At 45.5% G+C, this 288,358-nt stretch overlaps 1 long non-coding RNA gene across 1 annotated transcript; it reads right to left on the bottom strand.

Annotated features, from left to right (window-relative positions):
- Window positions 1-133,202: 133,202 nt before the first annotated feature.
- LOC129386338 (uncharacterized) lies at window positions 133,203-141,809 on the bottom strand. The gene is made up of 3 exons (XR_008613754.2): window positions 141,546-141,809; window positions 140,273-140,409; window positions 133,203-135,188 (listed from the first exon to the last, which is right to left on the bottom strand). It is a non-coding gene; the product is annotated as an uncharacterized lncRNA (long non-coding RNA).
- Window positions 141,810-288,358: the final 146,549 nt, after the last annotated feature.

Raw genomic sequence — 288,358 nt, 5'->3', positions numbered from 1 at the left:
AGCATTGCACTCACAGACGCACCCCATGACTTTCCTGCAAGAAATCTGAGCACGTCTGTTATCATCACTAGTTTCCCTTTTAGGTAAGAGACGTGAGGACTCCAGGAGAGGTTTCGATCTATTATTACTCCTAGAAAACGGTGCGTCTTCTCGTAGGCAATTGGCTGTCCATTAATTCTAACAACGCATTGTCTCATTGCTTTGCGCGTGAAAGCGACCATAGAGCACTTCTGGGAGGACACCTCCAAACCTCGTGCTCGAAGATAGCTGGATGTTAGTGTGGCCGCTTTTTGCAGTCTGGCGTGCACCTGCGGACGCGTCACTCCTGATGACCAAATGCATATATCGTCTGCATAGATCGACACATGGACGGATTGTGGAACGGTGTGAACCAGGTCAATGAGCACGAGGTTAAATAGAGTGGGACTCAAGACTCCGCCTTGTGGTACTCCGCGGTAGGTGTTGTGTTGTGATGATGCACCATTCTCTGTTTGCACAAAGAATGACCTGTCTGTCAAGTAGCTGAATATCCATCGAAACACAAGTCCCCCTAGGCCGACATCGCCCAAGGCGTCCAGGATGGCTCGATGTGTTACGTTGTCATAAGCGCCTTTAACGTCCAGGAACATCGCCGCTGACAGTCTCCTTAGGCTTTTTTCGTGTTGAACAGACGAGACAAGATCTATGACGTTGTCTACTGAAGAGCGTCCGCGTCGGAAGCCTGCCATAGCGTCAGGGTATATCTTGTAGTGTTCTAGATACCACTCTAGACGTGTTAGCACCATCCTCTCCATCACTTTTCCTAGACAACTGGCCAGAGCAATGGGACGGTAAGACGCCACATCTAGGGGTGATTTACCTGGTTTGAGCAGAGGCACGAGGCGGCTGGACTTCCATGCAGCTGGAACCACTCCTTCCCGCCATGAATTGTTGTACACCTCTAGAAGAGCATGCCGGGCTGTTTGACCGAGGTTGCCAAGAGCAGCGTAGGTCACCCCGTCAGGCCCAGGTGATGAGGAACGTCTACACGCTGCCAACGCCGCTTGTAACTCTTCGATGGAAAACAGATTGTCCATACGAGAATCCCGCGAGATCGGAACGTCAAGTGGGTCATGTACGGGAAACGAGGATGGTAGACCCGCTACCCTTAAACAGAAATCCTCCGCTACGTCGATCTCTCGGCGACCTTGACTGAGAGCCAGGCATTTGAAAGGGTGGCGTTGTTGTGGTGATGTTTGAAGACCGCGCACCGTTCTCCATATATGTGATAGGGGTTTATGTGGATCAAGGGAATCACAAAAAGTCTTCCATCTTAAAGACTGCAGGGAGTTGATCCGACGTTGAATCTTCTTCTGTATGCGTCTCGCCTCCCTTAGGTCGTAGATGGACTTGGTGCGCCTGTACCTCCGTTCCGCGCGACGGCGAATTGCTCGAAGCCGCTCCAATTCTGCTTCGAATTCAGAAAATTTAGGATTAAGCCTAAAAACTCTTGTGGCTTCTCGAGAAGCGTTGTTAATGAGCTCCTCGATGTTGCCAGGTGGACATTGTTGGATATTTTGGCAATTCTTCTCCATGAGTAACTTGTATTTAGGCCAGTCGATGCGTTGAAGAACTGTGGTAGAGTGTGACTTGCGTATGCCGTCGATTTTAACGTACGTTGGAACGTGGTCACTACCATGTGTTTCGTTGTCCGGAAACCATTTCACACTGGCACTGAGGCATCTTGAAACAAAAGTTAAGTCCAAGCAGCTACTGTATGTCAATCTCCGCAGAAAAGTGGGACTGCCATCATTTAGGCAGCAGAGTTCATGGTCCGACGCGAAGGATAGTACACGTCTTCCTCGACAATCCATCTTCAAGCTTCCCCATAGCGGGTGATGCGCATTGAAATCGCCGGTAAGAATCCATGGTCCAGGTGTCGCTGCTATAATTGTACTTAGTCTTGCGTTGTCAAATCGACTCGAAGGTGAAATGTAGGCACCTACCAGCGTGAGTGAAACGTTCTTGCATTTTATAGTCAAACATACGTACTGATTGTCGTCATCAGGTGCCACTGGGTGTAAAAGATAAGTGAAATCGCATCTGACGTAGACGATGACTTTGCTGCGGTCGGTATAGGTGGCAGACATGAAAGCTTCATATCCTGATAGGCGGAAGGCGTTCTCAATGTTTGGCTCACAAATTACAATGATTGGAAATTTGTGCTTGAAAACAAACGGATGAAAGTCCGAAATGCGGGATTTAAGGCCTCTGGCATTCCACTCGAAGAGGAACGCTTCCTTGACTTCTTTAAGGAAGTAGTGCTGAGGAGCAGCCATGGTGCTTCTCAAGACCGGACAGTACCGGATTCAGAGCATTCAGTATTTCACGTGCACCTCGAGCCGCCGGAGTGTGTATGGTAGTCAGTAGTACTCGTAGCGTGTTCATGAGGACCCGTATCATGGTGACGACTTGTTTGTCGTCTTCTGCGCTGCTGCCAGAAGCTGAAGGATAATTCGGCGAGCGTGCTACATCTTGCTGCTCCGCTGGTTCGTCTAGCCTTGGCAACGGCGGCCACTCCTCGTATGAGGCAATGTTATTCGGGACTTTCTGTTTAGGAACCTCGTTGCTAGTATTGCTAGTTTTCTGTGGAAGTTTGTGGACTGTCAGTGGACGCGGTGCATCCTTAGCAATAGCAGTGGGTTTCCTAGACCTCTGGCGATGTGAACGCCGACGTCGCACTTTAGCGGCAGCCTCCCTGTGTGACGAACCATCTCTGACCATTTGCCTCAAGACTTTAAGCTCATTTTTCACACGTGGGCAAATCTTTGAAGATGCATCATGAGAGCCTTGACAATTGGCGCACTTTTGGTTTTCTGCACGACATGCATCAGAGCTGTGCGACCCAGAGCATCGTGAGCACACGGCACCATTTGTGCAAACAGCACTAACGTGCCCTATCTTTTGAACTTCCGGCACTGAAGCGGCCTTGGAACAAAAGGCCGTACTACGTGTCTGAAGTGCCCGACCTTGACATGTGATGGTAGGCTGTCTCCTTTAAATGTTAGCTTCACACAGTGCGAACTCCCCAGGCGACGGGCTTGCAATATGGCAATTCCCTCTGTCGCTGGCTTAATGAGTATATGTAGGTCAGCATCGCTAATGGAATTGTCGACGTCATACACCACACCGGCCGTAGAATCACGATCGTCTTGTTTGTAGCAGCGTACGTTAACCCTATCCAGCACCTTAACGTTGCTCAGAACGTCTAGTGCGCTGCGGTTTGTGACATCTATAGCGAGAATGTTCTTTCGGGCGTTGATCCTTATATCTTTGATCTGACCCGGAACAAGCGCCTCGAGCGATAGAGATGTAGCTTGGCGGTTGAGCCGGTTTAGATTGTCGCTAGGAGCCACGTGCCCGTAGCAAAGCGCAAAGCAAAGAGAAGACTCGTCGGGACATCTCCTTCCACAAGTAAGACAACTGTGGTCCCGAAGCGAAAGTCATCGGACCACACAGTTTTAAAAGAGTGCTACACTTGACACAGGGAAAGAAACCGGGCAGAGAGCGCTGTGTCGCCCTGGCTAAAGCTATTGTTTGCAAGATGTACCAACCAACCCGAAAGAAAACGCTATTGTATAAGATGAGTACTCAAAACAATCAAACGTGTAATATCACTAGACATAGAAATACATGCAACAATATTACATACATTTTATTATGTTGCTTGTCAAATAGCGTCAACAAACATATGTTAGCTGCACGCGGGTTAGGAGTAACGAATATGTTACGTGATTGCAAAATATGTTAAGTTCATGCGTTCAATATATTTACGGGAGATGTCGATTTGTCATGACCGCCTGTCATGTAGTACCCTCCTCCGAAGCCCATTCTACGAAGTCCCTACATAAAAAAAAAGAAAAAAGAGAAATAAAGAAGAATAAAACTCCGACATCCAGCAAGTTTTCCCTCTCTAGGCTTCTTGAAAACCATATATAAACATTGGATCGACTGCATCGGTGACACTGCCGTAGTGGGGGCACGGGAAACGACTTGTGCGTGCTAGCTGCTCAGGGTGTATAGGCATTAGAGTACGAAAATGATGTAATCAAATACACAGGTGACATTTATTCACGCATTACAAAGCCCACGTGCTTAACCTATGCTACAAACCGATACTAGGGAGTCCTACGATCTAATCTTTTTCGCTAGAATAGCAGCTTGGGCTTGTTGGTTTTCCATCCTGCTAGTAACAGCGCAAAATGTAGACAAGGGACGAGACAAGAAGACACTACAAGCGCTGACTTTCAACAACGTTTATTCCGAAAGAAACACGGCTTCTTATAAACATTGCCCTCACGTGTCGCAGTCACGTGATCGCACATCATGTGAAACAAGCACTTTTTTTCTTTTATACACTCAAGATAGCGGTTGCACGTGCAAAAGCTCAAGTTCTTTTTTTGTCAGTAACAAGGACGGCGTGCTAACGCATTGGTCACGAAGTCTGGTAATCTCGGCCGCCTCAATTATCTCCCGGACCAGCTGGTCATTGTGTTTCTTCAGCACTTTACAGCGTCTAAATTCTGCGGCGCAATCTTTTGAGGGGCAATCCCTGATATGTATGCCTAGATTCCTGTTAGCCTGCTCGACGCTAAGTTTGTGTTCCTTCAGTCTCTCATTTGTGCATCTAGAAGTTTGCCCTACATACCTTTTTCCACATTTCAGAGGTATTGAATACACAACGGCTTCCGTGCACTCCACAAAACGATTCTGGTGATTAGTCGTGCACCCTTCCTGGTTTGTCGGCTCTTCAGCATTGACGCGTCGGCAGAGGCTTTTTAGTTTTTTCGGGGCAGTAAGCACTACATTAACACCAGCTTTGCGCCCAATCTTTTTCAGGCGGTGAGAAACGCTGTGCACGTATGGCAGGGCCACGGTCCGTCGTTTTTCTTTGGGCTTCTCGCTACCTGGCTCGCCAAGGGCACGCTTGAGTTTTAGGTTCTTGCTCATTTTTTTTTTTCGCAACGGACACAAGAAGGTGCGACGGGTAACCAGCCCTAGTAAGCCGGTCAACCTGCCGACGAAAACTTTGTTCCATTGCGTGGATGCATGATTTTTTGAGCGCATTTGTTAGACAAAGGTTTGCAATTGCTCTCTCCACTAGTTTTGAATGCGCTGATTCGAATGGCAGTGGCGCCTTGTCGCCTCTGGGTTCATAGGCCCAGCAGACCTTCCCTTTGGAGAGCTCGAGTCGGAGATCAAGGAATCTCAAAGACCCTTGCGTGGGGACCTCGTGGGTAACAGCAAGCGGCTGAAGCGCATGACTAAAGCATGTTAGTGCCTCCGAAACTGCGTCATCTGAATTCGTGCCAGAGCCATCACATAGAACCAAGTAATCGTCAACGTACCGAAAGACTCCCCGGACGTTTGTTCTGGTTAGAGCGTTCTGAAGTAATCTATCTTTCTGGGCAAGAAACAAATCGCTAAGTACAGGCGCAATACATGACCCTATACAGACGCCGCGTTTCTGGAGGTACACATTCCCTTCCCACGTAACATAAGTGGATTTCAAATATACAGAAAGGAGTTTGCAGCATGCTCTGTAGATGTTAAAGATTTATATTATTCGATCCCCCAACATGAAATTTTGGAGTGCGTGGAAGAATGTATAGATGCACACGGTGCTGTCGCTTTTCAGAACGTCTCCGGGGTTTCAACTGGTGGGTTCCTGGAACTCCTTTCTGTATATTTGAAATCCACTTATGTTACGTGGGAAGGGAATGTGTACCTCCAGAAACGCGGCGTCTGTATAGGGTCATGTATTGCGCCTGTACTTAGCGATTTGTTTCTTGCCCAGAAAGATAGATTACTTCAGAACGCTCTAACCAGAACAAACGTCCGGGGAGTCTTTCGGTACGTTGACGATTACTTGGTTCTATGTGATGGCTCTGGCACGAATTCAGATGACGCAGTTTCGGAGGCACTAACATGCTTTAGTCATGCGCTTCAGCCGCTTGCTGTTACCCACGAGGTCCCCACGCAAGGGTCTTTGAGATTCCTTGATCTCCGACTCGAGCTCTCCAAAGGGAAGGTCCGCTGGGCCTATGAACCCAGAGGCGACAAGGCGCCACTGCCATTCGAATCAGCGCATTCAAAACTAGTGAAGAGAGCAATTGCAAACCTTTGTCTAACAAATGCGCTCAAAAAATCATGCATCCACGCAATGGAACAAAGTTTTCGTCGGCAGGTTGACCGGCTTACTAGGGCTGGTTACCCGTCGCACCTTCTTGTGTCCGTTGCGAAAAAAAAAAATGAGCAAGAACCTAAAACTCAAGCGTGCCCTTGGCGAGCCAGGTAGCGAGAAGCCCAAAGAAAAACGACGGACCGTGGCCCTGCCATACGTGCACAGCGTTTCTCACCGCCTGAAAAAGATTGGGCGCAAAGCTGGTGTTAATGTAGTGCTTACTGCCCCGAAAAAACTAAAAAAGCCTCTGCCGACGCGTCAATGCTGAAGAGCCGACAAACCAGGAAGGGTGCACGACTAATCACCAGAATCGTTTTGTGGAGTGCACGGAAGCCATTGTGTATTCAATACCTCTGAAATGTGGAAAAAGGTATGTAGGGCAAACTTCTAGATGCACAAATGAGAGACTAAAGGAACACAAACTTAGCGTCGAGCAGGCTAACAGGAATCTAGGCATACATATCAGGGATTGCCCCTCAAAAGATTGCGCCGCAGAATTTAGACGCTGTAAAGTGCTGAAGAAACACAATGACCAGCTGGTCCGGGAGATAATTGAGGCGGCCGAGATTACCAGACTTCGTGACCAATGCGTTAGCACGCCGTCCTTGTTACTGACAAAAAAAGAACTTGAGCTTTTGCACGTGCAACCGCTATCTTGAGTGTATAAAAGAAAGAAAGTGCTTGTTTCACATGATGTGCGATCACGTGACTGCGACACGTGAGGGCAATGTTTATAAGAAGCCGTGTTTCTTTCGGAATAAACGTTGTTGAAAGTCAGCGCTTGTAGTGTCTTCTTGTCTCGTCCCTTGTCTACATTTTGCGCTGTTACTAGCAGGATCTAATCTTGCAATTGTGCTCCCTCCCTATTCGTAGTTGGCCCGCCGTAGTCAAAGATGGTGGGCGCGAATTGGCATCCCTCTGTCTGGCGCGAATTTCTTTACGTTTCTTTAAGTTTATTTACGCCATTTCTAGGCCGGCGGTGCCATAGTGGAATAACCTTCAAATTTCTGCAGCAAACTGCACACTTTAAGCGTTATAACTGGTGATGCGTACATGTTTGACTGTGATGGAATATGCCTACTACGGCTGAGTAACCACCTCCACTCAGATCGACGAACGTACTGCCGAGCTATGCGGCTCTGAACGTCGAGCGAGAGGCTAAATTTAGCTTCAATCGCATAATGCTTGATGATGATGATGATGATGATTGTGCCTATTGCCATCCACTTTGAAAGGGGGCACATAGCGTGCTTTATTTATTCACGTTTTACTATATATATCGCCATCTAACGCTTTGCTTATCTGATCTCGATCTTAACGTATTTATAACTTCTATAACTATAATGTACCAATACCTACGGTAGCATGTTGCCTCAAAAACGCGACCCTTGCATGACCCGTGCACGCGACCCTTGCATGATTGAGTCGTGCATACCGTCTTCAACAGAACGATACCAGAGCAAGGCCCGATAACAGTATGATTTCAAATACAGAAGCAATAATAGCATAACATGTTTTCGCTACACGCGTTTTTAGCAAGCTCTTTCTGTTTTACATTTACTGGCATATTAGCGGGCATCTTTTTTCCAGGACAGCACTCCTCTGATCTTCGCTCTTAATACTAGAAATCGTGCGAGAAAAACAAGGCATTTGTTCTAAACTACTATGGACTCGGGCCTTTAAGCAACTATATGCGACGTCGTTCTTGGCCTCCATATTTGTTTTTGTAGGTTAAGCGCGTTCTCGCTAAACCTAGTTCTTCTCGACAACTGGAAGCTGCCGTCCTTAGACAAATTTTAACCCTATGTAACGCAGAAAGGTTTCCGGGTCTTCACAAATATAGAATGTCGAGAATACCGTGTTGTTTATAATTGACCGTGGCCGAGGTAATAACCTATAGATTACCTGAAATATTACCAAACCCTGAAATATTTGGTAGAACATTACAATTTATTGGCAAAGTCTAGCTGATTCTGAATGGTAAATTTACAAGTTTTGTAGTTTTCTAGTCTCACCTGAAATAAACAGTTTGCGTTCCAGGGCTATGCACCCATTTCATTCTAACTCTATTCCTGAATCTCGGGCTCCCAGTCTATTCCCGTTTCATCTGTACAACTGGTGCCATCGTACCATTCCCATTTCATTCCCAGTGTTTAAAAATGTGCAATCGTTACGGAATTATTCCATCTTCGTAGTCCCCACTCCACAACCCTGCATGCAGCTCCCACAGACACTATAGTGCCGCTGTCGCCTCATGTAATTTTCTTAGAAAACTTTATGGTTTAAGGTAGGTGGCGCGCGCGCCTTTGTGGCTTCCACTGTTCGCGAGCATTGGGATTCAAACCGGCCAACAACGCACAGAAATCGACTGCTCCGCATCGAATCACACCGATCCAATGCTCTATAGAGAGACATGCAGGTGACTGATCCGTACTACATCGTACTAATGAAACAAAACTTTCTGGTTATTGCGTGCGGATTTAGTGCCCTTGTCGTGTTCGTTCATTCAAATAACTTCATTGAGTGCCCTGCGATTTGGCGGGGTGGCACTGGACCCCGTCTAGGTTTCGACCGAGGGTTGCTGGCCCTTGGCGGCTTCCTCGACTCGCTTGTCGTGTTCTCAAAATAAAAAAAAAAAGAAAGGAATGGCACGGCACCACGCTAGTGACGATGCTGAGGATACTGCACGATTAAAACTCCAGTTGGCGGTTGTCGTGCCGTGGCATAAAGAGAGCTTAGGCGAGCGGTTTCATCATCTGTAGTCGGTAAGGGTTTTTTTCCTTACCTGAAAAACTCACATAGTCTTGATTACAGTTGTGTCATACTCGGATGCTCCGGATGCTTTCGAGCACTTCCCTATAAGTGCGCCTCGATATCTGGAACAGCGAGACAATTTACACGACAGAGTGAATCGTAGACTTGTATTTTGTATTTTGTATTTTTGCCACAGACTTTGTCTGTGGCAAAAATACGCATGCTTGGGTCATGCCCCATGGCGTTTTCTTTTATGGACAACAGCCTAGCCACCTTACTCCTGATCCCTGTTGAACGTGTTGTTGTGAACGCAGCTTATATGCTAAGCGTTTACTAATGGATGCAGGAAGAATGTGATATGAGAACGCATGTGTTATATTCCTCCTTATGCACGTTAAGAACGTCTAGTGTACTGAACGCGTGCTTGTGAAATCACTCAGCAGTTCGTTTTCTTTTTCTTTTTCATTTCATTTCTTCTCTTTGTATAGCATTTTTGTGGATCTGTGGTATGTGTGCAATGTTTGCTTTCTAACGCTTTTCTTTAGAAAAAGGCGGGGAGTGGTGAGGGGGTGTGAAGGCTGCGGCTCTTATTGATAGCTGCGATCACATTATTAGCCTATTTTCGCATTTATCCGCCGTTATTCAAATATGGTACTGGATACATGAAAATAAAAAAAAAGGAAAAAAAAAACGTCAGTTATTTACTCGGCTGTCCGAGGCAATAAACTGCTACAGGCTGTCTCTATAAGACACACTAGCACTCGAGACACTCGCGTATTGTCCTGACCAAGATGGCGTAACACAGGCATCCTTTCAACTGCAGGACCACTCTTCAATTTTGGATCCTAAATCTCGGTTGAGCGTTCACTCAGCAGGACTTTATGACATTGTGAAACTACAAAAAGCTCCGCGTCACGTTGCAAAAGTGATTTCTTTAAGTAAGTAAGCTTCGTGTTCAACCTCAGCGAGGAATCGAGTGGCAGGTAAAGGTCCAACTATCCTCCTTGCTGAGTCTGAGAAGTCGTAAGTCAGTTGGGCGATTTGGAGAAACTAAAGAATAAAATAACAAGAAACTATGAAATAGATGTGATGGGATCTGGACTGGCGGTCACACACAACAGAGCCCATACAGCTTTACGCCAAGGCGGAAAAGAGCGAAGTCAAATAGCTGAGGGAAAAGAAATGTGTGGGTGTGTGTGTGTGTGGGGGGGGGGGGGGGGTGGAGTCCATGCGAAGAACGATGTTGGTTACATGCCGGATTCAAAAACAGGATTGCAGCCTCAGCTTCCAGAGATCCATTTTTCAATGGAATGAAAGAACCAAAATGTATCTATATTTGATGCAGAATCCTCTAGAAGAGGATTTCTCGAACACATCCGCCCGGCGAAGGAATTATGAAATTTAATTTGGACTTGGGGGAAACATTTATAGGTACTGCCCATTACGGCTTCTTTCCTGGAAAAAGAAGAAAGAACACATTTATTTTCTCAGAGGGTCACAGCTACTTACGCCTTGGGAATGGCACGAAGACTGCTTTCGAGACAGATGTCCTTTTGCGACAGCTTCTAAATTTGGGACACATTCAGAAATTGCTATTTTAGATTGTGCAACATCGTAACAGCCATCTTTTGAGATATGTCAAGTTTCAAGGGCGCTCACGTTAGTAGCACCTAAAGAAGTATTTAGGTTGGAACTCAGATCAAGCGCTCCGCTGATTCACAATAAGTTGGTTGGAAGTTCATGGGCTTTTTTCAATCTCACACGTGGCTCACCTGTCATGAAATTTATGAAAAAAAAGAATGATGCGGTTTTACGTGCCAAAACCACGATCTGATTATAAGGCACGCCGGCGTGTATTGTGGAACTCTGGAAATTTGGACCACCTGGGGTTCTTTAACGTGCACCTAAATCTAAGTACACGGCTGTATTCGTATTTCGCCCCCTTTGGAACATCATATATATGTCCGCCTCTTCAATAATCAAAACAACTGTGATGGTAAATTGCAGCGGTTTGCCTTAAACAATTAAAGAAAAATCTGTTTTCTATGGAAGCCGCTGCTTCATATATTGCTATCGACACTGTGCAATGAAGAACCAACGAACTGCCGATGCAAGCTTACTGTGGCAACGTGGCTGTGGATAGGGCACGTCGGCAATCGCTTCGCCTGTGAATATCTTGTTTCCAGTGAGGCACGTCATCAAACGTTCTAGAAACCAGCGTCACAAAGCAAAGTAAGAAGTAGACGTGACACTTCCTAGCAAACACTCACGAACTACAAAGGCCTCCGAAAACAGCGCAGGTCCCGTAATTGACGAAACTTCCGTTACGTAAGTGTGTGCCGCTATTGGCAATTATCGCGGTGACCGTATGGTTATGACATCGATCACCGTTGTCAATTGTGAGTGGTGGGTGCCAGAACTCCAGCCAATAAGGAGAAAATCTTACACGAAAGAAGCATTCGACTGGAGACCATAGAGCCCTGAACAGTGTTTCTCTTTCAGCACGGTAGCCGGATGTCGAACAAAGTAAAGAAAGTTCTTGGTGTCTCCTGCCTTTCATATCATTCAAGGTACTACACATAACAATAGTATGCAGATCAACGCACATGTTCGAATCTATGCATGTAGCGTGAAGATTTCGTGAAGTGGTCGCACTAAATGATACAAGACTGTTCCTCTTCTGCACTGGGTTTTAGAGCATAGCCATTGCGTGTCTGACCGGCAAGACGCGAAGACCCAATTACGCGACCCACACGACTGCGGATCGCACTGCGTCCATGATCAGCCCAGTTTTCATGACACCATCTCCGAGATCAGCGTATACAAAGGGTGCACAAAGGGACCCCTCAGTGAGACCCCTCCCAGGAGGGGTCTCACTGCAAACTCAATACTGTCAGCCCGCACAGGCCAATAAATGCGGCAGCAGATCTACTGATTTTGCGTGCACACTTGACTGGAGATTTATGGACGCACTAGGCGTAGAGAGAGAGAGGGAAATAGAAGAGAGCAAAGGCAGGGAGGTTAACCAGACGCGCGTCCGGTTTGCTACCCTGCACGGGGGGAAGGGGTATAGGGATAAAAATAAAGAGAGATGGGGAGACGGCATAGAGAAAGCACAGTTTCCCGCACATTTAAAGACCGAGTCTACATACGGCTGCCAAGATCTGCTGACTTGTGGTACTACAACAGCGCTCTCCTGGCTTTCTGTGCCATCGATGTGTACGGCCATATTCTAAGGATCTTGATTTCCGAAAATGGCCTAGAGTCCCGCCGGTTCAACGCTGTCCGGAGAGCTTCACGATCGACATTGTACTGGGGAAAGAGACATATGATGTGTTCAATCGTTTCTATAGTTCCACAAGAGTCGCATATGTGCGTATCCCCCATTCCAATGCGGAACGCGTAGGCCTTCGTAAATGCCACCCCGAGCCAGAGGTGGCAGAACACTGTCGCCTCTTTTAATGGCACTTGCAGCATAGGGATGGATCAAGTCTATGAAGATGACACTTCGGGAGGCTGGGAGAACACCAGTATTTGTGTGTCATAGCTTCAGCCTCGATATGAAGCTTTCTTGCAGCGTCAGTTCCGGATAAAGGAATTGGAACTGGTCGGGCTTCCAAATCGGCAGACCGGGTGGCTTCGTCGGCGAAATTATTACCAGCAATGCCGGTATGTCCAGATAGACACTGGAATATAATTCCTAGCCCTTTAGCGATAGCTTGATGGTGGTCTTCACTTATTTCCTGTGTCAGCTGCTCAGGAGCCCTTTGATACGTGGCCAAATGCAGGCTCTGGAGTGTTGCCTTAGAGTCGCAAAAGATGACCCACTTCTGAGGTGTCTCTTGCAGAAAGTATTTGACGGCAGCACGCAGAGCTGCAAGCTTTGCCACCATTGATGTTGTCCTGTGTGAGAGTTTGAATTCCATTGTAGTTTTCGTAGCCTGAATGACAACGGCACCTGAAGATCAGATGAGACGGAACCATCGGTATAGATGTGTATTCGGTCCCCGTATGTCTCATTGATTAATAGCAACGTCGCCTGTTAAAGATCTATTGTTGGGTGATCGGCCTTCTTCTTTACCCCCGGAATACTTAGGCGTACCTGAGGTTGTTGGAGAAACCACAAGGGGAATGAATTAAAATTAAAATTAAATAAATTAACACCACCAGGAGAATGAAGGCCTTGCCGCTAGTGTGTATCCTAATGGAAAACAACCTGCATGGGTGATGATAACGTCAGAAAACGTTGCACGAGGTCTCTGAGATGGCAAGAACGCCAAGTGATGATCGGGGACGCGGCAAAGAGGACGAATATGCGCCCTCAGACTATCCACAGCAACGTATGTTTGGATGGGATGACCTTTGGGGAGCACGTTTGCTGCAGGCGTTGACGCGCAGCGAGGAAGTCCTAAGCACGTGCGAAATGCTTGGCCCTGTAAGCCCTCCAATGAGCGAACATTTAACTTGGACGTACCGGACAACAGTGGAAGGTCGTAGCGTAGATATCCTAGGAATAGAGCACTATGTACAACTGAAGCATGGAGCGTACAGATGTGCCCCATGTTTTCACGCAGATGAATATCAATACATGGGTAATCGACGACAGTTTTTTCTTCAGGTGCTTTCAATGAGGCCTCCAGGAAAGATTTTGGTCAATTTTTACACACAAGAATCAATGAGTCTTTAGATAGGGGATAGTGGGTACACTAATGGAGACTGGATTCGGCGCCATAGGTTCTTGTGTGAATGCAATCAATGCACATTTCTCGGTCGATACCGTCAAGCCTTGTGTTTGAAGGTGTGAAAATGTCATTGTTGCTGCCCGCTATAATCGCGCGCGAACCTGAAGGCGAATGACCGCAGAAGTCCAAAGGCAAATGTCATCTGCGTACGTCGAGAGGTAGATTGTTTTAGGTAAAACTTCGGCTAGTGCAATAAGTGTCACATTGGACAACGTGAGACTCAATACTCCTCTCTGAGGCACGCCAAAGTACGTGTAATATTCAGCTTTGGGGCGAACTTCTATTTGCATGAAAAACGACCGGCGAGTTATGTAGTCGGAAAACCAGGGAAGCATGCGGACGCCGATTCCAATAGTCTCCAGGGAGTTGATGATGGCGTCATGTGCAACGTTATCTCACGCGCCTTTTATGCCGAGAAAGAGCTCAAATGATATGCGCTTACGACTTTTCTCCTGTTGCACAAACGTTGTCAGGTCAATGACGCTATCATTTGAGGAACGATCCGAACGAAAGCCTGTCATGGAAGCGTGGTAGATAGTGTGCGCTCGAGGTAACATTCAAGCGCGGGGCGTAAGAAAAAAAGAAAATTATATTTCTGTGTTGCGTGGGTTTTGAGCGTAAAACTGAGACTTTCGCCATTGCTATGCAAGCACAAGGCGCCTGAATGGCTTCCCTCTCTATTTCAAGGAGCTGTTTCCACGCGACTGCGAAAAAAAAAGAAGAATCTTTCGTGCCTCACGGATCCGAGAACCTGTGCGGTCGATAGCACATAATGTCCCGAGACAAAGCGTCTTAGGTCAATGCACGTAGTATCACTGATTTCAATGCCTCCTCGCTGCGCGTTTTCTTGTATCAAAGACGAATCCGCTCCGTGTAGCCAAGAAAATTTACATCTTTTAAAAGCTTTGCTCCCACATATGTACAGAACATCGGAATCGAAAGGATAAATGAGAAGCTCCAGGTATGGTTTTCTACCGTGCGGGAGATTAAGTTGCGAAATTGGGGGATTGAGGGCCCGCGTGCGGGATTTCAAAGTGATATCCAAAATAAATATAGAGCAAGTGCACACCCACACTGTTTGGAAAGTCTCAGGCTCTGTGTATGCCATGCTGGGGATCACGCGCGTACTATATTGAGCAAGAATGAAACCGCTTCTCATTGTTTTCTCTGGGCAAGCCAGGCGGTGAGCAATAACTAGGTAGATTGACTAACGTCTCACGGAGAGCCGCATACACAGATACCCGGCTGTGATGGCTCTAGTTCGCTGGCTTGTGCGATTTGTATTGTCAATGGGCTTTTTTTGTTGCTGCTCACCATTGGAAATCCGGGACTATCGTTCACGACGGTTTCAATTTGCATGAAAAATCGCACGCGAGAGAATGGAACGTATAAGGGAAGGCTCGCAAACGAGTATAGCGTTCTGCAAGGCAAGACGTGATCGATGACTGCTGACACGAACAAGGCAGCGGGATATGTGAACGCGCAACAATAGTGAGAAGCCAGTACAAGTGGATAACAACAATGTACACAGAACCGCTACCCCGCAACGGCACATAATATCACTTTCGAAGTTTCACTTTTACTTGGGCGACCCCGTTTCTTTGCACATTGATTGGAGTTTCTATGAAACAATCTTTGCCGAATCTCAAACGCCATGTCCCAAACCACACAATGCGACTGTGGCTGAATTGTGTAATTTGGACAGCGTTCATGTTACTGTAATTTTTTCCGCACGAGCAGGGCAGCAAACAGAGCTTATTTCTGGTTAACGGCCCGGCTTTGCTTTGTTCGACTCGCTCTCCATTTTACAACCTACTTGATTATTGATCAAGCCTGCTATTTTTTATTCCCCATATCAATTCATCCTCACATGCAACATCGAATTTCAGAAGGAGGCTGGTGTGACTACACACAAGATAATGACCGTGTGTCACGTGGCAAAAGACTGACCGCGTAGTCGGCACAGTAATGGTAGCACTGCGTGTGTAATCTGTACATGCCAACATATTAATCAATCCTGACTTACGGGATCAGAGTCGTCAAGTTTGTGTCACATATAGGGCCACATACCCTCGGGTGCATCTGGGTGATCTGTTACTTTTGCTAACGACAGTGTATAAACTACATATATACACGTGCGTTCTTTGCGTGCCGAGCTCCAGCATTTCGAGGAATGAAAAAAGCGCTGATAAAGCCTTTAGAAACATGTAAAGAAGTAAGATGGGCGATGGATAATCATGCGGGCAGTGATAAAGAACCCTTCAAACATGGGATCCACACGTCGCGTGTTTGATGCCCTGTACTTGATGCAATGAAGCGTACGGTCACCGCCATGAAATAGTTTAACCGCCTGAGATTGCACTTTGCCTTGCATGCGTTTTTTTTTCATTTAAGCTTAAGTGCAGGTTTCACTCGCTCTTGATCCCTTTTTAAGGTGACTCATCCCTTCTCTACTCGAGGCTGACGTGGACCACCGGACCAAAACACTTCCGTCCCGCGCTGTAGCGATTCCTCGTTCAGAACATTGAGCCCATCTAGGAAATTTGTTAACCCCAAAGCATTGCATGAAAACGTGGTACCAGCGCCGACGGCTTTGATGAAGAGCCACTTATAAATAAAGTTGATCTCTCCCTCACCTCTCCTCTCTCTCTCTCTCTTACATTTTCACGCAGACCACTTGACTTCCGCGTCGCTATTCTTTCCCGAGAAAGTCATAGCTATACCGGAGAGAGACAGACAGAGGAAAGAGGAAAGGCAGGGAGGGTAACCAGAGGGGAAGATCCGGTTTGCTACCCTACACTGGGGAAAGAGGGGAGGGGGAGGTAAAGTGATAACAAAACAGAGACAAAGAAAAAAAGGAGGATAGACGTACAATCACAGTCGGTCACTGTCGCCGCATACTGTCATCACACAGCACAGTAGCACTTGCAGCACTATAAACATCTGTGCAGGCTACAGCCGCTTGTCCAATTCTGTTGCCTTTAAATACTGCAACAATGCCCTCGTCGCCCTCCGCTGCGATAACTTGTGATGGCGGCATTTTAAAATAATTTCCTCTGTTAGAGGTCTTCAGTCAAAGCGCGCTGTCGCGATTGCGAGCGATCGTCTCTGTAAATTGTAGCGAGGACAGTCACACAGAAGGTATTGAAGGGTCTACTCGTTACCACAGTCATCACACAAGGCGTCGTCGGCCCATCTGATTTGGAAAGCAGAAGACCCGGTGAAGGCCACTCCTAGCCATATTCGACAAAGCAGGGTAGCTTCGCGACGGCAGAGTCCAGCTGGAATGCAAAGGCGTAGAGAGGAGTCTAGGTTGTGCAGCCGGTTGTTTTGAAAACTTCCTGCGTTCCACAAGAGGAACGTGACACCTGCAGGGATAACTATTCTGCTACCTTATTTGCTGACAGCGCATACCGCGCGCCTTCGTGGCTTGCTTTTGCAGCGCGACCCTTTTAAGAGCATGATCACTATGAGTTCATTTGTACTCGAACAGGTTCCTGAAAACGACTACTGCACCCGATAATTCGCTTGAGGCATGCTCCCGTTCCGCCAAACAAGAGAGCTTGCCCGGCAGGAGCTGAAGGATAAAGAGAAGCACGAGGTGGCGCCGCGTCCCTCTCAATCGTCGGCGGCCCGCTGCAAATAAGGAACGGGCAGTGCGAGTTCTCTATGCTGTTGCGTTACACAGGCCCAGCTCCGGCTGTCCGGCAATGTTTGCTTCTACGTCCTCGTCTCCGGACGGTCGGATATCGGGTCTCCAGAACCGCGGATTCCTCAGGGAAATGGAGTCTCCGCCGTGTCCCAAAACCCAGACTCCGAGGCCTCTAACGCTGCCGGCTCTGCAAGACCTCGGGGAAATCACGACCGCGGCATGGCCTTGTCAGGCTCTCCACTCGCTCGCGTCCATGTTTCGCCTTATTGACTGTATTTCAAGCTACAGGGGCGCGGCAGTGACGTAGGCAGCAGCCGCATTCTATGCGCAAGAAGGGATTCTCACCTGGCGACCATCCCTTTTCCGTGTCACCCAGAACAACTCTGTGTTTACGAGGCTCCTTCGAAAGCACTTCGTTCGACGTGGACTCCCGGCTTTCCTTGCGGAGGTTGCCTTCTCACGAGAAGGAGCGATCCGAGTTCGGTGTGGCTGTCTCTCATGCGCTCTCTTTTCGGTGTTTATGACTAAGCGTTCGCCATCCTGCCGAGAACAAGTTTCCCAACCGTGTTCAGCCATGCAGGAAATGGCGGACGCCGTCGTGTTAAATAAACAACAGTTTTGTTTTGGTACGCCTGGGCGCAGGCGCGAGAGAATTGAGAGCGGTTCGAGAGGTGCACCGCCAACGTAAACAGGACGAAACACTTCATTGTTATGTCTTAAAACCTGCGCCTGTACCTGCGACGCGTGCACGAGTAATGGGTTAACCATTTTTCTGCGTAAACAAGGCTGTGTTTTGCTCTGCGGGTCTGGTGCGGTGAGTATAAAAAACCCAACTCTTGAAGTGGAATCAAAACTATTAAAGAAATGAATAGATTAATTAATATAGTAGGGACAGATAGATTGACTGCTCGATCGGGTGTGTAACGTCTTATTGCTGCTGGAGTATCGCGGAATAATTTTGATCAGATGGGAGAGAGATGGAGACAGAAGCAGAGGAGAATAAAGACAGGGACCGGTTAAGCAGACGCACGTCTTCTTTGCTACCCTGCACAGCGGAAAGGGAACATAGGGTTTCTTAATGCGCACATAAATAAAAATATAAGAGAATTAAGACGGGAGTTTAGTTCTGTAGCGGGAACGTTAAGCCCTCCCATGAATGCGAATTATATCCAGACAAATAGAGAAAGTTTGCACATCATTCTGAATTGCAGCTCATTGTCGCGGTTCATGAACTACGGACTTCCTCGCGCTGTGAACGCGTTCAATTTAAAATACAATATGTCCACGGAGGACGAAAGAATTGGCTGTAACGAATCTTCGTCGTCCAACAACATGAAAAAGGAGCGCTTATCTTGTCCTTAGACTGAAACCTTTGCATTCTGAACGAAGCCTATTGTGAATGCGGAAGACGTGCGTTTGCACAGTTCCGAAGTCACTGCTTCTTCTATGAATAAAAGGTGGTTCCATCTACAAAAAATTGGTCAGGCTCTCTAAAATCGTTGCAGTAAGCCTATTTTGATTCACATCATCTCAACGTATTAAAAAGAACCTTTTACGAAGTATTTCCTTATGAATAAAATATTTCAGTAATTTCAATCATACTGCAGTTGCAGGTGCAAGTTTTGCATATAGATTCCAGTCGTCTTTGTGCAATCTGAGAAAAAACAAGAACATATATAAATAATTCACCGAGTTCACGCACTGCAAGTGAATTTCGATTATTTGTAGTGTACAAAAGCGTGAAGTTGGACTTCATGTCTTGTAATAGAAAATATTTCCTGCTTTAATTGAAGTTATTGTGCAGAATCCTGCAGAAAAAAACGTTAGCGAGGTAAAGGAGCATTTCCGCAGCATAAGCGCAAAAAATGACAAAAGCAATCTCAAAGGAGAGTATAATAATCAAATAAATGCGTAACAGCAGTAGAAGATACTTCCATAGGCTACAACACGCTAAGGGCGTTAGCAGCTCGCTTCTGCTTATCAGGGTACGACCAGTGCCAGTCTCTACGAACATTAGTGATGATAGTAGTTGTAGCATTCATTCTTATTTCTAATCCAACTTCCGTAAGGCCTCAATGCAGTGGGGCCGGCAGGAGGTGGTCGCGATCGTCACACTAAAGACTGAGGGTAACCACGCTTCACCCAATAAAGAGGTCAATTAACGTTTCGGGTTGTGGACAACTGTCATTATGGCGCGGCCCTTAGCGGGAATGTCACCAAGCTCTCTCAAACACTGCACCACCAGCGTAAACTTTCCATCCCATCGATGAATGGCTTGTTCGAAAGGTATTAATTGCGACTTGGTGCACAGAGCGGCGCCTCTATATAACGTGTTCGCAGAACATAGCAGTGTGATTATTGCAAAATCATGGTCGCCCGCACCGACGCAAGTAACGGTTCTTTAACAATACCCTGATCCCTGCTTCCCGGAGAGAGTGTTTGCGTTGAGCAAGCTCACATTAGCACTGTCTTGCTCGTGGGAATTACTAAGGTAGATGAAAACGGAAAGAAAAAGAGGGAAAGAAAAAGAAGGAAAGCGAGAAGAGGGAGACATCCCGCACATGCGCACGTTAAATTTCGGCATTATCAACGTTTCAAAAGTTTCCATATCAGTTAGTTGCTTCGACAACTTATATAGCCTTATGGTTACCGACTATCCAAGCAGTGGTGTTGAAGCTTGCGAGGTATCCTTCTCAATTCCTACTTGAGCAGTGGATTTGGCATAGGCGATCCTGAAACGACTTAACTTCCTATTTTACTGTACATATTACAAATAAATTAACTAAATATGAATGAATTATTGATGCCGTGAACGAGGGAGCGCCAGCTGGCTTCGTTTCGCGGTAGACAGTATCGTTCCTTCAGAAGCCGTCCTGTGCCAGAGTGGTCACGTTCGACTTGTTAGAGGCTCGAAGTGGCAGATTGATGCAGACAATTTGGTTATAAAGAACGTTAGGCGGGATCCTTGAGTTTCAGTAATGATCGTGACAGCTTTGAAAATTGAGCATACCAAACTGTGCCCTTAGTGTAATTTGTTATCGCGTTTTATTTCTCTCTCACACCAGACTAAACGGTTGAGAAAACGCAGCCTGGTGGATTGAATCCTCTTTAGTTTCAACTTTTTTTTTAAACCATGTTCCGCGTGGTGCCCTCAGTTTTCAATATTTTCTTGGTTTCTTCGTGGAGTACGCACAACTATAGCATGTTTTCTTTTACAATATGTCTACACGCGACAGCACAGCATTCCAAATACTTTTGCATATCCTTTCGTCCATTCTCTATTTCTTTAATTTAGTTTGTCCTCACGTATTTGTGCCCGAGTGAAATGAGGTGTACCATAGATGGTCTGAGCAGTAAATGCGGGTCCGGCACCCGACACTTGTACAGGACCGGAAGTTTTCCTCCTCCTCCTCCTCCTCCTCATTACCAGGCCGACATACTATACAGGACTGTGCTTAGGAGCCTGAGAGCATTCGAGAAAAAGACACGAAGAGGGGGAGAGGGGGCAGGTGGTGCAGCATGATTAAGTGGCTCTGACAGCGCAAACAAACAGGTACGTCCGTATGCATTAAGCATGAAAGTTACCTCCGCATACACGCAACAATAGCGACGCACTCTTTATTGACGGCCTGCGAATGCACACTGACAGCTGCACTCTCTGAAGCCTTTTACGTGCGAAGTGAGACTGACTCATCGACCTGAGAGACGCACTGCTTGCACGAGTTTCAGGAAGCGGGCAGCTTTTTGTACGAAGGTTCGTTCGTGGTGTCGCAAAGGAGTGAATCTACAGAAAGTAACACACTGTTGCATTCAGGCAACGCTGCTTACATACGAAGATTTTCCTGGAACATCACTGGCCATGCAACCGATGTTTAGGTTTTGCATTCTGATATTGCAAGACACATACGCAATACAAAGGCAGCATTATTCGTCAGCGCCAGTGATGACGTCGTATCGCAAACGCAGTGGACAAAGGTTGCAACGTAATCTTTCTTCTCGTGCAGTAATGAGGGAAATAGAAGGTGCCAGAAGTATAGAATGCACTAGGTTACTGTAAATATCGGTATTGTGAACTGGCGAATGGTTCCATGATATCTGAGCATGGCTTCTGAAGGTTGCGAGCAATGAGAATGAAATATCAGAGTGATATGGATTGCGTATCAAGAGATCGTCCTTCTTGCACTTGATCTTGATGCCCATTCTGGTGGACCACAGCGTCGAACTCGCTCTGATCGCACTTGCTTAGAAATCTAAATGCAACGGGCAATATCAAGAGGCAAGGCTGAAATTCAAAAAAAAAAAAAGAAAGAAAAGAAAGACAAAAGAAAAAAGAAAAGAAATGTACAGCGAATGTCCACTCTTGAGCGAGTCCACGAGCCTGATCGTCTTTGTGGCCAGAGCAATTTTCTCTCTTTTTTTGGGCGAATTGCTCACCAAACATTTTAGCGACATCCGTTCTACGAATGCGCACGTTTCTGAACCAGAGCACTTTGCACCGCCTGCTACACGAGGTGTGAGGATGCTGAAAGAGCCAGTAATGGTGGAACGGAACGTGCCGAGAGAAGTGGTTGTATAGCAGGAGAGGAGGTCAATAGGCAACGCGTTCTCGAATAGCAGCGCGCTGCGTTCCCTAGGCAAACTCCCTAGGTTAGCTACCAAGGGGCTCCTCTCCTGCTGAATTCTAGGGATGTCCACGCGGTGTGCGGGCCCCACCCACACTGCCCTTTCGATCATTCTCTAGCTCCACCTCGTTCTCCCCAGGGAGCTAGCTGCTCGAGGTGATGCGAGACCGAAAGCTGCATGCCACCACCACCGCGGCGTCATCCCTGAGACGCGAATCATCTGAACGTCGTCTTTCACCTACCTGAGAAGACTCATTACTGTAATCGACTAAAGTTTTATCGCCTACGTGCCCTCTTCTCACCTGACTGTCCCTCACACGGCTGCATCTTGGGCGGCCTTTATGCCCGGCTACTTTTGTTGATAGCGTTGTTGATCCCTGGACAACAGTGGCAGCAACGGGAATGATGGTGGCATCGTTCGCACTACGACAAGTGCTGCGCGCCGGACGCTGTGTTTGCTTCCTCGCGCGCTCGTATTTCTCAAGGTCCGCGAAGTCATCTGCGCAGCATCGGCGCCTGGCTCCTGCGGAAGAACCGTGTGCGTGCGTGTCCGTGTGTGACTGTGCTGTATGACAGGCGGTGATTGATGAAGTGTCCCCGAATCGGCAAGCGAGGACAGTGAAGGCCGACTGCGTGAGGTCTTCCGCAGTCTTCCGATTTCCTGGAAGTATGACATGTGAAGCGCGAGGCGACGCTGAAGTTTCGTCCAGGGAGTAGTTCGCTACATCTCATAAGTAGCTCGAAAACTACATTGGTCAACATCGCCGTATAGTGCTGCTCCTGTTTCTCTGTAGAGAGTGAACTGGTAGACGTTGCCAACAAAGCAGAAATGACATATTTGTTCATGATTGACTCGAAAGCGTGTCATTGAAAGGGTCGCGTAAAGCAAACATTGACCACGCGATGCTGAGGTACTGCCGCTTCGAGGCAGTACGATTGGAAACAGAGGAGAAAGAATGCCACCATGTCGTATTTTGGTTCGCGAAGAGTGCCAATACATAGCTGAAGCGCGTTCTCTATGGCCAGATTTCACGTAGAAAAAATGCAAAGAAGTCAGAGTGATGTTTTGCGGCTGCGATAGTTTTACCATGCCATACGCAACAAACAGAAGTTATCCGTTGAGCGGCACAAGATTTAACACAAGGCGACTAACTCTCAAGTGAATACGCTCTTTAGAAGGCGCTATATGAATTTACCTTGATTACAAATGTGTGAGATTGCTTCAGATCGCTCTCCTTTAGCTTATATTTAACTAATAACTACTAGTAGATAACTGATCCAGGGCCTTTGAATTTGAAGAAATTTCCATTCGCGATGAACTCCAGCATTTAAAACGTCATCAGTGTAGTTTTGAATCATTCAAATATATGTGAATTTTTAAATTTGAACAGTTCATGAATCTATTAGTTTCTAATAACTGCAAGAAAAAATATCTTTACCGTGACAGATTGTTCAGCTCTTGTAACCAATAGATTGTCTAATCCCTATAAAATCTGCAGCAATTATTATCGATTTAACACAAATAATTTTGCAAGAACGTTTCTAACTTTCAAGAACATTCTGTGGGCCTAGTTGGTGGACATTTGACAAATATTTTTAAGGTGCAAGCAAGAGATACGGCACAAAAGGAAGGTCATACACAATATGACCTTCCTTTTGTGCCGTGTTTCCTGTTAGAGCCTCAAAAATATCTTCCTAACCTTGTTCCGCGCTAAAGGCATGTTTTTTTTTGTCTTGTTCCCACAACAAATGTTGTGTTTGGCCGAATCGAAATCAAATTAAAATTTATGTAGCTTTTCTTTTGTTTGATTAACATCTCATATTGTGCGAAAACAAATTTATTTTAAATTATTCAATTGCTAGAATGCGTTGTGCGACAACAATTGTCTGTTTTAATTCCGAACCCTTACTGCGGTTGTGTGGATGGATATAAAGCGTTGGAGCTAATCCATACACTACGAATATGTAATGGAAATCCAAGTAATTAAGGAGGAACAATAAACACTGTTATTTCAAATACATTCCAAAATGAGCCTGTTTCCTCGGCTAGGGAGCGCATGACCAGCGTAAGTGAGGGGTATAGATGGAGGTATTACTGGCTGCATAGCTACTATAGGCGTGTTTATGCCTATGCTTGTTTATTTCGCTCAAATTTTTTTGTGCACCTTCTCTTCCCTCTCAGCTCTACTCGCTGCCTCCTTATTTCCCTATTGTTCTCTTGACAAGCATACTCCTTTCTGAGCAGAATGATCAATAGCTCAGTTTGTGATTTCCCAGCAACACAATCGCGCACTGAAATTAAAATTTTTTGCAAACTTGCCTAAACGAACATCAGCGCGAGCCGCTATAAAGGCGCCCTGCTTTTTTTTAAGAGACACCGCAGTGTGTGACAAATCGAGTCTGTGCGCTGTGTGACGTTGAATGTATTAGATGGACGTTGACACTGCTTATGACTATGTGGCGCAGACTTGTGTGACAGCGTCCACAGGGCCAGTTTTGTATCGTCTTTCACTTTCTTCTTTTTCTCTCAACTTTCGCACCCCTTTCCCTCTTACCCAGTATAGGACAGCCAAGCAGACTCTGGTTAACCTTCTTGTCTTTCATTTGCATTTGTTTCTCTCTTTGTGGCACTCGCTGAAAATTTCTTCACATCGTTAAATCTAACCCTCCCCCCCCCCCCCCCCCCATTGCCCAGTGATAACACCTTAGTTTCAAGGGATGCCTGTTCACGCGTTGACCACGTTCTTTATTTCCCTCCTCTCTTTCATCCTTCTATTCTCCACTTCCTCTTCCCCGTCGTAGTGTATAGCCAACCGGCCGCCTTTCTGCTTAACATCGTACTTTGTCTTTTTTCTTTTCTCTGTCTGTCTCTATAGTTTCCGAGAGAATGTCTTTCATCAAGAAAAGACCACAGGTAGAGGAATAATCACGGAGATAGAGAACGAAGAAAAAGAAATGACCCACCCTTTCCCTACTGAAGAATGGCGGTAAACGAAGCTTATCCTACGTGCACCTGACCTTCGTCACGGTTAAGTAACCCACAGGTAACGGTGCCGGATTGCTTCGGCCTCCAGCTCTCTCAGCTCGTGATTGTCTCGTTGCTGTCGGATATCCTGGGCTCGGGCGGCTCTAACGACTGAAAGGGCTCGCCATCGGCGCGCCGATGGCGAGCCCTTTCGCGGGCGTTCTCACCACCGCTCGCCGGACGCTGCCTGTTCCTCGGGGGAACAGACAACGCGTGGTCTTCCCATCCGTTTTCCGAGACTGAACTGAACGGAACCGAAGCCGGCGCAGCGCGCGCGATACCCTTTCCTGCCCTTCCCCTCCGCGGCTGAAGCGAAACGGCCCTTATTGGTTGCGCGCGTGGCGTGAGCGCGCACCTATGCAGCTGGAATTCTGGCTAATGACTCACGCTCCGGCCCCGGCGTAGCTGTCAACTCATCAAACTGCCCTTTCCCGCAGCTGCTCTGCTGTGGGAGCAACTGGGTTTTGGCGTGACCATATCGCCACAGAAACTTGTGAGCCAATACCAGCTTCGCTTGAAAAAAAGATCGAGGGAAAGGTAAGAGGTTAATCTGCTGGCACCGGATTTGCTACCTTATACCGAGGGTGGGGAAAGCGGGAATAAAATCGAAACAAGGAAGGGAAGAGGAGATGGATAAAAAAGTGATGCGCGTTCACACACGACAGCGTTCAATGTCCATTAAAAGGAGATCGCAGCGTTTTAAAAAATTGCATAAGGGCTCTGGGGGCTTTCTGCGCGGGTCGTGGTCGAGTGCATGGTAACCAATACATTTTCTTTTGTGAACGCTTTGTTGCCCAGTCGTCGTAAAGCAGCACGAAACGATAGTTTTCGGTCATTAAGAAAAGGACAGTACATGAAGGATGTGTGCTATCCATGGACTCGTCGCCCTCACAAAAGTTGCACGAGGCACTGTCCATCTTAGCGATCTAACAGTAGGCGTTTGCAATAGCAACACCCAACCACAAGAGGCAGTAAAGTTGTGTACCATCGAGATAGACCAGGCGCATATCGAAGGCGGAATAAAGCTCAAGAGAGTGCAGTCGCTAATCGCTACAGTCCGCTGAATTGTGTTGCTTTAACTCACTGCGATAAGCGATTACGAAAGGCTTCCGCGGTGCGAATACTTGATAATGGAACGCATAGATACTCTTATCAGGCAGGCACTGAAAAAATTGCACTTGCGTGAACCTGCGGGCGAGCTACTTGTGCCGCCAAGATGCAGATATAATCTGCGTAAATTGACAGACTGTCCGACTGTGGCAGGGATTCCGCCAGCCCGATCAGAGCCAGGCTAAACAAAGCCGGGCTCAAAACGCCACCTTTTGGAACTCCACGGCTGGTGTAGCGGCGGGTAGTTTGACCATCCTCGGTGACTACGAAAAAGTTCCTTTCGGTCAAGTAGCTCCGAATCCTTCGAAAAGTGCGGCTTCCGATTGCAGCAGCCGCGAGCGCCTCAAGAATAGCTTCGTGAGAAACATTATCATAAGCACCCCTCACAACTAAAAATAGCGCTACCTAGAGGCGTTTGAATTATTTCTGTTGTTGAATCGAATACACAAGATCGATGAGGTTGTCGACCGACGAACGGCAACGTCGAAAATCTCTCATCACAAGGAAAGTCTCCCCTTGAACTGACGTCGTATCGACCAATTGGTTTCGCCACCTCTGTTGGCAAGTTGATGGAAAGGATGATCCTCACGCGCCTGGAGTGGTTTCTTGAACATTACAATGTATAACAAATGTAGAACTTAAATTAAACACATTCGACGAGTACATAGCACAAAGCCTTAATACACTTCGATATTTCCTTAATGTAACATTTCCAAAACTATAACATATGCATATATTTTGTAAAGTGAGGTACTTACTTCGTTCGTTTTCCAATCATAAGTGCTATAGCAATTCACAGAGCGGGGTATGCAAAGTGTAATACCATTTGAATTAGTCTTTCTTTCTCTTTAGCTATCGCAAGTTCAATGAATTTCGAGGGCTTGATAAACACTCTGTGGCGATTCATATTAAGAATTTATCCTTCCTTCCTTTCTTTTTTTTTTGAAGTACCATAAATTTTGTTGAAAGCGGTTCAGCGGTTATGTAATAATAACACATAATTATGAATACATAAGCATAGGGAGAGAGGGATACGCGGGAAGAGAAGCAGAGAGGCGCTCTTCAACGAAAAATGGAGAGGCTTGCCTAACATGCTACTCCAGGTGATTGCGATGATAAATGAAATGGTACACTCGGACACTCGGACACTTGAAACGCACGGTACTTAGTGCACACATACCGCACTCATAACACAAAATACGATATTGTGGTATCTCGTTGAGACCAGTGTATTTCAGAAAAGGCAAAGGCACATATGTAGTGATGCTAAGGAGGGTTCCATCTTAACGAAAAAGTGCGCGAAAAAGACGTAGCCGAGAAAGAGAGAAACGACAAACACGGGCTCACTCTTTCTCGTCGACGTCTTTTTCGCGCACTTTTTCGTTAAGATGGAGCCACACCAACTCGCCCGGCTCTCAGTTTTTATGAACTGCTAGGGAGGGATTGGATGAAAGCTTTTTGCTAACGTAGACGATTTTTTCCTGTGCCAGGACGTACGCGAGGCGAGCCTTTCGTAATATCTGCTCCAGGCAGACGGTGCCAAAACAATCAGGCGTTGCACACCATTATTACACTGAAGTGTTTTGAAAGCGGCACCCTTTCGTGGTAAGTATAAAACATATTAATAACACCGTATATGCATAATCACCGCCACCATAAACGTAGCGAGGTGTACCCTTCCACCCGTCGATAAATTCTTACCCTAATCAAAATAATGAAGGCTTGCTCTTAAGAACAGCTTGATGCAAGCCCATATGCAGCCCTCGCTGTACAAAACGATATGCAGTGCCATTATTCATGCTCCAGTGCAAGGACTCAATTCATAGAATTCGACGGACAGAAGTGCAAGGGCTAGCTATTCAAAAACACACATCGGCCATAAAGTCTAAAAGGGCACACTAGTAGCGTGGAATAAGTGAAAACGTTAGGCGGGACAGTGAGACAGACAGGCAATAGGTGCTACAGGTTTCTTGTCTGCCTCACTGTCCCATCTAAAGTTTGCACTTATTATTCCACGTAGGAATGAACCAACTAGAACAGCAACATATTCTTTTAAGGGACATAAGTAGAAACAGCAGTATAAATATGACAACGTTGAAACTGAATAAGAAAAACCTTAGCTCTTCGAGGTCATCGTGGTACTTCCACCTGTGCTGGTTCAAGTGCTTTCAAGTTAAAATCTCGTCGCCGCAAGAAGACAGTTGAAATTTTGCTCCTATAGTATATTAAAATAAATAAATAAATAAATAAATAAATAAATAAATAAATAAATAAATAAATAATGAAATAAATAAATAAATAAGCGCCGGCCATTGACGCACAATATAATGGTGCTGAGTGCTATGGTTTGAAATATACGCTGGCAGAGCAAAACGAAAAAGAATGAAACCAGCGCGTGGCAACAGCACAAGGGACCACAAGTACGTGCATGTCGCTTGCACTGCGACAGCGCTTAAGGAGGGAGCTCCTTTCAAACTCATGGTCGAAACAGAAGAAAAAAAAAAACTGAGAAGAAACTCTACGCAAAAGAAACGACATTGTTGTTTTTGGAAAGCCCTAGTTGTTGATTCAGGTCTCGTCTACGCTGTTTGTCTTGGAATAAAGTGTCAAGGGGCCTTAAGCTTGTTCGTGACGTCGTTGTTTCGAAGCACACTTGTATACAAGTGCAAAACAGAGGCTAGGGTTTGAACGTTTGAGAGTATCATCGGTATTGTTTGCTTGTTTAGACGGAGGACCCTTACAATGGCGTTGTAGCTAGACCCCTCCGTCCACGTTGCAATGGTACTGCAGACGGAATTAAGTGCTCAGATGGCTCTTTTTATTAATGCAAAGCTTTCTTTTCGAATACAGTGATTGATGTGACAGTGGGCCTTCTGCATCGTTGCACTGCAGTGAACTACGCTAATTCATCATCAGCCTGGTTACGCCCACTGCAGGGCAAAGGCCTCTCCCATACTTGTCCCATACTTGTCATATACTAATTGTGGCCATGTTGTCACTGCAAACTTCTTAATCTCATCCGCCCACCTATCTTTCTGCCGCCCCCTGCTACGCTTCCCTTCCCTTGGAATTCAGTCCATAACCCTTAATGACCATCGGTTATCTTCCCTCATCTTTACGTGTCCTGCCCATTTCTTTTTCTTGATTTCAACTAAGATGTCATTAATACGTGTTTGTTCGTTCACCCAATCTGCTCTTTTCTTATCCCTTAACGTTACACCCATCATTATTCTTTCCATAGCTCGTTGCGTTGTCCTCAATTCAAGTAGAACCCATTTCGTAAACCTCCAGGTTTCTGCGCCGTACGTAACTACTGGTAAGACACAGCTGTTATACACTTTTCGCTTGAGGGATAATGGCAGCCTGCTGTTCATGATCTGAGAATGCCTGCCAAACGCGCCTCAGCCCATTCTTATTCTTCTGATTATTTCAGTCTCATGATCGGGATCCGCGGTCACTACCTGTCCTAAGCAGATGTATTCCTTTACCACTTCCAGTGCCTCGCTACCTATCGTAAACTACTGTTCTCTTCCGAGACTGTTAAACATTACTTTAGCTTTCTGCAGATTAATTTTTAGACCCAACCTTCTGCTTTGCCTCTCCAGGTCAGTGAGCATGCATTGCAATTGGTCCCCTGAGTTACTAAGCAAGGCAATATCCTTAGCGAATCGCAAGTTACTAAGGTATTCTCCATTAACTCTTATCCCTAATTCTTCCCAATCCAGGTCTCTGAATACCTCCTGTAAACACGCTGTGAATAGCATTGGAAAGATCGTATCTCCCTGCCTGACGCCTTTCTTTATTTGAATTTTGTTGCTTTCTTTATAGAGGGCTACGGTGGCTGTGAAGCCGCTATAGGTATCTTTCAGTATTTTTACATATACGGCTCGTCTACACCCTGATTCCGTAATGCCTCCATGACTGCTGAGGTTTCGACTGAATCAAACGCTTTCTCGTAATCCATGAAAGCTATATATAAGGGTTGGTTATATTATGCACATTTCTCTATCACCTGATTGATAGTGTGAATATGGTCTATTGTTGAGTAGCCTTTACGGAATCCTGCCTGGTCCTTTGGTTGACAGAAGTCTAAGGTGTTCCTGATTCTATTTGCGATTACCTTAGTAAATACTTTGTAGGCAATGGACACTAAGCTGATCAGTCTATAATTTTTCAAGTTTTTGGCGTCCCCTTTCTTATGGATTAGGATTATTTTAGCGTCCTTCCAAGATTCCGGTACGCTCGAGGTCATGAGGCATTGCGTATACAGGGTGGCCAGTTTCTCTAGAACAATCTGACCACCATCCTTCAACAAATCTGCTGTTACCTGATCCTCCCCAGCTGCCTTCCCCTTTGCATAGCTCTCAAGGCTTTCTTTACTTCTTCCGGCGTTACTTGTGGGATTTCAAGTTCCTCTAGACTATTCTTTTTTCCATTATCGTCGTGGGTGCCTCTGGTACTGTATAAATCTCTATAGAACTCCTCAGCCACTTGAACTATCTCATCCATATTAGTAATGATATTGCCGGCTTTGTCTTTTAACGAGTACATCCGATTCTTGCCTATACCTAGTTTCTTCTTCACTGCTTTTAGGATTCCTCCGTTCCGGAGAGCATGTTCAATTCTATCCATATTGTACTTCCTTATGTCAGCTGTCTTACGCTTGTTGATTAACTTCGAAAGTTCTGCCAGCTGTAGGGTTAGAGGCTTTCATAAAATGGCGTTTCTTCATCAGATCTTTCGTCTCCTGCGATAGCTTACTGGTATCCTGTCTAACGGAGTTACCACCGACTTCTATTGCACACTCCTTAATGGTGCCCATAAGATTGTCGTTCATTGTTTCAACACTAAGGTCTTCTTTCTGAATTAAAGACGAATACCCGTTCTGTAGCTTGATCCGGAATTCCTCTATTTTCTCTCTTACCGCTAACTCATTGCTCGGGTTCTTATATACCAGTTTGTTCCGTTCTCTCCTCAAGTCAAGGCTAATTCGAGTTCTTACCATTCTATGGTCACTGGAGCGCAATTTGCCGAGCACGTCTACATCTTCTATGATGCCAGGGTTAGCGCAGAGTATAAGGTCTATTTCATTTCTAGTCTTGCCATTCGGGCTCCTCCACGTCTACTTTCGGCTATCCCGATTGCGGAAGAAGCTATTCATTATCCGCATATTATTCTGTTCTGCAAAGTCTACTAATAACTCTCCCCTGTTATTCCTAGTGCCTATGCCTTATTCCCCCACTGACTTGTCTCAAGCCTGCTTCTTGCCTACCGTGGCATTGAAGTCGCCCATCAGTAGAGTGTATTTTGTTTTGACTTTACCCATCACCGATTCCACGTCTTCATAGAAGCTTTCGACTTCCTGGTCATCATGACTGGATGTAGGGCCGTAGACCTGTAGGACCTTCAACAAGGCCTGCCACCCTCCCGTTAATGCTATAGAATCCCTGTACGTTACCAGTTATATCCTTATTAATCAGAAATCCAACTCCTAGTTCTCATTATGCAGAAAAGAGGTGAGGCATGCAGACAGGACACAAGAGTAGAGAAGTGGACAACACGAACGCTTTTATGAATAATGAATCCTTACCAACTTACCAGCTTTCCTTACCAGCTTTCTGTCGTTCTAATCCTAGTTCTCGTCTCTCCGCTAAGCCCCGGTAGCACAGGACGTGCCCGCTTTTTAGCACTGTATATGATTCTTTCGTACTCCTAACTTCACTTCACGCAGCTACTGGGGACTGAGGGCCTGAGGGCTGAGGAAGGAGGAGGGCGGATAAAGAGAGAGAGAGGTGGTCGAACAGACAAGCAGCACAAGATGCAAGAACTGAAAAAGTTGGACAATAAAAATATGAGTAGGTCTGCAGCAGAAGCAACCGAGTGTGAAGAAAGACGTGAAGAGAACGGAACTAGAGCGTTAATTGAGCGAGATAAAGAGAGAGAGAGAGAGAGAGAGAGAGAGAGAGAGAGAGAGAGAGAGAGAGAGAGAGAGAGAGAGAGAGAGAGAGAGAGAGAGAGAGAGAGAGAGAGAGAGACCGAAATGAAATCGGGTGGAAGTTCTCAGTGGAAGGTGTGCTTTGTTCGGAACTCCTCCGAGCCACGCAATGTATTGAGCCGGACTGGATAACCCTGCGTTGGGCTTCGATGCCGGATTATCTGGCCGGCTCAATACATCGTGCGGCTACCATGGGCACTGGACAAAGGACTGAATGAGATGCGTTGAGTTACAAAGAAGTGAAGACGTTTCAGGGAGCATAGAAAGCAAGCGTCGCTTATCACCGATTCACACACATATGCATGGTATCAACCAATTCCTTGTTTAGAATATTTGTCGGAATCTCAGTTCTGAATACCAAGTACGGAATACGAAGAACACCAAGTGTTGTAATAACGACGTAACGGCGCTAGAGGGCATGATAGTATGGTATACAGTATAAGATTACAACGGCATTATATTGGTGTCAGTGGAGTTAAATCTTGTTCTATTTGAAGCAGAGTTGTTTTTACGGGCATATTGTTGACGGTGTTATTTCATGTATAGTGCATAAAGAAAGCGTGTTTAAATGTTTGCTTTTTTGTTTCTGTTTTACCAAGACTCGTAAGCAATACATATCGAAAGTTCAGGCATGTTAGCTTAGGCGAAGGTGTTTCTTACCAAGCCATTCTCTCCTAAACGTACCGGTCGATTGAACGCTCTTATCTCGAGACTCCTATTACGACGTCTGAAGCTGATGGATGGTTATTGGTTCCCGTGCTGAATAACGAAGGCGACGAAGGATAGCTTTTTTTGTTTACTCAGCAAAGCTTCATGGTTGCTTCGACAGTCTTGTACGCTCGCAAACTAATTAAAAGCGAATGGTAACGCTATCAGACACGAGAAGACGGCTTGCCATCGGCTGATTGAATTATAGAGCGACGTATTTTTCAAGGCGCTGTGCTACTTCGCGGCTAAAGAAGAGGCAGGCTTGCCCGAGAACGTGGCGTTGAAAGCATCTTGCCGCAAAAAAAATTAAATTATGGGATTTTACGTGCCATAACCACGATCTGATCATGAGGCGCGCCGTAGTGGGGGACTCAGCAATACTCTGAACCATCTGGGTTTAACGCACAACTTAATCTGAGTACACGGGTGTTTTCGACCCCATCGAAACGCGTCCGCCCTGGTCGGGATTTGATCCCACGACCTCGTGCTTAGCAGCCCAACACCATATCCACTAAGCAACCACGGATGAGTTTTTTTTCCGCAAGTATTACAGATTAATGAAGTATGGTCCAGAAATGGTGCTGGGACCACAGACGCTACCTCGCGAAGATCAAAGGTGGGCTGTAGAAATTGGCACTTTCGGCGGTCGCCATTTCTTTATCTACAGAAAGCACTGACGCTTCCCTGAGCTTACCGTTTGACCAGTCCGCGCGAAGTTGTTGAATCTGAATTTCTTCTCCTTGAACAATATATACAGGGAAGGAGTAGCCACAGAAAGCTACTAAGATAAGCAGCTTGACCTAAATATCTTCTAAATTCTAGTTTTTTTGCTAAAAAGAAAAGTGGTTCTCTCACACTCGTGACCCTTCCTTTTCTTATGTTTTCTTTTTTTTTTTTCGCATGGAACCAAAGTCACGCACAAGCTTATACTAGTGTGACTGAAAACACACGAGCACCAGCGTTATAAAAACGTAACAATAAAATATTGCCACTGCTCTTTATGGCTGGTTGCATGAACACGTGTCGCTTGCCCAACGTATACACAGGACAACCAAAGAAGTGTCTCAATTTTGCCTCCGTGCTTTATATAAAGATTTGCTGTTACGCTGGTAGTGTCTGAAACCGGCGCTTGACTAAATCGTTGATCAAATATGTGTTAGCGTCACCCTCGTCATTATAATCATAACGTTAATCATCATTTTCGTAGGTGCACAGTAGGGGACAGTAGTAGCTGCTAGATTTTCGAGTTCGTGCTTACAAAGTCTCGTATAAGGGGTATTTTGTTATCACCATGATGCATGGCGTCTAGAAGATTGAATGTTATCTCTTATCTAGTGATAAGGGAGGACAATTATTTTTATAATGCCGTATGCTTCCGGACCGTGGTCTTAATATGGCGGCGTTACCGTTTACGGGTGGCTATAAGAAGAACAAATAAAGAAGAAACAAATTATATTCATCCGTGCGGCTTTCCAAAGCAGAATCACCCACCATTCCCCTTTCTTTCTTTTTTTCTCTCTGCGTAACACGTTTACTTTACAGTTAGCTTTCTCGATCTTCTAAACAGATGAACCTGCCGACTCTGCGAAATTGCAATCGATATGTGTCGAGCCAAGTCTCTCTCTTTCTTTCTTTTTCTTTCTTTCTTTCTTTCTTTCTTTCTTCCTTTCTTACTTACTTTCTTTCTTTCTTTCTTTCTTTCTTTCTAAGGCTAGTAGGCTGCATCGCTTCTGCTTGGCCCTTCCTCATCGCATTACCAATTTCACCGGGCTACTCTGCTCGTCAAGGTCCGATTTCCGGGTCCCGCCACCGAGCAAGGACAGCCGAGCGGCGATAGCTCTTATCTTTAGTCGCGACCCTTCAGAGTAGCTTCGATTTTCCACCTCACTTGCCGCCTACAACGTCAAGTCAGTGCCTTCGCAGTGTTGGCACGTCGTGTCAGTTGTTTCATAGGTTGGATACGTCCCTCCGGTGTCAGGTCTGAAACGAACGATAGCGTTTTCTAGGCGGACGCCAACCCAATTCCAAGAAGTGCAACACGTACTTTCTTTCTTTTTATTGTCGGCGGCCATCTGGCAAATTTTTTGGCAATAAAAAAAAGTTTTGTGTCTGGTAAAGAAAGAGAAAGGCTTTAATAAAATTTGGAATCTGTAACCGAACGTAGCCAGGCACCTAACACGGTAATACACGCGATTAGGGTTAAAGATGAAACTCAAATAAAACCACTGAAAACAAACAAAGATAAAAAGGAAAATAAAGTTAAAACTGGTTGTAGAAATGCCTGACTGACTGGCTGACTGACTGACTGACTGGCTGGTTAGTTCGCAATCATAATGTACTAGAAATTTTGCATAGTGACAGAGCTTAAAAGAATATTAGGACCGTTTTATCAAAGCGGTGTTTGGCCCGCTCTGTTCACACTTCACGCGATCAGGCCCTGCAGAGAGCTGCGTTGATATCGGATTTTCCGTGAGCGTTCCTCCGAGTGAGGAGGAAGCAGACAGTCAGCTTGGCCTCTAAACGACAAAGAAATCAAATTTTCGCCCTGTCACGCTCCACGCAATCGGCCAGGCAGTGGAGTGACGCTAACGTTCTACATTTAGCTGCTAGAATGAGCCTTGCGCGCATGCGCACTTGCGTTCCCGCTGAGCACATCTGTGTGACTCGTCATGATGCACCGCTCTGGGCGACGCGGAAGTTAAACGTTTAGCTGAAACTCTCTCGACTCCGTGTCCGAAGCGGCGACGGGCTAATGAGCCCAAATTATGTCTGCCATGTACTCGCGAACAATCCACGTGTGGCTCGTCGGTGTTCTAGATTGCTGAATTTTAAATAAAAGGTGATTGACGAAATTGGCGTTGAGCTGGATGAGATCAATGCATGCAGGATGGCGTCTATCAAGGCCAGGATACGTGGAACATTGGCAGCTATCATCAATCTTGCAAAGAGTTCTGCTCTTCAGTTACGCGTCTCTGTACAGGGAACGCAAGGAACGCACCACGCCACAGAAGACTAGCGGCTACGTCAGGTCGAGAGAATTGCACGCTGACGGGTTCAGCCCTTACGGTAAGTGCCAGCCATTTAACGTCGCCCAATAAACGCAGTAGGCGGGCAAGCACTGCAGCACGAATAGGAGGTAAAATGCGAAGGTACAGAGAGGAGCGAGGAGGGGGAGGAGGTGGTGGAGGAGGAGGGTTGTTGCTTGCTGCAGGTGGATCTAGCTTTCCAAAAGTTGCGGGCAATGACTCCGCATCAAGGCCACCTATCAACCGCGATACAATCTGAAACACTTCATAGTACAACTAACAACATAAGGCATCAAAAACAAGTTGACACGGAACACAATGTGTTGCACGTTTTCCAAACCACGATAGCTCACACAGCTTACTACTCACTTTTAAACCGTGAATCACGGAGGGGAGAGAGAGAGAGAGAGAGCGAGAGCGAGAGCGAGATAGAGAGAGAGAGAGAGAGAGAGAGAGAGAGAGAGCGGAGGGAGGAAAGGCAGGGAGGTTAACAAGACTGAGACAACTTTGCTACCCTACACGTGGAGAGGGGTAAGAGGGAGTGAAATAGAGAGAGAGAAGGCATGAGTCTATATCGCACTTTCACGTGCACTAAGCTAAGTAGGGCACTCAAGTCTGTTGCCTTCAAGTACTGATGAAGTGCTCGAATGGCTTTCTGGGCTAACGAACTGTGAAGTCAGGCTCCCAAGACCTTTGCGAGGAACTTTAAGAAGAGCCGAAGCACCCCTCTCCCAACTATGCAATGTGCTCGTGGAAACAAAAGATTACATGCATTTGAGTGTGGTGCCGTTGGGCGTTTTAGTTCATCTATCATTATCGTACGCTGTGCTTCAAATTCAGCACTTCGATTATGATTGAAAAACTAAGAAGCTTGACCTGAATTGCAGTTATGACTAGCTTCTCAGCATATGGGTATAAGAATGGGCGTAAATATAAAAAGAGAAATGTACTGACAGTGAGGTCGAAAGTGGTCGTTTGAAAAACCATGAATAGATCATGATGAGAGGAAAGCATGTAGGTTAACAGGAAAAGCACCCGGTTGGCTACACTTTCATCAAAGTTAAGAAAAAATTGCATGCTAAGCTGCGACTTTTCAAACATACCGCTAATTTCAGCATCGGCCATATGCAAAATAAAGGTATACAGTCTAACGATATCAGTGAATGCGCAAATTAGTATATCATATTCATCTGATTTGGTATAAAAATTTCTGATATCTGCATCTGACACTGAATCACGTCGTTCCAAATTTGATTATTGAATCTTTTAATGTTTACATATTTGCATACAATTACTTAAATATAATTGAGAACCCATATTACAATGTTGTTTGCAGAAGTCGGTAGGAAAATAATTATGTACCAAACGCATTAAATTTTAATGAAGTTGGTTCAGAAGCTGCCGAAACATCTAACATCTGAATATGATACATATATTCGAATAAGAAAATCAAAGTCGACACTGAGCTAAAGATTCCCCTCAGCTGATTTATTTTTACTACAAGGCCGAGTAGTTATTATTTCATTTTCTGAAGAAGAAATAACATTTAAAGTAGAATAACCAGTGATTTATGAAGGCGAGAACTTGCTTAGGGAAGTAAAAGGGGGTATTACCTTTCGCGTTCTTCGTTTTTCTTTTTTGTTAACAGTATATCTGCACTGTCTGTGCTTTAAACGAGAAGAGAGGGGGTTAACCGAGGGTCCCGATTTTTATTAGTCATATCATGAGAAGCCAACAAACACTGACACCAAGGACAACATAGGGGAAATTACTTGTGTTTTAATAAATGAAATAAGGAAACGATAAATTAATGGAAATTAAAGTGGATGAAAAAGCAGCTTGCCGCAGGTGGGAACCGAACGCACAACCTTCGCATTTCGCGTGCGATGCTCTACCAATTGAGCTACCGCGGCGCTGTTTCCCCATCCACTTTCTTGGGTATTTATGTGTCCTAGTAGAACCCTGGGAGTGTTAGCCAGCGCCATCACTCGCATACCTTGGCGGCGGACGTGGAACGTCCTTCTTGCCGCAGGCGTCACGAGAACGTGATCTTTTTTTTGGGTGAAGGCAACTGGTCAATAAACCCACACATGCTACCTGAAGGCATCAATGTTGCCGGATTCGACACCCTCGTTATGTAATAAACGAGAAGAGAGGGGGTTAACTGAGGGTCCCGATTTTTATTAGTCATATCATGAGAAGCCAACAAACACTGACACCAAGGACAACATAGGGGAAATTACTTGTGTTTTAATAAATGAAATAAGGAAACGATAAATTAATGGAAATTAAAGTGGATGAAAAAGCAGCTTGCCGCAGGTGGGAACCGAACCCACAACCTTCGCATTTCGCGAAGGTGCTTTGTTGTTTTTTGGAATGCCTGCTGTTCGCGATACCAAAATTTCACGAATGAGGTTCAATACCTGTTGGCACGCTGAATAGCGCGTCAGCAAGTTCTTTCCATATTGCCAAGTGGCCTCCGGCCTCGTTGTCTTTCAATTCACGTCGGTGCGTCGGAAATTCTGATGCCTCTAACATTGTCAAGTATTCTGCCGAAAGATTAAGCAGGTACGTGATGTTAAGCTGAGTTGACAAACTAAACATATCGATCCTGTGTTCGGTATCAACAATGCGCGCAAGCCATATTGCCGGCTGGTGCCATAAATCAATTGTAACGCGAGTACAAGATTGCTGGAGTTCCAGGAACAATCCTACGAAGTGGAGACGCGCTGGCTCTGTAAATGGCGAGGTGCTTGACATAATTGGGCTTCTGTATTGGCACGTCCTCTGATTTACATCTCTGTAAAGCATGCTGCGCTGCAATTTGCAAATGCGTACGAAGAAAACAACTTATCGTAGTAAATACATTAAACAGGGGCGCTATAACGTAAAGCTTTTACAAACAGTTTGTATTTCAATTCTGCAATAAACCCTCCATGGTTGGTCGAAACATTTTCGGGCAACAACCTTTTCGCATGTCTTTGACGCGACGTCATGAAATACCGTGCGAGCTCCCCATCTGATAAGGCGTGTGCAGACTGATTATGCACGATAAGACCTAACAGAAGAAGAATAATTATTTATGATCCGGCGCCTATTTCATCATTAGCTCTTTGCTATTGGTAAAAAATTTTCGGGCTGCGCCCACTTCGCCTGTATGTCACGCGAAGTGGGCAAGAACTCAACCTCAAGAACACCACGTCAAAGTGACGTCTATGCGTTAAATATGCATTAATATAACGAAGAAAACAGATTTTTTTATAGATAGCCTGAGACTGCCCGTTCCGAAAGAAACAGAAGATGGCTGCCCACCGATCACTCTGGTACTGGCTATATACTCGGAGCTGCCGTGGAACTTTAGTTTATTTGCATATAATGAAACGTTTTTCTTGGCAGTATAACGTTATCTAGCTCTTTCAGCATGTGTACGACATTGCTCGGCCAACTATTATTTTCTGACAATCCGATTTAGCTGCACTTCTAACATTCAATTGCACACCGCTGCGATAGAGAGATAATTTAATTGAAAGAAGGCAGAGAGGTCGGCCTGAGCTAAGGTGCTCTAGCCTGCTACTCTGCACAGGGGGAGGGGGAACGGGGACATAGAGATGTGATGAGGGATGATGATGACATAGCAAGACGGATGCGCTAAGGCGAAAGCAAGACCAACACTCTGATGATAAACATTCACAAATGTCATCCACGAAGCCACAATCAGGCTTCTCATCAAGTTTGTAGTCACCAATTTGAGTGAACATAAAAATAGAGGCGTTAGGACGAAGCTGGTGTGGGCCTCCCCTGCGTGAAGAGCACAAGCGCCAAACAAAATATCTATAGCATATAAAGAGCTGCGATAAGGGGCTGCGATTTTTGACCATGGCCACCACAATCTAAGTAAGGGGAAGCGGACAAATCGCAGACGTCCCAGCCACCTTGCTCATCACTGATCTACTTTCGCTGCCTCCCCCCCAAAAAAAAGCCTCCCCCCTTCAGCGTGCTCCTTACCTCTTGCTAGCCAGTTGGACAAGAAATAGAGCTCAATGTAGGCAATGCTACTTGCTCTGAAACTGAACAAAAGTCTCCTCCTATAAAGAAGTAGAGCGTTTGGCGGGGCTCTTCAGACAACACAGCGGGTTACCGCCCGATGCTTTTGTCGGTGGTTACGTAAATCTGACCTCAGAACATTGGGATAAAAAGAGATTGGTATAGTTTTACCCTATGGGGCCCCGGCTTAGTGACTAAAATACCGCAGTTTATGTGAAAACTCTGCTCTTTAACAGTGACGGGTCTTTTCGACTTCTTAGTGCTAACACAACATCTATCCTAAAACAAAAGTGTGATTCTGTATTGATCATTCTCCGAGGAAAATAACATTCGACTCATTAAGTATTAGCTCTTGGAGTTGATCTCCAGACCTCCGTCCATGTCACAGAGCAAAAATGCAAAAAAAGGCAGTCTACTCTGATGCAACTGGAATTATTTACTTATGATATTAGGTACACTTAAGTTTGCCGTTAGATTTGGTCCATGTTCTTGGCTACGTGGTAATTTTACATATCTACGTTGGGCATCGTATGCACTTGATTAGAGCAGGCATTTCTTTCCCGCTTCCGTGATAAGATGCCCTAATTGCTGCCATAAGAACTCGTGCGGTGACGCTACCTTTTTCTTCGCAAGACACCCTGCAGAAAAAAGAAAAATAACATTCAAAATTTTGTCGCAGCGCCGGCCGCATAAATCACGTATTTTTAAATCGAGCTGAGTATGAAGTCCGGAAAAAAAACAGTATGAAATCTATACAAAAAGTTCTCAGATTTAGTGTATCTTCCCGAACAAGAAAGAAAAAAAAAAACGAAACGTAAAAAAAATATATCCAGTTCTTACGACCTTCGCAGCCATCGCACTGTCGCGAAAGTTTTCCCCATTACTGGTTCTGTTGTAAATCATACCGGGGAGCCAATTACACGGGCTGCGCGCGGTGACCTCTTGCTTCTCTGCAGTCAGACGTCCTGGCTTTGAGCGTCCGCTGTGCGACGAAAGCAGCGCACGCTCTCGTTTCCCAACTTTTATGCGCATGCGCCCCTTTCCCCTCATCTGTCCGCCACAACCTTACGCCTTCCCTAAGCTCGCGCTTCGCTTGGCATGCGGCCCTCGAGGAAGTGGGGCAGGCAGAGACCTCTGGGGGGCACGGGGGTTAGCGTTAAGCATCTCCTGGTAGCTCGGTAAGGTGGTCCTGTTTTATGGGCTTGTTTATCACCTCGCACCTTCCCTGCAATATCTCTTGGAAGCAGCCGGGCCAACGCCTTCATACTGCCGCAGGAACAGGACAAAGCGCTTATTTTTGCGGATTGCGCGGCTTGCTCATTTTTCGTATTTGGCTCGCTTCGAAACCTTTTTATACTTCTCTTGAGATTTAAAGTCCGAAAGGGCGATATAGAGTCTCTTTTCCAGGAAGGAACTATGATTTTTGTGCTAACTGTTCTCCCACGCTCCATTTTTCCTCATCTCACTGTGAGCACAAGAAACATACGCAGATAAATCTGTATTCAAAGGCACGCTGCTGTCGCTTAATGATTCTGGAGAGAGAGAGAGAAAGAAAATAGACGAGAGGAAAGACAGGGATGTTAGCCAGACGCACGCCGGTTTGCTACCCTGCCCTGAGGGAGGTGGTATATGGACGAAAAGAGAGATATGAAATAGTGAGAGCACAGTTTCGCGCACATCTGAAGGTTCGCACCATCTACACACGATCGCCAACACCTGTCGACTTGAGGAACTGCAACAACGCTTTCGTGGCTTTCTGTGCCAAATGTAATCACGATGGAGATCCTTGGAACATGGCCGTACGCGTCGTTATGACTACGGAGTTCTGCTGCTAAGCATAGCGCTCTTATTCTGATCCAGTTCGATTCCCAATTTTAATTATTCGCACATTCCTTGTAAGTACCTGTCCTGATCAACACGTTGTCTTGCACTGAGCAGGGTTCTTCCTGGGCAGACGCGGTGTATGCAGCGGTACTCTTCGACCAGCGAGTGATAGTGACGGCCGAACGTGCGTCCTTTTTCCCCAAAATTTATTATATGCTTGTCTCGTGCGTCACTGATCAATCACTTGTGCTGTGAGTGGCATCCAGGCAAGAGGTTTGCTTCCGAGTAAGAGATCCATCAACCTAGTGTCCGTATTACTGATGCGCCAGGGGGCCCCGTCGGTTTAAATGGATTTTCGTGTCCTTGTTCCGCTTCAACAATTTCGTTTGCGTGTCTTGCTGACAGTGACGGAGCCTCTTAGGCCCTATGCAAAAAGGAGGCAGCTTTATAATGAACAACATTTTTGGACGTACAGTTCTGGTACATTTCGAATGCTGTTATTTTATTCTTCACGCACCACCATGAAGCTTTAAGCAAATTAATATTGCAGGGATCGGAAAGGTGGAGGAAGGTTCACGAAAAGAAACATTGAGAGTCACCTGAACCATTCTTAGTGTTTAGCCAAGATATTTTATGACTATCATCACTGACATGATCTATGACTCCGTTTGACAAGTATTTCCGCGTTAGCTTAATGGGCATTATTCTAAGTCGGGGAATCTTACATCTCTTGTAATAAACTTGCATCCTCTGAACTGTGAAGACAGGCGTAACGGACTTCGTGCCACTTCAAGCGAGTCGACGTAATACATACACGCGAGTGGAGCATTTTGAACAGAGCAAGCCGGCACATTTCGGCCTGTGGAAAGCGGATATAAGCGTGAAACTACTAACATGTCTTGCTATTCTCCCTCTACACTCACGAAATCGATCATGTAAAATTTTTAACTCGTCTTCAAGAAAGGTTGGAATGGAGGAAATTCCTTCGGGCCGTGACGTTACGTCCACCTCTACCTTCATAGCACGTTCTGCAAGACTTCACTGTCATGTTCCTCAGCAGACACTTTCAGTTTACACAGTGGGATCAGTCCTCAATTTTTTTTTGTGAAAAGTAATAAAATCTGAGACAGGAACATCAAGTTTATTTTTTGAACGGGTCTTAGTTCGAGCCATTGTCGCTGGTAACACGCTGTCACGTGGTGCTTCGGCGTTGAGCTTTAGGCGCACTTATTGGGGTTATGGCTACTCCCTTTCAAATAACTTTAAACATTAAAGCACTTAACAATTCTTATATTAAATCGACATGTTTAAAGTGTGTGTGAAGGGGCGAGCAAGCTGGAGCTCGCGCTTGTTACGTGTAATAATAATAATAATAATAATAATAATAATAATAATAATAATAATAATAATAATAATAATAATAATAATAATAATAATAATACACTTTCACTGTATTTTCTCACACATGCACTAGTGCGGGATGCCGCGTCACTGATTCAGAACACGTAGATGAAGCATTTCTGAAAGACCTTGCTTTCGCGAGGCTCACGTGCAACTTGCACATTAGACTTTCGCACTTATGGGCACGAGGAAGCTTAGCATATACGGCTAAGAGAGGGTCCTATCCTCTGAAAAGCGAGGATAAAACGGATTTTGCTGAACGGATACGGAAGCCGCACGGCGTTGAATGGTAGAGTGAGGATCGATACGGCGATCGATTGACCGTTTTCACCAATCAAGGACAATACCGGAGGTCCTCGGTGGCCCCGTTTACCGTTGCTCTTTTAGCCTGCCTCTCTTCCTACCATTTGGGCAAATCGATTAAACGCCGTCACAGTCGATAAGTCGGCGACGCCTCCACGGACGCGTGCGCCATGCGTGAACTGCTAACTGTCGCATATCACGCGCCTGAACGCATCACCCATCTTCCCGTCTAAAAGGACCACTCATAGGAAGCGAGAAACCGGGAAGGTAATGCAAAGCCCCAGATTGGCTTAGATAAGCGGCAGTGCGCATACCATAACAGTACATATAAAGCAGTGCCTTTAAAAAAATAATTAAAGAAAACCAGGACGAGTTAATCTTTTAATTTAGATGTTTATTTTACACGTAGAAAAATGATAAGGTAGGTATATTCAAGGCCAACAGTCCCAATTTTGACTTGATTTCTTTCAGCGATAGCAGCAAAGGAGCTTTCGTGGGGTTTGCCGGTGGCGGTGGCGGCGGCGACGGCGGCGGCGCCAAACCCTTGAATTTGAAGGTTGGAATTGAAGGTTGGAATTGAAGATTGAAGGTTGGAATTCTGGGGTATTTCATGCCAAAATCACAACTTTAATATGTGGTACGCACGTAGTGGTGGACTACGGATTAGTTTTGACCACCAAGGAATCTTTAAGGTGCCCCCAATACGCAGGACCTGAGTGCTTGGGCTTGCACGCTCTGGAGTTTGCGAATATTCATAGTGCAAGTATTCCCTAGTACAGGTAAGCTGTACCGCAGGAAGCCCAAAAACAGTGCTTTATATAGTTGCAACATTGACGGTACTGTTGCACCACAGGACTTCCCGCCGAGAAACGCAAGAAGGTCCACAATGGCGGCCAAACGCTTTGTCATGTACGAGATGTGAGAGCTCCAAGACAAGTCTCTATCAATGATAGCGCCAAGAAATCGGTGCGTTCGTCTATATCGTACAATTTGGTCATTAATCCGCAAAGCATACGGGGCCATCGCTTTGCGAGTAAAAGCTACGAGTGCACATTTCTCAGCGGAAAGCTTCAAGCCTTGTCTTCTTAGGTATGTTGACACAGCCGTTGAGGCTTTCTGAAGTCGTGCGCGGACTTGTACACGTGTCACGCCTGAAGCCCATATGCAAATGTCGTCTGCATATTGGAGAGCTGAACGGTTTGCGGTAACAAATCAGCGAGACCAACGAGCACCAGGTTGAAAAGGGTAGGGCTGAGTACTCCGCCTTGCAGTACACCACGACTGGTATAGCTTGATGGCGTTGGTCCGTCTTCAGTCAAAATAAAGAATCAAAATAAAGAAGTCAAATAAAGTGGCAGATGCCTGTCAACCGTTTTTTCACGTATGATACGTGAGGGCTCGATGACAAGTTCCTGTCGATTATGACACCTAGAAACTTGTACGATCGAACCCGTCGTATTATTTGGACATTTATCATTACGCTGTAGTTTGTCATGGGTTTGCGCGTAAATGGCACTAGGACGCATTTCTCGGAGGAAATTTCCAGGCCTCGATTACGGAGGTAGATAGCAGTTTGTGGTGGTGATAAACTTTACTGAAAGGGGGAAGGGTAAAGGGGGACGTGGCTGAGGGATTGGACTCAAGTAAGGCCCTGGGCCTGCTTGGCCTTCTCCGCCCAGTCCACCAGGTCAAGCTGTCGGTCGACGTCCCCGGAACTGAGCCAGGCTGTCCAGTCAGTCTCGCTGCTGAAGGGGGTAATGAGAGAACAGGAGCGAGGTGCATTCCCACATTATGTGCGTGTGTTCCTGTTTCTGAACAGAGCCTACATTGGTCGCTTTCCTTGCCCCCTGTAATTTTTGTAATGTACTTTGGGTGTGGGTATGTGTTTGTCTGAAGTCGCCGAAACACGACCACTTGCGTTTCATCGAGTTGCTTGGCGGGTGGTGGGAGCGCGCGACGCCTCAAGCGATACCTATGGGCTATTTCATGATAAGTCTCGCAGGGTTCCTCGTGTCTCTCCTCCTTATTCACGCCGTCCGCATCCGCGGACGAGGCTCGGCGCGCGAGATCTCGAGCCAAACTGTGAGCCCACGCGTTGCCGGGCACAGCCGCGTGAGCGGGGTCTACACGAGGGTTTTCAAGCCGCTTAGGGGGCGTCGTGTGAGGATATGGTACGCCTGTTTAGAAATTCTATCGCGGACGAAATTGCCGATGGCCTGCTTGCTGTCACTGATGACGGTATTCGCTTCCGCATGCATGGCCATGGCAATCGCGGTTTCCTCCGCTTCCACCACTCGGCCAGCCGTGATTGTCGTGTGTTCTATCAATCCTCCGTTGTGATCCGCTACCACCGCGGTCATGAGGTCGCCGCGAGGGTGTCTGGCTGCGTCTGTGTAGACCACTCCATCTTGCGAGCCGTAGCGTCGCCAAATGGCTACACTACGGGCCTGCCGACGGCCCTGATGGAACTCGGGGTCCATGTTGCGGGGTAGAGGTGTGGCGACTCTCTGAATTCTCACTCGCAACTGCAGGTATGTTACTGTAGACGTCCATATGCAGATGTCATCACGTACATTGATACCCTGACTGTGGTTGGCACGTGCTCAAGGAGAGCAATTAGTGTTAGATTAATTAACACAGGGCTAAGTACACCGCCCTGGGGGACGCCGCAGTAGCTATAATGTAGACAAGTACGGCCTTCCTCGGTGCTTACAAAAAAGGATCGCATGGAGAGATAGCTCCGTATCCATTGAAAGATCCGACCACTCACTCCTACTTCTGCGAGAGCAGAGGATGGTTTCGTGTGTAACGTTGTCATATGCCCCTTTAACGTCGAGGAATAAAGAAGCGCAGAGACGCTTACGGCATATCTCATGCTGAATGTAGTTGACCAGGTCGACGACTTTACCGATCGATGATCGACCACGTCGAAAACCCGCCATGGCATCCGGGTAGGTGTTGTGGTACTCCAAGTACCACTCCAAGCGTCCTAGGACCATCATCTCCATTACTTTGCCCACACAGCTCGCCAAGGCGATCGGGCGATATGATGAGAGTTCCAATGGCGACTTGGGAGGCTTCAACAGTGTAACAAGGAGGCTTGTCTTCCAGGTTGTTGGTAGCGTGCGATCTCTCCAAGATTCATTGTACAACTCAAGGAGAACACCTCTCGCTCGCTCCCCCAGGTGACACAGAGCTCGGTAGGAAATTCCGTCAGGCCCTGGCGCTGATGTGCGGCCACACGAAGCTAATTCTGCCTTAAGTTCGTGGATTGAGAATGGTAAATCCATGCGGTGATCACGTGGTGGCAGACAACTACTCGAAGGCGATGGAATATTGGTAGCTGTGAGTTGGCCGGATAATCTGGCGCACAAATCCTCTGCCACGTCAATCTCCTATCTCTTTTGCGAGAGGGCAAGAGCCTTGAATGGGAATCGCTGTATGAGGAGTGTCCGGAGACCGCGCACCGTTTTCCATAGTTGCGATAAAAGCTTGCGTGGATCTAGCGACTCACAGAAGGCAGTCCAACGTCGCGGTTCGAGCTTGTCTAACCGGCGTTGGATCTTCTTTCGCGTGCGTCTGGTGGTCTGTAAATGGTCCATTGTCTTCGTACGTCGGTATTTTCGTTCAGCACGTCGTGGGATTGCTCGAAGTCGTTCTAGTTCCGCATCAAATTCCGTCAGTTTCGAAGAGCATGTGAGGGTACGCATAGTGTCTTGCACCGCGCTCTTGATTGCCTCTTCCAAGTCGAAAGATGGAGTGGCGTCGCAGTGTTCTTCCATGACAGACTGAAATTTAGACCAGTCCACTCTTTGGATCGTATTCCGTATTCTGGAAGGGGACAATCCTCTGAACTTGATGTACGTGGGGATATGGTCACTTCCGTGCCTCTCTATGTCCGCAAACCACCATGCACGTCTGACAAGGCTTCGTGAAACGAAAGCCAAGTCAAGACAGCTGCTGTACGTGGAGCCACGTAAGAACGTAGGACTTCCATCATTCAACAGCCAAAGTTCATTACTGGAGGCGAAAGATACCAGAGCTCTGCCTCTTGCGTTGATCTAAAAAGAACAGGGCACAACACAGAAGCGTTCGCCAGACACTGGAGATTTGCCCCCTACCGAGAAACATGGACCCGAATCTCCACGCCGCCAGAAGGCAGGCACGAGCAGATTACGTGCAACGAAACCTAGCCACACTAGAAAACACAGTATACACAGACGCGGGCGTATACCCATGGGACCGCAACACTAGAATGTTTAGAGTCGCGGCAGCAGTGGTACACCACTCGGGAGAACCAATTAGCTGTGCGATCCTGAGAAACTACACGGTAACGGAGGGGGAGGAAGTCGCCGTAGCTCTAGCAGCGGCTGACGGATTCCGCAGGAACAAATCTCTCATAATTCTAACACACTTCAAAACAACATGCAGGAACTACATACAAGGCAGAGTTAGTAAGGAAGCACTGAGAATACTCCTCGAAACAGAGCATCCTAACAAAAACATAAAACATAGGATCTTCTGGATACCGGCACACACCGGGATAGAGGGCAACTCAAGGGTGGACAGCCTAGTTCGCGAACACTAGAGGCCCCCTTAACGGCGGAGCCGACAAATGCAGAAATACTTAACCACTACAGAGGAAGGAGACCTAAATACCCCCCACCCCACACATCGCTCACACAACACGAGGCAGTCAGCTGGCGAAGACTGCAAGCAGGTACGTTTTTCAACCTGCACACACTACACGAAATGTTCCCTACCCAGTACAGGTACCCCCACGTTATACCACATCGCGTGGGAATGCAACCGTAATTTCGCATTCCATAAAGTAAATAACCCAAGTGCGGAACAATGGGCGGGTCTGCTCACCAGCAGCGAGCTCGCAACCCAACGGGCAATTGTGCAGCACGCCTGCGAGGCCGCAAGACTCAGCGGTGCCCTGGAATAGGGGCGCCGACCTTGTGAAGCGGCCAGGACTCAAGACACGAAGACACTGGTCCACCGCCAATCTCTCTGAGATATAGATCAATAAACATTTTCCATTCCACTCGGACTTCCCCAGAGTGTATGATGGGCGTTGAAATCTCCAATTATGACTCAGGGATTGGGAGTTGAGGAAAAGATGTGTCGTAGTCTTTTGTGATCAAATCGGCTTGACGGAGATAGGTAGGCGCCCACAAAAGTAAAGGGCAAATTCTTTTTTCTTACGTTTAGGCATATATATTGATTATCGTCATCAGGTGGTACAGGCTGATGAATGTAGGTGAGGTCACGGCGAATAAACACCAAAGCCTTCTGTTTTCACCAACAGTTGACGACATAAACGATTCATATCCAGAAAGCCTGATGGTGTTCGATAAGTTCGTCTTCGCGGCACTTTCAGAGCGGCCTCTTTGTGGATAGAATTGTCTCTCACCATTTGTTTAAGATTGGTGATCTCTTTCTTGATCTGGGGACAGTCTTTGGAGCAGGGATCACCCTGACACTTAGGACACGTCAACGTGGTTGCGCTGCAGTTGTCTTCTGAGTGGGGTTCGGCGCATTGAGGGCACACGGCCGAATTTCCGCAAACACGTCAGCGTCCAAAGAAAAAAAAATTAAGTCACATTCCGTAAATGTAGCTTGACATTCACAACGGTTTGGTATGCATACATTTGATCAGCAGAAATACTTATGCGTGTACGCAAATCGCTCGTGTCAGCAGTGCAAGCCAGAACGCTGCCTTGGCTTCGATAGGAGCGATTGAACAGAGCGTGACACTGCGTTCGCGTGTCTCCTTTACTTTTGGAGCAAAACACACTTCGCATCTTTGGAAGCCTTCTAATCATCCACGCAGCGGCTGCGCCCGCGTGAGAGATAACAGGACAGCACGAAAATGCCGACGGCAATGGTGATGGCGTTTGTATAAAGCGTCCGTATAAGTACTGCTGCGATAGGGCAGAGAAAGCTATGAAATACAAAAAAAAAAGAACAATTCACCGTTGACTCAGAGATTGAGGATGTAATGCAGTAGTCATGTACATGGTGGTCGGAAGCTTTCTTGTATGGCGAGGCAAATAAAGAGCCAGCAAGAACTCACCGGCCTTTTTGAATCACTGGAAGGAGCCAACGAAATGCGATCCCAGATAACTTCAAAGGATCTGAAAAAAATTAAAGAGGGACGGAAGGAGAGGAAGAGTGGCAGACAAAGGCTTTCACCGCAATGACACAATAGGGAACGAATGACTCGGGTCAACACCCCAGCGCCTCCACCGTGAATACGCTTTTCCGGCAGTGCGGGGGAAAGGTTCGCAATGTAAGGAAGGCTGCGCCGTAATTATATTTCGGAGAGCCGTGGCAAATCCAAGCTGCACACTTCGCACCGGGAATAGGCGCCGAGAAATAAGGCAGCCCCCCGTCCAGAGGGGTCTCTTAGCTTCGAGGGGGAGTAATACTGAACCACTGATTCAAAGCCCCCCTTCTCCCCGGCGGAAGCCAAGTTCACGCTCAGCAACTGTAATTACATTTGTGGATTGAGCCGATCTATTAGAGAAGCTCTGCAACACTTCTCACCGGGGCGATATTTCGCAGTGGGGAATGCTCAGGCGATGTATTGCTAGGCGGATTTTTTCTGACTTGGCTGGCGCGATAGACAACGAACAACTGTTGCAGTGTTTATTACAGGGGTTACTTAAAGATGCCAACGTAGCACAAACAATCGTGCTGTTATTCTCTTTGAGCTGACTACCACGTGGCAATGAGCGCTATCATCATTGCTTTTCCAGGAGTTCTGTACACACAGTAATGTCTTTAAATGTACTGGACGGTGCCCGCATATCAATACCGCCGTGTTAAATAAGGCCCACAAAGGACGTTTTCAAGTGTTAGAGAACTATTAGCAAAGAAAGCTATTGGTCATTTATCAACAAACTCTTTTTACTCTTTAGAACATTATTTTTCAGTTCGCGCGTAGCTGCATTCCAAATGACATGTTTACATTTGCCTATAACCGATAGGAAATAGTGTTTTGAAGTGGTAGCGTATGAGGGCAAGAGCTGAAGCGAATCAGAAATATGAACGGAAACGAAAGCTAAAAACAAGCAACTTATCCATTGAAGATCTCTAGAACCGTTGAGTTCAGCGTGTTCTCACGCCGTGAAATGCCTGCCTCAATGCTGCGCCGTCGATTGGACGTTCATGTGATCCTTCAGTGGGTATAGTGTGGTCTCGCAGAGCTCTGTGACCTCTTTTTTTGACCACTGACCCTCTTCAATATCTGCGGAAGGCATTCGCTTGTATTATGATCTGAATATATGTCTGTCTTTGTGCACTTTTCTTACAGCTTGCACTTTGTTGATCGGTTTCTTTATAATTTATTATGTACTGGTATTGGCACGAATACACACTGCATTGTATGCAAGGTTCAGATTCAATGCGTCCGAACTGGATGAACCTATTATACGCTTTTTCACCGCATGAACTTGTTACTGGTGGTTTTGGGATAGCCCGTTGAGTGATAGTATATTTCTTAAATTTACGTAATTCAACACTCGAATTATGAAGTTGCCAGACATAACTACCACTGACCTCTCCCCTATTCCTCCATGTCATTTACTAAATTTTTTTTAGGCCTAATTGCTCATGTTTCCAGGGAGCAGGGCTGCTCAAACGTAAAGCTACTCAAGTCTGTTTCTAATGTGTGTCTTTTCTCTCAGCCCTCTGCAATAGGTAAATAATTTTTGAGGTCCTGCCCACTTCGTCTGTCTGCTACGAGGCGTCACGAAACCCATGAAAGTACTCCAGCTCAAGATGACGTGTACAAACATTATGACGCATGATTAGGCCGAAAAAAGAAAAGCAAAACAATTCCTTCCGATTCTACAGCTGCGCCACCACTAGCCTTCCACGACTGGTCAAAATGTTTTCAGGCCACGTCTACTTCACCTGCGTGTCACGCGACGTCACAAAACTGCGGAAACTGACTACGTTAGAGTTACGTTTACGTACTAAAGATTCATTAATATGCCGAACAAAACAAAACCTTTTTTTTAATAGCCGGAGACTGGCGCCATTTGAAAGGAATAGAAGATGGCCAGAATTGATTTATTTGCCTATAATAAAAATTTGACGTGGCAATATGACGTCGTACAGACCTTTCGGCACGTATACGACATCGCTCTGCCAAATCTCCTTCACTGAGCGTCCGTTCTGGTGGTATTTTTAACGCTATGTTGCACGCCGCTGCAATCGTCGACGAGCCATTGTAAGCTATGCAAGGGAAAAGTAGACCAATCGGAGGTGCCGGCACCCCTCTCCTCACTCGGTTATCTACTTTTACTCGGCTAGCTGGGCCCCACCGAAACACTCTCCTCTTCTGCGCGCTCATCACCTTTCATCAGTCAGCCACTTAGATAAAGAAACTCTGCCACAGAGGGTATAGGTAATGCTAGTCGGTTAGCAACCAAACAAAAGTTACTTCCTGTAAACAGGGACAGCATTCGATTGGGCTGTTGGAACAACCTGGCGGGTCACCACTCGTGCTTGCGTCGGCGGTTACGCAGATTTCAAGTGAGCAGATTGGAATAAAATCAGACTGGAATAATTTTACGTTATATAGCCCCAGAACCTCTAGCTGAAAATCGACCCCAGCGACCATTTTCTTTTTTCGTTTTCATTAATTTCACTTTTGAATCGGATTCTTGTTACGGATGACTGTGAAGCCATGCATTTCGAAGAAAACCCCCCAAAAATTGGTACTGTGGTTTATGAGCCCAGCTATGCAAGTCTGGCGGTCAGTTGGGCTGAAAGCCGACGCGGCACAGAGGGTGCGTCTACATATTCTGCGATGTCAACTACAGCTAGGACGACCCTCATGCCCTTGAACGCCAAGGAAGCCTGAAAGAGGCCAGAAACTACAAAAAATCAACAGAACTCACATCATAGGCGTGCAGGAGTTACATAGCTGCGTCTCTATTTCAGTAAACACACACAAAAACTACTTTGCCAAATTTCTCACGAATATCAGGGAAAATGTTTGTCATTGGGTTTACCTTTATTGACCACCTGGAAATCTCCTCAACTTCTATTCGCCAACAAAGAAATTATGCTGTTTGATTCAGCGAGGTATTCACATTCATATTATCTCACCATCGTCTTAAGGTTTTATTCACTTTTCTTACAGAAATGAGCTTCTTTGTATAAATGATTTCGCAAGCAACAACGTGAGGTACAACCCGGACAGACTGGTGGTGGTCACAGTGTCCGCATACAAATGTCAGTGACGCGGCGCAGACTGACGGGGCCTATAATGATGGGGATACATGAGATGTGCACTGCAGTCGCAATTCAACAACCATGTCTCGCCAACTCCATGCAGTGTAGCGGAGGCTAAGTCAATCTTGTGAGCCGATCAGTAACGAGAGCGTGTTTAGCGTCCCTGAGTAATGATGATGGCTTGGCCATTGCGCGTCCCCTGATATTTGCGGGAGTCTTCCAATCCGTCAGCGTCGCGAGCACTGCTATCTACGGTGAAAAATGGAGGAGCCCTCCTTCTGGTCCTCTGTTCTGAGTGGTTAGAGCGCACTGCGGCTGTTTGTGGAGTGTCCTTGTTGTGGGTCAGTTGGCGGCCAGCTACAGCTAGTGGCCGCGCCGGCGCTATGCGAGTGCGGAACGAAAGGCGCAGACGGCCTCGCGATTTTGTCAATTGATCGACCGTCATTGATCCGAACAGAGCGAGACATCGCGGTCGATGTGCGTGGCGCACAATCCACGTGCTCACAAACAGAGGGGAACGATCTCATCTTGCTTTTTGTCCAAGGAATGGACGAGGACATCGGGTCGTATCGTAAGGAAGAAGAAAAGAGAAAGAATGCAACCGGAAGGAATCAAGGACGTGCCGGGAATGCCATCCTCGGAAGACGGCGCATTGCACCGGCTGTGACGCGGTGTGACCTGCAGGTTTTGGCTCTGGCGGTGTGGGTCTTCTTTGTTCGGTTCCAGCTAGGAAGCTGAAAATCAGAGAAAGAATCAGTGGTGCAAGGTACAGCTTGAAGCGCTGTTTATTGCTAAGTGGCTGATCTTTTTTGATTCTTCAGTCATTAGAAAAGAATCTGTCGGCTAGCAGGTTGCGCAGGGAAAGAGAAGGCATCTGGCAGAGCATTTCCTTTCTTTCGATGAAGTAAAATAAACATGGCATGACTTGACACTTGCCACAGGGGCGAGCGTCCCTGCGACGTGTTCGTGAAGGATGCAGCGGCCGGCGTGTGGTCGGGTACGAAGGTTCATGGACTATGGACTATGCGTATAGTATAAACTAATGCACGCGAGCAAGCCAATAATTTCTTGGCTGTACGATGACAACGCGGGAAAAAGTGCATTGTCGCGCTACCCATAATAAAAAAAAATTAGTTTTTTTTACACCCATCTTCCCGCTGACGAAAGCTGCCAACATATGAACATTGTAATGCTCCTTTTCTCTTTCGTTCAAAGAACTGCCTCGTTAATCGGGGAGGCTGCACATAATTATCTCCATTTCTTATTCTGAGCTAGTGCGATCGTTGACCATACCTGTTACCAGCGGTAATTTTACTAATTAATAAATACTACTTGTTGCTTCGTTGAAGAGTGAATGCACTCTTGCGTTAACGCAATTATGTGTAGGTGCTTTAACGGTCTATTATGTCTGGACAATCAAGATATAAAGGAAAAAAAAAATATGAGGGCTCTTTTTTTCTACTGTTTTTTCGATATTGATTACGAGTATCCATGACGAGTATGCATGATGAGTTCTGTACTCTCTTGCTCATAGTATGCATTGTGCATAGACAGTATATGAGCAGGTATTACTAACTCACATTTGCGTTGCCTCTTCTCCTCCATCGCAATTTCGTTAACGAATACTGCTAGACGCGCTACAGTTCGCTGCTGCATCTGTGATTTACGTCACCGGCACAAACTCAAACGGGACACATTAAGATGTCTCTGGTGTCTTTGTTTTACCTTCCTCTGCCGTTTGATATAGTGCTGTTTAGGATAACCAAGAATGCGTTTTCTTTATCGGGTAGTCACATTGCTCTAAACACGTATAGGCTCTCCACGACCCATTAGAGGAGCTGAGTGTTTAATCTTTGACTCATGCACAACATTTTAACGCGGAATATTTTCAAAGGCTCTTTTGTGCGAGTAAAGCGATTCCCATCTTTCTTGCTCCAAACGTGCTCGCACAAAAATTACAGTCGCGTGGCGATAAAAGAGGATTACGATTACAGACGCAGAATCTGTTCGGTGTTAGGTTGAGTCCGCATATTTAGCTATGAAATACACTATATATTTAACGCTTTTATTTGTCGTCCAAGTTCAGTATTATTGGTGATCACTATCAACCTTGTGTACGAAAAAAAAAAAGAGCACCTCTTATAAGTACTCTTACCGTAGTGCCTAAGCCTCATAACTAGCGCATTTAACTTTGTTGGGCCTAACCAGACGAATCCAGTGCTGACATACACGCGAGAATTAATGGTGGTAAGTACGGTTATGCTTAGCCGCTTATATCCTGGAAGTCTGACAGTCATATCTGTTTTCACCGAACTGTATACGAGCACTAACAGCATGCGGGCTGCTTTCTAATGGAGTTAAAACCTTGACCAGAACGAGCTTTCTTGCATGTTTGTTTTATAAGCACGTGCGATACGGCTCTGCGTCCGTAAGTCAAATATTTAGGAAACTTCAACGACATAGAAATGATCAAAATATAAAAGAATGACGCTCCTTGCATATTTTTCCGCGCTCAATATGGTGAACATAACACGAATGTTCTTTTTGCCTTTACAGCTGTTCGCAATTTTATTAAACCTTTCTCGATACTACAGAAAAAAATATTGTAATTAAAGTATAACCTGCCATGGAGCCGATATTTTGGAGCATTTACGTAGGATTCTTCAATGAAAGTTTGACTGCCAGTGCTTTTTGTTCAAGCGCTTAATACTATGATGCTAACAATAATGCTATGTGTACAGCATTGGTAACAGAACAGCACGGCTACAGCCCCGACCTGGCGCTTGTCTTGCTGCGGGGGTGACAGGCTTGGAGAAAAGAAAAAGCTTCCGCGTTTAAAATGCATTAGAAACCTTCGTGGGCATAAACGTGTGACATCAGACTGGAAACGTCCGACTGCAGGTCGGAGATCTGATTTCAAAGGAAACAATTTCCTCCCTAACTAAACATCCTCAATAAGATGCTCCTGTGAGCCTACGATCATCGGAGTCATGCATTAGTATTAGTAAAAACGGTGAACTCTCTTGCTTCGAATTTTCAGATCCTGTATTAATGACTCCCGTTCCGTAAAATCTTTTCTCGATGGTCAGTGTTCGCGTGCTCGCCACTTGCGATAGCAGTCGGCGTGATATGCGTGAAATATTCTTAAGCAAACAAATTTTCGTACACAGAGCTCATTGTCTCATCGCATGAAGGTTGACTTCAAATGGCTACGCGCACGATATCAAGCAGATGATTAATAAATTAATAAATAAATATACACTGGTGCTATGCCAGGGAACAGAACCCGAGAGGAACAAAAAAAGAAAACATTTCTTAATCTACATAACTAAGAATAAATGTTTTTTCTCTCTCTCTTAGCAACTCTCTTTACGCACGCTCACCAAATTTTCTGATGGATATACCTCGTGATATATTTGACGCGGAAGGAGACCCTTAGGGGTAGTAATTTCCAGCCAAGTCTTCCAGACTAACAGCGTCTGTAGCAATATCATCCTCAACACCACCATTACCACCACCTACCTTCCCATTTGTTGTCATTTCTCTTAACATTTTCTTGATGTGTGTTTGAAGTTTTGGGCAAATGGGACCTTGGACCAAAGATTCCACCATTCAAAATCAGGTTTCATAGTGAGCGGACTGTCGGAATATGATTATATATATATATATATATATATATATATATATATATATATATATATATATATATATATATATATATATATATATATATATATATATATATATATATATATATATATATATATATATATATATATATAGTTGTTTTACGCGTCAGTTCTTTCAGCCAATTCAGATATTGTGCATGGGACCCTGCATTTTTGGTTGTTTTGCGTTATTGATCACGGCAGCGTTCAAACTTTTCAGACAACTCGCAACGTGTATTCCAGAGTTCCCTTTTCGTTATCCGTGCCGTGCCTTTCCGGCGAGCGCGTTTTTCTTATAAGCGTCGAAGTTTATGCACTTCAGTTGGTTTTGTTCTGAAGTAAAAATGAATGCCCGTCACCAGTGGCATCAATCAATAGTGACGAGAGAGGAGGGTGTGGAGGGGGCGGGTGGACCAGTCCTGACGAAGCCTGCTGATGGGCGCAGACCACTGAGCGGCGGGTGTGAGGCGGTCACGACTCGAGCCTTTTTTTTTTTTCTGCGGTCCGTAGCCGAATACAAGGTAAATTTCTGCAGCCGCGGGGCAGCTGAACAGTGCAACGAAGAGCATGAGCTGAAGCAGAAAAGTGTTGGTGGAACAGCGTGTGTGGAGTACGCTTCCAGGCACTTGTTCAAAGTGCTCACGCAGGGCTTTGTTTTCTTTTTCTTTCTGATCATTTATGAAAATTAACTGTTTACAGTATTTCAAAAAAGTAATTATATTTGGCTTGAAGTATTGTTTTGTATCGTCCAGGACATTGTTTAGTGTATGTGATTTTAATGTACGATATTTTAGCATGCTCACAGTGGGCTCCGAGTTTGCATTGTTTAGCGGCACAATTTCTAGAACGCTTTCAAAGTGGGACATGTCAAACGGCCACCAAACTGCCCTTTTTCATTCTTACAAAAATAAATGCCGAATTACAGGCAAGAATAGGAGCTTTGCCCAATAATTTTTTTTTTACATTATCTATACAAACTGTGCGTTAAGAAATAGGAAAGGGTGGAAAGAGAAAGACAAGAGAGGCGCGGTACGGCGACGGGGGCTCGAGAAAGACGACAGTACGATAGCGGCAACATGAGAGGGGAACGGGGACAACTCCGACATCGGCGCGATGACTGCAGCAGAACAGGGAAGCTCGGCGGTGAGAACAAATCTTAAATTGGGGTAAACTGAGCTTTCTTTCTTTCTGAAAGCCTTCATCAGTCGAGAAACTACAATAAAAATAAACATAACGGTGATACTTGAGAGAGAGAAAGAAAAGAAGGTGCCGGAGCAAGTGTTTTAACATTTCCAATGTATATATTTGGCTAAATATTCATTTAGGGGCACCGCCGCTAAAGTGCTTTTAATGAAACGTTTTTATCATTTGCTCCATTTCATGCCATTTCGTATGCACATAAGGTAGCCTAGTATTCTGGAAAGAAAGACCGGCAACCGACGTTAAGATCAATCAATCAATCAATCAATCAATCAATCAATCAATCAATCAATCAATCAATCAATCAATCAATCAATCAATCAATCAATCAATCAATCAATCAATCAATCAATCAATCAATCAATCAATCAATCAATCAATCACGAAATACGGCTAGTTACTGGGCTGGTAGAAACAGCCATTGCTTGAAGCCAAAGATGGAAATTGTGGTATTTTGCTTTTCACGCTTCCGCTGGACTGCGAACAGCGTTATAAAACACGAGCAGCTTCTTCCGAGGCCAGTAGTAGCACTTCGATCACGACGACTGCTAGACGAGACGGAATAAAGAAAAAAACTAGCAAGGGCGCTGAGATCATGAGGCGACGGGTGTTCTGCCTTTCAACTTCGATATTGGTTCCCGACCCTCGACGCCACTCGGACACCACGACAGCAACGGGGCGAAGATCCGTGTGGCGTCCGTCTCCGCGTTTCGTCACAGGATACTTTTCTGTTCGTCCCCGTTTATATTTTTTCTTCGACTGTGTGAAGATACTGTCCTTTCTCGTGAAAGAAGGTTTAAAATTTCCATTTGTCATCCTTGTTTCGCTGTGTGTTGTTTCGCGTGATAAGACAAGTCTTTCCGCACGCCAGACGCATGCGAGATGGTTGTATTTTACTTTGCTAGCCTTGTTTCTTGCTCCGCTAGTAGAAATGAATTCTTGCTTTGTGATCTGTTTCGAACTGCGGGTGATTGAATGGACGGACGCAGGGAAACGAGAGAGAAGAACAACGAACAAGACGTTTTCATTGCGTTGTTTATTTGGTGACTGCTGTTTTAGAGACCGTTTCTCACGCCGAAAAAAAAGAAAGAAACGCTCGTTGGGATACGTGATTTGCAAGCACTATGCTACAGACGCGCAGTTTTGACCAGTGCAAACAGCGATCCGTATCAGTTCAAGGGAGACTAGGGAGCAATACAGGAGCTGTCGTGACAAGGTTCATTACCAGCTAGATTTAATTATAACAAAAAGAGATATTTAGCAATACACATTGTTTCGATTGATTTATTATATATTTTCTGCTTAACTTACAGAATATGTAATAGAGTACACCATCAGTTTAAAACAAAGTAAGAAAACAATCACAAAGCTACACGGAAAAAGTGATCGCATTTCATTTAGCTTCTTTTTTTTTTTAAAGTCTTAGCTAAGAACTTAGCTTAGCTAAGCCGCTAGCCGGCTTTTTTGTGGGCAAATGCTCAACATTTAGCAGCTAAGAAATAAAAAGGTTAGAAGTCTATGTTCATATATTTACAGGCTACATATTCTACGAATTATACAGCTACTTGGTATAGATACAGTTACCTGGCACGGTTACCAGGTTTGTACAGCATAGGTACTACGTAATAAAGTTGCCTCCTAATCTAGAATTCTTATGGAAATTTAACATCGAGAAAAGAAGATACCACGACGTGCCTTATTTATTTATTTATTTATTTATTTATTTTTATTTTTATTGATTTCTTTATTTTCTTAAGGTGCTCAAGAACAGCTTTACGCCTTAATATTGGTGCATTTGTGTTACACAAAGAACATAAAACCGAAAAACAAAACAGAACATCTAAAACAACAGTGGTACAAAGTGCAACAAAAAATTGAATTATTCAGAGACAGAAGTCAGATAATGAGCAAATAGTAGAACTGAATATATCAAGATTATCACGCAAGTTTTTTTTGTTGTGTTGCAAGACGTGTTAGAGCGTTAGAGGTGCAAGATGAATTCACGTAGAATATGCTAGGATTACGCAGTTTAGGGCGAGGCGCACAGAATGTTACAGCTGACAGTAATCGCGGACAGTAGAAGTGATTGTGAATTAGCTTATACAAAAATAAATAATCACGGTATTTCCGCCTTGTTTCTAGGGGTCTAATATTAAACATGCGCAGTACACGCTCATAGGCATAACATACACGGCATCCGAGAAATCGATCGTACAGGATACGAATGAAACGTCGCTGAACACATAAAAATTTTGCAACATTGATCAAATTAATACAGTTCCACACAACAGAAATAAACTCTGACTTCGAGCGCACAAAAGAAGAATACAAATGAATAACGCAGCTCACATCCGTAAACGTTTTAGTCATCCTTGATATGAGGCCTAACTTCCTGTAGGATACATTAACGATGCTTGAAACATGTTCTTCGAAAGTTAGTCGGGAGTCAACCAATATTCCTAAGTCGCGCGTACAACTCACTCTTTTCAAAGGAATGTTGTCAAGCAAGTATCCATAAAGTAAAGGGCACATTTTGTGATTAAAGGAAACAACAAGTGTCTTAGTTGGATTACAAGAAGACAAGCGCTTGTCTGTGGTATTTGTTTCCTTGTGTCCTCGTCTTTTTCGCGCTGTTTCACCTCAGTTCTAAGAACAACTAGTATTTGAGATTAGAGAACTAATCCATACCTTAACTGAGAAAGGACACCACGTGACATTTCAGTGGCTTCCAAGTCACTGCGGAGTCATAGGGAACGAACACGCCGATAACGCTGCTCGGTCGGCTCTTCAAGGCGACGAAGAGGAGCCGATACTATTATCAAGGACAGATGCCGCTAGAAAAATCCGAATGCTCAGCCGTGACATCACGTTCCCCTTGTGGAACGCAGGAAGTTTTCAAAACAACCGACTCCACAATCTTGACTCCTCTCTACGCCTTTGCATTCCAGCTGGACTCTGCCGTCGCGAAGCTACCCTGCTTTGTCGAATGTGGCTAGGGGTGGCTTTCACCAAGTCTTTTGCTTACCGAATTGGATTGGCCGACGACGCCTCGTGTGAGGACTGTGGTAACGAGGAGACTCTTCAACACCTTCTTTGTGACTGTCCTCGCTATAATTTACAGAGACAATCACTCGCTATCGCGATAGCACGCTTTGACCGAAGACCTCTCACAGAGGAACTTATTTTAAAATGCCGCCATCACAAGCTATCGCAGCAGAGGGCGACGAGGGCACTGTTGCGGTTTTTGAGGGCGACAGAATTGGACAAGCGGCTGTAGCCTGAACAGATGTTGATAGTGCTGCAAGTGTTACTGTGCTGTGCTGTGACAGTATGCGGTGACAGTGACCGATTGTGACTGTGTGCCTATGCTCCTTTCTTTCCTTATCTCTACTTTGTTACCACTTTATCTCCCCCTCCCCTCTCGCCCCAGCGTAGGGTAGCAAACCGGATCTTTTTCTCTGGTTAACCTCCCTGCCTTTCCCCTTTCCTCTATCTCACTCTCTCGTGCCAGTCAAGAAGCGAGACACGTTTCCTTCGTGTTTTCTTTCTCCTGTATTATATAGAGATTTAGCAAAAAAAGAAGAACAAGAAAAAAAAAGGAAAGAAAGAAAAGAAACCTCTGACACTGAAGCCGCAGTCGCATACGGGCACGTGGGACTTGAATCTCACGGCTCATGTTTCTTATGTTTCGCATGGGAACAAAGGAAACACTTCGTTGTGGGTTTCCTTTTTTTTTCGTTGTTTCTTTGTTTGTTTCTTGGCATTATTTCCCATTGTTTACTTTTTTTCTTTACGAAAAGGAAATCTCCTTACAGGTGTCGTTGCGACATCGAGTTACCAAATAAGTCAGCTCTACTGCTTAATTTTGTAGGTTGTAATTATTACGAAAATTACAACGCCGAGCATAAACCTTTTATTGGAGGAGTTCGTTTCGACGCCTCTTATTCTAGTACTGTATAATAAGGGCACAGGATAAAAAATAAAGGGGGGCGGGCATACATAAAAGGGACGACACGGTATTCCTTGCAGTGCACTCATACCTTTTCAGCAGAAAGCATCAGAAAAGAAAAGAAAGAAAGGCGGCATCCGTATATTTTCCGACACCAATTAAGGCAAAATTGTCAGGTCAGCTTCGACCTGATACCTTGTCCTTCGTGTTAAACGAAAAAAAGTAGAGTTAAGAAAGAAGGTGAGAGCTTTTTGAAATTTTCGCAATTAGAATCTAAGCAAATGCATACCGTTTACACGTTTTATAAAATCACAAATCCAGAATCATGAATATGCAGCAAGGAATCAGTAGTCCCCAACATTGGCTGAGAACCACGGAAACTGAGTATACGTTACTCTAATGGTTAATTTACAAATATATTCAGCCTGTATTCGCAAAAACAACAAAGAAAAGACACTTTCACGAAAATTCTCCGTAAGAAAGCTTGCCAATCAATAGCGGCATTCAACGTACTAACGGAGGCGGTCGGTTATGGCTATGAACTCTTTGAACGAGACGCTTTTTGAATTCGGCCCCATATGTTTAGAATATTGTAGTGGTAAGCATGATTTAAATAAAAATTACGCTTCTCCATGAAAGCCACACGTCAGAATAGCTACAGCAGGAGAAAGAAAGAACATAAGTGAAAGCTGCGAGACATTAGACCTGTTGAATAATGGGCCAATAACGCACCCTCTTGCAAACGACTTGTCCTCAAGAACAGTGATATCAAAAGGAAATTGGTAGTGGCGTGTTTCCAGCAATATTTGCATTAAAGCTAGGGGTGGGCGAATATTGGAAGTTTCGAATACGAATAGAATATTACACGCTAACTATTCGTAAACCGTTCGAAAACTAACTATTAGGTATTTTGAAATACTTAAAACTTGCCGAATTTTCGCAACAGCCAATAATTACTTTTGTTCTTGCTATCCATCTGCTAAACCGAAAAATCACTATCAGAAGCCAAACAATGACATATATATTAAAAAAAGATATCGCAAACAAAATTGATAATTCCAGTTTTCTTTTCGGTTTCGCGGCGGTAGCCAACATGACAGCCTGTGAGTACTGTCTGTCATTTAGAGTTTCTGGCAGTCTAGTCATGTCGTATTTTCATCTTTTAAACTACGACCAGTAGATTTTTCTTGCGGCTGGCACTTTTACAGGTGTCTATGGCAGACAAGTCTTTCAGGGAATTTTTTTTTCAGGGTAATGATCTTTGTTGCAAAGAATTATAAAGAATTCTTATAAAATGAATGAGAAACGGTACGAGAGCCTCAGTATTTTAACTAAATCCTCTTCTTGAAGACCCCATTTTCCCAGACGCCATACTTTCTTTTCAGACAACGTACTCTTTTAGGGCTCTGAGGCTGAAAAAACATAAGGGCGTTAACAACGAGACTATTCGCCAACAAGACGATAAAATGGCAGCTGTGCAGAAAGCCTACAGCGAAAAACTTGAGAAAAAAAAAGGAAAGAAAGCGGCACTCGACACGTGGACAGGTTGCTTGAGCCGCAGGGAATGATCCGGACAGAAAATCAATTAGAGCAACCCGTGGGGTAGACGGAATCTATCTCCACCCCGTTTACTCGAACGTGAATGGGACGGACAGGTGTCGCACCTTGCTTTGGGGTTTTGCCTGTCTCTTTGGAATGGGTTCTTTTATTTTTCACTTTAATAACCTCCATACTTTTCCCTGCCTGACCTACGGCATTACCATATGTTCTTAGTCGTTGTACCAAACTGCTTTTTTCTTTTTCCCACATTAGTCGCACGTGTGATGATGCGTGATGATGCGCGATGAGAAAAAAAGCAGGACTGCGCAGGGATCAAGTGTTCAAATAAAAGATGTGGAAGATAAGAGGTAGTTGAAGTTTTGAAAGACGAGATCTCGATGTTGTTCATTTCACTGATGAAGGAGCACAACGTGAATGTTATTCGAGAGAAAACTAGGTACATATAGTTATAAATTATACTTTAAAGGAAGAACTAGTTTTCTTCACGCCGATAAATGTCTCAAATAATCCATAACCGGGGCATACCGCGTGCAATTCTGCCCAAATAACATGAAACGACAGATATAAGGGCTGACGTCTAAGTGAGCTTTAAGACTGTGAAGAAGTTACTTTGTACCATTATATAGCTTAGTTTCTTATTTTTTTATGTTAAGGAGCATTTGTTCGAGTAATTTTTGTTCAAGAACATAGATAGATAGATAGATAGATAGATAGATAGATAGATAGATAGATAGATAGATAGATAGATAGATAGATAGATAGATAGATAGATAGATAGATAGATAGATAGATAGATAGATAGATAGATAGATCCGTCTGTCCGTCCGTCCGTCCGTCCGTCCGTCCGTCCGTCCGTCGGTCCGTCCGTCCGTCCGTCCGTCCGTCCATCCATCCATCCGTCCGTCCATCCATCCATCCATCCATCCATCCATCCATCCATCCATCCATCCATCCATCCATCCATCCATCCATCCATCCGTCCGTCCGTCCGTCCGTCTGTCCGTCCGCCCGAACGACCAATCAAACCGTTTTTAGAGGTAAGATACAAGACGAAAGCCGAAAACTACAAATGCTTACAAAGACGTGACTACGGGATACAAGAGATCAGATTAAACTGATTTTCTTTGTAGATATAAAGAATATGACCAGCATGAATATACAAAGCACGCGACTAGTTTTTATAATTTGGGCTCAAATTGGATTTCTTGGTGTTAACATAGTGAATTGAATCTTTGTTATCCTAAAGAAATGAAAATCAAGAGTAAGACAACTGTGGAGAAGTGCGTTGGTGCATTACCTACGCTGTTGTCGTGTTTATTGAAATATTGAACCCGTGCTGCAGTTCGATCTATGGTGGCGAATCCAATCCAGCAGTAAGCATGTAAGCGTCCAATCGGGGGAAACATGAAAAGGGCGTCGCATGCCATTTCCATCGCTATTTCCATCGCCATTTCCATCGCTCCATCGCCAAGAGACGCCATTTCATCATCGGCTTCTCTTTGTGCAAGCATACAGAAGCCAAAATTTCTTCAAACCCCAAACGCGCAAACATCGTTGGGCTTCGGAGATGCCACTAAAAGAAAGAATTCAGAGGTGAACGCGTCCACGCAATTTCCATCGTCTATCGTCAGCGCTAATTGAGAGTACAAGTGATCACTTTCACTCAGTGCGTATACATTATTATAGTATACAAATGTGTGGACCTTTGAGTATGGTGATTTTTCAGTTTTACGTTAATTGCTGCGACAGTCAGCCATACGCGAACTTTTATGAGCTTGCATCTTGAAAGGTGCACTGTACCCAACAAGACGAAGACAGAAGAAAAGGAGTCTTTCATGGTTTTCTCTATGGTGTCGCCTTCGTCATATTTGGAGTTGTTGAAACTCCAAGTTGATAAACATAAGCTCAAATTCTGACGCCTTGGTTAGGCTGCGGAAGTGACGGTGACGTGCGGAGTGGAAATCTCGTGCAGCGCACTGGTCGCTTCACTTGCTCTACTATCTGTCTATGCATTCAGGTAGGTATATCAAACAACAACTTTCGATGTACCTCGTGATCCTCTTTCGATGATGAAAACTGCACTGCTCGCGAAAAAACTTTCTGAGGGTCCGCGGTTTTCATCAGGTCACACTAACTGTTAAGCTTGTTCAAACAATGTACATGTCACTGGTATATTGAAGCACAATATAGATACACCAGGCTATATATGTCGGCCTTTTGTACGTCAATGCCTTTGTGCAGCACTCAAAACAAACGCATTTTCACGTAAATGTTCCTGGCGCAACAGCTTCCTTTAGTATGCGAACCAAGCACATAGTCCGCTGGATGCAGTAATAGGATTACAATAATATTATGAGCATTACAATGCCTATGGTCGTCGTATTTTCATTAGCGGATAAGGTCTTCTTTCACTTTAAACAAATATGCTGAAATATGGAGTCCATTTGAGCACTTTCAATCATGCGATGCATTTCAAGTGTTATCCGTTTTGCTCTTGTTCTCGCTTTCCCAGTTTAGGGTAGCAAACCATGTGCAACCTAGTCTAAAGAAATTACGGGGCTTTCATCACTTGGTTGTCGTGCCGCGCAATGAGGAAATGACGCAAGAAAAACAGTCGAACGCATGATGAAAACACAAACCACATTTATGAAAACTACCAAAAACCAAACTGCAAGCGCACAGAACGTTAAGACACATAACATGACACACATACTAAGCTATAATAACCAGGGTTGCCGTCACTCCGATTAACAAGCATTTCAACACGGCTCACAGTAGGGTGGACAGGAGACGAGGGGTTGCCGAAGTGAGGGGTGATGACGTCACGAGGTAGAGCACGCCTTCAGGTTGGAAGGTGAAGAGATGGCTCTTGACGACCGCTCAGCAGTCAGCCTGCATCCGAGCCACAGTGCAGGTTGCAGGAATGGTCAGCCTGCCCAGCGGATGACTTGCGTGCGACCCGCAATGCTCGCGGCGAGGGGTCGCAAAGCCGGCCAAGCTACGCTCCGAGCTGCAGTACTCGTGCTGGCGAACGCCTCGGCCAATGCCAACGGCCGGGCGGCTGCTCCACGGGCGGCCGCGTTCCCTGTCGGCGTTGCCGGCGTCCGACACTTCGGCCGGCTGTCTTCCGTCTCCCGCTGACTAGGCACGTGTCTCGCAACGATGCATTTTCACCACGTGCTCGCTATACGTGGCCCAGTCAGGGCACGACAGACTTTAGGAACAGCACAGGGCCATCGCTGATTTGGCGAGATAACGCACGTGAGTGGTCCAATGGCGAAAGAACCTGTGCGCGCACTTCATCGTCGTCGGCATCGTTTTCTTTTACTCATCACACCTGGCTAACTTCCATGTCTTTCCTTATATCTCGCTCTCTCCACGACAACTCTCCACCTCCATCAGGAAGATCAAGCATTAATATCCGGATGGTATAACATCCCTATCAGGGTGCAAAGAAATAACGCATTGCCCAAGCTTTTCTTTTTTAATATATCGTGCTTAGGAGATCTCTCCTTTAATTGGCGCCGGCTACTCCTGTTCGCATGGAGGTACGAAAAAGAAAAGACTTAGCTTAAACGCATTAAAAGTAAGGGTCAACTCCAAATCACAATAACAAGAAGTCCAGTCACATAAGTACTCTAACGCCTCATTAAAACTGAATATCAACTCACAAACACGGCAACACAAAGTCCCCTCACATAGGTGCACTAAAGTAAACACAAAGCCCGGTCACATCAATACACTAAAATCAGGCCACATAAGAAAGCACGGATTAGATACAAATGAACGTACATGAATCCAAGCACTGAATTGGCCAAAGTCGGGTAAAAATATCCCATAGAATGATCTTATCATATGTGAACACTCTGCTCAAGGGTTGCCGAGAATATTGCTCACTTCTAGAAATCTTTCGAGGGCCAGTAACGGTCGTCTTTTCAATGAATATAGTGGCCAAAGACTTAAGATCTCCCTGAGGCTGAAGGGCTTGCGGTCTAATGCCACTAAATCACGTGCTAATCGTTGTCTGTGTGTGTTGCGTCGTGGACACGGCACAAGCTTTGTTTCCCCAACAAGTAACATTCATAAATAAGTAGATGCACCACTATATCGACTAGATCGAGAAACACCTTACAGAGCTGTGAATAACAACAGTTTTCTTTTTCTCCTCTTTCTTACATTCTGAGCGACCTCTCCTCCCAGTTTTTCGAGTTCGCGTGTTACCCTTTATTCACTCCCATTCTCTGGAAAAACAAAGTAAAAGCCTTCCTGCGATGCGTTAAAGCCTAAGTATAGAAGTTATATACATCAGCTAAGGCAGGCGGCCATAAACCTGATGCGCCAAAGAAATGGGCTTTCGGCCCGTTAAAACAGTTTACACTTTCGAGCTGCTGCGCGATTCCCCAGAGAGAAAGGCCGAGGAACGCATGCCCTATACCGAGTTCGGCACGCCCGAGGAGCCCTTTTCCCGGCTCCTTATAGCACGCTTTTCCCTGAATATCATCCCCAAGTATTTCCGTATTCTTGGCGATAGCCTCCGACCGGTTCATACCCGCTACTTCCTTATATCTCCTTATTACAGGCACAGAATCAAGACGTAATATCTCAGACTCATTCTCGACCTCTTCTTTAGATCCGCGAACGGCCTCTTCCACCATTGCCGGCGCAGTCTATTTGAAATCTCTTCCTGTCTTTTCAACAGTGAAGCGATGAAGAGACGAGAAAAAGAAATGATATCGGTTTTGCGTTATACCAGCGTTGCGTTAGAGATGAACTTCAATGCCTCTGTTGTTTCGCTTTAAACGATGCCACGCAAGCAACGCAAGGCGGGAAAAGCAGAACGGGGCGCTCATTTTTTTTGTGCGTTCGGCTTACTGCAGCACACTGCTCTCATGGGTGTCGAATGCATTTGAATAAGTCAATTTTTTTTTTACTCAGAAGAAACTTTTTTCGCGAGAGCGGGGAACCTTTGCGATCGAAGCAAAAAAATAAAACTAAGATGACTCCAAAATAACTAAGAACATGAACGCACAGGCAATGTCGGTATTCTTTTTATTTTGTTCTACTTTAGGTTTTTCTATTCATTTCTCCATTTCTCCATCTTTCAAGAAGGTGTCGGGAAGGGGGAGTTTAGAATGCAGAATAGCAGGAATAAATGGAGCCATCAAGCTTAAGCGTTTTCTTTGGTTCATTTAGACAAACCTCGGCCATCTGATGCAGTCTGCCATGCAGATTCTTCGACTCTGTAATAAGTTTTCTTTCTGTTTTTTTTCTTGTGTGCGCTAAGAATAATAGTCTTGAATGTTTCTTCGTACCCACTTCTCATTTTTGTGAACAAAAGTAAAAAGAAAAAGAACAACGACAAAGTAAATGCAGGCAAATGTTTGCAATCTTGTATATAGATTACTACTTTGCTGGCATACAGCCACTGGCTTTCGACTCAAGACAAACGCTATCATTTTGTTTTTTCACGGAACGTGACAGCAATCCTACCGTGTAAGGTTCTCTTCGGAGATGTCCACGAAAACACTTATTGATGCTTTAAATGCAATAGCATTATAGGCACACTCCACCCACTTTGGCGTTATCACGTTCCTCTCACAAAAAAATATGGGCCGATCCCGAAGGCTGTACAGTCTAACAGAGCCTCTCAAAGCGCTAGCTGGAAAGAATGCGTAAAACAGGCACGTGACTCCCTTGCGAGACGTTTCAAGGAGCAGGTTTGGCACGAGAGAAGCACGCATGCTGTCGGGGTCTAATCGCTAGCGCACTGGGTTACTGGGCTGGAAGGCATATACGTTCAATCCCACCATCGGTCACGTATTTCTTTAGAAGAATATAAGCGGAATTCAACCATTTTGAAGATAGCTACGAAAAGAAAAACCGAGTTGTGTCTCGCGAGCGCATCACAGTGGGCACAATAACGCAGGTTCGTAAGATAGACGAGGTATAGAAACGTCACTTTAGTCAGTAAGAGGGACGCACTAATTTTTGGCTTGAAATGCCGTGCTACATAAGCCCGTGCGTGCACTGGGTTTACCATTGGCTGTAGCATTCGTACGCGGATCTGTTCTGCTATCAGTCTCGCAATGTCGAAGTTGTCCAAGTGTAGAAGCTGTGGACTCGGAAATAACGATACTTGAAATGCCCAACGTTCATTTCCCGAGTGCACTCAAGATGGTGTTGCGTGACTCGCGTTGTCTTGCGGTGATCTTCCCTCTCACTTAGCAGCAGGTTCGTGAATTAGGTTACGGATGCGTTGGACCCGTGCGACTGTTCTAATTAGCTATCACAAAGAAAACTAATTTTGTAAGCGCTGTCGTATCTGCCGTCCGCACGTTTCGACGAACAGGAGAAGACGCTTGTAGAAACTATGTGAGGCAGGTAATGGTGCGGCGCTCCAGAGAGAGAGAGAGAAATATATTTACAGAAAGGCAGAGAGGTCGGCCTGAGCTATAACTTGCTCTGGCCGCTCCAGTGCTCCTGCAAGAGAGACAACGTTGGACCTTGTAGGCAGACCTTCAATGTTGAAGGTGACTGCAGACGATGTGCGTATGCCAGCGATGAGAGATTGTTAGTTGAATAAAAGAGCACGCGAATTTATGACCGCTATGCAAAACGCGTGCCATAAATTTACCTTGTTTTAACATTTCAGTCATGTGTTCTGGAACATAAGCCCGCCATGATGTTGATGTTAATATGACCTTATTAGCCTATAACCAAAACCACGCTTTCAAGACGTGGATATGTGGTCACCACTGACATGCATTCGGAGTACTTACGTATCACCAGAACGCTTACGCTCTTAGACGCCATTTGCAGCGAAGCATGCCGAGACGCGACAAACTTTTGTAGCCCCTAGAGAATGTCGTTTTCCCGTGTGGCCGTCATTTTCGTTCATGCTTATTTATAACTGATTATAACGTGGAAGTGTCAACACAGGCTGTTCCAGAATTGTGGCCTGTATTCGCCAAGCAGTAGATACACTCGAGCTATTCGTAGCCGCGTTGTGTTTATGAGTGCCGATTCCGCGTTATGCTTTCCACTTTTTAGGTTCATGTGTGAGTTTGCCGTATATATTTAGTGAGAGTTGTGTAGCATTATCCACGTGTGATGGTGTGGTGAGTGTACCAAATAACTAGACCGTGCTTTCGATGCTGACGACCGTGATGACACCCCTTGCACCATTCTAACTTGTTTTAGTTTGTGGGGTATGTTTGTTTTCATCCTGCTTTCTCTTTCTTTCTTTTCAAAGTATAGTGTATTTGACATTTTGGGATTTGCTGTATTAAAAAGGAGTATCTTCCCATTCTCCTTTACTTACTATCGACAATGTCTTTCTTGGCGAGTTATGACCACTTTCATCCATCCCACGTGTAGAGTAGCAAACTGGTCTCAGTCTGGTTAACCTCCCCAACTTTCCTTCTCCCCCCTCTCTCTCTATTCTCTCTCGCCCCCTGTGCTTCAGTGAGAGCAGTACAACGCAGCGCACCAACACACGACCCTTTGTGTGTAAACAGTCTGTGTCGCTGACAAGCTGTCTATTAGCGCGTGGTGACTTCAAGGAAATTAAGGCTGCGCCTGATTCTGTAAAAATGACCCTGACGCTGGCTGGCTAATTTTTGATGCAGTTCAAAGCTTCGCACAGTGCGGACAACTTGGTGGAAGTGCATGAGGTCCTATGGCTCGACTTAGCACGTATAATAATTTATTGATTGGAATTCACACAGCTATAGCAGAGGTTGGTATTAGAAAGCCGGATCTGACAATGATTTAATACCATGACGTGCTTACGAAGACAGAAAAAAACAGCATTTCTCCAGCAGCAACAAGGAGAAGAACTTAAAAGACAACATCCTTGTGTGGCTTCCGCGACTGCTTACCTACCGCCAGTCTCATATGCCAGAACAATGCATAGCTTTAGTGGCACAGGTCATAGGGGCTGACGAGGAAAGGACGTGGGAGGGCGCGCTGCACGGCACGGCAAGTAAACGGTCTTGCGGCGATGACTGCAGCTGTGATAAGATACTGAGTGATGCCTCGCATCTCCACGCCCTTGGTAAAGTTCTAAGCATCAAAGTTATGCCTTCTATGAATGACTGGGAAATAATAATAATAATAATAATAATAATAATAATAATAATAATAATAATAATAATAATAATAATAATAATAATGATAATAATAATAATAAAAACATAAAGCGGACTGTGCCAGTTAATCTGCTAACATGGCCTTGATGAGTACGAATCGAATAACAGAAAAAGTTAACAAACAAGACACCATGGGCGCTATAACGTAAAACTATTCCAAGCTTTTCTATTCCAAGGGTGCTATGCAGGATGCGCCAAGTTTGGCGAAACTCGGGATCTTCACGAGCTCTGGCGACACCCCAAGATGAAAGCACAAATGGTACCGAGACACAGTTTATCTTTCCACAAGCGTCCAGTTTCATTGGTTTATCTAGATTCACTCTGGGTGGCTATCATTCCTTGGGCGTTGCCTTCTGGGCGGTCGACAAACAGGGGCTCACGTGATCATACCGTCGGTGCATGGTCGTGCCTTCTTTCACTTGTTTGTCGTTCCACTGAGTGCATTACACGCACAAGCGAGTTATAAAACAAATGCATTTAGTACAATATTATTAGTTAGTTTAACGTGGTTTAAAAGTATTTTAAAGCTTACAAGATGTAGACTGAATGTGCATTCGACTAATTTGTTATTTAGTACGCTTCGCATTATACCACGAGGGAACGCTGTGGTGGCGTCATCACATACATTCATCGGGCGAGCATGGCGGCTAAGCATTGAAGCCCAGTGTAAACAAACTCGTACAACGAGCTTGCAGTGCGCGTCGTAGTGATCAGGCTCGACGATGACCACTATTTTTTGGATAGTTCTGTTCCTCCGTGAGCAATATTTCCGTGCACCCCGAAAGACTGCCAATAGCTTAGGCCATTTTACAGATCGCAACGCGCACCTACTGTTCACGGCACAATCCTGAACAAACAACTTATCCGGTGCTGCTTCTGTGAGTGCGCCGAGTTCCTTCCCTCTGCGTGACTGAGAGCGTCACGAATATTGCACAGCGTGTGCTAAAGGAAGACAGCCGATATATCTAAGATGCGACAAGGAGGTGGTGCCGATGATGGATCTCGCAACCAACACAGTGAAGGAGACATCGACAAACTGCAGATAAGTATATTTCTACTGTTTCATATTTAGCATAATAATAGTGCACGGATTAAGTCACTATCGTAGTAACGAACTGAATGTCCAGCAGTTTAAAAAAGGCATTGAGAACCAATGAGTGTTCGTGCTGTTACATGTACGTGGGCCCTCGAAAATATGGAAAAGATAAAGGTAACCTTCACTAACTTGGTGAGAAACAGAAATTCATCAGTGACATTCAGCCCGCAGAATCTATGGAAGAGTATCTTTATCCAGGTGAAATATCAATAGCAGGTACTGATGTAAAGCAGGAAACTTATACAAACATTTCATGGTTTGAACAGCACATGGGAGGCATTCCCGAATCGTGATCGCCACATTACCGATATCCTTGAAAAATGTTTAGAATCATTGCATTCTACCGGTTATGCAATATGGCACATAAACCTGGAGGTTAACAAAGAAACTTGAGAAGTCGAGGACTGTGCAGAAAGCGAAGTAAAAAAAAATTGTTGGAGATAGCATTAAGGCAGGAAGACAGTGGCGTAGTAAACCGTGGCAACTGATATGCTAGCTGAGATTAAGAAAAAAAAATTGAATCGGCGGGCAGGCCATGCACGTCTTCAATCACTTGTTGCCAATTTATAACAGGTGATTACATAAGCGTGACAGAATGGATGTCAAGAACTGCAGCCGAGGATGGTAGAAAATTGCGTAATGGGACAAAAATATGATGTTTGTAGGCATAGGATGCAATCAGCTCGCATAAGACGGGATTGTAGGGAGCGGCATTGGTTTTGCAGTGAACAAAAATAGGTTTGTGGTGCTGACAGTAGAGACTCGTGAAGGTGCGAGGACACCTCAGCTGTTGGCACACTAATAAACATTACAATTGGCTCTGAAAAAAGCAACCCGTTATGAAAAATAAAGCAACGTTGTCCCGACAAATTGTTTTATTATGCATACACTAAAGGCTTCCACAGTTAAGGGCATTTAGTACCAATAGTGCAATGAGCATTTTTATTTGTAAATAATGGTTTATATGCGGTTGATTCATTCCAACAATCCACTTTTTTTGCAGCAAGACATTCTGCTGCTGGAGGCACTCAACTACCTGGTGGCAGTAGGCGAGCGCCTGGCATGTGCTCTTGAGAGTGTGGCAAGGTCCAGAGGGCTGCTCTGCAACAGTAGGATCAGTGCCCTCACTGCTCTCCAGTCGAGCCCCCAGAACACACCTTATAAAGGAGCTTTCAGTTTATTATTTTGTTTATTATTCAAGAGCATGAATAAAATTATTGCAGTAAACATTGTGCTGTGAATATTGGGACACTTGTAACATGCACTTGATGTCTCTTCAAAATGGGCAAAAACGTAAGACAACCTGTGCCACTCTTGGACCGTGTAAATGAAAAAGACACTAATGCAGCATATACGTCATTGTGCTGTTTGTTCTTTCTATGTGCAAGAATACAGTGGGTGTTGATTAGCCACAAGATGAATGGTGTGTGTATTTCACAATGAAAAGACAGGAAACGGCATGAGCTTAATAATGCTATCACCTATACACTGTGAATATGAATGCAACACTCCCCGATTTAAACGTGCCATTACATGCATGTTCGATACCACATATTCTTTAACAATGTCATATATTTGCATGTACTAATTTTCACACAGCTTAAGCCCATGTATAGCTCACTTGCGATGTATCCATTTCATAGGCCAAATAATTGTAGACTTTGTCCTTTTGTGTCGTATGAAAAGTGGCATCCTCTAGTCGGATACAACTTCACAAGACAGGTGAGGCCCCGCCCAGATGACCAAAGTGCAGCTGCCCATTGCCTCCACGTCTAAAGAAATAGTCCCTCTCCAATGAGCGGGTATTAGTGCGTCCAGCGGCACGACGTCAGTGTAGAGTGTGTGCCCATTGGTGCAGGTTTGTGTTCACCTGCCATTGAAGTGCAGATTCTGCGGCCTCCTAAAGTTGTATCCGACTATAGAATCACGTAATGCCTTGCACTGGTTGCATAGACTTTAGCAACTTGATAGCACACAATGATCAGGAACAGAAATCTATAAAGGCACGCTGTCCACACTTCCATTATGAGGGGCCGTAAAAAGGTCTCGCCAAATATTCCCATGACATCCTTGAAAAAGAGGTGGTGTTTGGCACTTCTTTAGAATCAAAAACAGATTACAGTGAATGTTGTGAACCACGTTAAAACAAACTGAGCTTGGTTATCTGCACAGCATGTAATGGAAGCTTGTGCTTCACGTAGGAAACAAACTGCTCTGTCAAGTACAATTGTCGAGTTCGGTGTGGCACCTATTATGCCATTAGTGTCAACATACAAATTTTCAAAGGCCATTCATTTCACCATTATTTTTGTATGACGGTTCTTTCAATCAGTGCTTGTATTACATGAGCAGGTGGATTTGAAAGCAAAGCTTTGTTTGCAAACCTTCAGACTTCCATAATTGTGTGGCAAGGCACTGGCATGGTGTCGAATAGCTCACACTTCCTCAGTCCTGCACCAAAGAACAAAGAAGCCCAATGCTCTATTTGAAGTTGGATCGCGCAACAATTCGACGGCACACAAAGAAGAGTAACACACACAGCATAGCGTTCTGCTGTGTGTATTTCTCTTCTTTGTGTCCCGTCGAATTGTTGTGCAATTCAACTTCAAGCTTCTATACCAATACAACCAGTCTTCAACCTCATCAATGCTCTAGTTATTAAGCCACAATGGCGCACATCTTTGAAATGTCCCAACATGAATTAGCTCTCCAACAAATCACCACAAGCGTAAAATTTTGCTGCACAGGTGTATGCACGTGCCATATTCTGTACCACTAAACTCGCAGGAATCGAAGGGGCAAGCATTAACCAGCCTTACTGCTGCCGTTACCATCATCATCATGACAACAATAGAAAGACAGTGCTGCGTTTCAGTAAAGGGAGTGCCGGGGGGAAAGGAGTGACAGCGAGGCTTATAATAAAGATAGCGGTTACAAGACACGTTCAATGCCAAAATACGCTACATATCGCTCATCCTACTTTGGCATTGCGGCAAGCTTTTACACGTTTGAGCATGTCACAGTTTGTGTAATCATTGCTCTAAAGCTGTACAAAAGGTCTATTCCCTCTGCAATCTTTATTTTTATCATGGCGGGTTAAAGACCCACTTTTCATTGGCATCTGCACCACATTTCTCCCGATATGTAATTTTGCCTTGGTGGTTCATGACATCTTCACGCACACCGAGTTCTGCAGAGCAGTGGATCTGCATTGTTCTACTGCTGAAGAATTAGAGCCCCATTATGAGACGAAAATATATGATTTGTCCATACAGAATAATGCTGCCCGCCCCCAAAAAAAAGAAAATACACTGAACCACTGGCAGATGCACAAACAGTGAACACAGCAAACACTGAAGTATTTTCTTCATGCAAGCCAGCACACTAAGGTTCTCAATGCATTTTCATTTCGCCATAAATGCATAGGCACAACCGGCTTGGTGCGACATCCACATCTCGCACTGCAACGAATTGTGCAATGCCTTGCTGTTTCATAGTGCGGCCGATATATGACGCATGACCATAATTCAGCATTATGCATACTAACTTGTACTAAGTAATCTCATAAGAAAAACCAAGTTCTTTATGAGATTAGCATTCACAGGGTAGTTCACACAATTTGTGATATCCATTTATCTATTCATACTTCATTAACCTCTTTCCCCAAAAAGTGAGCCATTTGGAAGGCATCCTGATAGATAAGTAGAACAATCTGTAAAAATTCAGCAACCAGCGAAAAAGTCATTATCATAGGCTGTCGCATGTGTGATGTCGGTAACACAAAATTTAAGTCGGCTACACAGAAGTGACAAATTTGGCAATATGGTGCGTCTAGACATTGCTTCAATGCTAATCACAGTAACGCTGACATTGAAGGCGCCTTAATTCCTACGTACGTTCCGTCGACATACCCGACTACGTTCGTAATGTTTCCGCGAAGTAAGTAGCGTTCTTTTATAAATGCCCGCTCAGCCGCAGTCTTCGGGAAAGCCAGCCACCGCTTCCGCACTGCCGCATCAATAAGCGCATTAGACATCTCTGACACAGAGGCTCACAGTTGTCTGATGACGTCCAATGTAACGCTCGGCGCCGACGCTTCCCTGAAAACTCCCAGTCCCGTAGAAACTGAGGGCGCAGAGGACTTGCTCTTCGACGGTGAGCGAATGAAGCCCGCCACGCTGTCTCCATATACGAGAGTCTTCGCCTAGCTCGTCACACAGCCAGCGCACTGATGTCTTCGACAGGCGAAAATGACGCTGAAACTCCACGGCGGTCATGTACGTGAACGGGTCCAGACGGTCATACTGACGCTTGCTGCCGCTGGATGAAATAACACAGGCTGCTGCTGCCGCCGCCATGTTCCCGAGTTGAACTCGGAAGGGGTTTCGCGATGCACGAGTTTAGCACGAGTTCGCCTGTCAATCAAAGCCATAGAACACGCCCCGCGCGAGGCATGTAACTCTTGTGCGCGCACCCACCACGGTTGGGCCACGCCCAACTTATCTTTCGGCAACAGCGACGCGGTGCCAAGCTGACCGGCATCAACAATATTCACCACCGACATAAAACACGCACAACGCACTGTCATCGGTGATGTACTGCGCACTCCTATCAAAAACAAAGCGTTGACTGTCGCTGGCTTATGCATATATCTTCTCGGGCTGAGATGGCCCCACAGCACGGTTTCATTGCCTGCATTGTGGCGACGTAGCGCACAGTAAATAATTATCGGCACGTCACTGTAGCTGCTTGCAAAGCGTCGATGCACCGAGGGTGACGACGATGCTGAGGAGTGCGTATCGCAGCAGTCGTTTGAGATGGCTGCTCTGTCATCGGTGATGTATCGGAGCCACAACGTCGTAAACACGAGCAGCGTCCGAGAATCGCTCGCTCTTCTAGACCCAGTGCAATGGCATTTCTTCATCACAAGCACTGCGCACTCAACAGTTCCAACACCTTCCTCAATTCGAAGTCTCATTTCATAACCGCACACAAGAGCCCTCACCTGCCAAAATGCAATTGCTGCGGTGTCGTTACAGTATCCTTCTGCGATCGCTACTGGCTCCAGCATAAGTAATCCGCAAGCACCTTGGTGCGCACAAAACACTCAAATACTGCGTACATGCGCTCAGAGGCACTTTCACTGGGCAAGCGATGACAAGCGATGAATTGTGTCGCTGGGAAGCACGCACTTCTTTGCAATGCATCGCCGAGGCTTCGCGCACAAAGATAAACTGGTACATTTTTACTGAACTGCGTCACTACGGGCACCACGGACCGTCATTTCGCAGCGACAGCCGTTGTTCCCGTATTTATGACTAGTGTATCATTTTTAGTGGGTAAATCAGGGGCCTTAAAGCGCCTACGATGAAGAGCCGTACCGCGGCGCTGCGTTTCTATTCCCCTAATAGAGAAAGAGTGGTGATCACTGACATTATTGAGAATAGTACTGTAGCGCCCCTAGGTGACTTCTCACCGTATGAACTGCCTCGGGCGCGCGACCCGCTTCAATGTATCCGCTTCTAAGCTTTCGCCTCACTGTCGCCACTCGCGGCAAGAAGTGCAAAATTTAATAATTTGCTCGATCTCCGTTTGTCATCAGAAATTTCTAGCATTCAAAACGAAAAACAGACAATTAAAGAAATAAAAATGTTCGTTATTTTATTTGTTGTATTTTAACGTATTCGTTTGAGCGAAAGCGTAAGTGCAAGAATGCGCCGCATGTACCCTGTTCGCATTCGATGGAGGATAGAAAGATAGTCCCCGAAAGAGGAGGCACGCCCTTGAGGCGCCCGCGAAAGGCGTGGCAAGCGGCTCACGCAAGTGTGCAGACAGACAGCGGGACAGTCACGGTATTGCTAAGTTGCGATAATCAGTTCATAACAATACGCGGCGCTGGCGCGTTTCGTTGTGCAGCCGTCTGCGCTTGAAACGTGAAAACAGCGTCCCGCGCAGGGTGCGCTCATGTTGTCATACGCGGCTTTTTGTCTACGTATTTTTTTGCCTGCAGCCTTTGCGCGTCCCGCGCTATCTCCGTTCACTGACTGCCGTCGAGCAAACTCGGGTAAAACTCGGGTGAACGAGAAACTCGGCGCATCCTGCATAGCACCCCAATTCTGTAATCAGCCCTCCGTGATTGGTCAGAAACATTTTTGGACCACCCCCACTTCACCTGTCTGTCACGTGACGTCACGAAAACTGCGATAGCTCCCCATCTGATATGACGTGTACAGACTGAATATGCATGATTTGACCCAAAAAAGAAAAAAAAAATGTTATTTCTGATTCGACGCCTTTTCGCCCTTCGTCCCCGCCTATTGGTCAAAAGTTTTCGGGCTGCATCCACTTCACCTGCCTGCCACGCGACGTCACAAAACCGCGAAAACTCACCGCGTGACATGTACGCATTAAAGATGCAATAATATGCCGAACAAAACTGAATTTCCTTCTGAATAGCCGCAGGCTGCCCCGTTCCGAAATAAATAAAAGATGGCTGCCGCCGTTTGCTCAGGCGCTGGCTACTCGCACCTGCCGGGGAGCATGGGTTTATTTGCGTACAATAAAACTTCTTGCATGGCCTCGTAACGTTTTCGAGCACATTCGGCACGTTTACGACCTCATTCTGCCAACTCTTCTTTGGTGAGGCTCCGTTTTAGCGCCATTTTTAAGTTTCCATTGCAGCCGCCGCGATTTTCGACCAGCCACCGCAAGCTAAGCAAGGGAAGGCGGACCAATCGCAGACGCCGGCACCACCTTTTCCATCCGGTTATCAACGTTCAGTGCAGTGGCTCGGCCCTATCAAATCCCTCTCCACTTGAGCGTGCTCCTCGCCTTTTGTCAGCCAATTAGATAAGAAAAGCCGCTCAGTGTAGGCAATGTTATTCGTTTGTCAAGCAAACAAAAGTGACCTCCTATGAACGAGGAGAGCATTTGATTGGTCTGTTCAGACAGCCCTGCGGGTGACCGCCCAGTGCTTGCGTTGGCGGTTACGCAAACTTGACGTCAGGAGAATGGAATAAAACATATTGGAATAGCTTTACGTTATAGGGCCCCATATATTATGACTTGACCGCATGCGTACATCCATGTATACGTCTCGCCTGCTTCCACTGCAAAGGGGAAACGCACACTTCTTGCGTCACGCACAAACATAGCGCTGACATAAAGCCTGTTTCTCTAGCAAACCACGTGCATTACTCACAAAATTAAGCCTCAAACTGCACAAACCGAAATGCCAGCTTTGTTTTCCGAGTGTTCGCTTTCGCTGCAGAAGCGCCCTTCATATTTCTGTGCAGGGTGAACGTTTTGTATTACACGTAATCTATGGCGAGAAGCGATTTCACCACATCTTGCGCAGATGGATGGAGTTTCGGATTGCCTAACACAACCTCTGCTGGCTTTTAGCCCTAGGCGACCATGGCTGTAGTGCTGCCCTGAAGCTTTTGCGAAATCCAAGTGAGGTGCGTCAAGAAACGAAGGAAAGGTCAGAACCTACAGCCGTTTCACCATCACTGTTGTTCAAGAGCCTGCTAATTCTACCAACACTACTACGCGTACTAAAACTTCGGCACTTATCAAAAAATCTCAAAATTGTTCTCCTCGACCTAAATTCAGCGCTTTACTTTTATGGACGTGCAGGCAGATGGCGAGGAGAGGGGGCTCTGACTTTGATTTAACATACTATATTAAATTATAGCTTGAGAGACCATTCAAAAGCCTGTTCCACCCCCCCCCCCCTTTTTTTTTTTGTAAGTTGAAATCCTGACTGTTTATACCATCTTGTTGTCCCAAATTTGCCAGAACTTATGCAGTGATGAAATATGAGTGTCGAAATGGTATAGATTTCCGATGCGCTTTCGTATAGGAACGCTTGTTTAACTGCATTTTGTCAGATATAATCCTGAAGCCTGCGGCTGTAACACCGACAACCGAATTCGAAACTTAGAGGCTGAGCTGATAACTCCAATGCGCGTTCGTCCTCGCCTGAGTATAGCGGGGCCTTGTTTCTCTCAATTCTCTAAATCTGCAGCTTTGAAAAGCGCTTCATGTTTCATGAGGCATTATTTTAAGAACGTAACGTCAACCCCTTGCTTCTTATATATTCACTACATCACTTCGTAGTTTAGGAGTCCCTCGCTAATTTTTCTGCCCTCGTCTTATTAGTCTATCCAAGTATGGCTTTGCGCCAATTTTTGGTTTCATTATTCATATGTTCTCTTTGATAATGTAATAACCAATAATCTTCGACCGAAGCAACTGCAGATTAAGTTTGGCAAGACCCGGCGAAGCGGCCAGTGAGGTGGACAAACTGGGAATCACTGTTCCTATATTTACCTGATGTATGACTTCCATATATCCTGTATTTGCCCCCTCCTGTTGTTCTGACCAAGAGTACGTGACGTCAAGGCTCCGTGATCAAAGGAGACACGCATTACTTTCCAACTTATTCAGGGACTCTTTCTCTGTCTTTTTGGAGAAAAGCTTTGATTCCACAGGTATAGCAAACTGAAGATGGCGTCATTGTCGCTAGCCTTGCAATTAGCGCACGATACTACATCGAAAACGATAGTCCCTGTAGTAGCAGAATTCAGATATTATATCAACGGGCAGCAGACATCCATGGTTGAATATGTCTCAGCATCGATGTTTTACAGGAATTCCTTACGTGCGCGAGGCCCTCGTGGTTGATCGGCGATCACTATGACCGCATAAGCTGCTACATAATGTAAAAAAGAAAAGAAAAAAAAAAGAACGGCTAGTGGACTTACATTTATCAGCATGGTAAAAAAGCCAGGTTGGTAATATTTAATTCAATGTCGCGTATATTTTAGCCCACAATGCAGAATCGGACTCAAACATGATTAAGTCTACCAAATATTGTAGCACTAGCTGCGAACAATAGTGTTCGGTGAGACGCATTTGGAGGCTGCGTTCCCCCAGAATGCGCTTGAGTGTTCTATTGCAGTACACTTCGTGTAAGGGGGCCGAAGCGGGAGAGGGCACATTACTAGGAGCTCTCCATTCCTACGGAAACCTCTACATCATCAAGTGAGGGAACGCAGCCACATAACGCAATGAGCTGCCCACACAATTTTGTTAAATACAACGCAGTAAGCAGTTGCGCTGCTCGTGTTTTTGTCCTCTTATTCCAATCGAACGGCATCACCGATACGTTTACGCTCCTGTTACCATTTTGGACATTCATCATGTCCATCCACCCGCCCCCTTGCCCCCCTCCCGAGTCCTGACTAAATCTTTCATGAGTCCTTCATGAGGATGCAAGGGAACCAGAAGAAGGGAATCAGACAGAGTCTACGGCCTGCGCTTATGTACCATTGGCTGTATCCTCCGTTGTCCAACCTGTAAGCCTTCGTCTTGCCCCAACCGCCTCAAGTTCAACCAGATCGCGGAAGCGTGAAAGCGACCCTTGATTTCGCGCGCGCTGGAAAGGGCACGTATGTAATTGGTTTCTTTCGAAGTTCTTACACTTCACTTATAAGCCGCCTCATCGCGGACCGCTGCTGGCGACCGGCCCGCTTCTTTCCAGACCGTCTGCGCCGTGGAGCTTCGCTCGTCTACCCAATTATTTCTGCCCGACTTTTCTCGTTTACTGTACAACGTGTTCGCTTTTGATTCTGTTCGCAAGTTCCTACAGAAGTCAGTTCGTGCACCAGTGCTCTAGCAGGCTTGGAGCTTCGAGTGCCACTGCAGCACAGCTTTTGCAGCGATGGCTGTTATGCGCTAGGGAGGTCCATAGACGGAATGATCGTCTCGCCCTTCCATATATTCTGCAGTCTCCGCTATACCACCGCGTGGTTAGCGGCAGGAACTTTACTTGGTATATGTCGACAAATACAGGCCAGTGATCTTTAGGGGCCCCTGGACAAAAGCGGGGACCCAATGCGAGCTACGAAGACTCTGCTGTTATATTCATGGCAATCTGGCCTTACAGACATTCTTTGATATTTTGTTAGTAATTATGGCTAGATTTGTTTATTCGTTCGTAGTTCATTTTTCTTCTTCTTAAGGCGAAACTTTCTTTGCCTACCCTCCCGTATTTGGAGTGGATGCTCCTTGGGTCGCTCAATATCCCGGCGGATATATTTGTGCATACATCTGCAAAGCTTATATGTGCGTCGAAGGAAACTAACAGCGAACAGGCTTATAAAAAGTGCATCTGCGTGCACCTATGTTCCGTGGAACAAAAAACATATTATGTCAGCTCACACGTATCTCTCAATCGGACCAACAGGTTAATTATGTTGTCACAGGAATACTGAAGACTGGAGACGAGGACAGGTGTATTACAAAAGACAGCTTGTTTAAGAGATCAAATGTACAGTCATCTTCTTCGTCTTCGGATCTTCCAGACTACGAGACGGAGTACGCTGAAATTCCAGTCTTGTCGTCTACATAGAGCTGACGTGACAATATTTAACAGATCGCTTAATTTATTCTTTTTTTTATTTAGCCATTGGGTATATCCCGCTGGTTGTGGCTCCATTCTTGCTAATCACCCAGAACGGTCATGGGCCACTGTGACACAAAAGGTATAGAATCCCTAAAGATTGAATCATGCCTGTCGTAGTTTTATGTGCGTGAGCCTTTCTTTCATCACCATTCTTCCCTGAACAAACATCATACATCGCTTTCGTCTTCGTGACTGTGCCTCCGGCTGATTTGGAGTTGTATTTTGGGGTAGCTTGTTATCTATGTAGTGCGCAGACATAAAAATTGAATGAGAACAAATTGGCGACCTTCGTGGTAGATTAGCACAAACATTGCATGGCATTACACGTTGCATAGAATGAAAGTAAACTAGATTGTACGCATTGCTGTTGGTTGTAAATCATTTAAATTACCGCTTTACTAAACCGTCGCTTCACGTTATTTCCAACATGTGCATTAGATATGCATATATTCTCCCCTTTGTCTTCGCCTCTTGTATTTTCGTTTTCGTGCCATCTAAAAGAGCTCATCTGAAGTAGCAAGCCTTGCACATAGCAGAGCTAACACCTTCAGTTTCCATTAAACTCTTTCTCTTCCTCTGTCCTATAGTCGTTTTGATACCCACCGGTGCTGCCAGGAGTCATCGTTGGAATCCCAGAGTGCTTTGCCAAAATGCTTCGTACTGCGCATTCATACTCCGGACCTATAGATTGCCAGTCGAAGATTGCCTGGCCTCTTGGGAGGGGGGGGGGGGGGAGGTGCTCTGTAAGTAGCTGTACACCCACATATATATCTTACCACCAAGTCCGACGGCTTCTAACGTGCTAAGGATGGCTTCATGGGTGACATTATCATAAGCCCCTTTACCATCTAGAAACAGAGCAGCAGATAGTCGCTTACAGGCCTTTTGATGTTGCACAAATGTTATCAAGTCAACAACGTTGTCTGTTGACGAACGGCCACGTCTGAATCCGGCCATAGCATCTGGGTAGATTTCATAGTACTATAAGTACCATTCCAGACGTGTTAAAATAATTCTTTCCATTGTTTTTCCGACACAGCTGGCAAGTGCGATCGGACGGTATGAGGAAATGTCCAAAGGCGACTTGCCAGCTTTGAAAAGTGGAATGAGGCGAGTTGACTTCCATTCTTGCGGAACCGTACCCGTCTGCCAGGAGTCGTTGTACAGGAGCAAGAGTGCCTTCCGAGCTTGGTCTCCTAGGTTACACAGGGCACGGTATGTAATGCCGTCAGGTTCTGGCGCTGAAGAACGCCTGCACAAAGCCAGCGCAGCTTCTAGTTTTTCCATAGAAAAAGGGCATTCCATGCGGTGATCGCGTGAGAACAGTGGGTGGTCGAGCGTTCCCGTACCCGTTCCATCGGAATTTGCTTCGCCAGCAATCGTAATGCAGAAAGATTCAGTGACGTCAATATCTCTACATTGTAGATGGAGTGCCAGAGATTTAAACGGGTGGCGCTGACCAAAGGTTGTGTGAAGGCCACGAACAGTCCTCCATATAAGCGACAAAGGTTTTCGCGGATCCAGGGACTCGCAAAAGGGTACCCATTGTCACGAAGCCAGCTTGTATTTGTGACTATGTATTTTCTTGTCTAGCCAATCTCAAATCATAATTGGACTTCGTGCGTCTATATCTTCGCTCCGTACGACGGCGAATTGCTCGAAGTTTCACTAGTTCGATGTCGAAATCGGTGCGGGAAAAACTCTTCGAAAGCAAATACATGGTTGTTTCTATGGCATCCTCTATCGCGCCCTGTAGGTTATAGGAGGTGCCGTCACGACAAGAGTCTTCCACTATTATTTTGTATTTAGGCCAATTGGTGCACTGGACGGTTCTGGAGGACTTGGACCTAGTCAAACAGTCGATCTTCAAATAGGTTGGGATGTGGTCGCTAACCCGCGTTTCTAAATCCGAAAACCAGTGTACTCTTCTCGAAAGCGAACGTGAAACGAAGCTAAGGTCCAAGCAGCTACTATACGCTGATCCACGCAGATAAGTAGGGCTTCCATCATTTGACAGGCAAAATTCGAGTTCATAGGCAAAGGACACCAACGTTCTCCCTCTAGAGATCACTTTGGAGCTTCCCCATAGGTAATGGTGGGCGTTAAAGTCACCAGTGAGCACCCACGGCTGTGGAGTCGATGTCAAAATTCCCCGTAAACGCTCACAATCTAGACGGCTTCTTGGAGATAAATAGGCTCCAAGAATTGTGAACGTGAGCGTTTTCTTCTTCAATGTTAAGCAAACGTATTGATTTGCTTGGTCAGGAGGCACTGGGTGATGTACATAAGTCAAGTCATGGCGTATAAACACAACCTTGCTGCTCAGTCCGTGGGTAGAGGACATAAAGCACTCATACCCGGACAGTCTGATGGGAGCTGACAGGTTGGGCTCGCAAATTACGATAATGGGGAATTGGTGCGTAAAGACAAACTGTCTAAAGTCGGACATGCGTGACTTAAGCCCTCTGGCGTTCCACTGGAAGACAGATGCATTCTCGACCTCCTCTTGAAACGACGGCAATTCTCGGGCCGTGGTTTTACCCTAGAACAGCAAGCACCGGACAGTGCGCTTTGCGCTGACGGGGTTTTCATGCTGCTCAGTAGAATGCGCATGGCGTCCATAAGTGACTTCAGCATCACTATGACTTGGCGATCCTCAGTCGTCGTCGCATCCGCGGTTCGTGAGGTCACTGAGGGCGCGCATTTTGATGTGACTCCGAGGCAGGTTGTGCTCGTGGAAGTGTAGGCCTCTCTTCCGGGGGTGCGAGTCTTGCCCCCTTTCTTCGTTTTCGCAGTGTCTGTCTTTGTGGAAGTCGGCGTTGATACGGTAGCCGCTTTGCCGGAAGATGATGTATATATTTCAGTAGATGTAAATCTTCGTGATGCTCTTCGGTGGCGATGTCGTCGTCGCCTGAGAGTAGCGGCAGCCTCTCTGTGTGTTGAATGGTCCCGTACCATACGTTTGAGTACTGCTCGCTCGTTCTTCATCCGCGGGCAATCATTGGATGAGGCCTCATCAGTACCAAGGCAGTTAGGGCACTTTAACACAGTTGCGCGGCAGGCATCTGCTGAATGAGATTCAGCGCACTGCAGGCACACAAGGTTATTTCTACAGACACCTTTTACGTGTCCCATCTTGCAGCATTTGTAGCATTGCAGGGGCTTCGGTACGTATGGGCGGAATGGATGGCGGACGTGGCAACTTTGACGTGTGAGGAAAGGCTGTCTCCCTCAAACCACAGCTTCAGGCAACTTGTGTTGGCAAGTATTGGGATGTGCGTGATAAGAGTGCCTTGTGTAGTTGGCTTTATTAATACCGGTAAGTCGTCGGTTGGTATATAAATATCGACATCATAAATAACGCCGACAATGCCATTGCAGCCTGTAGGTATCATGGATCGCACTTGTACATTGTCGATCTCCGTTACGTGCCGCGGGCTTTGCAGTGCACTACGGTGTAGAACATCTACTGCAAGGACATTCTTCCGTGCGTTTGTTCTCACGTCCTTTATCTGGTTTGGCGCGATTCCCTCAAGAAACGCAGAAAGGACTTGCCTGTTTAGGAGTCGCAGATTGGACACTGGGTCCACAGGCATGAAGAGCATAGTGTACGGCCAGCGCTGTGGTTTTGTCTTCACGGTGGAGACACTTGGCGACGATGACCTCTGTAGCAGTCTTCTTTTTGTGGTTCGGCTCATGACAAGTGTGAAATCGTCGTCCGACGGGTCGACGCTGTCCGAGTACAACTCGGTTGCCTCGCTGTCCGTGTCACTTGACGCATTTCCACGTTTTCTGGACGCGGTACCACGTGATGGCTTGGCTCCAGGAAGGCCTTCGAGGGCTTCTTCATCCATTGCCGCAACAAGGTAGCGGCAGCTCCCAGAGTTTGGAAAGAAACAAAGCGAGACAAAGGTACAAGCGTTCTATGATAGAAACACTTCGTCGTCGTCCCCACCTGGCCTCTTGAGCGCTCGTTAAAAGGGTTGGCTGACACAATTCTATGCCGTTTATGCATGTAATAGTGCCGAAGTGAAAGGCAGAAAGAAAGAGAAACGAAAGGAAACGGTAGGGAAGTACATGCCCGGTTGGCTACCGTATACTTGGGGAGGAAAAAAAGGGAAAGAATAGACAAGAAGGAAAGAGAAGAAAAATAATAAAGAGTCGGTCATTCGCAGAGTCAGTAGCAGAGTAATATCCGCTGTCATAAGCGTTCGTGCAGTCCAGTAGCCTTCAAGAAATGTAGACGCGCACCTTTGGCCTTTCACATGCAAGAATGCATACACCATGGACCCAACATCTTTTTCACGCCAAAGCGCTCTATTATCTATATTATCTAACAAGCTGAGTTTAGCTTGTAGAACACGTCGTTGAGCGTCAAAGGATGGGCAATGACACAGAAGGTGCTCTAGAGTCTCCTCGCACCCGCATACATATCGTACTGCACTGTTGGCCCTCCATATTAGGAATAAATAAGCGTTCGTAAACGCGACGCAGCAAAGTATTTTCGGGACGGGCGAGTCCAGGTGGCAGGCGAAGTCGCAAGCTATGGTCGAGAGAGTACCAGCGTGAGTTTGTGAAACACGGGGAATTACATCGTAGGCGTGTTATGTGTTGAGAAAGTGAATGAAGTTGCCTCGCAGCATCCGTTCTTGAGAGAGAAATAGAGAGAGGAAAGATGGGGAGGTTAACCATACGCACGTCCGGTTTGTCACCCTGCTCAGAGGGAAGGGGTATAGGGCCGAAGAGAGAGAGAGAGAGAGAAGATAGAGAGAGCACAGTTTCACGCACATTTGATGGTTCGCACCGAGTCTACACACGGTTGCCAAGACCTGTCGCCTTGAGGTACTTCAACAACACTTTCGTGGCTCTCTCTGCCATCGACGTGTACGGCCGTGGTCCAAGGATCTTCATTTCCGAAAATGGTCTATAGTCCATCTGGTTCAATGCTCTCCGGAGAGCTTCATGCTCGATGTCATACTGGGGACAGAGACATAGACTGTGTTCAATCGTGTGTTAAAATACAATGTCTTGCCCTTTATCGAGCGCGTGGCGATGAGCATGCCTTATTTCATCGACTTGCTGTTCGCGTAACCTATGACGTAGTGCAAACTGCAGAGTTTGTAGGGCTGCTTTCGAATCGCAGGAAATGGCCCAACGATTTGGTGGCTGCTCCAGCATGTTAATTGAGTCCACCTTGAAGAGCCGCAAGAAGAGCCGCTGCTGCTGCCGGCAGGGTAATGTGAGAGTATTTCAATTTTGAAAAGACGGCGTCCAATGGCACAACCGCCGTTGGAACCGTCCGTGTAAGTGGGCATGCGGTCACAATAGGACTCGTTTAAGAGAAGCAGAGGCAACTGCCTCAGGGCTAGCGGTGACAAGTATGCCTTGTTAACTATCCCAAGAACTGAGAGGAACACGTGAATTTGCCGGAGACACCACAACGAGGTGAATGAATACGAACGATGCCAGTGGTAAGAGCGAAATGCTCGGTGGGGAAAAAAAAAGGAAGAAAACGTCGTCTCTCTCTGCTTCTCCGCCGTCCGCGCAGTGCCACCTACAGACTGGACTTATCACTGACTTTGTTCTTCTTTCTAAAGAACATTGCTCGAGCGCACTAGCCAATGATGACTCCGATCAACTAAATACGAAACAGTGCAAGACTTACTTGACGTAATATTGCGCCAGTTATTGCGTCACTGCCTAACATCATAGGTGAAAGCGAAATTCTTTAATTTACTAAACAGGCTATAGTAAATCTCACAAGAACACGCGCACTCTTCGTTCAAAGAGCCGAGCAGTACGCACAGGAACAATAGACGTGGTAAGTGAAGCCGGTTCAGATTAGCAGTCAAAAATTTCTCTTTCTCTACGCTCAGAAAACGCTTCGGGGACATGTGGGGGTCTTAATTACGATACATTGCGGTGTTAAAGAAACGCCAATTTTAATGTTACCAACACTCATTTATCATTTTAAGCCACCTAATTTTCTTACGATGTGATTGCGAACAGAAGTAAGAAAAACGAAAAAGAAAGAACTGACACGTCGCATTTATTTAATTGTCGCATTTATTTCGAGTAGGTTCTAGACGTTGCTTTTGTTTGCTCCAATGAGTCAGCCAGACCTAATTGTAAATACAACATAGTCAACCAACGCCTAAAAGAGCAGAAGAAGGCAGAGGATGCAATAAGATGAATTTAAAGGATTGGGAAGCAAATCGGGAGCTGCCTTACTCGAAAAAAAAAAGACATAACAGATGAATAAACATATGAACTGAGCGACACTCGTCGTACGCCTGAAAATAATCTTCACACAAGACAAAGCGAAGAGAAGCAAGTGCCTGTATAACAGAGAACAGGCAAGAAAGTGCCAGCGAACACAGTACTGGTGCCAAAGGGAGCACGTAGGGCATGGCGAAACGGGCCCATGGGCTTCTTTTTTCGCCAAGCGTTGCCTGCGCCAGTGCGCGAGCCCGAGCTGCACTGGAGCACGCAGGGAACGTTATCAAGGTGTCGATACTGGCGTGGGCGTTTGTGGCATTCTCCGCCCCTAATAGCCTATCGTCCATCGCACTGGTCGGCCCACCGTCATCGCTCGGAGTGGGCTCGAAGCTGTCTTCAGCAAAGAACCCAGCGTGCGCACTTCCCACTGCCCACGAAAACCACCACTGATCCACCCACCCCCGTGTCTCCTCTTTATTTAGTTGGTTTACGGTGGACGTCACGGATGACCGATGGTCAGGAAAACGCAGCGTCTAGGAATAGGTCGGCCTCGGGACGAAGAAAGGTCGTGCATGTAGTGCTCTATCGAGTCTTGTCTGATCGGGTGAGAGCGAAGGACAGAATAGAAAGCTGGAACGAATCTTTAACAGCATGAATCTGCGAACGTAGCATGGCCGTGCTTTTTCTTTTTTTTTTCAGAAAGCAAGCTTGTTGAATAGATGTTCGTTCTATAACACGACTTGGTGGTTAGCTAGTTGATATCTTCATATTAAAACAGGTTGCGCACGGGGGAAAAATGCTAGGGGAGGAAAAAACGCTACCTCCGTAGAACGTTTGACAGTTGACAATTAATTAATTAATTAATTAATTGCTTGATTTATTGGTTGGTTAATTGGTTGATTGATTTAATGTAACTGATTAATTAGTGTCTAGTTAATTATTTAAATTATTCATTGCTTCACATACTGGCAATGCTTGATGGGATTACAACAGGAAGGGCAAGTGCAAATGGTACTATTTGCGAACAAAAAAATAACTTGAGGAGCCATTTCACCCTTTAAAGATGGTTGACCAGCGAAGTTGCTATGGTGGTATAAATTATGTTGGTATAGAGTTTTGTTGGCATGGGTAACTATACGTATAGTTATGTATATGTCAATTGTGTGAAATATAAACTAATATCAGGCGCACTACGTCCAGCACTACGTCATACATACACAGAGCTACCATCGAAGGGCTTTCATGAAGCCGCTCTAAAGACGCACCTGTCGGCGACGCAGCTGCGACAGAGCGCCGTTTAGATGCAGGTGGCCGTTAAACCGAGCCTCGACGCAAACGACGATATGCGTTGACCATGGCGCAGTCCAAAGGAGTGCACGAAACAAAACACGTTTGTTTGTAATTTGCGATTGAGCATACTTCGTAGTTAATTAGCTGAATAAAACTTGGATGGATGGATCGATGAATAACTTTATTGAGGTCCCTCGGAGCGCCATTATCGCGCTCCGGGCCGCTCCCATGTGGCGAAAGAGAGGCCATGCCCCTCCGCCACGTCGCGGGCCCGGTGGACAACCCAGAGCTGTGCCTCAAGGTCCGAGCTGCGTAGAGCTCAGTCCCACTCTTGCTTTGTGGTGCTGGCCCCCGGGCGCCAAGGGGCAACACCAGAGCATGTGAGCAAGGCTAGCTATATCTTTACAATAGCGACACGCATTGTGAGGGTGCGCGTCGGGAAAGATTTTGCGCAGGAAGGCCGGGCATGGGTAGGTGCCAGTCTGAAGCCTCCTGTACGTGAATAGTACAAGCGGCTTGAATAGTCAGTGCTTTATTCTTAATAGCCTTGTGCTTTATTGAGTGCTTTGTGCGGTAGCGGCATCGTTCTCTTGACTAACTTATAGTGCTGGGGGAGATCGTTCTAAGGACTAGAGTTTTATTATTATGGACAAACATGGGGCTGTTCATTTCTCTCCCGTAGAAACTCATGTATTGATAGCAGACGGGAATTCTGTAACGTTTACAACTTCCCTGTGAGCTACCTACACTTATGACAAGTAAATGAAACTCAGCGTAATGATAGAGTCGTCTTAGTGGCCAATTTTAGGAAGATTTTTATTTCCAAGATACTTACATTAGATTGAGAGCTACAGAGCATTCGCGAGAAAGTTGGCTTTGCCGCAAGGCGTTTTCTGTTCGCCGCCACGATTTTTCTGGAGTATAGCGATAGGCAGTTTCGCTCTAATAAACGTATTATTTAATCGCGAGAGTGTTGCTGCAAATGCTTTTGCTTCGCTAAACAACAGCATTAGGTAAATGACCACAGATTCAATATATGGGTACAACTTACGATAACCTAGAAGATTCTGAGAAAATCAACAAACCAATTCAAGAAAAAAAAAGCTAGTATACCTGTGATATAAAACACGTGATGAGCATGATAAACAGCATGCAGTCACGTATATAATGCAACATATAAAAAAGAACACTTATAGATTAAAGTGTTAGCGTATGAAGATAAGCAACAAAGGAGAGTAAATAAATCAGAGCTGTAAGGCGAGTAGAGGTTTTTCCAATGAACTAGCAAATGTATCTAATAAAGAGCTGTTACTAATAAATTCACTCAAATTATTTCACTCTCTTATCGCTAAAGGAAAGAAAGAATTCTTAAAGCAGTCGTTACGAAAAGCACATTCATTGAGCGTTTGTACGTGTTTATGTCGCATTGGCCGTGTTTCAGTTCTGGAGATGTATCTGGAGGTACCAATGTTAAGCTGGTTGTGTAGGATCTGGTACATAAGCTTAGAATGGGCTAGTACTGCCCGGTTTCGCACTGTTTAGATTTCGGCTTTGTTAAGTTGTTGGTGGGCGAGTATGTTAATGTTTATTGTATATAGACCTTTTCATCGGGCGAGGAGGATGGGCGCGCGGAGAGCCTTTCCTCCTCTCTGGCTTGGGCGATCCGGCGCGGCGCTGCTTGAAAGTATTGCTGTCGCGTGCTGCGGAACGATTTCGAGATGTTTTAAATCTTACTTTGTGAAATTTACGCCATGTTCGTTCATATAAGGTCGTCAGGGAAGCCTTTCGGTGCATCGGTATCTACTGTAGGCAGAAATATGTCTTGGGGGCGCAAAAATGTCACGCGCATAATTAGCCGCGGTGTACGCGCATTATCAGTCGCGGTGCGTGTATATGTTGTTTACTATTTTGCTTATATCGATTTTAATTCAACAAAGAAAACCGGTGTCCCTGTATTACCAGCATTAAATGGTAAATCAGCTCACTGTCTGATCGAATGACGTAGGGAGTAAAACATAAAACATAAGAGCGCATGCTCATGCACGGCCAACCTAAGGCAACCATGAAACATGAGCGGCAGGCGCTATCAAATATTTGTGATACACTGGCATCGTTCTCACGCATTTCAAGCCTAGTATGCTTGAAATTACCATAAGCCTACGCTAGCATTGCTGCATGAGGCCCATATGGCGCTGCTCAACACAGCGATCACTGCGGTTGGTGAGCCAGCACGATACATATATAAGCTGTGTGCTTCGGCATTGCCTTTTTTGCCTGTATACAGCCATAATATATGAGAGGGTTCGCATAAAAAGAATGCGATGGCAATTTTTGAGCGCAACATTTCCGTAATACGTGTGAGTGCGTCGTAGAGAACTGAACGAATACAACCGAAAAAAAAAATTCGGTTATTATCCTCTTTCTCTAAAAAAGCAAAAGAAAACGGGCTAACGCCGCACAACGTTTATAAATATATAACCGCTAAATGCTAACAAAGATATCTGTAATCCAGCACTATACTACTGCTTAGGATGCTCGCGAAGTTCGTAAACGGTCGATTTGATGGACAAGCTTAATTCAGACTGTAAGGTATGCTGCTATTACTAGCCAAAACTATTTTATTCATGGGTGGAAACCTCATCCACCCAACCAAGTAGTCACGCAATGTAACCTGCAGCGAACAGTTTGAACGCTTGTCAATGTATAACAGCACAGCTCCTATCGTAGCAGAACGGTACACATGCTGTTACGATCGTCGCATATGTTTCATGGCTCCTAAACCGCAGCTTAGAAATAGAGGATAATACTGCAATAAGGTCATATTAGTGATTGGAACATTCAGAAATACACAACTAATCTCCGAAGCTGATTGTAGGCTCAAATATGCGCGCACACTTCGCGCTGCGTGTTCCGTCCACCTCAACGCCAGCAGAAATTCCGGCCACGACGCCTTAAACCACTTCAGCAAGTCTCACAGAACCGTTTACCACGTAGAAGACGCACGTCATACGAAACAGACCGCACGACCGCGAAAACAAACGCCAGAACCTACCGCCGAGCGTATACTTGCCATGAAAAAGACCGCTTTCACCCAAGCCAGTATGGCGCTGCTCATAGGCGGCGCCACTGCGGTCCCAATATGGCGGCGCCTACGAAAAAACGGTCTATATACAGCAGTGCTTTCCTTTGTACACCTTCTAGTTCCTTGATTAATCGTTCAGTGTATGGGAACCAGGTAACTTTTCATACTCAAAGACTGACTTGACGAAAGCTTTGTAAGCCAGAAATTTGCATCGGGCGGTGCTAGTTGGAGGTGTCTTCTAAGAAAGAAAAGGCGCTTCATTGCAGTGGCTTTAACGTCGTTAATAGGGGGAGTTCCAGCTGAAGTCATGTGCTAATGTTCATCCGAGGTACTTGTGTTCATGAACGCGTATCAGTGGCACGTCTTTAACGGTATACATAAAGCTCGAGTTACTTTTCTGTCTAGTGAGTAACAGAACAGCAGATTTCTTAGTATTGATGGTCATCTGCCAGTCGGCACACTAGTTACACACTGCTTTCGAGTCGTTGTTTAATGTTATGTGGTCATCATGTGAGTTAAGATTTTGATAAAGAATGCAGTCCTCTGTAAATAGCCTAATCTTTCCTGTGATTTTTTGCTAGTAGGTCATTATTAAAAATGAGAAATAAAAGGGGAGCCAGAACGCTTCTCTGGGGACCCCCGATGTTACGTGGGCTGTCTGGGAAATCTGTCCATTCACTTCCACAAATTGGGTACGGTTACTTAGGTAGGCGCAAATCCAGTCAATTATGGGGCCTGTACCTAATTTAACCTGAAGTTTCCTTATAAAGTTCTTGTGTGATACCCGATCAAATGCCTTCGAGAAATCGAGTAGGATGAGGTCTCTTTGCCTCTGTTGGTCGATATTAAATTAAATGTTATGGGTTATTTTCAGTAGTTGAGTGATAGTGGAAAGGCCTATTTGAAGTAAATGTTGATATGGTGATATGATGCCGTTCTTTTAAAAAAGGGTCACATGTTTTAGCATGACGTGTTCAAGAAGTTTCTACACAGTGCTCGTGAGCCAAATTGGCCCAAAATTGGGTGGGTCGTTTTTGTTGCCTGATTCATGTACTGGGACAATTTTTGCAGGTTTTCAATTCTTTGGAATAACAGATGATTATGTTATGACTTGCTAAATATTATGCAAAGGTACTTCGTCATTTATCCTGCGCATCGTTTAAAAAATGCGCTGGGTATTTTGTCGGGGCCTGATCCGTTATTCGTGTTAAGGTTTAGGAGAAGGTTCAGTACTCCGGCCTCCGCGATGGTAAGAGAGTTTAGTCTCTTTTTAACGGTGATGTCGATTTGAGGTAGTTTCCTGTCGTCAGTTGAGAAGATAGAACAAAAATAGTTATTTTGTGAATTAGCGCTATCTTTGGTAGTTTCAGGCAACTCTAGCGAAGCACTCGATGCCTTAGGTTTAAGGTAGTTCCGGAATTTGCTCGGTGAATTTCTTAGGAATTATTCAAGTGCATTTGAGGAAAAGTTTGACTTCGCTGTCTTTATTTTAGATTTCACGTCTTCGATAGCTAGAGTAAGATTACTTCGAGATGAAGGATTAGGTGTAACCTTCCTTGATATTCTCAGACGCTTGACCTTAAGTTTGGCGTGAATGATGTCACATGAGATCCAGGGATTGTGCTTCATCGTTTTTGAACTTTAGTAGGTACATAATTGAAAGCACAATAAAACATGATAACTTTACAACGTTTCGATGTTTGAGGTGGCATGTGGCACAGGTGGCACAAAGGCGGCGAATTCGTTAGATACGTAGTCAACAATGCTGGTATCGTCTACTCTACTGAAGTACAGGCAAGTGATGCGTGTGGTTGGGAAGAAAATATGGTATTCTAAGCAGGTACGACACACTAAGTAATCTTATGATCTGATACGCCATCAATGACTTCAAGATTCGTTTGCTTTAAGGGGAAATGATGGCTCAGAAAAACCAAATCAGGTGTGTTGGAAGTAGTTCCTTGAACACATGTGGGCTCTATTGCGATTGGATGAGATTCAATGAAAGAATAAGATTGAAAAGCATATCGGCACTTGGTGACCGGTATTCAAATGTTTGCCAGTTCCCATCAGATGGTCGAAAATCCCCTAGAAGTATTGGTCTGGCCCCGAAAACGTTAGTTTGCGCATACAAGCACAGTCTTTCCATCACTTCAACCTTACACGAGGGACTACGATAAATACAGCCAACGAAAATATTGCATGCAGGAAATGTTAGCTTATAAAGAATTCCTAGCTTACACTCCTGTGACGTCAGGTAACATGATATAAAGGATTTACCTTTTAATAAATAAGGCGACGGCCCCATTACGTGTTAGTCGGTCTTTTCGCAAGGTTACGTAGCTTGGCAGTGTGATTTGAGCATCCCTGATATCGATAGTTAGCCATGTCTGCGTTAAGGCAAGAAATCTGGTTCGATATCAAGAAGTAAAGGTTCAAGCAAGTCAGTTTTCTTTAGTATGCTACGCGCATTAGTTTTGCAGAAAGTTATATCGAACGGAGCGTATTGCGCCGAGGATATGTTGCTTGCCTTTCTGCTTCTTGCGTTTTTTTTTTGTTTTGCTCGAAGTAGTTGAAAGGAGTTGGAGTAGGGCCATATCATTTGTTTCGTCATCCCATCGGTAGAGGTCATCATTCATACTCATCCTTCAACTATTCTCCTTTAGCTTATAACAGTTGCTTAGGATTTGCGATTTATCGCGGTAGTACAAGGGCTTCAAAATAACCGGTCTGGTTTTTTTATCTGGTGGCTTGCCAAATCTGTGAATCCTTTCAACTGTTACAGCTTCGACTTTGAGGACACATTTAAGAATGTTTTCGTGTACATTGTGTTGTAGTAAGCCTTCGTTTTCTTTAGCTTCCTCGGGAACACCGTAAACGATTAGATTTCATCTTCTGAAACGGTTTTCGTGATCGTCCACTTTTAGTTCAAGCGATATTAGTGCTTTCTGGAGGCTAGTAATTTGTTCAGTGCATGTAGAAACCTTGGTATCGAGATGGCTTAGGCTGTCAAGCTTCAAGTCGAAGGATGTTAGACATTTTTCCTTAATAACATGAAGGCCATCTGCAATTTGTTGTAGCTGCTTAGAAAACTGGTCGTAATCAGGCCCAGGGTTGCCTTCAGCATCCCCTGCTATGAGCAGCAATTTAGAAACATGCACGCAAAAGTAACACCGCAAATTTGAAAGCAGCCTAGGGCACGGCAGCGCAAAAAGGGACAAGACATCGGATCGTAAGCATTTCCCAAAAACGTTTGCTCACCTGTGTGGCAAGTCAAATGGGTTTGACCTCATCGTTCCAGTAGAGCTGCCGTGCCCAGTAGCCCATCGAAGTCTGCTTCTTACCTTTATGGTCGGTTGTGCCCATTGGTGCCCTCGCTGTGGTAGTGTTGAAGTCTGTGACGTCATCCAGTGTTGTCGAATACCTTAATGGTGCTGTTTGTGGCTATCCAGCTAAAGTGCCAAGGTAGGCGCTTGGAATCCGAGATATCTTGGAAGTTTGGTCAAGCTGGGTGGCACATGCTGGCCTTTCCCGTCGTACCCTGTTCGTATGAACATTGTGGCGGCGATCTGTATCGCAAAAACAAATGGGTTTAGCTCATCGTGCAAGCAGAGCTGCCAGGCCCGGTCTTCGCGTTGTTTCATTCACATTAAACGTGTTTCACTACAAAGTTCTATAAGACAACTTATCATTGAGATAGTTATCTTCTTATTAGAACGGGTTGAGCGTAGCCGAAACATGAAAATAAGCAAGATGCAGAGAAATGAAGAGAAGCCCCCGTTTGAACGCTTCGTCGTTTCTGGTTGTCTTCGCGTTTTGCCCACGTTCAGCGTGTTCCACTTCGACGAAAAGAATCATCCTGTTCCGTGTCTTCAGCCTAACATTACCGCCAGTTTTGAGACAGGTGCTCTGCCGATTGAACTATTCCAAACGGTATAGCAGATCTGGCAGCGCCAGGATGAACAGAAATTTTGAATGAAGATTCATTAAATTAACATCTAGCATCCACCGGACTGTAGCATGAAGTCAACAAAAGAAATCCACGAAATTTTCATAAAGAAAACTTCATTGATGTGAAGCTGGCCCAGCTTTATCACGCTTCAATACAAGGTCTATGTTGTTAGGATTCATAAGTTTCTTTTCGCGAGACAAAGCGTCGGGAATACGTATTCATGGCTGCTTGCAGAATGAAGCTGACCATCTTAATATAATGTCAGTGGTGAAGCTGGGGCTTGCTTAATTTCTGACCTTTATTCTCTTGACTAGAGCATGTCGAAGTAGCAACTGCGTTGTCGAAAATGGAAGTCAAAATCTTTATCAAAAGTATAAGTAAACAAAAAGTAAAAAAAAAAATCCAGAGACCACTCAGCACATCCTAATCGAATGCGAAGATATTCACCCAGTGAGACTCGTAGATAACGTACACTTTCCAGAAGCGCTTGGATCTAAAGTTGACGGAAGCATCAACCGGTCAGCAGTCGAGATAATTGCTGTATTGATTGCAAAAAATATCACCGACGATTACGATAATCCCTAATGCGAAATTTGAGCGCAGCTCTATACGTGTTTTCATTTCGCGATATATTGGCTGGCACGGACAAGCTGTTTCGTGCGGCACGTTGCAAACGATGCAAAGACTGCCTCGCTAATCGGGAAATTGTGAGAGGCAGCGCGTGGGTGATGGGCGAGCACGGTTCACAGCAGTTGCCGCTGACAGACCTCCGCTCACGCAGCGTTTTCTTTCCATATATGGTATCGGTGGCGTCATCACTAAACAGACGATGCGCACTTCTCCGGCGCCACCTCGTAACCATCGTCGCGGCAGAGCCCGTCTCACTCGGCGCTACACTTTTCTTCTCACGCTTTCGCCATACCCTCCTCCTCCGCTTTCCACGTCATGGTTCTGCTGCACCCTCCTCTTCCACGTTGCTCCTCGCGCACTCTTCGCTGTCACCATCTCTCATTCCCCGCTGCGCTCCGCGTTTGCACTTCCATCATTCGCTGTATTCGTTCGATCGCTTACGAGGGACACCGACGCTTAGCAGGAACGGGCGCATAAGGGCTGCGCTGTAAAGCCTTGCGGCCGTGTCGGATTTGATAACTTTTTTACTTTTTTTCCTTTCCTCGCAGCATCATCGAGAGAATTCTGGCCACATCGTTCTGGGTACATTGCTTTCGACGAGACCAATTAATTTGATGCAAATAGGTTCTTTTTGTACCTCACGGTATGTGAGAAAACAATGAAGAGAAGAGTCGGTAGAAGCTTAGACCATTGAGGGAAACGAATCAGCCTGTCAAGTTGGCTACAAGCGTGGAAAGCTTTACATCACAGCAGTAGAATACCGGCCTGCAATATTGGCTGCCGGCCTGGACACAAAACCAGACCCGCAAGGACAGACGTGCGCTGAGTATGACGCTTAGCCCTTACCGCGTTTTCTTATTTTCCACTTCTTTTCTGCCGGCCAGAATAATACGCAACATCCTGCAATAAATGCGGCCGCCACAGCACGCTTTCTTTATTTGTTCTAAAGGGGGAATTTTTTTTTTATGATGACGTGTCTTGTTCTGAAAAGGGACAGAGTGATCCGCGGTGCAAATTTACCGTGCTGTTCTACACGCAGATCCCCAATATTTACTCATTTACTTTTGCGCTTGAACATTGGCTGGAGCAAATGCATTATTAACAAGAAAAATCTGCCCTGATGAAGCCACCGGTTCCGCGCAGTGAGGAAGGCGAAGGTGTAGCAGCAAATAAAGTTATGGGTATGGTGTAATGGACTGAAGCCTAAACAGGGCCTCATGGTTGAAGCGATGCATTTGTCGATAAGTAGGTCGGTGGGAAAAATATAACGCAAACGTACACGGACATCGATCGCTCTGTCTCAGAAGGAGATATGTGTGCTAGGCGATCTTTACTCATGTGCTATGAAGTGCGCAGCTTTTCCTTTGACGTGTGTGGTTAGGGTATGACAGCTGTTCATACTTTCTTTTCATAGTTTCCTTGTTAGTCCCTCGTACATTTATTGAATGTTTGCCCAATACAACTTTATTTGTGAGTCAGCGATTGTGGCGTCTGCTCTTTTGTTGTTCGTGTATTTTCGCGATGTAACCCCACCATAAGTCCGTAGAAACTCGCTCAACTTTCCATCTTGCTTTAACCAATGGTATTTAGCGCCCAAAAGCAACACAGTCGCTATGAGAGACGCTGTAGTCGTTGGTTAAATCAATATGACTGAAAGGCAGCCGTGCAATCAAAGACAAAAGTAGGCACAAAAGGGGCAAAACAAACGCCGCTTTAACTCGTATACTTGTGGCGCACCCTTGCACGCCTTCCTTTCAGTGCCATGAATCCCCTTCCAATTTGTTCAACTTCCAGTTCTTCAAAAAGAAGGATTTGGATTACATTGTTTGGTTTATTTGAGGTGCGATCATAGCGACGATACTCAATCAATTCTATTGTTCTGCTCACAACGGACTGCCACCACTGAGTATGGCGCTTGCGCACTCGTGCTTATAGCAGGAGAACGGCTTAACGACTGAGCCACTTCCGCAGGTCGCGACATTATTACGAGGGGGAAGAATGACAACACAGGCCCACTTATACCATCCTTATTGGAGAGTTACCGTCATCAACGATGGTGACCACACTTTATCGGTAAGTACGACAGTTCTCCTTAGTAGAGTTGCCCATGAGAGGTGCAGTTACACCGCAAATGATGCTACTAGCATTACGTTTTATCCTTAGAATGCAAAAGCGTTAAGCATGAATTGTTTCGCAAGGTGGCGCACGAGACCTTGCTGCTGCCAGCGAAGGCAAGTTGGGGGTAAGGCTCTGAAGCAAGGTGACTAACGAGTAGTTATCGCGGTTCCATGACAGCGAGAAGAGTGACGCTGTGGTGTCGATCAGTTGTGGCAGAGGCCGCAATCGGCAGAAGGGGAAGAAGCGATAGGAGAGAACAGTTTCAGGATCGCCCCCTCGTGGGTACGTGCCATAAATTGAAAGGGACAAAAACAACAAGCTTCGAGCTCTCGGTGTTTTCTATTCTATTTTGCGAGAGGCATTTAAACATAGTTTTTTTTTTCCACAGTTAATTTCCGACTTGAATGCTTTTACAGAATGGAAAAGAACATACTTTCATTTCTTAGTCGGGACGTACTGTTTCCACAATACGTCCTCGGTCAACTTCCACCAGGGCGTTGGTTGTCAAGCACGATAATCTTTTAACACGCTTGAAATGAATAAGTTTAATGTACGTGCACGACGAAATGGTTAACTTCATCCATTCGCAACAGTTGACCGACTCGAATACGCACCTTTCTTTCATATCCCAATTCGATCACGGGTGCCGAATTCCGAGTTCGTCACCGAGCGCTCACTGGGAACAAAGCCTTCCGAACATACACGCGATGGCATCAAGTCCTTTCTGTTTATGCTGGCAGTACAAAGCGGACGCTTCTCTGTTATCGCAGCGGCGGTGTCCACGAAGTCGCCGCGGCTGAAGATGCGCTTCACCCTTGCTTCCCAAAGTTGTTTTTGCAGCCGAACACAGCAGAGTGGTAACCCGGCGTCCTTGAGTCATCTGACATCGCAGAAATCCCAGACAGAATAGAGTCGCATTAAGTCGCAATTAGGCTGCTACCTTTCCAAACAGCCGCTGGCAGAAAACAGAATCCGCACATGCCAGTGCGAGGAGGAGAGCGATGCGGCGCGTTGGTTCGAGGCTACGTTCCTCCTCGCCGATAAAACGGTCTGTATATGCACCTCCTTCCTTTATCATGATGATGATGATGATCATTATCATCATCATTCTTTATCAGCTCTTTTCCTCACCGTCCTTTTCCAAAATGTAGAGTAGCAAGCCAGAGCAAGCTACCACTACGGTCGACCTCTCTGCATTTCTGTAAATAAAGTTTTCTCTCTATCTCGCTATCGGCACATATCGTGACTTAACTCAGAGAACAGCGAGTAGTTGGTCCGAAATACTTCAAATCGCACAGAATTTTGGTCTGAAAGTATTCGAAAACAAATGTATGCAAATCTTAAAGAGGCGACGAATATCTTCCACGATTTCGACAGCGGTATGTAATCTTATTTTCTAGTGCTTGTTTTTTTCCATAGAAAAGAAATAAACAGGTAGAACACCCCCATGACGTGCGTTTTCAGACGTGAAGTATGTCCTATCAGGCTACCAGTAGAACTCTCTATCAAATAAATACAAGAAATTTGCAAGCCTGAGCATAATAATCATTCTATACCAAGATTCCACAAAATTGCATCTCAAAAATGAACAAGCAATGCTAATAAATAGCTTATGGGCACTGAGCTAACCGTTATTTGCCATATCGGGACCGGTTCGGAGTTTAGGGGAGATTAAGGTTAATTGTTCTTTAAGAAATACCCTAACACAGACTTATTTTTGTTCTCTTGTTCGATCTTTTGAGCGTCTCAAAACTTAATTCTTCGTAAAAAAAAGAAGTGTAGTTAAAGAAAAGCTAGGAATCGAGGGAAGAATCCGGAAGACACGGAAGACGCGCTCGTTCATGTTGCCGCTAGCAGACAACGAAACAACGAAGCAAGCGTCCATGAAGCATCACATGGATCAAGCGGGATTACATGGTTATCCTTTTAAGCTTCCGCCCCCTCTTCAATTCTATTTCTTGTGTCATACAAGTGTGCTCGTAGCTGACATTAAAAGTCCTTAAGAAACTGCAAAGCATCCATCACGACGTTACGAAAGCAAGTTGTTAAGGTAACTAACCTTCGAGTCCAGCGACCCGTCGACAAGCAAGCAAACGCTAGAAAAGCATTCTATTTATAACATCTTGAACATGATCGAACAAGTCACTTCAGGTTTCGAAAGCTGCGAACAAAGAAGCAAGACGACCTAACAGGCCAAATAGCTTTATACTTATTTATTATCGACACACAGCAGGCCAAAAAGCGAAATTGCAGTTACATGCTGACGCAGAAAAAAGAGAAAGCAAGATGAGGAAAAAGGAGGTTTAATATGGGATTCGCAAACGGGACTGCACCCTAAGCTTCGCGGTATCCATTTTTCAATGGGATCAATGAATTTTGAAGTAGTGTGGTTGATTTATCGCCCTGATGGCACGTTTCTATTAATGCGTGCCAGAAGTTGCCGTAATAAAATCGGGTTTGGGCACTCAATAATTATATTTCTTATTTTTTATGGTAGAGCTTGCTGGTTTTGGCCAACACATGCAAAAAAAAAAAAATATTCCCACCCTTGAAAGTTTTGTAAGACCAGACCCTACGCACGTGTCTTGGACTACCGTGGTGCGCCTCGACTCATGTAACAATTGTGATTGCTAGAGACTACTTGATTCCAACATACATTGCAGTTGACTACCTGAGAGCACAAATTCGACATCTCTGTTGCGTTGCCTGCCATTAGATCGCTGCTTTGCCGGCGCGAGAACCTCAAGCCACATTTTCAAAACATGTGACACATCAAGGCCGCCTTCCGTCGGGCTTTACACCAGCAGCAAAATCACTGTTATTTTTGTGGTACCTACTACAGCTCTAAGTACGCCTCACAATTCCAGGGATTACAAAAAAGACCCGTCAATCAGCGGTGCCTCTACGACAGTCGACATTGTAATTAGTGAACGAGGTATATGAAGAAAGAACGCATGGTTACATCGATGGATCTGTCTCAGCCACCAGCTCCATAGACACTGTTCTCGTTCCGGCTTTACAAGTCACAATCAAGTTCAAAGTGCCCCACATAACGACCTCTACGGCAACAGAACCTGCCACCCTGCGAGCTGCTGTTATTACATCGCACAAGCATAGCCTCGAAAGTGGGCTGTTATTTTGTGACTCCAAAGCAGCCCTTTAGAGTCTTCAGTCAGCCGTTCAACGCAAGACTCATGAAAATCTGGTGTTTCAGAACAGAACGACCTTGCTGACGAAGCCGCCCGGTCAGGCCATAAAGGAACGCAGACCGTTCCCATACCTTTGTCAAGAAGAGACGCTACGAGGTGTCTTCGTTTACTTGCTAAAACGAAGACTCAAACTTCGTTGAACTCCCCGATTTTCTCGAACGGCTTGCTGTCTCCAGCAGCTTCGGAGCAAGCTCGGCTGAGTAAAAAATACAGATGCCCTGCCTGGCTTGCTTAAACGAGGAGCGTGCCAAACGGACTAATGCGATAAGCAGGGAAGGCCCTCTCCGAATCGCCGACAGCGTTCTGCGAAGAACGGCATTCTCCAAGCCATCACCGCCACATGCGCTAAGCACCTGATGTGCGGGTGTTTCTTTTGATGATATCACCCTTCTCGTCAGCCAAATGTCGAGGTCATCTGACGGGTTCTTTAATATTCTTCAGTAAGCTAGACAGATGCTATATTGTTGAAACATCAAAGTCGCTTATGGAAAGTTTTATGGCCTTGATTGATTTATTCTTCAGAATGTTAACAATTGCAGATCTCAAAGAAAGGGAAGCATTTCATTCGCAGTGTATGCCTTATATCCTAAACAAATAAATGAGGGCGAAGCATTGATGATATCGATAGAAAAACTTAGCGATGCACTTGAACTCCTCGGACAGCTTTGTACCTATGTGCGGGTACGACATGGCTCGGAGGAGCACGCAGGGCAACTTTAATCTTGAAGGATCCTAGCAGAATCAACAGCACCCCGGCAGCTATCAGGCATCTGAGAACGTTTGCGTCAAAAGCGCCGTCAGTGGCGGCGCAGGTGTAGCACCGCGACGCTCGCTATAAATAAATAAATAAATAAATAAATAAATAAATAAATAAATAAATAAATAAATAAATAAATAGATAAATAAATAAATAAATAAATATTATCACGTTGTCGTAATATATCATGTGCTTCCTGACATCAAACTATCTATGAAAAAAATTATATCTCAAGAGTTGTACTTGTATAGAAATGTATTAATAAACTTCAATTTTCAAATCAAGCAAGGTGCTTGCTGCATGAAGTGATTATATTGAGAAAGACTAAATTCAAGCGCCCTATTAAAGTTATACTTCATGTTCACTCTACTCTGAACCTGATATACTTGAAACACAACGATGACTTTTCGAGCATTTGGGACAGCTTTAGCTGCAATGCCATTACCCCCATTCCCAAAGTGAAATTTTTCGCACAGTTGTAATTTATTCACTGGAATAACAATAGGTGGGCAGAGAACAAATGATGGGCACCAACAAGGCCTTCGACGATATAACGTAAAGATATTCCGATCTGTTTCTATTCCATTTCTGTCACTAACTCTCTACGATTGGTCAAAAATTATTCGAGCCACGCCCTATTGTCTGTCTGCCACACGTCATCACGAAGACCGCAAAAACTTCCAATGTGATATGATGTATACACACTTATTATGCATAATTAGGCTGAAGAAAAGAAACAAAAATAATTCTTTCAGATTCTACGTACGCCTTTCTCACTATCGGCGCTCCGGGATTGGTCGAAATGTTTTCGGACTGCGCCCACATTGCCTGTCTGTCATTCGACCTCACAAAAATACGAAAACTCGTGTACGCATTAAAGATGCAAAAATACGCCAACAGAACTGATTCTTTTTTTAAGAGCTGGACACTGCCCCGTTCCGAAAGGAATAGAGGATGTTTACCCACCAATCACTCTGGAGCTGGCTACTCGCACCTGGCAGGGAGAAGGGACTTGTTTGTGCGTGATAAAAAGTCGGTCTTACAATACAATGTTGTCGAGCCCTTTCGGCACGTACGATGCATAGCTCTGGCAACTCTTGTTCGCTGAAGATCCGTTTTAATCAGTATTTTCAACTTTTCTTTGCACGCCGCCGAGGTTGACGACAAGCCCCCGCAAGTAAAGCAAATGGAAGCGGACCAACCGCAGACGCCGACACCGCTCGCTGCTTGTATGCCAATTAGATAAGAAAAAGCTGTCAAGGTAGGTCACTTTTCTTTGCATTCAAACCAAACAAAATCTCCCTCTCTTAAAGCAAACAAAAGTGACCTATAAATGCTTGATTGGGATGTTCAAAGAACGCTCCCGGTCACCGCCGATGTTTGCGTCGGCGGCTACGTAAATTTGCCGTCAGATATGTGGAATAAAATAAGAATGAAATAGTTTTACTTTATACGCCCCTTGTTATACAAAAATGCGGTTGAGGGCTGTTTCTTAGCGCTTATAGCAGTGCTATTTTTCTTGCAGGAAGGAAGGAAGGAAGGAAAAAGTAGAGAAGGAAAGGCAGGGAGGTTAACCAGTTTAGCGTAACCGGCTTGCTACCCTACACATGGGAGAGGGATGGGGGCGATGAAAGATGGGGAAGGGGGAGAGAGAGAGAGAGAGCACATATCACAGCACACAAACATCGTCCGGTAGAGTCCATCAATCTGGCATTGTACGTGATAACACTGTCAGAGCCGCTTGTCCAATCCCGTCTCTTTCAAAAACTGAAGTAGTCCCTTCGTCGCCTTCACCTGCGATGTCTTCTGTCGGCGGCATGTGAAAATCGTGTCGAGGGACAATGGTCTAGTGTCAAGGTGCGCGAGAACGGATGCCAGGGACTGTCGCTGAACATTATATTCAGGACAGTCGCACAGAATGTGTTGCAGCGTCTCCTCGCAAAGGCAGGCATTGCAGAGAGCGTTGTCGGCCATTCCAATGCGGAATGAGTAAGATTTCGTGAAAGCCACCCCTAACCATAAGCGATAAAGCAGAGTCGCCTCGCTTCGGCGGAGTCCAGTTGGCATATAGAGATGCATCAAAGAGGGCAGGTGGTATTGACGGTTGCTCTGGTTGGTCTGGCTGTTTGGTGTGCACCATGAAGAGAGCGTCATCTCCTGTGCGAGCACTCGAAGTCTGCTAGCTGCGTCGGATCGTGAAAGCGGTATGGCCTCTTCTTGTGCGTCTTCAAGAGCTGCCCGAGCGGCATTATCGGCGTCTTCGTTTCCAGTGACGCCGCAGTGGCTTGGCAGCCACTGAAACGTCACGTGGTGTCCTTTCTCCTGTGATGTATGGAGTAGGCATCTAATATCGAATACGAGCTGTTCGAATGGCCCGCGACGCAGAGCTGATAGTACAGATTGTAGGGCTGCCTTTGAGTCGCTGAAGATGGACCATTGTCGAGGTGGCTCCCGACTGACGAAACGGAGTGCAGCGCGAAGGGCAGCTAGTTCAGCAGATGTCGACGTTGTCGGGTGGTCAGTCCTGAAGCTGATGGTAATAGCTTTTGCTGGGACAACCACAGCACCGGACGAACACTGGGTGTTTGTGGAACCATCAGTATAAATGTGTTCACTGTCCGCGTACCTCTCGTGCAGAAGAAGCAGAGACAGTTGTTTGAGGACAGGCGACGACAGTTCAGACTTTTTTCCGATTCCTGGTACACTGAGATGTACTGTGGGGCTGATAAGACACCAAGGGGGTATCGATGGTTTAGATGCAGCGGTGAAGCCCGAGGGAAGTTTGTCGTTGTACTTGTTGATAGTTTTAGAGAATGATGATTGGTGCCTGTCTGAAGGTAGTGCTGCAAGGTGGTGATAGGGGGCACGTGCAAAATGTCTGATGTGCGTTCTCAGGGCTTCCACCGTAATGTGAGTTCGCATTGGATGGTCCCGAGCAATCGCAAGAGTCGCCTCTGTTGACGTACATCTGGGCAAACCAAGGCAGACTCTGAGTGCTTGAGCTTGTACTGCCTGCAGAACACGAATATTTGTCTTGCAGGTGTTGTTCAGTACAGGTAGACTGTATCTTAAAAAACCGAGAAAGAGAGCTCTGTAGAGTTTAAGCATTGCGTCTACTGACATCCCCCACGTCTTCCCTGTCAAGTATTTGAACAACTGGGAAGTAGCTGTCAGGCGCCGTTTCATGTAGGCCACGTGTGGGCTCCAACAGAGGTCTCGGTCAATAATGACGCCAAGGAATCTGTGGTTTCGGACATAGGAAATGGTCCGCCCATTGATTGAGATGACATAAGGCGTCATCGGTTTCCGAGTAAATGCGACTAGTGCGCATTTTTCAGGTGAAATGCTGAGACCCTGTTTACACAAGTAGTTCGCTGTCAAAGTGGCCGCTCTTTGAAGTCGCGCACGTATCTGAGGACGTGTGACTGCCGAAGTCCAGACACAGATGTCGTCAGCGTATGTTGAAATCTTGATGGTAGTTGGCAAGCATTCAGCAAGTCCAACAAGAGCGAGGTTGAATAGCGTCGGGCTGAGAGCACCGCCTTGAGGAACGCCCCTGCTGGTATAGCGTCGCGTAGTTGGGCCATCGTCAGTTAACACATAGAATGATCTTGCAGACAGGTAACTTGCAATCCACAAGAAAACTCGACCACCTAGGCCAACCGTCGCAAGAGCGTCGAGAATGGCCTCATGTAATACGTTATCATATGCCCCTTTCACATCTAAGAATAAAGCTGCAGATAAACGCTTACGGGACCTTTCGTGCTGGACATATGAAACGAGATCAACTACACTGTCGATGGAAGAGCGGTCACGTCGGAAACCAGCCATGGAAAGCGGATAAATCTTGTAAAATTCAAGGTACCATTCCAGGCGGCCAAGGATCATCCGTTCCATTATCTTTCCTACACAGCTGGCCAGTGCTATTGGGCGGTAAGAGGTGAGTTCTAATGGGGATTTGCCCTGCTTTAAGAGTGGCACCAGGCGGCTTACTTTCCATTCGTCAGGAACATTTCCCTCCTGCCATGAGGAGTTGTAAAGGCTCAACAATTCTATCCGTGCGGACTCTCCGAGATAGCACAAGGCCCGGTATGATATACCATCTGGACCCGGAGATGATGAGCGCCTGCAGAGAGCTAGTGCCGCTTCGAGCTCCTCCATTGTAAAAGGAAGGTCCATGCGGCAATCACGGGAATGTGGGACGTCAGCTCGGGCTGGAGGATCTGGACGAGTCGCTTGGTCTGCGATCCGCGCACAAAAGTCTTCTGCGACATCGATGTCTTGCCGCCCTTGGAAAAGCGCTAGCGCCTTGAATGGAAAACGCCGTTCCGGAAGGCAACGCAGACCTTGCACCGTTTTCCAAATGTGAGACAGTGGCTTGCGAGGGTCGAGTGTCTGGCAAAACGTTGCCCACCGTTCCGACGCTAATCTATCCATACGACGCTGAATCTTCTTTTGCATCCTCCTGGCTGCCCTAAGGTCATGGATTGATTTTGTACGTCGATATCGACGTTCCGCCCGGCGACGAAGCGCTCGAAGTCGCTCTAATTCTATGTCGAAGTCATTTCGCGTGGAAGAGATCGTCATCATGCGAGTGGCGTTTTGCATCGTCATTTTAATCGTTTGCTCTAACCCAGAGGGTAGGCCCTCGCGGCAGGCATCTTCCATCTCAGATTTGAAGTTGGCCCATTGAATCGTCCGAATGGTATTCCGTGAGCCTGATGTAGACGACAAGCCTTTGATGTTCAGATAGGTGGGAATGTGGTCACTCCCATGTGTCTCAATGTCTGGAAACCACTTCACACATCTGGCGAGAGAGTTGGAGACGAAAGCAAGGTCGAGGCAGCTGCCGTATGTCACGCCTCGAAGAAAGGTGGGGCTACCATCGTTCAGGAGAGTAAGGCCATAGTTGTGGGCGATACTTGCCAATCTTCGTCCTCTTGCATTTGTCCTTGTACTTCCCCATGCTGGATGGTGCGCATTGAAATCTCCTATGATGACCCATGGGGCGGGACAAACACTCAAGATATCCTCAAATCTTTTGGTATCGAAATTGCTGGAAGGCGATATATACACGCCTATGAGAGTAAACAAGAGTTTGTTCTTTTTAACTGTGATGCATATATATTGATTGTCGTCGTGGGGCGCAATTGGTTGCAAAACATAGGTGAGTTCACGACGAACAAAAACGACGATTTTGCTGCATGCACCGTTTGTTGATGACATGATAAACTCGTATCCTGACAGTCTTATTGGTTTCGACAAGTTGGGCTCACAAATGACGATGAGTGGAAACCCATTGGTGTAGACAAACTGACGAAAATCTGAAATTCGTGATTTTAGCCCTCTGGCGTTCCACTGGATGACGGACGCTGCTTTGACTTCTTTCCGGAAGGATGGGGTATGAGTAGCCATCTTTCTAGTTGAGGGATGCAAGCACTGGGCTTAAGGCGTCCAACACTTTAAGTGCGCTTCGAGCAGATGGTGTCCTCATGTCCACTAAAAGCGCTCGAATGGCCTCCATGAGAGAACGTAGCACCGAGATGACTTGACGGTCTGTTTTGGGTGAATCATCCATGGCCGGAGAAGGATCAGGTGGGGCCCCGACCTTCTGAGGTTCTTTCGCAAGGGAGCGGCTCGGTAGCGTAGGCCATTCCTCTAAAGATAGAGTCTTTTCTGCTTCCTTCGTGGAAGTGGTGGGCCCTTTCGCGGCGCGGCTAACTGGCACCGCAGAGGAGTGGGTACTGTCACTTCGCGCATGCGTCTTCTTCGAAGACGTACGATGGTGCCGACGTCGACGCCGACGCCGGACTACTTTGGCTGCCTCCCTGTGGGCCGAATTGTCTCTGGCCATTTGCTTGAGAACCGCGCGTTCCCTCTTGATGCGGGGACAGTCTTTCGACGAGGCCGCGTGAGGGCCGCTACAGTTGGCACACTTCAGGACCGTGGCACCGCAGGTCTGTTCTGCATGAGGTTCAGCGCAACGGGGACACAGTAGCGAGTTGGGACACACGCCCTTGACGTGTCCTAGCCTGAAACACTGATGGCATTGAAGCGGCTTCTGGATGAATGGTCGAACCGGATGTCGAAAATGTCCGACTTTAACGTGGGATGGGATACAATCCCCCTTGAATATTACTTTTACGCAGCGCGTATTCCCAAGGCGGCGCACTTGCGTAATGATCGTGCCTTCGTATGCCGGCTTGATGAGGCTAGGTAAGTCATCATTAGGAATGGCTATGTCGATGTCGTAAATCACACCGGCTATGGATGTGTCGTCGATCGGGATAAAGGGGCGCATTTTGATTCCGCCTAGCTCCGTGATCGCTTGAAGTTTTCCAAGCGCAGTCGCGTTGTACACATCTATGGCGAGTATATTCTTGCGTGGATTTATTCTTATATCTTTAATTTGATCCGGCACCGCACGTTCCAGAAAAATGGATAGGGCTTGCCTGTTCAGCAATCGTAGGTTGCTTGATGGCTCTTCCGGCATATAGATGATGACGTGTGGCCAGCGCGCAGGCCTTGACTTCATAGTCGTTGTGCTCGCAGGAGTTGACGGCGCTGTGTTGACGATTTTTCTTCTCGCCCTCTTACTCCGGACGGGTATGAAGCCGTCGTCGGATGAGTCGTCCGACATGGAGTACAGCTCGGTGTCTTCGGTGTCACTGGGGGAGCCAACTCGCTTCCTTGCGGTTGACGGCTGTGATGACGTCTGGCCAGGCGGACCTCTAGCATGCTCCGCGTCCATGGCTGCAAGACGGGGAGGCGAGGCACCTCGAAAGCCGAAGATTTTACCAAAAATTCACAGAGCACAGAAACAAGTGTTCTGCCAAGAAGACACTTCGTCGTCTTCTTGCAGGAAATTATTGGTGGCTTAAGGACTGCGTAAATCTAAAGTCTAAAGCTGGGTACTTTTCCAAGCAAAGACTTTCTCATTATTTTCGTAGAAGTTTCATTCCATACTGTAAAAAAAAAGACATGACCATTCGTTTTGCTCACAGTCTCCTCGCATAATTCTGGATGTTTTGAATTTGGCTCTTCATTGGACGGCTTTTATTGAAAACTGACGATTAGGGATAACCTTCATAACTCTGGCTTCTACACGGATATAGCACTTACAGCATCTTGATTGCCATTAGGATAACTTTGATCCAATCTGAGTACTTTTTTCTATATATTGAGAGTCACAATCAAATTATACCAGAATCTGTAGGCAGAATCTTGAATTAGGGCCTAAAATATTTTAGAAGACCTGACAAAAATGGCAAATAAAATTTTATGTGCTAGGCATACGACTGTATACCTCCGTGGCAAACACGGATATGAAATTCTGTGTGCTGTGAAATTCTGTGCTGTGATATGAAATTCTGTGTGCTGTGCTGTGTTTTGCTGCGCAAAACGGACACACAGCCTATGTGATAGATTAACATTGTTACCGTGAGGTTTTCAAAAGATCTATCCGCATATAGGTAGCATGTTTTGAACTGGTGTCTAACATAACAACTTCGTCCTATTTCGACGTGCCAATCGCTGCAATTGACAGTGGTATACCCAATTTCATTTCGAACTTGTAATGTTATCAACTCATTGCCTCACTGTCGTGTATTTTTATAATGAATGTTTATTGGAAGAGGCGTGATGGTCCAGATAAACATTTTCACCCAACAGTCGATTGGCTACAATTTTTTTCATTATATGCAAGCAGCCTAATGATGATCAGTTAAGTGGATGGCTCTCGCAAAATGATTTCTTGGTTTCTACGTTTATAGATAACATTTCTACAGATAAAATCTGCTCTTGAAAACGTCAAAGATACCGCTGATGGCCTCCCGAATGTTTGTACAAACACGCTGACAAACTTCCCGAGTCGAGGCCATTAAGTGCGCTCCGCCAGTGTGCGCTGGACAGTTTGCCATTTGCCTCATTTATCAACATGTGAACGAGAAGTAAAACTCGAAGGTTCTATTTCATGCGGGCACAGCATCACTTCAAACGTCACCTGCACCGATACACGTAAACTCTCTCGCAAAGTGAGACAAAGTCAAATGAAGACTCCAGGCTTATACACAGACTGCGTGGACTGTAATATGGCGCCTCGGGCTGTCCTGAGGCCACTCAGCGCGAACCACCATGAAGACCAGGCTATCTTCTCCGAGAAACCTGGATGTCGACTCATGAATCCCATATTTATTGCATAAGGTACTTAGGATTCTCCCTACGCGGAGGCCATCCACATCTCAACTGCGACGAGTGAAAGCCATTATGGGAGCATTCGCTGAAATGCTTTCGGACATGGTAATATTATATGCCGCCGTGGGCGAGTAGCGAGAGAATCAATCATGTGCACAGATCTGCGCGCGATTGGAGCAGCCGCTTTGCATTTGCAATGCTAAAATGCATAGCTAGATTTATCGCAAGCCCTATTACGCAATTGTGCTAGAGCGCACGGATCATGGTTATCTGAAATGGTTTTGTTTCTACGGCCACTTGTAACTGCAGAGCTTTGTGTGTCTTTTTGCACGCGGCTATGAAGCTACGTGCACTGAAAAGTGACAGTGTGCGTACAGTTATGGCACAAAATGCGGCTTAGAAATGTGTTATTCGAATGAAAAAGGAAAAAAGAACGCCGTCCAACCAACCAACCATCCATACCATCCCACTCACCCATGCGCCATCAGTCCGTCCGTACGTCTGTCCTGCCGGGTGACTGGCCGGCTTAGCGGCGGCTATGGTGTCGCGCTGCTAAGCACGAGGTCGCGGGATCAAATCCCGGCAGCGGCAGCCTCAATGCGATGACGGCGAAATACAAAAATGCCCGTGTACCACACATTGCGTGCACCTCAAAGAACTGCAGCTCTTCGAAATTAGTCCAGAGAGAGAGAGAGAGAGAGAAATGATGTATAGAAACGCAGGGAGTTTAACCAGATGTAGTTCCGGTTGGCTACCGTGCAAGTGGGGACGGGTTAAGAGGGATAAAAAGAGAAAGAGAGTGGAATGAGGAAATAGCAACAAATTGTCCTCCAATACGGCGTGCCTCATAATCATATTGTGGCTTCGGCATGTCCAACACCAGCGTGTATGAACAGCGGCGTGTACGAATTCTGGAATTTCGAATTGGCTTGTTATTACTTCGAAACAAGCACGTGCGTTTGCGTGCTCCTTGATGCGTTGCTTCAGAAACTTCCGCTCCTAACTTTGCCATCAGCCGTGCACATGGAAGTGAAATACAGCGCTTCACTTCGGTACATGCCACGTGACCAATTCAGTACTGCAAGCGGAATGAAATCGCGACGTGGCCTGCGCAAGCGCGAGTAATGGTTTTATAACGACGCACTGATGTCTGCACTTGGGAAGACGTTTGCTCCAAGAGAACCCGCATTTTTATAGCAACACGCGCGAACTCCATCTAAAGCAACCAGAACGCAATAATCATTTCGATGTTAAAAGAAAACCAACGCCGCCATTTGCTCTGTGGTTCGAGAGCGCAGAGTTACTTGCATTACCTTCCGGGAGACAGCAAGCACACGTTAAGAATTAAGATCATCATTTTTTTTTACTCGATCAGACTTTACCGGGCTTGCTTTTAACATGTTTCATTTTTAGATAAGGGTATCTCAATCCTGTGGCGTGTGAGCGATGGAATGAAAACTGCAGAATTTATGTGCAGATGTGTACGTACTTGCTCACAGTCCTTTTATCAGCACTACAAGCAAGCTATTGACTGCATTTCTAAACTTACAGAACTGACAATGTGTTCTCAAATTAATACACAAGAAGCGCGGCTGTTCTTACAAACACGAGCTTGAGTGCAGGCCTAAGCGTCCGTAGCAGCTGAAACAGCAGCACAATGCGAAAGACATTCGGGTCAATGCCTACCTTATTCGTACCACACCTATTGACATAAAAGCACGCGCCTCTTTGCCATCGTGGTCTTAATTTTTTTTTTTTGCGATGTTCATACTAAAATCGTATTCTTGAAAAGCTTGCGAGAAGGCGCAACACATCAAATTTATATAGACTTATGAGATAGCACCTGTTTGCTACGTAGATAATTGATGTCCATATAATAAGATAGTAAATTAAATTGTGGGGTTTTGCGTGCCAAAACCACGATCTGATTATGAGGCACGCCGTAATGGGGGACTCCGGAAATTTTGACCACCTGAGGTCCTTTAACGTGCACCTAAAGCTAATTACACAGGTGTTTTCGCATTACACAGGCGTTTTCGCACAGGCAATCGTCAAGGGTCGCACAATTAAGTTCAATCACTCCATATTCCTTAATTACCAGTGCACGTTGTGTGACGAATGCGGGACACTCCAATAAAAGGTGCTCAAGTGTCTCACAGGAGCCACAGGGCGTACACGACGGACTGTTCACACGTCCTTAACGATACAAGTGTTCGCGCACCAACGCAGAGGCAACTCTTAATTTCACTAACAGTGCTCTAGCATACGAGGCAAGTCATGACCACGAACATGGGGAGGGCACGGGCCGTTTGCAACACAGTGGTCTGGGTCTGGGTGCTGCCTTAGGAGGTATCGGTGGATTAACACACGAGCGTTGTCAATCATACAAGAAGTTTCTGAACAGTCATTCGCGTTGTGAGCATTCGCGATGTGAGCGAGGCGATCAGACTCCTCATTTCCAGGAACAACCAAGTGCGAAGGTATCCACTGGGCAATGAGGCACACCCCACGAGAAGTAATCTTGTCGGCGGACTATATTATCCTGCGTAGAATTCAACTATTGGCATCCTTTCTCAACAGCCTGCTAAGGGCAGCACGGGAGTTTGTAAGGATGACGACCTTCGATGTGCCTATTTCTTCCTGTATGTACTTCAGAACATCAATCGCTGCCAGCTCCACAGTTGTTGATGAGGATAGAATAGGTATTCGAAACATCCTTGTTATGTCAGTCGAAGGGCAGAAGAAAGGTGCTGCAGCGCCTTGAGCGTCGCTGCTTATCGATGCGTCCGTAAATACTGTAAGATGGTTCCCATATTTTTCAAATAAATGCAGCTGGGCCAAATGGAATTGTGCCGGAACAGGCTGGTCAGACTTCTTGTGTATCTCGGGAATCGAAAGATGAATAGGCAAGGGCATTTGTTGTTGCGTTCCTTCGGAGTTGTTAGTCAGGTAGTACCTTCTGTTCTGCCAGCAATGGCAACGAACAATGCTGCCATTTTCTCTATGCGAGAGAACTGTCGCTGAATTAGCCGGTTAATACGTGCTTGTCTATCTAATGCTAGGTGCAGACTCTCTACGGGATGTAACGCTCTCTGGTCTGCTTGCAGCCTTAGGGGCAGCTGGTGTGCTTCAGTGAGTAATGTAACAGACTGCGCCTCACGAGGTAAGCCAAGAATGACTCGGAGGACAACACGATGGTCCCATTCCAATTGAGACGTCAATCTAGGCGGCACATTCAACACTTGCAAGGCATAGATTACGCCAGAAAGTACAGATGGTTGATATACCTGTAGTGCTGTCATGTGGTCACATCCGTTGCTCTTAGCAGTCAATGCGATTTGCGCAGCATAGAGGTGACGGCAGGGCGTAATGATAGGCGATCATGGATAATTACGCCCAGGTAGCGGTGTTGCTGTACCCAGTCTATCGGTGTATCACCGAGGTATAGCCGGCGCATGGTTCGACGAGCGCGTTGTTTAGGATGATACGAAATTGCGGCTGACTTAGCGGTTGAAATCTCCAGACCAACTTTATCCATGTACTCCGATGGGACATTCAGAGCTCGCTGCAAGATTTCACGAAGACGTGGACCATGGTACGAAGGGCCGTTGATCCACAGTGCGATGTCATCAGTATAGGTTGCTATGCCTATTAGAAAGTCACATTCTTGAGGCAATCGGCTTGGAGGTCTAGCAATTACGCTCTTGAAAGGAAGCGGCGATACGACGTTGCCTTGCAGGACACCACACTTAACGGTGCGACATTCACTTGTTGCTCCTCCAACGCGCACTTTCATTTCGCGCACCTATAGAAAAAGTCCCACAAAACGAAGCAAACGACCCGAGATTGCCGCAGCCATAAGGGCGAAAACAAACGCCCAATGTGGTACCGAGTCAAATTCTTGTTGTATATGACTAGGAATAGTATATATCCAGAGTGCTTGTTTTCTCGAGCAGATTCAAGCGATTATACAAGGTCTGCAATGCTGTCGAGGGCTGAACGATGGCGACGAAAGCCGCTTATGACATCAGGAAACAAATTCAGTTCTTGTAGTCTGCTATCTAGACGAAACAGTACCATTCGTTCCATCAGCTTGATAATATTAGATGTTAGTGACACTGGCCGGTATGACTTGAGGTCTTTTGCAGGACACCCGCGCTTTAAAACAGGTATCACCACACATGATTTCCATTCGTTGGGGATCTGACTCGTTCGCCCCACTTCATCATATTCGTCCATGATAAGCTGATGAAAGGCCTCATCGATGTCTCGTAAGGCTTGGTACGTGAGACCGTCTTCGCCTGAGGCAGTGCGGCGTTTAGAAAGGCTAAGCGCATAGCGTAGCTCGTCGAGAGTAAAGTCTGCCTCATCTATCTCGCAAGCAGGACCATAGCAAGAAGTTATAGTACCGTGACTTGTCAAAGAATTAAGGTCGTCGTTTGTGTTGCCTCCTGACATAGTAGATATGAAAAGGTCGGCAAATGCTTCTGTGAGAATTTTCGGCGGCCAGCCGGTCCTTATGCACAAAACAGCAGTTGGATTCGTGCAGATCTGACGAGTTCGGATAGCCTTCAGTATGCGCCATACACTTGCGAAACCATTTAACGTATGCAGCGAACCACAAAGTGCGGCCCAGCTCTTTCAACGAAGTTGTTTTGTGCGCCGCCGTATAGCTGCATCTAGGCGGTTATATATCGTCCAATCGGAGCTTCGTTTAAAGCGCTGCGCCCTCCTGTAAGCGTGGCATCGAAAGGCGCGTAGCCTCAAAAGCTTAAGACAAGGGTTTGGTTTATCTGTGTGTCGCCGTCGTCGTACCGTAGCTTGTTGTAGACACTCATGGGTCAGCTTCACATGACCAGGCCAGGCACACATCTCTCGTTTATATCGCAAGGTTGATGGTGGATTGTTCCTTACCTCTGCCGACAAATGTAGGTGAGTCGTCATTGAGGGTTTGTAGATCATGTCTAACAATAAGTTCATTGTTCTCCACGCCATGACTGTCTTGTGGACGAGAACACCAGCGAGGATGGCGAGCAATGAAGTCTCCGCACAGCAGAAAGGACGGACTACAACGAGATAATAAGCACTCCACTAGTGCCCATGGTGTCTGAAGACCGCATCGGTTCATAATATATGCTTGGTCACAGTCGCAATTGTACCTTTGAGACTTATAGCGACAGCCGCACATTCAAAATCGGTGTGGCAAATGTCACCTGCGTTAATAACTGCGAAATGTAGGTGAGCTTGTACGTATAACGATGCTATTGAAGAAATTTGGTGGGTGCGTGTCATCCGTGCACTGCCAAGTACCGCATGCTGGCAATGTGCATCAAGTGTTACTGTGGACGCCTACGAGCCCTGGAAGTCTGAATTATCCTTTTCTTACATTGCTTTCCTCAAACGCTATAACAGCTGGCTGGTGTTCTGTGTGAGAAGCCGAAGGACTAGATCCGCATGCCGTGGTCGTAAGGACCTGACATTACATTGCAGCACAATTGAACGAGGCTTTCGACAAGTGTTCATGTTGTTTCTAGTGAAGGCTGTCGAGAACTGAAACGAGAGCCTCCAGAAGTTGCTCTGCGGCTAATGCTGCTGGTGTCTGACGACTGGCAATCAGAGACCTAATGATGTTGACAAGCACCTTGAGAAGGTTGATAAGCTTGGCATCGTCATTGACTGAGACCATTTTGGTCACCCCATTTACAGTGTCTTCCGCTGTAGACGGGGCCTTGGAAGAAGCTGGTTCGGACGCTTTCGGAGGTGAGATCTCAGTAGAGACAGGTTCTGATGCTTTCGGTGGAAGCACCGGCCACGATGTCACTGAGAGGCAGAATTTCTGCCTCTCTTCTTCTCTTCGATGCACGGTGTCTGCGCTATTCTTCGAACGTGCGGGTACGCACTCAGTTGTGGCATTTGCAGCCGCTGGACGGGCGCTATGGTTACGTGTCTCCTCTCCTCATGCCTTCCTTGTAGCTCTATTTTTCAGAGCTTTTAGCTTTTCCTACATTGTGGGACAGTCTTTGTCTGTTGCCAAGTGTTCACCTTCACAGTTACGGCAGCGAGATGTGGGACTGCCGCAAAAATTTACAATGTGATTTTTGCCACATTTGGCAAGACAGCAACACTTTTGCAGTAACCCTGTACATGACCAATATTTATACATTTACGGCACTGTAATATCTTTGGTACAAAAGGTCGAACTGGGTATCGCAAGAGTCCAGCCTATAAGGCTAGGTTTCTTTTCAGAGTCAAAGAGTATCTTCGCACACTTTGACAAGCCAAGCCTTCGAGCGCTGATGATTTTGCATAGTGGCGTGCAAGCGATCATGCTTTACAAAACATCGTCTTGAAGTTCAAGGTGAACATCAGATATGACACCAGCTGTTACATCCACGCCCTGTGGTATATAAGCCCGCGTGTTGACACCACATAGTTGAGACAGGCCAAGTAGAATTTGCACCGTCTTCTCATCTGTTGTATTTACGACAATGATAATTTTCCATGGGTTCACTCGAACCTCTTGAAGAAGCCCAGGGGCCAGTTTGAAGAAATAGTCATGAACTTTATGTTTGGAGATGTCCTGCAAGCTTACCGCGACGACGACAGGCACGAAGGCTACTGTCGTAGTCACGATGCTGTTGTATATGATGATCGCTTCACTTGAGGACGATGTCGAGGACTTCCATCTTGAACGCCGATGCTTAGCCGGTATGAAGGTATCCGAACCATCCGACCTTGCACCAAACTCGGAATCGCCAACTTCTGATGCCACTGAAGAGCTGAGGCGCTTTCTTGCAGCGGGAGGCATGTCCCTGCTGCCAGACGGGTCCACCACCATCTCCTCCATCGCAAGCTTTGCATGGAGGGTCTCCCAGCAAAGCAGAAGTCTTGAAGGCCAGTACAAAAGCACTGGATGTTGCTGACGCACGATGAAGCACAACATTAGAAAAAGCTTCCTCACATCCCGTGCGCTTAAAGAACAAAGACGGAATTCACAAATCGTTTCGTTTGCAAGTGTTGTTTGCCAACTTCGCTAATAGTATGTTTAACATCCTTATCGGCTGATATCTATTCCTACGCACATAAGCGTAAGAATACGAGTCCTGATATTTCATATTCTTCCCCAAGTAACTGCCTGCCCGGGGTTTTATTTCAATAAGTGCAACAAAATCCTTTGTGAAACCTTCCACATGACGAAGCGTAAGAAAGATATTCTCTCTGCGAATGATTCACATCATTCGCTAATGATATTTCTTTTCATTTTTATTTGCTCAACAAGCGGCGATACAGTCATTCATGTGAGCCACCTCTGCTTCCATCAAACAAAGGAGCGCAATTTCAGAGAGAAAAGACTCGCGCAAGTGAATTTAATGGCTACCCCATACTTCTTGTTTGCACACGCCTTCATACTTCATTTATTGTTTATTGCAGAGTTTTCCAATTCCTGTCACTAAGTGGGAGATCTGAAAAACGCAGCGTGCATGGCGATTGTGCGTGTGTTTGCATGCGTTGGCTCAAAGAATAACCCATCTGCTTCAAGCCCTCTAAGGGGTCAGCATTGTCAAAACAATGAAACTGATTGAACCCTCTCCTTTGTATCAATAGGCGCCCAAACAAGAGCAACAAGGGCAAATATCCGTTCCTCATTTCTAGAAACAAAACAATGCCCTACAAAGACGGCTTGCCAGCTCGCTCGTCTTTACTTAGAATCCGAAACGAGGTACTCAGGGATAATTATCATTCATTTAAATGAGAATAGTCCGAAGATATTCCTCCGCTTTAAAGAGAGGTGCCGTGCTAGGTATATGGATCTCTATCGTATACAGGGTGTTTTGTTTGTTAGTTGCACCAAATTTTTAAAATATTGCTTATGGCAGATAGCAGAATTCTAACCCTTGATCTAAATTACTGGATGAAGCGGCCATTACTTCTACGAGAAATCAAAATGTTCAATTGAATATTCAGCGTAATTAGGCTAATTACCTTTCTAATTATTTACTTTACTCCACATATTTTAACCAAGGAGGTTTTAAATAAATAATGCCACTTGTGAATTTTTCGTAAAACCTCCTTGATTTCAACCTACGAATTATAGCCGCTGAGTTTTCACGGCGTAACCACTTGGAACGAATTCTCTGGACAGCACCAGTTCCTAGATAGTATAATTTTCAAAGTGTTCGTCGAAATGCATTGGTTTTCCAGTTACTTTTGTGCTTCAGTGGTTAAAAGAGCAGTTTCTATAAAAAAGAAATGTAACTGGAACGCCAGTGCATTTCGACAATGCTGCCGCAATAGTGGGCCAGGTAGCGGAGAGTGGAGAGGGCGTCTCCGCGACTCCACGTCACCCTCGCTCTCGCTGTCGGCACGAGTGATCCCTGACGGAGCAGAGCCAGGCGTTCGCAGAGCGGACGAAAGGGAACACCTCCGGTGCACACGCGCGCCAGGTGTTCCATGAGGGGAGAGGGCATCGCCGCGTCGGCGACATGCGGCGTTGGCACCACAGGCTGCTGCTGCTTGTTGGCTCGGGCAGCATGTACCGCTATGATACATTACTTGCAGCACAAAACTCGAAGAACAGCTCAGCGCCATTCAATTCGACAATAATGATTTCGCACTCTCAACTCACAAGAAGTGCTTAAGTGTCCTCGGATTTTTCAGTTGAGCCGTTCTCTTCTTAGTCTTGGGCTCTCATGTCCTTGAAAAATGCCGGAGGATAAAAGGTCGTTTTTTTAGGAAAGCTTTCGTTTCTGGTTTAACAGAAGAAATTCCTTCCAGATGGCGCATTTCTCGACAGGAAAGAATTAAAATGTCTAGTATCTACCAAATGGCTTTATTTGGCACTCGCCTGGTCTTCACATATCAGTCAGCATGTCTGCAAGATCGTATGTCGAACTCTCAGAAGACATAACCTTGGTTGCACCAGCACCTTAACAGTACTAAATTTATATTGTAATGCATATAACATCCAAAAGCGACACGCGCGCGGTGCCGTAGAAGGCTACAGAATAATTTTCTTTGTTGACGTGGGCCTAAACCTAAGTACACTGGCTTTGAAGAGGAGCGCTGTCCTTTGCAAGGGGTGCACCACAACGTATAAACTTTCAGGCACTCTGAGCTCTCGCACGGCAGCACGTGCTGGCAGGAATGGCTATTCGCTTACTCGTAGAACTCGGACGTTGTTACCAAGGCATGTCTTAAACGGAGCCGAGTTCCATCTTCACAGAGTCGCCCATTGTTAATATTCACAATCCCATCAATAGCTCTGGCTGTTTAATGAAATATGACGATATACTTATTCTACCAGTGCAAATGTCATATATAGCAGTGATGAGTTTCTGAGAACTTCGTTAAGGATCTAAAGCAAATTTATTATATTTACTGTTCGTGCTAGGTGAAGAACGCACCTCGCAATCCGGTTGCGCGAGAGCGCGCACCCTTTGTATAGGACGTGAAAACCCGGCCACTGACCACGAAGTGAAGTCTATTCAATATACACGGCGAAACAATACATCTTACTAATAACTATATGCAGGAAAACGTCCCAGAATGAGATCGTGGAAACGGGCGAAAGGGCCAAGGAAAGCTATTAGCTTTAATTAAAACTCGAGTGTTCACGTCTACGGGAGCGCGCGCTGGATTGTACACTGGAATGTGACACCACCACCAAACTCCATTATAGGAAGTCTCACTCTCCATTCTCTTCAAATAGTTCGCGAGTGCCCGCGTGACACGTGTCGGTCTGGTTGCCTTCGGTAACCGCAGCAGAGCTTTCATGGCCTGCTGAAGCAGAAACATACGAGGCTATTCTCCCTAGATATTGTTAACGAGAGAGACCTCCCATCTAGCCGGCTTATAATGGAGCGGAGCGCAAGACCTTCATCTTGAAAGGACGGGTTGTAGCACTGAAGGTGCTCTGCAGTTTCTACGACGCCACAGGCATCGGATTTCCCGCCGTCGGTCATTGGAATCAAGAATGAGTGTGCTTTCGTATGCACTCGGTGATAATTGCTATGCGCGAATCATGGGGAGAGTTTAAGTGGCAGTGATATTGAGGCGTCGCTTCTACACACGTCCAAGCCTCTTCGTTCTCTTCCATTCCGGTCTATTTTGTTTTATCCAGTTATATTTACCCTCAAATAATCGCGTGTCTTTGTATCTTACGTGCATGTAATCATCCCTTTTCTGGTTCTGGACAGGAATTACCAACTAGCTCAAACCCGCTACACCCTTTCAACCCACAACCACCACAAATGAGAATGATATACCAGAGGACTAAAGAAAGTAAAAAGAAATCTCGGAATGCATTTAAAATAGTGCTAAACAAGTAAAACAGAGAGTACGAAAGGAAAGTAGATGGACTTCTTTTTTCATGCTGGCACGAAAGAACGAAGGCAACGAAACACACATGACGTCGACATTACGGGGGCCAGTGTTGTTCATCGCAGGTGTTTTCGCAGTGTGGTTCACTTTGTGTTGCTTGTACATATTCGAAATGCATTAACAACAATACTAAATTATGGATTTCTCAATGTGTAGCTTATTGTGATTATTTACGTGCGACCATGAGTAGTACATAATTTTACTATATTTTATGTTCCAGCTGATCACACACAAATAATCGTTTTTAGAGACGCACGCAATCAATGTTTACAGCGTTTCACGTCTCCTTTAAATTCTCAACATCTGCTCTTCCTTCGTAGTACTGCACTCAACGCATTAGGTTAGCGTTCACGCGGCATCGCTCTACGATAAAACGAACGAAACAGTTGCACCTTATTTTCATACTACCGGAAAAGACGACGCGACCTGTAAACACGCACGCTCGCTAATGCAGCGTGAATAGCGTGCGGCTCAACATGCAAGGTAGCTCACACTATATATATATATATTCGCTGCCATGTTTAAGCTGTGGACAAGCAAGCAACACCCAACGTTGATTGAGCGAGGCCGCCGAAGCGCGCGTAGAGCCAGTGTGGAAGAACTTTCGTAACGAGTGTTGGATAAGCTACAGAAGCCATCAAGGTACCTAATGGAGCGTTGCTAGCTGAAAATCACAGCTGCGGCACGTTCTCAAACAGAGCGGGATGAATGGCCGTGGTGCAACATAAAGAACGTTTCATTTACAACCTCTGACGAACAAAAATACGTAGTTTTCAAGCGCAATGCATACCATTTCTAATGCACGCACCTGCATTATGAAGACGCTCGAACTGAAAACCTTCATAAGTGAAAATTATAAAGTGTCATTCCACCGACATTCGGCAGTTCTGCAAACATTCACGCTTATGTGGACATAGGATCGTGTTCCTTTTTTTTTTCTACACTCTAAAGCGTAGGCTTTCCTTAAATTTCTGGAGACAGTACCCTGTACCAACTCCCCTTTTTTCGGCACAGCCTACCTGCCAAACAGGCAAGCGCGTCAGTTAGTTTATTTATTGTGACGTTCAATTTAACCCATCCTAAATTTCACGTTGGGCCGCCCTAAAATTTCAATTTGACCCACCCCCAAATATCATTTGGCAACCCCCCCCCCCTAGAACTAACTTAGCCCAATCCCATATTTCAAGTTGGCCCACCACAAATTTCAAGTTGGCCCACCCCCAAATTTCACTTGGCCCACCTCTACTATAGGCTTCTCCATGTATTTGCTATGGAGCCCTATGTATTCCTATGGGTGTGCATAAATACGACCATATGTGTATTCTCTCTGATATTTTTTTTTGTTTCAATTGTCCCTTATCGCTTACAAGCTACCAGTCATCTACACTTGTACTATTATAACGATTAAATGTCTTCATTTCGCAGATTGTGCTTTTTTTTGTGGAGATACAGGGCATTACAGTTTTCCGGTGACAGACCGATATTGGTGGAGTACTCGCCAAAAATGCTAACGAATTAAAAAATTGCCGAGGGATGTCCAAACTTTACTGCTGCCAATCCCGAAATGCTTATTTGCCGTCAACTTTCACATAGACAGCATAGAACATCTTTGCAGAAACTAAACAAGATGCAATATATTTGTAACCGTGAGAAAGACAGGTTAAATTATTCGCGTATACTTTAATCTAGCTTTAATGTTTTAAGGTTTGTGAAATGACAAGCGTCGTTACACCACGACCTTCTGCCGCAACGGATGGGAAAACATAATGGTAATCAAGATTCGTCCACAGAAAGTGCTTCACTATGACGAGTGCAATGGCGAATTTCGCATCCTTACGGTGAGTAAAACATACAAACAAACAAACAAACAAACAAACAAACAAACAAACACACGCAGACAGGCAGATTATTGAAATGCTAGGCCCGGCAGCACTGTAACTTCTTCACCTAGTAAATTAAAAGTGCCACTGCACGTAATTTGCAGAGTAAAACTTTAGTGCCGAATCCTTCAGAAAATGCAGCTAAATGACGACAACACAACCCAGTAGAACTCTCTCGAGATTATTTTCTTGAACGGCGCAAGTTCTTCATACAAAGCGCATTTGACCTTGTAGAATAAAGAGCAAGCCGAGTTGAGGTCATTTGTATTGTCATCAGGTTCGGAAACCCAACAACGTGATTTCAGATCAATGTTCACACCTGGTGTGTTGTCCACATGGGTCCATTCTCCTTTCTGCTTCGAGTAGCACTGACGGTATGGTCGCATACTTGCGATGACGACTAATCTAATTAGCGAAGCGATAACACATACTGTTTACATCACATGCATTTAACAGATGCCAAAATATTCAAAACAATACTAAGGTTAGCAACAAGCGCCAGTTCACGTTATTTGTGCAATAAGTAAAAAATGCAAGTAACAATTCTGAAAGGAACCATATTCATGCATAGCCCGACCCTGTAGACAGGACGTAAAACGTATAAACTCATTATTCCGGCATTTACACCATGTAGCCTGTAGTTTCGAAAATACTCTAATTATTAGGAGAAGAGAGTTGTACCGAAGACACTTTTTCGAACATGTTTCTCAACGTTCCTCATTTGTTGTCAAGCCCACTGTTGATAAAGCAGTTTGTCTACTAAATTTTGTATATCACCTGCAGCTACACTTCTTGCTTTTTTTTTTTTTCGAAGTCCTCTCTAGTTCTGCTTAAAGTATGCTTACACATAATAAACATAACGAAGAAAGAAAAAAGAAAGAAAGAAAGAAAGAAAGAAGGAAAGAAAGAAAGAAAGAAAGAAAGAAAGAAAGAAAGAAAGAAAGAAAGAAAGACAAAACACCAGTAGAGCGAATGTTTTTGCTTTCGGAGTTGTTATAGCACGATTTCAGCATGCAGTCAAAGCCTGAGGAGAAGACGCCGTGCATGAAGGCGACATGTGGCTGGCATATTAAGTCAGCCACGTGTCGTCAATTTTGTTTCTGTCTTTTTGTTAGTCATTAGTCAGGCACCTGCGCTCTGCTCTGCTTCTTATTCTGTTGTTAGGCTTCGCGTTGTAATTAATGGCCCTAACTGAACGAATCGTTTAAAAGTGCGAAGAATAGCCACTCGTAAGAGTGAGACTATCCTAACAATAACTAAACAAGATGTGGATACCTTTATGAACAACAAAGCGAGCAGAAAAGCATCTTAAATTCAAGAAGCGAATGACACGATTCTAGCAGTTTTGCGCGACGCCAAGGACGTGTTCAGTACATAGAGTACAGACACACACATTAAATAGAAGTTCTCGTTTTTTTTAGTCTCCGTTATCGAAGTCGCCATTTGAATCTATATTTATTTGCGAAATAGGATTATGCCGCTTTCATCATATTCACACCACTGTGCCTGACACATTGTCAATCTTCCATACCTAATTTACATGCAGGAAGCATAGTTCATAATAGGGTTCTTTATCTACTACAATGTGGATGGTTTTCGCATTGCCGCAACATTATTTCACTCACTTTGTCATAGAGTAGTTTCGACATTAAGCTAGAGCTTTCTTTTTTTTCCTTTGTGCATACGATTAAGCGTCCGAGACAGCTGGCTCATCCAGCCGAACGATCAATCACGCACGCTTACGGCCTTTAGTCTGCAGAAAACTGTACATCATTTAAGCTCACAGGCCATTCAGATAGTTTTCTTTTCTAGAAAACTTATTAACACACACGAGGCTGATGGATGCCTATTGGTCACTGTGCCAAATAAAGAAGTCGACGAAGGGCCCCCTTTTCTTTTTTTGCTTGTGGTTTCTGAGGGACAAGCGTGCAGCCCTGCAGGCTTGTGTACTGGAAGGACGCGAAACTTAATTCACTGAGACTGAGAAATGCACTTGTGAACACAATGGCAGTGCTACGTTTTGTATATATCATAGGATGCAACACTCAGTTGATGACGCTGAGAAGTATGTTGAGATAGTTTGTAGAAATGGTCACCGAATTAATAGGTTTCTTCCTTAATGGTTTCATGCTTCCACCATTTTTAACTGCTTCTGCAGTCTTTCCAGTGTTATAGTTTTGGAAGTCGCGCGTGCTTCTCGCGTTGATCACTTTGACAGTTCTGCCAATTCGACATCTCTGGCCTTGAACATTGTTAATTCTCTGTCCTTTCCTTATTCAGTACTTTTTACTTGGGAGGCCTTGCCTGTTTGCTGTCTTTGTGACTTACCTGCGACTTCAATTGAAGCCGCTAAGATTATTTTCATTAAAGTCTTATTCATTACATTTCTTCAAACGTCTTTATTTCTGCGTTTAATAGGCGAAGCCTTGCGGGAAGAAAGGGTTGCTCTATTACATTTATGTTGTCCTCATCATCCTTATTCTTTTCGTCTGATTACTATTGGGCTGGCGTGTTTCATCCGAACTAGCTAATTACGTTCTTGCTGCAAACTGATGCCAATCCTGGGCCTCACTAAGCTATCTATCATCGCGGCATTTTACTCTGCCTAACACTTCCACATAGTGCACAAAGCTAAGGCCAGCACAGAATATGAAGCCGCTTAATTTCTTGGTTCTTCGTATTGGATTTTCCACGTCCCCTTTCTGTGATTGACAGCGTAGACGAGCCAAAAGTCGTGCCGTACGTTTTATATAACCTAGCCAACCTCATAAAACAAACAAATAAACAAACAAAAAAGCAGGCAGACAAACAGGCAAGCAAGCTTTCAAAAAACAGACAAACAAGCAACCGGTAAAAATAGAAACAAACAAGCAACACGCATCGGTGCTTTCAGTCAACAAGTTGATCTTTCTTCTCCATTATTTCTTTAAGTTCGATAAATTCCTGCCCACTTCTACTTTACCCTACCGCTTTCCTTAGTAATCTCTAATCTTTCCATCTTCTGCCTAGCTTACAGAGTGCTGTCGCTGAAATTGCAATCTATCCATGTCAAGCTGAGCGTCAGCATCGTTTCAGTGTTGTTGGCGCTGCTAGGCTCAGTTGCATCGCCAACCAACTTGCCTCCCCTCATTACCAGTTTTTTCCGCGCCCGCGTGCACTTTTTGTCCTGTTTTCCAGACCCTGCCAGTGAGAGAAATCAACGGAACCCTGAGGCCTCTTATCTTTCCTGGTGACCCTTCAACCGGGCTTCGATTGCAGGCGTAACCGTGCCACCTAGATTAAGACTCTTGGCAGTTGGCGTGAGTTACTGCGTGCCCCACGGCGACAGTACTGAAAACAAAAACAAAAGAGTGACGGTGTTTACAGTAAGAGAAGTACCTTGCTGTTCAGGAATAGACTTTCATCTATCGCCTACGTCTAGTCGCCCTCCCTGCTTTAAATGATCTTTCTCGCGACGCCGCCAACATGAGCGATCTTCTTAATAATAAACAAACGGTAATGAATAAATAAGGGACAGTTGGTTAATACAGATGTCCATACTATGCCCTGAAAAGTATGAGCTACCTAATATGTTTTTTTTCGATGAAGGCTTCCCATGAGCCTTATTTATTGATATGTTTTATAACACCCATATGTGTGTGCTGACAGATATACGTTGTGTGTAATTTCAAGGCATGCTCAGTGATATACATTGCCGTGTACACATTATCGTAACTTGGCGTGGCTTACCCACCGTGGTTGCTCAGTGGCTATGGTGTTGGGCTGCTGAACACGAGGTCGAGGGACCAAATCCCGAACACGACAGCCGAATTTCGATTGGGGCGAAGTGCGAAAACATCCCTGTACTTAGATTTGAGTGCGCATTAAAAAAACCCAGGTGGTCCAGATTGTTCTCTAGTCCCTCATTAAGGAGTTCCTCATGATCAGATCATGGTTCCGGCACGTAAAATTTTATATTTGTTTAAACGTTACGCGGCGAGGTAGACGTGAATTAGAGGCAAGACAGTGGCGGAATGCTTGCAGAGAAAGAGGGGAGGAATACGGACTCGCGGCGGGTGTCTTAGCGGCTATGGTGTTGCACTGCTAAATACGAGGTCGCGCGATCAAATCCCAGCGGTGGCGGCGGCCGCATTTCGATGGGGACTAAATGCAACAACGCCCGTGTCCCGTACATTGGGGGTACGTTAGAGATCATCCCCTGGTGGTCAAAATGAATCCAGAGTCTTCCACTACAGCGTGCCTCATAATCATATCGGGGCTTTGGCACGTAAAACCCCAGAATTCATTCGAAGACTCCCTCGAAAAATGTCAATTGACAAAAAGTCCACGGATGTCTGAGGCGCACAAGAATATTTCAAGGAAACGCACGAATAGGACACAGTTACGCACGGTGATACGGAGTCAATATTCATCACCTAAGCCAGCGTCTTCAAAGACGCATTGAACTGCTGTCATTGCGTTATAATGCACTGCTTTTGGTGGACATAGGTCTAGCTCATTGGCAAGGTACAAAGTCAATGCGGGTCAATTAAATGAAGCTCTTTTTCAAAACGCTGTCTTCGTGAAATTTGATTGGGACCGTGGAGGAAGGAAGAAAAAAAAAACTAGAAGAAAGCGGCACGTCACAATCTTGACACCTATATATATATATATAGGTATCAAGATTATGACATGACGCTTTCTAGTTTTTTAGCATATTTTACGAATATATATATATATATATATATATATATATATATAAAGGAAATGGAGTTCATCGGTACTATGCAGGCAAGTGGTACCCTCCAGTCTCCTCGCTTTGGTTTCGTCTAAGGTGCAAAATAGTAGAATTAAGTAAAACTTTCTTGAAAAGTTCACGCGCGCAACAATTATTTTGTCCAAGCCACTCAAAACGTTTAGCCAAAAAGTTATCGTTGTAAATTATGCACCAGTGCGGCGCGCAGTTGCAACTACGCGCAGCTTCTAGGGGTTTAGACATGGTCCACGGACAGAGCAAGCCGCACCAATGCAACTTCATTTTTATCAGAAAAAGAACTACAAAAATATGACAAAGGTGACGGCGGCAACAGCAAAAGCAACAACAAAACAGGCGGCAAGTAATTGCAGGCACAAGATTGCGTGCATACACTACATTTGGTGGGGCCACGAGCACTACAAGTGCACCGCGGGTCCCGGCAGAAGCTGGGGACGCTAAACGGAACTGGGCCGTCGGAAGGAAAACCAAGGTGGAGCGTCTAGATTGAGCACTGAAGCCGTGCCGCAATCAATGGTAGACTGGCGATCGAAATGGTGATTCACTGACTGTTCTTGCCGATCAAGGCCAGTAACACAGTTTCTCGGGGTTATCATTAACTGACCCGACCCTCTGAACCAGCACGAATCATTTACCTTGACTAACTCACTTCTGCAGCCCAATCGATAAAAGGACGGTGCATTCAATAAAGTGGCGGCAAATAGGCTGACGAATGTGAGCCTGGTCATCGTGCGTGAGCTAATAAAAACCACCCGTGATTCCGGAAAACTTTCAGGCATCAACAGCCAAAGGGAAATGAGCGGTTGTGTTGAACTTATATCTTGGTTTTGCGTGGCAATACCACGATTTGACTATGAGGCACGCCGTAGTGGACGACTCCGGATGAATTTTGATCACCAGGGGATCTTTAACGTACACCCAATGCACGCGACACGGGCGTCTTTTTTTTTTTATTTCGCTCCCATTGATGTGCGGCCGCCGCAACCGGGTTCTGATCCCGCGACCTCGTGCCTAGCAGCGCTACACCATAGGCGCTAAGCCACCGCGGCGGGCAGCGGTTGCATCTCGAACTCGTTCAGGTGTACCATGACCTCCGAGTCCTAGTGGTGCGCACAGCATGCGTCCCCAGATCTCGGAGGAAAGGAGCATACCCAGTAGATACGGGTGGTTGCGTCTAAGCATCGGCGCCCTTCTTTCTGTCTGCACTCTAAAAAATTTAACACCCTTAAGGGTGTAAATGACTTGTCCCATGGGTGACACCCTTTTTGGGTGTATTGCTACACCCCAAGCAAAGGGATGCAAATTAACACCCCACAAAAGAAGGGGTGTTAATATGACGTCACCTTGCCTATGGGTGTAAACAAACGACACCCTTTCTATATGGGGTGTAACACAGACACCACCCTTTCAATATGGGTGTAGCATGGACAACACCCTTCCGAAAGGGTGTTATCCCTGCAAGTATTTTAGCGTTCACTACAGCCATGTAGTTAATGGGCAGACTAGCTGTTGTGAATGCTGCCTAGCCTTAGCTATGGTACTACCTTGTTCAGTATGAGCCAGAATCTGTGAGGCGTCGTCATATTGCGCTTCTGGTCCGTCATGTGGTAGCATAACGTGAGACCCTTTCAGGCAAAAAATTTAAGTCTCATGATCGCAGAAATGCACACATCCTATGCTTTTCGTAATCTTCCTCTGCAGTGATAGTACACTGCCGGCAGGATGCAGAGCGCAATAACAACGTGCGCTGCACAAAGGACACAGGATCTCCCGCACCTTGGTGCACCAGTACTTATCACTCCGTGGAAACAGCACACAGCCAAAAGCATGGTTGCATGCATTTCAGAAATAATTAAAAACCTCCACTTGGTCAAAAATTTTCGCAACACCACCTCGACCAGGAGGGAAAGACACCACAGCTCGTTGTCGTAGCTCATATTGAATGCAATAGAGCGCAAGCAATGCATGGATTTGCGACGGTAACAAATGCAGTACTACAGAAGCATACGTTTGCCTGTGAAGCAGTTTTTTGCCGTTTTAAGCACACATTTTATACCTCTATTCATCAAAGTTGTCATTTATCTCCACGGGATGCTTCTACTAGTACTTTCACATATATGACTTAAAGGTAGCACTGAAAGCCAAAGAACAAAGTGCAACGAAGCGCTTCCACTTCGAATATTGTTTCAGCATTTACGAACAAAACAGCATGTGTAGCTGTGCATGCTGTTCAATATATAAGCATGCACTATTTCCTGAAATATATGTATGCTCCATTTACTGCCAGTGACCTGCTTATACCCAATAATTTAGTTTATTTTTCACCATGTGCTTGCATTGAATATCCCACAGGCATAGTAAGTTAAGCTATCAGAATAACAATAAGCTAGTCTAAGCTTACCTAATTGAACAAAATCATTGTAAAATTTGTGACGAAATGTCATAAGAAAAGTATTTATTATTTCATTAAAGAGAAATGCTTACATAATAATGTTTGCACATTTTAAAAGTAAAAAGGAAGATAAGGAGTAAAACCATACCAATACAAAGACATAAGCACCGAATAATGGCACAGGCTTGTTCAAATAAATTTTAAGCAGAAAAGTTTTTTTTAAATAATCTCACTACGAACTATCACATGTTTTCATTCGAAAAGCACTGCATCTTATTATAAAGTACAAAAATAACCGGTCACATAAGTAAGAACAAGTCTGAGTGTGTCTATGTTAACACAAGGATAGAAAGTTGGGCGAGTTGGTACAGTAACATGATCTTGGATTGTAGCGCGAAGTGACACGTACACACACTAGAAGCAGACCAGGATGAGCGCTAACTCTCAACTAAATTTTTATTGAAACGAAGAACATATATATATAGGTGACTGCAAAAAACCGCAGCGTAAGAACATGACAAGGTATGAAGACATCAGTTAAACATATCAGGAAGTAAGGAAGTAAAAAAGGAAACAACAAAGACTACTTCAGATTAACACACGTGTTCTGAAGATAAATTCGCATCCTAACAGAGACAAAGATGCATGGCTAATGTAAGTCTCTCCCAATCTTTTAATGTGGAATGCCTCTCTATTTGTTGTGAAAAACTTTGTTTCATATTGTGTGGACATTAGTAATGGCAAACTTAAGAGCTGAGTAAGCTAGTCATGTCCACACAATATGAAACAGTTTTTCACCACAAATAGGCCCGAGAAGGCTAGTTATCCTGTGCATTTATTATCACTAACCTGCAAAAAGCTTTTAAAATGGGTAAAAGGCCAGGCTAAGAAACAAGAAAAACAGAAAAAGAAGGTTTGCTGTGGTGCCCTATATACATAGATTATCAGATGGTTTATGGAACGTGGTCAATACATATGATGTGGATAAAGTTTTCTCGGCCCCGCAAGTTGTCTATCATGTGCCTATGATAAATAGGAAACTTGAACAGGGTGGCAAAACAGAAAAGATAATTGCGGCGTTAGACATGTGTCCCTTTTTGTGCCTTGTAACACTGGTATAGTTTATCAGTATCCTCTCAAGTGCGGGAAGACTTACATTGTACAGAGCGGCAGGTGCATTAATATTAGACTAAAAGAAAACAAACATTCACTTTACAACCCTAATGCTTCACATCTAGCATCACATTGTTTCAATTGCGGTTGTAAACCTTTGTTTGAAGACACAAAAATTCTTTCGAGACAAATGTCAAACCACACGGGAAATAATCAAGGCATTCCACATTAAAAGATTAGGAGAGACTTGCATTAGCCATGCATCTTTGTCTGTTAGAATGCGAATTTCAGTATCTTCACAACACGTGTGTTAATCTGAAGTAGTGTCTTTTTGTTGTTTCCTTTTTTGACTTCCCTACTTCCTGATATGTTTAACTGATTTCTTCATACCTTGTCATGTTCTTATGCTGCGGTTTTCTGCAATCACTTTTTATATATATATATATATATATATATATATATATATATATATATATATATATATATGTTCGTCGTTTCAAGAAATATTTAGTTGAGAGTTAGCGCTCGTCCTGTCTGCTTGTAGTCTGTGTCCGTGTCGCTTCGCGCAACAATCCAAGAGCATGTGTGAACAAAACATGGCTAGTAATAACTAGTGAGCACTGCACAAAAGTTGAACATGAAAACTAGTAATAGTAAAGACATATACTTGCATAGACAATATATAATACTATAGACAATATTTTGCAGCTGAACTGCAAAATATCACAAAAGCAGCATAAAAACTGGGCAGGACAGAGCACTGACTGTTAGTTATAGTTGCAATATGCACACCAAATCTAGACCTAAGAAGGCAAAACTAAACTGCCGGAAATGGTCATCTCTCCAAGAGACCACTAAGGAACGAAAGGTACTTTTTATAATTCCATCTCATAGATTACTGATCTAATTAAACTTGACACATGACGCCTTGTGTGTAACAAATGCCCTGTTCTCATTACATATGCATGATTACCAGCCTTGGTGAAAGAATGACTTGCACTAATGTTTGAACTCCGGTAAAAATGCTGCTTGTTCTCAACTTTCTGTTCCGACAGCACACTTGTGGGCAGTTGTGAACATAGTTGCCTATAGGGCTCAAACACCATGTTTTGGCTGCACAGGTACTGTCTACCGAACACTTGGTTCAAGATAGCTTGCATCTCGGAATGTGCAGCCACAATGGTGGCACAGCATTATTTTTTCAACTTGCCAGTTGATAAAGCCTCAGCAGCTGCAATCACCTGCGATTGCTCGTAAAGGTGCCATAAGGTCAGGCAGCAAACACAGATACCACGTAGCAAAACTTTCAGAGTGCATTGTGTGAGTCGAGGTGTGTAATTTGTGCTTTAGTTTGGCAGCACTGCCACATTCACAACTATTCATTGCAGCTCCTACATTTCAACATCAACAAAATTAGGACAGTTCCTTCAGTATGGTGGCAGATGCTCAGCTGCAGGCTTTCTAGAACCATGCATTATCTTCAGACAGTGCCAGTACAGCCCGTAGCACATCTTTCAAGCACTCCAGACAAGTACACCGATTACACTGTACACAGAGCATCTGGTATCCATTTACCTATAGAGGCAAGGTAGCCCCTAGAACACGTTTTGTGACAGGCATGCTGGGCACTTTGTCCCCTGAAATGCAAGTGCCATTTGGTACTTCAGTGCCTCTAGTGTCCTTTACATCTAAATGAATATTGAATACATAGTAGTAACATGAAGACGACAAACAAAAGCCATCAGCCATCAACTATGTGGCAAATCTGGGTGCAAGCTATTCTCTTATCAAGTATACCTGTAGGCATTGTGACCAATGTGCTCCCAAGATGTATGAGGCATTATCATTGCAGAGTTGTAAGGACATGACAATCCTAGGATGATTATGTTCTTCAGGTTTTTTTCCCCACTTTCCATCTTTTGAAACGTGTATACTATAGCCATGAAAACAAAAATGCTACAACTGGCGTGTGATAAGTTTTGCGACTTTTTTCCTAGCAGCTCATTGAAACGAGCCACGATGACAAATTCAAATGCTCTTACCTCATCAGACATACAAATTTCTTAAACACTAACAAAACCAGATAGGCATTAGAGTGAGCATCACTTAAATACATTACAGTGGTTTAAAGTTATTGCACCACTTTGTGCCAGGTAAAAATGTTATAAACATCAAAAATGTTACGATTCTACGGCCAACCGTGAAAACTAAATAAAAAAATCATTAAGCTTTCTTAAACGGGTACAGGAGCTTTACAACTGGCCGTCTTGGTGATGGACACGCAGATAGATGAGCAGCCATTCCACTGAGACGAGAATGTTGAGGACTTCGCATGGAAGTCTGCGAGACACTGCAGAGTAGTTCTTGGTCCACATGAAGGAGATTGCTTGCATACACGTCTGGGCCACCATACTGAATGCATGGTGTTACCGGAACCTTTTCCCCCTGCATTGTGGTAAAAAAGAGGTGAGGCATGCAGACAGGACACGAGAGTAGAGAAGTGAACACGAACGCGAAAAACATGAAAAATTTCATTAAATTGTTTTAATAGATAAAATTTTTATACTATGTGTCATTCATTATGAGGGTTCATAACCGCAACATATTTCATATATAAGCAGGTAGAATTATCAGCTTGGTCAGTTTGTACAAGCTCGTTTGAGGCATGAAATCGAGTTTCACAAACACAACCTCAACATTCTTGATTGAAAAAGGAACACCTCAGATGACATGCAGTCCTCTGAGTGGGAATTGCACAGTTCAAGAAAAACAAATTAAAACTCACACACCAATCCCGAAAAAGGAATAAGCACCTGCCACTGCAAAAAGCTAATTGATAGGTTTTAGTAGCACAAGGTCATCTTTGGCCAAAGAGCACCAAGTCTATATTGCAAAAGATAAACTTCGCGCATCTTTACAAAGCAAATATATAAAGATGACTAATGCCTCTCTGCGCTACAGTTGCTTTGCTCTAGCGTGAAGTCATTTTAATGCATGCACACGTACATACACACGATACACCCAAGTGTAACAGCTGCAGAATTAAAATTGGGCAGCAACGAAGTCGCAACCTTTAACCCTTGATCCCAAGCTGTACTAGTGACTGCAGGTAGTACCAATATCGCCAATGACGAGTCGCACTCTTTCTGCCCGATGTTATGCTGCTGTTATTGTCAAAGATGAGTTACAGTCGGCATTGAGGGAAAGCTGCCCTCAAGAGCAGCTCTTATTTTTGTGTTATTTCTAACCAGAGACCAATGAAGTAATTATTTTTAGAATGAGAATGACACCGAAAAATTGAGTACGTAAAAAAATTGGAAAATTTTGTACATTTTTCCGGAATTAACTAGGGGGTTAACGGTTGAAGCGGCAATCCAGAAACTAGAACAAGTTTTGACATGTTTGCTACCAGTGAATGCTAGAAAATATGTTGGCATTCTGTAGTTTTGTCCAACAATGCAAAATGGATTCTTAATAACTGAGGAAATAAATGGAAAAGTATCATGAAGTATATTTCGTGAATGTAATGCAGAATCACTCAACTTCTGTAACTATATAATCTCCACTTGATTAACCTGCACTTCCTGAACTAGTTCAGGAGGTGCTGCATTTCAATACTCATTCCACCAGTTCAACGTGACAGCAACTGCACGTTGTGATTTGTTTTACTTAGTGCAGGCTTTGTACAGGGCGAGTTCACAGCATTCCCTGCACTAGGACGAAAGGTAGTGCATGTTTACGCAGCAGGTGTGGTGCCGCTTCTGCAACAGTGAGGTGCAGAAATCAGTTTCATACAATAATTACTAGAGGTAACTCTGACATTAGTGTCTACAGGAGATCAAACAAGAACGGCTGTACCAGCATGGAAATTATGGGAAGTACATGGATTTGCCTAAACTTCGTCTGTTTGACTTCAAGCGGCTTTGTGACTTTGTAAACTAGTCATTTTCAACAATATACTGTGTAATAAATAAACATTAAAATCGTCCGACGACAGGATTCAAACACAGGAACTCTAGAGCAGAAGTCTGATATTGAAACCATTAAGCCACGGAGGCATGTAACGACAAGCGAGTGCAACGCCCTGATGAAGTTATCGCGGGCATACCAGTGCCTTGAGACGCTTGGCGCCTTTCGATTTGGCCACCTGGACAAGCTCAATCGTTGTAATTAATAGCAATTGTGCGTGTTGGCGCCGTCTTCTGCATTTCGAAGAGTATAGACTGCGCTGAAAGTTACGACAATAAGATTTATATAGCGTATAATATACGAAGCCACAAGAACGTCTGAATTCACAAGCACGAATATCAGACAAATCCATGTGCTTCCCATCATTCCCATGGTTGTACGACTGGAGCGCCAGAGTTCCCTCTAGTAATTACTGTAAGAAACTCTATGGCAGAAATAACCGAAGTGCCTGGCATTTTGTTCTGGAGTAATAAACACAAGTTTTGCTGTCCCATAAATCTTACTGGTCATTAATTCCAAGTTTTAGTGCAGTCACATGTCTAGTAGGCAATTGTGGTATTTTGCATAAACATTGCAAAGCCAACTGTGATGAATGTTCACTCTGGTAAATTGTTTATGATCGAGTAGCATAGACTACTGAAGCAATCTCTGGAAGGCAAGTGAAGTAATTTTCTTATTAGCAGCCTTTAAACAGCATTCGAGCATATGACACATGCACCTCAGATATGCAGATATTTCCTTGACTCAGCAAGAAGCGATGCTTCATGTTCCACGAGGCTACTTCAACCAAAGCAGTATTGGTGCTCTCTAAAAACAATACCAATGCAGATGATCCAAATATTTTTCAGGGGCAACAGTTATACCTGAAATCATGCTAGATTAGTTTTTTTAAACACATGATCAGACCATGTTAGAAGTGCTTCTTGAAATCCTATTTATTAGACTAGTCATATATCTGAACACAAAGGCTACTAATTAGGTCCCATGCTATATCATCATCTTAACAAAAACTTCACTTAGTAATACACATGCTGTGATAAGATTTGAGACCACATTGAGATGCTGAACAAAGTGAACTCATTATTTTTAAAATGAAGCTCCTGTTCTTCCAAATGAGAAGAAAGGATACTGAGGGTCAAACTTTTTCTGAAACACAGCTGGAAGATGCCAGGGAAGGCACGTGGAAACTTATTTGTAATTTTCTATTTAAATGTAGAAATGATAAAGGGAAATGAAAATGGTAAAAAAAAAACAGGCATGGGGGGAGAACAAACCTACAGCATTTGCATTAGGCATGCGATGCACTAACCACTGTGCCACCAAGGCAGCATTCAACCGTCCACAATGGCCCCTCAGATTGTCGACGCTCGAACACGGCCGTAGTACCACAGTGGTAAGTATATCACATGCGTAATGTGAAGGTTATGGGTCCGTTCCTCACCCACAGGTGGATATCTTTTAATCCACTTTCATTTACCTAGAATTTATAATTTCTATACTTCATATAAAAAACTTAAAACATGTTCCTGTATGCTTTCCTTGGCCTCATTATCTGCTGGCTTCTTCCAGTTCTGTTACTTCCAACACTTATACATATTCTAATCTGGTAAGTAAACAGCTTTTGCATGATGCTGGAATGCAATATAAAACATTATTGCAGGGCCGTGTTATGTAGAATGCCTTACATTGCCCAGGCAAGGTGTATTAATGTCAATCTGAAAAAAAAATTCCCACTCTAGGCAGAAATGCTGTGTACTGCTGTGTGCAACAGGGTTTAACGAAAACAACTTGTTCAGAAATAAAGCCACCAAACAACGAGGAAACATGAAAACTAGATGAAAATTTGTGCAGTTGCATGTTAAAAATTTAGCACAGCAACAGATGAAGACACAATGAAGGAAGCGCGAGGATGGTTTATTTTGGACACATGAGGGAATATACTTGAAAGATGCATATGAGCTTACACGTGGAGAAATATTGTTTATGTAGCAGCTAAACTACGAACAGGCCTAGAACCCACTGATACAAGGTGTCGAGCATGTAAATCTTATCATGCCCTTAAGTCAAAGAAACATGGCCGTTTCGCATGATTCGCTACACATGGCTGGGTCACACAACTTAGCCACTGCTATATATGCCTTGTAATTACCAGGTGGTCTGTCTGACATGTGCAAGCTTTAAATATGTAAAGGTGCCACGTAGCTGGACAGCACCAAGGTAATGTCGTTTGCCATTGTTTTGAGGAAGTGAAACCAATTCTTGCATTTTTCCTAATTAGGTAATTAGTTATTAACGATTATTTAACTGCTCAAATATTATATTCAAAGCAAGAGTGTCAGTGCAAAAATTGTAGAGCATCCTGAAAAATTACCAATCCAGCTTTCTACTGCTCAATAGGTGCAACAAGTTTTTTTTTCAAGCTTGAAAGAAGCCAGTGAATACATGCGAAAAGTGCCATGCAACTAACCACTCGTGCACCTGAACACCATTTGGCTCCCCCTTTCATGCTTGAAAAAACCTTTTTGAAAAGAATATTTTAGAAATTGATTAATTATTATTGACTATGTTTTAGGCAAAATGCATGAAATAGTGTGACTGCCACCTCCATTTTCGGCGACATGAATTGACTCCATTTTCATGTCCAAATCCAGCTATACTTGGTGCGTGTTTCGAGCTGGTTCTGTAATTTAGGCTGGTTTTGACTAATTGAAGCTTCGCACCCTAATAACAGAGTCAGCCTAAAAAGAAATTGGTACATAAGTGGTCGCTGTCAGTACTCCATACTCCTTTAACTTAGTGCAAAGTGCTTGTGAGCCAAGAAGTTGGTAGTTCTAAGCAGTATTTCTCATTTTGACCTGGTGTTATAGCCCACTTACTATGATGCCATGCTGCTCAGTCATGCTGGTCCTAACTTCAATGTAGGCCATGGCAGCTGCCCTCCAATGGGGTAAAATGCAATAACGCTTATGCACTTAGATTCGGGCGTACATTAAAGAAGGCCAGGTTTCCAAAACTTCAGGTTGTGACTTTGGAATGTAAAAGCCCATAATTTAATTTTAAAATCTAAAGGCGCTTTATTAGGAGCAGGGGCATCATTTTGAGCTTTTACTGCACTGCCACGGCACCACGAAGCTCCGAGTAAGTAAAAACAATTTCTTAGACAACGTACATATCTTGCAAACATTTACAAACACTTCTCTGCATGCACCTCTGTTGCTGTTATATTTAGATCCATATGCCAAGGCGGGTTATGATGTTAGAACATGTTTCAAGCTTGTTTTTTTTTTACCGCTTTAATGTTATTGGTTATTTTTCATCTCATTGTGTGTCGAACGCACATTTCAGTGCATCAATTTCTTCAGAAAGTGCACTCCTCTTTATTTATTTGTGCATGCAGAGAGGGTTCAGAAGAACTGCTATCTGAAGATCTGTATAACAGGCAAAAAACAATTCTATGTAGGCTGCACAAAGAGAAAGGATGGGTTTGTAAATATGTTATTTAGTTCTTAAAAAAAGAGGCAGCTGTCAGCATTCTGTTCCAAAGTAAAAATTGCCCCTACCTGGCTCTGTTTCATTTTCTGATGTTGATGGTCCATTCGGGGGCACTCAACTGATAGGCTGCACTTTGGCCATGTCGGGTGTGCTGTCACCAGGCCCAAGGTCGATCGACATCCTCACCAAAAGTCGAGTCCAAACGCTATAAAAGAAACGTCTCATCATTTTTCTATCAGTTTTGTCATCTTGCGTGTTTCACACACGGCCGTAAGTGAAATATTTCGTCACTTGGATACTAAAAAAAATTCAAGCATTTTCTGGCAGCCAAGCTGAATACACATAAATGGAGAACATTAAAGAGCAAATGCAGTTGTCACATTAGATTGATCAAGTAAAGCAGGAATGGAAATAAATCAGTGATACTGTGTCTGTTGGCTTTGAATGCAAGAAACGTAAAAACAGGAACTTGCAGCCACGCCACTTTGAATTTCCCGCGTTTGCTACACCTCACAAGTTTGGCATCGTCCGGTACTCGGGGATAGTAATCGCTTAAAATCAAGATGAACGAGCGTCGGCATAAATTAACAGGATACTTAACCGGGCAATATTGGCGCATAAAACAACTCACGTAGCGAAGCTACTGTCAATTACCCGATGACGCATCTGCGGGCGGTGCGGTTTGGGCGAACAATTCAAAAAGGAATGAGAGCTTCACTTGTTTCACGCCTACTAAGCTAAGACAGAATTTGAGTTTCTTACTAAACTATACTGGACATTTACGCTCCGAATAAAACGCTGGAAATTTTGTTACGTCACATTGCATACGTATGAAAGTGAGGAAATTGCTTTTATTGTATTCTGCCCAGACGGCATGCAGCAGCTACCACTCTCATGCAACAAAAGCACGAAAATGGTACTCGCGGCACAGAAAACAAACATATACAGCGCCAACGTTACGCTCCTTAGAGTTGGAACTAAGCACGATCAAGCCAGTTAGTTTTCTAGCTTTCATAACGCCATGAACACGACCAAACATCGCGCGAAACAACTGTCTGCTCTCGAAAATTATTACCGCTTCCATTTATATACCTATCGCTGCCACAAGCAAAGTCAATGGGCTAGCTGTCCACAAGCCGCAGATTAGACAGACAGCAACATATTACGGTAACGTAAAACAATTTCAACGCTGACTTAGCAGCCCCGGTGTGCTCTAAGTGCCACAGTTCTCGTTTCCCGCTCGAAATTCACACCATGATGACGGGCACTGCATCTTTCACATGAAATATTGCACGCTTCGCTCCGGAGCTCAATAGGAGGGCGAAACGCATTTGCACGTACCTGAAATCCGCATGCCGGAAACCCGTCGACGCTTCCGAGAACGGGGCACACAGCCATACACCCGTACGGCGGCTTGACTTGGACGTGAGGCACTTCTATCAAATATTTCACATGCGACATGTTTCACACCGATTGCGCAAACACGAGAAAATGCCGCAGGTCGCAATGCGACGCCGTGCACCCGTGCAGCTACCGATGAGCTGCGTGCGCGGACTTGCAGAAAAACAAAACTATGACAAAACGGCCGGCGCGAAAGGATGGCGGCTCTCGTTGCGGAGACGAAGCGGACAATGAAGCGCGAATGAATGTTGCCAACTGTTGGTTCCGCGTTATGCCGGTGGTGGTGGCTTTAGTGGCGTGTGTTGCGGCTGTCTAATTTTTTATTTCTTTTCCCCAAACAGTATAGCGAAGATCAGTTCCTTGTTTGCATTTTTACTGTGTCGTTTGGTATTATCTTTTTGTCCTTTAATGCTATTAAGCAGCCAATTATGGCCCCCCAGGTTCGCGCGCGCCAGCTTTGCGCGCAAATCTCGGAGGCCATAAGACAGCGCGTTAGAAAATGCCGTTCTTGTCGTTAACGTTTCATCATCGTTTTTTCAACTGAGGTAGAGGCGTAGTGTCCCTTTTCCCGGGGTGGGGAGGGGGCGATCAAGACGGAGTTGGTTGTTATCGCGACATCCGCGAACCCTGCGATTTTTTTTATAACGTAAGCATTTCTATAATTACCCACAAATAAAAACCATCCGTCCGTCAGTCCGTACCGCACGATACCCTTCAAAATAGAACCCGCAGCAGCGAGTGAATTCACCTTCGTGCTAGCTCTCGCTTCAACGCGACTGAAGCGGCGAGAACACAGCGCTCACGAAGCTCTCAGCTTATGCCGCACTATGCTCTTTTCGCAGATCACTTTCAAGATAGGTGTACGCGCGTCTGTTTTCAAAGCGAAGTAAACGGTGAGAACACAGCGCGTGAAGTTTTCAGCAGTGGGCACACTCTGTCCAAATTGCAGTTCGCTTTCGAGATACGGTTCGCGCGGCCGTGCCACAAGCAGCCGCCGCCGCCGGAGAACGGTTGATAATGGTTCGACGCGGTTGAGAAGTGCTAAAGAGCGATAACGGCTCAAAACGAACGTAACGTCACAGCGCACCTGGCCCCGCCACCTGCAGTACTTTGCTTGCGCCATTCACTTGGCGCCGCCGACCACAGCAGCTCGTGTCGCCGCAGCGCTGTCGCTTATACTCGTCGGATCAAGTCTCATAACATTGATAACGACATGGACTGCGTGTGGATGAGGAAGAGTCACAATGCTTACGCATACTTAGACAAATCCGAGAGGAGTTCCTGTGTGATTTTTTTTACCGGAAATGTGCAGTCAGCGGTGACCCAGAGTTGACAATGCATGTAAGAGGGGTGCCAAGCTTTTTTTTATGAGAGTCTTGCCCAGCTCCCAAAGATCTGCTCAAGCTAAGACTTGCTGATGGCTGTATGTTTTTTTTTTTTTTTATTGTCGCATGGGGGCCCTCGAACCGCCACGAATCCTACAGTGTAATGACATTAGAGCAGTATTCACGTCCAAAGGGAAATGCAGCCGGTAATTGGGCTGCCTAAGGCTTGCGGCCCGGTGGCAGCGGCCCAACCCTCCCCCGTTTCCATTGACAAGTTAGGGGGAGGGGTCTGGAGCAATCTTACACCCCCCTCCCCACAGTGGTGTAGCCAGAAAATTTTTTCGTGTGAGGGGGGTGGGGTCCCAATTGACCATGGAGGGGGAAGGAGCGGGGCCATTGCCATAGTAGCAAAAAATTTACTGTTAGTGAGCGTTACAAGTGCCCGGCGTGCCCCACTTGGCTACGCCGCTACTAGCTCCCCCCCCCACCCCGCAATCGACGCAAATCGAGCTATCAGAACGTGCATGACACGCATGCATGTCATAACATGAATGACATGCCGCGAAGCTGGCATGGATGTCGTCACATCATCATCATCAGCTTATTTTGACGTCAATCGCAGGACGAAAGCTTCTCCAGCGATCTCCAATACCCCTGTCTTGTGCTAACTGGTTCCATGTGTCTTCAAGTTTCCCAATTCCATCACGTCCACATTATTCTCTGCCGTCCTCGACTGTGCTTCCCTTCCCTTAGCACCCATTCTGCAACTCCAATAGACCAACAGTTCTACCAAGCCGACTTCTTCCTCTTAATGTCAACCAGAATATCAGCTATCCCCGTTCGCTCTCTAATCCAGATCGCTGTCCTCCAGTCCATTAGCGTCATGCCTAATAACTTTCATTCCATCGCTCGTTGCGCGGTCCTGAACATCTTCCCAAGCTTCTTTGGTAACTTCCAAGTTTCGGTCCCATACGTTAGTAACGGTAGAAAGCAATGATTAGCAGTAAGCTCCCTTGTCATGATTTAGTAATGCCTGCCGTAAGCTCTCCAGCTAATTTTTATTTTTGTTAATTTCCTTGATCAGAGGCCCCTGCGAGTAATTAACCTCAATAAACGTATTTCTGCGCAAGTTCTAGAGGCTGACTGCCGACCATGACATTCGTTCTCTCGCCAGGCTGCGGAACATTACTTTTCTCTTCTGCATACTAACTCTCAATCAGACTCTTACACTTTCTTCGCCAAGGTCCTCAAACGTTTGTTGCAAATAGTCTGCAGCTTTGCTGAGTATGCCAATGTCATCTACAAACCGTAAGTTGGTGAGCTATTTACCGTTAGCCCTCACTCCTAACAATTCCCAGTCTAACTGGTTGCACACCTTTAAGTATTCAGTGATAGCATTGTAAATATTTTGCCATTGATCATATCAAGCCTTTTGCAGATATCTGGCTATGCAAAGTCTGCGCGTTAGTGGCATCCGTTCGATATCAACATTAGTGGGAAACTTCATTTTTGACCGCTGTTCGGAGCCAGCGCGCTGCTGCCTAGATGCCCCGATCTAATCATTCCAGCTAACTGATTCAAGCGCAGGTAGCGCGCGTTTCATGTAAAGCCAATATCAACGCCTTAACTGGCAATGTTCATTTACCATATACTGTAAGCTTGTTCACTTACTCCCTTATAATTAGGGTGTATATCAGAAAGACTGGGGTGTTCCAAAGGTGTTTTCTTGTTGAACACTCTTTTCCATTAAAAAAGGGTGTTTCAAGGGTGTTTACAAGGGTGAAAAGATTAATACACCCGTATTACACCCATAAGGGTGTGAAAATGTTTAGAGTGTGGTGGTTCTTTTTTTTTTCGCGTATGGTGGTGCCATATCTTAAAAGCACAGAGCGAAAGCCGGTACATAACTAAATTGTTTCGACAAATCTGCGATTTAGAGTATGTTCGCCAGTTTTAAAACAAAAATAAGCTGACCAGTTGGAGCAAATATTGATCTATACGCTGGACAAGGCTTGAATTATCAAGCTGAAAAGCTTCGTCGTTGCCTCAGCATGAGTTAGACGGCCTCAGACGGCCTCAGCAGGCACGATGGCGACGGCAACGACAGCATGAATACGACGTCGTAATGAAAAACAAAAGGACTTATTTTGACGGATGGACAGAAAGGACGGATAGAAATCTTGGTTTCGAGCTCTTAGCTGCTGTCGCAGTAAATGTAAGGCCCGCTGCAAGCTTTCACGGGAGGTCATAAGCCACGTTTATTGAGAATGCGAAACTAACGCATGACGTATATCTTAGCGCATTATGGTAATATGCTGCGATACCACGTTTACTCATGGTGCATCACATTTCGTCCGAAAAGACCCGGAACCTGCTTCCGGCAAGTTCGTCTCGACGCTGAGTGGACGAGCGTACGCGGCCGAACCGCTTTCTCTCTTTTACTCTCTCTCATTCTTATTTGGCGTGACAGCGTTTACAGGCACCGCGTCTCACCCTTCTCGATCTACCCTCGCCTGGTGCATCGATGTGACTCGTCTTCCCAGATCATTGCCAGCCTTTTCATAGATGCTATGGCCTAGAAACGCCATGCGATACGCTACTGTCCCCATTCGTTTAGACGCTGCTTCGAATATCTTTTCTCATCTCTCCCTAAAAAGAAAATGACCACAAGATCCCAGCAGTCATTATAGTATAGCTAGCATAAAGAGGAAGCTATAGTTTGGGGCTAGCTGCCATTTCCTTATTGAAATACACGTAAAGCTCCGAAATGCTTTTATGAGACAATAGCTGAACCGATTTGAACGAAATATGTTACATTTAAGAGCGAATTCTAGGGACTATAGTAAATAAATTTTCAATTTAAAGCATGGAAAGTTTTCATGAAGGTTACTGCGAACGAATAAGCTTAAAAAAGTTGAAGCACGAACTTTACGAATACGTAACTATATACAAAAAAGTGCTCATAGTTCTATAACTGCATCTGTTAGAACATCTAAAGCAAACCATGTTGAAATACAACTTACGCAAATTGTTACAATGTTTACGTGGGCTTTGAAAAATCCGTACTAACAAAGTAGTAGTATATTTCAGAATAGTGTATAATGCACCAGTTGTCTCCGCTTTAGATGTATTATTACGTTATGTTCGCAGAATTCTTATATCAATTTTATTGCTTAGTTACAGAGCCGCAGGTGTGATGCGTGAGATTTCTTCAGCTCTTTTGTATTTGCAACATATCCTTGGTAAAATATTGATGGCCTAAATGAGAAATTGGCTTCTTATAGAAACTAGATCTAACTTCTTCTTTTAAATACGGTAAATATCGCGAAATTCAGTGAAGTTGTTGCGAAAAAACGATTTATCCTTCTCTGTGCATATAGATGAGAGCCCCCGAGCTGAAGATTGCCTCTTAAGAGCTCGACCAATAATCCCCTAAACAGAAAAACCATCGGTACAAAAAGTCACTTTGTATTAGATAAGCCCGTTTTTTTGCGTATATTATTCTATTGTTATCCTAGATTTGCTTCTTTCACCGTTTGCATTGCCGCATTCATGAAACAGGTTACCATCACAAAATGTTAGTATTAAGTGTATTGAGTGTTGGTATCAATTTCTTTTTTGTCCTGTTTGATTTTCCTACGGTAAAATGTTTCACAAACCTATAGGAACTAAGGTACCCGTTATACGGCATTAGTTGTTATAAGGTGAACTAATCTTGATAAAAAAAAGTCGTAGGTGAGCACGAGTGTCACACAAATCAGCGGCAGATAGCATTACGTAAATATGACGATATTCGGTGACGGCCGAAAATAAAGGGGACGAAGATAACGATGGCACGGTAATAACCGTGAGGATAGCCCGCTTAGAGACACGTCCAAGACAACTCGAAAGATGCCACGATAGTTGACACGGCGTTCACATAGAATCGACTGCTACGTAGGGACAAATATAGTTTGTTGCAGGTGTCATCATAATTGTTATCATAATGTTTTCTTATCACAAAAAGTGTATGAGAACCCTATTTGTTCCTACGTATCAGTCGATTCTACTCCAACAAACAGCTGCAGTGCGCACAAGAGTTATCACTTTAGCTGATGAGAACGCCTTAAGTGGGTTGGTACAGTGCAGCTCCACCGCTTTATTCGTGCGTGCGCTCAGTGCTCCTTGAGTCGCACCTGCAGATCACCTTTCATGGCATTTACTTTTATCGCGACACGCTTTCCTCATCCGAACTGCCCTTTCGAAACCTCCCTTGGGAACTACTTATTCCCAGTGATTTGTCAACGGGCTCCAATTTCGTGCCGTGCTCTTTCCCGAACTAGTCCAAATGAATGCTCCTTTGAAGCATGCGCGGATCCGCATGAAGAGATCCAAAGGCGTGCTCGCACTGCCACGTTTCTTGAACTCACATTCTTTTCTTTAATATTTTTATTGACACAATACCCAAGTCGCGCACCTGGTGCGAAGAGTGACTAACAGAAAGCACGGACTGAAGGAGCAGGACACGATAAAATTTAAACCAGCAAAGTCACTTACGGCACCCTACTCCTGAGTCTCAAGAACGGCGAGAGGGACAAACTGAACACTATCATACCACAGACCTACAAACTGGCATAGCGGCTTCCCCCGACGACGTCGACGGAGAAGCGATTCAGCCTGAGCATCCATAATACTTGGGAGGAACTAGCAGAGGCCCACAAGACGAGTCAGATAGAGCGACTCAAGCTCACTAACACGGGTAGGGACACGCTAAGAAGACTGGGCTACTCGGTCGAATATAAATAAAGAAAACAGCGGGTCCCTCTAACCCTGAGAGAGAAGATCATGGTGGCCAGCATCCCGAGAAACATGCACCCGGAACACAACAGAGAAAGGAGGCAAGCGAGAGTGCAATCTCTACGTAAGGCCTGCAATGAACCAAGAAGTGAAGAAGTCAGATACACCGATGCGGCAAAGTACAAGAACAGAACAGCCCACGCTATCAGCGTGATCAATAGCCAGGAAGAAGAGGTAGCAGCGGCCTCGGTGACCACTCTAGACATCGACTCTGTAAAAGAAACGGCGATAGCTCTGGTGGCCACAGCGGGCAAGCGAGAGGAAGACCACATCACAGTCATCAGGGACTCACAAACAGCGTGAAGAAACTACCAAACGGGAAGCATTTATAAACGAGCCCTGAGCATCCTCGAGAATGGGATAATTTTCAACAAATCTACATTGTATGGGCCCCGGGACACGAGTTCCCTGGCGGATAACCTAGCGGCTCACGCCGCTGCCAGAAACCACATTCTCCAGGCTATCCCACCGGGCTCACGAGCCCCGGTAGCCCTACACGATGGCATCCCGAAAACATACAGCGACATTCTGAGCCACTACAGACTGGGTAGGAGGAATTACTCGCTCCCGCCTCCCACGCTGACTAGAGAAGAGGCGGTGATCTTCCACAAACTACAGACCGGCACATTCCCGCACGGCACCTTGCTGCACGCCATGTATCCTGCGAGCTACACTTACAAGTGCGCCTTCCGCTCTGCGCCCAATACCCTTTACCACATGGTATAGGAGAGAGGGTACAACCCATCGATACCACACATAACCGGACCAACCTAGCAGTGGGAGGCCCATCTGACAAGCCCGAGCCCTGAAGACCAGCATTGTCCGGTGAGCAAGGCCGATTAGCTATCGGCTCAGGCGTACAGCACCCTGGACTAGGGACGCCTCCCACCGCGGACGATTCTATCGTCAGCTCATTTTAAGAAATAAAGTTTATTCCTCCTCTTGACATCATATGAAGAAGCTTGAAAACTGACGAGGCGCTGGCTATTTTTGTCTCGTCATTAGAAAGATGGACACTTTTACTCACATACACGCATGCGTGTGTGCTTTTTTTTATGTGGGGACGACTTTTTCATAGTGAATGAACATAACAAATTTACGAAGTAATAGGCAAAGCAATAGTTGGCAAAAATATTGACTTAAGTAAATATTTTTGCCAACTCAATGACCCTATTACGTAGCACACAAGGGGAACAGTTCAAATAAAGAACAACAACAACAAAAAAAGAATAAGCACTTATATAGGTGACGTACATAAGAACTATGACTTGTGTACAAGATGAGATATTAATGTATGCGCATTCGCTATTCAAGCCATGGACCCAGTAACAAAGTGAAACCGAAAAACTTGCGGTATAACGCCATTATTACCGTCATGAATCGGTGTCAGAGCAAATCGGCATGAGTGCATTCAAGGAGCTGGTAGTGCGAGACTTCGTCAACATGGTATAAACACCACACTGGGGAATTTCAGCGCCGCCTCTTCTGTGCGAAAAGTGTTTTCTGCGAGGGCTGCATATCGTAAGCGGCCAATGTGGGCTTGTAGGCTTTTTTTTTTGTTTCAGGTTAATGGAGCGTCCAATTCAGTAAATGCATCAAGTTCAAATAGATCTAAATCAGGGAGTGATACTCAAACCGCATTTTTTTATTCCTTCCGGCGTTGAAAACACGCAGTGATTTACATTACCGCAGGTAAAGGCCATGGCGGCAACTGCAAGCAAGTGGAGGATCATGCGTTCAGGTTTATGAGGCAACACAGAGTCGGCTAAACATGATCGCAGGTGGGAAACACTGCTGAGGCTGGCTGTAGAAGAACAAGAAGACTCTTCATTTGAAGCCGCACACTTCTGGCTAATCTATTTCCCTTAGAAAGCACCACACGCGATACAACATAATACTCAGGAAGAATTCACAAGCATCCGTTGACACCTAGGTAGAGTCTAAATGTTGGTTACAAATGCTCATTAATCGCGAATGAAGGTAAGTGCTTGTGGTCGCCTAGTGTTATGAAAACAGTTCATCAGCAAGCAAGATATGACTAATTAAGCATTTCTTTTTAATGAAGGAGAAAAAAAGTGGCTCAGAAGACGCCTCACGTGGTTACCATTTAATTATATGTTGCAATGCAGGCGTTCGTGCAAAATTTAACCCGTACTGAGGCATTGAATACGACTGAGATATTTTCCCTGAGAGTCGGCAATTCTGTTGAGTTTGCGGTGCGTTTTACCACCGGCCGGCTGTTTTCGAGGCAAGATAAAAATTCAAAAAAGGTGATCTTTGTTTCTACTCCGGGCAAGCGCAAACGAAGAAGCAAGAGCGGGCACCTAGAAATTCGGGTGAAATATCCGAGGACATTTAAGCACTTCTTATGAGTTGTGGATGCGAAAGCATTACTAACCAATTGAACGTCGCTGAGTGGTCCTTCGAGTTATGAACTCCTCGCGGGCAAACGAGCGCGTTGAGACACTTGGCCAGTTTAACCCAGTGGATTGGACACTCGGCTTCTGAGCGTGGGGTCGTAGATTCGAAACTCGCTACTGCAAACATCTCTCCTTTCGAACTTATTCAGTTTATTGTATACGTTCATTAGTTTTATATATCGATTACCGAGGCGAAGTTAGAAAGCAGTCGAGAGCTTGCGCGGACATGGAACATGCGGATAACATAGGCTTCCGATGGCGAGGGTCACGTGGTGTCCCAGCTATGCCTGCTCCTCTCACGCAACGCCTGGCGCCAGGTGTTCCATTTCGCCCGCTCTGCTCCGTTGAGGCGCTCACGTGACGCGGCGTCGCAGCCAATGGGAATTTAGGTGCCCATTCAATGCTCCAGACGACAGACGCCGTCTTTTTCGCTCAGTGGGCCCTTTGATGCTTTCGCATCAATAGAGATTTTCTAGCTTGTTTGCATACCTCTCACCTTTCACAAAATACCGGGGTATCAGGAACGTTTACATGTAGGCCGCGTTGGTTGGCGCAATATTGTCGCACGAAGTTAAACCAGAGACGACACAGAGCTATTGTCGTAGTGACCAACCCTGCTCTACCTTGCTGCTTGTGTAAAGAGTCGGCAACGACGTAGCCGTCAACATTAAATTCATTTTTTCAAATTTTTATTCAACAAAACACCCACGTACCCCACCTCCCCCCCCCCCCAAAAAAAAAAGAAAGAAGAAACGTGTTTAATGCACTGTATACGTGGACAAAAAGTCCCAAGGCAAGATGGCGTTACAAGTGTTGTTACTGGCGTCTCCGGTAACTCGGCATTGGGTAAATGTTAATGAGTTCTAGGAACAGGCTAAAAATCTTTAAAGAAAGGCACGATATAAGAAACCACGGTGATAAGCAAAAGATGCTATGCAGGCAAAGTCGCGCACATAGGCGCGCGCAGGGGGGGGGGGGGGGGGGGGCAGTAAATGATGGCATAGGAATGAACGGCAAGGTGATACACCCCGGCCGTGCGACCCGAATGAGGTTTTCTCACCCGAAGAAAAGCGTCCCAGATGGGACGAAGGTTGCACCGTAATTATATTTCGGAAAACCCTTCAAATCCACCCATGACTGACTCCGTTTGCCAGGGGAAACGGCACGGAAAACACGGCAGGCTTTCCTGCGTTAGACGTCTCGGGAAATCGAGGAATAATAATAATAATAATAATAATAATAATTAAAATAATAATAATAATAATTAAAGTAAATGGTGTTGAGCCCGCTTATACATCGCTTACGAGCCAAGCTCGCGGATAAGCAGGGTAACGGCGTTTGCGGAGTGATTAGAACGGGAACTGAAAGGGGCAGAAGTGTTTTAAGAGCACGAAGAATTGGAGAAGAGGGACAGCTATGTCGGCAAAATCTTAAGTAGAACCTTAAGACAAAATACAAACTACCACCATGCGCCCTAGCACGTGGTGTCCTGCGTGACCCCGAAGAAATGGGACCCCGAGCTGCACGCTCTCTGGTTCGTGCAGCTCGGATTTTTCTTACCGCAGCCCGCCCATACGCGTTCGTTATTTTTCCCGCTTTTCGTCCTTCCGGCAGAACCCGATTCGCCAGTTTCCAAGGCCATCTCGGTGACGTGTGGCTCGGCCATTAAGAAGACCGCGACGACTTGATTACTTCCTCCCAAGACGAATGTGCCATTTGGAATGTCAGAGAGCCGGAAATGCTACGCCGGTTCTGCAATGAATGCCTACTCCGCTAAGAGTTCGGTGCGTGATTAAAACGCATAAAACTTACGTACTGTATTATGCACTACATTCGTGCGAGCGCATCATACCACGCAATTTGGGCGTGGTATGCAGGTTAATATATCTATGCGGCTAGGCGACGGTGATTGTGAGCAGTAAAACCACGCTTCAAATGTATGAAGAAGCACGGTGAGATAGCTTCGGAATACAGACTCCAGAAGCAACTGAAAAAGAAGTCCTGAAGACATCCATTGTCCGCGAGGAAGCAATGTTCAGTAAAGCTGCTCGTGTTGAGAAATCACGCAGTCCTCATTTCTTCAGAAAGACGGTACTTTCTAAACTACCTCACAACCCAGCGTTCCGGAATCTAAGACTCATCCACGAAAGTTTGAAAAACTATGGTGGGCCGCCTTCTGGTGCAGCACGTCAAAAACTTGCTGGGCCAGGAGGCATGAGCCTACCAGGCGGACTGGGGCTTTAGGTCCTGTGATACTGATAAGTGTTTATCTCTCTCTCTCTCTCTTTCTCAGGTTCTCGTTTGGAGCTCTTAGCAAGTGCGCACGACTGGGTACATATCCGGCACTTCCATGCGCGAATCCGCAAGAAAAGACTCGCTGCCTCACAGAATAAAAGTTTTACATCCTCATTATTTCAAAGTTTGTTAAGGGTTGACCCATTTGAAGTTTTGCCAGTTGATGTTATTATAATCAAATTCTTGTTTTTCTACTTGTCAGCATCGTTGCGGAAAAAGCGTGTGTGCGTGCGTGTGCGAGTGCGTTTATCGGTATGGGTTCAGGAGGGGGGAACGGGGTGTCAACGGCTCACAAGGAGGAGGAGTAGTAGTAGTAGTAGTAGTAGTAGTAGTAGTAGTAGTAGTAGTAGTAGTAGTAGTAGTAGTAGTAGTAGTAGTAGTAGTAGTAGTAGCAGCAGCAGTAGTAGTAGTAGTAGCAGCAGCAGTAGTAGTAGCAGCAGTAGTAGTAGTAGTAGTAGCAGTAGTAGTAGTAGTAATAGTAGCAGCAGCAGCAGCAGCAGCAGCAGTAGTAGTAGTAGTAGTAGTAGTAGCAGCAGCAGCAGTAGTAGTAGTAGTAGTAGTAGTAGTAGTAGTAGTAGTAGTAGTAGTAGTAGTAGTAGTATAGTAGTAGTAGTAGTAGTAGCAGTAGTATAGTAGTAGTAGTAGTAGTAGTAGTATAGTAGTAGTAGTAGTAGTAGCAGTAGTATAGTAGTAGTAGTAGTAGTAGTAGTAGTATAGTAGTAGTAGTAGTAGTAGTAGTAGTAGTAGTAGTAGTAGTAGTAGTAGCAGTAGTAGTAGTAGTAGTAGTAGTAGTAGTAGCAGTAGTAGTAGTTGAAGTGCGTTTGTTCTATTTTTCGGAAAGCGGTTGGCGTTCACTGCGAGTCAAGTGAATCAGTGTATGAGTTACGTAACACACGAGGACTGCTAAGTGAAATTTCGACGCAAGTTATTCCAGATAGTTTGCGCAGGCTAGTCTTTATCGACGATCTGTGCTTGCTATACACACGCTCCTAATAGACGCCCTTTGAATAAAATACACGTGTAGCCCACAACCACTGGTAACACCCTTTAATAACCCATAGAAGCTTGATAAATCAACATGGGGCAAAACTCTCCGGTCTCAGCACGTCTTAGCACCTGCCTCCAAGCAGCTGGATTACACGGGTTGGCCAAAGCATGCTAATGACGCGTGAGGTCGTTTGTAAACAAACGCTACTCAGGAACAGTTGCTCCTGTCAAGTAGATACTTCACATACCGGTGTGAACCTTCATACGTTGCGGCGCAAGTCCCTTGCGAAACCCCAGCGGTATTATTGCGATCAAGTATGTGCAACGTGTTATATACGAAAGACGTCGACGAGGCCAACTCCGGACATATTCAAGCCAGAACCGTAGCAGCTACGCTTGAAAAAAAAAATCAAAAGAATAGAAAAGAAGAAGTGGTGACCTACTTTTAAATTGCATAATGGAAGAAGCTCAGCAGGAAGGAGGTGCGGATGGTGAGGGAACTCCAGTTTTGCGAGAATTTATACCCGACGTCGCGAGCATTCGTCGGTACGGAAACCGCGCCTTTTCCGGTGCTGCTGCGGCGCCGAATGCCTGCGAGTGATCTCAAACTACAGCGTATTCACTACAGGGGTGCGGCGGGTGCGCACCCCACTTTTGGGTGGACTCCCCTCTGTTCCGCATGCCGAACACCAACACGAAATATGCCTGCTTTTAGCATCGAGAGACGCAGCGTGACGGAATCGTGCGCAGATGCTTTACTGTTTATTTTATTGTGTTTTCAAGATATCTTTTTTGCGATCTGCGCATAGAATTCAAGGAAAACGATATGATCAGCTGTGCCCCCTTCAAAATTACGTTTTACAGTGAGGGGATTTGGGTGCCGCGTGAACTCGTACACCAAAACGTTCTTATTGCGTATTTTTGGAGCGGGTTCGTGTTCGAAATGAAAAAGCTAGGTGACATATTTCGCCTAGATTCCTCTGTTTATTATCTTCCGCGTTGAATATAAGGTTAGGCGCCATCAAGCTCGCGCCTGCTCGGAGATAGGAGAAAATTTTTTGAATTTTCTCTTGTCTCCGCATGCGTTAGGAATTCGACAGCCGCCTAATGCCTTCTCAATGTGCGGCATTCCGAAGAACAGGAGGTAATTGTGCAATATCGGGACGTTAGGTTAAAATAAGCATGCTCCTTATAGGTGAATCCGGGTGTTTCTATAAGACACTGCAAGAACACTGATGACACGATAGTGCAAATATCAGTGCAGATTTGGTCTAACCTCCCAAATAGCGCCAAGTATATAAGATCAAAAATAACCTTAAAGAGGCATCTTTTTTTTCTATTGAGCAGAAAACTCACGACGTCGACGCACACCCACTTTCGATAGATGCTACTACCTTGCTATGTAAACGGTATGTGTGCACAAATGAATGTGTTAAGTGATAAAATAGGGCAGTGGGTATTATGACAGTTTTTATTTCTAAACTCAGTGGCCAGTCATTTCTGTTTTATTGATTTTACAGTTCACGGGTCAACGTTAGTGTTTTTCACTGCGAGATAACCGAATAACTTGATCAGCTAACGGGTGTCTCGCTTTCAGGGATGCCATTGTGTACATCGTACTTACCTATCGCATCTAAGAAGCCAATTAGTCACGTGGACTGCGTTGACCTTAAGCAGGGACATTCCGTGTTATTCTTAAACCGCGGTCGAACTGGAGTTAGCACTCTCCCCGTCTTAGTAAGCACGCACACAGCAGCATCTCATAATTAAACACACTTCTTTCGTTTAGTGAGTTTCGGATGAGCCATCGTTTCTATATTATTTAGTTTGCTTCACTTTACAACGACACCAATTAGTGATAATTTGTTCAGTTTTCCTTGGAGTTAGCCTCGCTGATATATTGTCGCTAAACTGAAGCTGCTGCTACTAATACTAGTAGTAATACTACTACTACCGCTTCTACTTCTTCACCTGCCACGATAGGTTAGTGCCTATGGCGTTCTGCTGCTTGTCATGAAGTAATGGGTTCTATTTCCAGCCCTGGTGGTGGCATTCCGGTTGTGGTGAAATGCAAGAACGCTCGTGTACTTAGATGTCAGTCCACCTTAAAAAACCCACACCATGAATGAATTGTTTTTATTTTTTTGGCAAGAGAGCGTCGCCAAAGATCGAAACTCTGTCCCTACCCATAAAGCCTTTGCACGTACGTGGCTGACATTTTGTCTTCGCGGTATCATTGACGTTGTCGTCATCGTTGTGGTTGTTGTCGGGCTAGCTACTTCTGTTTTTTTAGTGGTATTGAAAGCTTTCCTTTGAGTAACTACCCATTATTTTCTTTTATTGCAATGTACACTGAAGACAATGTCCACTGCTAAACCTCATGAACTCACTCTGACTATACTTACCGAAACAGCCTTTCTGCAGCGTTTCGGATCTGAGTTTTTTATTGCACGGCGCCTGAAAACGTTATTCGAGCCTCTGATGCTCTCGCCTGTTCACCGAATGAAGAGCTCTGAAAAATATCCGAGGACACCTCAGCACGTTTTGTGAGTTGTGAATGAGAAAGCATTAATGTCCAATTGAACGCCGCTGAGCGGTCCTTCTACTTTTGCACTGCGAGTAATGTTTTCGAGTTTTTTGGTGTGGGTTATGTTATCGAGTTTTGCTGTTAAATTGGTGCGGGTCATTTTGCCGCTTCAGACGCTTTGCTTGGCGATCCGCTACTACCCGCGCTTTCGAATGGCTTCGCGCTGTCTCCTAGCGCGTGGCGCCGGTGCTCGTTCCGCCTGCTGTGCATTGAGAGAGTTGACGAGGATGGTGGATTTCGCTGCCTGTCTCTTCGCTCCCTTGGCTTCGTTCTAACGCTCCCTTAATTCGTCTGCGGTGTACTGGCGTATAGGGCCACGTTTCGTTGTTGCTGCGGTTGCGGCCGCCCACGATGTTGATGCTTCAGACTTCGTAGCGGTGCGTGCTGCCAGAGACAGCAAGCAGTAGCAAACAGCGGTGCCACCGCCGCATCCCCACCGACGTCCTGCGCGACGAGAGACCGCGGAAGCAGCAGCAGCCACCGAGGCCGGCAAGCGCGCGCAGCAACCCCCAGTGGGGGTGAGTAAGAGGCACACCGCGGCGATGCCCTCTCTCCTTACGCCTTCTCCCCCTTCGCCCATACTGCTCCGTCGAAGTGCGCTCGTGACGTGTTGTCGCAGCCAGTGGTAATTTATGTGCCGTTTCGCTGCTACAGACACCGGCTTTTTCGCTCAATGGGCCATTTGATGCTTTCGCATCAATAAAGAGTCTAATTTACGGTACAGTCCGAAAGGAGCGCGTCTGTCCGCGCACGTAGGCCGTGACAGTCGGAACACCGAGCTGACCTTATCAATTCCGCATTTACTCCGACGATCGGAAACACTCAGAAGGAAAACATGCTCTGGCGTCTGGCTGGTTCGGGCTAAGATCACACGGAAGCAACAAAGAAAGAAAAAAAAAGACGCGCATATACGACGTGATTCTGCACCGTGCAAGCCTCTGCCGTCACGGCGACCATGCACGCGATCGAAGCTTCGCTTGCTCGAGCTGCTTCTCTTCTTAAAAAGAAAAGAAGAAAAAAAAACTGATTTCGTAAGTAACACTGGCTCCATTTGAATTTTTCACTGCTTCGTCTTCTTTTTTGAAGACCAGGACAGAGAGGATGCCTTTCTTTGCACAACGAACAGTGGCACGAGAACCTGAAAGCGATTCGGAGACGACTGACTGAGAGTCTTATTTCGTTTCAGCGTCTTCGATGACTCTCGAGGAACTAAAGCATGCGCGTACGCATTTGAGAGAAAGAAGGAAAGGAGAGCACGATGAGAGAGGCGTACAGGGCCTGCCGCTTGGTGAAACAAAATTAATCAAACGGGCAACAATGGCGAGATGAAGAAAAGCGAGAACCTCTACGAAAAGCAGCTGAGAAAGCATTTCGTATTCACGAGGTTTCTTAAAGACACACGAAAGGGCTCTCCTTTGACCAGGCTGAGAGTAAAAGAAAAGGGAAACTGTTAGCGCTCCAGCTTGCCGTTCTCTTATTTTTGAATATGTTTTGTTTGAGTTACTGACGCCCTTCTTATGCCTTATGCACGTGGACTATTTTCGAACGCGTTAAAGGTAGCTGAAATTACCAGGAGCAATGTCAGCTTGGCAAGGTTAGGAAAGCAAGTTGTTCTTGTTAGTTCGTCATACGGCAGCACTGCAATGCGAAACCGATAGCGCACACGAAACTAGGAAACTACAAACGCTGACAGAAATACACTATATGCCATGTATGTGCGTGAGAGTGTTTATAACAAGTGCTTAGCTGCAGCGATGCAGTAGTAAGCTCGAGGAGAAATGCATTGAAAGCTACTGAATCCACGTGGATAATTACACCCTCTTGTCGTAGCTCAGGGGAGGATACCATGCGTAGAACTTTTTTTAACGTTTGCACGTTGTTTAAGCCGAAGTCCACAATCCAAAGTTACGCGTGCATCGGCAGTGATGTCAGGCAAAGCAATTGGTAACTTTTCGTGGTGCATGAAAGATTTTTCTTCGACAGCTTCACAATATGCATAACGTAGGCAAGAGCAGAGATTTGGTACAGTCAGATGTGCACATAATTACTTCACGGCTTTATTCAGCATTGCGCGCATTCTACCTTGAGATAACTTATAGCTAACGTGAAAATATAAAAGTTTATAATTAGCCGTCCAGATTCAAGGTATCTAATTGGGGTTCAATGTGCGCAATCGAAACGACACACACAAAGTTTGTGGATGCCCGTTAAGCATAAAGCGAGGTGACGTCTATGCTTTCAGGAAATTCATACGAAGAGAGCATTATGTTAAGCCACAAGGTAAATATTACATGCCAATGACAAGAATGGTCCAATAGTACTTGATGACCCGTCGCGGCGCAAGGAATACGGTGTTATGCTGCTGAGCACGAGGTCCCGGGTTCGATTTTTTCGCCCTGGTAGTCGCACTTCGTTAAAGGCGGTGTGCGAACAAAAAAAGACAACGCGTTTACAGCGCTTTGGACGCACATTAACGAACCTCTGGTGGTCGAAGATAACACGACGAAGTCCCATCCGTATATGGCATCTCTCATAGACCGTGCACTTCTTTTGTACGTGAAGCCAATCAATAAATTTCATTGTGCAGCAAGAATGAACCAGTTTGAACTGCACTTCCCACATTTACCTACTTCCCAAGTCGCTTGCTCGTTGTCCCCTATTCAGTTTTTCTACTTATTAGTTAGCTAATTTTACTTAGAGCATTTTACTTAGCGCATTTATTACTTATTCAGCGGCAAGAAAGTACATTATCGCAGATAACGTATTCCTTCTTTGGGGGGGGGGGGGGGGGGAAGGGGGCTGCGTTCACCTTACTTCTTGTTCAGTGGATTTCTATAGGATCCACAAATGCATAGCCAGGTTTAAGGCTGTTTTAAAGAAATGGTAATAATTCTTTGCTGTGCTCCCCAGCTAGTCTTTTATACCATATGTGAGGCAGCGAAATGACTGCTTATACAACTCTTTCGGCGAGTTGCGTGTGCTAAATAATGGGAATTTTCTCGAAACACTTAACATAAACAACTAGGCACCGACTTTAACGACTGCGTTCGATCTCTATTGTAATCGTGTTTTTGGACACCACTACGTAGCGTTGCAATTGATATTGGTATAGGCTTTAAGATACCTGTTTAGTATATTTGGTGTTGACTTTACTTCAATTCCTCGCCGCGTAATTTTAGCGCATTTAAAGCTTTATTTCAGAATGCTAGCGGATTTAATATCTTGTTTTGATGAAACTCTTGTCAAAGACAAATCAAGAATCAAGTAAATATAAGCAAATATAAATAAATAAATAAATAAATAAATAAATAAATAAATAAATAAATAAATAAATAAATAAATAAATTTATTTATTAATTTATAAGTAAAGCAGCAACGTTGTTCCTAAGGGGCATCTTCTTTCACGTGGTCTAGTGGCTCGATAACAGAAGGGCAATTTGACAAATGCCACCTTTACACTCGGGAAGTGAACATACTGCTCATCGACCCGCCATATTTCACGCTTTCGAAAGCTATCTACGCACGCTTCAGTCACCAGCCGCATTTGGGGGACCAAGTGGTTCAATGCATTCTCCTCTCCCTTCCTCAAACTCGCCTTCCTAAACTTGGCCTTCCCTCCTGAAATCTCCCACTTCGGAAACGGGGGTTGTTACAGGAGTTCCATTTTTAGAATCTCTACAACAGGTTTCAGTTACGTTATTATTATTTTCTGTCTTGGTCTTTTACAACTTCATGCTCTTTTACTTTCCAGAAATAAAAATTTGAAAGCGAACGCTCCGTTCTAGGTCCTTTAGCTCAGCCGAATCTTCGCCTCGCCGGTAACCACGCGATCTTTGAAATGTGCAAAGGTAGGTATGTCGGATAAATTTAGGTCCATTTGACAGTGGTTGGAAGCAGCATTGATCCAGTTACTTCTTCCTAATCAAGAAAAAAAAATAGGAACCTCTGTTAAAGAACAAAACAAAAGAGGAAAACGATATCTTCATCTTTGTTATATTTAAGATATACTTGCAAGTGCAAAAATAAGGGGGCGGGGGATGAGGGGTAGCTAAGCAAAAGACAATAAAGCAACAAATGCGAATTAGGCAGCATATATGCATCTCTTTCCGAAAGCGTGGATAACAGTCGGAAAGTTGCCACTGTCTCAAGTTCTTCTTTCGCGAAGTACTAATGAACGAAAATAACGCGTTATTTTTTTAAAAACTGGACCACCCTGCTTTAAACAGTGTGGGCAACCGTAGTAGAACCCTCATTTGGCTGATGTCCGCAATTGGAAAATAATATATAGAATCTAGTACGAAAAATCTCGTACGTTTTCACCTAAACACATATTATCATATGAAAGAGAGAGCAAAGAAAAGCAGGCGAGTAGGTTAGCCAGAAGAGAAAATCTGGCTTGCTACCCTCTTGCACTAGTTGAGCGGAGGGGTAGAAGGATAAGAAGAGAGCAAAGAGAGAGAGAGAGAGAGAGTCAGAGGGTGCAGACACACGATCACAGCCGGTCAGGATCATCGCACATTGCCATAGTTCAGGATCACGTGCGGCCACGGTGACACAAAATATATTAGTATACATTTAGTATGAGCAGCATCCATTTTCTTTATCAGTAATAAACTCAAGAAAAATTCAGATATTTTTCTGACATTGAGTTGTTTTTGGTTCGTATGGTCCGCGCTTTCTAAAAATGTTATTAGGAATACCTTTCCAGCTTGTTCCAGCATGCAGGGTCTCCATGCGATCTTATTATGTGACTTGGCGCAGTTAAACAACATCGAACCTGATCGATGCCTGGCTGGCTGAGTCGTTTATATCTGCGAGCAAACTAAGATGTCTGGGTTTGTGGCGTGAGGAGAGTGGCTGTAAGTTTGTGAAAGCGCTCAGGCTTACTTTTCGCAGGAATTGAGCCCGCATTCACAGAAAAGTTCTCGGACTATAAAACTGCGCGCGAAAGAAAATGCGAGCCCATCGTGATGATGGAAATATTATGCACGAATGCGGGCGACTGACGGTGAACTCCTCCTATATATAAAACAAAAGCTTTGCGAATTCGGCCGCTAAGGACTAACGATAACCGTTGCCTTTGTTAGCAAGTTCTCCGCCATTTGATGACGCGAAAATTGCATAAGAGAAGTAGTCGATACAGATACAAAAGTATTTTATTAAATGCCGTTCCTTTCATTTTCTTTTTCAAATATTCCTAGGACATTTCTTTTTCTTTTACAGCTAAAGGACGCTATCTGCTGCTTGACCAGTCCAGAAACTAAATACACGACAGGGGTTGGTTGCACGGAACGTATAGCAGAGACGACAATGGCTGACGTCTTCTTAGCATCAACTTTCCGCTCCATCAAACAGAACCTCACAAGTACACGCCAATACAACGTATGCGACTCGGTAGCGTAAAAATTTACCCCGGGAATAAGCAGTCGGTATGATGTACGAGTCTCCGGGAAGTGAAAAATGACTACTGCATGGAGACCCACTAATAAAAAAAGAAAAACGTTATTTCAATGAGGTCTTAAATGGACGGAATAGTTGAGGCATGAAACAGGAAAGCGAGATACCGAGGGGGAAAGCAAGGAGCTCCAAAGAGAAAGTTTGAAGGAAAAAAGAAACTGAAACAATAAATGTTTGGCACTTTGCTGACTGAAAGTGTTGCAGCACTCACAGAAATGGAACAGAGACTGCGGCTGTACTCGAAAGCCCGGATGAAGGTTCCAGTTCTTAACTGTGTCTTTTAGAGCACAATTTGTACAACTTTCGCCTAAACAAACGTATGTGCCCCACCAGAGCGCAAGGATGTCATGCGCAAGACACTATTTTTTTTTTTCAGGCATAGTCCTGTGGCTTCCCACTGAAAACTGCTTTTCACAATTACATTTGCCCATAAACTGCGTTGATTCTGTAACGTGTATTTTATCAGAGGTATTTATTCCTTGGTTTCGTGAAGCGTTTCGCTTCTACGCACGTAAAGTTCGCGCTTGTAGAGAGTCCTTGTTATGCTTTCATTCCTAAGTACCCTACGGGTTGCTTGCCATGCGCAAACTATCAAAACAGTCACGATGTGGCGCGGTTGCGGTGTGCAAACTACTCGAACGTGAATTCCAACTCTGGCGAAGAGCGAGTACTGAACAGAAAACACAAAAGAAATAAAGAAGGAAGAGAGACGGTAAAAAAAAATGTAATACACTGAGTAAGTACACTACGTACACCATATGCTAATGCTTTCACTTACCGACAGATTCGGCAGAAACTGCAGGCTGCTGTATCCGTGCTTTATAGGACTGGAATCTATGTACGTGCAATCTCTATGCATATACGGACTCTCTTGCTGCCTAGCTGATACTACTTCTTTTTATTCCTTTTTTCAGCTTTAGCGCACTGGCTGTGGTTGTTTGTGCGCGATGTTTGACTTTATACAAACACAAGCACACCCGCGACGTGGCAATGAAAAAGATGGCCTTCTAAGAGTCGTTACATGCGTTGTTATTATGGGTGTGTGCACTTCAGTAATGCTTTCGCTGGCTTATTCTTTCAACAGCTATCGGTTATGCAGCTTTCGATCCCACTGCACGAGCTCTTAGGGTGACTGCGCGTATGTGGTTTCTGTATTCGTCTAGCCAGCGGTTGTTGTACTCCACATGGTTGGGCAGAGGGAAATCCAATCTTCGTGGTAAGCGTGGTTAACGGCCGGCGAGCCCGAAATCGTTCACTGCGAGAGCCAACCCGAGCTTGCAGAAGTAGATTTTGTTGCGGTGTATATGTATCATTATAGTGTACAATTTTAGAAGTTATTGACTCCTTAACTGCCTCTTTTTTTCGCAGGATGCTTGTCAATATTTTGTGAGTATGCGATTGTTTGTTTGTCAACTTGTTTGTTTTGAAAGTGAGACTGTAAAAGTCATCGGTGCGTTGCCAAGGTTCATCACCTACCTCAGAAATAACCGACAGCTTTGAGCTATTGAAGGCAGCTGCAGCACAAATAGTAGGCGACCCAAAACGAAAAAAAAAGAAACAAGGGAGTCTGGGTCCTGAGGCTGAGTTACGTGATAATACTTTATGATGGTAGTATAAGAGAGGACAGATAGGAGCTTCATAATCATGGAAGGGGTCAGGGTATTTCGTGCTACAGACACCCTAACTATAGCATTCGAGGCGGGCACTTGGACCGTTCGGTGACAAAACGTGCCCCCGTCCAATAACCCTATACGGACGTACGGACGTATCAAATTTCCCCGAAGGTGTGCCTAATTGGCTGGCGTCTAAACTAATAGCGGCTTCTGCTTACCGTCACTGATCCGACGACCTAAATTTTAGAGCATTTAGGGATCTTATAGCAGGAGGATTCGTTCAGCCCAATTTTCTTTGCTTGCTCGGACAACGACAAATGCTTTATGGAGTTTTTCAAGTATCTCTTGATGCCGCCTACGTAACCTGGGTCCTAAGTTTGTTACGGCTACAAGTTCCCACTAGCCTCCTCTGCGGTGGTACCTAATTGTTTCTGCCACCTATGGCTCACCTATTTACGCACGCTCATTTTTACCGCATTTGAAGGACTAACACACAAGTGCGCAACTCTTGTGTTTTCGAAGAAACTATCCAACACTTGCTGCGCACTTTCCCACAATATGCGTCGTTCAGCGCATCTCTCTTTACAGGCCGTCACTAAACTGGCTAGACTTAGAACATAGTCTGGAAACCAAATTTCCTGAGCCCTGGCCACATGCGTTACTGGTAAAGAAAGCTATCTGAGTGCAACGCAACTTTTAAAGTGCACAAGCCTCATTGATTGATTGTAGCCCTGCTGCGCGTCCTACTGTGTGCGCGCAGTTCTCACTCTTTCCTTCTTATCTTCCTTTTCCTTACATCCAGTGTAGGGTAGCAAACCGGACGCTGGACCCGCCGTAGTTGTTCAGTGGCTACGGTGTTGGGCTGCTGAGCACGAGGTCGCTGGATCGAATCCTTGCCACGGCGGCAGCATTTCGATGGGGGCGAAATGCGAAAACACATGTGTACTTAGATTTAGGTGCACGTTAAAGAACCCCAGGTGGTCGAAATTTCCGGAGTCCTCCACTACGGCGTGCCTCATAATCAGAAAGTGGTTTTGGCCCGTAAAACCCAATAATTAAATTTTTTAAACCGGACGTTGGTCTTGTTGACCTCGCCACTTTTCATCTTCTTGCTTGCTTCTCTCTTCCTCCCTTTTTGCCATGCTAATAATTGGTTATCACCCGTCCCACTGAGCGACCGACTTTGGCGATGGGGGTGGCACGGCTTCGGGCTATCCCCCGACGGAAAAAAAATGAAAAATGAAAAGGATCGTTGCATAATGCAAGCACTGCAACTCTTCAATCGCACCTCTCCCCAAACATCCCATATGTTCCAAGGGTTAGAATCCGGGCATAATTAGCCAAACCCACCGAGCAATATCAAACAAGCACAAAACTTCACTGCAGGTTTCTCTTCTAAACAGTTAAACCTACCTTCTTTATGCATGACGCCATGCTAATCAGTGAGCAAATTCACAAAGATTTTCGTTCTTAAGTGATATTTGCCATTGGCTGGCTGCCTTTGCTAATAATAAGTCAGGATTGTATGGAATTCGCTTTTACAAAATATTGCAGCGCAAGGGCTTCTTGTGAATACTGGCCTAGTTTCGTAGATGACTACTTATTTTTTCTTTGGACATTTTTTTAAGAATGATTCTATTATTCTGGTGGGCAGCATTGGCCCGTCATCTTCACGATACATTACCGATTGCGACAAATTTTCATGGGATACATAGCTCCTGGAGTGCTGTTTCAAATTATGTTTCATTTGAGAGCTGGGACCAGTCGAGCTGCCATTATGCAGCGTTTATCCTGACATCCCCACCGCTTACGTACATCAGTTGTGCTTATGTAGTAAATAAACTTCAATTCGAAATATTGGTACCATGGGAAGTATGGCTAAATTTTTGCTTACTGCCCACCGCATTTCTAAGTTATGTAGTATAAGTTGCTTTAAAGAGAATAGAAACATATATAGAATATTTTTGCCTGTTTGTTATTAGAGTATTTCTGTATTTCTTCTTTCTTTAATTTTCATTTTCTTTTGTCGCCTACTGCATGTATGATGCCTCCTGGAACCAGTAAATCTGCAGACCACACTTTATTTACATAACCTTGAAGCCATATACATATATGCCATGTATTGAAGAAAACTAAAAATTCAACTAAATTGGATTGCATTAACGACTGATCAAACGCCTAGTGGACATCTGCTTCTGAGAGAATGATAAATGTCATCTCTTTAGACGCCATGAACAAAAAAAGCTTCCTTCAAAAATGCACAGGAGGCAAAGCCTAATACATCAATACTTTTTGCAACCGGGTTTGCTATTCCTAAGGCTTTCTAGCAGGTGATTGGGCGAATGCACACAACGCACAAATTTTACTGTGACGCTCATCTGTCAACTCCATTTCAGCACATCGGCACCTGAGAATCGAAGGAGGATTCCGGAACAGGTACGATTGAAGAACTATAGTAGAAACTGGAAGTGACATCTGCTAATAACCGGACAAGTTTGCAAGGCCTGTTCGCACGTGAAAGCGTTTCAAGACTGCCCAGTCGAGAAGGTCCATTCTATTGTTGTCTACCTATTGTTTTCCCCCTTTCCCTTTCCCCCGGTGTAGGGTAGCCAACCGGACATGATTCTGGTTAACCTCCCTGCCTTCTTCTTATCTCTTTTCCTCCCCCTCATATTCATCACGCGTGAGTCATAACAATTATCTAAACATTCTTACAAGCGAGAAGTATTTTCAGTTGTGTTCCCTATTATCCGACTTCATTAATATTTCACACAGCTCTGCAAATATTTAATGAAAATGGTTATCGCGCCGTAGAAGACTCTCTTGACTTACTACCTCCTGGCGATTTCAGATAGCGCTATAAAAATAAGCTCGTATGTTTTGCTTTGCTTCCTTTTGCTTAATCAAGTAAGCGCTAGAAAATAGCCTGAGAAACCTAAAGGTAAAGCCGCTGTAAAAGCGTGCGAAGAACGCTCTTTGTAATAGCCGCAGTTACACAAATGGGTCGAGGGAATGCAATCGATGTTGGTTTAACTGTGTGCTACTTCTCCAGTGTCATAGGGTGCGCTAGCTTGCTTAAGTGTTGGGCTGCGCCAGTCCGCCGTCTCTGATCCGGACTGAGTGTTGTTGTTGTTGTTGTCCTGAGTGGCCGTGGCACATAACCACAGTGGGGGATTGTCCAAGATTCGGGTGGTTTAATTAGGTGCATAAAAACAATAATGATAACAAAGGAGTTAACAATTTGAGCGTGTGACTTTAAAAGTAAACGTTTTGTGTTTGGAGAAAAGGGAAATGATCAGATAAAAACCGGGTATAAAATAATAATAATAACAATAATAATTAATAATAGATAAGAAATAAAAGAAAGCTATGATTGGGAGGGAGAACGATCAATCTAACATGGAAATCGATTGGTTTCAATGAGGTAATTTTGGATAGCCAAGCAAACATTTCTGTGGCTGAACCCAACAATGGAGGCTCCAAAAGATAGGATCACAGGCACTGAGTGACCGATCGATATCGCCAGTGGACTTTCTCTTCTTCCTTTAATCTTTCCCTTCCCTTTTCCCTTTCCCCAGTGTAGGGTAGCCAGCCGTGCTCAGTCCTGGTTAAGCTCCCTGCCTTTCAGTGATCATTTGCTCTCTCTCTCTCTTTTTGCGGATACAGGGATACATCTAGTGATCACGAATAACCTTTTTCAGCTTCCAATAAACTCTTTCCGTCTCACAAATAACCTGCAACTATAACCATGCTTCACGTGGTTGAGTTTGAAGCAACCGTTACATGGACCTTGTTCCCAGACATACCCAGTGCCCTGTCAAGGATTGCAAGCCATAAAAATCGTCTTCGGGCGATGTAAATCGCCTTAGCGCGTGGTGGCCGCTTCAGCTGCTCTTGCGGGTATGGATGGGGCATCGGAGGGTACCGGCTGTTACCTCTCGGACCCGTCGCAGACGTCCCCTTTTTGACGACTGGTCATACGAGAGTAAAAAAAAAAAAAGGTAAGCAAAAGGCGGGAAGCGGGGATGCAATTCCAGTGACGCCGGTTCAGTGTTTCAACTGATATTGCTTTTCCACCAGCGACTCCACTTTGATGCTCGGACAGCGAAACACCGCTCCCGTTACAATTTGTATGCGTACTTCTTTCTTCATCAGTTATGTTTCTGGCACTCAGATTTTATTTTCTTGCTTTTGTGCAAAACGGAAAGGTAGTCCTTGTTGTAAGATCAGTTTCAACATTTCTGTCCCCTCTTTTTCGTTTGGACATGTTTCGGATGCTAAGCTACAGGTCGTGTTCGGACACTGGACGCTCGCTCTCAGGAGTCATTTTATTCTTCGGATCGTTCGACAGTTTAGTGGACGACGCTGTAATGGTGTGCTCTTATTGAAACGGAAACAAATAAGGCGAATGGGTGTGGAGCACGACGGGCAAAGAGCGAGTTGAGTTGATATCATATCATGTGTTACAAAATGAAAACTCTCGTACAGTTCTTCTCAATCCGCCCGTTAAAATACGAGCGTCTTAGTCACTACGAATTCTCAACACTTTGGTCAGCCTGCTTTAGGCCCTGTTAACGGAGAAGTTTTACCTCATACGACACTCTAAGGTAGATAAACATTTCCGTGCTCATTCGCGAAGTCATCACGAAACCTCCGAGCATGTGTTGGGGCGAAGCTTTAGCATAGACGTAAATTAATATAATTAATTTTTAAGCTAGAAAGATGGTTTGCTCTTTTGCAATACCGTGCATAAAAAAATTCGGCAATAGCCTTCAAACGCAATCACGCTCCAAGTATAGTGCCACCAACAAAATTACCCGTGCGTGATCGGTAATTCACGACTCATTCCTAAAACTAGCCCTAAGACTTGCACAAAATTACACTGATATCACGCTGATGCTCCGAATATTTCAATTGAATATTCCAGCTCCGCTACCATGCAGGCTCCGCACCACGACTTTCACAACTTCCAAATCTTTGCCAATCAATGTTGCCGAAGATCTGCTATGAGCAACATTAGTGATTGAGTAGCGTAGCAAAGTAAAATAGGTGCAGCGGTGGCGTAGAGGTAGAACACCCGCCTCGCGTGCAAGAGGTCCGTGGTTCGAATCCCAGTGCCGCGCAATTTTACAGCGGATAAAAAAAATCCGCGTGTTGATAAAATTGCACAAACAGGCCTGGAGTGCGGCCTGATCCCGGTGACCAGAACCGGTAACGCACTCTCTCACCAGAGCAGGATTGGCCACCCTGGTTCAGCACTTGGTCACAACCTCCTATATGAACACAACAATCAAACCCCGGCCCTCAGTCTCCAGCAGCTGCGAAGCAACTGACCTCGGCGGCGGTCAGACCTGCGACGCAGCAGAGGGTGCTAAGGATCCTTGCCCTCGACAGGCCGCCATTGGAATATGAACCTGGCAACGTTTAACGCTAGAACGTTATAAAGTGAGGCGAGTCTAGCAGTGCTATTGGAGGAATTAGAGGGCAGTAAATGGGATATAATAGGGCTCAGTGAAGTTAGGAGGTCAAAAGAAGCATATACAGTGCTAAAAAGCGGGCACGTCCTGTGCTACTGGGGCTTAGCGGAGAGACGAGAACTAGGAGTCGGATTCCTGATTAATAAGAATATAGCTGGTAACATACAGGAACTCTATAGCATTACGAGAGGGTGGCAGGTCTGGTTGTGAAACTTAATAAGAGGCACAAAATGAAGGTTGTAGAGGTCTACGCCCCTGCATCCAGTCATGATGACCAAGAAGTCGAAAGCTTCTATGAAGACGTGGAATCGGCGATGGGTAGAGTGAAAGGAAAATACACTATACTGATGGGCGACCTCAATGCCAAGGTAGGCAAGAAGCAGGCTCGAGACAAGGTAGTGGGGGAATATGGCATAGGCGCAAGGAATCGCAGGGGAGAATTATTAGTAGAGTTTGCAGAACAGAATAATATGCGGATAATGAATACCTTCTTCCGCAAGCGGGATAGCCGAAAGTGGACGTGGAGGAGCCCGAACGGCGAGACTAGAAATGAAATAGACGTCATAAGAAACGCATCATACAATATGTGGACGTGCTCAGCAAGGTGCGGTGCAGTGACCATAGGATGGTAAGAACTCGAATTAGTCTAGACCCGTGGAGGGAACGGAAGAAATTGGTACATAAGAAGCCGATCAATGAGTTAGCGGTAAAAGCGAAAATAGAGGAATTCCAGATCAAGCTACAGATCAGTTATTCGGCTTTAAATCAGGAAGAGGACCTTAGTGTTGAAGCAATGAACGACAATCTTGTGGGCATCATTAAGGAGTGTGCAATAGAAGTCAGTGGTAACTCCGTTAGACAGGATACCAGTAAGCTATCGCAGGAGACGAAAGATCTGATCAAGAAACGCCAGTGTGTGAAAGCCTCTAACCCTACAGCTAGAATAGAACTGGCAGAACTTTCAAAGTTAATCAACAAGCGTAAGACAGCTGACATAAGGAAGTATAATATGGATAGAATTGAACATGCTCTCAGGAACGGATGAAGCCTAAAAGCAGCGAAGATGGCAAGAATAACCTGCATATATACGACATGGATAAGCATATAGCATACATATACCTAAATATAAGCGGAGCCTCACGGGAACGCTGACGCCAATGGCGACGACGATGGTGAAAATTTGGCTGGTGTGTCCAGATAATTGCTGTGGATGGATGGATACAACATTATTGTGCACCCGGCAATGCTTAACGGGACCCGGGCTCAGGTCTCCAACGGGGGAACGTTAAGGCCCTGCCTCAACGCCGTCTCACGGGCTTGCTGGACTGCCCACGTCTGAATTCCGAGGACTGAGTTGCGCAGAGCGGCGGCCCACCTCGACGACAGGGTCTTCGGAGCAACTGCCATCCTTCCTATAACTACATTGCACTCGCACAGCACAGATAATTGCTATCGCAATAAAAAAAATTTAAATGGCGATTCAGCGGTAAACTCGAGAGAAATGCACCAGCGTTATGTAGCACCTCATTGGGTTTCAGGATCCATAATTTAGATCGCATTCACCACATTGCAAAGTGTTCTTCAAGAGCTCCCTTGACACACGTCTTGCCTCTTTGACGAGCGAAGTGCAAAAGACGGTAGGCCGGAGCAGATCATCATTTACGCTATACATAAATATAAATATAAATAAATATAAATAATTAAATTAATAAGTTAGCCTGCATGTGCGTGCGTGTGTGTTAGAATATAAAAATAAAAATTAGAAAAAAAAGATAGTTTTCCCGAAGCAAGCATCATCACCGGATGACTTGAAGATGTTATCTCCAAATAAATTTGTCAACCCGTTCAGACTTGAACCTAAAGCCAGTAACACAAAGGTAGATTTAGAGCAATATTTGTACGGCAAATGTGCCGTGTTAAACTCATGAGGAGTGAGAAACTTGTGAGAAGCGCTTTTGGCGCATCATTTCCAGCTCTGCATCAGGAAGGCGATACAAGTGATATCAAGCACAAGCAACGCCAACGAATTGCATCGCGAGTCCGGTGTTGTAAGCGGCGTGACTGGTTGCGGACCGTAAGCAACCGAGAGATCGCTACAAATTGTAGACAGAGCGTATAGTTCGAGCGTGCACCGAAGCGAGAAATTTTTTCCGCTCAAGGGGCAGCCTTACGACGATATGAGAGTATATATGTGCCGGTTCATAGACTTCCGCTCAGTTCCTACTAAGATGGAGGAATTGCAAAACAACAAGCATCGCCTTCCCTCTTTTCTTGAGCCGGCGCAGAACTTGGTCCCTTTCATGTTGTTGTTATGATTATTCCTTAGTTCTTTTAGGCGTAGGCTTATTCCTCTTGTTGTTCACCTCCATTTGGTTTGTCTTCCGAGCTACCATTTCTTTTACGCGAAACATTACATGGTTAGTCAGTCGAAAAATTCCGCGTGAGGACGGAGAACCCCTTTCTCAACACAGAGCGAGAATGCGCAGTTTAATCCCATTGTGCGCGTGGTTGATAGCTGCCATCCGGAGTGTAGTTACAAACGACAACAGGCACCATTTTCCACAACAGCAATAGGTGCACCGGAGCAAAATATTCTGCGAGCCCAGCCACCTTTTGCTTTCCGCATAAGCCATGTGCAGAAAGGAGGCGTTAGACTTATAGGCTATAGAAATTCCTAAGCCCGTACTAAAAGGAGGATAGCAGGCAGTATGGAAGTCCCCTGATAAATACCCGACCGGTGGTGATGGAAGGTGACTAAAGGTGACCTAAAACGAGAGTATGCGCCACTGGAGCGTTGCTCACGCATGCACGCGCAGCCCTCGGCTGCCCATGACGGCATTAACGCGTTGATTACCACGCGCCGCGCCTCGCGCAAACAAATTGAGTGAAACCTCCCTGAACGGGAACTGACGAAGATATGTGTAGCAAAGGTTACGATGCGCTTCAGTATGATGGCATCGTTAGAAAACTTTGCAACATGGCATGTAGAATTTAGCGAAATGGGCCGGTAGTTTGGTGGGTTTAATTATCACACAAAGCGCGAGCTCGTACTGACTTGACGACTGCTTTCGCACGATTGGGCACCTACGAATTGGCACTTACTTAAAGCCTAATCTAAAAAAAACTGAACTATAGATATATATGGTATGTCCGACGCCAAAAATATCGTCACAACAGGAAATGATAGAAAAAGTAAGCGTGCCGTTATTTCTCTTTTTTCTATATTTATAGTTTTGAAATGTTGAGAACGTGCGATAATGTAATCTTGCGATTCAAGTTGGCTGAGAGTTCTCGAGGGAAGCATTTTTTCTCACAGCTTTCTCGTATTATTAGATTCACTCTAGATGCTTACATTTTGTCTCCTCCAATTTGAAACAATTCAGTGCTTGTCGCAGCGTTCTACAAAAAGAGAAAGAAAAAGAAAAGAAACCCCAAGAAGTGAGCTGAAAGCGTGCGAACGGAGATTGCCACAGGAAGACCATTTCTTTTCCACAGATAGAGCCAGTGGAAACTGGGATCGCGGCGTAGGTCCGCGGTTCTTCCCCAGGCGCCAATTAAAATAAAGTTGTCGGCATAACTTATTTTGTTATAGCGCAAGCTTGACACGGACAACAGAAGACACATCTGACACACAAAGCGCTGTGTGTGTCAGATGTGTCTTCTGTTGTCAGTGTCAAGCTTGCGCTATAACAAAATAAGATATGCCGTACCAACAGGCCCCTATTGCTATCATTATCGAAATTGTCGGGTCAACCTCGACTTGTGGCTTATGCACACAGTACCTGAAACGACAAAAGGTTATATAGAAAGCAAAAAAAATAAGTTTGAGTGATACCTCCAAGTATTGTCGTCTTAGTCCAGTTCAGAATGACCCACTAACGCTTCTATGCTTCCCTGCTCTGTCGTCTTTGGCCAGAAGGACCCCACAGAATGCTTTGCCTTCCGTACTGGAATGGTCGATAGAGCTGCTCGTGATGGCTGTGGTTGTGAAGAGTCGCCCGAACATGTTTTGCGAGATTATTCTCGATGTGGTGTTCATAGACGAACTCTCACAATTGCACTTGTTCGCAATGACGACACACTATCGTCATGAATGACGACAATGACGACGACCTCATAAGCCGCTGAAGCAGAGCGCTACGAAAGCATTGTCTCAATTCTTATGGACAACAAAGGTGCACTAGCGAGTTTAGCACTGCTCACAGTGTTAACTGTCATTCTATGCTGTGAGCGTGTGCTGTGGACGGCTGTGTTCATGTTCATTGCTCTGTGTGTCTCTCTTCGTTTTTTCCTTATCTTTATACCTCACTGTTCGCCGTCGCTAGTTTAGGGTACCAAAGCGAATCTTTTTTTCTGGTTATCCTCTTTGCCTTTCTCTCTTTTTTTCCCTTCTCTCCCTCGCTCACTCTCCGCAAACAGTAATTTATTTTAGAAGGGGTTCCGAGTGTCTGCGAATGTCTTAGTACATTGTATTTGTTGTTCCTTTGTATCTAACTATTCGAAGGCAGCAGGACGAATGCCTAGTCTTTCTTCTGAATGCAACATAGCCGAACATAAGTAAATACAAAGTCCATCTTTCTTATTTTTTTGTTCCGCCTTTTCTCTCTCTCTCTCTCTCTTAGATTTTCAGTCCCTCCCCCCTCGCGCATCCAGAGTAGCATGTAGGTGACTTTCTCTCTCTCTCTCTCTTTCTTTCTCGCACACCACGCTCTTGAACGTATAGTAAAATCCGTTTATGTTCACCTGCCTTTTTTATTTTATTTTATTCTCTGTTCGGGTGGAGAATGGTCATAGCAAAGATGGCAGCGGGCTACCACAGCACGATTAATTTTCCAGGAAACGAAGGCATCCCCGATCTCATTTGTACAATTACTGCTGTGTAATTAATGAATGTGCTAATTTTGTTTTTGTCTGCAGGGTTGTTGTCCTTTCAATTAATTATCCAACGTAGGCTTGTGGGAGCAGACATAATGGTAAAGTCAGACTGTTTACTCGTCATAAAGTGAAATTTAACATAATAGTGCTAACTTCTAGGTTAAAATTATTACGGCGTAGCCTTCTGATAATCTTAAAAACAGTATTACGTTTAAATAGTTTTTGTTTTCGTTTATTTCAAATCACTTTGGACAGATGTTTTGTGTAAACTAATAAAACAGACAATTCTTATCAATTACATGTATTATAGAAATGTTCATCTAGACATTCACCATTTAAACGCGTTGTTACTTAGAAAATCCTACCTACCTACCTAAAGGTAAAGTCTCACGGGAAGAGATTTACAGCATCTTTTCATGTTCTATCCTCAGCAACTTTCTTTGATTTCAGTCATTTCCCGCTTCCGAAGAACAAGCGAGCATCACCTACAACGAGCTCATAATGTCCACGAGGAAATCAGACTTTCGAAAGAACGGCGTATAATAAATATTACTTTCTTTTGTGAGCCAAACAGCATCCTCACAAACTGTACATGTTGTCGCTCAAAGTACATGCCGATGGTTTGGATAAAAGCTGTTCGCCCACGTCAGCTTCGATAAAATATTCTGATAACAAAGATGGAGCAATGCCCAATTTTATCATCAAAACGTTTTTCTCGGAAGAATAATGTTGTACGTACGTCACATGGCTGATGCGCAGATTATTGCATAGAGCCTCAAAAAATCGAGTTCATGCTTCGTAGACAAACGCGAACACAAACATTCTTCTAAGAAAAAGAAAAATGCTGAACGCCAGTACGGAATATATTAACTATGCGCTCTCATATAAGTGGATTTCTTTCTCAATTTACTGCAGACAGTTGAAACTGTTTCACCAGAAACGCCCCTAGACACAGAGAGAGTGATAAAAACAAAGACACGTTGGAGTGATGTGAAACTTAACCGATTCTGACGCAGAAAAAAACTATTACGAAAGAAATGACTGCGTGAAGATGGCTGAGGTTCTTGTTAAAATGCTGCATTTAGTGCATTAGGAAGTTTTATTCTTTTTCACAATCTGTAAACAGTGGGTCTGCTTCTGTAAATGTTCCTAAATTGAAAACATCCATCTTTGTCGAGGGAACCGACATCATAGGCAGCAGAAATGATGTTGCATATTAACGTTTTTGATACATCATTGGTGAAATTGTTATTTACCTTTTAAACTTATACGAGCAATCAAACATTATTGGCATAATAACGAATGCAGCACGCCTCCAGAAATCAAATATCAAGAGATGTTGCAGTGCTTATCACTCAGACACAACATGAAGGTGACTAAATGTCGACTAGTCTCCGCATTATATACAGCTAGACAATTTATCTTTTAATCACGCCGTTACCACTTTCACTAATTTACCACCTAATTTCCTACATCCAGACAGTTTGTACATGTTCTGGAGGTACGGCTTCGTCTATTCGCTCAAATGTAACCATTCACTTTCAGAAGTCTTTGCCCTGAGGAATAATATCAGCACCAACATACCCCGGTCTTATAGATATAAAGTAACCTTTACTTGGCTTACAATCACGCTTACTTGCCCTGTGCCCACGCGTTAATCGTGTACCACCCCAATGCAGCTGAGAAGGCAAAGAAACCGATTTTAGAATTCAAACTTGGTCCTTCGAGCTAGCCGCAATTTATTCGATCTCTATCCCCCGCAGTATAGGAACTGAACTGCAGATGTCGCACATGCGGAAGTTAGACTGACGTTGAAGTTGACACTAAGACGGTCGAAGTTGACATTAAGAGATTGAAGGACGACGCTCGTAGAGGGCAAACTGAGAAGTGTAGGCATAAGCGGCGTAAAATTGGCCCGTCGTCAATATAGACGACGTGCCCGAGCTTCTTTCTCACTCTCGACGCCCTCCATGTTTGGCGAGAGATCATCCTCCTAAGCCTGATTCATTTCTTGGCCTTTTTCGGGGAACAAATTTGAGCAGTCGCCGGCCTTTGCCCTGTTTAGCCGAAGATTCAAGAGAAACAAAAGAACGCACCGTCTTGCGGCCTGGGAGCTCTAGCGCGATGGTTTTTCATGAGCTTCGCGTAGCGATCTTTTTGTTCTCAAGCTGCTGCTTTCGCACCAATTACCGCCAAATGCTGTTGCCTTATTTTTATAATTCTGCAACAATGCTTCCGGGAGCCTGAAATGTAATATGTTTATTTCAGGCAATCAACTTGCACCGCTTTTTGCTGCTGCAAAAAAAAAAATGCATATAAAGCGTTCCATAAACATGCTTATATAATAAATGACAAATAAGAACTGGGGTGTTAAGAAAATACTTATGGCCTGTTTTAAGTCTAAAAACTTGAAGAAAAGTGTTTCAATCATTTTTCATAACATCGAAACATAACGGTTGTTCATTATGGTGAGATTATCTACAGCGTTGGTCACTTGAGCACAATCGTAATTTGTGATCACCCTAACGCTTCGCCGCAGTGCAGGCCAGATGAATTATTGATGTGTCCCGAAAAAGTTTAACCGTATCTTTAATTACAGCATGCCGCGAACAAGTAACCGCTATCGCGAGGGTTTCCGGCAGTTTCGAATGTGTGACAAGACGCCTGCATGAACTCCCACGAGCGCACTTTTAAAGCACGCAAAGGCCCTCATTGTAGGAGATCAAGCGCGACTACGTGAGAATTTAACTTTTTCCTTGATCCCCATCAATATAAAACGGTTTGGCATGAGGCTCACGCTATGTATGAGTGCTATTTCAGAATAAAGAACTGTTAGTGGTACCTCATATTTTCTTGCTCCGTGTTTGTCTCTTCTAAATTCAAGACACGGAAGTACATTCGTGCAACGCTGACTTCGGAATGTACATGTTCTGAGCTCAATTCCAGATTCGACCAGCAACCTAAAACAAAAACGACATACATTTTCGTTGCGGTAATGTGTATGGTGATAAATGTTCCAAAGTCCACCATTACCCCACTTAGCACAGGATGTAGCGCGCACAGAAGCAGTCTACACGAAACGTGATATTGTATACGCATATAGCAGCAAAGGTTTCTTGTTGCAGCGAGAACAACAGAAACCGCGAGCCCCACAACAACACGGTGCGAGACGACGTGCTAATGATGCATTGAAGAACAATTAAAATGCAGGTTGCAACGCCGATTTTCGGCAAAGAATAGAGTGTCCCAAAATAGAACCAAGCTGCGTGATATTTTAACATGGACAGGGCCTGAAGCATATTTCTGGAATTAAATGAGTTTATATAAAGAGTCCGTACAAGTTACCAACAATGGCTCGGCTTCTTTATCTAATGACTGTCACTTAACTGTTTCAGCACGTCAATAGGCTGAAAATAACCCGTTTTCTTCATTTATGTTTCCCCGAAAATATTCCCAACATTTCGCACAAGAACACAGAGCTTGAATTCATCGCTGCTCCATAACGATGAGTACTTCTCTTATTTTAGCTCTTGAACCTGTCAAACACGCGATCTTCTCGTATTCTGTTTCTTTTATAAATGTTCAAAAGATATCGTGAGAGAAACGACGCAGCCCAGCAGCAAATGAAGACAGGCAAAGTAAAGCCTTTCGTCTTTTCCAGGGCTTCAGCGGCAGCCCTCTTCCGTTTAATTAAAGTTCAACGACGAGAAAGCAGGATGTGAGCCAACCATCGCACATCAAAGAGCTGTGTGGGATGTCTCGAACACACATGCACAAATTAACGGCATGTCTCGCAGTGCTTATAGCCTTGTACCAGTCTCTTTGTATATATTCTTGTAATGACTGTCATGTCGTGGCTGTCATAAACGTACGGCTTGATAGAAAAAAAAAAGAAAGTAAGGAAGGCTTCAAGCAGCAGTATAAGATCCGCCCCCCCCCCCCCCTCCTTTATAACGTTTTTTTTTTTTTTTTTGCATCGAGACAAGGCTTAATTACAAAGCATGCTTCACAGACCACAGAAAATTGAATACACAAATCCGAAGTCTTGTTATCCTTAACACAACGCATAGCTCGACTTTAATTTCTCTATTAGTTTAACCAAACATACGAAATATTTGTTGACGTATTATTCCACACCTTTTGTATCTACTTCGGTCCTGGTATAATGCGGAAAGCCCAGCGATTCAGTTGAAGTTTAGGGAAAGCCAATATGGCGGGCCATTATTACAGAAGAATGAAAGATTACAAAATACGCGCATTGCCCTTAGTATTAAGTCACGTGCTGTATCGGCTGCTTTGAATCAAGAACTTTTATACATCCAAATGGCATTCGCTTTGGCTCGAAGCGGGAGATGTCAGTTTAACGCATAGGAACAAATGGAAAAAGGATACCAGGAGACAGCGAGAGAACGTTAGCACTTTAAGCACGTGGTTTTCGTAGTACATATTAACGCTTTGAGTCATGGATAACACACTTAAGAAGGAGAGAGACAAACAAATAAACCAAGGAGAGGAAAGGCAGGGAGGTCGACCAGGTTTTGTAACCGGCGCTTGGGGTAACGGAAAGAGAGAAAGGGTGAGAGCTTTAGTACTGCGCGCACACATGAGGACGCACGGCAGGACTACAAGTGGACACTCAGGCCGGTACACTCCAAGGAAGGAAAACATTGACATCCTGCCGTATGTAGCACGAAGCTACAAAGGAAAGTACTGCACTAGTGCGCGAATCGCGTATTGTTCCAGTTACACGGTCCCAGTATTTCATACACAGAAAAATGTTCCGGAGTCCAGTCGGTTTCACGGGCGGCCCACGTTTTTTACCAACTCGCGCTGGAGGTCGTATCGAGGACAGGTACACACTAAAGGAGCTCAATGATTCTGTCACATCTACAAGAGTAGCGCATAGAACTTCCAACCATGACGACATGGACTTTAGCGGCATTTGCTTGGGCCTAGCCAGTTTCTTTTATTGGTATAAAGATCGACTTCATTCTAACAGAGCCAGAGGCCGAAATTAGCAAGCTTCGAAAACTTTTACTGAGTTATTAGCGCTCAAATGCGGGGTAGAAAGAAACTCTGAAATTTGGGACTCCAGACTGATATACCAGCGCAGGGGTTCCATGGCGAAATTTAAGAAATATACCGTTAAGTTTCATCTTTCTTTTGCGTTATTCAAACTTTTACTGCGAAATTAACGAACGTTTCATTTTGAAAGAATATAATTTATCAACCTAAACGAATTCTGTTTTTCTCTTAGTATATCTAGCAGAGAATGGTTGGACGATGTCGTTTTGAACCAGCTTTACCGCGCAGTACTCAAGCTACGATGCTGGGAACCGAAATCCGAGAAAGAAAGCGGAACGTGCAGAAGAGCAAACCACGAAGGAGGTTTTTCATTTTTTAATTGTTGAGGGAAACGAACCTTGCAACACACACGCCGCAACTGATTCAGCCTCTTTGTAAGGCTTTACAAACGGGAGCTCCGACGAGGGGGGTGGGGGTGAGGGCATGGCTCAGACACCGACCATGCGAATTCGAACTGGTGGGGGTAGCCGACGCGTACATCCGTTTAGCTTTTATGAGGAAACTCATGCGATATACAAGCTTGTTTTATATGAAGTTCTCACGCAGAAACGTTGACTCCGCAATGTGCCCACATTGGTGGCTTTCAGGCTGATTTTATTCTTATTTAGCGACAACCTCACAGCAATATATCACTCTTGCAACTCAGCTGCTGCAGTAATAAATTGGAAACAGCTGTGCTGCAAAGAAATACATCGGTTGAATTTCGATAAATGAAACCAGTACCTGCGTTTACAAACAGCTGCGACACCTTTATGTTTTATGTCTAATCTAATTACAGTTTAACGTCCCAAAGCAAAGTACGGGTTGCCATGAGGCACACCGTAGTGGGGGAATCTGGATTAAATTTTAGCGCCCTTGGTATTTTTTTTACTTTCACCTAAAGAATATTTTCGCCCTTATGCGACCGCCAGGGCAAGAAATCGGAGCCACGACCTCGCCCTCAGCAAGAGGACGCCATAGCCAAGTGGTTGCTTGGAGGGTTGTGTCTCACGTCATTCACCGCCGATAGAGTTCGTGCTATTTGCGTACAAGGATTTTTTTTCTGTATAGAACACATGTGGGGTGCACTTCGTGCCTTTCTCCCATCCGTTGTAACAGGAGAAATTAAAAATTATTCAAAGATTCTATTTACCAATTCGGTTCACCTAATTATGTTTTTACGCAATGAGCAGTGAAAAAAAAAAAGACAGGCAGAAAAAGAAAAAAACAAGGAGATATTAAACATAAGTTACAATACATTCGCATCATAAGCACACTTCCGACATAGTTTTTCTCAATCAACGAGCAAACATTTCTCCTAACGTGTTAGGTACAAAAAAAAATAAAAAAAAATAAGCGGTTTTCTTGTTCTGATGGCACTGCTCGTTACGGATAACGGTCCCGGTGTTCTGATGCTGGACTGGCATTCTCTTGGCGGCGAACCAACAGTCGATGATCCGGAGTGACATAGGCGTTTTTGCATTAGTGGATGGTCCTATAATAGCACGTGCGGAATGCACCTTTTCCCGCCACTGGTTGATGAATTTGGACATTAGCTACTGTATTGTGACAGTACCCTTGCGAAATGAAACACTCATAAAGCACAAAGGCAAATGTGGAAATTCAAGGTTGTTCCGCACGGCACTGCTTGCTTATGGTCTCGTCTTTTCATTTATTTTTCCGTATATCTTCAAATGGCAGTCAACTTCACTTCAAGTGACGCAGTTAGAACGCGCGAGATAATACTAAAATTCTTTACACTTGCTATATAATGACTTAAGAATACTTATGACAACCCGCGCTCCTTTGTCTAGACTTTTTTTTATGTTATATCGATGTTAGAAAAAAAGCCGCCATGGGGGCTCGATGGTTGTGACGCTCTGCGGCTGAGCAGGAAGAACACGTGTTGCTGGACTCTGCTTTATTAAACTAAATTACGGCGATTTACGTGCCAAAATCACGACCTTATTGTGAGGCACACCGTAGTGAAGGACTCCGGAATAATTTGAACCACCTGGGGCTTTTTAACTTGCACCTAAACCTGAGTACACGCATGTGTTCGCATTTCGCCCCCATCGAAATGCGGCCGCTGTGGCCGGGATTTAATTTTGCGACTTCGTGCTTAGGAGCCCAAAACCATAGCAACTAAGGAACCACGGCGGGTTGGACTCTCCTTTATATAACCAGCAAAGATGACAGCGGCACTTCATACTTGGCACTCTGCGCAATCATGCACTAAACTATGGTTTCCGTAGTACAATCCTCGCACCTTCTGCATTGATGCATTTTTTCAATTGTACTTGCATTTTTCAGTGTGGTCCGGTGGCCTCAAGAGGAAAACTATCAGTGCAGTGCACTTCTTCTATAAGTACGGTTGTGTGCATAAAAAAACTAGGCACAATTTTATGCAATCACTTGCCTTAGTCGTGGATGTTCCGCCTTTTTTTTTCCTGTCTCTTTCACTCATGTATGTGTACATGTTATTGCATGCAAAAGTCTCTCTTTTATTATCATTATGTATTTATTTATTTACTTATTTATTCTTTTTAAAACGACCCTACTTTTTTGCACGGAAGTAAAAGCGTGTAGCCAGGCTCCAGCTATCATCATCATCATCATCATCATCATCATCATCATCATCATCAGCCAAGTTACGCCCACTGCAGGGCAAAGGCCTCTCCCATACTTCTCCAACTACCCCGGTCATGTACTAATTGTGGCCATGTTGTCCCTGCAAACGTCTTAATGTCATCTGCCCACCTAACTTTCTGCCGCCCCCTGCTACGCTTCCCTTCTCTTGGAATCCAGTCCGTAGCTCTTAGTGACCATCGGTTATCTTCCCTCCTCATTACATGTCCGGCCCATGCCCATTTCTTTTTCTTGATTTCAACTAAGATGTCGTTTACCCGCGTTTGTTGCCTCACCCAATCTGCTCTTTTCTTATCCCTTAACGTTACACCCATCATTCTTCTTTCCATAGCTCGTTGCGTCGTTCTCAATTTCAGCAGAACCCTTTTCGTAAGCCTCCAGGTTTCTGCCCCATATGTGAGTACTGGTAACACACAGCTGTTGTACACTTTCCTTTTGAGGGATAGTGGCAACCTACTGTTCATGATTTGAGAATGCCTGCAAAACGCACCCCAACCCATTCTTATTCTTCTGGTTATTTCAGTCTCATGATCCGGATCCGTGGTCACTACCTGCCCTAAGTAGATGTATTCCCTTACCACTTCCAGTGTTTCGCTACCTATCGTAAACTGCTGTTCTCTTCCGAGACTGTTAAACAGTACTTTAGTTTTCTGCAGATTAATTTTCAGACCCACCCTTCTGCTTTGCCTCTCCAGGTCAGTGAGCATGCATTGCAATTGGTCTCCTGAGTTACTAAGCAAGGCAATATCATCAGCGAATCGCAAGTTGCTAAGGTGTTCTCCATCAACTTTTATCCCCAATTCTTCCCACTCCAGGCCTCTGAATACCTCCTGTAAACATGCTGTGAATAGCATTGGAGATATCGTATCTCCCTGTCTGACGCCTTTCTTTATAGGGATTTTGTTGCTTTCTTTGTGGAGGACTACGGTGGCTGTGGAGCCGCTATAGATATCTTCCAGTATTTTTACATATGGCTCATCTACACCCTGATTCCGTAATGCCTCCATGACTGCTGAGGTTTCGACTGAATCAAACGCTTTCTCGTAATCAATGAAAGCTATATATAAGGGTTGGTTATATTCTGCACATTTCTCTATCACTTGATTGATAGTGTGAATATGGTCTATTGTTGAGTAGCCTTTACGGAATCCTGCCTGGTCCTTTGGTTGACAGAAGTCTAAGGTGTTCCTGATTCTATTTGCGATTACCTTAGTAAATACTTTGTAGGCAACGGACAGTAAGCTGATCGGTCTATAATTTTTCAAGTCTTTGGCGTCCCCTTTCTTATGGATTAGGATTATGTTAGCGTTCTTCCAAGATTCCGGTACGCTCGAGGTTATGAGGCATTGCGTATACAGGGTGGCCAGTTTCTCTAGAGCAATCTGACCACAATCCTTCAACAAATCTGCTGTTACCTGATCCTCCCCAGCTGCCTTCCCCCTTTGCATAGCTCCTAAGGCTTTCTTTACTTCTTCTGGCGTTACCTGTGGGATTTCGAATTCCTCTAGGCTATTCTCTCTTCCACTATCGTCGTGGGTGCCACTGGTACTGTATAAATCTCTATAGAACTCCTCAGCCACTTGAACTATCTCGTCCATATTAGTAACGATATTGCCGGCTTTGTCTCTTAACGCACACATCTGATTCTTGCCTATTCCTAGTTTCTTCTTCACTGTTTTTAGGCTTCCTCCGTTCCTGAGAGCCTGTTCAATTCTATCCATATTGTAGTTCCTGATGTCCGCTGTCTTACGCTTGTTGATTAACTTAGAAAGTTCTGCCAGTTCTGTTCTAGCTGTAGGATTAGAGGCTTTCATACATTGGCGTTTCTTGATCAGATCTTTCGTCTCCTGCGATAGCTTACTGGTTTCCTGTCTAACGGCGTTACCACCGACTTCTATTGCGCACTCCTTGATGATGCCCATGAGATTGTCGTTCATTGCTTCAACACTAAGGTCCTCTTCCTGAGTTAAAGCCGAATACCTGTTCTGTAGTTTGATCCGGAATTCCTCTAGTTTCCCTCTTACCGCTAACTCATTGATTGGCTTCTTGTGTACCAGTTTCTTTCGTTCCCTCCTCAAGTCTAGGCTAATTCGAGTTCTTACCATCCTGTGGTCACTGCAGCGTACCTTGCCGAGCACGTCTACATCTTGAATGATGCCAGGGTTCGCGCAGAGTATGAAGTCGATTTCATTTCTAGTCTCACCATTCGGGCTCCTCCACGTCCACTTTCGGCTAACCCGCTTGCGGAAAAAGGTATTCATTATACGCATATTATTCTGTTCTGCAAACTCTACTAATAATTCTCCTCTGCTATTCCTAGAGCCTATGCCATATTCCCCCACTGACTTGTCTCCAGCCTGCTTCTTGCCTACCCTGGCATTGAAGTCGCCCATCAGTATAGTGTATTTTGTTTTGACTTTACCCATCGCCGATTCTACGTCTTCATAAAAGCTTTCGACTTCCTGGTCATCATGACTAGATGTAGGAGCGTAGACCTGTACAACCTTCATTTTGTACCTCTTATTAAGTTTCACAACAAGACATGCCACCCTCTCGTTAATGCTATAGAATTCCTGTATGTTACCAGCTATTTCCTTATTAATCAGGAATCCGACTCCTAGTTCTCGTCTCTCCGCTAAGCCCCGGTAACACAGTACATGCCCGCTTTTTAGCACTGTATATGCTTCTTTTGTCCTCCTAACCTCACTGAGCCCTATTATATCCCATTTACTACCCTCTAATTCCTCCAATAACACTGCTAGACTCGCCTCACTGGATAGCGTTCTAACGTTAAACGTTGCCAGGTTCAGATTCCAATGGCGGCCTGTCCGGAGCCAGGTATTCTTAGCACCCTCTGCAGCGTCACAGATCTGACCACCGCCGTGGTCAGTTGCTTCGCGGCTGCTGGGGACTGAGGGCCGGGGTTCGATTGTTGTATTCATATAGGAGGTTGTGGCCAAGTACTGCACCAGGGTGGCCAATCCTGCTCTGGTGAGAGAGTGCGTTACCGGTTCTGGTCACCGGGATCAGGCCGCACTCCAGGCCTGTTTGTGCAATTTTCTCAACACACGGTTTTTTTTTTTTTGTATTTTCCGGTGGAGAATAGCGCGGCACCGGGATTTGAATCACGGTCCTCTTGCACTGGAGACGGATACCCTACCGTCCCCGTAGGAGTTAAATTAAAAATTAATTTATGGTGTTTTACGTGACAAAACCACTTTCTGATTATGCACGCCGTAGTGGAGGACTCCGAAAATTTCGACCGCCTGGGGTTCTTTAACGTGCACCTAATTCTAAGTACACGGGTGTTTTCGCATTTCGCCCCCATCGAAATGCGGCCGCCGAGGTCGGGGTCCGATCCCGCGACCTCGTGCTCAGCAGTCTAACACCATAACCACTGAGCATCATTTAACCTACAGTGGTGCCCTACTTGGTCAGTCAAGGTGGACCAATCTGAGCTCGGTTATACCGCATGGATGGCAATCGGCTAGAGAACCTGGTATTTATGGCCTGCACATGTGAGTGTGAGGCCATACATATTTGAAGATATATATATATATATATATATATATATATATATATATATATATATATATATATATATATATATATATATTTTAGGAGGGTTCCCGTACAGTGATAAAATAAAGGAAAAGACATTAAAAGAAAGAAAAAAAAGAAAGAAAACGGGGCGGAAAAAAAAAAGGAACATAACAGGTGATTTGAACTCGTGACCCTTCGATGTTGCCCGGAAAGATAGCTCAGTCGGTTGGTTCGTCAGGCCCCAGGCTACTTTCAAGCGCCACAGCTCCTCCTCCGAGCCTCACACTTACGTGGAAAGAGACTCATGTTGTCCGCGATTCCGAGTAGTTGGAAGGCATACTTTCTAGGAAAAATGGCCGCTCAAGGAGAAGAGCGAACTCGAGCGGCTTTAGAGGCTAGGAAAACTGCCTTAAAATATTTAGACTTGAGGGAAAGCTTCGTTAACAAACTATAACACGGCAATCAGCACTCGAATACGACGAGAGAAATTACTGAGACGTGGAAAATTCCCTTGAAAAAAAAATCTGGTTTGCTAGACAAATGCTTGTATGTAGTGAACCTCTCTTAAAAGATGAGGGGTGAAATATGCGCTCACCGAGAGGGCATCTTCAGCACGAGACATCCGCAAGGCACCTTACAGAGATGTGGAGAGCTTCGCGGCCGGAACGAAGCCTCCCTTCTCCGCCGGCCAAGAGGGGGAAACGCGCTTTCCGATCGCTCAAGGTTGCGCGGACAAAGCATAGCTCTAGCGTCTAGGAAAAGCTTAACCAGGTGCGATGGCGGCACGCATAGCGTGGGAAGCTAGCCGCCAGAATAACTATACCAAGGACTGCTGCTGATGAGGGCGAAATACCTTCGTGTAATTATAATAACCCTAATAGGACTACTTTCGAAAAAAAAAAAAAAACGAAACGGCCCAGAGGGCTGTACTACGAGAGCTATGACTGATAGTTTTCTATATATATATATATATATATATATATATATATATATATATATATATATATTCATCTCATCTATGGGATCGCATTCGCGCGCTGTTTCTTTGTCTCTGCGTGTAGTACAGTTAAGAGAGCCAGTTTAAGGGCGGAGAAGAAGAAAGAAGAGAAAAGCAAAAACTGCAGCGCCGTGGTTTTAAAGCGTACCCGTGGTAGAGAAACGGAATGCGATATAAGCGTGCGTAGCCATGATACGCACACGACAAACTGCCTTAAAATATTTAGATTTGAGGGAAAGCTTCGGTAACAAACGATAGCACAGCAATCAGCACTCGAATATAATTATAACCCTAATACTAATTGTAAATATTCATCTCATCTATGGGATCTAATGCGCGCGCTGTTGCTTTGTCTCTGCGTGTAGTAGTTGAGAGAGCCAGTTTAAGGGCGGAGAAGAAGAAAGAAGAGAAAAGCAAAAACTGCAGCGCCGTGGTTTTAAAGCGTACCCGTGGTAGAGAAACGGAATGCGATATAAGCGTGCGTAGCCATGATACGCTCACGACAAACTGCCTTAAAATATTTAGACTTGAGGGAAAGCTTCGGTAACAAACGATAGCACAGCAATCAGCACTCGAATATAATTATAACCCTAATACTAATTGTAAATATTCATCTCATCTATGGGATCTAATGCGCGCGCTGTTGCTTTGTCTCTGCGTGTAGTAGTTGAGAGAGCCAGTTTAAGGGCGGAGTAGTTGGAAGGCATACTTTCTAGGAAAAATGGCCGCTCAAGGAGAAGAGCGAACTCGAGCGGCTTTAGAGGCTAGGAAAACTGCCTTAAAATATTTAGACTTGAGGGAAAGCTTCGTTAACAAACTATAACACGGCAATCAGCACTCGAATACGACGAGAGAAATTACTGAGACGTGGAAAATTCCCTTGAAAAAAAAATCTGGTTTGCTAGACAAATGCTTGTATGTACTGAACCTCTCTTAAAAGATGAGGGGTGAAATATGCGCTCACCGAGAGGGCATCTTCAGCACGAGACATCCGCAAGGCACCTTACAGAGATGTGGAGAGCTTCGCGGCCGGAACGAAGCCTCCCTTCTCCGCCGGCCAAGAGGGGGAAACGCGCTTTCCGATAGCTCAAGGTTGCGCGGACAAAGCATAGCTCTAGCGTCTAGGAAAAGCTTAACCAGGTGCGATGGCGGCACGCATAGCGTGGGAAGCTAGCCGCCAGAATAACTATACCAAGGACTGCTGCTGATGAGGGCGAAATACCTTCGTGTAATTATAATAACCCTAATAGGACTACTTTCGAAAAAAAAAAAACGAAACGGTCCAGAGGGCTGTACTACGAGAGCTATGACTGATAGTTTTCTATATATATATATATATATATATATATATATATATATATATATATATATATATATATATTCATCTCATCTATGGGATCGCATTCGCGCGCTGTTTCTTTGTCTCTGCGTGTAGTACAGTTAAGAGAGCCAGTTTAAGGGCGGAGAAGAAGAAAGAAGAGAAAAGCAAAAACTGCAGCGCCGTGGTTTTAAAGCGTACCCGTGGTAGAGAAACGGAATGCGATATAAGCGTGCGTAGCCATGATACGCACACGACAAACTGCCTTAAAATATTTAGATTTGAGGGAAAGCTTCGGTAACAAACGATAGCACAGCAATCAGCACTCGAATATAATTATAACCCTAATACTAATTGTAAATATTCATCTCATCTATGGGATCTAATGCGCGCGCTGTTGCTTTGTCTCTGCGTGTAGTAGTTGAGAGAGCCAGTTTAAGGGCGGAGAAGAAGAAAGAAGAGAAAAGCAAAAACTGCAGCGCCGTGGTTTTAAAGCGTACCCGTGGTAGAGAAACGGAATGCGATATAAGCGTGCGTAGCCATGATACGCTCACGACAAACTGCCTTAAAATATTTAGACTTGAGGGAAAGCTTCGGTAACAAACGATAGCACAGCAATCAGCACTCGAATATAATTATAACCCTAATACTAATTGTAAATATTCATCTCATCTATGGGATCTAATGCGCGCGCTGTTGCTTTGTCTCTGCGTGTAGTAGTTGAGAGAGCCAGTTTAAGGGCGGAGTAGTTGGAAGGCATACTTTCTAGGAAAAATGGCCGCTCAAGGAGAAGAGCGAACTCGAGCGGCTTTAGAGGCTAGGAAAACTGCCTTAAAATATTTAGACTTGAGGGAAAGCTTCGTTAACAAACTATAACACGGCAATCAGCACTCGAATACGACGAGAGAAATTACTGAGACGTGGAAAATTCCCTTGAAAAAAAAATCTGGTTTGCTAGACAAATGCTTGTATGTACTGAACCTCTCTTAAAAGATGAGGGGTGAAATATGCGCTCACCGAGAGGGCATCTTCAGCACGAGACATCCGCAAGGCACCTTACAGAGATGTGGAGAGCTTCGCGGCCGGAACGAAGCCTCCCTTCTCCGCCGGCCAAGAGGGGGAAACGCGCTTTCCGATCGCTCAAGGTTGCGCGGACAAAGCATAGCTCTAGCGTCTAGGAAAAGCTTAACCAGGTGCGATGGCGGCACGCATAGCGTGGGAAGCTAGCCGCCAGAATAACTATACCAAGGACTGCTGCTGATGAGGGCGAAATACCTTCGTGTAATTATAATAACCCTAATAGGACTACTTTCGAAAAAAAAAAACGAAACGGTCCAGAGGGCTGTACTACGAGAGCTATGACTGATAGTTTTCTATATATATATATATATATATATATATATATATATATATATATATATATATATATATATATATATATATATATATATATATATATATATATATATATATATATATATATATATATATATATTCATCTCATCTATGGGATCGCATTCGCGCGCTGTTTCTTTGTCTCTGCGTGTAGTACAGTTAAGAGAGCCAGTTTAAGGGCGGAGAAGAAGAAAGAAGAGAAAAGCAAAAACTGCAGCGCCGTGGTTTTAAAGCGTACCCGTGGTAGAGAAACGGAATGCGATATAAGCGTGCGTAGCCATGATACGCACACGACAAACTGCCTTAAAATATTTAGATTTGAGGGAAAGCTTCGGTAACAAACGATAGCACAGCAATCAGCACTCGAATATAATTATAACCCTAATACTAATTGTAAATATTCATCTCATCTATGGGATCTAATGCGCGCGCTGTTGCTTTGTCTCTGCGTGTAGTAGTTGAGAGAGCCAGTTTAAGGGCGGAGAAGAAGAAAGAAGAGAAAAGCAAAAACTGCAGCGCCGTGGTTTTAAAGCGTACCCGTGGTAGAGAAACGGAATGCGATATAAGCGTGCGTAGCCATGATACGCTCACGACAAACTGCCTTAAAATATTTAGACTTGAGGGAAAGCTTCGGTAACAAACGATAGCACAGCAATCAGCACTCGAATATAATTATAACCCTAATACTAATTGTAAATATTCATCTCATCTATGGGATCTAATGCGCGCGCTGTTGCTTTGTCTCTGCGTGTAGTAGTTGAGAGAGCCAGTTTAAGGGCGGAGTAGTTGGAAGGCATACTTTCTAGGAAAAATGGCCGCTCAAGGAGAAGAGCGAACTCGAGCGGCTTTAGAGGCTAGGAAAACTGCCTTAAAATATTTAGACTTGAGGGAAAGCTTCGTTAACAAACTATAACACGGCAATCAGCACTCGAATACGACGAGAGAAATTACTGAGACGTGGAAAATTCCCTTGAAAAAAAAAATCTGGTTTGCTAGACAAATGCTTGTATGTACTGAACCCCATTAAATCCTACCTACCTGAGCTGTCGTCTCCTGCTCTGAAACCACTAACTGCCCTCCTTTTGCACAATAGGTACGTCGACGACGTACGTATTTATAATGGCGGATCAGCAACTCTCCAGTGTTCGTCTGGAGCTATGGCTTTCTCAGTGGGAGCTATGGCTTCCTCAGCCAGTGCCATCCCCATCAGCTTCAATACGTGCGACCCAACGACATGGACGGCAGCGGAACTTGCAGCTCTTCACCTTGCGCTTCATCTCGTCAGCTAAGAATAACTAAGATGGTCAACATACAACAACGCGAAGGAAGCACTGCAGTCCTTGCTATCACCTTTGTGGCGCGGACCATGAGAAGCACGAGCAACTGGTATTCGAGACTAGAGAACGAATCCTTACCTTGGCCGAGAAAAGACACCACGGGACATTTCAGTATTTACCTGATCACTATGACATCATAGGTCACGAACATGCCAATAACCCTGCCCGGTTACTTCTTGAAGGCCACAAAGGAGAGCCGATACTTTTATCAAGGACAGATGCCGCTAGAAAACTTCGAGGTATCGTACGAGATATCGCGTTCTAAAGTGGAACACCCCAAATTTTCATGGGGACCAGCTGCACCACCGGAACTCTTCTCTCCGCCTTCGCATCCCAGTTGGACTCTGCCAGCGCGAGGCTTCCGTGCTTTGTTTAGTATAGCTATAGGAGTGGCTTTTACGAAGCCTTTTGCTTTCCGAATCGGATGGGCCGACAACGCCTCGTGAGATGACTGGTGTCAAGGAAGCTCTTCGACACGTTCTGTGTGACTGTTCACGCTACAATTTACAGAGACGACAGCTCGCAATCGGATAGCACGCTTTGATCAAAGGTAGTTAACAGAGTAAATCATTTAGGATGCCGACCTCACACGCCATGGAAATGGAGGGCACCGAGGGCACTGTTGCAGTTAAGGTCAACAGACCTGCACGAGCGACTGTAGCCTGAACTGATGTTTGTAGGGATACAAGTGCTACTTTGCGCGGATTGTATGCGGTGATATGTGACCCGCTGTGATTGCGTTTCTGTGCAGCCTTTCTCTCTCTCTCTCTGCCTACTTTCTTATCTCTTTACCTCTTCCTCCCCACTTCCTCCGTGTAGGGTGCCAAACCGGATTTATCCTTCTGGTTAAATTCCCTGCCTTTCCCGTTTCTTCTGTCTCTCAGTACCTACCTACGAGGTCGCGGTTTTGAATCTCGGCATCGGTGTCCGCATTTCGATGAGGGTGAAGTGGAAAAATGCCCAAACCCCAGCTAGTTGAAAGTAACCCGTACAATCCTCCATGGCGATGTCTTTCAAAACCGGTGGGCTGCTGTCCAACAGTAAACCACATAATTTTATTTTATGTTTGAAAGTACTCACAATAGTTTCACTGAGGTGAGGCTAAATGTGTGTTTAAATGCACAATTTTTTTTAACCGAAGCGTTAGATTATTTCCTACATTCATTATTTATGCCCACCTGTAATAAATATTGCGTAGTAATGCGGTATTTACATAAATCGCATATGGCTCAATTTATTGACTCATAGAAACATAGTCTGTCTTTTGAGTAAACCAGCCACAAGGACCTATTGAGCATATTGATTGTTATATATATATATATATATATATATATATATATATATATTTGCAACTGTTGTTCCTGGGGATTTTAATAAACATTTTTTTATTATTATTATTATTTATTGCCTAATTAATTAAACTGGCTCATTTTAAACTTATTTAAAACCAGAATTATGTCATATTCACTTAAAGCCCACAATATTGTCCTCCCTTGTTTTGTTGATGGTGAAGTGTTGACCAGTTTTGTTAAAATAAGCGGCTTCGGTGTGCTTTTTGATAGTACATTAAGCTTCTCCGCCCACTGTCAACGCGTAGCGTCACCAGGCCGGCGCTTGTCCGGTTTTGTCTGCAGACTTAAAATGCGTTTCCCTGCACTGCTTCCCTTTCTTCAATTTGTTCACATCCATAAGTCTCCTGTTGCTTGAATACGCATCAGCGGTGCGGAATGTCATAAGCGACTCAAATAGCATACTAACTGAGCATATGCAGAAAAAGTTCAGGGTTACAGAGGGTGATCTTTTTTAGCTGCATAAAATTCTTATTAGTTGACCTGTGGCAGATTCTAACCCTTCATCTAAAGTGCTCGATGAGGCGACCATAACTTCTACGAGAAATTGAAACATTTAATTGAATAATTAACATAACTACGCTAATTAACTCTGTAGTTATTTACTATACGGAACATATTTCAATTTACGAAATATAGCTATTGAGTATGCAAGTCATATCGACTTGGAAGGGATTTTGATTCAAGACTACGCCAGTTTCAACTTATTGATTTTCAAAGTGCCCACCGAAATGCATTGGCATTCCAAATAATTTTGTCCTTCAATGAATAAAACACAGCTTCCTTAAAGAAAGTGTATTTTTAGCTGACGTTTGACGGCGCATATTTTGAAGCCGGTGCCATCCTCGGAATTCGTTTCAAGTGGATTTGCCTTGCAAACTCATTACCTACAATTCGTAGATTTATGTATTTGCCTCAAAGTAATAATTAAACAAATAATTAGTATGAATATGCTAATAGTTCAATTAAGCATTTTCATTTCTCATAGACGTTATGACCGTTTGATTGTGTAACTTCGCTCAAGGGGTGGAATTGTGCTATCTGCCACAGGCAATTTTTAGAAGTTTAGTGCAGCTAAAGCAAGAACACTTAGTATATAAATATTGTTTTCTGATCTCGCCCATCAACAACTATTCAAGTTTGATTATTATTCTACGCTTCCATCACTTAGTTGCGGCCTTAGTGGTACCGGTGCGCTCTTTTTCTACAAAATCATTCATAGAATTATTACATGCACGGATTTACTATGTCTTCCGTTCCGCTGCTGGTGACGTAGACGACTATCAGGGAACATAGACGCTTCCACATTCCTGCCGCTTTCAGCAGACGCTCGCCTCTCCACAGAATCTGAAATCTTTTGCAACTGTCACTTTCTCCATCTTGATATGCTTCAAAACGGGTTGTCTTATTTCTGCTCCGAGCTTCACACGTTCCCTTGAGCCTTCTTTCTAGATTAACTCCTCTCTTGCCTTCTCGTAGTTTCCTTAGGTAAATATCTTCTGTCTCTAAATTTCGTGTTATTGCTAGATTGTTGCTCATTTTTATGCTGTTCTTTCTTGTTTTTAATTGTATTCTTTATCCCTTAACTTTTAGTCGTAATTGTCTTACTGTATTGCTTTTCTTCGTTCTTTTTCTTTGTGAGCAAGTATTTAGTCTTCTTGTTGTTTCTTGGTGCGTAAAATAAGAATTGATTGATTGATTGATTGATTGATTAATTAATTAATTAATTAATTAATTAATTAATTAATTAATTGATTGATTGATTGATTGATTGATTGATTGATTGATTGATTGATTGATTGATTGATTGATTGATTGATTGATTGATTGATGAAAAATATGAGGAGCACATCCACGGACAAGAGGAGGATCCCTAATAACGCGAGTCGATTCCCTTAGCTGAAAGAATTCTAGAACAACCTTATGGGCCGGTCATCGACGTGAATAACGGCTTTTTGGGAATAAGAAGTCGAGCGAGCGAAGGCTGCGAAAGGCTAAGTTGGAGGCTGGAACTTTTTTCAGTATTACGCAAAGTACACAAAGCGACTAAAGAACTTGCACGAAATATTGAGGCGAAGCTTCCTCTGCCTTGATATTGCGCATGCTATTGAACGACCTCATTGAATTTCCTAAATTTCTGTTATTAGGCTATCCCATTCTTGAGTCATTGGGCACGTAAAGGATAGGCATGTGATCATAGTTAGCCAATCCTGCAAGTCGGGTATGCAAGGAGCGCAGAATCCTTAAACGTACTTGGATATGTGTCGTACTTTTTTCTCCCCATTCAGTTCTCCTCACCATTCTTCCTCCGACAAGCATCAATACATCGATTTACATCGTCTGCAGCATATGAATAAAGAAAAAAAAATATACGAGAAGCTGAGTTATCTGACGTAATTAAAGAGAATACAGGCCTAACGCATGGGAGGTGCAACGTTTCATTAAATGGGCGATGTTGTTATGCTTGGTCAGTGTAATGTCTTTCGTCACTTACGAGTTCGCACAGCAGCCCTATTACGCTGTTCTGTATGAGACTGATCAAAGAAGCCTTGTTAAACGCAATAAAATTTGTTTCTGTCTTGCCTCTATTTCTTCCCTTTATAGGAACTAGAACCAACGTCATCGTGTGAAGGGAACAAGGCCTCCCAGTAGACTAGAGACGCCTAAAGCTCTCAAGCGCCACAGTTACTGACTCGCCTGCGAAATTGGTTGCCGGGAAACAAAGCTGGTCCCGAAAGGACGAACGTGCCCCGAATGCGGTGGTCAGCAGTGCTGCTGAGTTCTCGCCGAATTACGGCCGTCCTCCTTCACACTTCTTTTGCCGCTTCCCATCCCCAAAGCGGCATAATGCTCTGTGCCCCGCCTTCATCAGCAACCTCGCAAGTATTTCTTACTTTGACTGGCGTAAGCCAGTTAGTGGGATTACTCGGTCTTTTAGCGGTAGCCATATCCATACAAAAAAATGGAAAGAAAGAAAGACAGGAGGTGTAGGAGTTATCTATCTCAGTTCGTGATGACTGATATCTGCAACGACGAACAGCCGTGTTAGGCTGTTACTGGTCGATGCAGATTTATATTTTAACACTTTTGTGCATTTCATTCTGAAGATCCCAAAAAGTGTATCCTACAACCGACACGGTAGCTCGATAGTTAGTATGGCACTCTGCAACTGAGCGTTCGGTTGCGAGGTCGATTCCCGAAAGGGGCGGCTGCATTCCTGTCTGTTTTAGGTTCATTTATCAGCGATGGGTACAACGACATCCTGTGTTTCACAGTGTACAATTCACGCTATTGTTAGAAATCTGTATCGTTCTTTGGCAATTTCCCACAAGTGGTTACGCCCGAAACGATGTAGAACGGTGCCAAAAGTGATGCCTCTTTGACTAAGCAGTTACTATATCAAATTAGTAAAACAGCAAGCTTACTTCTGCTTTATGCGAATACTGTGGGCCCCACCGAGCACATAACGAGTAGCTGTTTACTTCAAGAATACGCAGTGGCGCTCTCTAGCGACTCGTGAAGTAAAGAAGTCGTTCCGCAAAGGCGTAACAACAAAGCGCGGTTTGTACAGTGCCTCCCAAAATGGTTGGAAGCAAGAAGTTCACATATTGCATCAGGCAAGTACGCGCCATACTTACTTTTCACGCGCGATTTGCTAAAAATGGGTCAAAAGTGCCGAGCAGGAAAACGAATGGGGGATAACGGCCCGCTGAAAGCGACAATAAATTCTCAGCTTACTTCTCGAAGATTTATATACGCTGTATAGGAAGCAGAGCGGAAAAAGACGACAGAGGACACAAGGCGAGTGGTTGGGACATTGTAGACATTCCTGTAACGCACTTTATCAACCCATATATATCGAGAGAGACATAAGTTCTGGCGGAAACGTGTTTGTTTTTCTGAGAGTCCCCAAACGTCGCCACTAGAGAAGAGACGTTTTCGATGGAACCGTGCGAAAAAACGTCACGTCCAGAGCTACACGAGTTGCCCGAAATTTCAGAATCATGACCACATCGTGCGTAAAGAGAGGCCAAAAGAAAGAAACAAAGAAAAAAAGAAGGGAGGTTAGAGAGTCGGTAAGAAATACTTTTATACTAAAACTTTCCGCGGGCTCCGTACGTTCGTGGCATAGCAACGAAGCCCCCGAAAGTGCGTAAAGACGGCGAGGACCGCAGCAGTTGGAGCCTCGCTTGACCATGTCTTGCCTCGAATATGGTCAAGTGCCGACGCGGATCACGTGACGCTGCCAGCGAACTTGCGTATTCAGCTCGCGTTCTTCGCGTTTTTCTCTCAGTGCTCGCCGTGGCGGTTTCGACTTATTTCTGTTGTTTATCGCTGTTGTCTTTCATTGACCATATTACATTAAACGCAAGCGAGCAATGATAAATTGCAAGTGGATGTAATGTTGGTTCGTGTTTTACAGAATAGGTGAACCCCTCCAATGAGATAGACGCAAACATTCCTTTTTTTCCGCTGCCTTGTCTTGTCTACGAAGAATTTCGAGCCGGGCTTATTCCACAGTGCATTTGATGTTTTCATGTCGTACTTTCTCCCACATCTCGTATTTCTTTTTATCATCTACACAAAAGCTGTTCTGTGTACCCTGTCTTCAACAAGGATTATGAGACTGCGAATGTCTTGCATAGGCAGCCACACGCGTCATGTTCACACCATACCGTTCTCCTCCGTGCATGGAGACGCTCACTACGTATAGTCACTGCATGTGTGGAAATTTTGTATTAAGTGCTAACGACATCTTGCACCAGTCTTTCTCTGATGATAAGAGCATGATTGATTGATTGATTGATTGATTGATTGATTGATTGATTGATTGATTGATTGATTGATTGATTGATTGATTGATTGATTGATTGATTACGTTTTTTATTTAAGCTGGGCTTGCTGGGTTTCGAAGCCGTTTGCCTAAGGAATGTGACTTGCCACTAGACATAGCTGTCTATGCTGATGACCTCGTTCTGTGGATCAGTAGCCCTTCGCACCTCGACCCACACCTTCGAGCAAGATTGCAGGGAACCCCGAATGTGAATGCAGAGTATTTGAATGAAGTTGAGCTGCAGATTTCACCTTCTTTGTCGGCTGCAATTCCATACCCTCTCAGACAACGTGCTCGTCTATCCATGAGCCGACTGTAGATTGGCGAGACACCAGTACGATAGGTACGATGACACCGTTACCTCGTCGTTATTATTGATGATCACCTCTGATGGCGCCCTGTAGTTAAATCTGTACGGCGCAAACCAGAGTCCCTCCTCAAGTACGTGGCCACCTTGACTGCTAGGTGTGCCGGCTGCGACCAAATAACAGCACTGCAGGTGTATCAATCCTCTGTACTCTCTGGCGTGATGTATTCGTTGCTGGTCCTGAGTATGCTACCTAGTTTGATGGCCCAACTGGAAAGTGACTATCGGGTGGCCCTCCTGATCATGTTGCTCTTCGGGAGGCACAATCAATTTTTATGCTTACTGAAGCAGATCAATTGTCCCTGAGGCTGCAAGCAGACCACAGAGCTCCACGTCACATAGAGAGTCTGCACCGCGCATCTGATGGCTTGCACTTCTTAATCGGCTGATTGAGCGCCCATTCTCTCGCATAGGAAAAATGGAGGCTTTGTTCTGAAGGTGCTACTTCAGTTACAGCTCTAGAAGGTTTCAGCAACTGTCTATTCTTCGCTCATCTCGCCACTCCAGAAATACATAAAGCGTCTGCACTGCCTATTTCGGCGCTATTCGAATTGGCCCAGTCACACTTATTGGAAAGATAATAAAATTATGCTAAAGTATTTACGGACGCATCTGTACACGACGATGTCAATGGAGCCTCTGCAGCTTTCTTCTGTGCTTCAAATGACATCCGGCAGGTGCTTCGCATACCACATCCAGTATCGAGACAACTGCGGAGCTGGGAAGGAATAAAGCTGCTCTGAAGTACTTGCAAGAGAACTTAAGAACATTGAAGGTTGTCATCCTTACGGACTCTCGCTCTGCCCTCAGCAAACTACTGAGAAGTGACGCTGATCGCCCAGTTGTGTGCAGCATCACCGAGTTTGCCAGCCCAATAACATCTCAAGGGGCGTCCCTCGTTGGCCAGTGGATACACTCGCATGTAGTTATCCCCGGAAACGAAGAGGCCGATCGGCTGACTTCGTCTTGCGCTCACAACAAATGTAACAGTCCGGAAATTTAGTGTAGGCTTGACAATGCCTGTCTGTTCATTTGAAGACACCTACTCAAACAGCACCAAGATCAGCGTGTTACTAAAGGATCCTTTCCTCCCCGTGTTCGTGGTCGAGGCTTGCCCCATAGTGCTAGAGCTCTATTGCTCAAGTTAAGGGTTAGCTGTGTTCTGATGTCTGAACCTTTATAAGCCAAGGAACTGTAGACCGTCCGTCATGTGCTTCTTGTGGTCCCTGCGAGACACTTGAGCACCTTATATTAGAGTGTCCTGCTTTCTTTTTGCCGCGCATGTCACTAAGGGACCATAGCCTACATGGCCTGCAGTGTACGACTTTTGGTCATTGCCTGTATGCGAGTGACCCTGCTTCTTGACGGCACCTGGCTCATCGCACCCTGCTTACTTTTCTACAAGAATCTGGCTTGGCTTCCCGCTTGTGAGACTTTGTAAGGGACGAAATATTTTTTCTTTGTTCTTGTATCTTTGCATTCTTCTGTAATGAATGTGACCTGTATGTTTTAATTTTGCTTTATTTTTTGTTCCGGTGTGTACGTGCGGTTCCTACTTGCTCACTGTATGCCTTGTTCTACTTCCATCATTGTGGCCTGTGATCCTGTCGTTTCCTTCCTTTTTACTTCCCTTCATCTTATATTCAACTCCATTTTCTAGCCCCTCCTTCCCAAATAATAGGCAGGCTGCCAGTTGCCAGCATGCTCCTCCCCTGTTTCCCTCTCTCCGTGTGTATGTGTGTTTTCATATCAAATAGACGCAACGCTACAGCTGAGCTAGGGGCTTCTCCTAATTTTGAGAATTTGGAGTTCTGCAACACACCCCTAGAGCTAGTGCGCAGGTGTTTTCGCATTTCTCTCAATTCGTCCCCTGCTGATGGAAATGCTGCAAGCACACGTAGCACAGGTGCAAAGGCGATTGTGTCCGCTCCCGCGATGCGTAGGAAGCGAAGTGACGCGCATTAAAATGTAATTTCTTTGACGGCAATCTCTATATTATACAACAAAGTTTGAAAAGGCCCACTTTCCCATGACTACAAGTATCGTTACTAAACAAATAAACATGCGAGAACTCTGCTGTATCCGATTACTGTTAAACTAAAGCATGCGACACACATTCGAGCGCCCGCCAATGTGTCTGCGCGAAATGGCCTTACGTAAACATTCTCAAGAGCTCCTTTAGTTTTGCTTCCTAACGCGCAGAGTGCTGTATGACCACCGGCATTAACTCGTTACGAAACTACGAGACAGTTGCCATTCTGTTACGAAAGTGGGTTATTAATGCACATAATGTTCAAGTCGCTCCTTGATATGGAACCACGTGGCTAAAAGTCACATATGAGCCAAGAAGCGATTTCCTGACGGCAAAAAATAACAAAATAGGCACTGAGTAATCGCGATAGATTTTTTTCCTTAGACAGCCATGCAGTTGTGCAGCCCACAGCTATACATTTGAGAGATAAAGGGTAAGAGAATGCAAGAAAGAGACTGAAAGCGAGACGTTGGTGGACACTTGCGGAATTGAGAAACGGGATTACACTCTAAGCTTTCAGAAGTCCATTTTTCAATGGGATCAGTGAATCCGGCGCGTATGTCTGATACAAGCCCTGGCGGAGGAATCCCCTCAATATCAACCAGGCTCTGTCTTTAAGGGATCTGAGTTAGACAGCGGGGACTTCCTTTTACCGACTTGCATTCATGCCCTTCGGTTTCTAGATAAAGGTCACGTCTGTACCCTTGAAGAAGAAAAAAAAACAGGCGGTTTCGCAGTGAGACGAGGAGTAATATTGCTTTTTACATCGAATGACAGCTTCCAACATAGAAACTTATCCCTTTAGTTGGGATGTCTATTTCGAAGTCGGGCAGGTCCCGTAATGGGTAGAGAAGAAACACCCGGGTTCTGTTGGAGTAGCGGCATGCGCTCCAATGAAACAAAAACACAGTCGAAGGTCACAGAGGATTGCCCAGACTAATAAGATAAGGAATTCGCAAGCATAAATAGTTTCTTGCTTAACGTCCATACCCACGTGCATCTGATAGCACTAAATAAAAAAAAAAGAAGAAAAGTTAGAAAACTCTAAAAGAGCTTAGCGCAAGCTTTTCTTTTTGTTGCAGGGCATGGAATTAGCTATCGTATCGTACGTAAAAGCGGGGTTGTTAGTGGTCGCACGCACATGTGTGAGTATTATACTCGCTATCACGAGCGTTCGGTACCTGTCCTGGCGAGCAACTCTAGCAAATCGATTACTCCGTGCAGGCTCAATTATTTATTAATAGCGCCGGATATAACGTTTAAACAAGAATCAATCAGGTGGCATGATGCAATGTTACAATAAGCGTACGTTCACACCTTATAAAACATTTGGAGCTGCAACTTGCCAAGATCTATTGAAATGGAGAGGAATACTATGTCCTGTGTCACGCCCTCCGTCTGCTTTGTTCGGCAGCTTTTTCAAAATTAAGGGATAGCGATTAGTAGGAATCAAGCTCTGCATGCATTGCTGATATTGCAGCGACTATGAGACGACTCTGTATTGCTTTTGACAACAGTGCCACCAGACGGGCAGTGCAAGCGCGCGTGAGTATACATTCACTAGCTTCGAAAGCAGCTGCACTCATTGAAACTAAGCCGCCACGGTTCTAGATTGCCTGCATGAGTGATTTATTCAGGCACGATGCAGCCTTCGATCTTCGCAGTGTCTTCGGAAAGCCAAAGCCATCCATCACGCGTCCAAACTGCGCGAAAAATTACATTCAAGGCTTGCGACGCCACCTACAGTACTCTTTCTAAAGAAAGCCCCTCTAGTGCGCATGGTAGCGCTAAGCCATGATCGATTACAAAAGGCCTGAATGCATCAGCAAGGCACCAAATGCGTGAGCAGAGCAATGCTGAATAGTAAACAACGTCTCAGTATGCAAGCAGCATAACTTGAACCGCTCCACCACCCTCTTGTTATTGTACTACTGGCAGATTTTTTTTCTCGGCACATTCTTAAGAAGTTTTGATACTACGATTTTGCATTTGCTTAGTGGTCCGATGCGTTTACTACTAAAACTCGGGTGAATATTGTGTACACGTGAAAGCACTCAAAGAGATTGTCTGCTTTGCGTCATCGTCCCGTGTTGTGATGAGCATCACGTGCTCGCAAACTTCGGGAAAGTGGCCGCCTTTTGGTAGTTAAGGCTTAGAGCTTCTTGTCGCACTGTAGGTATGCTGCGAAAAATCCTGCGACGCAGACGGTGTAATCAAGGCGCCTTGGAGGTGCTTGATTATTAATCACTAAATGAGACTGCTTCCCGTGGTTACCCCGAGAAGCTTAGAGCCTTAGAAGCTCTTGCTACATGGAGGTAACGTCTGAAGGAGGTTCCTAACGAGTGCTGTGCCACATGGTAATTCCGTGATAGGAGTGGTCCAGCTTGCCTTGAACGTGACTTGGCACAAAACATGGCCACATTTGCGCAAAAAAAAAGGATTTGTTAAAGAGAAATATTCCCAAATATTTTCAGTTCTTCCGTAATGCATATCCCGTTGGCTTGTCAAACTGCACCACCAGATCAAATTCAAAAGCTTGCCCTGCACCAAAATATTGGCTGGTGGGTAATGCGCCAGAGGTTAAATTACGTAAGGCGACAAATGCCGCCATTCGCCAAGCAAAAATCACTGAGAGATAATAATGAAGATGATGACGACGAAGATGGTTCGTCATTGTGCATTTCACTTGCCACCGAAAGACGCAAGAGGATAAAGAACTTAAATTTAATTAGATTCCCTGGTTTCACGTGCCAAATACACAATTTGATTATGAGACACGTCATAGTGGCGAGTCTCCGGATTAATTTTGGCCATCAGGTGATCTTTACTGCGTCCCCGCGGGACAAGGGCGTTTTTGTCATTTCGCCCTCATCGAAATGCGACCGCCGCGACCGGGATTTGATCCGCCATATACAAATACAAATACAAATTAAAATACCTTTATTTCAACATCAGGGATGTTAGTGGTGCACCCAAAAAGTCTATGACTGACTTGACAGGGGGGCGCACCCCCGCACTAATGGAGCTTTGTAGCGCAACGCCATAGCCCCCAAGTAACCACGGGGAGTGGGCTCGTAGTCTTCGGTCAGTGCATATGTATGTCGGTCCGTGAAAAATTATTTAGGCGCGCCTGCACGCACTGCAGGCAACGGTCGAAGCTGCCTTCTAGCAAATTGATTCATGCGTATAAACACAGAGAATATGAGAGTGGCTATAGTGGAGGCTTCTGGCTGAATCACGTTGAATAATTGGATTCGGCCTCCCAGCAGCAATCAGGAAGACTTTTTTTCCTTCTGCGAGTGAAGTTCAACGAATTCGTTTATGAAGAGGAGGGACCAGGCCGTCGTCTCCATGTGAACCGCCAAAAAGACACGGAAAACCAAGTGCCTTTCACGATCTCCGCACACTCTATTTCTTAAAGCAAGTGGGTCCCTTTTTCTATCAAATAAAGCCGTTACAGGTTATTCAGTGATTTAATTTTGACAAGCTGGGATTTTTGAGCATGCAGGTAAATGTATGTAGAGGAGAGTGTTCTTGCATTCCGCGTCCATCGAAATGCAGCCACCGTGACTTGCAATCGAACCGACGACCTTGTGCTCAGCAATACAACGCTACAGGTACTGAGCTAGAGCATCGGGTCCGAAAAAAAAAACATATTATGTAGAAACTCCACTGGAGTTGCCTAAGTATGCCTAAGCATCGTGCCACTCGCACATCTCGATGCATCCCGATGCTATCACCAATATTATCAAAGTTGATCCAACCGTTATAAATTCTTGTCAGCCCTTATCGGTCGTTATAAACCTTATCTGACTTGATCCTATCTTTATAAATTTTTATCTGTCTTTTTTTTATTGAAATGAATATTAGGAGAGGTTGGCGCCTTTATAGTGGCGCCGGCTACTCCTTGTCGTATGGCAAAGGAAACAAATTTGGGTAAAAAGTGAGAATAGCGACACAAAATATGACACTCGGTAGAACACTGGATGAATAAAAAATACACAGTCCAACAGTACACGAATAGCAAAGTTTTGCGCATGAGTTCAGCACACGCAAGCATTATAAAGTCAGATATTCTGGTTGATTGATTGGTTGATTTGATTTATCTGTCCTTATCAATCTTATTGGACTTGGTCCAACCCTTATCAAACCATATCGCTCCTTATCAACCTTATCAGAATTTTTCCGGCCATTATAAGCCTTTTCGTTCTTTAGCACGTTATCCATCCGCGTATCACCATTATCAACAGTGATAATACCGATATGACCCCTCATCACTTCTTATCATCCTCATTAACTCATTGACTGGTTATATGGCTGCGTGTTTAGAAAAAGTTTATTTCAACAATAGACGATACGAACACTGAATCCCAATCATGGCACAATTCCACAAGGATGATAACATGTACAAAAGAAGAAGCATTGTATACACGGTATGTTTTCATAGTAGTGTCCGAGTCCTCACTCACTAACATGTAACCCCATAGACCCACGGAAAGGCACAGTTACACATAAACTAATTTTCACATGTATAAAAGCATGCTCAATATATAGAGTGTACACAGTGGTTATGTACAATGATTATGTGACAGAGACACATTACATAACCTTGTAGTGATGCTATGAGATGTGTATATACAAAAACGATCATGTATACGAGAGCACGCACACACAGAAATCACGGGTATTTACATTCTATGCACATTCAATGAATACTTTTAATGGCCTGGTTACAAGAACCAGGCTGGTCGAAAATTAAGCCATACGCGTCCATCAGCCACCGACAGGAAACGGCATGACGACTGTCGAAGCAACTCTTCTTTCCCAAAGAAAAACAACTCCTCTGACAGAAATGACAGTAGGTCAGGGTAGAGCCTCCCCAGAAGTGGAAACAGAACGCGGCGACGATGTCCCGCGGCAACTGCCTCGCACCGATTACGCCATAGACGAAAGGCCCCACAGCAATTAAAAGACGCGCAAAGCGGCCACGTGAGCAGCGATCAGATGTAATAAAGCGGTTAACTCTAAGGCCACGGAAACCAACGTGCACGGCCCTCCAAAATACCCTGGCAACGACGCATTGTAGCAGCACATGTTTATTGGATTCTTGAAGGGGGTAATAGGGACACCGCGAAGATAGGACTACGCCCCACCGCTCCAGCTTGTCACGTGTTGAAAGCACTTGCTACCCTAGACGCCACATGAAGTCGCCTAGGTTGCCAGGCAGAAATGGCGCCGTTATCGGATCACATGTCACATTATTAGAACGTGAGCTGACCGCTGGGGAAACTAGAGGAAGTCTGATAGAGTCTGATATGCCATCACAGGTGTTTTATGCCGTCATAGGTGATAGAGTCTGATATGCCATCATAGGTGTAATCAAGGCCTAAAATACGAAGAGAATCACTCTTTTGAAGATGGAAAAGGGGACTTAGGCGTGTCTGTAGTGAAGCAATGAAGAAATAGTGACATTTTGATAAATTTAGCGCAGCACCTGAAATATTTCCGTACTCGGTGAGAAGTCGAAGGCTACGGGATAAGTTATCTTCATTCCTGAGATACAATGTGATGTCATCAGCGAAGGCTGTCACCTTCACAACACTGCTACCAGGTAGTGGGAGACCGCACTAGTAAGGGACTCTCAGTACTGTGTGCAGAAATGGCTCAAGGCTGAGCACAAAGAGTACTGGGGACAGCAGTAACCTAGACGAACACCACGAGTAACGGGAAATGGTGTACTTTCGCGACCATGAAGAAACAATGTACTTCGGATATTTGAATAGGCAGTCCTAATAAGTTGAACAAAATTTGACGAAACACCAAACGAGGTCAGTACATTAAATATGTAACTATGTTCAAGACGATCGAATGCCTTTTCTTGATCTAGTAAAACTAAGAGACCACGTGCTGACCCGGTCAGCATGTATGTCATAAGGCCACGTGTAACGAACGAGAGACTATGTATTTATCTGCCAGGGACTGAACATGCCTGATGGCGTCCTATTAAGGAAGGCATCAGGCTTTCCAAGCATATAGTGAGAACTGCTGTGGAGGTTTTGTATACATAGTTAATGTTGAGAAGCGTGATTGGCCTTCATTCCTCTGGACAAACTGATGATGAATCGTGCTTAGGTATCAGCACAATACGGCCATCGTGAAAACTAGACGGGAATTCAAAGTTCTTAAAGCAGCGGCTAATAACAGCGAAAGTGGCAGCTATATCTTCCCAGATTGTTAGATAAAGCTCAACGGGTAACCCGTCCGGCCTGGGGCCGAGCCACGCTTCATGGAAGGTACTGCTGCCTTCACCTCGTCAGCTGACGGTGCACAAAGAGGTTCAGCGACCTCAGGTGGAACCTGAGGCAGCCCACTAACCATTTCGACGTTACCGTGATCCATTCGCATAGTCGCGCGCACCATGTTTTCAAAATGCGATACAAAGAGCGAATAATCACGCGTGGTAGGCGACATAACAGGAAGTGCTCTTGGAGACGCAGAACCGAATGCATTCGGCTGTCTAAAACGCGACTTTCTTGCAAAGCGCAGAACTTCAGGGTGTGCACACGGGTTACGTCTGCATCGCCAAGCAGCAGCTGACAAAGACGACGCTGCGATGAGGTGTTGGAAACGCCTCCGCAGGTCACGCTGCCATGACCGCATCAGCTGAGTCAGTTGATTGACCCAAAGGGCAATACGGAGCTTCGTGGCAGTATCCGCCAGTTCTTCCGACGTGCGTCGTCTGAGTGCACGACCTTCAACTGCACATTGACGTCACTGTACCTTCAGCGCGTCCCATGACTCTGGGTCAGATCTAGAAAGAGAGGCGCGCAAGACTCTTGACAAACAAGAGCGCGAGTGCGCGTCATGTAGAACGCTTATGTCTAGGTGCCAAGGTTTTGCTAATGAAGAAGCAGGGAAGCAAACTTAAAGCATTACTGGTCCATGATCGGAAATATAAACAGGATATAAAAGTCAAGTTATCGCATTAGATTGGGAGACATACTGAGCTAAATTGCTTGACACATAGGCACGGTCTAACCTGCTTAGCGACGCGGCGCGTCACCACGTCCAGATGAAGAACCATGAAAAGGTCGATACTTATCCAGCAACGAAAAGTGGTGGACGAGGCGATGCAATTGCCATGCGCTTCAATCAGAGCGACCTCAGCCCGGGCGTTACATATCAGCTCGCGTGTCTAAAACGCAATTAAAATCCCCAACAAACACCACGTGATCTCCGTCCAGGAAATACATGTTCAGATCAAGAAAAAAATCATTGGACTTGCTGGCCTGCGCCGGTCCATAGGTGCATAAAATACGTAACCTAAATGAAGATAGAGCACAATCAAATGCCAATATCTGCCCTGTCCTATCATAAAAAACATGACAATATAGCAGTGAAACTCTATTGAATATAATAGCACCGACTTCACTACTGCGTGATGCCGCGAAAGAGAAAGAACAATCTAGGTTGAAAGTGCGTTTCAAAGCAAGAACATGTCCAATGGTGAAAAAAAATGTGTTTCTTGCAAACAAAGAATGTCACAATTTTTACCGTGGGCCACCCTAATAATTTTGGCTTGTTTAGAGGACTTCTAAACCGCTGTGCGTTTAACGAAATAATATTTTGGGTGTCAGCCACCTTTAATTAAAAGTGTCACCGAACTGACCTGGTTGTGTTGCTCAAGTCGGCGCCCTGGGAACAAGTTCAGGGGACATGCAGTACACACGTCACTTCTTCGACCCTCTCGAAGGAGGTCAAGGTTTCTTTGGCCGCTGTAACTCGGTGCGGTGATCCGGGGCGCCGTCCGAGCCAGAGGCTGACGCGTGGGCACGCTTTACGTCTCGTAGGACTGCCCTTTCTACGTCGAGTCCATCCAGGCTTGTTGAGAGTCCAACACTACTATCAACTACGAGGCCGAAGCTATTTTCAGGTGATGGTGATGTCGGTAGCGATTGGGCTGCGGAATTGATGTCATCGCCGCCGTCAACTTCGGCAGTCGGGGACTCATTCAGATGCAACGGCGCAGTGGCTATTGGAGAAAAGCCACAAATCGGATGTACCGTTGTAAGCGACGCAAGTGTGGCGGATGAAGCCACCGAGCATTTCGTGGGTGTATCGAGCGTAGAAATCGCAGGGCCAGGTGTTTTAGCCGCGTTTAAAACCTCGGTGCGGTCAGTACTGATGGTAGCAGCCGAAGTGGAGGCGCTATCGGCCACAGCATGCGTGTCCTTCGCTACTTCGGAGGCCAGCGAACGTGGCGTTTTGCGATCGGCCACGTCATCATAGCACGGTCTTCTTTTTTGGTAGAGGAGGCCGGTGAACATGGCATGTTGTGACTGCTCGAGCTGCATGCTTCTTCGTCATTTGCCAATGTTGGTTGATGGGGTGTCAAGGCAATCCATTTGGTTACGGCGTCACGCGCAGTGGCGGCCGCAGCTGATGCCGGCGGTAAAAAGGAGAAGGCTCCAGCAGTAGTGTCTGAGTATGAACGCCGCACAGAGCACGCGGCCGTAGGGTGACCGTCACCGCAATGCCAACAAGGACGGTCACATCGGTCACTTTCGTGGCCATGGATACCACAACGGCCAGACAACGCTGCGGTACACTGTGCACGGTAGTGGTCGCTGGAGTCGCATCGACGACACACGCGTTGCAAGCCACGGTAGTTAAACGTCACAGGATCACCAGAGACTCGCAGGTAATTTGGAACAGGGGTTGTGGTGCTCATTTCCATCAGAACGAAGCGGGCGCCCTTGAGCACGTCTCGTCGTCCGCTTATAGGACCAGCGCTGACAGACAAAACCTTGCCGTATGGTGAAAGTGCCTGGACAAGGACTTCATTCGGAACGAAGGACGGCAAAAAGAGCCAGGTTACGTTGGTGACCCGCGGGGCGACGGGAACGACAGGACAACGCTCGCCACCGATGACAAGGCAGCCAGCATCGACGATTAGAGTCACGGAAGCCATGCTCTCGACAATGGCTTGGAAGTTGAAGCCTCCCATGTGCTGAACGCAGTAGACCTCAGAGAGGCCAGCTATTGAGGCCGTCGCATCGACGATGGTCTCGGGACCATTCCGTGCAGGGACAACAACATCTAAGACCTGGAGTCCACGGAAGTAGATGTCACGGCGTGAGAGTGGATGCCACAGACGTGAAGCACGCAGGGGCGTCAGTAGAAACTCTTCTTCTCCGTCTTCTCCGTCGCTTCCGCAAAAAGAATTTGCGCGACGCGAAGCGCATGAGCCCTCAGAGGTCGATGACATTTTGGTCTGTGAAGGAACGAAAGGCGCATTCCGCGACCACCGAAACGCATAGAAGATGTGGCGTGTTTGGCTGTAAATTTTGCCAAAGCCGGAATTTAGGTGATGTCTATAAGTCTCGAAGTCGGCTCTACATGTGCGCCTAGAGATGGCTTTTGTTCCACCATCCCCAAATCTTTCAACGCTTTCATAGAAACTGTTCTCCTTTACCATTTGTTTTGTACCGCCGGTACAACAACTTTTACATGGTTCAGATATATTCACCTTCTGCAAGCGTTAGCTTAGTGCGTAAGGCACTTCGATCGTAGGTTCAAAACTCACCACCACCAACGTTTTTCCTTTCCATATTATTGTGTGTTTCTTTTTGAAGCACATCGTGCTTCGCGTTACGGACATATTTTTTAAGGGAGTCGCCTAAGAATACTTACGCATTAAAAAGGTAAATCAAGACTACACTTGGTAGCATTTCTTTTTTATAAAATGGGTAATGCGTTTCACATTATTCCGCCTTATGACTGAAGCGTAATTTTGCGAATTCATGTACGCATGTCAGGCAATTTGTCCCGGTATGAAATTTTAACTTTGCATTTATATATGAAAATGGATAAATTAGTGAGCCCATTTATGTCTCTCTACGGAAAAGCTTCATGGTCTGTATTATTAACTATTAGCTATGACCGTATCTTTTTGACCTTTACACCGAATAGAAATAACCTTCATGGTGAAACAAGTCATGGCTAACATTTCTGCTGCTACAAACGTTCTGGATGGTTGTAATTTCTTGTCTTCATTATTTGTAGTCGTACATTAAGCGTTTGCATTGTCCTCAACACTGGAAGCAATACGCGTCCTCACAGCACAACAGAAGAGTCGCTCACAATACGTGTAAAGCTGCAATTACGACTAAAATGTATCTGTTAATTATTAAGATCAGTGTCTCTTTATTTTGAACGAATCTTATCGCCATCGCCATTATTCTGCACACATGATTGTTAGTTCGTCTTCAAAGAGAGAGAGCGAGATAAAGGAAGAAAGGGATAAAAAGAAGGCGGTGATGTTAACCAGTCAAGAGTCCGTTTGGCTTCCCTACGTCCTCGCGGAAGACTGTTATATTGTCTATAGGCTAGTGTTTACAATAAACATGCAAATACGGTTAGCTGGTCATTCGAACGTTCATGCATTCTGGCAGCGATAAAGAGAGACACACGGGACAAACTCATGACTGTGTGTCACTTGCATAGAATACTTTTGCTCATAACATCGTTGAGTGGCTGTCTTATTCTCATCTTTACTGCGGATTTTCTGGCGCTTTTCTTGTATTTCTAATCTTTTTTTTGCTTGAGCGCAATATCCTGTATTTACATCAGCAGACTGCAAATCTCCAACTGTTGCAGCGATGCCACATCTTGCACGATTTCTCACAGCTAGTCTTCTATACAATGCCTCCGTGATTGTACACCATCACATTGACTGTAATTGTAAATAATCACATTACAGCGCAAAGCTTTCAGTTTAAAAAAGATATCGCTCTGTGATCAACAAGTGGCATGAAGGAGTGTGCCCTAATAGCTTTAAAAGATTCCTACAAATATTGGCAATTTAGGCGCTATTATCTGATGTACATACGTCACACGCCCCTCTTCTAAATTGTGTCGGTAAAGAAATGCTCCGTTTATAGGATAACTTTTTTTAGAGCACACCTCTTAGGCACCCGTTACTCGGTTGCGCATCGGCGTCGGTATGCATCGGCGTCGGCGTCGGAGTAACCGCGTGAACGCGTTCGCGCATTCGTCGTTGTCCTCTTCCACAGCTGGCTCCGATGCCGCTCATCATACCAGCGTTCGCGTACTGCCCCTCCCTCTACGAAGGCGCTGACGGCACTGACAGTCCGTGCGGTGATCTCGGTCTCAAATTCTTCGCGTCAGTATTTCGCGAAATGAACACACGTACAAGGCTGCGCTCAAATTTCGAACTACGGAGCATCGTAATCGCCGTACATTTTTTTGCACTCCTTGTATGTTATTTGGCAGATTCTTTACTGATTATTTTAGTGCTGTTGTTTGTACTGTTGATTTTATAGCTTTTTTTTCTTTTTTTTTAGTACCCGCCGCGGTAGCTTTGCGGCTATGGCGTTACAATGCTCAGCTCGAGGTCGGGTGTTCCATCCCTGTCGCGGCGGCCGCATTGAAACGGGAGCGAAATTGCAGGATCTCTCGTGTACTTATGTGCACGTTAAAGCGCCCCAGCTTGCAAAAATTAATCCCAAGTCTCTCACTAAGGCGTGCCTCATAATTATATCGGACATTTGACACGCAAAGCAATAGAAATTAGTATTTTTTTTGGTTCCTTTGTAGCCTTCTTTTGTTATGCTGACTGTTCTCTTGTGATGCCATTGTGTGTGTTTCTGTTGTATCATGTATACTAACCAACTGCGGTATTTAACTCATCCGTTGCTACTGAAAGAACGAGGGACAAAGCCTCTCCACGAAGTAAAAATAAAAAGCTGACACGAAGACGAACCTACAACGCTCCCAGTAGATTTCGTTCAGTGCGCAAACACTTTTAGTCCTCCCGTTCCCTTTCCTTTACTTGGTACGCAACTTGAAAAGTGCACACTGGGAGGTAGACTTGCCAAACACGCTAAATCGCTATTTATGCGAAGGCGGCAAATCAAGTATCCACCTCTGTTTGCTTAACTATATAATACAGGCAAATAAACAGAATGACCAAATGCAGCACCACAGACGGAGCTTCCCCTAAACTCGGCCGCCGACGAAGTGAAATGAAACCAAAATGCCGTAGCTGATGCGACCCTACCAGAGGCAAAATAACTTGAGTATTCTTATTCTTATGGTTGCATATATCGACGTTGTTAATTTGCGGCTTTCTTCAGTCCGGACATTAGCCGACGCGTACAGCAACTTCTATGCTTTGCATAGTATGTCGCATATATATATTTAATACACTTTGGGTTCACCTGCGCGAGATGTGGTCAACAAATGTAGGCTGGTGTAGAGAGACAATTAGAAAGCAAGGTCAGGAAAGGTTGGGAGGTCAAGTAGACGAGCGTCCGGTTTGCCACTGTGTAAAAGAAAGGGAGAATAGAATAAAGAAAGGAGGGAGAGGAGGAACACATTTTGCAGGGGTGAGGATGCGTAAGAGCACCATAAACGGTCACTGAGGCCGGTGCACTTGAAAAGCTGCAGAAGCGAAGGAATAGCCTTCTCCTTCAGCGACGGATGTGGCTATACGGTGCCACAATTGTCGTCCCAGAAAATATTCTGGTGTCCAGCCTGTTTAATGTGGTCTTTTGGGAGATGCGCTGGACGTTCTATTAAGCGCAGGAGTAAAACAGGTGCTCAATCGTTTCTTCAGGTCCACAATCCGAAGTATCTCACTACAGCGTGCTTCATAATTATTACCGGACAATGACATCATCGTTAAAACTCAAAAATACGGAACCTGGGGCCCTATAACGTAAAACTATTCCAATATGTTTCTATTCCAATCTCCTGACGTCAAATTTGTGTAACCGCCGACGCAAGCATCGGGCGGTCATCCACAGAGTTGTCTGAACAGACCAATCAAACGCTTTCCTCGTTCATAGGAGGTCACTTTTGTTTGTTTGAAGAACGAATAACATTGCCTACACTGAGCGGCTTCTCTTATATAATTGGCTGACGAGAGGCGAGGAGCGAGCTCAAGCGGAGAGGGATTCGGTGCGGCCGAGCCCCTGCACTGAAAATCGATAACCGGATGAAGAGGGTGGTGCCAGCGTGTGCGATTGGTCCGCTTTCCCTTACTTAGCTTGAGGTGGCTGGTCGAAAATCGCGGCGGCATGCGACGGAAGGTTAGGAAAGCTGCTGAAACGGATCCTCAGCAAAGAAGAGTTGGCAGAGCGAGGCCGTAAACGTGCCGAAAATGCTCGAAAACGTTAAACGGCCACGCAAAAAGATTTATTGTACGCAAATAAACCCATGCTCTCCGGGAGGTGCGAGTAGCCAGTGCCTGAGAGATCGGCGGCAGCCATCTTTTATTCCTTTCGGAACGGGGCAACCTGCGGCAATTCAGAAGAAAATTCAGTTTTGTTTGGCATATTAATGCATATTTAGCGCGTACACGTCACTTTGACGCAGTGAGCTTTTGCGGGTTTGTGACTTCGCGTGACAGGCAGGTGAAATGGGTGCAGCCCGAAAACTTTTTCCCAATAGCTGAGGGCTAATGGCGAAAAGACGTTGAATCAGAAATAAAAAAAATTTCTTAGCCTTCCCACCTTTGGGTGATACCCGGCCTCGCTCGGGACACTGCTTCGTTGAATAAACGTTCCTCTCTCTCTTTTGTTCGGTCAAATCATGCATAATCAGCGTATAAACGTCATATACGATAGGGAGCTATCGCAGTTTTCGTGACGTCGCGTGATAGACAGGTGAAGTGTGGGTGGTCCAAAATAGTTTTTGACCAATTGCGCAGGGCCGATTGCAGAAATGGAATTGAAAAGTTTGGAATAGTTTTACGTTATAGCGCCCTTGGTCATCTAAAGCGGCATCTTGCATTCATGTAAGCTGTATAGTGTGGATTCAACGGACACATCCTGAAACAATGAAGTTTAAAAGATCACAAATGTTGTATCTGCCAACCGACACATCAAGGGAGACATGGCATGATGAGCTTGCCGCTTGTTTTGGGGAATAGAGTGTCGGACTGTTACTTCAACTTTTATTAAATTTGACCACAACATTTTCATGTCAGCATGAGAGCCGTGTTCTTTTTTTATTACCAAAAACAAGGAGGTAGAGTGAATAGACAGAACTGAAAACATTGAGAAAGGCGGCACAGTCAATTTTAAAATTAATGGCAACCTCCCCCCTCCCCCCAATAGATAGTTTAATAACCCATGAAAAGTAGAATAGAACGAAGCTGTATGCAATGTCACGTTACATTTCGCTACTCCACGTTTTACACACATCTCGTTACTTTTTATTGCTATATTCTTGCAGCTATTCAGTACCTCCATTCGGCATAACTTGCCTAATGTATTGAAGTTTTAACTACGAGCAGCATAGCCTGTGCGCTAGTCTAAGTTGTTATTTTTTGTTTGCTTGTTCAATTTGCGCAACGTCAGACTCGTTCTCCACAGTCACTGATCGTCATGTCCTTTGACAGATACTTCTTTGGCAAGCGTAAAACACACATTGCAGTTCTTTTTCATTTTTTTTTCTGATTGGTGACCTGACGCAGGGCAAGGCTTTTTGTAGTGTTGAAGATGACAGAGGATGAACGCTGTCATGCTTCGATATTCCTGTCTTCAAAGCTAAACTATTAGTTTCTTCCACAAGCCGCCATGCATAAAGCATTACATCCTCGTTAAATGCCATGTTCACTATAGGATCACGAAAACAAACGCGAAAGACCATACGTGCCTTTGCGCCTACATTTATTCACGGTGGAAAGGGCGAGGTGTGAATTGCTATACGGTTCTTTATATATACGCTACGACATGCTGAATAATTAATAACCTCATCCAGGTTTCACAGCGTCATCTATAGCGACCTTTATCAGCCTTCCATTTTCATATCCGGGAGCAGGCCTGGCAGGCCTGCCATATTGGTGAACGCGTTCTCAACTTTACGCGTGACGTTGTAATTGCGTAGGTTTAGGGACGCGGCACCGATACTTCGAATAAAACCCTTGCTGTTTGGGCCACTAAACCGAACCTACGTACCGCTCATGTGTTTAGTGCAGGCGCCAAGCTGTCCATTATTACAGCCATCAGGCAAATTGCAGATAATACGAGAACGCTAGGACTCAAGGTAATTGCGGGTAGCAGCTGTGTAAGGATCATGACCGTTCATATACTTACAATCACTATCAGAATCCGTGAGAGAAAAGAAAACGAATATGCCCGGGCATGTGTCGAATGCATGATATCTTAATGTCACCTCGAGCGATCTAATGGCCTTACGTACACACAATGATCGGCATGAATCAGCCTCAGTTCGTCGGTGCACATGTTTAGCAGCAGAAGCAAATGTCAGAGGCTCATGGATCGCATATTTATCGCGTGTGATATACATTAATTATGTCGTAGAGAACCTTGCCAGTGTAGTCACTCTGAGCACACGCACTCAACATAAGCTAACGGCGAAACTATTGGCGGAACTACATACGACAGGAACGAATACGTCATCTTCTTTCACAGTCCCGTAGTTACGCCGCTCTCACTGCCCAAGGGACACCTCGTCGCATTCTTCACGCATCTTCGTTCAGATTCAGTCGCTACGGTACTTCCTTGCACTCAGCCAGCGCCAACCTATATACGTATAAAAATTCAAAAGGCACTTAGTTATCCCTACGTGGATGAATGCGAAAGCATAGAGACCACCGCAACATGCCTATTTTTGACACAACGCAAGGCCGTGGGTTCGAATCCCAAAAGTGGAGGGCTCAACTCGCAACAAAGGTCGTGGGTTCGGGTGCATTATTTACTCTACCTTGATTCACCGTGCCCTAATGAAGATCACCTTAATTAACACGAAAGGTGGTGGGTTCGACTCCCACCAAAGGTGGTGAGCTCGAGTGTCTTAACTATATCTTAGTTGACTGTACCTTAATTAACTTCACCTTAATTAACACGTAAGGTCGTAAGTTCGGCTCCCACCTATGGTCGTGGGGTCCACTCGCGCGAAAGGTCGTGGGTTCGTAGCCTTTTTTGTACCATCGTGTGGTCACGTCATCAACGCTGGATTTTCCGCTTCATGAGCCATTTAATGCTTTCGCAACAATTATAGACTGAGTAGTGATATTTGCAAATTTGCCTGCACAGGATGGGTTTGGCTCTAGAGAGATATAGAGGAAGTTTAATGGCAGAACGGTGGAGAGGTGAGCCTGTGTGACGTGGCCTTTAAGCCAGCTCTAGCAGCCATGGCCTCGTGGTTGAGTCTGCCTGGGCTGCGTGAGGACGTCGCTTCAAACCACGCTGCCATGGGTTAGCCATCGGTTGTCCAAATGGGCACAAGCAGCCCTGGCCTGACACTCGGCTTTCTTTGGTGGCTAGTCGTCCACGAGTAGGAGTCCACCCCACACAAATTCTGTTGAATCTTGTGAACAGTAACACCGCAACCACTCCTCGGGAAGAGCTCGGGACAAAGTGCGAAGAGGAAGGATGGTGGTATGGTGAAGTCGATGGTGAAAACTGCATAGAATACGGTTTCTGTGCAACGCGTTCTAACGTGCCCACTTCTCGAGATATGCATCTTCGGGGGCAGGAGTGGAGGCCGTACTGCCGCGTAGCAAGGAGGCCATCTGTAGCATGCATAATTTTCGTAGCTGTTCGCGCCACTCGCGTATTGAAATCAGAGAGTAGCAGCTCCATGGTATTGATAACAGAGTCCGATGGGAATGCGTATGTTGACCCAGTGCAGAAGCAATCGAAGATCTCTTGTAAAACCATTTGTCTTGCAGTATACTTAAGATGTGCAGACTGAGATTACAATGATGACATAGGATGTGTTTTTCTTGGGAAACAATAACTCATATTTAATCTAGTATTTATTCTGCGTCATTGCTTGGTTCGAGCTAGAATTTCAATCTTAGATTGGAGTTAGCCCAGTCAAGCGAAAAGTATTTCGTGAGACCAATGCACATCTCATGATTTCAAACTTGCTTAATGTTGCTGAGCACTTAGCACGACGTGTTTTCGTTGTCGAGTAGAAGTTATTTGGGCATTGTGGGCAAAGCTTTACAAACAAACGCGCATGCAGAACTGCTCTTCAATATGCGCCTTGTTCTGAACTCACCACTTCATACACTATGGATTCCAACGGCCATCCCTTCAAACTCAGGTAATGGTTCATTCGTGGTATCTCGATCGCGGCTCCCGAGAGGCTGTTTACACTGGGTAAACTCTCATTTCCATTTCAGGACACGTCCAAACTGCTTATGTGGATTAAAAGATAATAAATAAACGAGAACACGAGCACGTGAATTATTGATCCGCTCGGACACTGGTCTTCATATGCGGCATCACTACGGTATGCATCAAACTTTCCTCAGCGACTGCGATGCACTTATAGCGATAGCAAGTTTAAGACAAGGCGTACCACTGCGTGTGCAAAATTTTGCCCCTTCTTCCAGTGATATCGACGAAAACAAAGTGCCCTATGTCTTCACTCTTTTCGTTTTTTCTTGCAATCACATAAACATATTGTTCAGTTTCCTTTAACTGCCAACACTTCATGCAGATCGAAAGTCATGTTCGCTGTGTGCCAGACAGTTTACTTGGTCCTGTATTTGTTCAATCTACCTGCGTTTGTTTACACTTTACACGTAACTCTCTTAACGACTATGGAACCATATTAATTTGATATAAGTACTACGAGTATCTAAGGAGTCCACGTAACCCATGCCATAAAACTGTTTATTATGCTTGGTAATAAACGGCATGTCGTGGCAATAATGTTCGTCAATGCGATGATTGTAGAACTCAGCTTTTGAGAACGGAGCTATTGCTAACTGAATACACCAGCGGCCACATCCTCCCGGCATTTCCCCCGTTTTCTCCGTCTTCTGATTTGGTCACCGCTGATCCATTGCGTTGAAACGAAGCGATGCCCGTGTTGACCCGCCCACCACTGCGCTTAAAGCTATAATGATGGGCGCTAAGATCAGTTGATCGCACTGCCCGATGGCCCCCGATAACGAACAGCGTATCTTGATTCCACTTGCCGATCTCGGAGGCCACGCTATCAAATCACTGGCATCGTTCTCCACCACCCCATGCGCCACTGTCCACTGACTGTGCGCCGTCAAACTGAAGTGCGACCGTGTGGGCATGAATACAGTTGTTTCCAAGATCCGACTGGCAAGACGGGCCGATTTTCTCACAAGCAGAACATTGATCTTGAAATGCGTCCTTGCCCCAGTGCTTTTTCTTTCTTTTTCGGATGCTGCCTACTGTAAAACCAGAGGCATTCCATAGTCCGCTGAGGCCGACGGTAACCGACATGGGAAAGCCTGTTCGCATCTTGTAAACTGGGCCTGTTTTACTAGCCGTGCCTTCCGTTCGATTCTACGCCATTCTTACCATTCTTACCTTAGTTCCAGCGGGCTGATTTTTTGATAAAGCGGTGGAGCGACACTGACAGCTGACGAAATGCGAAAAAAGCGCAAGAAGGAATAACTTTGGAAACGGCATCGCCACAGAAACGCAACCAAGATCTACGAAGCTAAAAATTTAGGCGCAGGACTCCACAGCGGACGACTCATAACGTCATCTCGTATCGTTGTGAAACGCACTTGCTCATATTTCGGGGTAGTCATTGTAGATGTTTTAAATCATCTGAGGAAACCAGGGATTAGGTGTGTGCCCTTCAAAAATAAATGGCCTCTAAATCTAGCGCCCGCAGGAAAAGAAATTTTGAAAGATCGTTATGCGACTGAGAAACTTATAGTTTCTTGAATGCCGGTGTATGCCGGGCTACAGTAGTACTAACATCATCGCACGACCATAAACGTATTGTACCTCTCCTAATCATTGAACTGTACTAAATTCAGAAGACAAAAGATACATGCATCAGAAGGGTTGAAATCTGGGCCAGTTGGTACATACTTGAACGAAAAAACCAGTCAAAAACACAAAGGACAAGAGCAGAGGCTCACACCGGGGTAGCATTGTAGATGTTTTAAATCATCTGAGGAAACCAGGGATTAGGTGTGTGCCCTTCAAAAGTAAATGGCCAGTCGTTGTGGTGTGAGCCTCTCCTCTTGTCCTTTGTGTTTTTGACTGGTTTTTTTCGTTCAAGTACATACATGCATCAGCCATCCATCAATCGCGTTACCGGAAAAAGAAATAGCCTTTCTCGAAAAATCGCAATCATGTCGGTAGTATGTGCACGTGGAAGCGGTGTTTCAGATGCAAGGGTGCCTTTCACTAATCACGTTATATCTTTTCTTTCTTTTTTGTTATATGATATTTGGAGATACAAATTTGCTACGTCTTCAATGAAACGTAGGTGTTCAATGAAACAACGATGCCGTGTGTTTACTCTGTCCAGTTGCGCTGATATTAGTTTTTCCACCATGTATATTTAACGCTAAGAAAGAAAAGGAAAAATCTAAGGCTTGCAAAACATTTCTGGGATTGTTCTCCCAAATACAAAGATATGTCAACTGCGCTGCAGTAGTTTGACGGCCCGTTCCTTTTTATAAGCAAAGATATAATTACTAATGATTAATTATATTATAATAGATACACCAAAAGGAAAGAAAGGAAAGGAAAACATATATTAAATTTTGTTGTCCTGCCCTTTGGAGAAATCCGGGAGAAATCCAAGTACTTCCAGTACTTGAACCAAGCTAGTATTTCTGGTGCTAATGATCTGAAGAAAGGTACAGAATTACACTCTAATTATGCGCTTCCATAGCTCCCATTGGTACAACAATCAAACTTTGTTGCAGCTTTGTAATTTCTGGCTGTCACTACGTAATTTGCTGCACTTTATTCCACTGCATTCACCTCATGGTTCAATATAATTACGCACTTTGATTATGCTTATATGCTGCGTTGGTGGTGTTGTTCCTCTGCACAAGTGGCGCATACCCACGGTGGGGGGTCGGCCAATAATTGGGCGGTTTGCAGAGAATGTATGAAACTAGCTCAGCAAAACATTACTAGGGAAAAACGTATTCGACCCTGTGTTCGAAGTGGACGAGTCATCATGCTAAAGTGAATCGAAAGATATATAAATAAATTACATGATGTGAAGAGCGCGCAATCACTGTTCTTTTTTATGGCACTCAAATATTTTCTTTCCAAGTGCTTCCGCTCCGGTTGAAGAGGTGGAAGAAGTGGCGCAGGCTCTTGTCGCGCACGCGGGCGGAAGAGGCGCCATCGAATTCCGGAAAATGCCCCGAACCAAACGTCGCAGCCGCAGCAGCTCTCAGGCGCCGGATAACGTCAATTTGGCCTCGGGTGGGGCCACCGGGACTAGCAGCGGCACCGGTACCCAAAGCAGAAGAGGCTCGGCACAGCATGACCCGCCCGTGCCAATCCTGTCCTCCAAGCGAAAGAGCTCCAGCGCCCAGCGACGCCAACGCCGCAAGTCCGCTGACGCGGCGGAAAAAGCTGCCGAGCCGAAAGTCGACGCAACGTCGACAGCGCCGCGGGCTCCGACTTCCAAAGGGGGCACTGAACAGCCTGCACCGGCCACCGGAGATCTGCATAGAGTAATCACCTCTGGCATTGGTCATTATCTGCAGTCGTTACTGCCCACGAAGGAACCGACAGCGCAGCAGGAATCGTTGCAGCAACCACCTTCGCAACAACCTTTAATATCGCAGCAGGCCCCGCAGCTGATGGCAGTGCAGCAGCAAGCTCTCACACAGCAGGCAATCCAAGGATCTCCATTTCAGCAGCAAAACTTGCAGCAATTGCCATTTATGCCGCCTATGCCGCCGGTTATGTCGCAACCGTCGTACCCGCAGCCGAGCCTTCAACAAGGAGCCATTCCGTAAACATTTCCTTACGCGTATGGAGGAATGCTTCCGCCGTGGTACGGACTACCTCAGCAAATGCATCTTGGACAAGCACCGTTTCCTTTCCTTCCTCCCACTGCTGCACAACCGGCGCCAATGGCAACTGCTGCTCCACCGATGCTCCCGGATGTACCGCCTTCGGTCACCGCGGTCCCTGCGGCTTCACTAGAGCCTGCAGCAGCCGGGCCTCCCGAACCAAAACAGCCAACAAAGGTCGTCGACCATGCTCCTGCGGAAGCGGCTTCCACAGGTGCGGCGGTCCCCGATGCTCGAGAGTCAAAGAGCAAAGGCGCGGAACCCGTTCCCGACGCTAGCCGCCAGGACCCCGACGCTGTCTGTGCACTTTCACCCCCGACCTTGGCTGACCAAAGCACTACAAGCCAGAGTCAGAAAATGTCGCACAATTCGCACCGGCATCACAGCAGACGACACGTGGCGCTCGACGAGAGTGCTTTCGATAGTAATAGCACCAGTCCCCCAAGCAGAACGGCAAAGGCGGATTACAGAGCGTACGTTTCCAAAGTTCCCAGGAAGCATCGGTCTCACCACAAGTCCTTTCAGTATGAAGACCAATCCAATGAAAAAGATGGAAAGGATACAGCTTTCGCCAGTGATCATCGCACTGACAGACAGTACAGTGTCTACAGTCACAGTGGCGAGGAACAGGTGGACGAACTGGCTGAAGGCACGGCCTCACCAGTACAGTCGCTTAAATCTCCCCCTAGGAGCAAAGGAAGATCAAGATCCCGGGCCGCAAAGCAACGAAAAGCAGTTGCGGCAGCATCGGAGTCGTTACCAGCGTCCAGCGCTCGGGAAGACTCGACCGCAGAGACCGATTTGTCGCGCAATTCTAGCACTTCGTCAGGCGGCCCACCTGTTACAAACGTTAGTGGCATAGACAGAGAGATTCTTAAAAAGCTGATTGAAGCTCTAGCCGCGCGTAGACAAGTGCCGTCTCTGCCAGTCTCTCCGTGTTCCGAGAAGGAACAGGAAAACAAAGGCAAATGCCAACACGCGAGAGGACTGGGTAAAGACAGGCATCATCCCGAAAAGAAAGAACGGGAACAAGACAACTCTGAAGACTTCTTCGAAGAAATTGTTGAAGAAATCGTAGAGCCTCAAAATGGTGCAAAAGGTGGGCCACAAAAGCGTTTAGTTCGCAAGACGACAAAAATGCGAACGCACAATGTTACCGAGGAGCCCTGTAGAGGTGAAAGGGGGCAAAGTAACACTTTACCACTGGTTGACCGCGTAGAGGCGATGAGGACAAGGTTCTCTGGAGGGTATAGAAGCCCTTCCGACAAACCATGTCGCAATGGCGAAGATGATGATTCAGAACCTACGAAAACAACCTCGCGACAAAATGCAAGAAATAGATACTTGTCCGATTGGCGTCGTGCCCCCGATTATGACGAACAGGCAGACTCAACAGAGTTTGAGCCCGAGTCACTGCCACTAAGAGCGGGCCAACGTTATTTTAAGCCGTCCTTCACAGGGCAACCAATGCCACCCTGGTACCGAGCTGCGTTCGCTCCGAGGTATTCGCCACGCGCAGCAACGACGACAAGGCCATACCGGCTGTTCAGACCAATACCATGCTTTGATTGTGCCGCAGTGGCTTCGCATTTTTCGAGACCACTGTTTAACCGAGATGTTTCTCACTTTCACCCTCTTTCAACCCTGCACACATGTCCCAATGCTGGAACATGCGCAGACCAGCGTCCCTGTTGTCAGATGAAAACTTGCGGTTGCGTCCAAGCTCCCAGGCTTAACTCTTCCTGTAGTCCGAATGCCACTTTAGCGACTGGTCAATGTATGTCTACGGTTCCATCGCGGCCACTTCCTCTTGGAAGTGCGTCCACTAAGCAGGCGAGCCGTCCGAGGCGCGTTGTCTACCGGTCTTGCCCCCCTCCCCCAGGTCTGCCAGTTATCGATAATGCATGCTGGTCTACTGGGGCGACCTGGGCCGCAGGAACCGGTGACAAAGACGCACCTTGCGGCTGTTGCCAAGGCCAGAGCGTCGCAATCGATGATCTAGACCAGCGTCAGTTGAGCTTGGAGGAAGTTCTACGCCATGAAGATAGCATTCGCTTTGACGCGCAACTCGAAGATCGGAGAAGATTGTTGGACGAAGAGAGGATTCGGGAGGAAGAACGACTGGCGTTCAGGGAGTACCTGAGCCAGCGGGACGAGGTCCTGGACGACGGCGCCGGGCGTCTGCCAGACACGCCGCTGCAGGAGCTCAAGGAGGCGCTGCAGCGGGAGCTGGCGAAGCGCAGAGACGCGAGGGCGAAGCTTGAGGCGGCTCGTTCACAGGCAGCCGGCAGTACGGCGCCTCAGGTTGCCGCGCCGTCTTCTGGACAGGCTCCACTTGGTACCGAGGTGCGTTCGACGCTGTTGTCGGTTCTTTAAAGAACGTCGTTTAATTTTGAACAAGAAATGCATGAAGGCAGCAGACAATGAAACCAGGAAACGCATAGGGGATATTTACTGTTCAATTTATTGAAACGTCTATATAATGAGAAGGGAAATTGGAGTAGGCGAGAAGACAATGCGCCTCCGTGAGTAGCGCTACCTAACACTTCTAGAGCACACATACACAAATACCCGAGAAAGTGGGCATAGGGACGGCCCACGCCGTAGCTTACTGATAGAGCACCGCACACCTAATGCAAAAGGTGTGCGTTCGATTCCCGCCACGCGGGACGTTGTCTTTTCGTCCACTTAAATTTTTCGTTTAGCTTACTATTTCTACGTTTCAAGTAGAGACAGTTAATATCCCCTAAGCTTTCCTTGGCTTTATTGTCTGTTGGCTTCGTGTGCTTTTAACTCACAATTTGAATCCTTATTTCCTGCTATGTTTCTCTCTTAGAACAGGATTGGTACGATGATTCTTATTGGATAAATAGAATAAAAAACTGACACGCTTCATCAGTTGTAGTAGCCGCGGAAGTTGAGCGGAAATTAAGAAAAATATGTCAGACTGAGTTCATCAAAAAATTAAGCAGAACCTTTGTCACGATCGATGCTTATGGTTTAGCGTTGAATCAATATAGCGACACAACAAATTGCCGAAGTCCAGAGGATTTATGTAGAAATACTGTACTGCAGTGAGGCTTCTCTATCCCGCTTAGCGAAGAAAACTCGGCGCTAACTAGCGGTGCCGCTGTGAAGCCTGCGCTTGGCCCCCGAAATGCATGGCGCGCCGGCGCCTGGCGAACGCTCAGAAACGCGTCATGCGGCAGTAGCGTTTTAGAGTGCAGCTCTTACTGGCCGATTCCTACGACGAGCGTCGGTGGCGGTGACGGCGTAACCGAGCGAACGAGCGCAACAGCGAAAGATGAAATAGCTAACGTGGAGCGGCAGATGAAAGATGCAAGCCGCGAACGGCGCACACCAATGAGAGCGGCCCATGGAGGAAGGAAAAAAACTGAGGAGAGGCCCTATCGCCACCGCGCGCTAGGAAAAAAAGCGTAGAGGAAGTCAAGTGGTATTTTTTTCGCTGTAGCAGCCATGTTTGGGCCACAATGGCTGCTTTTATATGGTTGTGTGCGCTGTGGCCAGGCACAGATGAAGGACAATTTGGGAATGTTTGCGGTCTGGAATGGGTTCACGCTAGCGTGTCATCACAGACAGAAATCGCTGTGCTTCAGAATACGTACGATAAACGCCTGGCAGGTCAGTGACAGCTGTGCAGGGCTCCTGCATTTGAGCGCGGACGGTGCATTTGTGGCACGTTAAACAGTCGTGTGGAAGGATGGGAAAGAAGCGGCTGCGGTGAGTAATTAAGGGACGAACCTTCCTTACTGCAGACGTCTTATCTGTGTGCTCGAGGGCCGCAGGGAAGTGAATGTTCCCGGATGCGGTGCAAGAGCGAACAAGGTTCGACAGAAGAACGAACGCGCCTGCCCGCACATCAAACGGCTGCTGGTGGCATGTAGGCCCAGTTAACACACTTACTGTTCGGCAACACCGCAGAACTTTGTTTCCGTGAAGCTTCAGTTACCGCGAAAGCAATATACCTCTGGCAGCAGGCGGTGTATTTAAAGGCGTAACGACGTTTTCTTCAGCCGGTCTCTTCGTCGGCGCGCTGTGGCTCGTCCCATTTCTGCGGTGCGTAGCCACCCGAAACCTGTTCGATAAAGCAAAACGATTGCTATAGAGCCACGACAAACATACGCGTTTGTTCTCAGAAACTGCACATTGAATAGCCATAGGTCGCCATGTGCGTAAAGTGTGCTGCCGGTCGTTGGCTGTGCGTTCTTGGGGTGCAGTGAGAATGCACAGACTTATTTTCAGAAAGGCCAGCATAAGTAGCGGGGGAGCGGCCTCACAGCCTAACTTGCCGAATTCATTATGAACGTCAAAGCACAATACCTGAACGAAATGGACTCATGCAACAGTATTGCGACGGAATACACAGCGATAGGATCCGTTCGTCGGATCACTACAGCACGCGAACGTGCGCGTTACCCGGTGTGGTTGCGCCCCGAAGGCGAGAGGAGAATCTGGCACCACAAGATGGCGGAGTAACGAGAAGTTCCGGCGTCACTGAGCTTCACAAAGAGTAACGTCAGGGGTTCCCTTTAGTTTTTCCCGTTGTTTTTCCTTCCTCCATGGAGCGGCCCCTTCAGTGACGTGCGCCCGGGAAACAGGCTGGCTTCATGCGGACTCGCCCGACCCCTCGATGCGTACTCGTATCTGGTCTCAGCCGGACCGCTCATTTGGTACTATCGTCTGCTCGCGTCAGTCCTCGCTAGGGCTTGTTTAGTTTGCTTGGTTTGGTCTCGTTCGCGCTTGTTTCGATTGTCATGGTTTACAGTTGTTTTGTAATCTGATTTTATGCACGACGCGAAATATGAAGTACTTTCTGAAACCTAAGCGGCACCAGCTATTATACTGGAACCTTTTACAACTCATATATAAAAGCGGACGCGCTTGACCCGCAGATTGCCGACTCTGCTACCTGTCTATCTCAAATCATTTGCCTCAATATACCGCGAAATGAGAACACTTATAGAGCCGTGCTCAAATTTTGAATTAGGGAGTATCGTAATCATCTGTGATTTTTTTCTCTCGCGCTTGTTTCTGGATACGCTGCGCCATCTAGTGGCGCTACCAAGAAGTCCGCACATGGCCTCCGAGACGAGAGGTACGGCGCGCCGGTGCGTGTGAATGCTGAGAAATTCGAACTTTAGACATTTTTTTTTATTTTAGAAATTATTTACATCATCATAAAATTGTACATGAACATGAGCAAACAACTGCTGGGCCCATAGCCGAGGCTACTGTAGGCTCATATGGTATACGTGCGTATTGTTCACTCGCTTTCCAAACAACCGGTTGCACATACTGAGTGACCCAAGTTAGCGCGAGGTTCATTGAAGAGCGGCACTACCCAGTGCATTTGTAGTGGCGCAGCCTGCTGAAGCATCGGACTGCTGTCATTGAGGGACCGGTGCGACGTGGGCTTGCTTCCTCCTAGTTGGCACCCAAGTTAGCAACAAAGAGGTTCATTGAAGACCAGCACAGACCCATTGGCACAAACCCAGTATTCCAAGTCAGCGTTAAAGAGTTTCATTGAAGAGCGATACACACCCAGTCCAGCATCTACAGTGACGGATATCGGCATGAAAGGAGTTCGCTGAAGAGCAGCACGTATGTACACGTTTGAACGTACTGAATACCTCAAGTTGGGTTCCAAACCCTGTTCTCTCAGCACAGCCAGCCCGATGCTCTAACCATACAATCATGAACTACTCATTGACCTAGGCTGGCGGGAAAACGGTTAGATACAAACAGACCCACATACAAACACAGCCCCCAGAGAGCTCGTGAGGTACCCTAAGATTGCTAACGCATTAAAATTAGCCGGTCTAACGAACAAACTCGTAATAAAGATTAGCCAAGTTCTATATTCAGCATTATAAAAAAGTCATACCACTGTGCTATTATCGGCATAGCTGCGGTTTTCGGTAGTCCATATAACAATCAACGTAATGACATACGCTAAGTTCGCCGAGTATACTCATTACTTCAGAATGGTTCGTGCCTGCGCTCATTGTACGCAAATTGCTAATTGATTTGAAGATGGGCCATCAAGAAACCAGGGACGAGACAAGAGAGCGGGGTGTGGTGTGTCTTCGTTATTGATATTCGCGTTAATGCCTTATGTTAGAAAGTATTCTGCTTGTTACTCGTTTTGCCCGTACAGGCGAGGGACATCTGATGCGGGGCGTCCCTTTATTTTGCTGTCGCTATGCGAGGGAAGCTGCGTGCCTGCGCTTTTGTGATCTAGCTCACCAAAAATGTCATTGCTAACTCCTGCATGGCAATCACACAAGAGGCAAAAGGTTCTTTCAGCTAACTGATTCAACATAGCTCGCTGTCTTTGGCTAGTTGGTTTTACGCACCTTGCCTACCTTGGCAAAATTGCAGTGAAACAACTTGCATAGGGCGCCAGAGAACGTGCAGTACGGAGGCGCTGTTCTCTGCTGCTTGCTCTGTGGCACCCCGGGCGAAGATGCACTGACACCTGAACGGTGTATTGTGACACACACCCCTTCGGTTTGGAGCACGTGCATGGGTCACAGCTTTGTTGAAGCCAGTATATAGCAGGACATTTTTCTATTATGACGCATTACACTGACCGTCTGTTTCGAAGCGCAGCGCAAGTGTCACCAAAGCAGTCTAATAGTTCTTTAATGTATATGCTTACACATTTCAAGCACTGCCGGAGTGCTCCGGTACGACCAGTCGAACGCGCTAATAAATTTTAAGCATGAAATGCTTTTAGCTCCCGTAGGCGACCTTCAAGTGACCTTGAGCCAAAAGCCAAAGTCATTATCCGCGCACTCGAACTAGAAGATCCGGGCAAGTTGCGAGAACAAAACGAGATGATCCGGGAAAGACTAAATTACATCGCTAGTTACTTCCCAAACAAGTTACCAAAATATGTTGGTTCCGAGTCCTTCAAAATGTTTGTTCACAATATCACTGAAGCTATAACTTCCAGTACGCTGAAGTTTTATTTGTCATTTCCAATAGGCGACCTTCAAAACGCAGATACAGGACACTTGATTGTCATCTTTTGGCGCTGAGACTGAGTTGCCTGTGCTCTGTTCAACGCCAGCGGTCCGTGAGGTCCGCGGCGCACCTTGCTCTCCGGCAACGCCGGTAGCGTCCGGCAGCGACCAACCCGGTAGCGTCCGGCACACCGCGGATGGCTGTTCGAAACTTGCAATGAGGTTCTGTCTGTGACAGGAAGCTATTACGTCTATATGGGCTAGTGCACAGTATGGTGTGGTGCGCTTTGTGTGGTGGAGTGTGGCGTTGCGAACATGCACTGAGCCCATCTTAAGATTGTAGCTAGTATCACCTCGAACCTACCTGCTTTGTCGGGAGCCATTTCTTGCTTACATCTACTCTCGATTACGGGAGAGCCAGCATTTTTCTTTTATGTCGTTAAGTAAAACTCAGTGGGAGATACAAATTTTTCAGATATCCGAATTATCAGCTCGAGACAAGTGAGACACACGAACAGGCCGATTGTTCCAATGCTCAACCCCAGGCTGGCGCAGAGCTGCCGGCGGTGTCACAAGATACACGCAGATTTAATCCTTTCGAGAGGAGATCATTGTGAGCTCATCACAAGTTCACAATGAATGAATGAATGAATGAATGAATGAATGAATGAATGAATGAATGAATGAATGAATGAATGAATGAATGAATGAATGAACTAACGAACGAACGATAAGGTGCCGTAATGTCGTCGTGGCTGCACTGTATACCTGAAGCTTCGCAACAGCTCATTCACTGTGCGTGACTCGCTTTAGTCAACATCTGACTAAAGCAATTAGCAGTGCAAATGCCTTGAGGTATACTTCTATTTCAATCCCTAAACGGCCACGCTGCATGTGTGCAGGTGAAGGCGAAAGAACCGAGTATGCCGGGCACCTTGAAGTCGGATCCGGGCAAACAGGCATTTTGCGCCAACCGACGCACATCGCGTCCGAGTTTGCAGCTGGGCACAACCCGTAGGGCCTCGTTCGCGCCGGAGCTGGAGACCATAGCCGGCACAGCACCATCTTCACCTGCAAACATGGACGCAACAAAGGCTCCGGCGTCGATATGACGCACGCAGAATACGCGCACCAACGTAGTCGACGTAGGCAACCTTGGAATACAGCCGGCGTTGAACTATAATTTCGCATTCTATGTGGATGATCATGCCAAATGATTTTGAAGCTTAAGTTAGGAAACGATGTTTTCATGCTAATGGCCCCGAGCAAGTAATAAGTTAAACCAATAATTCTTGCAGGACCTAATGCCGACAAAATTGCACCATTTGGCTTATTTTTTAATAAAGGTAGGAGCGGACTTTCTGCCGAAGTATCTGACGTGTATGTGTCAGGTTGGGGGTACGTAGTGGGGAGGGGGTTATTGTTTAATTCTTCTCAAAAACAAAAAGTGGGCGATTAATGGTCTTTGACATACGTGTAAATTTGTTGCAAAATTTGCCTGGGCAGAATCGAGCGATGGACTATAACTTAATAATAATTAAACCTACTAACAGACACTGTATAGACTCAAATCGGTATTCTGAAATCATTTCGACCATCTCCATGGAGTTCTTAAGCTTTCAAGCTTAAGCTCGGTGAAACCAACGTTCTTGTGTTTGTATTTATCTATAATCACAATCTGGCTGTAAACGAGAATCAAACCCGGGCTAAGCAGCATAACGCCATAGTTAGACCCGTGCAGTGGCTGGGATATATTTTAATGAGCAATGAAAGTCGCTTAAACACTACGGGATGTCGGCAAGGGGCCAGGATTACAGGCCTTAAAGGGTTACTTGGAGAGAAGGACATGCACCGTAAGTGGCAGTCCTCTGACGTTGCCATTAGAAAGATTAACTGTGGTTATTCACTTCAGGAAACTTGCCCCAATTGTTGAATCTAAAGGTTAACGAAGTCAAATTCACTTTGAAGAAATCACGACTAGCACCAACTTCGATAATTGCGGCTTCAGAACCTGTGGGGAAATGCACTGGTCCTCCAATTAACACTTATCGGCACTTGAGAAATGTTGTGCTGATAAATGCACTTCCCTGAAGAAATATAGCCACTAATCAATGTGCTTTCCGAGCGTCAAGACTCGCAGAATATTTGTGGGGATTTCAACAAGTAAAAACATACTGGCTTTTCTTTCCTGATCCCTTTTTCTCACATGGCTTGGTTTCCACTTGTCAACCTGTCATAAAATACTTAAACAAAATCTGTTAAGCAAAATTGTGGGTATTCTGTGCCGTGTGGAAGCTACCACGTGGATAGGAAGTCATATTCTAGTCAGTGGGCGGGTATAATTATCACGTCTTTAACCACTGAGCTTATTTAGCGACAGCTTCCTTTAGCTTGTTCGCCCCCTTTAAATGGACGTCAGCCGATCTCGCACAGTAAAATCTGGAAAAAAGCAACACAAACGAGGAGGAGATCAAAGATCAGGAAGAGAAGGTATAGTGCGAGTGGCAGGAAAGGAAGGAACTCAATTGGGTGGCATGCACGCAGGTAACGTCCCTCATTAGGGGAGGAGGAGTTGAGGAGGGCATGATACTTAAGAATAGTAGGGCAAGGGTCGCTATGGAGTTTCAATTGTACAGCTACGATTTCGACAAGATACACTGCCTCTTGGGATGATTTGGCATTGTGGTTGGCAGCAATAATTCCACTTCGTGTGTCTGCTGATGTGCCCGTAAGGTTTCCTGATTCACAGAGGGCGTGGATATATGCAGCAGCTTTCTTGTGTTCACCCATGATGATGATGGATGAACACAAGAAAGCTACCACCACCTTTGAGGCTAATCTTATATGGTTTCTGCCACATCCTTTTCCTCATTAGTGTCCCTTAATGTCATGAAGTCGCAGCAGCTATGTTGTTTAAGACGTTACGTTGGTCGTTCTGAGAAAAAATATAGGATGAGAAGTTAGCAAAAGAGCCTGCCTTGCACAGGTACGAACATGTGTGAAAAATGATCTGAAAGAACAGCTTTAGTAGTGGCTCATATAAGAGGCACGTTTCTTACAACAAAAATTGTCAGAAAAAAAAGGAAGAATGATTGCAGTTTCCAATATGACTGACTGAATAAATCAAGTTTATTTCATAAAGGATGTCTCATTGGCCTATGCTATATGTTGAGGGGTCAGAGATTCTTACTTATGTTAAGCTCTCCGAGTATCGTTAAGCTTTCTTTCTCCTTTGGGGAAATAGGACTACAGCTCTGTAAGAACACTACATCACCATACTGGCTATGCCACATCTGCCAACGTTTTTACGGAGTACACCGAACCTCGTTTACGGCCTCTGGTTTTGCCCGTTGACATTGCCGGCTAAATTTATCGGGGAACAAAGACAAGGGCGAATAGCAGCATTGCGTTAAAGCAGGAGCTCGCAGATTTTCCAGAATTTACCCCTATACATCATCAAAATGTTAAAAGTCAAGTCAACCTCTTCCTTCTCTATCATTAAAATCTATCTCACTCTCTTTCTCTGCAAGTGAAGCTTGCCGTAAGCTGTACAAAATGTTATAACTATTCATGCTTTAGCATTTTTAGGGTACTTCGTGCACTTTTGGGGGGCTATATCCATTTATGTATGTATGTATCTACGCATACATGTATGTTTGCATGCTCTTATCTGACCATTTTCCCACCTATATACCTCAGTGACTGGGTAAAACGTCGTCGAATGGTTAGAGCATCGGGCTGCTATGGTGAGGTAACAGGCTTCGAAACCAATAATCCTATCGACTTAGATCGCGCGCCATTGTGTACGTACGTAATTGCCCCTCTTTCAACGAAGCTCTTTGACGCCGACTCGGTTCGCGCTGGTCTTTAATTAAGCTCTCTGATGCCAACTTGGATCACTGAGAGAGTGGAAACTTTATTTTCAAATCAATGAGATTCGAGTCCGGCTTCTATTTAGTGGGTCTGGGCACCCGCCGCGGACGCGGTTCCGAGACCTTGCCTCGAAGCGGCTTCCTCGGCTCGCTGGACGGCCCACAGTTGTGCTGTCAGGTTCGAGCTGAGCAGTGCGGCCTTCCAGCGCGAGCGGAGGCTGGCGGTGGAAGAGACGGAGGGGTCGGCACTGCCCGACTTGTTATGTCCCGACACTCCCACAACATGTGATTAAGTGTGGCAACCTCGCCACACGATGTGCATCTGTTTGTAATGTACACGTCTGAATACTGGCAGATACTGGGTGACTGAGTATCTGCCAGTTGTTGTGTGCCCCTTTTCAAGGAATGTCTTTGACGCCAGTTTGGGTAACTAAATATGTGCCACTAAGACTGTGCCGCCCTATTATGACGGAAAAGATCCCTCAAGATGTCTCCGATGATGGGCGCAATCGAACCCATGTCACAAGGGTTCCTCGAGGATAGCAACCCGATGCATTAGCAAGCTGGGCCACAAATGCACTCGGTCTATAGGTGCCGCTTTTCAATGAACACCTTTCCCGTCAACGCAATGCTCTAGGTATGTGCCACCGTTCAATGAACGTCTCGCCAACTTGGGTCACAGAGTATGTGCCACTGATTCTGTGGCAAGTGAGGGAGCAATTCATAGCGCTTCTGTTCGCCAAATCCCTAGCATTTCATCTTACAGGCATTTTGCGCAAGGGCTAATTATTATAAATCCTTAGCGTTCGCATGCAGCAGCGCGTGACGCTCCTCGTCTGAGAGGCCACGCACGTACTTCTCGGCAGCGCCAGTAGATGGCGCAGCGTGTCCAGAAAGAAGTGCAAGAGAGGAGCCCGGTTGCCGCATGAAGTATTTCAAAGAGCCAGGGCGGTGACCTTAGCTAACGGAATTCCGGAATAAGGATCCGACCACCCTTTTCCTAACTCCCCTCCCCTTTTCCTGTCAATAAAACGTTTTCATCAGCAGCAGCAGCATTTGCACGCACCGGTTCGCCGTGCATTTCGGCTGCCACCCCAGTCTTTGCGGCTTCGGCACTAGATGGCACCGAGTGCTCTTAGGAAATCGCGAAGGTGGAGTCCCACTGCAGTACACGACTCGCAAAAAGCGTGTTTCGACGGTGGCAATACGTAGTGTGCCTGTACTGATTCAATGCTAGCGTATTACCGTCGACAGTCATCGTGAGATGGATTCTCCCACAACTTTTGTAATGTTGAGGAATTATGCGGTCTCTTTTTATCTATTTTCCGTACATCGAAAAAAAAAGCTATTAAAAAGTGCTTTTTGTTCCAGTCTAGTAGGCTAATAAGGCCCGTGGGGAGAAGTTTCTTGGGGCCACAGGCTTCCAGCTGTTATCGCTCAGGGGGGCGAGAGCAGCAAGGAGACATAGTTGACTCTTGTTCGGTTTCATACTTCTACTTGATAGGGTCCAGTTGCCTACCTTATGCGAGGCCGCTACAGCGTTCGCACTCCAAAATTGCCCAATCACGTCCTCCTTGCCCCTTCTCCCCTATTTTTCGTGCCTCTGAGCACCACTTGTCAGCTTTAACTTTGCCGTCTCGCAAATTCAAATCGAGGTTCCGACCATGCTTTCCTCACATCGGTCAATTGGGCATCGTCCCCAAACCCCGAACGGGACGCAGCCCATAACGCACAAATTCGTTAAGAGGAAAGCGCCTGGCGTAGTGGCAAAGGGCATAAAGAGAACGGGAGAAGGGGCGGAGAGTGTAGGTGGTCGATGTCGGAGGAGGAGGCACTCTCTCGCATTCCCTAGGACCAGGCACGGACTTCCCTAGCTTAGAGGCCTGAGGCAGTGGCGCCAGCCACCATCCTTCTCTCGCCTGTCCCGCCGGCGCGCCCGTCGCCGCTCTTGTATCTGGCCTATCCTGCTCCCGCTCCTCCACCTTCTCTCGCTTTCCCCGAAGCTTTGAGAGCCGATAGATCGCGTGCTGGCATGTTGGTTGCAAAGCGGCGGCCCAGCCAAAGCGGCGAATCATCCCCCCAGCGCGCGTCCAATGACCGGAGGGACCACGCCCGGTGCACTCGCGAACCACTCCGTTCCTTTTTCCACCACGCGCGCAGCCGTCAACCGGTCATGGTGGCCGACGCCACTTTGCTGCCATCGTGTCGTCGTTCTGGGTGCAACTTCGTCGTCGGCCCGGCAACGGCAAGGCAATCGGCGGTGGCATCGCCTCTGCACCATTCTTGCAGCCTTCTACAGAGAACTCATCCAACTCTCAGGACTTGTGTTAGTGAGGTCAAAAAGAATGGCGTCTTTGTGAATGGGATGTGCAACCTAGTGGTGCAGTGTCTCGCTTGTGGTTGCAGTGACAGTGTATGTACACACTTCTTCATCTACGCCTCTGTTAGTTTCCTTTTCTTCCTGTCAGTTCATTTGTCTTAATCCATTTTGGCTATTCTTCTCTGACTCAGGCCTTCCGTCGCACAAGCCACTACGCACATGTTTGTTGTTTTCACTATGAATTATCAAACTCCACTTCTTTCATTCTTTGGTTGTGCTTGCAGTCATTCGTCGGCTAGTGAGGATACATTTAAAACAAAAATTTCAAGCCTCTCTTTCATTCCCCTTGTTCAGGTGTCATGTTTAATGTTTAATGTTGCCTTCTACCGTGTTTTTCTCTCTCTCTATCTGGCGGCCGTATATTGTAAGTTTATTTTCCTTTTAGTCTATTCAACTTTTTTATCATTTGTGCCATCGAGTGGCCGATGCATGAGCTAGCACAGGGCACACCTTAGTGCGAGTTAGCGACAAAGGGCGAAGAGAATAGAAAATGAAGAAATTCGATACGAGCTATTGCCCAAGAATCCTCAGAGCATTTTTAGTCTTTTGACGACGAATCATGAATGACGGTACGAAAACAGACAAATGCAGAATGCCACCCGAAGGAGTAAGAACAGGTCGTGAGAATCTGGCAAAGCATAACAGCGATGACATGTCGCCGTGTGAACGCGACCAATAGTGTTACATCGTTGGTAATGTCGTCTTAGTGGTACTGTGCGACGCTACATTTTTTCATCAGTAATGCAGCACCATCGTTCAACAAATATCACGCATATATTGAAAACGATTCGGACGTGTCAGATACTGCGGCTAGAAAAAAATTGGAGGACGCTTAAGCTTCGTCTTTAAGAATAGAATGCGATAGCATTCAAAGATCCTTGACTGCTTCTCACGCTGCCCGGCAACTGCAGTTTATGTAACCGTAATGTTTACCGGGAAACGCTGGCGGCGAACGCTACGCACGAAGGCGAGCTTTCTAGTGGAAACGCAGCCTTTTGCGTGTGCCGTTCCCAGAGGTGGTGCACAGCCAGACCAAAAAACAACAAAGAAATACATCATTTCCAGGTTTGTGTTATTGTTTCGCACTTTTATATTTAAGCCTGAGAAGGTTTATCCTAAAAGGCTTGCGCTGTCGGTATTTTGATCCATGACATTTGTTTGTGGGCTGTCATTCCTAAAATTCCGAGGAATAACGTCAAGAATCAAAGATAGGGCATGAGCAACATTAGTGGTAGAGTAGTGCGGCAATATGACCCGCATATGCCGCATGTCATATAGCAAGGCGTGGCATATACATACACATTAATATATGAATGCTAAAATTTTCTCTCACGGACGACTCTGCCAACGCCGACACCGGATTTTCTGCGACACCGGGGCATTTGACGCTATCGCATTAAAATGCAAAGAGCTCTCGCACCATGACAAAATACCGGAGAAACACTACCAAGAGGGTCGAATTGTCACTGCCACTTGAAGCCGAGATGGCGTAAGTTTAGCGGCGCCAATATGCAGTGTGAAAAAAAAAAGGAACGAAAGAATAATTTGGAAATTTTGTCTTTTTTGAAAGTGGCGCAAGTGGTTTGTGGTACCAACGTGTTTGCAATACAAAAAAGGGAAAGAAAAAGCGACGACTTTTATGGTTTATTCTATTTCAATGAATTGATATTGGATAGTACTTAAACTAATTTCAGTGACCTGCTAGAGTGACCTGCTAAACGGGTTGGCATTTGAAATACAGCATGCGCATTGACTTCTGCGCAGTTATGTGGTGTCAGCATTGCTGACGTGCATCTTTTGTGTTATCACATTCTATTCTATAAATAATCTGCTAGCGTCAATTTTGAGTAGTGCATTGTGCTAATTAATGATATTAATCCTTAGAGGTTTTTTAGATATAACGAGTTGGGATTGTGGCGGAATGCCTAGCCGCGCTCGCACGCTACACCTTCTTGACAGCGTCATTAGGTGAGATTATAAAGTGACACACGCTTAATGAATAAGTTGTTGCCGCTATATTATTTTTACTGTTATTATTTCTGGGCAGGAAATGCAGAATAACGTAAGGACATACAACTCGGTAAAACATGTTGGAAATAGTGAAACCTATTTATTTCTAAGCGGGTTCCTGAAAGGACATCGGGCTGGGCTGTTCGATAAAATTTATTGCGTTTCCAGGGAGGCCTCATTTCGCAATTAAATAAAACATAGTGTTACGATACATCGGACTTTTGCTCACTTGCTTGTTCGCTATGTCATGGCACGTAACCACTACGGAGTATGCGTCGAGAAGCCGGCTTTTCAACTGATGGGAAAAGATAAACTTGAAAGAAAAAGTATCTATTAGCGCAAAGTTGAAATCGTTCCATAAATAAAGTAGACAAACTAATTTTTATATGTTTTTTCCTGAGAGAAATGCGTGTGCTTTGTGCAAGGATAACAAATTTGAAGGTAATAAACGCGAAAGAGACCTGCCGCCGCAGGGAAGACGAGGATGGGCCAAAACCTTTTCGTCTTTCCATTTCCATTTTTCTTTTCTCGCCTAAGACAACTTCTTTGTTTTACGTTTCCTCCTGATCTCGGTTCTTGGCCTCTTTCCCCTTTGTAGGTACAGGCCATAATATAGGATCATCATCATCACCTTCCCCACCGCCGCCCCTTCCACCACTGCCACCTGGTTTCCACATTGTTCTCTGCTGGCCTGTCCTTGTAAGTACGGTGGGTGGCTGGGCGAGTTGGCGCGTGGGGAAGGTATGGTGGTTTTAGAAAGTGAAAATACGGAAGCACAAATAAGAGGAGCACGGAGGACGATCATCGTACTTACAACTAAGTCTTAATTAAAAAGGAAATCCAACTTTGATCGCTACCGCGTATGTTTAAAAGAAAGAAATTAGACAAAGAAACAGAAAATATTAAATGTCAATGAGCGCTCAGCGTGGTATCTTTAGTGTCTGGTATAAGACCCTTTCACCGTGAGTTGGACGAAAGGTTCACTTATGCATAGTTCGGTGCCCATTTTTCTCATATGGAACGCTTCATACATGCTCCCCCTTTCCAGTATATTTCACTCCCTATCTCCGATCGACACTTGTGAAATGTCTGGGCAGCAGCCACACCTCTTCCAATGCATGCGCTGCTTTCCTCCAGTGCTTTGTGCTGGTATAACGCTGCTAGAACGCCGTCTGCAAGATGTACCAACGCACCCAGATCAAGCAATTGTTTCACCTGAGTGTCTCCCAAAGTCACGTTAGGCTCACCTTGCCACATAACTTCAAAGCCTCATCTATTACTTCGGCCAGAAAAAAAAACTGAGTCGGGAAAAAGTTTTGAGCTCTTCCTTGAACTCTCTCTTCATAGACGCCAGTCGACGTCTCAGCTGCTACACCGTGGTCGTTGACGTTGAAATAACTGAAGCATGCAACATGCCCATCAGACACGGAGCTCATTGGTCTGGCTTGCAACGAGCATTCTCCGACAGACGTCGTTTATTTTTCCGCTTAGCTACCATTAACAGCAGCTTGGAGAAAGAAGAAAAAAAATTGGCCGACTTCACTGTAGTTGACGCCCATGTAATAAGAAGCATTCATGATTTGTAAACAACGGCTGTATGAAAATGAAACTGTTCTGTAGCGATCGGTTATGTAGAGGTTATACGCTGTAGTGTTTACATTTATAATCAATACAGAATGGCTTAATAGCAAGATATAATATTGAAAACAAACTAAAACCTAGTGGCGCATACCCAGTGCCTCAGGTGCATATGCCTGGTTGACATACCCAGCCACCCTTGCGGTACAGAATTTTAGACTTCATTATCCGTAGGATCGGCCCAAGAAAGCGGTGAGATACGTTGCACCACTAGCGGGATGAGCCCACGGGAACGGCGGAATACTTGCTCGCCAACCAGCTCGCAATAAAGAGGCTCCCCTCGGAGCAAAATACTTCGCATTAAAATTTTCTTGTCCCTAGACTCATTAGGCTTACATTCGGCTGTAGCTTAGAAAACTTTTGACGTTCTCACCCAAGCGACGGTATTTTTTTTCATAGGAAAATGAATATACTTACGAAGTGTGAAAGGTACAGTTGCCCCATTTACTTTCTGTATGCTTCAAATTCGGAAGTCGGAGGAAAAAATTCGTATTGTGGAAAGCGCTAACAGCGTCTAGGCCGAACAAACAGACAAATTATAGCAGGCACGTGATTAAGCTTGATTGGAAGTTACGTGCGGCGTTTGTTTTATAAGCGGAATGCTCATAATAGAGAAGTTCGACAACACTGTTTCTCGTAAGGATAAACGTGATCAAGGATCGCTTTTCCTAAGGATAGCTAAATAAAATGATAATTGCTAATGGGGTGTGATGAGGAAATGGCTCTTGCTTCGTTCTTCAAATTGGGCGCATGTATAACAATGTGCCAAATACAGAAATTTCAGACTGACATCCGTTCACAGAGGCACAAGATACCGTCACCCCTCCCCCCTCCCATTTTTTTCCTCTGCGCGTAATGCTCCCGTTTTAAGGTTCATTCCCTCCGCCTCCTTTTGATGGTAGGTGTCAATCAAATATCAAGCTTTTTCTTTCTTAGCTTCTTCAATGAGTGATTTTGACGCTCATGTTCTAGAAAATTTTGAGTACATTCGAGTGCCTCTTGGTCGATGCGGTCGCGGCATCAAGAGATCAAAAGTTAAACTGAAGCATTGTCACCAACAAGGTGAGAAGAGTCCCATTGGGGTTGTGACAGTGTGTGCTGTTTACGTATTGTGGGATCACGATGTATATCGTAATCAGAACCCAGCACCTGCAGTAGCATGCCAGGCGACCAGCTATGGTAACCCCTCCGGCATTTCAGTTGACTGAAAGTTCGGGCTCAGTCCTGGTTAACCTCCCTACCTTTCATTTATCATTTGCTCTCTCTCTCTCTGTAAAGTTGATATATCTCCCTCTCTCTCTCTCTCTTTTGAAGTCGTAATTTTTTTTAATGATGTATCAATTTCACCTGAAAGGAGTTGCGAGCAACATTTACAGCTGTCGAAGTCTCTTAACAATGAAGTTGGCCCCGAAAAGTTTTCTTGAAGACAGGCACATACACAGTGGCACATACCCAGTTACTGACGATGGCTTCAAGGCGGTTCATTGAAGTACATGATAAAGATAAACTTTATTAAAAATATACTTCATGAAAAAAGATCCTTTTTTTTCTTTTTTTTGCAATGTCGGCATTCAACGGCAGCGCAAAAACATCAAGGCCTGGAAAAATTGAAGCTCGCTAGCTGCCGGCTACAAAAGAATAAGTGTTTTCTGTCAGCACAGTAGTCACATCAACTTCACGCGCGAGCGTCAGCGTCTAAGCCCGCCAGATATATATATATATATCGGTTTATCACGATAGCACTTTGCCTGGCTAAAGACATCCAAAGTTTTCGACCGAATGCAAAAAAGAAAAAAAAACTGAGCCTACCGCGAATACATGTAGTTAAATCGCAAAATGAAACACACCACTCACTAAGGAAAGAGTTAGCGCAAGTCATTAGCACAAGCTCTGCCGTCGCTGCAGCGTATCCTACATGATGGATGGAGGGGTTTAACGTCTTAAAAAGCCGTTTTCCCACTTTGAGTTCTTTTATTATACTTTTTCTTCTTTTTGTATTGTGTGCGGCTTTCAGCTTTCAGACGCTGCGAACTAGCCATCGTTTGTTTTTGATCGCGCAACGTAAATGGAATCAGAGTACAACCAGTACAAAAGTCCAACATGATGGCAATCAAGCTTAAGTCACTGAGCGTCGCAGAAATAGGGAAGAGACCAAACTCGGTGAAAACTTTCACGCTTCTCTGATTTGCGGCAGCTTATGAGTGATTAAGTTCTGCGGTTCTGCACTCACCTAATGTATCTGCAAGTGTCGGGGTTATCTTTTCCTTTTCTTACGTTAACATTTCCCGCATGTGAGCATATCTTGAAGTTGAGGATGTTCCGGCTTATTGAGAGAAACTTAATTACAAAGTAAAAAAAAATAAAGTTTGCATCTTGCAACGAATAAGGCTTCGCGTTTTTGCTGATAAATCTGCATTTTAAGTGTGACACTGAATTCATGCACGTTTGCAACCTACACAGCAGGCGTAAGTCAACAAAGCTTACCTTACTTTACTGAATAAGATGAAAAACATGCACGATCGAAGGCTAACTTTTAGACATAAGCAGGTTTGCTAAGTCTAATAGGGGGAATGACTATCTTGCACGTAGTGCATAATTTAATTGTCTTATACTTTAGCACATTTGTTACCACCCTGGCGTTCTGTGTAGTCAGCAAAAAGTTGTGACATCCGTGCAGTGAAAACTTCCCCAATGGTCTCAGAAATGTTCGAAAAAGACTGTAAAGGGCTTTTGCCGTTGCTTTCTCCACAGAAGCTGCTACATCCCCACCAAGAGATGCATCCATAGCTTTTGAGTGATGTGCAGCAGCTTCAGCGTACCCGCATGATTTTTTCTAAGACAATAGCCTGAACCTCACGACGGGAACATCGCTTCCGTTCTATGGCTTGTAGAATTTGAAGCTTTTGGTCTCTCTCGCAGGACATTTCAAACAGTTCGCAAGGGGGGAATCTTCACACAAGCAGCGTCGCTCGGTCTGAGAGGGACGTCTTTGCATCATGGCATTCTGCACAAATGCGGCACCGAAGCTCTGATCTACACCCTTTAAAGATGTGGCAATATCGGCAACACTAAACGTATTGCAGTGAGCGGGGAGAAAGTGCTTCAACCCTGTATATTAGGGGCCATGCCCTGACCTCTGAGGGCCTAGTTGTGCCTGCAAAAGTGACAATAACCGTCTATGTGGGGACTCTGATTCTCAGAAACTCGTGAAGATAGGTAGACGGATATGGCACCTACCATGGAAAACATCTGCAGCACCTCGGAAGCACACAGACTCCCGTCGACTCCCCGAACTAGCGCCTTAACGCAAGCTATATGAACTGGAATAAAAGGGCTCACCGGGTGATTCGCGAGCATTCCAGAATTTAGAAGGTCCGACACATAGGTCTGGTCCGGCGAACAACATAGAATGCCGCCTTTGTCAAATTGTCGATCATCGGTTATGCTCTGTAAATGTGGGGTAGCTTTCCCCAGCTCTTCTTGAATTGTCCTTGCGTTCTTCACGTGGATGAATACCCCATTGGTCGGCACTAGGGTAACTGTAACGCTGTGAATGCCACTGCGAAAGAAAGCCTCTATAGAGATACCACTAGCCGTCCAGAGGAAAGAAGGCTGGCCGGGAGAAGAAAGAGACATTAGGAGCTCACTATGAGATCAACCAGATTATAAAGGAAAATACTAAACAAAACTAAAAACAAATAAACTGCCCGATAATTGACGAATAACCCGCAAAACAAGGCCTGGAGAGTGGCCGTAGAACACCAAACCAAACTGCCGACCGTCTGCGAGAAATGGGGACCAGAAGGGAGCAGACGGGGCCGGCGACGACCGTTAGCGCAGCCCAGTGAGGGAAAGCCTGCTTGCCTTCTTGCCAGCGACCGAGCAGTGTTTACTTTCTTCTTCTACTTGTCTTCTTCCATAATGAAACGGCCTAACCCACTCTGTGAAATCGGCCATGAATCGGTCGGTGCAGAAACTGCTATCAATACTCTTTTTAAATAAATTAATGGGATAAGTACTTTGCAAAGGAGACTTAAGGTCTCTACTATTATAAACATGCATAATCAATTCTCCAAGTATCACATAAAGAAGAATTTTGTGAGCATAGTTAGTATCAAGAAGAATCCTAGCATGCAATTTTTGTCACGCGCCTTCGTAGTCGGCTTCTTCGACAGCTCGCTGCGATGCCGCTCATCATGTTAGCTTTCCCATACTCGCCCTCCCTATGCGAAGGAGCTGACGGCACTGGCCCACTGCCAGTCGGTGCGGTGATTTCGGTATCTAATTATTTGCCTCAATATATTGCGAAATGAAAATACTAATGTGTATAACGAATGTGTATAACGAATGTGTATAACGAATGTGTATAATGAATGTATAACACGAATTAACGCGAATGTATCAAAGTAAATGTGTGTACGAACCTTTCGTCACGATGACCGCCGATGAAGACAATAAATGCGTTCGTACCTTCGTTAAAAATTCTGTATCACCTCTTTGTCGTCTGCTACACAGCTTCGCTGGCCATCCACCTTCACAGAGTGGAATGGCCCATGATATTTTCTTTCGACAACACTTTTTTCATGAGAACTTGACATATACCATGCCGCGCTGTACGCAACTCGCAGTTAAAGCATTTTGACTTGCGCTGTGTATTCTTGTTGCGAACAGGATACATTGTAATGTACGGCTCTGTAAGGAAAATGATAAAGTAGTTTGAAAAAACGTGGATTAAAGATTTAGAATATTAAAAGAGAGAGAGCGAGGTAACATGTATTAAATTCCCAGTGGAACTAAGGCCACAGTCTGGGAATCCTGGTAGGTTCTTTTGAATTCAATTAGGATATTCTGCTGAGAAGTGTTGGTTCTTCCAGGTGAGAGTTGAAGATATGTAGCCTCCCGTCGCTGCATTTTCTAGCTGTTGAAAATGAAGCACCGTTTTCATTTTAATACGTGCATTGCACCAACTAAGCCAGCGCATGTGATTGGCGTACCCCAGGCTGCTCTTGCTGAGGAGATGAAAATCTTGTCTGTAGTACTTGAACGAAGGACATTGTAGAGTGGGACGCCGGGCGTGCTCACTTGTGCGGCAATTCATTGGTCAGTTACCTGGAAGACTTGCGAGTGGCTGTTTCGAACGGCCACGTTCGAAACAGCCGAACAGCCGTATCGGCTTGCGACAGGGCGCGTAACTCCAAACCCGTCGCATGGTCTGGCGAATTCACCACTCTGAAAACCGCTCACGCAGGGTTTAGTCTAGTGGTGCTTGCAAATCAGAAGCTGTTGTTGCACCCCCTTTTGTTTTGTTATTCAGGAGGAAATTGTAGCGAAAATTACGGACACGGAAGCAAAGGACGACTAAGAGGGGCTCTCCCTTGTTGCTCTTGTGCCTTCTTGCTCGATCCTTTTTTTTTTTTTCGGTGACTTTGTTCCTATTCAACAATTCCGCCGTGGCGTACGCCGCCCAACAAGTAAAAGAAGGCTCCAAAAAGTGCCACGTTCAGTCGTGATATCCACCGCTAACACTAACCCGTGGAGACATTAGCATATTTAGAGACGTCAGCAGTCAGACTCTTTGAGGTTTGTAGTCTTGTTCGACGTTTCGAAACGCTTTGATGTCTCCAGACATGATGATTTCGGTTTTTCGGAACTAGAAATCTTTGTGGGACGTTGTTTATTCTCAGACAGCCAACGTGCGAAGGAACTATTGATCGCGCTGCTAACGCTGAAAGACGGTCAGGCTAGGATGGTTGCAGTTCAGTGATGCACATGAACAAATTTGGTCACCTGTGGCTTTATAATGAGCATGAAAAACCGGTGCAGAAACGCTTTTGCATTTCGCTCTGTTGTAACTTTGCTGCTTTGGCCGGGAATGAAAACTGGGTCCTCGTGCTCAGCAGCGGAACGCCACTAATTCACCGCGACAGGCCAGCAATATCTTTATGGTATGACTACACAAAGAACCAACTCGGCGAAGGCAATAGTCATGTGACATGTGACTTTAGTTCATCCATTGACTCACATTTATTCTGAGCAAGTCATAAGAATACCGTCACATTCATGGAAAAGGTGCGCTGCGTGTTTTGTCAGCGTTGCCTACCTAGGAGGAATCGCTTGTACTAGACTGCTTCGCTTCTAAACAAGCGCGTGCGTCTGGTACGCGACCACTGCTTGGGCGCATTGCGGGTAGCGATGGCGTGACGTGCGCTCTACAGTAAGCGACCGCCTTCGTTTTCCTGCCTGTTATTCACTGCGGAACGAGTGATTACGTAGGTGTGTAAGGCGTCCCCACTTAGCGCATTGAGAAGCAACAAAAGCGCCCTCTTTCATAAACCATTTTTGCCTCCGGTATAGAAAGCGTCGGTACAAGCCAGTGTGCATTGGTACCACACCCTAAACAGCAGCGGCGCCAGTGTACATATGGGTACAGGTATCGCTGCCGTCTACCGTATATTCTAGAAGCACGTTTGGTCAAAGAGACATTTCGAGAAGCTGGTACCCCTGGTGCAGGCATCACGATAAGCGTACAGTGTGGTAGTGTGGTGCATTACGCACAAGGATACGAAGGGGATACTTCCACGTGGAAGCATGAAACATTTCCTCGACGCATATAGCACTCGTGATCTATGTCTACGCACGTGGGTATAGCTGCACGAATCACGCTTCGACATTCACTGGCCACAAAAAAAGAAGTATCTGCCACGATTCGAAACTTTTGCATCTCATATTTCTTCAACGTCCCATCCTGATTCGCGTTCGCACGGCATTCACGAACACCACCATTTCTAAGGCGGAATATCAACAGTTTTCCTTTTTCAGTATACATACACGCAGCAGAGTCACTCCCGTTATTTTTTTTTACGTGCACCATTACCAGCTGTTTTTTTTTTTTTTGCAGTACTCGTGCAACTAGATGTGTTGTTCCATGCATTCGTTGCACATAGCCGGACTTCCTTGTTTCACCTCGTGGTCATTGTTTTCTTCTGCGCAACGCGAAACAGCCTACCACCAGCTGGCTCAGCCATCCAAGCAATCCATCAAGTTCGTTCACATTCGCTGACTCTAGGAAAGGTTTGTCCCAAGGGAACATTCTTTAAAGGCATCGGTCAAATGGACAGTCTTATATTGAGGTCCCTGTTACAGCATTCAAAGTTGATGGATGGTTATTGGTTTCTGTGCCAAGCCAAGACGACGACAAGGACAGGCCTACATTTTTTTCATAGCGACACCTCTGGACACCACCAAAGTCCCGTAAGGTTTCACAGCATGTAAAAGAGCACATGACTTTGCGGAACAGTCTTCTGATCACATTCCAGGCAGTTTATCAAATGTGCTACGCTTTGTTGTTGACGATGTGGAGCAAGCCTTCTTATTTGGTTCATTACGCCGAGTTGAGAATAACATCTTAGAGCGCAGCTCTTATTAGTCCATTCCTGCGTAGAGCGTCGGCGTCCCTCGACGTAACCGAGCAAAGAAGTGCACCCGAGGATGAAAGACGGCGATACCGAAGAGAGCGCGAGGAGAAAAGCCGAGGAGAAGGGTGCTGCGGAAACATGAGGCAGAAAGCGGAGGAGGAAAGTATGGCGAAAGCGTGAGAAGAAAAGCGTAGTGCCTCACAAGACGCGTTGTGAGGCGACGACCGCTACGAGATAGCGCCAGAGTAGCGCGCGTCATCTGTTCACCGATGACATCATCGATAATGAATGGGGCGAGTGCGTTCACCGATACCGTATATGAAAAGAAAGCGCTGCATGTGCGTAGGTCTGTCTGCGGCGACTGTTGTGAATTGCGCCCACTTGTCACCCACGCGCTGCCTCTCGCGATCTACCGATAAGCAGGGCAGTCACGTCAAACTTCGCTCCGTTTGCAACGTGCTTCAAGAGACAGGTTGTCCACGCCAGCCAATACGTGTGTATCGCGAAATGAAAACACGTATAGAGCTGCGCTCAAATTTCGAATTAGAAAGTATCGTAACCATCGGCGAATGTTTCTTTTTTATGTGATAACTCTTTCCTGTTGCTTTCTCATGGTCTAGAACATCCAGCCGCTGTTTCTTTGATATACGTATCCAACGAGGCTGCTTTGGCACTGCTGGTTTTTACGGAATATAATCTTCAGCCGAGCCCAAGTGCTCTCACCTAAGGTAAGGAGCATCTTGACATTTTACGCAAAATTTTTTTAGGCGCATGCCTCCTGTATTTCAAAAAAGAATTAAGATTGAACTTCACTTTAAAATTCCGTGGATATCCTACGGGAGAGCATATCGAGAGAGGTGATTGCTTTGTACACATAATCAATGTTCCGATTTCAGCACCGTCCTTTCTTTCCTATATGAAATAAAAAAGCCAGAAAGAAAAACAAACAAAGAAAAAGAAGCAGACAGAGACAGCTAGACAACAATATTGTGAATCTGAGAAACAATAAGAACATTCTCATTTCATTCTCAGTGCTAATCAAATGAAGTAATCTGTCAGCACCGAGCAATCTAAAGACAGGCTAAAAGAAATAAACTGACTAGCGTTCAGAAGACGTAAACATAATCTCCTTCAACACACCCAAAGAATTCACACATTGCAAACGTAACACAGAATGTACGCGAAAAGCAAACTAGATGAAATAATCAGGATCTAAAGGCACACTACGACACCAGAATGATTTGGTCAGTTGTCTTAAGCTATGCCCCACCGCCTGGACAGCTTGAAATTCATGGAAGTCATGGAAATTTCCGATAGTCACGCCTGCAATGTGTCAAATGTCCAATGGGAAACAACTTGGGAAACAATCTAATGGGAAGCAGCCGTAAGCGAAAAAAACTTCCCAAGAATATCTCCCAGCATGGGGCTTATGGTGGCCTCTCGACCGAAGGCAATGAGTGTGCTCCAACTGGCGATGGCCATCGAGGTTCAAGCCACGTGAATGAAAGAACGTGAAACCGTCTGGTGCACCTATACCAAGCCTATGTTATTGTTATGGATCATCTGTCCAGTGGACGAAGAAGACGTTACATAGCACACGAGAAAGAAGACAAGCTGTACCCCGACCCACCATCTTTGGTGTTGTTGTGCCACTCACTACCACTGTGTAAATATTGTCACATGGTAGTGACGGTGAGGAAGGGAGCAAAACTGTGAATGACGAAACTAGCGTTTTATTGGGCGAACCTGTGCCCTCAAAAGCAAGTTACACTCAAAGAACAACGATAGGGGCGAACACAGTCGGCGATCGTCGAAAATCTGATGCCCGCGTGTCTTCCAGAAAGTTCTACACCATTCGCGTCGCGCATACGTGAAATCAAATTACACAAGGCTAGGTGACAGCAGGCAGCAGATAGAACCATCGATAACATTCGAGAAACTTCCCATACATGCAGACGCGTCTTGCGCTGTCCGATAAAATTCGTTAGGCGATGAAAAGCGGTCTCCCAAAAAAGATAAAGAAGCACACGTGTCAATAATGTACATAAACCCTTTCTGACATCTTCCCGTAACACTTTTGATCTCTTGATGCAAGCAGCACAAAAGCAAGACGTGTTCTTGCACATCGCTGTTATGAAAGATTTATTTTGGCCTTCTCTCTCATCATAACTGCGGAGGTGCCACCACAGCTGATAGACAAAGGATGTATCAAAAGGCCGAGGAGGTTAACCAGAGGTAATTCCGATTGCCTATCACCGACGACGAAGGGCATCTTCATAACTAGGCAACAAATAAGCGAACAAATTGATTTAACATCGTCAAACGCAGCGATCAACCATGCTCCAGCATTGAAGAACTGGAGAGTTGCCAAAAGAAAAGGGGAACTTGCGACTAGCGGACATCAGGCCATCTTGGTGAGTGCGCCCTCAGAAGTCAGCGCCAACTCTCAAGTGTGCGACACACGAAGTGCGGGGCGCACGCGGACACACCACGTGCTTTATTCTGGGAAAGAGCAAGCGAAACACAATTCTCCTGTACTTGTTGGTGTTTTTAACGATAATAACGCCCTTGCGTCTTCCATTTCTATCTCATAACCCTCCCTCTCCTTCTACCTCCACAGCACACACGCACATACACACGTGCACATACGTACATGCATACATACATACACGCACACACGCACATATACCCGCATATTTCTTTTCCTTCTGCACACACGCAGTTCAGAAAGAGAGGTCTCGAGTGGGAAAAAGAGCTTTCTCGAGTTTTCAATCGCCTGGCTAAAGTATCCATCTACGCCTGTGCTAGTTCCATTCTAGAGAGCTCCTGCGCTAGAGAACTCCTGCGCGGCTCCGACGCTGAAAGCTCCTTGTCGGGAGTGGTGCAGAAAAGGGAGGCCGGGGTGCTGGGTAGGGGACGGAGGGCATACTATAAAACAACTTGTGCAGAGGCTGGAGAAAGCCGCCCCGCAGAGAGCAAAGGCGGACCGTGAAAAGCGCCCGCTTTTGTCAGTCGTCATTTCTTTAAGTACGGACAGCAGTGCCAGCGTTCTCTTGTGCTTCTCAAGAAAGGCACAAGCCGTTCTACTAGCACAGGAGTTTCTTGAACGGTGAAAGTTCGTAAAGTCTCATTCTGCAACATTTCAGAAAATAGAGTGCCGCGCTCACTTTTGCGAAGTAGTCACCGTAACGCATGCACTGTTTCTCCTTCCTTTTTTGCTGAAGTATTATGGAGAACAGTTTTATGGAGATGCCGACAATAACGTGCTACTTTTAGCCAGAAACGCGGGAGGTTGCATCAGAGCACGTCGCCAGAACAACGCGTACGAGTCATATCCTAAAGGTTCATTGTGTTCGTTCTGTTTTCTTTTTCTCCGTAATTTCTTTTTCTTACTATGCGCACCAAAGATGGTGTAAGCCATTGCTTACGTCACCTATACTACGTCTTCCTTTCCGATTCTGTGTTACTTTTTTTACGCGACTAAGAGAGATAGAAGGAGGTTGAATGGAATAGAGTTCGGTTGGCTGCCCTTGGTAGGAAAAATACGAGAGTGGATGTAAATGTAGACAGAAAAGTGATCATAGGTAACAATGTTACCACAGTTACCGGGTCTTCACAACAACGTTTAGTTTCTTCTTTTTACGTGCACTTACGGTGGAAGACAAAAAGACATAACTTTTTTTGATTGAGAGGCGCTTTCGCCTATTTGAAAACACAGACACTAAAGAAGCGGAAGAGTATCTTTGCTATCTATTGCTTTCGTTTTATCTACAATGTGCTAAAGCGCATTCTGTTATATTGCTGAGCACTCCCCATGTAAGACTGTTAATCATACTATAAGTGTGTTTGCTTTTTGATTTCAGAACGTCGAAACAGCAGCAACGCAAGTGCTGAGAATCACGCATATAACAGAATGAAAACAAAGTAACGCTAAGTTGGCCACTGTGGTATACTCTGTTCAAAGTAGCAATCTAACATTTTCCTTTTCTTCCGCATGAGGCTGCCTGTTAAACCTTTTACTTCGTGCTTCTCTTTTTTCTCTCCACTTTTCCATCTGTCGTACCGAGCCGGACGTGTGCCTTCAGCAAAATTGCAATCGATACGTGTCAGGCCGAGTGTCAGCCTTTTATCTCTCCCGTCAACGCTAGCAGGCAGCGCCTTCGCCGCTCGGCCTGTCTCCCCGCATTACCAATTTCACCGGGTTCGCTGCCTCGCTTCTTTGAGGCCGCGGTTCTACTCCTCCACACCAAGGCGAGTCAGCCGATCCACCCACACTCTCTTTCTCTTTTCGTGACCCTTCTGTTACCTCCCAGGATCTTCCCCAAAGCTACGCTCTCTCAGCATCTTAGGTTCAAGTGAGTTGTTGCGTCCACGGAGGCATCCCCTCAGGCGGCACGCCCAAAGAAGACGATAGGGTTTCAGAGGAAGGCACTGTTGCTTCTCTTGTGAGTAGTTCGTGATATACTCCATTGCTGCACCTCTTGCTGCTGATTGGGCTCACGACTCGAGATGTTCTTTTTACCCCGGATGAAAATCTGGGGCCGCGTACGTATCTTTTTCTTTTGATGTTTATCATTAAGTAAAATACAGACGGTAAGTCTAGAAAACGTTTTCTGTAGTCATAAAGCTCTCGTACAGAGCTACCGCATTTGACACCAATTGTTCCCTCTCCTTTTTATCTTGACGTGTTTCTGGTGTGTTCCGGGCAGTTCAACCTGCCGTGGTTGCTCAGTGGCTACGGTGTTGGGCTGCTGAGCACGAGGTCGCGGGATCGAATCCCGGCCACGGCGGCCGCATTTCGATGGGGGCGAAATGCGAAAACACCCGTGTACTTAGATTTAGGTGCACGTTAAAGAACGCCAGGTGGTCGAAATTTCCGGAGTCCCCCACTACGGCGTGCCTCATAATCAGAAAGCGGTTTTGGCACGTAAAACCCCATAAGTAAGTTCCGGGCAGTTCAGCAAGCCAGCTGAAAGCAGTGGCGAAGTTCACTAAGACCGCTGCTTTTGTCTCATGATAACTGAGGTAACTGAGGAAACGACAGTTATCGGTCTCACAGGAAGAGCGTGTTGTCACGGTAGTTAACGTGATTACAGGGCACGTGGGAACGACACTGTAATGTGCATGCACGTCGGAAGGACCAACAGACATAATGGGTGTGATTAGCAAGCCACCAGGTACTTAGAATGCGCGTGCTGACGTAAGCAACACACCGTTTATTTTCTTCGCTTTTCTTTTTATTCTGGCACTCGATGTTCTTCAATTTGGTGAATGAAGATATGATTAGGTCGCACTGCGACTCGAAGATCTAGATCTCGTTATCTCAGGAAGGCGGCGCGTCCTCTCCGCATGTTTCAAAGTGTCAACTATCACTGCAGCGTTGCGAATGGTATAACATGTTCTTCCTGCGAAAGTAGCAACAAGTTGCGTTATGTCGTTTAACGAGGTATGATCAGCCGCGGCACGAATACCTTGTCCGTGACGTCCTTTTCTGAAATTGCATTGTTTTAAAGCGTAACATGATGAAAAAAAAGACAGATATGGGCTCAAACTTATGAGGCACACGACTGCGAATTTTGCTCGATGCACGGATTAGGCCACTCAACAATAATATAAATTGGAATGTCATATCCGCAAATATCTTGCACCGACCTTATCTAATCACAATGCGTAAACCAGTGGCCGAATTACGTTCCTGGCATTGTGTTTGCCACTAGCGTTGTTATCCAAAATGCATGCTGTAAAAGTGACGTGTTGTGTATGCGCTCTGAAAAAGAAATTGGAGGACGCTTAAGGTTCACCCTTAAGGGTGGACGTACGCTAGTCTGGTGGACCTCCCTGACTTTCCTCTTCTTCCTATGGCATTCAAAGATCTCTGACTGCTTCTCACGCTTCCCGGCAACTGCGACTTATGTAACATTAATGTTTACTGGGAAACACTGGCGGCGAACGCTATGCACGAAGGCGAGCTTTCTGGCAGAAACACGGCCTCTTGCGTGGGCCGCAATGCGGCGGAGGCGAGCGCCATCTGGAGGTGCTGTTAAGAACCAGGCGCGCCGCTCCCTGGCCTCCGAGATTTGTGCACGCCGGCGCACGCAAATCTCGGACACCGTGGCCGGTTTATGAATGGTAGAAATGCTGGAAAATGGCTTTGTTTAAGTTTCTGGGTAACCGAATTATGTTTTCTCGTATATTCAAATTACAATCCGACGCTGTTATGTCTGTAGGTTGTGTTTAACTGCTACTTTACAATTTTTCTGACGCATTTTACTTTGAGAGATTAAATTAGTTCAGTAACTTCTTTGCACTACACGAAGGATCTGCGTGATTGGGCTTGCATAGTTCGGAATAATTTTTGCCAAAACGACGGTCGACACTGGATGCCGATGTCGGATTTTCTATGACACGGGGTCCTTAACGCTGTCGCGTTAAAGGTTAGAAGTCTCCAGCTAAAGCAGACGAAAGACAACCTCTTCCTGGGGGATTTGGGGGTGAGAATTTTCTGTGTGAACTGTTTGATTTATTGTAAGAGCGACGCTGGAACGACATTTGATCGACGCCGACTAGAGGCTGAATCGCCTTCTAACTTATTGTCACTAGCTATCACCATAATCAGATCAGTATCATCAACATAATTCTAACAGTAATGATCATTATCATCGTCATTAACATCATAATTATCATTAGAGTCATCATGATCAAAGCGAAGCTCTCAAAATAAATTATATGGTTCGTCATAATTACTATCATCATCGTCATTATAAACATAAGCTTTCTCACATTTTTAGACTGCACAGTGTTCGGGATCGGCCAACCAAGGAGGCTGAAAACTGAGGTTAGAAGCACCCGATACGGCAAAATTTGCACTAATTCACCAAGGAAGAAACTGTGTTCAAAACTGCGAGAGTCATCTTTGCTACACCGCCGCAGTGGTTTCCGTGCGGCGATCGTACACGCTACCCTCCTCTTCCGACCAATCACCGAAAAGTTACAAATATGGTGCGCAAGTCGCATCCAGCATTCACGAAGTTTTACTTACGTAACCGCGTCTAATGTTTGGCCAGGGTTTGCGTGCCAGCCCTTCATGATGGCGATCACCGTAATAAAATCACAACCACCCTAGCAATGAGCCGCCACGGACGGCACTCAAGGAAAGATAACTTTTGTGTATAGGTGTCCCTTGGGGTTGAGTCCGATACGCGGCAGCTTGTCGAACAATTCCTTATTGCCTGTAAAGCGTGCTTTATTTTTAACAGCCGGGCTAAAGAAGAAAACAACTTTCAAAGCGATTTCTCTCTCTCGTGATTTATTATTAATTATTATTATTATTGTTTGTAAAAATGTCGTAGTTTTCAACAAGTTATTATTTCTCATGTTAACAGATCAATCTCGTTGGCCGTCTCATATTATTTTGGTAGTGAAATGTCTACTCTTATAAAACTGTGCATACGTCCTTTACACGGAAAATAGTATTCCTCTATCGTTTTAATTTCCAAGTTATCAGTGCAAAAATTGGATAGGTTGCAACTCTCAATGATTCGTGCATTCCCGCTATAATTTTCGTGTGCTCTTCCTCACAATTTTTTGTGAAGTGCATTCAATAAGCTTTACATCACGTTTTATAAAACTGATGTCGTTTTCTTTCTCTTTTGACCTTATTTACTAAGCTTTATCATGTTGCCTTATTCAACAAACGTCTATGTACTTTATTACAGACTTACCTTTCAATTTCAATTCTCAAGACCATTCGAAGTAGTTAAAAGTAATTAGAGCTGCTGATCTAAATCCAATCACAACAAAGAGAGTGCCAAAAACTCCTTTAAGCGGGTGTAAAGTGTCGCATTTCAACACAATTTTGCAGAGTGGTTGTACTTTCCGATAGAGTACGCCAAACCTATTGTGCTCGAGATACAAGTTGTGTTCTTATAAAGAAACACCACAATGACGTGAGAACGTAGAGGCTTCTCGTATTTAGCCTGATTTATCGTTGTGCTTCCCATGATTCTGTACTGTGACAGTGTGTGACAATCGGGACCATCTATCCATATTAATCTTTGCTCTTTGTCTCTCTAGCTTCCTCATTCAGTCGACGCCGGATGTGCGACGGGGACTCCGGATTTTCTCCATTTGAAGTCTCCAGTTAAAGCAGATGAAAGACAATGTCTTCCTGGGTCACCTCCATCTCCCCTTTCTACGATGTAGGGTAATAAACCAAACTTTCCGTTCTAGTTAAAATGCCTTCTTCATTCCTTCTTTCATCTCTCCTTCTCTCTATCTTCGCCGCTTCGATGTTCGCAGCTTCGAACTAAAATCTTCCCCAAGTAACATTTGAAAACTTATTCCCATTTATTAAGCGTGCCTGCAGAGAAGATTGAAGCAAATAGAGCCTGTCAATTTTATTTTTGCTCACACGGAATATGACGACACCTCCACCGTATCATTGTAAAGCCACGCATTGCACCTTGTCTATAGAGTCAGCGCGCGCCATTGGTCGGTACTAGAGCTGTGGAATCACGGCTACAAGCTCGCACTCTCTCGGAGAGGCATCCAGGCACCTTCTTAGTTCGTATACTCTACATTACCATAATAGACCCAGTTATGTAATAGCGGAAACCGACAACTTATGTAAAAGCCTTAAAAGAACCAAGAGATGCGGCGGCTCCCGTAGGGCAGCAGAAACGTCTCTTTTTTCGCATAAGCCTTTACTTTATGGTCGACGTCCATTATTAAACAACTGCGTCACGATTATCCTCGACCAGACTTGTTTTCGTTAAACGCCATAATTAATATAAATTATTATAAGAGAGGGAGAGAGAAAGAGAGAGAGAGAAAGAGAGCAATGAGAAGAAAGGCATATACATAACCTAATGCAACAAGGAGCACAATAACTGGAAATGTGCATTCATGGACAAAGTATCACTACGCATATTTCAGCTTTAAAAACGAAAGAACGAGAGGTACAGCCGTCACATCGAACATGTCTTCTAAAATTTTTGCATATTATCGACCCCATGGTAAATCTTACTCAAGATCCAATTTACGCGCGCCGCGAGATTGACCTCACTTTTCTCCGCAACTTAACACGTGAGCTTTAAAAGCAGCAGGTCACGCACTCTTTCACTTCGCAGTGTTTATGCGTTTGGGCTTCTTTACTTTCAGAGAGCAAAGCGCGTTTCTCTCTTCCTTTTAAACATATACAGCTCGCCGTCGGATCAACGGCAGGCATTCGCCACGATCATGACAAAGGCGGTGGCCCTGAGCAAGGGAGCCCCCATAGTGATAGCGGGTGACTTCAATGCCCCCCACAATGCCTGGGGATACCCCCGCCAATCCACCAAGGGCAATCTCCTTGTCCAGGCAGTTGCTGACTGCTCACTGGAATTGATTACGGATCCCCAATACCCGACGCGAACCGGCACGTGGGTAGTCCGAGACACCACTCCGGACCTGGCGTTCGTCAAGAACGCCCCCGGAGCAGGATGGCAAAATTTGCAAGAGAACCTGGGCAGCGACCACTTCATTGTGGAGATTACCCTAACGATTAGCACAGCCCCTAGCAGGGAATTTAAAGTGACGGATTGGGATGCCTTCCGGAAAATACGGAAGGCGGACCAGACCGACTACGATAATCTCGATAGTCTGTTCACAAGACTACAGAACGACGTACAAGCTGCGACCAAGGTGGTTAAGACCGACCTAAAGGTAGATCGTATGGACGCGCGCCTTGCGCACCTCCTAGAAGCCAAAAACTCCATCCTGCGCCGCTGGAGAACGCACAGACTCCACCGCCGGCTTCGTAAGAAAATTGCGGAGCTCAATCGTACAATTGAAACTCATTCCATCGAACTGTCCAAACAACAATGGAATGAAGTGTGCTCCTCGGTTGATGGGCAGATGAGAACGGGGGGCAAATGGAACCTGCTCAAACACTTACTCGACGATTCGCAAACCAAAAGCAATCAGAGACTAGCCATCGATCGCATAGTTCATAATCAAAACGCGGCGGGTGTATTTGAACACGTCCTTTTGCAAGAGTTGGCCGAAAAGTATCTTCCGCTGGGCCACTCCGATGACGGGGATTATCCTTGTTATCAGGGGGGAGTGGTGGGGGAGCTCGACGCCCCCTTCACGGAATCCGAAATCTGGGAGGTGCTGCAAACGCTCAACGGTCGCTCTGCACCGGGCCCGGATGGCATCTCCAATAAGCTCCTCCGGAACTTGGACGAACAATCAGTTGCGCTGCTCACCGGGGAGGTCAATAAAATTTGGGAAACGGGCCTAGTCCCCGACTCCTGGAAGACAGCCTCAGTGGTGCTCATCCCGAAACCAGGCAAACCTCTTGCGCCGGAGAACATGCGGCCCATCTCGCTCACGTCCTGCGTGGGTAAGGTGGCCGAACATGTCATTCACAACCGTATATCTAGGCATATAGAAAATAATGAGTTATTCCCTCACAACATGGTCGGCTTTCGGCCGGCACTCTCCACACAGGATGTCATGTTACTTATAAAGAGGCAAATCATTGATGTCGACACTAGAGACACTCGGGGCATCCTTGCTCTAGACTTGTCCAAGGCTTTTGATAACATCTCGCACCGGTTCGTACTAGACGCCATCTCAGATCTGGGCCTGGGGCCACGATTCCATGCGTACGTTAGCTCCTTCCTCAGGGATCGCAAGGCCACTGTCAAAATAGGGCAAATCAAATCGAAGGAATTTACATTGGGAGCGAGAGGCACCCCGCAAGGAGGGGCGGTCATCTCTCCCCTACTGTTTAACATCGCCATGAAGGGCCTCTCGGACAGACTGGCCACAGTAAGAGGAACGGGTCACGCCCTCTACGCGGATGATATTACCATGTGGTGCATGGGAGGGTCTGACGCTGCAGTTGAGAGTGCGCTCCAAGAGGCGCTCGACATCACAGAACACTTCCTACTAGACACGGGCCTGAGTCTGTCACCAACCAAGTCCGAACTTCTATTGTATAGGCCCACCCGACGGGGGGTTAGGTGCTCCACACCCTTAGATCAAGTTCCCATAGCCCTCTATACGAGGGACGGACAACAAATTCACAGAGTGGATACTATCAGGGTCCTCGGACTCTTGCTGGAATCTCGCGGGGGCAACTCGCAGACTATAGCCCGCATTACTTCGAAGACGGAGAATATGCTTCGGCTTATCCTCAGGGTCTCGAACCGCAGAGGGGGTTTAAGCGAGAGCAATCTACTCAGACTCTACCACGCGTTTCTGATGAGCCACGTTAACTATGTAGCCTCCGCGTTGCGCTGGTCTAAACGGGATGAGGCCAAAATCGACGCCCTCATGCGCAAAAGCATCAAGCGCGTGCTGGGTTTACCACTCACTACCAGCACCGCGCGTCTCATGCAACTAGGCATGCACAACACCCTATCAGAGGTGATCGAGGCCCAACGAGTGGCTCAAATAATTCGACTATCATCATCGCGAGCGGGGAGACGCATTCTCGAGTCCGTTGGATGCGGTCACCAGGAAATCACGGAGCGCAACGTGACCCTATCACCCATGGTCCGAGATACGTTCAAGGTAGATCCCATGCCACGTAACGTCCACCCTCAATACAATGTAGGGCGCCGGGTAGCCAGGGCTCGTTCCCTGTTAAAAGCGGCTGCTGCCACTCCGAATCTGGCATGTTTCGTTGACGCCGCCCAGTACGAGTGCTCTGATCACTATGCCGTAGTTTCGGTTGACTTCAATGGCACTCTGATTAATTCAGCATCCGTGCGGAAGGTTTCTTCAACAGTAGCCGAGCAGGTTGCTATAGCTATAGCACTGAAGGACCCTCTACGTTCCAATATCTATACAGACTCCAGATCGGCAGCCCGAGCCTTCGCCTCCGGCTCGATCTCAAAGGAGGCGGCGGCCATCCTCGGCATTGAGGGGGCTGCTGGTTTTCATAGCATCAAATGGTTCCCGGCCCATATGGGAATCAATGTACACTCTGAGCTTGTTAACGCCAATGAGTTGGCCCATGACTGTGCGCGAGGTCTTACACACCGCGGCGGTTCAGGTGGACTCACGGGCGGCGACTTAGGGCTGTACAGAGATTCGCTTCTCACCTTCCATGAAATCTTGAAACATTATCAACTTGCTCGGCGGGCCTTTCCGCTACCACACCCTAAACTTAATAGACCACAATCGTCGGCGTTTCGCATGCTTCAAACGGGGTCATTTCCCTCCAGGGACAGATTCAGTCACTTCGCGCCTAATGTAGAACCCCACTGTCCAGACTGTGGGGAGGCGTACTGCTCCTTGTCCCATATGCTCTGGCAATGCCCTGCGTTACGCAGCTCATCGCTAACCACTCTAACCGACTGGGAGGCAGCCCTTAAGAGCGGCGACCTCTTAGAGCAACTACGGGCTGTCCAGAGGGCCTGCGACAGGGCGGAGGACCACGATCTTCCGACCCCGACGTGGGTGCGGCCCGCGACGGCTACGGGGACTCCCTGAAAAGGGAGGTACCCTAACGCCGGTTCCTCAGGACCATTAATAAAGTTCTTTGTCTGTCTGTCTGTCTCTTTCTGAAGCAGTGAGGAAAGCAGAGACCTCTGGTAGCTTGATAAAAAAATATACTCTTGTTAGCGGGGTGCTCGCAGGAGGGGAAGGCGACCTTGTTTTACGAGCATGTTTATCGCCATGCAGCCTTGTTGCAGTATCTCTAGGAAGCAGCTGGGCCGTGGCCTAGGCCCCGGCGCTGGAACAGGACCGAGGGGCAGTTGTGTGTGATGATGCAAGCCTTTTGCTTACACTCTGACAACAGAGAAACTACTGGGGACTTTTGTTGCTGAAGTGGGTCCTTGCTTCATTGTTCAATATTTACTCCATTCCGAGAGTTACTATGCCTGTTCCACCCTTCAGGTCGAAAAGAGTAGCTTCACGATGAGTGCAACGCAAGTTGAGTAAACATAATAATAGAGGGGTGTAATAACGCTTTTAAATATTTGGCTTAACGTAGGACAAGCCCTGTTTAAAAGACGTACCAGCGCTACATTCTTTCAAGTGTGGGAAGTGCCACTCTTGCTTGAAAATATTGCCTTGTGTAGAGCGCCGATGAATGTGCAATCATATCGAGCTGCCTTCATAAGTGGTGAGCTACGGTACAACCGCATCATTATTAAAGTAATTCCGCGTTTCTTGCTTTGCTTAAATCCCTAAGAACAATAGAGTACTGGTAGCTGCATTGTGCGAGACTGTCGCCTTGTCTTGAATTTTAATCTGTTTGTTAGAGTTCATGTTGTCTTTCGCGTGCTATATTCATTCATCTTTTGCTGACGGTTTTTTCATTACGCGAAAGATGAGACGGTAGGAGAGATCCACAAGGTGTCTTGTAACAGTACCGATCCAGTGTGGCAATCACAGAAGTGACATCTGCTCTGGTGAGATATCTTTTTAGGCATTGATGGCGCACAGCTACCTGAGTATGCAACAAGGTCCCTTAGCATTCATAGCTACGCCTGGACAGCGCAACGTACCACGGAAGAAAGAAGACAGACTAAGATAATAGGCAGTAAATTCGCTACAGTCACTACCAAAACATTTATTAAAAAGAGACGCATGGTTCTTACTCTCGTCTACTATCGGTCGTGTTAGCCCAGTAGCTATAGCGTTGCACTGCTGAACTCGAGATAGCGGGTTCAATGTTACCCCAGGCGGCCGTATTTCAATGCGGGCGAAATGAAAAAAAAAATAAGCTCATGTACTTAAATTTAGGTGCTTCTGAAAGAATCTCCGTCTATAAAATCATTCGGACTCCCCCATCACGACGTGCCTCATAATGAGATCATGTTTTGCCCAAGTAAATCTCTACAATTTATTCATTACTCTTGTATTTTTGCCATGCTCAGTCATTTCATCGCCATCGCTTGGCTTTGTTAATTTATCTGAGTGAATTGGCCAACTTTTCATGTTCTGTTGCTACTGACCGTACATACGTATGAGCATCTCGCTTCAATAAAAATATTGGTTGTGAATGCCAGCGCTTGTTCTGTCCATTTTATTCGTGCCTATCATTTTGACCATGTTACGTCACGCTGTGCAAGTACAGCTATGAATCCACACTAACTGGTCCACCTTTCAGTCATTCTGCAGTGCATTCGCAGTAGCTGCGGTTTCTCACAGGCAATCAGGTAGACCATATCTCTCGGGCCAAGTGATCGGCCTCATCATTTACATGAGAAGAAACATGGCATCGTAAGGATTTTAATTTGATCTCAACGTGCACACATTTCACGTACAAGCAAGGGTCATTCTCTGGTAAACTTATCGAGAGAAAATGTATGTGGCAGGCTCATCATCTGATCCTAGGTCCACAACACTATATTATTCGGATCGTTCGAACAATAACATGTCCGCTGTACATTCTGCATGTTTTATTTGAATGTGTCAACTGATAAACGTTAACAACCCTTTAAAGGCACATTAAACGCTCTGAACAATTTGTTTGTGCCATATTTAGTTTCTGCAGCAGAGCCACGTTTCAGAAACCTCTTCATGAACAACAACTTCTCGCACGAACGAAAGCAAACCAATCATGCCACCTAACCAGACGACGGTAGCCAATACGCTGGCCAATGACAAACAAATCTCCCGAAATAAAGACATCGTGAGCCAGAAACCTCGCACGTGCTAAGCACCGTTGGTTCAGAAGACAGATTTATGGCGCAGAAACCGACCATAAATTTTCTCGCCAATCAAACTGCACCTGCCACTACCACTTCGAGTAGGAGCCACGTGAGAGAAAGCTAGGTCGCTGAGCGAAAAAAAGAAAGAAAAACCTCCTCCGCGAGAGGCGTCCATTAAAACGTTTCCGCGCTGCCGAACGCTGGAAAGTGTCGGATGATCGTTTTACCGCCTCGACTAAGTGCATTCGCGTGCCCCGTCCAGGGCGATGGAGACGCGGAGACTATACGATAGAAGCCGCACTCGCGCTCTTTCACAGAATCAGGGCCAGTCTAGGCCGCCCCGTGTGCAAGCGCGAACGGTCAGGTTGAAGCCCTTATGTCGGGGTGTAGGGTTAAACACTTTATCTTAGACTTAGCAGAGGGCTTTCCGCACAGACAGCGAGCCAACGGTGCGCCACGGCTCGCCAACGATAAGCATGGCTGAACGGCCAGCAGCCTTTTCCAGAAAATCCATCAGCGAGGAAGAGCTTGTCTTACGTGGCATTGATGGATGGCTCCTCGCTGTGACTGGAAGAGAGGGAGGAAAAGAAAGGGCTCCAGGACACGGAATCCATCAAGGCGGGTCCGCATTATTGTTGCGTCAAGAGTAGCCGCTGGGTTAAACGAGTTGGTGTGTTCTCGTCCATCTTTACCTTTCCCGTTAGGCTACGTCAGGGTGGGCGCGTGATCTTATTAGTCTGCACTCGTGCAAGCATTCAACCGTCGCAGTGGCCGTGGTAGCTCGTTGCTCCGTTACCTGCTGTCTTGTGGGTTCAAATACCAAAGAAAACTTTACTGAACACCTCATCAGGTGCATTTCGCGTTTAGTAGCCTAATTTTGGCAGCACTTCCAGAGTATTACCAGAGGGTTCACCTGATTATTTAACTTTTAGTGCTAGACAGACACTTTTGAAAGAATTGATAAGAAAAGTATTTACGGCATGGAGCCAAGGGCCGGTATTTTCATTTCAAAATTGCACTGATATCTTAAAAATTTGCATTCCTCCGAAGGTGGTGAACTAAGTGAAGTTTGTGGCCATGTTTTTATAAATTTGTCATGTGCTTTTGTATAGTGTTAGGTTTGTATTTAACGAACATGGGCATCAAGAAACGACACCTTCGTAGGCAGAAGTGAATACCACTATTGCGGGTTACATGGGACGCTTGTGCAATTTTAGCAATATGACGGTAAACTGAAAACACGTATCCAAACAGCACCCGTAAACGGATATTAAAGGTCTTTTGTCTCGTTTTCTTTTGCATTCAGGAAACCACTAGTTAACTAAGCAATTCAAGAAGCACACTACAGTTTTCTAGTGCTTCAAAAGCCCAATAGCACTGTGTATGGCACAAAGTCATATTTGCGTATATCATGTGATGACAGCGTATAGGTGCTTTCCGGGAACGTCGCAAATAACAGAAAGAATATGAAGCCACCAAATTCATAGAGACTTGTTTCGATCAGTGAACAAGGAGAGGAGAGACGAAGGGGAGGAAAGGCAGGGAGGTTAGCCAGTGTAAGTACCGGCTGGGTACCCTGTGCTGGGGAAAGGGGTAAAGGGAATAAAAGGAGAAAGAAGAAGAGGAGAAAAAAAAGAGAAATAAAAAAATTTACGCAGTAACGCGATAGTACAAAGAGCCGTAGGTTCTCCCGAAAGGCGTAGCATCGATTGCGATAACAAATTTGTAGGCAGCTATACTAAATTAAGATAGTATAGTTATATCGGCAGAATAAAGTTCGACACATTCGCTTACTAACTGAATTAATAAGCATAGTGTCAGCGCGCATAGGCATACATGAACTCATCAGACTCAATGACCGCAGACACTCGCTGTCAAAACGCTGGCGTGAGCGAGCGCGACAGCAGCAGCGAGTGAAGTGACCTTCGGGCTGTCTATTACTTCAACGCAAACTGAGCGGCGAGGACACAGCACGCACAAAAGTATTAGCCATCTGCAGATCGCCTTCAAGATACGGTGCGCGCGACCGCAAAGTACGCACTTGCTGTTGGAGCAGAAGGCCACCCCCCTCCCTCCTTCCTTCCCATGCTGCCTCCTCGCTTTCATCGCTTTCGCGCGCGAGATTGAGCCGCGATCGTCAGTTAACCTTGCATCCGGTTGATGCCACAGGACAACGCTGTCGCCCCCCTCCCTCCCTTTTTCCCTCCCACCCTCCAAGGCCTTACGCGTGACGGAAGACGGCGCGTTTGCTCTCCGCTTTCCTCCCTCGCGCGCGCCAGATTGAGCCGCGATCGTCGGCTCCCCTCGCGTGCTTTCACTCGCGCGTACAGCATGCGGCACGCAGCGACGGTGTTATCGCCCTCGGACTTTATGTCGAACATCACGGCGGGGCCGACGGCGACGGAAAAAATGCACTTGGGGTGTCAAAACCTTGGCTAACGTAAATTAGAAACAGGTTTAATCGTGTAATATATGAACGTTTATTCGGCAGGAAAGTACTTGTCCAGTCTCTATTGCTAGTGGTTAAACTTTTTTTCGCATTACGAACAAAATGAACGCCGAACCTGGCATATTTGCCGAGGCAGAATCGATTCCTGAAGTTTCATCCAAACATACTTGTACAAATTACCCCTCGAAACAGACGACCAGTCCACTTACAAACAGGTGCGGTGCTCTCAGCGAGATCAAGCAACCAGCAGCCTAAAAAAAGAAATAATTTGCGTAGTTCAGGTCCTTTTTTTCTCCCTCTCTCTTTGTATCAAGCTAAAGCGAGGGCCAGCTTTTTCTACAGCAGCAACACGGGTAAGAAGCGGAAAGAGGCTATTGGCCTTCACAAGCGAGTCTAAAACGTAGCTTCAAGAGTAGATACGCAGGCCACGCCGCGATCAGCGGTCGAGTGACGATCGATACGGAGATCGATTGACCGTTTTCACCAATCAAGGCCAACGACGACGGTTCTCGGGGGCCCCATTACCCTCTTCGCCAGCCTTCCACCCCCAACGCCTGCCTTCCCTCATCAACCTTCGGTCGAAATCGATTAAACGGTGGCACAGTCGATAAGACGGCGGGCCACCGACAGACGTGCTCGCGTGCGTGGGCACCGTGCGTGAAGTGCTAACGGCCATTGGTGACGCGCCGAAACTTCTAGCCATCAACAGTCGAGGAGGAGAATGTGCAGCGCTAGGCCGAACCCGCGCAGCAAATTAAGCGTCTCGGGGCGCTACAGCAAAACCTCAGTGAACTGTACCGTTTAGAGCGCACTGTTGCTAGTGTGATATTAACCGCTTTTTGAAACCTGGGAGTGCATTCTCTGCACAAAGTATACAGCTTCGTACTGGAACACATAGCAGTTCATGCGTTGAAGAAGGAAAGAACTAGGAGGTAGCATGGCGCAACAAAACTGAAGCCAGGGAAAGTTGGCCCAACACTGGATCATGTTACGATAAGTTTTAGTATGTCTTCCATGGTCGCATTAGCCGAGCACAGTGCGCGCGCACTTCAGAAAAGAGAAAGAATTCTACGGCAACGTGCGGCCAGTGGTTGCCGCAGTAACACGTAGCAACGAAGACGATAAATGTGCACGTTTGAATAAACGACCGAAGTAGCACAAGCACCTAGGAAGAAAATGTGCACGTAGTTGTTGGCTGAGCAAGCGAACTAGTGCGCGTTGGTCAAAACTTACCGGGAACCACGCACACTGGGTTTAATCCGCCGAGCGCAGGTTAACGCATTGGGCCGACGAGAGAAACGGCGAAGGGGATGGCTTTCACGGAGAATTGGCTGGCGAAGGCTGGCTGTACGATGTAATAGGGCCTCCGTAGTTTGCTTCCATTCTCCACGGGTTTTGTGCGTAGCTATCGCTGTCAGTTAGCAGAGCACGTTTACACTCGTCTTGCTTCTCAGAAACGAATAAGAGCCATAGCTGTAAGTTGTGGTTAGCAGGTGTCACACGCACAGGCACACTGAAATGACACGCACACGCAAAACGCACACGGACCTTGCGCACTAGCAATGTTATTTTTATTCGCCAGAAGTCTGTCACACAAATAAGTACTTGGACAGAAAGCAGAAAGAACACGTGTGCATAAATGCGTTAGAAAGTATACGCTGACACCATAATCAAAACGGAAAAAGACATAGGCGTACACAAAACGTGTTCCGTAAAAAGGCTAGGCGCAAATTATCATTCTCATACTTTCCATCGTATACTTGCTGGCCGCACGCATTTCCTCGTGTTCTTTTCTACTATCTGTCAGATGTACACATGTATGACGAATGTCGAACGCATGAGTAAACAATCGCTAGTAAGCAAGGCGCGTTTACGTTGCGTGTTTATACATGTGAGTGAGCCTGTGTGTGTCACTTGAACAGTCCAGCTTGCACCATAAAATCATGCCGTACACGGTGTTGTGCAAAAGGGCGGGAAGTGATGTCAAGTAGCATGCAGATTAAAAAAAAAACATCATTCCCCGTCGTTTTACATGATAACGAATGTGAACCAACTATCACAGCAACAAGTAACGATATGGCTCCCGCCATGCCAACTTTGGGCCTCGTCGAGAAACTTGTAATAATTATACGATCATTAAACCATATTCCTATTGATTTCCTGCTACTCGAGTCCTTTAGTAAAGACACTTGACGATCCAGACGCACTGTTACTACTAAGCGTCGGCAAGGGCGAGCGGCCCAACCGCGTGAAATGTCACTCCACGTCACTCGTTGCTTTCACGTTACTTGTTACCCGGAAGGCGATGTTATTCGGCACAAGACGTGTTGCCCATTTCCCGGGAGTCACGGCAAGCTGTTACAGGGATGTAGAGGTGTGAACCGATCAAGAGTGGCTCAACAAGAAAAGAATCAGCCTTAAGCCAATGTTCCTTAATTTCCTAAACGAGGCTCGTCCTGGCGAAGAGAAGTGCCCTGACAGAAGAGAAGTCGAGTTCGTCTTTCCTGGTTTACGTTTCCTTTACTCGACCACGGTTGCCTTGTCAAGTATTTATCTATAATCTCCTTAATATATATTTGAAAAAAAAAAGAAGAATCAACGCCGGTTGCTATACAAGGAGAGTCCGTTTAGCATGCTTATGGAGGTAATTATTTGCGGCACTATGTTGTACTATAAGTTATGGGTGGTACTCCGCTTACCACCACGCCTTACCCGTACGCGGGGGCAAACTGGTTCTTCGTGCGCCACTCCTTCAAGGACTAGGTAGAGAGAGAAACTTTTATTGACAAACGATTTACGTGCAGTAGTCGGACACCCTTTAGTCCAAGGCCCCGCTGGCCTCAGCCACCCGCTTGACCTGTCTTATGAAGGACTGTTGTCCCGCCAGGTCTGAGCTGGTTAGCTGTGCCTCCCATTGCTCCATTGTGTGGTGTGTTTTATCAAACGGATGCGATTCACAACCGCAAGTAATGTGTTGTAGTGTTGGTATGCCTCCGCACCACGTGGAGTCGGGCCTGTAGCGAGTGGGGAACATGGCATTCTGTAATTTAAGGTGGGGGAATACCCCAGTCCGAATTTTGCGCCAGCTGGCGGCTTCCTCTCCACTGAGTTGTGGGTGAGGGGGAGGGCATTTTTTTCTGGTTGCACGCTGATGAGCTAGAATCTCCTGGGCATTCGTTGGATTGGGGTCATTACAGTGGCTACTTGGGACCGTCCCAGTCGAGTCGGCCCGGTTAGTAATACCTCGGGCTAGCGAATCGGCCAATTCGTTCCCCTCAAGGCCTTCATGACCTGGACACCATAGGATCCGGTGATGATGGGCAAATTTCGTCGGTATTATTGAGTGACATGTTTTGGTCACGTGGGCCCTGTGAAAAAGGTGACATGCTTCTTGTAAGTCTGTTATTATGGTGACGCTCTTTTGCATGCGTTACGCGTGAGCGAGGCCCATTGCCACAGCGAAAGTTTCGGCAGCCGCCGGAGTACCTGCCTTGACGGATGCCGTAAATTGTTGCTGTGCTTTCGTGTCGACGATTGCCACTGCGTACCTCCTGATGTTCTTTTGGGCATCACTGGCGTGCGAGTGTACGTTCGAATACGCTGCTGCGTCCGTGTATATTGTGTTGGACGTGGGATTATTTTCATACATTGTTCTAATATGTTGTGCGCGTGCTGTTCGCGTTGCTTTATTGTATTCAGGGTGCATGTTTTTGGGTATGGGGGCCACTGTTATTCGAGCTCGCGTTGAGGTTGGTAGTGGTAATACGTGTTCGCTGATAAATTGTGGGTGTGGGGAAATGCGTGCCCTTGTCAGTAGGGCCCGTCCTGCGTGAGTGTAGCTAAAGCGTTCCCTCTGGGAGATAAGTGTGGCTTGTTTTAGTTCTTCGAATGTGTTGTGTACTCCTAAGGTTAGCAGGCGATCTGTGGACGTCCCCTTGGGTAGTCCGCTTTGTATGCTGATCTTATTATGATGTCGACCTGCCTTTCCTCCTCGCGACTAAGGAAGTGGTAGGGCAGGCCGTACGTGACTCGGCTTATCACTAGTGCTTGGACGAGCCTCAGCGTGTTGTGTTCTTGCATGCCCACTTTCCTATAAGTTACGCGACGGATCATTTGCGCAATGTTATTTGCGGTAGTTTTCAATGTTTTGAGGTTCCCGCTACTTTGGAGACGGAAGCCCATGATCCGCATCGTCTTAACTTCTTGGACCATATGTCCTTCCACAACGATGTTGACAGGTGCGTTGGATATGTAGCCCTTCGAGTGTACCCGAATGATCTGCGATTTTTCGGGGGCACATTTGAGGCCACTGCTCCTCGAGAATTTGTCTACTTCATCGGCTGCTTGTTGTAGTACTTGTTCTTTGTGTCCCAGAGAGCCCCCTGCTGCCCACAGCGTTATGTCGTCCGCGTACAGTGTGTAACTTAAATTGGGGATTCGGTCCAGCTGTCGCGCCAGGCGACACATCGCTATATGGAACAGCAAAGGTGAGATTATTGCCCCTTGGGGTGTTCCTCTACTGGGCATATTGAACTTTTGGGAAGCGATCTGACCGATTGCTATTGTGGCGGTGCGGTTGGCGAGAAAAGCCTGCACGTAGTTGTAGGTTCGTTCCCCGCCTCCCGTCAGTTCGAGTTCCTCCAATATTGTTTTGTGCGAAACGTTATCAAATGCTCCCTTGAGATCTAGTGCGAGCACTAGTCTTTCCTCTCCGCGGGCGATGTTAGCTATAGCTTCTCCTCTGATCAGTAAGAATGCGTCTTGACAGGATATCCCCGTACGGAACCATACCATGGTGTTTGGAAACCATCTTATTTCTTCAAGGTACCGCTGCAGTCTTATTTGTACTACTCGTTCGTACAGTTTACCCAAGCAGGACGTGAGAGAAATGGGCCTCAGAGTGCCTATTGAGGAGGTCTTTTTAGGTTTGGGGATCATCATAATTTTAGCGTGTTTCCATTCCGGGGGCAATTGGCCTTTGAGCAAGCTCTCGCCATTGAACAGTTCTGTGATTTTAGGCAGGACTCTAGCGTCCAGGTTACGAAGCATCGCGTTCGTGATGGCATCAGAGCCAGGAGCCGAGTTTTTGGCGACTGCTTGAGCTGCCTCAAAGACTTCTCCATATGTGAAAGTTTCATCTAATTTGGAATTCGCCTTTCCAAGGTATGGTCGCGTCTCGTTTGGGGCGTCTGTGTTTAGTGGTGGTCCTATGTATCGTTCTTTCAGTTTCTCTAGTAGTTCCGCGTCTGTGCCTGGGAAACTGTCCGATATGATTTGGAGTCGTTTGTTGTTTTCCGTGCGCGTGCTATCCGGGTCAAGCATTCCACGAAGGATGCGCCACGTGCCAGCCGTTCCCAAGGTCCCCGAGAGGGACCCGCAGAACATAGCCCACTCGTTTTTCGCTAATTCGTCAGCGTGTCGTTGCGCCTCCTCAGCCAGAAGTGTTATGCGGGCACGTAGCTGTTTGTTGAGGCGTTGCTTTTTCCAACGCTTAACTAATCTGTGTTTTTCGTCCCACACGTTTACTAGGTGGGAATCTACCACGGGGGCATCCGACGTGCGCTCTATGGTTTTGGTAGTGTCTTTGTGTGTTGACTGGATGAGTTTTGTTTTGTATGTTGTCGGGAGTCTCTGCTGTGTAGAGGTTCCGTTGGAGCTCCCTGTATTTTGACCAGTCGGTTAATTTCGTTGTGCCAATCTTTCTACGTAATGTGGGGGTCGAGAGTGAAATACGAATCAGATCATGATCACTCCCCAAGTTTTCGTTTAGCGATGCCCACTGTGCGTCTTTGATGTTTAGCGTGTACGCGCGATCGGGTGTTGTGTCCCTGCTCACGCTGTTACCTGTGCGTGTGGGCGTGCCTATGTGGTTTGCTGTCTGCATGCCGAGGTTCTAAACCGATTGCTCAAGTAGGGTTCCTTTAGGGGATGTGGACGCGTAGCCCCGCATTGTATGTGGCGCGTTGAAATCGCCCAATATCACCATACGGTCTTTGGCGCCCGCTATGGTCTCAGTATTCGATGAAATTTGGGGTAGGTACAGACCTTTGCTTTTGGGAGGGCTGTAAATGTTTGTTATGATGCTGTGTGCTTTGCCTCTTTTACGCGGTAGCACGCTGATCATTACGGAATTGGTTTGCCCGGTACATTGGGGGAGGAATATCATTTTTGCCGTGATTGTCTTGCTCACCAGCGTGGCAACTTTAGGATATTGGGGGTCGCTCAGAACATATTAGCCCTGTAGTCAGGCCGGTTTGGGCCCAACCTCCTGAAGGCATATTATGTCCGGAGCTACCTGAGAGCATTTTAATAAATTGCTGGAGGGCTGCCGCCTTTCTAGCGAAGGACCGGCAGTTCCATTGTCAGATCTCTAATTGTTCCGGGTTGTTTGGTTTTGTTTTCTTTTTAAGTGTAGTAGCCATGGTTCCCACTCGTTATTTATGCTTTTGACATCTCGCTGTCCGAGCCGTCCATATCAATTATGCGGTGGGCCGTCTTGGTCTTGGCCGATCCGGCGCCGACTGATACGGCGCGTTTCTTAGTCATAGTGGTTTTGGCTGCGGTCTTTAGCTGCTTCGTCACTTGTTGTTGGTGCTTCTCGAATTCTACCAGCATTTCTGATTGGAAATCGAGGAGTTTCTGATTCACGAGGGTTATCATCTCGTGCATTAGTGATTTAGAGGTTTCTGCCAATAATAGTTGGATTGGGCCATTGCGGGTGGCGCTTCGGTATTTGGTGTTTGTCGTGTTGGTGTTGGTGATTTTGGTTCCCTACGTGTGAAAGTGTTCGTATTTGAGTTGATTTGTGTCGGTTCTGTGGCCGATTATCTACGATCTGATTCTAGCTGTTGTATTTTTCGTGTGAGGTGTTCCTCTAGCTCCTTAATTTTCTCGCCGGATCGCTGTCGTTTGCGTTCCTCGTCTCGAAGTTGTGCACGCAGCTGCGCGTTTTCTCGTTTTCTTGTTTAAGTATTTCATAACCAGGATCTCGCTGTGTGTTTGGTGTGTGTTGCGGAGCATTGGGCGATACAACCGTCGCCCAGCTCACCTGAGGCTTTTGTGACTGCTGGTGCTGCGGGGTCACTGGCGCTTGTGCGGCCCTGGATGGTTCCCTGGATGAGCTCCTACTTCTTTTGCCATCAGGAGATGTGGATTTGTGGCGATGGCTCTCTTCCTCATCCTCTGAGCTGAACCATCGCAGTTTCTTCTGGCCCACTCACTCTCGTGAGCGGGACTGACGATTGGTGTTCTTGGAACGAATGTTCTTTAGTTTCTGTGGACGTTGGTTGCTGCCAGTCTCATGGCCTGCCGCCCCGCACACGGCGCATTTGATCACACACTCGTGTCCAAGGGCGGGGGGATCCTTCAGGCCGCATTTTTTGCAGATGTTGATCGGGTGGGGGCACACATCCTGTCGGTGTCGCGCTTGGAAACATTCCGTGCATATTTGAACAGTGGGCTTGCATCGATGGAGTCGCATCTCTCCTCCCATGTAATAAATACATTTGGGAAGGGAGCCACCGGTGAACGTGATGAGCGCCGTGTATGACTTGCCTAGCATCCGAGCTCGTTCGATTTAAACTCCGTGTGTCCGTACTGGCATGTTCGCTACTAAATGTTCCATGGGTGTGTCCGCTGGAATTCCGTGAACCACACCTCGATAGCAGTTGTCGGGGTCAGCTACGTATGTGTTGAATTGGTATACGCTTCCGTTCAATTCTAGTTGCGTGATGCGGCGGAGTACGTTGGCCACTTCCGTGCTACTTACTCACCGATAGAATTATTATGTTCGATCCGGGACGAGTGCGGAGGATGAAATCCACGCCTGTGATTCTCTCTCGCTTCACGGGTCCATCTTGAGTTCAACTGAGAGGGTCTTGGATTGGTTGGCTTGCCTTGAGAATGGCACTCGCCAAGGTTGGTATTAGTATGTCTTTGATCGTTAATCCCTTTGTGGGACGCATGATGATTTTTACATCATCCTTTGGTAGTTCTGGCAGAGGTTTGCGCTTTGGATGGTGGAAGCGATTTCCTTGGTTGTCAGCCACACCATATGGATGGTCGTCGCGTTCCCCTCTCGCGAAGTTTGCCTGACCAGGTGAGCCGCGTTGCTTCGGAGATTGGGCTTCCTTGCATTTTTCGTTCTTCTTACGTTGTTTCTTAGCTCTTTGTGATTCAACTATATACCAACTACTGCCAGTGCGGTCGGCCTTTGTCGGGTCGGTTTCGATGAGGTCCTTGTCGAACTCGTGTTCCATCTCGGTGGATGAAGATTGTTCGTTATAATCGTTCAGTGAGTGCCCTGAGGTGAAGCACATTGGTGCCGGTGTTTTGCCGGTAGCCGTCGTTGGCTCTTGAGAGGCCTTCTGAGACATTTTCTCTATCGTTGAGGCGGCAGCGGTCTCATAGACCACGCCTAGGCGTAGCGAACGCCGTGCGTTCCTGGGAGCGTTCTTGCCGCGTTTGTTACCCGACGCAGCTGCGCCCGCTTCGGATCTTCAAACTTCGATATTGAGGTAAAAAATTCGCCTACCGGTTTGAAAATGATATCGGGGTGTAGATCTCGTCGAGTATAGTCCAATCGATATCTTGGCTGTTGTCCTACGGTCATTAGAACGGGCGTAAATCGGGTTTCGGTGGAGCCGATGTGAGGCACGTCTACTCCGTCTGGCCCCCTCTGGCGTTCCAGGACTAGGTAGAAATTCCGTGCGGCGTCTGCTGTCGGCTCTGAGGCGCAGCGTCTGCGACCAGAGGCGCAATCCCCCAAACAATAGCTACCGCGTCTTCGACCAAAGGTGCAGCGTCTCGAAGCGCTATAGCTGTCACGAGGGAAGAATGCGAGAACAGTCCCCTTACCACCATGTCACAGTGCGATGCGGTACGATACCACTTGTACCACCGGTACCATCGTGCATTTTTTTTTTTTTTTTGCCGTTGTGTTACACTGCACATCTTCATGATCGGCACATGAAAGTGGTTAGACACTCACAATAAACCGCGGTTAGTTTAAAAAGAATGTCATACACATTAAAATTTCAGTAGAAACTATCGATAACTATTGTAAGTGACTGTGTTAGCTTCTGTGCAATTCGCTGTGTTCCCATTCAGCGGCAGCTTATGTAACGTCGCCTTAGCAACGAAGCTGCACGGCCAGCGCGCGACAGATTCAGAGAAGAAGTGGCGGCGCAGTTACTGCACCGCGCCACACCGGCGCGTAACCCACGCAACTGCGGCTTGCAATATCTCCTGGATCAGAGCGAATCCTCATTAGACCATCTCCACGATTGCCCGATTTTATTCGACATGAAACCGACCGAGGAGGTGCGCAATATTCTGAGGAGAAAGGCAAAGTAAGCTTCGTTCAAAAGCACCCAACGTTGGACACGTTTGCAAGTATTCGTGGCTGGTATACAAAACAGTGCGAAAGCAGTACGAGCGCTTCGGTGGCGCTCGCGCGTAGACAAGCTTATTTTGTTATGCAATCTGGATGATGACATGTCGGCTGCAGTGCATTTTAGCTTGTTTATTTTTGGGGATTTTCTTCAGGTCTTTCCCTGCTTTGTGAGCTGTACCTTTCTTGTAGATTTGTTCTGCGTTGCTTCAATAAAACTCAAATTGTTCGCGCAGCGCATGAGTTGTCCTTTTCTCTGCCCCACTGTGTGCGTAATTCTCCGTGCTGCTTTTATCATGTCAGCCATAAAATTGCCACTTAAAAACAATTACACGCTTGAAGACGTATACATTAGTTGAAGCGAGGATATTTCAGCATCGCTTGTTGCGTCTTCGTGAAATTTCCTAGATATATCGGAGCCGGTTACGACTACATTTGTAGAATATCGTGCAGATGTCTATAGGAACCAATTGACCAAATGTGCACCACATTCCCTTTTTTGGGGTTTGCGGTCAGGGGCCGACAAACCACTTATTGGTTTAAGGACTGGATAGTCCCAAAAGAATGCTAACGCTTAGAAAGCAGTGCCAGCAGCAAAGCGCCCTGGCTCCCCTCTCCAATCAGAGCTCGCCACTCAAGTTGCCACGTGCCGCGTATGCGCGCGCACAATCGAAACGACTCTGTCGCAGCGCCCAGTTTTTGAACGTCGTTCATCCACGCTTACGGCTGCAGTGGTTTCCAACAATCTCCACAGCTGATAAAAAAGAAGCAAAGTGAAGAGAAACTATGCAGGAATCGTGAAAATCCTGTATACACACTGATAAGGGCACCGAAGAGTGTATGGTGATATACTAAAACTGCAAATAATTTCCAAACTTCTTAGAAACATTGGTAGAGCAGGCAAGCAAACCGCACTGGAGCTGGAGGAATTCAAAGTTTCTGATGGTATCCATGTACACATCTGCATTTTTGAAAATACTTGCAATCTTGCGGCACTTGACTCATCACTTGAAGGCTGTTCTTGTTACATCTCCTGCCAGGACGTTCGTGTAAAATTGGTAGTTCTTCTTTGTTCTCAATTTCTACCCACACGCGCGAGTCGATAATTAAAAGGAAGCTTTGGCTTGGATCACTACGCGATAGCATCATTCAAACAGTGGTGGCACGTAAATAGCCTCTTTGGAAACCGCTGAATCGAGTTGAATAACTTGGCTAAAGTTTTTTTCCAATCTAAATTGAGACGCAAACGTTATTCGGTGAGTGTAATTTGGATATTGGGCTATAGTTTTATGAAAGATTGCTACAAATGAGTAAATACAGAAAATAATTTGACGCACGAAGAATTCAACTCAGTAAGTCCGCAGCAAGAACGATTGTCATATTTAATTATGCAAGCAACATCTACCGGAGCGTCCTAACTAAACCGAGTGCTATTTACATAGAAAATTATTGCTGCCCTTAAGGGAGTTTTCTATATCTTCATGTAAATTTAGGGGTATACATTTGAATGTGGTGAATAATATATCAAAGTTGTCTGCTTTGGACATTCTAATCGGTGCGTTTCGTGGTGGGATGGTATCTGTCATCATCGCATACTTACACATTACAAATGTGATGCTTTTTCTTTATATACAGTACTAGACATCTTTGATTAACAAGGCGTTAAGCAGTCAGATGAACGATCTGCCACCAATAGTGGTAGAATTCTTTTAAAGAGAGAGAGGTAGCCAACTAGCAATTATTTCTAATAGTATAGGTAACCTATGCCTAGGGAATGAATATGTTGCTGCATATTCACCTTGCTTCAAAATGCTTTGCAGGCTTTTCTCACCCTGAAAAAAAAAAAAAACTGCAGACATCAGTGGCCCCTTCGACAGATGATTTTTTTAACGGCCTATGAATGGCACGTGAACGAGTTGCGTGTAAGTATTGCTTCTCTATCCAGTAAGTAAAGCAAACGACTCATCAAAAAAGAACTCTTCTAATAATTTACAACATTGATTAGAGAAGGAAACATCGCCACTGGCATGCAGAGGTCCTATATATATATATATATATATATATATATCATCATCATCATCAGCCTAGTTACGCCCACTGCAGGGCAAAGGCCTCTCCCATACTTCTCCAACTACCCCGGTCATGTACTAATTGTGGCCATGTTGTCCCTGCAAACGTCTTAATGTCATCTGCCCACCTAACTTTCTGCCGCCCCCTGCTACGCTTCCCTTCCCTTGGAATCCAGTCCGTAGCTCTTAGTGACCATCGGTTATCTTCCCTCCTCATTACATGTCCGGCCCATGCCCATTTCTTTTTCTTGATTTCAACTAAGATGTCGTTTACCCGCGTTTGTTGCCTCACCCAATCTGCTCTTTTCTTATCCCTTAGCGTTACACCCATCATTCTTCTTTCCATAGCTCGTTGCGTCGTCCTCAATTTCAGCAGAACCCTTTTCGTAAGCCTCCAGGTTTCTGCCCCATATGTGAGTACTGGTAACACACAGCTGTTGTACACTTTCCTTTTGAGGGATAGTGGCAACCTACTGTTCATGATTTGAGAATGCCTGCCAAACGCACCCCAACCCATTCTTATTCTTCTGGTTATTTCAGTCTCATGATCCGGATCCGTGGTCACTACCTGCCCTAAGTAGATGTATTCCCTTACCACTTCCAGTGTTTCGCTACCTATCGTAAACTGCTGTTCTCTTCCGAGACTATTAAACAGTACTTTAGTTTTCTGCAGATTAATTTTCAGACCCACCCTTCTGCTTTGCCTCTCCAGGTCAGTGAGCATGCATTGCAATTGGTCTCCTGAGTTACTAAGCAAGGCAATATCATCAGCGAATCGCAAGTTGCTAAGGTATTCTCCATCAACTTTTATCCCCAATTCTTCCCACTCCAGGCCTCTGAATACCTCCTGTAAACATGCTGTGAATAGCATTGGAGATATCGTATCTCCCTGTCTGACGCCTTTCTTTATAGGGATTTTGTTGCTTTCTTTGTGGAGGACTACGGTGGCTGTGGAGCCGCTATAGATATCTTCCAGTATTTTTACATATGGCTCATCTACACCCTGATTCCGTAATGCCTCCATGACTGCTGAGGTTTCGACTGAATCAAACGCTTTCTCGTAATCAATGAAAGCTATATATAAGGGTTGGTTATATTCTGCACATTTCTCTATCACTTGATTGATAGTGTGAATATGGTCTATTGTTGAGTAGCCTTTACGGAATCCTGCCTGGTCCTTTGGTTGACAGAAGTCTAAGGTGTTCCTGATTCTATTTGCGATTACCTTAGTAAATACTTTGTAGGCAACGGACAGTAAGCTGATCGGTCTATAATTTTTCAAGTCCTTGGCGTCCCCTTTCTTATGGATTAGGATTATGTTAGCGTTCTTCCAAGATTCCGGTACGCTCGAGGTTATGAGGCATTGCGTATACAGGGTGGCCAGTTTCTCTAGAACAATCTGACCACCATCCTTCAACAAATCTGCTGTTACCTGATCCTCCCCAGCTGCCTTCCCCCTTTGCATAGCTCCTAAGGCTTTCTTTACTTCTTCTGGCGTTACCTGTGGGATTTCGAATTCCTCTAGGCTATTCTCTCTTCCACTATCGTCGTGGGTGCCACTGGTACTGTATAAATCTCTATAGAACTCCTCAGCCACTTGAACTATCTCATCCATATTAGTAACGATATTGCCGGCTTTGTCTCTTAACGCACACATCTGATTCTTGCCTATTCCTAGTTTCTTCTTCACTGTTTTTAGGCTTCCTCCGTTCCTGAGAGCCTGTTCAATTCTATCCATATTATAGTTCCTGATGTCCGCTGTCTTACGCTTGTTGATTAACTTAGAAAGTTCTGCCAGTTCTATTCTAGCTGTAGGATTAGAGGCTTTCATACATTGGCGTTTCTTGATCAGATCTTTCGTCTCCTGCGATATATATATATATATATATATATATATATATATATATATATAATTCACTGAGTAATCTAAATGAGGCCAAGCCGGCTTCACTGGAAATGATAATCAATCGCAGTCACGCGCAGCAGCGCTTATTCTCGGACTTACAGTTAAAAAGAAAAAAGAAAGAATACAAAAAAGGCGAGGCAATATTAGTGATAGTGAAGCACAAAACAACTGCACGAAGATTGCACCACCGAGAGTCACCAGTTTCTTCGTGCTGTGAAAAGACTATAGGGCTGAGAAATTGAACCTGTCTACTATTATGAGAACTTGTAAATACTGACAAAAGTCCGTCACTTCAGAGAACAATTGTTGGTTTGTTTATTTATACCTCAAATACCCCACTTGGGGCGTTACATGAGGGGTGGGCATATTTATGTCATATTCGAATTTTCAAGTCCGACAATTATATATATATATATATATATATATATATATATATATAATAAGCGCTGGGACGCTCTTATTTGTCTATAGATTAATGGGCCAATTTCAATAAAATTTATTGCACTTAGCAAAATATAGATTGTAGCTTAGGCGGATGGTTTTCATTTCTTCAGGGGGGACGGGGGGCAGGTTCTCAACTATCTTTCCAAACCCCATTCATATGTCGTAGGAAGCCAGCTCTTGTTACCTTTCTTTCTTTCTTTCCTTTCTTCATGTTCAACGACGACCAGTCTGATGCTTTCATTTCAGAGCAACCACCTGAGACAGTTCCTGCGCTTCGCATATCATCGAACAATGAGGCCTCACAGGTAAAATTATCTGCTGAAAGTGTTTCATCATTTATTTATTTATATATATTTTTTTAATTTATTTATTTTAGGTCTTCCTTCCCCATGCCCAAGTGTACGGTAGCAAGTCAAGTTTCCTGCTCTTGCCTTGCCTTTCTCTCTCTCCCCCTCTCTCGCTTTCATCATTCACATTTTTCGGGTACTAACGCTTCTTCAGGTATGAGCTTTATACTGCAAGTACAGGCGCACGTAGAATATGAAATATTTAAGCTATACTATACGAAGCTATGTGGTCCTACATTCACCAGTATAGGGACGGCGGAAACTCGAGCACGTACCCGCGCATGCAGCCATACTAAAAGAAAAAAGAACGGTTACTTCGCTAGAAACACATGGCTGGGGCCACGGCCGCGGTGTCGGTTTCGGTTTGCCGCGTACGTGCTGCTTTCATCGCTCGCGCGAGCAGCTGTTGTTGCCAGCGGCTGAGCAAACTGCGGTCCGCCGTAGCTCATCTGCTTATGTCCACACGGGGAGTTTGGGCATCCACTTGAATGGCGTTGTCGGGTTGCAGGCGAAGCGATCCCAAACTGCCCCGACAAAGGCACCGGGAGCGTTTACGCAGCGATGAACTTATCTATAGTGCGTCGAGAGTCGGCTGGCTTGTGGCGTCGGCTTTCTCCTCAAAATCATCGCGACGCCACTTTCTGCAAATCTCTCCAGCAGCAGCCGCAGACCAAAATGTCAGTTTGCTATTATCTCCTCCTATCTTTAAAGTTTCAAGACGCCAACTCATTAGATGACTGGGTCCACTCTTTCATACGTATCTACGTTGCGTGGAAACTGCGCAGAGAACAGGTAGGCAAGCAGCGATGCACACGAAAGCAGGAAGATAGAGGAGGATCAGGACGAGGATGACTGCGGTTGGATCTGCAGCCTACCGAGGATTTCTGGTAGTTTCTCCGCCCAAGCAGGGCTCGGGCAATGAAATAAAAAGTCCTGTCTTTTCAGGAGGGCTTAAGGAACCTAAAATTTCCAGGGATTTCGTTCATTACGTCATCAGCAGATGCACAGCGTGACGCAAGCGAAAAAGACGACGCGCATAGTGATGCGAAACAGCATGCAAGCCCGTAACCTGTGAGCCATCTACCGTATGCACGCAGCCACGCCGGTCATCTCACCTGCCCGACACAACGCGCTCAAATGAGTCTGCTATACATTATCAGACGAACGCCGGTCATTAAATGGAAGACGTGAAACACTGCGCGCCACCTTAAGTGCTGTTGAGGAGTGCATTAACTATGTTGTATTAGGGCGGACGCTCTGAATTCGTAAAAGTAGCGAAGTATATATGTATTCTTACACTTATGAACAAAGTATAGGTCCGAGAGGTTCATGACTGTAGCTACATAGCCCAGCGTCAGGTGAATCTTGCGTAAAACTTTCACGCAGCACCTACAACAAGTTCTTGACATGTGTACACGGTGCACATGATGCAGCAAGAGCGACTGCGATCATGTTACGAAAGAAAATAACGTTCCGCGTGTGGGAGTGCTAGATAACACTAATTTCGCAATCCTTTACTAAAGGTACTATGCTTCGCCTTAGATTGAAACGGCTGTCTCGGTGGATCTGTGGCGTTCTCTCTGCCTCTCTTCTCACCAATAGAAAATCCTTAGATCTTACATAGAAAGTACAAGTGTCGCAAATGCACCATCCGACAAATTCCGCAATTCGTACGCACCGATGTTCGCCATTTATTGCGGTCGTTTTTATCCGTCGAAATTTAGTCGTACTTAATCCTATCATGCCTTGTAAGCGGTCGTTTTTATGTATGTCTGTTTTAACGTATGCCGAATCTCAGTACGGTAGCATTTTCCTATTTCAGACCCATTTGGGGGACCGTGATGGGGATGATTTGCGGTCCCTCCAGCCAGGACTCGAGTCCTCGACTTTGTGAACAGAAAGAGAAAGCGATGCTTCATTTCAGGAAATGTTTGGAGCTGCGAGTAGGCTTCCTGAACACTCTAACGTTAAGCAAGATACCACGTCAAGGCACGTATAAATGCCTCCCCCCCCCCCAACCTCGCCCAAGTATGTTTATTTTCTACCTAAATGTGCAGAACACATCGAGAACAAAAAGACAAAACGATAACAAAAATGATTGGCGGAAATTTTTTAGCAATGAGAGACAAATCCCAGGCAGATGGCTGATAGTGGGCTTTACCCCAAGATACCTATGGCTTAATTTGGAATTTGTACAGATATCTCTCTCAGTATGTGAACCATACGTGTGGATTTCATTTGCTTTACATCATGTGTGTGACACCGCTGCAGCTGGAGACCTTGCATTGGTCTGTCTCCTCTGACCATGCTTTCAAAAGAAAGCGTGTCGCCTGCCGACTGCCTTCTCATCCTGTGCGTTCCTGCTCTACACCAAACAAATGGCGCTTGCCGCCTGTCAGTCAGTGTTGGCCGAAAACATTTAGCCAGAAACTCCGTATTGAGTACCGAAACTCAGCAAGAAAAGGAAACCTTCTGGTATGTGCCTGTAGGCAACGTTCTTCAATAAAGGGTTAATGCTCACACAGTCTTCTTTGACGCCAGGGACAAGACTGCGCCCTAAAGCTACGGTGCCTAAGCATTCCTCGCACAACCATGCTGCAACAAACATCCTCCCTACTGGATTAAATTAAGAGCTAATGGAAGTTAGCGCGTTGAATATATATATATATATATATATATATATATATATATATATTGAGCTTTTTTTTCGACGCTAATGTCAGTTTTACCAAACGGCTCTGGAATTTCGCACCAATGTACCTATTTAGCTGAAATACTCACAGATATATACATTTGTTACACTGGAAATCGACACGCATAACTGAGTAAGTAAGGGGTTCACTAATTATCTTTCAAATTAATTAGTTTATCGCACAACATATATTGCAATACACAAACTAAAGGCAGTGCTTTCGCCAGGCACATTTACTCCGAACGACTTTCGAAACTAGCGCCAGCTTTGAGATAAGCGCAGTCATATTTCCAGTAAAAATGCACAGTTGTTCCTATTATTATTTTTTTTTTACCAAGACAGCTTTGTTATACAAGGAAGTGCGAAAGTTACTGGAACACCAGCACATTCCGTCTCAAACCTTAGGAACGCATACGCAAACAGGTGTCATCCTCAAAATTTCTTGCAGAACGATATAACTTTGAAGGTCACCGGCTGCAATTCGTAGGTTGCAATATGTGTCGTAATATATTTAGTTTAAAGGTTTAGTAAGAAAATTGTTAATTATTGAAATGTTCATTTCGATTTCTAGCGCAAATAATGTCTGCCTCTGAGAGTTATCTTGCTCAAGAAGTAGAATTGCGCTACATGTCCCAGGTGATTTATTAAACACTCTGTTAACAATAATATACCTCCCCCCCCCCCCCCCCGCTTCCCATATACATAAGGTAAGTGTCTGTTGGTGATATCAACAAGAATTCGCAAATGTTGAGGCTACCACATCCTATTAAATTTAGGGTCCCTCGTTTTCAGGTTTTATATTTACTTATTTTTTTCAAACTTTTAAAAGCGAAAAACAGGGGAGAAATCCATGGATTTTGTTGTCTCGCTCGAAAACCGGAGAGAAATCGGGGCGTTGTTGCCCGGCAGTTCTAAAATACTAAATAGGGCCGCTGACTAGTAGTGCGGCACTTTTTCGTGTTTCGCGGGCTTTCTCTTAGGCTAGGAAATAACATTTAAGCAGCACGTATTGAGAAAAAAAAAAGAAAAAGAAAGAAAATGCATCGAGAATCTTTCAATGCGGTCTACAATTCTTTCACTGACACTTTTGCTCCGAATATAATGTTGGAGATGTTTGAATAATATTAATAATTAAGTGTGTAATGAGGCGAAATACAAGAAATAGTGGGACTTGCTATGAGCGATGGCAAACAACGTTACCTTGGTTGTCTTGCAATGTCTTGCTTGCACATATTTAAATTTTCGCACATGTAGAGCACAAAGTACATGTACACAACCTAGAGTAACAATGGCCTCAATGTAAAGGCTGTATGCAGAAACTCACAAGAAATAGTTGACAGGGAGGCCTTGTTCGTTTTTCTCAATGGAAAATTAGTATTACTGTCCTGCCTTCTACACTGTATAGTTGTCTACTTCCTACAATGCGTTTCCTAAGACACGTTATAAGTGCAGTCTTCTCGACTGAAACACATCTCCTGAAGCCAAGAAAGCCTTAGCGATGTTAGTAATTCGCACTCTTTAGTTGTCTATGTAACATTCTCAGTAAATTCTTTACCTAGTGTCATGTTCGATGTTAAAATTTTAAGCACCACTATTAGAAAATTACACGTCGTAAGGCTTCCATAATTAGGTCACTCTTAGTTAGCGAGCTAATGTGTATCATGTAAAACAAGGTTGTCCTGGATTACCGCGAAGTATGCGCTGCAGCTTGCGTATGTTGCGTATCCAAAAGTTGTACTTAGATTTAACGCTCGAGTTGGACGAATATTCCTCGAGGCTGTCTTAATTTGCCCGCGGGCCTCTGGACGCGTAGTAAAACAGTCTTGTTTATTCAGGAGCGTCGGCTTCCTCCATTTCCTCCGTTGCATGCGGACACCACTGAGCAGAGTCATAAACACTCGCCAGCGCCTGTGCGCTGGGCGGGCACGTCGATCCAGCGCGTCAGTCCACTAACTCGCGCACGTACACCCGAGTGTAAGTCAACGTCGGGGCGAGTGGTGCGTTCCAGCGGCCGTGTAAACAGAAAAGTATTTCGCGGACGACCAGAAAGTGGAAGGAGGGGGAGGGCACTGCCTTGAAGGGTGTGCGGACGGGCGTCGGACGCGAAGCTGCGGCTTGAAATACAGCCAATAAGGCGAGCCCACGGCCGCCGCCGCCACGCACGGCGAGGCCCTGACAGGCCACGCTGCGGTCGTGATTTCCCCGAGGTCTTCTGCCGAACCCGCCTCTCTTCCCTGTCCTTATACGTTCCTTCGGAAAGGGCTCGCTACCCCTTCCGAACCGTGGCTTTGGACGCGGCGGCGTCTTCGGTACCCGAGGGAATCCGCGGGTCTGGAGACCCGATATCTGACCGCCGAAGACAGTGACATCAAGACAAACATTGCCGGACAGCGGGGACTCGGTTTATGCCGTATACGGTGGTGCTGGCCGCGCAGTCGACGTCCTCCCGAGCGTGCCACTGACGACTGAGAGAGACGCAACGCCGGTTTCTCGTTCTCGTGTTTTTCCACACAATCTCTTTCTTTCTTTCTTTCTTTCTTTCTTTCTTTCTTTCTTTCTTTCTTTCTTTCTTTTCCTTTTCTGTGGCAAAAAGCGACACCGCCTATTTTATCAGACCGCAACCTTTCCCCCCGCTGTCAACTCGCGCACAAATGAAGTCTACTGAGTGCTGGAAAGACGAAGTCTCATGGTAAGCCGTCGTTGTGCGGTTAGTGACGTCAGTAAGACGAATAAAAAATGACGACTCTGATAACAGAATGCTTGAAAAGTTTAGTATTCCGGAAAGCAGTGCGGATAATTTAATCTTTCTATACATTTTAGCGGGGGCGGGCGGGGGGGGGGGGGCTGAGACGTCTTAAGATCTGTGGTTGCGAGAGCTTGCGTTGCTCATGAACCGTTTTTCGAACCCAAAGAAAATGGGAAAATATCGCTTCAGTTAGTCTTTCTAACAAATCAGGCGCTTCAAGGCGTGTTCGGAAACGTTTCTTTGTTGTAACTTGCTGCTTATTTCTAGAAATTTTACCGTTTCGAGGAAAGGACAAAGGTTATTTGGGCAGGTAACGCGCATATGACACATCAGAGGCACTGGACGAACGTTACGCTTCTGAATGTTCGAAGCTCTTTGCATCGACTTGTATAGACGCGTACGAAAAGTTTTACAGATAACGATTCTATCATTTAGCCCTTACCAGCTTTTAGTAGATGAAATGTGCGGCCAGGTGGTCGATGTCCTAATATGAGAAAAAAAAAAAAGCTGTGGTTGCTACATCACTTGCGCCAGTGAGGCGCTCTTACTCTGTTCAGGTCACCAGAACAAGCATTATTTTGTTAGAGGGAAATATGTTTTTGTTCTCGTGGGCCTAAGACAGGCCCACGAGAACAAAAACAGCACGATCTCTTTGGTGCACGAAGTGCGCAATGAACGAGAGGCTAGCCGATTATATTTTGCAAGTGAACTGAGAAGCGCCGGATTTTCCCAAAGTTACAATGTCCAGTCGAACGTGATTCTTTGATATTTTTTGGCGCTTTTCGTCAGGATTTTTATGGCTAGTGTTATGAAAGAAACGTAAATGTTCGAAAGGATGTTGAAGATTCAGCAGAACTTCAACGGGTTTTCCGGCTCTGAACTCGTCCTGCTGCGACATCAAGAGGTTCTCATTGCGGACATCGCTGTCTTCTGATGCGCGACACGGCGTATTCGTCCACTGCAGTATTACTTACTCTGGTCTCCGAAACGCGTGTACAGACGCCACCACTCTCAGAGTTGACGTGGTGCACAAGAGAGAGAGAGAGAGAGAGAGAGAGGAATATAGGAAGACAGGGATGTTAACCATTCAAGAGTCTGGTTGGCTGCCCTACTCTGGGGGACCGAAGAAGGGGAAGAGAGAGAAGCGAGGGAGAAGGTGTAGAGACGTGTACGGACAGTACTTGAGTTAAAGCCACTCGCGCAAACCAGACGTTCTGAGAAAGCACAAAAGTGCCTTCACTGCCTTCTGAGCCGATGATCGGTAGGAACGGTGCTCTAGGACTGTCTGTTTACTCAGAGGACGATCATCTAATTTCCTCCATGTGTTGGACAAAGCACCGCACAAACTGCCAAGCACGACTGTTGCGCTGTAGCTCACTGACTTCCGACGGTGACCGTAAACAAAGACCCCAGATCGCTGTTTTGCAGACTGTAAGGATGGTATAGTATTTGGAGACATTCACCGAGATGATAGACATCACGCTGTTGGATACGGACCCTTTTCCTGGCATCACTCAAGTTCCCCGACCACATCCAATCACCGTCGCATTCAAATTATGGTGCGTAGGGGTGCGTCCACCACGTTTCCGGACCTATCAGGCAGGTTGGCGACCCCCACCTCGTGCGCCGCACGTAAAGCTATCGTCCCTCCCCCCTGCTTGACTCTTCGCGAAAGTGCAACGGGAGGTTGACACGGTTCCAGGTAGTTGATCTTTGTCTCGAGCAAAGCTGTTTTGCAGCTCTGGAAGGTCCTTCGAAAACAACGCGTCTCCCCCAGCTGAGCGTATTCAGGCGGGGAGGCAACACCAAGGCAACGCCGGTGGCAGGTCACCCATCGGACAGTCTAGTCCTTGGAGCGACTCCATGAGCCGAATGTGACGGCACTTGCACGGGCGCCTACCAGTGGAGAAAAATGACGACACCTGAGCTGGCTCGACGATTGGCCGAAAATGACGTGACCCCAAGAGACCGAAAGGGTAAAAGCGAGAGACAGGGAGAAGATACATTCTTTCATTTATTATTTCGTTCTTCTTGCTACGGGCCCCTGCATCCGATTTGCTGCCGGCCGTCGATGACTTTATAACAGTTCATTACTTTGTGTTATTACTGAAAATAATGTAAACAAACCTTCAGTTCTCAAGATCCTCCTCAACGTCGGCCAACTCCCGCACTCAACGGCAGATCAAATAACGCCATCTTCAAATAGGCTTCTACAATTTACAAACACTGACGGTCCTCCATATTACATGTTCTTCGTGCTTGGTTTATACAATCTTTGGCCGTCCAGAATGTCTGACCCAAATTCCGAAAGCTGGAGATGAAGTCCGAAAGTCCTGCTTTTCGTGAAAGGTCATCTTACGTATACGAAATGTGTACGCTGCGCAGGAACATTCGCCGGAAAGGATGCGCTTGTTTGACGCGTGTGTGTGTGTTTATTCAAGCTTTAGTTTAGTCTGTAGCAATGTTATTTATGTAGTTTTGTTTTCCATGAAATAAATAACAATTAGCTGCACGGTAGATGAGTGGTTAGAGCGTCCGGCTTCCAACTGCGCACTGCCGTAAGGGTACGAGTTCAATACCCGCTTAGAGTGGTGATTGTGGGCAAAGCCTTCTATTTCTTCGCCATATGGTGGAGGAGGAGACGAAGATGGCGAGAGGGCTTGACGATGGCGTAACGTAAATGACGGACGGACAAAGCAAACCCACTTAACTACCAGTGCTACAGTAATGCGCAGCGAATGGGAACAGCTAAAAATAAAATTACAACTTTTCTTTTACGGGGCTTACAAATAACGTCATTATGCATAATAACTTGTTTACTATTTATCATTACTGTGGGCGCACATCGAGGCAGTGCTTTTGTTTTCGCACCAGCAGCCATTGATCATGACTCGGTGGCGCCAGTCACGTTGGAGAGTCTCGAAAGCACCAACAACCGACGCGAGCTCTCGCGGGCAACTCTATTTTTTTCTTTCAACGATATGCGCGCAAGATTGATGGCATATCATCTCGCCGAAGCCACAAGGACGGGCAACAGCTCGAGCGTGACGAAATAAATCACCAGCGCAGGAGATTAGTGGTGCTGCCGCACAACGTGGCTTTGGTGCGCACCGTCCCACTTTCTAAACTGGTGAACGTACCGTGATGAGCTTCCATTGTTCATTGGCCGACGCTTTCTGAGCAGAAGGAAAACCGAGGCTTAAACTACACTTTTCGCTGCCAGCGCGCAATGTACACACACGCGACCTAATTTTAATTAATTGCTTCCCCTTCATTGTTCGTCAGTCGCAGAACGCGAAATTTTCCCCACTGCGTGCGCAGCTTCGCATTGTTTTCATTTGTTGTTGTTTTTCTAGTTTTTTTTTCAATTTGGCGTTGCGTGAGTAAGTACTTACAAGAGCGGGAAATGTCGCACTTGAGCTCAGCTGTGTTGCGAAAGCTGCTCGTTCTCTTAACCGTGCCACGGGACAAAATTGCTAAGGCAGCTGGCCAATGGCCAGCTGCCTTCGCTAATAGTATTTCTTATACCACGAATGGCTGGAATCTGCTCCTGCGAACAGTTCTGGCTAAGAACGTTCTTGCCGATACGGGCCCAGTTTCGTCGCTACTCGCATGAGCAAGAAGGATTAGCGATAACGCCAGATTAACGCGCTCTGCGCAATAGTGGGCGAGCTTTCTAGCATGCGTTGTATGCGGATATTGCGTTCAAAAAATAATCTGCCGCCTCGGCGAGGTAGCGGAACAGAATGGTTGGGTTTCGTTTACTACGCCTACGAGGCATAATCATCATTCTGAGCGAAGCCAGTACTTAGAGCTTTATAATAACGCTCAGTCAATGATGCAGCGATGAATGGAATGCCTAAATTCAAATAGACTCGCTTAGTATCTGTGTCATGTGTTATGCGGATGCACTTCTCACAATGCCATTTCTGCAGAGAAAGTTGACAAAGCTGGTCTGCACGTGCTATCACCCTAAATACGCATAGACGCGTGTAGGGGCCGAACATATTTTTATCGCGACGTTTATGAGGTGCGACCCTAAGACGGGACCGGGTCATTTGATTGTTGATGCGAGCACGCGGCACCAGCGCACGAACGCGATTGCTTATCGGTGCGAAGTTCTTTTCTTACAAGTTTTCAGCTGCCAAGTTGGAAGCACGGCCTTTACATGGGTGTGGTCATTACACAGACTTGTACGTTGAATACGTAAGTACAGAGACAATGTAAAGTATATGAATGACCTCCGTTATCTGCCCAGCGGTAGACATGACCAGATTTACCCTACTCTTGCCATCACGGCTTGTAAAGATGGCGTTTGATGAAACGCTGCAAGTAAGCTCGAGCTCACATGCGCTGCCGGTACCGTATTAAATACTCAAGATTGACCTGCAATTCTTTCAAAAGCGTAAGCGCAACGCATTCACCGCGAAAAGAACGCATTCACCTTAGTCCATCAGTCGGCACGCAGGCTCTCAGTCAAGAGTGTAATATTGGAAAGACTCTAAGCCACCGAAAGCAATTTATTACGCTGGCGTAGGTGTATTCGACTTGTCTCTCGTGGCACCACAAACAGCGTGACTCGCTTGCACGTACACTCTGTTGCATTTCAGTGGCCATGTCGACCTGTTGCCTCGTTGCTGAGCGTGAGGTCGCGGATTCGATTGTGGACCGCGACAGCGGACACATCTCTCTCAACTGGAAAGCTGAAATGGGACCCTTTTTTTTAACTGCGGCAAATGACGTGAAGGCGATCCAGCACAAGTCCCCACTATTCGAATCAAAGCCCGAACCAGTAGCGCATCTGAGACGTTTAGAGGAGCACTCCGTAGCAAAAGGGTGCACCCAACCTCCCCAACTGCATTCGCTGATCTCATAGGAAAATGGATTTCCGAAAGCGTAGAGTGTAATCCCCTTTTTGAATTCCGCATAGAGCCACCGAGGTCTTCCTTTATTGTTCTGTCCTGTATTTGTTTTCTTTCTTCCTCTTTTTTTTTTATCATGCTTGGTTTGGTGCTTTCTCAGCATTAGCGCTACACTGTCGCGCCTGCGGACTTTTTTCTCAAATCATGTCGAGATGCAGCCACTGACATGTTGCGCACAGTTCGTAAACTTCTTTATTTCTTAAGATCTTTCAAGCTCAGAAATGGGCAGTTAGAAATTTGTGCACTACGAAAGCTGAAGCTTTTCCTGTTCATTCACACTAAAGGCAACCTCGAGCGCGATTTTCACTTTTTTTCGCGCTTAGAGCAATGTTTCAAGGTTATGATCGGCATTTCGATGGATCCGCATGCATGACTATGGTATGGATCCCAGTCTTCGTCATCCTCTTAAAAAAAAATTCAAAAGGTCTTGCTCCTGACGGTAGTATCGGTGTGATGGCCTAAAGTAAGGACGAAGAGTAGCATCCATTGAGGAATAGCTCCGTATCATAAATGTTCCTAACGAACGAATGACTCAGCTTGGCCACATTAATCCCGTATGTAAAGAAAGAAGAAAAATAAGGCGATTCAAGGGAACATTCTTGATTTGCGACACCGCTTGCGGCGCACGTATCTGACGCCACGACGCTGCAATGTTCTGTCCAACCAACAAACCTTAAGCAGGTGGCTCTTCCAGCAGAGAGCGCAAGCGTTTACGTAAATCCCTACGCATCTGCCACAAAAATCCTTCGTATACACCCAGACACGCGTCGGCTTGATGCCATTTTCTGTTCTTTTATTCATTTTGTTATTGTTTGTTTTCCCGTTCTGGATGTTTATTTTCGCCAAGTGAAACACGGCGATGACACGCAAAGCTGCAAGAGAGGAAAGGCGGGAATCAGAAATAGGAGGGGGGGAGGGTGGGAGGGGGCAAAGGGCAAACACGCATCGGAGAAGATCCGCGAGAAAACACGTAGAACGCGCGTTGAATACGCAAGGTGGTGCGACGCGACCCCACCGAATCCCAAAGCGGAGCTCGAGCAGATTTGGGCCCAGACGGTCGCAGAAAAGGGGGCCCAACAGCTGGCGTCCGTTGCCTTCCCCGAGAGTCCTGCAGGGTGCCTCTCCGGTCTTGTCTTTCGCATACTCATTGCCATGCCGCGAACGTTCCCTGTTGGTGGAATGTTTTATTATGAGAAGACGGTTTCCTCGGCTGGCCTTACTATCATCGACTTTGCTTGGTGTCTTTTTTTTGTGTTTGTTTATCTCGACTCGCATAGGCGTGGTCATCATTCTGAGATCTGCCCGCTCGTGCGGCTGGTCACAAACGATTTTCAAGCCGTTTATTCTCGGACACCTATAGATCTGTCTCTGTAGCGGCGCCCTGAGCTTGTTGCCCGGAAACAAAGGTGTTTTCAACGCCGCTGTGTCACCTTGTATGTGGACTGCCAGAGCGAGCTGCTCTTGTGTCAACTACAATGTGGACGCGTTTTCCTTTTTCTTCTTTTTCACCGTGAAAGGGGATAAATCTTACGAGAACAAGCGCAGAATTGATGGCCCCTTTCAGCAGGATGTTGTCGACTAAAAGACCACCCTTTTCTTGTCTCGCATTTCCTTTTGCTTTTCGAGTGAACTAAGAAAATTAACTTTTATTGCATCGCGGAGCATGGCTCTGAAGTACGTATTTTATCTCTGTTATTTTTGTTGTGCTGTATGTTCAAGCCGTGCTTTGTTGAATTATTTTTCAATGCCGAAACCTTATTATCGCTTCCTTTACGAAAGATAATGCGCTTACGCGCAGGCAGGAAATCATGGCAAAAGCAAGTGACAATATTTCTAAGTGGTTACACGTGTATAACAATAGTGTGGTATAAGAACCTCCTTCCGCAAAATAAAAGATGTTTGAGAGATGTGCAAGATATTACGTTGCAAGTCAACGAAAAGCCAATTGAAGTGAACCACATTTCAACAGGAAGTCAACGTAACATTTTTTTAAAAATACTTTTGTGTCCTGCGTACAATAATAAAGATGTTATATTGTAGCCGCGGTGGGTTACCCCACGGTAGCATAGTGGCTATGGTGTTGCTCTGCTGAACTCGAGGTGGAGGGTTCGATAGTGGCCGCAGCGTTCTTATAGGGGCGAAATGTATTACTAATCGCTCGCGTAGGTAATTAGGTGCGCGTTTAAGAACCCTATGTGAGAAAATTAACCCAGCGTCCCCTGGCCACTAAGACGTGCCTCATAACCATATCTTGGTTTTGGCCCGTAAAACCACAGAATTTAGTTTTTAATTCTAAAACCATATTCATTTTCACATTTTGAATGTAAAGGTGCCTGTTTTTAGAAGCAAGCGCTTGCGCCTGTTTTTACACTTGACTATTCAAATGCTTACAGATCACAAAAAAAAAAACTGTATTCTTCTGGGTGTTCAATAGATCCAACAGACCAAAATTTCTTTGTTACAACGTACACCCGTGTGCAAGTATTTGGACCGTAGGCTCGCCTACTTTGTGCGTCGTAATTCTGAGGCACAAACTGAAATTGACGAGTGAAGTGGAAAGTTCGTATTGCCGATCTTGGACGGCAGTCTTCAATTTCAAGATACATTCAGAGGCGCAGCAGAAAATTGGCTTTATCGCGGATCTCGTGGTCCGTATGTACTTTTGCTCAGGAGAGTACGTATATGTCGGCGCTCAGAAGAAATACTACAACTGTAAGCGAAGCGTTAACCCCGGCACGTGCATTTTTACTTGGGCATTCCGCTGCAAGCGTCACTATGATTTTTGTTTGAAAGTCGTGCTTGTGATTGGGCTTCGTTGTATCGTTCGCTGTGACGGCTAGCCTGCGACAGTTATTGCGAATGCTTACTGCTAAAGAAAACTACGTATAGACAAATTAATACTGTTAAACTCGGCAATGCGCTTACTTCCTTCACGCCTCAATTCTGTTGTCCTTGTTTTAAGCCTTTCGAAGCCTTTGCTCGTGATGTAAGCTTTCAAACCCATCTATTCGACTGCCACACAACACTGCTTTTAACCTTCCTACTTCCGTTTATTTTTTTAGATATCTTTTATTTATTGTGGTTCGCATCTAACTGGGCATTCGTGCGACAAAAGGTTAGTTATGACTGGAAATCCGGATGGAGGTTTAAACCGGGCAACGGTACGACGAATTCGTTCAAGATCTATTTCTAGCATTGGACGTATTAGCTTAAAGAGCGGCACTCAAAGAGAGAGA

Source organism: Dermacentor andersoni, chromosome 4 (assembly GCF_023375885.2).
Source record: "Dermacentor andersoni chromosome 4, qqDerAnde1_hic_scaffold, whole genome shotgun sequence".
Lineage (NCBI taxonomy): Eukaryota > Metazoa > Arthropoda > Arachnida > Ixodida > Ixodidae > Dermacentor > Dermacentor andersoni.
This window is presented reverse-complemented; position numbering and strand designations above follow the sequence as displayed.